Source organism: Diadema antillarum, unplaced genomic scaffold (assembly GCF_040938485.1).
Source record: "Diadema antillarum isolate AM-2024a unplaced genomic scaffold, OU_Dant_1.0 scf00000192, whole genome shotgun sequence".
Taxonomy (NCBI): domain Eukaryota; kingdom Metazoa; phylum Echinodermata; class Echinoidea; order Diadematoida; family Diadematidae; genus Diadema; species Diadema antillarum.
Window position 1 is genome coordinate 3,517,754 of NW_027271081.1, and position 254,747 is coordinate 3,772,500.

The 254,747-nt window shown below is 38.2% G+C and overlaps 2 protein-coding genes across 2 annotated transcripts; one reads left to right on the plus strand and one right to left on the minus strand.

The window, feature by feature from the left end:
- Window positions 1-53,359: 53,359 nt before the first annotated feature.
- LOC139723545 (cleavage stimulation factor subunit 1-like) lies at window positions 53,360-64,285 on the minus strand. Its single transcript, XM_071634785.1, has 12 exons — window positions 64,227-64,285; window positions 63,156-63,286; window positions 62,614-62,685; window positions 61,256-61,348; window positions 60,777-60,817; window positions 59,660-59,764; window positions 58,869-59,067; window positions 56,611-56,690; window positions 55,552-55,707; window positions 54,791-54,932; window positions 54,181-54,261; window positions 53,360-53,552 (listed from the first exon to the last, which is right to left on the minus strand). Exons 1-12 carry the CDS (start codon window positions 64,283-64,285, stop codon window positions 53,443-53,445), a joined length of 1,269 nt encoding a protein of 422 aa, XP_071490886.1. The 3' UTR covers window positions 53,360-53,442.
- A 415-nt stretch (window positions 64,286-64,700) lies between these two features.
- Window positions 64,701-242,572, plus strand: LOC139723486 (dynamin-like GTPase OPA1, mitochondrial). Its single transcript, XM_071634728.1, has 30 exons — window positions 64,701-64,834; window positions 67,242-67,551; window positions 68,017-68,206; window positions 71,839-71,907; window positions 73,252-73,328; window positions 73,524-73,583; window positions 74,925-75,029; window positions 75,874-75,960; window positions 76,791-76,867; window positions 77,634-77,751; window positions 78,507-78,581; window positions 80,240-80,311; window positions 81,138-81,237; window positions 82,212-82,342; window positions 83,087-83,159; window positions 84,036-84,108; window positions 85,538-85,653; window positions 86,436-86,500; window positions 87,272-87,348; window positions 87,957-88,049; window positions 89,358-89,430; window positions 90,057-90,212; window positions 91,501-91,609; window positions 92,189-92,268; window positions 93,674-93,727; window positions 95,086-95,172; window positions 95,940-96,056; window positions 96,707-96,800; window positions 97,474-97,584; window positions 242,505-242,572. Exons 1-30 carry the CDS (start codon window positions 64,806-64,808, stop codon window positions 242,570-242,572), a joined length of 2,946 nt encoding a protein of 981 aa, XP_071490829.1. The 5' UTR covers window positions 64,701-64,805.
- The last annotated feature ends 12,175 nt before the right edge of the window (window positions 242,573-254,747 follow it).

Here is a 254,747-nt window from a genome sequence, read left to right on the forward strand (position 1 = left end):
GGCAACCAGTTTTTGATTGTTTTGTTTTGTTTGTTTTAATCATACTGTACAGTATGGGCTAAATGTCAAATATTTTGATTTCGTGGAATGGCTGTAAGATATGATATATTCGCGGCATGAAATTTTCGCGAACTGCCATTGGAATTCAATGCACATAGTGTATACAAGAATTTCGCGAATCTTGCCACTCACGAAATTCGCGAAATTAAAATGCACGCGAACATTCCTCGTTTTACGGTATTATGCATTTTGTGGTAAAGTACGATATTTCATGCCTGAGTTGATAATAACTACATTCAAAACATAACGTAGATTTCGCCCCAGTCGGGATAGGTAAGCCATATTTAGAAAGGCCGCAGTAAATGCCACTTTGTTCTTGAAAGTTTGTTTATTTCAGAAGAAGGCAATTAAATTGTGCTCCAGAAGTTTATAGTTATACGGTCAAAATCAATGTATTATTATAGTAGGCCACTGTAGATTGCGCCCTCAACGATGAATGTGACCATGTTACAAATTGGGCGCCATATAAGACGAGATTTTTGTTTTCTAGAAAATTTGCTAATTCACGAAGTAGAAGACAGTACACAAGTTGACAATTTCGCTTTAGATATAATTATTTCTATAATAATCCTATGTCATCGAAGACTGCGTGTTTTCAAAATGGCCTCCACAGCATTTCATATTTGCATATTTCTATTGGAATTGGAAAATATGAATGAGCGGATAAATGAAAAAAAAATGAATGAAATGAATGTCGGTACAATACTCCTGAACCCACTACGAATATACTATAGAATTTGCACCAAATGATAATAACAATAAAGATTGACACAACAGTACCTGTGTGAAAGATCCCGGATCGCTGTGAAAAGGAAAAATCAAAGAACGCTGTGGTAAGCGATCGTCGTCCTCAAAATCTGCCGTTCTGTTGGCAATATTGTGGGCCCTCCGGCTCAGTTTATCCTATATTTTATGACTACGCCTAAACGAGCGCATGCTTTTTTACAAATCTTGCACGCACTCCATGAGCTACTATTGCTATTGCGAAATCAATCTTGTTGTTTTTGTTGTAGTTGTTGTTTTACAGATACGTTTCATTACATACGACCAAATATATATGTATGTATATATAATAACAATAATAATAATAATGACAAAGTGGGTATGTTGTAAGGAGTGGGGTGGGTGCCGTTTCAGTAATGAATGCATATTTTGTCGGACCTGGACTTCGGTCCTGTCCTTGCTGGTTGTATTTCATCAAGGAGGTACTATACCTCCTTGATTTCATACAGTACGCTATCCACATGATCCAGGTAACACGTAAGAATCATATTTAGAATGTGCAATCAAGGAGGTCGAAGAGACAGGTCTGTCCCCCATGCTCCACTCTTGTTCAGTAGAACCTTCTCGATTATTTTGCATATTGACATGAATTTGACTTTTTGCAAAACAATATAAACCATGTGCAGATGGGGGTGGTACTATGAAGGAGGCGTTCAGCCCTGGATAATACACTTGGCTGCAGATGATTACCGCATTGAACGTTATGAGTATAATATAAATGTAATGATGCCTTTCAAAAATTATGTATTTTTCAAGCTTCGGTTGATGCCATGCGCTTTTCTCTGAAAGCAGAGAACTTTACAAAAGCATGTGAAATGATATACAACAAACACAACAAAGAAAAAAACATTTCCCTTCACAGTTAAAGCAGCCATGATCGGCAGAAGTTCTGATTATAGGGAAAAGTAGAGAGCAGCAACTCCTGAAACTTATTCTTCCCCTGTGCTTAAACTGTATAATGAGAAACCGCGCCCGACCTCATATATATATATATATATATATATATATATATATATATATATACATATACATATTATACATATATATATATATATATATATATATATATATATATATACTATAGTATCTTTTAAAACCCGCTCTCAATTGTCGTGTTGTATAAATTCAAATCTTTCTTCTGCGATCATGACAAGAAAATCAAAGTAAGCTATAGGCAATGATGGGAAGGGAATACAAACCAAAACGAAAAGAAATGAAGGCAAATTGTTTGTGTAGTATGCACTCCCCGACAAGTGTTTTGTAGGATGATTAATTACATCTCACTTAAAGGAAAGGATGCTATCAAATATGTGTGTATCACGTGCAGTGTCCAACGTTTTTCACCATCTGGCTTGCAGCGTGGTTCGGGAAGAGTATACAGTAAAAATGAAGGTTCATGTTCAGAGTAGATGGAGTATGAAAGATAGAGTAAAGTTACGGCAGACAAAATGTACTATTTTTATCGCAATTCAAGCTGATTAATAATGAGGGACTTCGAAATATTATTATCATATATATTATACATATTATTATGGCAGCAACCAAATCAGAGCATAAAATGACGTTATCACCTCAAATTTCTATTATATATATATATATATATATATGTATATATATATATATCTATATATAATCTGTGTGTGTGTGTGTTTGTCTGTCTGTACTGATTGACTATTATCCCTTCCTCCGTTTATACAGTCAGCCTCAGATTAAAGTATTGCAATAATCTGAATTATAAAAAGTACATCTTTACTTTTCGATTACAATATATTTGAAAAGTGCATCTAGAGATGGCTTTTCTTTTCTCGGGGAATATGAGACTTGTGAGTAATGGCATCATGCCTTTATATAGCTTGTATTTTATGATCGTTTTGGTAAGCACATCAAAAGCCTTTACTGCGTTCATCAATAACACATTACTCAAACAGCGTCCCATTTAGGTACACGGTTCCTCTCGTAACAGTAACATTAAACACACTGCAAACTACAACCTGTCAATTACCGTGAAAGGCTTTAATGAGAATCTTCTCGGCAAGACGACATTGTAGTTCCAGTCTCGGTTTAATGTGCAATCACTGCTAACCATCACTTCGTAATCGACACCTGAAAGATGGCCTTCTCCCTTGTTGCGTACATGGTGATGTACCTTCTTAGCCCAGCCACGGCTGTGGGTGAGTATCTTACATTGGTTTGAACTCTCACTAGTGGTTTGGTCAATTCAAGGGTGAAACTCGTAAAAACTTGTAATAACAAAGGCCTACTGACATGGTGCCATTGACAGCACAATATCCAATGAATACATTTCGTAAAGTAGCTGAACTCGGAAAAGTGCGATCAACGACAGCTAACGACAACTAAAGACAGCGCAGAGAATGGTAAGGAAAAGGAAGAGAAGGCGAATTGTCATTATGTATTATACATACATAAATACATAAGTGAAACACTACTTAATAAGAACTAGATTTCCCTGATTTCGTAATAAATCCATATTCAGGGGTTCAAAGCAACCGATTGGTTTACATTTTAATGTAGAAGGAAAAGCATCTGGGGTTACTACTCCGTGGCAAAAGGTAAATATTTTGATAGCGACATATAGGTATGTAGAAGGGAATTATTTTTTACAGCCTTCGTGCATCTGGTGTGCGCATGAATGCAGTAACTTTGGGCAAAGTTGCACATGTAAACCTGAAAGGCATTGGATATAACCAGTCAGCATGAGTAGTCCTATGTATAGGTGAAAAGACGTTAAAAAGCATGTGACATTGTGTTCTTATCTCAGGAAAAAATAAAGAAACAAATGGAGGAGACAACAAAGGAGAAAAATGCAGTATGAAAAGAATGCATTTTAGGGAATTCCAGATTTTATTGTTACTTCATTATACATCTTTGTACCTCTAAGGTGAGGGTCCCTATTTCAACCAATTTTTATCAAAGGTCAAAATAATAAACTTTGAATTCCTCTTGGTTTAACATGTTTTTTTTTTCAGATTTCATAGAAGGTTTCTCATTGTCAAAACCAAAAATGTTAGAAAAATGAAGTTAGGTCTCAATCAAAACTATACGATCCCTTTAAGTCTGCAATTTCTCATTTATCTTTCTCTTGTTACGACGCAGACTTCTTACAATATTTTCGGCTTCTCAGTTCTGTTAAATGGATACAGTGTGGACTATACTTTGTTTTACTTTTACCGACATCGAGTCCAATTGAGTCAATTAGATTTTCTTTTCCCTGACTAACATTTAGAGGGTCTGGTAAATTTCTTAAAAGATCTCTACTGAGATGTGTTCCAGTCTTTGTAACAGTACATGTGAATAACAGTTCGAGACTAGCTGGTTTTGAAAGCTCTTTGACACAACATGGCAGAGCTTAAAGTGGGAAGTGAATAAGCGTAGAAACAAGTTTAGTATTTGGACCGGCGCACTTAGCGCAAGGTGAACAAAGCGAAGTGCCGCACATCTGAGAAGGAAACAAACTTGAAAAACACCAAAGAGATTTCAGTACAACACCTATCTCGTTGGCTAATACATGTACAAGGATATTACTGTATGATATAGAAGTAAATACAAGGTAATGCTAAAGATTAAGGAGAAGAAAGGTAGAGAAGCAAGAGTCTGTTACTGAATAACACACTCTTAAAAAGAAATAGGCAAATTATATTGAAATCTGATATCGTCAGGTAATTTTGCATATTGCTTTTTAAGAGTAAAGGGTGACAACAGGTAATACTATAGCGTGTGTGTGTATGTGGGGGGGGGGGTATCACTACTTTGTCAAGACCCTTTAGTCACATGAATTATATCAAAAGCTTTTAAGGTATCAGTTGCTGTAAGAGCGTTGAGTCGTACGTAGTGCATCGGGAGCCTAAATTCTCCCACTCGAATGTTTTCTTTGCGAAGATTGTTCGATTATGCGAATGGTGAAATAAATTTCTTTCTCTGATATACGATTTTCCTTCACCTTCGCCTATACAACACTGAGAACTGATATCTCATATAGAATACGCAGTTCACAGTATTACACCCAAATTAACGAAGGCCATTCATGCAACGCTTTAATACATGTAAATAACCACTTAATACTTGGCCGTTTTCAAGTGTTCTTCTAATCAAAAGATCAATCCATGTTTTGATGAAACTCCGCTGCAGACCATTGATTTAATACTGTTAACTATCGGGACAGGTTTCGGTTTGCTTTTTTTTTCGCGGTGAAATGCCCGGAAAATGTGATACATGTATATAGCAAAGGCAAGGTTCTGCCAGTTTATCACTCACACCCACCCCCCTTCCAAAACGCACACACACACGCACACACACACACACATACACACGCACACACACACACAGATACACACAGACCAAACAGAAAAATAAAATAAAAGCTTACCTTGCATACATTATCGCGATGATGCAGAACTCTAACTTCAACTTTGTCGTCTGAATTACGCAATTGTATTATCGCGATAATGCAGAACTGTAACTGTAACTAACTTTATCGTTCGAATGGCTCGTATGTACGCAAACACTCAAAGACACAAAGAAAGAGAGAGAGAGAGATACAGACAAACAGACAGGGAGACAAAACGAGGGTGAGAGAAGAGGGCATTACGCTCGTTCCTCCAAAATGCATGTGAGTTTCAAAAGAGTGAACATGGTGCAAGCGTGAATTAAACCCCTTCAAATCAGGAAGAAACCCGCAACCCCTGTCATCCCAAGATGGCAATGAAGGATCCTGTATAGTAATATTATAGTTCTTCATCAATAACAACGCAGTGATGAAGACATTTCTCTCGCTAAAACTTTGTAACTCAACAGATTTTTCTTGCGATTTTGGTAATCGGTCTTGGTACGCTAATGATGGACTAACAGACTGTGGGATCATACAAGGCCCTGACACACATTGGGGTAAAGCCAGTGGATATGGGAAATTTGGCTCGGAGCAATCTGGCAGAATCGGAGGTGAGCTTTAATCGATGGTTTTTGTCGTTCTTGTATTCATTAACCCCACACTCTGAGCCAGAGTCTGCGCTTGTCTCTTCTTGTACCCCCGTTCGCGTTATTTTATTCAACAATATAATTTTGTTTCGTTGGGGAAATGACAAGAGGTCACTTTAATCGTGTTGATACCTCATGGATCTAGTCACAAATCCATCTGTAATTGGTTATTGAGCACAATGTAGACAAAGTATCCTGTTGAATCGGTGACACGACATTAATTTCTTCTGGTTCTGGGGCCCGTGTCATAAAACTTGTCATCAATGACAACTGCCACATTTCTATGACAAATTTGCTCTCAGCCAGTCAGATGCAAGGATTTCAGTAGCTTGTCACATCTAGGCCTATGACAACTTGTCACTGATGACAAGTTTTATGAAACGGGCCCCCGGTCTTTTTTCTCCAAGGACTTGGGGTTAGGGTTGTGATAGGGTTTTAGGTTAAAGGGACACTGCACACGATTTTCATAATTTCACATCATGTAGTAAATACATCGATAACTCCATGTATAGATTTGTGGAATTTATTGCGGTTCTTGATCAGAGAAACAATACTTTGAAAAACCTTGAACAAATTACACTGAACAAGGATGATGACAAATACTAAATCAGTATAACTAATTTATAGTTGTTCAAATGCAAAAATCTGAAAATCATCCGGAGGTCTCCTTCAAGTTTGATGTGAGGATTAGGATTTTATAGGGTTATTATGGGGTTTAAATTAATGTTTGGTTTGACCTGCAGATATCTAATGAGAGCAATTCTCGCTGGAGCAAATGCTCAGAATGTTAAATTTTGGCATTTTGGAAACAAGTGCAAAAAACGAAACGAAAATAAGACAGAAAATACTTGCAGTAATAATTGGACCCGCATTCTGGACATTCCTTTATAGCTAGTCATTCTATATAACAATTAATGTTTAAGATTTATTACGTCCAACAGGAGGATTTCTTGTTACGAAAAAGAATGTACTTTCACCTGCGTCATTCCGAATTCCGGTTCGTTCATGCGGAAGATTGTCGTTCACTTACAAAGTAACCGGAAAGGCGTCTCTACATGTTGGATCGTGCAGAGATGACCAGAGTGTCTGGAGTGCATCAGCAGCCGTTTGGAGTGGACCTGTATACCTGGACATTCTCTCCAATAGTGAGGTATAGGCTGTAGTAAAATAATGGCCAGTGGTCTTGACTGCCATTGCCTTAACTTGTGCACTGCTGGATTTGGGGTCATCCCACGAGACCTACACCCACGAGTAATACAGCACACGAGTCCGACATTGAAATCAGGTCCATGAGACGTACAGCTCACAAGTCATACTGCCCATGAGTTTGACACTATCGATAAAAACAGCCCACAGGTTCGACAGATACAACACTACGGGGTTTAATGTGTCGGTCTCGTGGGCCTTGTTTGCTGTAGTGTTGAACTCATGGGCTGTATGACTCGTGGGTGTCGATATCGTGACATGCTCCCCCGGATTTCCTATTATTTATCCATACTAGCATCCCCCAACAACCCTTCGACTTTCTTTCTTTGTAAAGGAATGATAACCTAACAATATGATAAATCTTATTGTTGTTGTTGTTGTTGAATATATATGTTTATATATATATATAATATATATATATATATATTATATTCAATTCTATTCTATTTTCCAACAAATATGAATGGACAACTGTAGAGACCTAATTTATATCATGTATAAATATTTGCTTGATCGAATCAAAGTATTATTGAACTGAAATTCAATATAATCGCAATATGCATTAAATATATCATTACATCTCGAATAATTCTCTGGCGGAACTTTCATTGCAGATAAAGTTTAGTGCTTCGTTGGATTCGGCTGGATCACGTGTCGCTATAGATAATATCAGGTTCTGCGGACAAACTTGCGCAGGTATTGTATAGATAATTTTTTTAGTTCAGTCCAATTCAATTCAATTTATTTTTCATGTCCTTCTCCCATAGAACATGACATAATGCAAAAAAAAAACAAAAAAAAAACAGGTGATCTTGAGTGCACAATAGTTGACTATACAATAAAAGTACAAGTAATTGATTAAAAGCATGTAGGCCCCAAATGTAATTTCAACCAAACTTGTCTCATTGTCCATGTTCTGATTAGAATATATATATATATATATATATATATATATATATATATATATATAAATATTGAAAGGTCGACTGAAAAGCAGTGCTTATAATATCGTGGATAACTCATGCAATCGACGCAAAAAAAATGCAAAAGGATAATATAAAGTAATTCCCAACAGGACGGATATATATATATATATATATATATATATATATATATATCATGCTTACATATTCATCTGTTTGATTTGGATATACTCTGGGATTAACAATCCAGATGCTTACATGACACTTTCTCATAATCATTATGTGTTTCGGTGTGTGCGTGGCTGTGTGTTGTGTGTGTAATCTATATATCAATTTTTAGATGATACTTAATTGATATGCATGCTTGGTCGTATTTAATGAGAAGAAATCATAATTATTCACAATCTACCTAGCCTGTTCTGTGTGAAGAGTATACGATGACGTATCATAATTATCTATCTCTTGTATCAAACGAAGCAGGTGTCTCCTTGATCATACAGTGACCTCACTCTAGAAAAAAAAATACTCCAACAATTTGCTAGGCCTTCACACTGCTGTCCAAGAATATGACTTGACTTGATTTGATTTATTTCTGCATTTTCACAATGTATATACAACATAACAATTTTCCAATACTATTCACATTATATCCAACACAAAATGAATATAAATATAGTCATATAAAAATAATTTAATGTACCAATAGTGAAATATTGTATCGGTGAATGAAAATCATACAAAGACAATTGGAAAATCATTGATTATTCAGTCGAATTTACATACAAAATGCATATAAAATCCAGGATAATGCATTATTGTTACTTATTACTAACCCTCTAAGTGCAACATTTATTTTCTGTCCATACGTAATGTGCGTGAAATTTGCGTGAAAAATGTGCGTTTGATTGGCTTCTATTATTATTATTTTCTATTCCTGTTCAAATGCATACAAATTGGTTGCTATTTTGCTTTTATGTTTATGTCGCATCAAGCCCTTGAAAAAGACTGGTAACACAGTCGAAAGATTGGGAAATAAAGGCCATAGTGAACATTACTGCAACGTCTACGAGTCATTCTTCCGTCACACACACATACACACACACACACTCATATATATATATATATATAATTATATATATATATATATATATATATATATATATATATATATATAGATGTATATACATATTTGTACACTGTGTGTTTGTATGTATGTATAAAGTATATTCCCTCTTCTTTCTTTCTTGACAGAAACTACCGCCATGCCCGAGCCGGCAAACAAAAGGGTTGCTTCCTTAACAACAGGAGCACGCCTAACAGCGCCAATTTCAACAATGCACACTACACCGATTGAAGTAGAAGAAAGAGAAGAAGAAGAAGAAGAAACGATAACTTCTCCTCAAATAGCACAAACTAATCCAGGTGAATTGTCTTTAGAAATTTTGAAAAACATTATGATAAAAAGAAGTCCCGCACTTTTGGCATGTACATTGCCGATGGTTCTACGTGGACAGTATTAGTGGGAGAGAGAGAGAGAGAGAGAGAGAGAAAGGGGGAGAGTATGATTCTAGTTGGTAAACTCTACTGACGTTAGTTTGATAGTAGTTACAGGAATTTCTAATGACAAATATGCAAATATACAGCTCTTCAGTTTCACTTTAACAGAATCGTTTGAAAGCTGTATTCATTGTAGACCAAATTTAACCACTGCAAATAGCTCTCAGTATTGTGACAGTGTTGATAGGTATAACCAGGGACTTTTTAACGCAACTATCGTGACTGTAGCTGACATAATATACACACACCCATCGTACCTTTGATTAGGCCGTAAGCACAATGATATGAATTGAAAGGTTACAAGAAAGTCTATTTTATGCTCTTGTCCAGCCTCGAACCCGCCAACAGCAGTGGTCATGTCAGTTCCTCTCGTCGGCATTCTCGTCATCATCATCTGCGTCATTTTGCGTGTGATGTGCAGGCGAGGGTGAGTTGTCATTTCGAATTAGCGTATGGTGGGTGAAGAGTTTAATAGCATTAAATCCATTCGTTTAATTTGAAACATTTCAATTTCAATTTCAATTTCAATTTATTTCCGGATATCGTATTGAAAATGCATGAAATGTAACAAAATATCCGTGATATGATGGTTCATAATGTCCAGCTGGGATGTACGACAAATCATAATATTACTAACATAGAAAACGGCGGTCGATGTGTTAGAATTTCGATCAATGTATAAATGCCTGTAATAGAAAGATACGATAGCACCTACTTAAGCTGTGATCAGAACTACAAGAAAGAAAGACACAAAGAAAATAATACGATAACATGGAGCATAATCATAACTTGAAATGATTTTCAAGTTATGTGTCACTGAATTGTAAATGTGCCCTCGTCTGATACATGTCTATCTACAACTCTTTCATTTTGAATCCATCGAAGTTTAAAAAAAAATTATGTAGTTTTCTTTTATTGTACTCCTTTTTATCCGAACTAACAACCCTTGATATATTGTACATATGCAAAATCATTATAGCATTATTTTATTGTCCTTTGTAAATCTAGGAGGAAGGGCCCAGTTAGAAATCTTCCCAGCGCTCCCAGTCGGAAAGTCGAATATGACGTCGCCATCGAAGAAGTCAACAACGGACGACAAGGTGAGCAACTCTTTCGATCATGGCTCACCAATTCAAAGCTTTCCATTGATTCGGGTTGACTGCAACAGCAATACTGGCTTCACTTGTCCTGCATCTTTAAGCAAGTACTGACTCACGCAAAGATTGACGGAAAGAAAGACAGACAAAAATAATATCTGGTGAACTTGAATGAAGTTGACTTAAATAGTCATTTATACTGACATCTATGTTTATGATGCATGGCCTCGTCCATGTGCATTTGAGATAGCAGAGGTTTCATTTCAAATAAACAGGGGAAGGAAAGGAATTCGAACTTTACTATCAGTATTCTCACGTTTGATTATGGAATCAACAAACGCATTTTGACGAATAAAGTATTCAATGTACAATGCAGTTTTGATAATACTGTGTTCAAGGTCTGCAAAAAAAAAAAGAGGGGAGACCAATAGATTTTTTTTTTCAATTCTGGAAGTTAATACTTGTAGCTCTGTAAGAAGTCATTTACAGGTGTTATAGACCAAGGAAGGTAATTTAGACCAACTGAGAGGTATATCACCCTCCTTGGTTCATAGACCTATGAGACAACAGTAATCAGTGATTACAGTGATTCCTGTTGGCCATGATTCTCATTACTTAATCACGGGTCAAGAGATTATTGTCCTTTTGATGTTCAATTTTAAAGTTAAAATCAATTAATGGTGTTTACACTTGATAAGAACATAAACACGTCTCCGTGTTTGGTCGATTTTATTATGATGATGATGATGATGATGATTATTATTATCATTATTATTATTATTATTATTGTCATTATCATTCATTTGGCAATTCAATATACAACACAAACTGACATAAAATACAAACAGAAAATCGTATTACATGATATAAAAATTGTGGTGGTTCCAGGTGCATGCTGCTGGTTGCCAGGGGAGGAAAAGGCAAACTTAATCACCAAGGCTCGAGACCTTCCTCCCCGACCAGTGCATGCACCCAGAATCAGCTATATCAATGTAAAACAGATACAAACATTATCAAATAATACATCATTACACAAGAATGCTCTGAATTCAAACACAAATATGACTAAAAGCATAACAGAATATAACCGATGCCCTACCCTATCTTAATTAAAAATCATTGTATATAATGTATGGTGATGTGTTTGTTTGTTTGTTTGTTTTTTGTTTTTTGTTTTTTGTACGAAGCTGCTAAGCCTCTGTACATGGTTTAAAAGAGGTGTTACCTTCAGAGACGAATAGTAAAATCAAAGACAAAGTGATAGTGGTGACTTTATATAGGGAAAGGGGGCAGTGTAAGGGTATCATATGCTGGTGCGTGATATACATATTTTCTTAACCTCTTTTGAATTGAAAAAAAAAAACCGAGAATAAAAATCGAAGATTGGACCCGCAAAGTTGCGTTTTCTTTGGTTCCTGTCGGATAAGAAGACATCAACTCATAATGAACCATCTTCCTCCAACGTGTCCTTGCACGTAACACTTCTTTGAGTTACGGTACGAACTTTCACTTGAACGGCCTGTCTGTCTCAATGGGCCAACCTAAAAATGAACACTGAAATAATGTGAACGCACCATTACAAAACACTAATTCAGTGCCTCCAAAGAGAAATACTCTCCGCCGGGACGGAATCTTTTGCTATAAATATAATTTGTTTAAGTTACGTGATAATAATGATAATAATGATAATAATAACAATAATAATTCACATTCATATGAAGAGCATATTAATTTTTATTCATTCTAAATGCGCTTGGCATAACATATACAATGATAGCACCTTCATGACAGAATCAAGAGAAGATTATGCTCCTTATAAAAGGGGTAATGAATCATATTCCAAAGAGTTGGAACTGATGATGTGAAAGATCGGTTACCATAAAATATGTTTTGTGTGTTTACGGGATAGACGGACAAAAGATGTCATGATGATCAAAGAGTTTGTGTTAAGATGTGCTGATAGATGTTGAATCTCTGATGTGATGTAAGGAGAGATGTTAGAGTTGTTCTGCGCTTTAAAAACACATAATAAGTATCTCAAATACAACACGTTTCTCAGCCGCGATGAAGATTACGCAGAATTTGGTGTAATTGAGTATGCAAACCTGTATCAACCTAGCTGCTGTGTTCTGAATTCTTTGAACGCGGTTTCCATCTTTCTTTTGAAGACCATACAAGAAAGCATTACAATTATCTACATGAAAAAAAAAAAAAAAAAAAAAAACAACGTTTGAATCTCTCTTTCACATTGTCTTTAGAAAGCGAAACCACGCCGGAGGAACATGTCTACTACGAGAATGTGTCATCCCTGGCAGCAAGATATCAGTCGATAGAGTCCTGTCATGGCGGCAATGATCGATGGATATCAAGCATCAATGGTGACATCAGGCATGAGATGACAGAATCATCTGGCAAGGCTTTCGTTACCGATGACGACCAGGAGGTCATAATGGTGGACAATATCCTCTACCTACCACTGAGCGACACATTGGTACCCAGCCATCAGCCACCAGCCGATTCATGATCTGCTTGCTAATTGACTATCGTATAGATGATGTGGTCCATAGACTCTTATGACATAAATCCGTGTGTTACCTACGCGCTCTCTGAAGATCTGACACTGCATGCAGGCCTTCACTAATGGATTGTCCCTCTTCTCAATAAAAATGATATAATTTGACAGACTGCATTGGCATAACGAATTCGCGACACACAACACAAACTAATTTGTTGCTCGTATAAGAACACCAAGTTGTGAACTCGTTTGTTAATTTGTTCCTTTGTTTTCCATGGACACCCGGTTGTTATTTCATACCGACAAGAACATTAAAATCCGTCTTTGTGAAGTGCAGAATATATAGCTCATTCGCTTTCGAGAACTGACAGGTCTCTTCAACGTACATTGTAAAAATGTTGATCACAGTTCAAAGTTCAAGAACAGTTTCACTCCTGGATGGAAATTAATTTTCTGATGTCATTAATATTGTTCGATGATGTTAATCATAGAAATGACGTGACTCTGCCGTGGATCGTACCGTGTAGACACATGCAGAAATATAAATTACTTACTTAACGTGGTTGGTGAACGTTGAAAATCAATATTCAAATTGACATTTAAAGGGATGATACAGTATTGGTGGAGAGGAGGATTGGGCTTTTACCTTTTTGCAAGATACCAGGAAACTACCTGTGAAATAGTACGGAGGATACCATTCTAAGAGGAATTCAAAGTCTATTTGATGAAAATCGGTTTTGGAATTGCTGAGACATCCAAAGACAAAGTAAAACAAAGCGATCATAATAAAAGGTTGGTCCCACCATTTATTAGGATCACTCTCTTTTGGATATCTCAGCCATCTCAAAACCAATTTTCACCAAATAAATGCTGAATTTCTCTTAACCCTAACAAGGCCGGGCTATTTAGGTAGATGATAGAGCCGGGGGGGGGGGGGGGGGATCTCGGCCGTCGACCGCGCGATGGCGACGAAATTTGGCATACACATTGCCTATAATGTAATCTAAAGTACCATGAAGTTGATTTTTTTTTAAATCATCATTTTTGATAAATTATGCTAATTTATGCATAATGATCCATGAAATCAGACAATCTGGTATAAATCACTAAATAAAGCTCAAAACAAGCACATTTTTGTGTAAATATTCTTTTTAGTGTCCTTACCAAATGTAAGAGAAAAAAATTGTGCAATCAGAAAAAAATTCTTAAGTATTTTATTGTTTTTTTAATTTCTTATGTATTTCTCTGTTTTCCGACTTTATGTTTTTCATTGTTTTTTTGATGAAATTTGTCCACGACATTGTTCCGAGCAAGAAAATATGTTATTAGTTGATTTAAATCAATAAAACCCCAAAATAATCATGCTTTTATGAAATTTGCCTGTAAACACAGTTTGCATTGAAATTGCACACGAATTCACGGTTTTTTTTTTAGCAATTTTTGGTCTGACATGCACGTACATATTTGTGCGCAACTTCGGAACCCCGCGCCCCGGCATCGCAAATGTGGTGTCAAAAGATGCGGGAGACTCGTAAGAAAGAAGTCATGAAACGTCGCGGCGATAGCTTTTCGCGATAGCGATACATCGCGCGAAACGTCGAGGGGGGGGGGGGGGCCTCGGAGCCCCCCCCCCCCCCCCCCCCCCCCCGGCCTAGTTAGGGTTAAAATTGCATGCTCCTTCATATTTCATAAGAGGTTTTTCATTATCTCACCAAAAAAGTTAGAAACCTGAAGTTAGGTCATGACCAAAACTATACGATGCCTTTAAGATGATTTACACAAGACAGACAATATAAGGACAACTAAAAGAAAAATAAAAACAAAAAAGGGAGAGCGTTCATTGAAACATAAAAGTAATTAGAGTTTTGGGTTATGTTTTTCTCTAAGTTCACTGTGACTGGGCTAATTTAGTAGAACAAGGACGAGGCCTTTCCCTACAATAGGTCAACGGAACAGTGATCTCAAAAGCAATGATGGAATGTTGTTATTCATTGAATGCAATAAAACATATTCATATTCACAAAGTTCACTGTGAACTATCAAATTGAACAGGACTGGGAGGGGGATATCCCTACAATAACGGAACAGTGATCTTGAAAGAAATCACGGACCGCTGTTTTTATAAATTGCAATACAACGTTGGTATTTCACAAAGTTCACTATAAGAGCTATCAAAATGGACAGGACAGGGTGCATGGGGGGGGGGGGTAATCCGTACATTAACGGGACAATGATCTCGAAAGAAATCATGGAACGCCGTTATTATCAATTGCAATACAATGTATCTATACATGTATTTCACTAAGTTGACTGTTAAAAGATAAATCTAACAGGACGGGGTCAGGGCCGGGGTCTTTCGTAGCATTGGTCTAAAATATGGACTGCTGCTTTTGTCCATTGAAGTACAATGTATTTACATACTGCAATAATGGATCACAACAGTGATCTCAAAAGAAATCATAGAATGTCAGCCTTATCAGTGGCAATATCACCACGCTCACATTGAACTGTCTAATATAATAGGATGGCGTTGGGGTTTAGACTTTCCGTCAGTCACAGAATAGGGATCTTTGAAGAAATCGTGGAATGGTGGATTTATCAACGGCAATATCATTTTGTACATGTACTTCAAACAGTTCACAGTAAACTGGTAAATTGAATACGATGGGGCTGGGGAAGGGACTTTCTACAGTAGCGGAAGAATAAACTCAAAAGAAATTGTAGGATGTTAGTTGGATTATTCAGTGTTGGTTTGGTTCAGTCACTGGTTTGAGTGAACGATTGATTTATTTACTTTGTACAAATGATATGCGTTTGCTTTACCATGGTATCTTCTTAAATAAAAAGCACACACACACATACGCACACACACACACACAGACACACAAAGTCCCATAAACAAAGAAACAATCAAATAAACAATATATTATTCAGGACTCAGAGATCCCTACAAACAAGCCCAAATTAAACGCCATTGCAACAGCAACTTCACAGATCCCTAACAAAACAAACTTGCGTCGATATATGTATATACACACACTGTATAAATCTTATGTAATAAACAAAAGAAAAGAAAAAGAAAAGATCGCCTGCACCTACCGGGGTACAAAGCTTGTGGAACTAGTAAAAGCATTATTGCATGTTTCAAACAGCACTCTACCACATGAGCTAGGGAATTGTATTGGCACGTCTCTCTATCTAGATTTCTCAACCACACATCTGTATACAGTGGACTCTCGTTATAACAAAGTTCTTGGGACCGGCGGTTTTCTTACGTTATATCGAAATTTCGTTATTACTGAGCGAATAGACAATTCAAAAAATGCATAGGGTGGATAATCTAATCCATTCTATGTGTTTCTAGTTCTTTACTTTGTTCGTGTAGAACAAAAGTTTGATATAACGAAAGAAAACTGCAGGTCCCGAGGACTTCGTTATAACGAGAGTCCACTGTATTTTGATTTTGCTTTCTTTTTTTTTCTTTTTTGACCATTCAAAAAATCAAGGAATCAAAGAATCAAAGAATGTACAGCTGAGAAGAATGCTATGCACACCAACAACTTCTTAGCTACATTTTGACTATAAGAATGAATGAACCTCTTATACAAACACAGAATCAATTAAGTGAATCCCACAAGTCAGATGTCATTTTAGCAACAAGTTTATTGACATGAGACAACATGTATGTACAGTAAAGAAACAAACAAAGAAACAACTATGCACATATGAACATATAGAGGAAAGGAATGAAATTACCTATTCAATGTGACTAGAACACTGATTTTATGAACTAAAGATATTATTTCTCCTACTTATACATCATTACACTATACATAATGACCTGATTTGCATATTCAGACTGGGAGGAGGGGAGAGAGTTCTGTGTCTGAGAAACACAAAGTCACTGTTCAAGTTTGTGGTTGCTGAATTTAAACAGAAAAATGTTGAGATTACTGACCGAGCTGTACAATGATATTCTTACGTATGAAAAAAGGCACATACGAATGATTTGTATAAAATATATCTCAAAAAATACTGCCATGCAAGAAAACCACTTCTAAAATGTTACCCTTGAAGACAATAGTCTGGGGGTAAATTTGAGTATGGCAAATCTGGCTAACGACTGATATTTCACTTTTGTGTAGCAATTAATGATCATTTCAGACTGCTTTGTTCTTCAAGGCTTCAGTTCTGAACATTATGACAGATACTAGTATTATGCAGGACCTTGCTGCTCAGATATTTCAATTGGCCACCCTTGTTTAAGGTTGCTGGAGTAACCAACGTAAGAACCTAAGGCACATGCTAACAGTGTGAAGATGATTTTCACTGTCAGTGAGTGGTTTTTTTTTCACAACGAGTTCACGTAGTGATGCTCTGCCTCACCCTGTGGATTGATGAGTCACAGTGTATACATGTATGTTAGAACTCTCGAATTTAACATTATGCAGAGATTACACAGTACTGTGCACATGACGTGTTTACACTGTGTTCTTTCCAGCAGGAAAGTTTCAAGTGTTACGTATCTTCCTAGAACCGGTATATAAGCATCCAAGCAATTAATTATTTATGATTAGTCTGTGTTATGCAGTGAGGTATTCGTCAATATCATATGAGCTCCCTCGTGGAGACTTAATGAGCTCCTTTGTCGAGACAATGAGCTCCCTCCTATCTAATATTCTTGTTTATATCTCTCTAAGATATATAATGTTTGATACAGGTTAAGTGCTGTCTGGGGCAAGATATTTGTATAGGTCCCCATTTTTCTCTCTCTATTCTTTCTTTCTTGAAAACAACAACAACAGTGTCGCAGAGGGATCATTCTAAGGCTGAATGGTTTAGATATACATAAATTGAAAAGACATAATTTCCGAATAATTATTCGCACCCTTCATTCTCATTCTATTTTTGTACAAAATGTGTTCATCAAAAATATAGCATTAGCAGAAAAAGTATCGACAAAGGCTTTAAGGAGCAATTGTTAATTCTTATTTATAACATAGAAAGGTCATGCACAAAATGTATTAGTCTCGATATTTACAGTAAATAGTATTCTTCGACGATTGAAAGATTTTATGAATAAGCAATCTTTAAGAATGTTATGCAATATTTTTGTATTGCAATTCTATATGTTATATTCAATCGTACAAAACATCGTTTGTGGAAATTGTAACGATTTGAAAATAATTTCTTACTCCTTCCTTCACTCTTTTTTGATAGAACTCCCTCGATTACTCTGCATTTTGACACGAATTTGACTTTTTAAGAAATTGGAAACCTTGTGCAGATAAGGTTCGTACTCAAAAGGGAGACGTTCAGCCCTGGATACGATACACATGGCTGCAATAATGCAGATGATTAGCACATTGAACGTTATGAGTATAAATGTGATGATGCATTTCAAAAATTATGCATTTTGCAAGCTTCGGTTGATGCCATACGCTTTGTTCTGATAGCAGAGAACTTTACAAAAGCATGTGAAATGATATACAGTATGTCCAAAAAAAAAATTACAACGGGACCACCCGCAATGATATCTTCAAAAATAGTGAATCAATCTAAATACAAATTCAGGGTATGAAACTATAACTCATTGCCCACATCTTACAGAAAACCCCATTCGATTTGCTTCAGTGGTCAATGAGAAATGAGGAATTCTGTAGAGGATGTCGGGAATCTCTTTTGTCCAAGTTCTAATAGTAATAATAGTGACTAATAGTAATAATAACGATAATAAAAATCATAATAATAATTATAATAATAATAATTATAATGATAATAATAATAAAAATAATAATGATAATAATAATAATGACTATATACGTATATAGAGTGCCTTTTCCACTGGATGCAAAGCGCTATGACATGTCGTCCCTGGTCGCCATAGGAGCTAAAATATAAACCAAATACCAGGCAGCGACAGGATAAGCCCAGTGCACATACAGGGACATCGAATTTCAACATGTGCATGATGTGTACGCGACATGCTGTTATGGCAGCAACCAAAGCATAGGTAGAAATGACGTTATAACCTCAAAACTTTATATGTATATATATATATATATATATATATATATATATATATATATATACATTAACAAAAACAATTATATTGTGTATATACATTAACAAAAACAATTATATTGTATATTTATATATATATATATATATATATATATACATTAACAAAAACAATTATATTGTGTATATACATTAACAAAAACAATTATATTGTATATTTATATATATATATATATATATATATATATATATATGAAGAGTTTGTTTGCAAAAACCGATAAGTCCATTTTTGAAGATTTTGAAGTACGGTCTCTGTCATAAAGTACAAAATAATGCCTTTTAAATCATATATTGGTCACTACATACAAAGGTATGTTTTTGAAGTTATGGTCAACAGAAGCAAAAATTTTCTTATTATTCTCTTTATTTTTCTTGACCTTTAATCGCAAATATCTCCATTTGGCAAATATGGACTTATCGGTTTTTGCAAACAACCTCTTCATATATATATTCATATATATATATATATATATATATATATATATATATATATGTGTGTGTGTGTGTGTGTGTGTGTGTGTCTGTCTGTCTGTCTGTCTGTCTGTCTGTCTGTCTGTATTGATTATAATCCCTTCCTCCGTTTAAACTGTCAGCCTCGGGTTAAAGTATTGCAATAATCTGAACCAAACAAAAATACGTCTTTACTTTTCGATTATATTTGAAAAGGGGAATCTAGAGATGGGTTTTCTTTTCTCGGGGAATATTGAGACTTGTGAGTAATGGCATCATGTCTTTATATAGCTTGTCTGGCAAGCACATTAAAAGCCTTTATAATGAAATTATTCCATTCATCAATAACACGTTACTCAAACAGTGTCCCATTAAACGTCTTGTCTACCTTTGGGAACAGTGATTTAAAATTTTCGCGATAAAGCCTACAATATATAAGAAGATATCTGTATTTATCTCTGTAAACCATAACTGTAGACGGTTTAGTCTGGAAATATTCTTATTGGAACTAGTGTTCACGTTTTGTCTAATTATTTAACAATGCTTATCATCGATTTCACCGATTTAAATTTTTGACAGTGGTTGTTTATATCCCTAACTCACATTTTGGGCCAATTTCAAAGCACTGATGCTGGGTTTTTGTTTCATCTGAAAATGAAAAATTATACGTTTAAGGTGCACGGTTCCTCTCGTAGACAACCTCTTTGCTAGCAATAAAAAGTACATCATACACACTGCACACTACAACCTGTCAATCAGCGTGATAGTCTAGTAGGATTTGGGGAAAATATGACTGTTAGGGGCATTTTTTTTTTATTAGTAAAAGTTGAGAACCGGTCTATTTTGTATAATTCAAGTACGCTGAATCCAACAATTCCGGTTCCAAAGCGGAATTTCGAGTGTAAGCGCATCTAATTTGCATAAACAAAATGACCGCCAATTCATTGCTTTTTAAGGTGTTTTGATGATCTAAATTTCATAAAATCTCCCTAGACATGCAGAAATGATAATAATTTCAGAAATTAAGGTGCAAAGACAAAACGTATGTCATCAATTGTTCATAACTTTCATTCATATATGCAAATTGAGAAGAAAAATATGCAAATTATGAGTTCCCGCTGATACAATGCCTTACTACATAATTATGCAAATGTATGGTACCTACGTGTTCATTTCTGTTTTTGATCGTTTCAACAAGTTACCGGGCAAACAAAAAGTACTTGGTGTCACCAGAGTCGAATCAAAATTAATCAATTCAAAAGAATTGAATAACGCTTATGCAAGTACCTATGCAAATTGGTATACAAGAGGATACATAACTGGCAGGATTCTAGATTCTGCCACGCATTGCCGCAATATATGGATCTGAATCATAATTCCGATGATACTTGTCATTGTATCAAGACCGGTTCACGATTCCTAGTGTGATAAAGAGGTACAAGAACCAACTTTAAGTGTTATAATAAATCATGCATCTAATTTGCATAATATATTACGCAAATATTTTTTCAACTTTCTCAACATATTAACCCCCTAAAACAAGGTTTTTTCTATTAATATGTACCTTGGCGTAGTGAAAAATAGAATACCATTCTATCGGTCAAACGCAGTGTGCATGGTGTCATCTGAGTCAGAAGTACATCAAGCACTGGAATCAATCAATGAAGGAGAACTGAATGACACTAAAAGAAAATACAGATGTTTGCAAATTCATATTCAAGAGGCCGTATCATAGACCAGGCAGGTTTCGAGATTCTACAACGCACTGCCGCAAATGAATATATTTCATAACAGTTATAACATCAAGACCTGTTAATGATTCCTGATTTGATTAAGAGATGCAAAAAACTAACTGCATCTACTAAACAACACACATCTATTATTTCATTTCCATAATAAGTTATGCAATAATATTCACCAATTTTCCATGAATATTTACCACCAAAACAATGTCTTGCCATCAAAGTCATCGGGCAATCACATCACGATACATTACTCTATGGATTAGTGCAATGTCACTTTATCCTTCCTTGTACTTTGTCGTTTTCATTGGATAGATTTGGGTTTTTTCAATTTGTTGAATCTAAATTGAAGTGGCAACTTTCATGAATAACGTCATAATATATATATTTGTTTAATTTATCTCTTCACCCACTTTGCAGACTCAAGCAACAAAAAAACAAACAATTGTAAGAAAAATCCTTGTCTCTCAGCCAGTGTCGCAAACAGAAACGAAGGATGAACTTTGTAATTCTAGTCATCAACAACTTTATATTTTGGCTGAAAAGAAAAATAATCTGAGTTGAAAAGTCTCTTTCTCAGTCGAGCTACATTTTATTGATCTACATTCATGCAAGGTTTGCATCATCACATTGTTGCTAACATGCAAACACTGTTGTACATCGTAGGCCTGATTTGTGACATTTGCATCGAAATGTTCTGCATTGTTTTCGCATGCACGAAATAATCCAAACGCAACTTTGCAGGATTGGAGCTAGATATTTCAGTTGTACAGGCTGTAGGCCAGATCAAAACGTTCACACCCATTGTCTACTGGTAAAGAAAGATCAGGTCTGGCATAGTGAGCAGGATTTTCTTCTTCTTTTTTTATACAGAAGTATTGTCGTTGAACTGCTTCCGCGAGCGTTCAGTATATTTTTGACGGTAAAATGGCGGAACATATTTTGTGCCAAACGAGCTTGTGTGATGCATCTTTTAATCGAATATAAGTTTATTCTTATAAAGACGACTGATAACAACCATGTTCTTGGAACCCTTTAGTTTTCTTCTTGTACAAGCAGCATCCTTGACGATCACTTGTTTTAAAAAGTGATACTGTCAGTATCAGTCTGGCAGAAAAAACACAACTCCAGTATCTACGGAAGAAGGTCTCTTTAAGGTAGCTATCGGATCAATGTTATCTCTCGAGGGAACAAAAGTAACTTCATGTTCGCAAGGTGGTGGAAAACCCAGGTCTTCCATGAAAAAAAAATCCTAATTCTTGGGCAGAAATTCAAGTGACAACATGGATATTAAAAAACTATTCTTGATAAAGCATATAATGAGAGGCAAAATGGCGACTATTTACGTCTGATATGAAGTGGAATCTCCTCTTTGTGACATGAATTCTAGTGAGTATTCATTATTCCTTAGTTCTTACAATCCACTGGCCCTTAAAGCTAGTGGCTTATTTGCTAAGGATGTCATTTCTATGATCAGAATCACATCTGGTGAGATATATCATAAGTCAGACAGACAAGGGAGCGTGGAGTCGATCAGTTAAGAATAAATTGAAATGCATCATACCTGGTGGCTATCACTGGCGGCATGTTATCCACGTATATTGAAAAAAAAAAGGAACAGGAAAGTGTAAATCCCTTATTTCGCAGATTGCACTGGCCCAGGCAATTTCAGAGTTCGAACTGTCTTGGAAGTTGGTATAGTTACACTCTTGTAACAGATGTAGAAGGATCAAATATAAGTAGATGTGTGCCACATGTCTTTTTTCTTCCATTTCTTCTCCCTCCTGCTATTCTAACATCGTTAAATTAAGTTTATCATGATAAGGCGCGGTCAGAGTGGCAAAAGATCGCACATTTTAGGATCGCGAAGTCTTCACGATCTATTGTTGTCCGGTCACACTGGCAACAGACCGAGAAGTTTGGCGGGGATAGCATTATAAAATGAAATATACCTAGCTGTAGTTGGAAGTTTCGCGAAAAGTTTGCAGTCACAAGCACTTGAAAAACTTCAATATCTTAAAGATTGCGATCTTAAACTTTTCGATAATTTGCCAATTTGGCCACGCCTTTTGAGATCTTGGAGATCGTGATCTTAAAATTCGTGACCTTTTGCCACTGTGTGATCGCGGCTATTCTATTTATACAAGCTTAACTTTCCAATCGATCCTTCTCCAGTTAAGTATATATGTATATATATATATATATATATATATATATACATATATATATATATATACACATGTATACATATGAAGAGTTTGTTCACAAGAACCGATAAGTCCATTTTTGAAGATTTTGAAGCACGGTCTCTGTCATTAAGTATAAAATGATACCTTTTAAATTATATATTGGTCACTACATGTAAAGGCACATTTCTAAAGTTATGGTCAAAAGAAGCTAATTTTTTTTTATTATTCTCTTTATTTTTCTTGACCTTTCATCGCAAATATCTCCATTTGGCAAATATGGACTTATCGGTTTTTGCGAACAAACGCTTCATATATATATATATATATATATATATATATATATATATATAGTTTCATCTTACGGACTTACAACATAACTTTGTTTATTCATTGGGCATCAGTAACGTTTGTTGTGCCATAAAAGGTATTTTTCGTCGACTTGCAAGAAAAAAAAAACCTTCAAGAGAAAATAGAATAAAATCACTTATCCCATTTCAACCCATAGACGAATGTTTGCTGTTTATCATATGTAATCATTATATATTATCATATATATATACATGTATGATTACTAGCTCTGCTTGACTGGGAAATAAAATTTCCGTGCTGATGCTACAGATTTGCGTACTAAAGTATTTGAACAATACAATAATAGATGTTGCATATGAACAAAGAGAGAGTTTTCATCGATTCGTTTTGTGATTATTTATGTGCTAAAAATATTTTTCACGGAATTAACAATTTTATGGCAATATTGCAGCTATTTTGTATGTATTATGCAAATCATATGTTAAAGTTTATTCGTTCTTGAAAAAGACACGTGTTATGTTTTGTTTTGTTTTTCTTGCCCTAGCGCGATCAATTTTGAATTTTAAAAAAAAAAATCCAAAAGGACCTTTTTAGAGGATTTGAAAAAAATAGAATTTTATTAGGGGGTAGAGGTTATTGAATGAACTGCATGCACATAAAACTCATGAAGCCTACATTTATTTGCATACCAGTTACAATATTTGCGTTTATTTTATACCACTGAGAAGGGATTCTGGTTTTTATCTGACCCTCAAAACATAAAAGTCTATATAGGCTTATCTAGTCTTTTTGACTTCCCTCTCAAGAAAAAAAACAACAATATGAAAAAAAAATTCCAATGTCAATATATATTCATATGCATATTTCAGTACTAATCTGCATAATTATTTATAGAATACACTATTTGCCATCTGAGAAATGTTATCCCTCAAATTTCTACTTCTATTTTATGTACAAAGTATCAAATCACCCATTTTTTTCCAGCTCATTTGTAAAGAGTTTCTAGAAAATGCGTGTCCGAAACTGACAATTTCTGTGGTTGGGCAGCCATTTTGTTTATGCAAAAATTTGGAACAGAAGTTTTCCTAACCTTCAAAACCTTAAAGTCTACATATCTGGGTTTAACTTGCCTCTCAAGAAATAAAAAAAAATGTAACAATTACTCTTCCAGTGTTAATATATATTCATCCGCACATTTCAGTACCAATTTGCATAAATATGAGTTGAATATACTATTTACCGGTACCATCCGAAAAACATTTATCCCTCAAATTGCTACTTCTATTTTATGTACAAAGTATGAAATCCCTTTTTTTCCAGCTCGTTTGTAAAGAATTTCTAAAATATGCGTGTCCGAAACTGACAATTTCTGTGGCTGGGCAGCCATTTTGTTTATGTAAATTAGATGGTCAAGAAGGGTGAATTTTACTCGGGAATCGGAGTTTTATTAACCCTCCAAACCTTAAAGTGTACATATTTAGTATTTCATTTGAATCTCAAGAAAAAAAACAAATGTCAAAATTGCTCTCCCACTGTTAATGTATATACTGTATATATGCATATTTTAGCCCTAGTTTGCATAAGTATAGATAAAATATACTATTTACCACCTGAGAAACATTTATCCCTTGAATTGGTAATACTTTTCTCTGTACAAACATTTCAAATCACTTTTTCCAGCTCTTTTGCAAAGAATTTCTAGAAAATGCGTGTCTGAAACTGATAACTTCTGTGGCTTGGCAGCCATTGTGTTTATGCCAATTAGATGGTCAATTGAATTTCGCTTTGAAACCGGATTTTTCAGATTTAGCATACTCAAATTAGGTAAAAGAGACCGGTTTTCAACTTTTACTCAAAAATGCATGCCTCTAACACCATTTTAGAGAGCCCTTTTTTCAGAAATCCCACTAGACTATGAAAGGCTTTAATGAAAATCATCTTGACAAGACGACATCGTAGTTCCAGTATCCGTTTTATTAGACAAGGCTCTTGTCCTTTTTTTTATCGTGTGTCCTATCCTTTTTATGTCGCCCTTTCGTGTTCGATAACCGCATAAACCTATCGCATTGCGCGGCGTACGAGTCGTTGGCAAAGGGATCGCGACACCCCACAAATTGCCTCTACGATCTACGAACCCTTTCTGATATTGAGCGGTCTACGGTTAATAATAATTGGGGAACAAATACCGCCAGGACAGCGGAGCAGCGGGAACGTTTTTATGTGCAATCACTGCTCAGCTAACCATCACTTTGTAATCGACATCTGAGAGATGGCCTCCTCCCTGGTTGCGTACATGGTGATGTACCTTCTTAGTCCAGCGATGGCTGTCAGTGAGTATCTTATATGGGTTTGAACTTTTACCTGTGGTTTAATCAAAGGTGAAACTCGTAAAGACTTGTAAAATACATCATAGGCCTATTCTGAACGAATCAGTGGAGTAATTGGCAGTACAACAAGTCCAATAAATACACTTTGTAAAATAGCTGAACTCGGAGGAGTACCATCAACGACAGCCAACGACAGCGTATAGAACAGTAATGAAAAGGAAGAGAAGGCGAATTGCTTTTATCTGTATATTATTGTTAGTACTTTGTTGTAATCTACATATTATACTTAGGATAGAATTCCTGATTTACTTTGTGTTATGTTTTGTTGGAAGAAAAATGAGAATGAAAGTAATGAATTGAATTGCATTGAATTGAATATATACATATATATATATATATATATATATATATATGATATGGATATTTTATATATGATATATACATACATAGATATAAACACAATGTATATATGAAGGGTTTGTTTGCAAAAACCGATAAGTCCATTTTTGAAGATTTTGAAGTACGATCTCTGTCATAAAGTACAAAATAATACCTTTTAAATTATATATTGATCACTACATATACAGGTATATTTTTTAAGTTATGGTCAAAAGAAACAAACATTTTCTTATTATTCTCTTTATTTTTCTTGACCTTTAATCGCAAATATCTCCATTTGGCAAATATGGACTTATCGGTTTTTGCAAACAAACTCTTCATATATTATATATAATATATATATATATATATATATATATATGTATATATATATGTATATATATGTATATATATATATAAGGAGTTTGTTTTTTGCGAACAAACTCTTCATATATATGTATATATATATATATATATATATATATATATATAAAGAGTTTGTTCGCAAAAACCGATAAGTCCATATTTGCCAAATGGAGATATTTGCGATTAAAGGTCAAGAAAAATAAAGAGAATGATAAGAAAAATTTTGCTTCTTTTGACAATAATTTCAAAAATATACCTTTATATGAAGTGACCAATACATTATTTAAAAGGTATTATTTTGTACTTTATGACAGAGACCGTACTTCAAAATCTTCAAAAATGGACTTATCGGTTTTTGCGAACAAATTCGTCAAAGACACGGCTTCTTATGAATAAGATTTCCCTAATTTCGTGAACTTAGAGAATTGCCGCACATCCGAGAAACAAACAAACTTGATAAATACTAAAGCGATTTTAACATAATACCTATCTCGTTGGCTAATACATGTACACAGATATTACTGTATGATAGAAGAAGCCTCTAAGCAAATGCAAAGTAATGTTAAGGATAAAGGAGAGGAAAGAAGAAGCAAGAGTCTGTTACTGTGTAACAGACTCTAACCCTATATCATCAGGTTATTTCGCATATTTCTTTTAAGAGGAAAGGGTGACAGCAGGTAATATTTTTCTTTGTTATGATTCAGTCACATTTTGTCCATGTATTTCTTCAACTAAAGTATGTTTATTGTTTCATGTAAACAAATGACGTGCATTTAAAATTCATTTGGATATGTAAAAGTTACATTGTACTTAGTTTGTTTATATGCAATTGTTATTATGTGCCTTGGCCGGAAATGAAATAAAAATGAAATGAAATGAAATGAAATATTATAGTGTGTGCATGTGGGGAGGGGGGTTCACTACTTTGTCTAGACCCTTTAAGCATGAGTGTTATCTTTTAAGGTATCGTACGTGGTGCACCATGAGCCTAATTTTACCACTCGAATGTTTTCTTTGCGAAGAATGTTCGATTATGCGAAGGGTGAAATACATCTCTTTCTCTGATATACGATTTTCCTTCACCTTCGCCTATACAACACTGAGCACTGATATTTCATGTAGAGTACGCAGTTCACAGTACTAGTATTACAACCATATTAACGAAGGCCATTCACGCAACGCTTTAATACATGTAAATAACCACTTCCTACTTCAATGACTTGGCCGTTTTCAAGTGCTCTTCTAATCAAAAGATCAATCCATATTTTGATGAAACTCCGCTGCAAACCATTGATTTAATACTGTTGAGTTTCGGGATATGTTTCGGTTTGCTTTTTGCAAACACACACACACACACACCATCACACACACACACACACACACACACACACACACACAAACACCAAACTGAAAAATGAAATAAATGCTTACCTTGCATACAAGGGTCATTATCGAGATAATGCAGAACTTGAACTTACTTGTCGGAATTACGTTGTATTAATTATCGTGATAATGCAGAACTTGCAAATATACATTTTCGCGATAAGGCAGAACTTTATCGTTCGACTTAATCACATATACACAATCACTCAAAGACACAAAGAGAGAGAGAGAGACACACACACAAAGACAGGCAGACAAACAGACAGACAAAACAAGGGTGAGAGACGTGGGCATGACGCTCGTTCCTCGACAATGAATGTATGTGAGTCTCAAAAGAGGGAACATGGTGAAAGCGTGAATTAAAGGGATCGTATAGTTTTGGTTGAGACTTAATTTCAGGATTTTATAATTTTTGGTGAGATAGTGAGAAACATCTTATGAAATATGAAAGAATATGTAATTCTATGAGGATTTCAAAGTTTATTTGATGAAAATTGATTTTGAAATGGCCGAGATATCCAAAACAGAGCGATCCTAATAAATCTATAAAAAAAATCCACCAATACTGTACCATCCCTTTAAACCCCTTGAACTCAGCAAGATAAGCCCGCAACCCATTGCCATCTTCCCAAGATGACAATGAGGGCTCCTATATTGAGTTTTACTTTTTCATCAATAACAATGCAGTCATGGCAGTGATGAAGACATTTCTCTCGCTATAAAACAATGTTACCCAACAGATTTCTCGTGCGATTTTGGCAATCGATCTTGGAACAGAGAACGTGGACTAACGGATTGTGACATCGAACAAAGCCCTTATGGGAGACGGTGGATTCCAGTCAGCGGATTTGGGAGATTTGGAAGGGAGCAATCTGGTAGAAGAGGAGGTGAGCTTTTAAGTATGGCTTTGTCATTTGTTCCTGATCTCACTAAACTCACTCTGCGACAGTCTGCGCTTTTCGATGCTTGTACCTTCGTTCGGATTATTTTGAAATTCAACAATATACGTGTCGTTGGTGAAGAAGTCACTTTTGATATGTTCGTCGATAGCTCTTTGAAATTTTAACACATGTTGTATGCTTTCTCCCTTGCAAAAAAGTCATGTGGTAGGCCTACTCCTGTGGTAATTAACACAGGACAGTACCACAGGACAGTACCACAGGAAAGTGCCACCAGACAGTACCCCAGGACGGTACCAAAGGAATTGTCCTGTGGTATTTTGGGACGTACCACAGGGCAGTGCCACAGGACAGTACCACAGGAGAGTACCACAGGAGAGTACCACGGGACAGTACCACAGGACCAGTACCACAGAACAGTACCACAGGAACCGCCCTGTGGTATTTGGGGACATTACCACAGGACAGTACCACAAGAGAGTATACCACAGGACAGATATACCACAGGAACTGTCCTTTGGTATTTGGGGGCATTACCACAGGTCATACCACACAGCATTACCATAGGGCAGTACCACACAGCAGTGCCATGGTGCCACAGGAGAGTACCACACAGGATGGATCGGAAAAAAAAAATGGGAGAATCAATAGCCACATATCCAGGAATATTCGTGATAGGCGAGTAATGGATTTCAAGACAAATATGGCCGTACTTAATTTCAATTTTATTTTCGTACTTTTTGATGGAAAATACATAAAGTACAACAAAATATGATAATACAGAATGTCCAGCTTGGACATACGGTGTATACGAAAAGATTTAGGAATACAAACATAGTATAGCGGTCGATGTGTCATTTTCAATCAAAGTAAGGAATGCAAAGAGAAATACGATGGAACATACTAAAAGCAAAGCTTGTTGAGTGTAGGTCCCAACAAAAGCCTAGTGTGGAGAACAGGATGAAGAGCATGGGTACAACTAAAGACCAAACTAAAGATAAACAAAAGAGAATGACTATAAATACTCGTGGGTACAGAAGATAACCTGTCCTACTCCTAACATAAACTCAAACAACAGTTTCATATGGCCTAGTACCATTCTAGTCCTATATAGATCTACATAGTCATCATATTCCTGGTTAGTCATCGGTCGTATCCGACAGTACATAGATTATATACATATATACATATAATAGCATACATACTTATGATACAGGTCGGCAGTGCATGACAAAAGTTATAGTGCACGCAAAATATAACGATTGCAAACGATAACCCACTATCGATGTGACTATCGGTTTTTGCTCTCTCACTTTAATCATCGAGTACTTGAATCCCGCATTTTATCGACGCGATTGCGCCACAACCGCGATATGCTTTGCTCGATATTATCGTTATTCTCGATTCTCGCTGGCACTAGCCCCCGTTCCACTATGCCGTTCTCGCTACGATTTGACAATTTTCTCAGGTCGGGAAGGATCGGGTAAAAACTGAGCCGATCTGGACACAGCACTATGTTAAAACACTCTAAGTACACTGCAGTTACGACTACCAAGTGCTTGCTACGCTCTTACTACGATGATCGGGAATGAGACATTACGATCTCTGCCGCTGCCGGTACGCTTTAGAACGATGTAGCTACGCTGTCAGTGCGATGTTTTTGTTTTGTTTTTTTAAAGAATATTTTATTCTTCATCAATGGAAACATGATATACAAATAGATTGATACAAAAATCTCCGGACCAATTTTATAGTCCTTTTCATCAATGAATGCAAAACTGATACCAAAACTTTACATCGGTTTAACATGTTTTGATACACTCTGGTACATTTTTTTCACAATCCATATACACAATCCATATATAAACATCTCTTCTTTTCTAGTTTTACATTACTAATTCCTCAATCTCTTCACAATTTTATTCTTTCATTACATAATAAATTCTATTAACTGAATCACTTACCCCAAAAATAATTTCTTTTCAGCTTTCATACAATCCAACCTAAAATATCAATATCCATTGATTGAAGTTTTTTGTTAAAAAAACAAAACAAAACAACCCCCCTCGCACCCCCCCCCCACCACTCAATACCCCCGTCCATTCTCCCTCTTACTACCCCACCCCATCCCCCCTCCCCCTTCCAAAACCCCCATCACAACAAAACCTCAAAAGCAACTGAAACCTGTGTGTCCTGACTTACATTATAACACTCAATACGAGTGCGTGGAAAAGGCATTTCCTGGTGGATGTGCGGCAGACCATACTCTGTTAAATAAACGCAAAACAAATTCTCAATGCTTTTTCCAGTTTTCCCACTTTTGTAAATGTATTGACAACATATTACGTATAACTGCTAATTTTTCTTCTTCTAACCTATCCTGCTCTATCGACCTTTTAATGAAATATTCCGTCGGGGGTGTCTTATTTTTCCTTCCTAAAAAAGGCAATTTCTTCACCAAAATTATAACATGGTTAACTAACTGAGCTTTTCCTTTATCTGGTAGCTCTATACCAAAAAAGATCTCTTCCCACCTCAACTGTTGCAAATCAACATATTCAAAGAAAGTACTACATTTTCCCCAAACTTTCGTAGCAAAATCACATGTATAAAATATATGTTTATACGTCTCTTCCTCTTTATGACAAAAAGAACATAAATTATTATTTACGAACTTAAACTGAAATAATTGATGATTTGTGTACACTATTCCATGCAATAATCTATATGTTGCCGATGTTATCCGATCGATGCACGCTGTATCTACGCTCTGAACGATCTATACGATCTTATCACGCTGTTACCCCGTTCAGAGAGCTGAAAAGTGCCCGATGTGCCCCAATGTACCCCGATTCGACTGTCGGTCTGCAGTCAGTCAACTTATTAGCATGCAGAACCGAAGAAATATACTGTGGACCTCGAAGAGGCTCCTCAACTCACGGTTCTTTTGCAGCAATGCATTGTATAAACAAAGACGTGCTGATTTTTCCAAGGCTTTTTCTTGACGTCCTTGCTTTTATAGTCCGTCTTCGTCCAGTTGTAGATGATTTCATATTCTTCGAAATTCTGCTATGTCCTCTTCCTCCTCTTTAGGCATCACGTGCAGTCTCTCTTTCTTCGCCTTTTGGGTAGCTGCTTCGCTGCTTTCTTCTCTTCTTTTTCTTCATTTCTTCTTCTTCTTCGAAAATTACAGCTAAAATTACTTCCCGTTCTTGTGCCGATGTTACTACGCTCAGAAAGACCTTGTTACGCTCATCCCGCTGCGTTTACGCCGTCACTACGCTCTCCCCGCTGCGTTTACGCTGTCACTACGCTCTCCCCGCTTGCCGTACGATTAAAAATATGTCAATTTTGATAGGGGAGATCGGGAAGAAATTTTGAACCGGTTCAAAATTTCTTCCCGATCTGAAAAAAATGCCCGCTCCAACCCCGACCTCCACACGCTGCTGCTACGATGCTTCCGATCCCCGTACGCTTTTGCCGCTCTCTCCCGATCTGCTAGATCGGGACAGATCGGGGTCCAAATCGTGATAGTGGAACGGGGGCCTATGCCAGCAACTTACTTATCTGTGTGGGACTAGACTTTCAGCGGTAGATTTAAACATGGAAGCTAAAAACAACAGCAGGTTCACTACTTTTACAGAGACTGATCTATAGATAAGGACACAGAGAAAGCAAAGGATGTCATCAAATACGCTTTGAAGTACAGGGTCTATTCAAGTGCCTTATCGTTACTAAGCCGTGCTACCAGTGCCATGAATGAGACAAAAACCTTTATGTCAACCATTGTAGCAATAACAATGAAGAAAGTATCAGATTAAGCTAAAATTGAGCATGCTTGATTAACATGATAAATGTCAACTTTCAAAGCAGTTGCATTATCACTTCAAAAAATATTAAAGTTGAAAGTGAAGAGTATGCAAAGGATTTTCAAGAATTAAAAGGGGCCTCTAAGAAAGAACTACTTTACTAAAAAGGGGGTTGTAGAAAAACTGGTGAAAACCCACTTTCTCATTCAATTTATCATCAAAAACTTAGGGATAATGTAGAAGAAGAATAGCTCTTTCGGAAAATATGGAAAACTTAAAAGTGACTAGGCTGATCTGTTTCACCTTTCTTGAGTCCTCACATAAAATCAAGGGGTGCGACTTTTTGTTTGTTTTGTGATGCACGTTCACATACAGTTTTATATGAATATGCATATATGCAATATTCAGATGGTGAAAGGTTGGCCTGTTGGAGACAGGCACAAAAACGAAACGACACTGAAACAGAAAAAATAAGAGGATGTCCGTCGTTGACGTTCCCATAGGTAGTTCTTAATATTTGTTTTTCTTTTTATGTATATAACAATGTAGATTATTTTTCCGTCCTACAGGAGGATATCTTGTTACGAGAACGTATGTACATTCATCTGCGTCATTCAAAATTCCGGGTAGTTCTTGCGGAAGATTGTGGTTCTCTTATAGAATATCCGGAGAGGCGTCTTTACATGTTGGATCGTGCACAGAGGACCAGAGTAATTGGACAGCATCAGCAGCTGTCTGGCGTGGACCAGTACACCAAGAAATTCTCTCCAATGAGGAGGTAGCCTGTAGTCAAATAATGATCTCTGGTCTTGACTGCCATTGCCTTAAGTTGTATACTGCCGGATTTGGAGTCATCCCGCGAGACTGACACCCACGAGTCATACAGCCCACGAGTTCGACATTGAAAACAGGTTTATGAGTCATAGAGCTCACGAGTCATACTTTAAAAGCCCATGAGTTATACACTAGGCAAATAAAGCCTATGGATTCGACACTATAGGTAAAACAGCCCAGGAGTTTGACAGATACAACACAGGGCTTAATGTGTCGGTCTCGTGGGCCTTGCTTTTGCTTGCTATGGTGTTGAACTCTTGGGCTGTATGACTCGCGAGGTGTATACCTCATGGGCTGTATGACTCATAGGCTGTATGACTCATGGGCTGCGTGACTCGTGGGCTGTATGTCTCGTGGGTGTCGGTCTCGTGACGTGCACCCTGGATTTCCTATTTTGTTCCACCTCGCATCACCCAACCACCCTTCGACTTTCTCTGTATGTAGGTACCTATAGGTATAGTTACGTAATATGGTGATTTTTTTGTTGTTGCTGTTGTTGAATACATATTCAAGTGATATGAATGATATATATATACATCTAATGTATATATATGTATATATATATAGCAATAATAAAGTCACAACAGAGGAATGCAGGGAATGCATTGATAGCCAATCTTGATTTAATGAATAATCCGAATTTTCGAGGAACCTTTGTAGTAACACCTCACTCTTGATAATCATTGTGAATATTCGCACTGTCATCCCTGAAGAAGAGGAAGGTTCCTCGAAAATTCGAATAATTCTCTGGTTCGACTTCCATTGCAGATAACGTTTAATGTGTCATTGGATTCGTCTAGCGCTCGTGTCGCTATCGATAATATCAGGTTCCGCCAACAAGCTTGCTCAGGTATTGTATACGTATGGAATGCGAACCGGCATAAGTAAACTGTTCAGTTCAGTCCAATTCATTTCAATTTATTTTTTCATGTCCTTCTGCCATAGACCATAACATAATAACGCATATATACATAGAGTGATTTTGAGTACACAACAGTTAACTAAAATTTTTCTCTTTCTCTCTCTCTCTCTCTTTCGAGTGCAACTTACGCACTTCCGGAGTACAACAAAAACAAAAACAGAAACAAATGGGGGGGGGGGGAAGTGGTGACACCTTATGTATTCCTTTGTATGTTGCAAAAAAGGGAGGTGCCTGAGCCCCCCCCCCCCCCCCCCCCCCCCCGTCTCGCCGGCCATGTTATATACTGCGGATACTCATGCCGCTACCGACGCAAAAATTACATAAGGGACATATAAAATAATTCCAAACAAGACATATCCTTTGCAATGTTGCAAACATCATCATGCTTAAAATATTCATCTATTTCATTTGAATATACTTTTAGATTAATAAATCCAGGTGCTTACATTACACTTTCTCATATTTATTATAATGTGTGTGTGTGGCCATATGTTGTGTGTGTGTGGTCTTATTGATTTCTAGATGATGCTTAATATTGATATGCTTCATCATATTATGAGAAGTAATCATATTGCGATAAAGTTAGCCTGTTCTGTCAGAGGAGTAAAGTTTTTATATAGGCCTACAACTCATCTGTTGTGTCATACAATTACCAACGTCGCATTACATTACTCTAAACTATCCAACAGTTTGCTAGGCCTCTACACTGCCGTCGAAGACTATCATTATTATTATTATTATTATTATTATTATTATTATTATTATTATTGATATTATTAACATTATTATCATCACCATCATTATTACTAATATTAATATTATTATCATCTTTATTATTATCATTATTATCGGAAGGTTTCTATGACCTTCCTCTCATTCTTACTCTTTCTGTCTCTCCTATTATCCCTCTTATCCACGAGCATCATGATGGACCCCCCCCCCCCCCTTATTGCATGTATCATCGGCTGCCCAAGGGTCAAGCTTATAGGCCCCCTCACACCTGAGCGAATTGCCTGAAATATGACTTGCGATGGCTGGCGAAAGGCATTTTTGGAAAAATCGTTTTCAATGGCAATTGATAGTAAATCATATTTACCCTTCGTGTTTGGGTTCGTACACCTTCTGAACTAACAGTTGTGATTATTCAAATTCGCACGGGATTTTTGAACATGTTTAAAATTTCCCGACGAATTGAAAAATCGTCTGTCATTTGCATCTCTTATTTAGTCTGCGGTAATCGTTCGTTTATCGTTCGTGTGCTATTGTCACGCATAGTCCCTCATCGCGCTTTTGCCAAGGTGGACCGATCCCGAAAGAACCCTAAACGAAGCAACACGATGACTAAATATTACTTGCGCATAGAAACGAATATACTACGACAAACGTATTTTCGCTTGCCATCTTCTATGCGAAGGGAAACCAAGATTGACTTTTACTAAATTTGAATAGCGATGCATGCACGAAGGCAAGTCTAAGAGATACTATGACAAACTATGTATTGCGAAGTGATACGAATACGAGCGAATGACCTGACGAAAAAATTGGCGAATGCTGAGCTGCTCTCTGTGACCAGCCACTCATCACGCTACTCATAGTTATAATCATTCCACCCGAAAGTTTCAAAGTTTCTTCAGAAAAATGGAAGATGCAGCCCGCCTCAGAGTCCAGTATTTACTGGCAATGGCTGAGAATGAAGTTATGTATATCAGCAGCTGAACCTACACCAGTTCATCAGAGGCCGCTTCAGATGGAGACGAGGCTTCAGATGACGTCGTATCTGGAGAAGGACGTGGCTGAACCCTGCCAGAAGACATGGAAGAAGGGCTTTTGGAATCTACGACCAGCTGTTGGTTGAGCTCCGAAGAAAGACCCTTCGACTTTCAAGAAATTTCTGTGCATGCCCCCTGAACTTTACGATGAAATCTATCTTGGAGAGGGTCAGAGGAAGAATCAGGAGGCAGTACACCTGGAACAGGGAGCCGCTGGAAGAAGTCCCAAGTTGGCAGCTTCTCTCCGTCATCTTGTGTCTGGCACCAAGTACTCCGACATGCAGTATGGGTGGAGGGTGCATGAAAACACCCTATCTGTAGTGGTCAGGGAAGTGTGTCAGGCCATATGTGACGAGTATGCAGATGAAATCATGACAGACCCTTCAACCCCTGATGAATGGAGACAACTTGCTGGTGGATTCTACAAGCGGTGGAATTTTCCCCATTGTGTGGCAGCTATTGATGGCAAGCATGTGGCCATCAGAAAGCCTCCTCTGTCTGGCTCGCTATACTACAACTACAAGGGCTTTTTTAGTATGATCCTGTTGGCTATAGTGGACAGTGACTACAAATTTGTCTGGTGCGATGTTGGTGGTAGGTATGATACAATAGGGGAAAGGGGGTAGATCGAGTCAATTTAGGGGCACGTCAGATTTGTTATCACTTCACCTCCATTGTTACTGTTTCAATATTTGTTTTTCGTTAAAATGATAGCAATTGGGGCAATTCAGTTTTTGCTTGATACCCCTTTTCTTCTTCAAAAACGTGCTTTAAGAGTAATTAATAATGTTGGATATTTATTTCACACAAATGATCTTTTGTGTAGAAGCAAAAATCTGAAATTGATTGATTTGTAGCATCTCCATCCTCATCATCACCGCTGGCACTACTGGCAGCATCCTCTTGATGTTGGCGTAGAGGCGGCGTTGGAGACCGTGCGGGCGTAGGAGACCGTGACTATGGACTGGCAGACTGTGATTGTGCCTCTGCGGGACTGTCAGGAGGAGGCGGCACTTTAGACTGTGGTTGTGAGCATTCCGAGGTTGTGGATTTCTTCGAGGTTGATGCAGTCTTTCGTGCGTTCCCTCTGCCTTTGCCTCTTCCTTTCATGTTGCGTGGATGATTTCTCTGGCCGTACTGAAATCTGGACGGACCTGTTCGCTTTTATACTCCCCGAGGAGCGCACACACACGTACGAGAACGCCTAATCTATTCTTTCGTCTCCGTTTCCAATCGCACGCCATATCAAACCATTGCTCATTGCTCGTTCGTCTTATCGGGTCATATCAACCCTTCGCTCGCCTTCGGCCGCAATTTACTCAAAGAAGTGAACCGACAAATCGTTATCCTTTGCATGTCATATTTATCCTTCGCTTACCGTTCGTTAATCATATTTGACTTAAGTTTATAATCGGATGATTTGAAAGCAATTTTATTTGAAATCGTTGAATTCGCGCGCATTTAGTGCGTTTTTCCCATTCGTCTCCCTTCGTCCACCTACATTCGCTCAGGTGTGAGGGGGCTTTAAAGCTTGTCATTGGCGATCGTTCTGTATGGTAATTCATAACACATGTACTGTAATCATGTCACAGATATGTGTCATCAAAATTGTTGGAATTGTAGAAGCTGGCTTATAATGAGTGTCATTTTTGTATATGTTAAATTTGGTTATAATTATTAAAAAATGTAAATGATGCCATACGGAGAACAAATAAATCAAATCAAATCAAATCAAATTAACCGCCTGTGTGCAACATTATGAAGAGTTTGTTTGCAAAAACCGAGAAGTCCATTTTTTAAAGATTTTGAAGTACGGTCTCTGTCATAAAGTACAAAATACCTTTTAAATGATATATTTGTGACTACATATAAAGGTACATTTTTGAAGTTATGGTTAAAAGAAGCAAAAATTTTCTTATTATTTTCTTTATTTTTCTTGACCTTTGATCGCAAATATCTCCATTTGGCAAATATGGACTATCGGTTTTTGCCAACAAACTCTTCATATTCTGTCCATATGTATGTGCGTGAAATGCGTACATCTTTGACTCATTGGTATAGAAAGGGATAGGGAATCATGAACTTAATAACCTTCTTTCTTTGTATGCTATCTCATACCGTCTTCTCTGTCGATGTCTTTTTCTTTTTGTTCTCTATCTTTCTCCTTCATTTGGCATTTTCCCTTTGTATACCCCCTTCTCTCTCTCTCTCTCTCTCTCTCTCTCTCTCTCTCTTTCCGCTTCTTTCCTTCTTGACAGTGACTACCACCACTCCCGAGCCGACAACTACGTGGGTCCCTTCCGTATCAGAAACTACCGCCATGCTCGAGCCGACAACCACGTTGGTCACTTCCTTAGCAACAGGGATAAGCCTAACAACGTCAATGTCAACAATACACACAACACCAACTAAAGCAGAAGAAGTAGCAGAAGAAGAAGAAGCAACGATAGCTTCTCCTCAAATAGCACAGACTAATCCAGGTACACTTGTCTATAGATATTTTGGAAAACATAATAGTAATAATTATATAAAAAGAAGACCTGGGCCCTGTTTTATGAAGACTGAGGTTATTGATGATGTAGTTGATTTCTATCAGAAGTCTATATCAGCCTATGTGGTAAAGAAATGTATAATCGATTATTATTTATATATTTTGACTTTTTGTATGCAGATTGCCGATGGCTCTATGTGGATAGTATTAGTGGGAGAGAGAAAAAAAAAGGGGAGGGGAGAGAGTATGACGACAGTAGTATTATTGGTAACATTTGTTCAGGTTTAGTTTGACAGTAGTTACAGGATTTTTTTCCCCAATGACAAAGGGACAAATACAGCTCTTCAGTTTCACTTTAACACAATCGTTTGAAGCCTGTATTCATTTCAGATTTGACCCCTGCAATTAGATTAGATCTCAGTACTGTGACAGTGTTGATAGGTATAACGCAACTATCGTGAATGTAGCTACTAGATGACGTTTACACACAACCATCGTACCTTAGATTAGGTCGTATAAACACGAATAAATGAATTGAAAGGTTACAAGAAAATCTATTATTTTTATGCTCCTGTCCAGCCTCGAACCCGCCAACAGCAGTAGTCGTGTCAGCTCCTCTCGTTGGCATTCTCGTAATCATCATCTGCGTCATTTCTTTTGTGATGTACAAGCGGAGGTGAGTTGTCATGAATTACCGTATGATGGGTGAAGAGTTTAGTAACAAAACAAGTTAAAGGTGATGGCTAGTAACCGATCAGTGGGAATCAGTGGGAATGCCGAGGGATGATTGTTCGAATCCTTGTGGGATTCATTTAAGAGTACATTGTATATCTACTGTTGTGTGAAAACTATTTGCTTCGGAACGGCCTCATATTCAAGTAATATGCAGATTAATGCCCTGTCACTGACCAGGCACGCTAACCTGGAAACATTAAACTGCACATTACTTGAATATGAGACTATTCTGAAGCAAATAATTTTCACACAACAATAGATATATAATGTACTCTTAAAAGAATCCAACAAGGATTGGAGCAATCATCCTCCAGCATTCCCACTGATTCCCACTGATCAGTTACTAGCCATCCCCTTTAATTCCATTTGATTTAATTTGAAATATTTCAATTCAAATTCCATTCTATTTCCGCATATCTCATTAAAAAAAATGACATGTGATGGAACATAATGTCTAGCTGGGATTGTGATTACGATAGATCATATTATCACCCGTATCAGGCATCTGAGCTGTGGTTCTTCGAAATTGTATTCCCCTCCTCTTACGCGCGAGGTTACGCGCCAGCAGGGAGTTGAGGAGCAAATTTTTCATTATTCCCCGCTCTGACAAACGCCTATGGGATTTGCGTGTTAAAACGAGGGGAATATAACATCCGGGCACTTGAGCTCCCGGTGAGGAAAATTTGGTGTTGATGACAGTCTCTCACGAAGTAATTTCGCGACGAAGGGCAAATTCACATAGATTAACAGGTAAAACTAAACGACGATCGCTGCTACTGTGTGAGCCTTGCTATTTTTACGCGCGCCGCATCGAGTTTCGCGGTAGAGGGCAAATTACCATAGGTTAAAACGTAAAAATATGGGGACGGTCCCTGCACCTGTGTGAGTTAACTGCGCTTAGAGAAATACGATGGAACTTATACTTAAGCTGTGGTTAGAGCTACAAGAAAGAAAGACACAAAGAAAATAATACGACAACATGGAACATAATCATAACTTGAAATGATTTTCAAGTTATATGTCAGTGAATTGTAAATGTGCCCTCGTCTAATACATGTCTATCTACAACTCTTTCAATTTGAATCCATCGAAGTTTTTGAAAAAAATTCCTTTTTATCCGAACTAACAACCCTTGATATATTGTAAATATGCAAAATCATTAAAGCATTATTTTATTGTCCTTTGTAAATATAGGTGGAAGGGCCCAGGTAAAAATCTTCCTAGCGCTCCCAGTCGGAAGTTCGAAGATAACGTCGACAGCGATGACGTCAACAACGGACGACAAGGTGAGCTCTCAACTCTTTCGATCATGGCTCACCAATTCAAAGCTTTCCATTCATTCGGGTTGACTGCAACAACAATACTGGCTTCACTTGTCTTGCATCTTTAAGCAAGTACTGACTCACGCAAAGATTGATGGAAATAAAAAAAAACAAAAATAATGTCTGGTGAACTTGAATGAAGTTGACTTAAATATATAGTCATTTACACTCACAACTATGTTCATGATGGCCTCGTCCATGTGCATCTTAGATAGCAAAGGTTTCATTTCGATTATATCGGAAATAAACAGGGGAAGGAAAGGAATTTGGACTTTACAATTAGTAATTTTACGTTTGATTATGGAATCAACAAACGCATTTTGACGAATCAAGTACTCAATGCACAATGTATAGTCTCGATAATACTGTGTTCAAGGTCTGCAAAAAAAAATGAGGGGAGAGTAAAAGATTTTTTTTTCTTCAAATTCTCGAAGTTAATACTCGTGGCTCTGTAAGAAGTCATTTACAGATGTTAGACCAAGGAAGGTAATTTAGACCAAAGAGGTATATCACCCTCCTTCACTTTTTGGTTTATAGCCCTAAGACAACAGTAATCAGTGATTACAGCGATTCCTGTTGGCCATGACTCTCATTACTTAATCACGGTTCAACAGATTATTGTCCTTTGGATGTTAAATCTTAAAAGTTAAGATCAATCAATGGTGTTAATTCTTGATATGAACATAAAAACATCTCCGTGTTTGGTCTATTCTATCTTAATAAAAAATCATTGTATATAATGTACGGTGTATGTATGTGTGTGTGTGTGTTTGTACAAAGCTGCCAAGCCTCTGTACTTGGTTTAAAAGATGCGTAACTTTGAATGACAAATAATAAAATCAAAGACAAAAGTGATAGTGGTGACTTAATGAAAAGGTCCGGTGTAATGGTATTTTATATTGGTGGGTGATGTGCAGATTTTTGTTAACCTCTTTTGAATTGAAAAAAAAAAACAGAACAAAACATCGAAGATAGGACGCGTTTGCGTTTTCTTTTGGTTTCTGTCGGGTAAGAAGACATCAACTTATATATAATATGCTGTAAACCATGCATGTTTCTCAAACGTGTCCATGCACGTCGCACTTACTTGAGTTACTAACTTTCACTTGCACGGCCTGTCCGTCTCTATTGTGGACCAAAAATACACACTGAAATAATGTGAATGCATCATTGCAAAACACTAATTCAGTGCCTACATCCAGAAATACTCTCCAATCTTTTGTTACAAATTACATTTTTTGTTGGTTTTAATGATGATAATGATAATGATAATAACGATAATAAGTCATATTCATAAAAAGAGCATAACGATTTTCATTATTTCTCTATGCGTTTGACTAAACAATAACAACACCTTCTTTAAAGAATCAAGGGAAGAGTATGCTCCTTTGAAAGGGGTATATGAATTCCAAAGAGTTTGAGCTGCTGATGTGAGGGATCGGTTACCATTGTGTTTGTGCAAACGATTACATGATAGACTGACAAAAGATGTTGCGATGATGATCAAAGAGTTCATGTAGGAATCCGCTAATGAATAAGTTCTGTAATGAAGACGGAGCTTTAAAAAAAAACCCTAATAAGTATCTTAAATACAACACGTTTATCAACTGATCTAACCAATGGAGTTTACGCAGAATTGGTGTAAAAAAACGTATACATAACCTCTATCAATCTAGCTGCTGTGTTCTGACATTCTTTGAACGCGGTTTAAACCTTTCTGTGGAAGAGTCTAAACCATACAACAAAACATTTATGTCTACATGAGATAAGTTTGAATCTCTCTTTCACATTGTCGGTAGGAAGCGAAACCACACCGGAGGGACATGTTTACTACGAGTCCTGCCATGGCGGCAATGACCAATGGATATCAAGCATCAATGGCGACATCAGGCATGAGATGACAGAATCATCTGGTAAGGCTTTCATCACCGATGACGACGAAGAGGTCGTGATGATGGACAATATCCTCTACCTACCACTGAGCGACACATTGGTACCCAGCCATGAGCCACCAGCCGATTCATGATCTGCTTGACTATTTGATGATGTGTGATAGACTCTTATGACATAAATCCGTGCGTTATATACCTATGCGCTCTCTAAACATTCTACACTGCATGCAGGCCTACACTAATGGATTGCCCCTTTTGCTCCATAAAAATGATATAATTTGACAGACTGCATCGACATAACGAATTTCATACACACAACAGAAACTAATTTGTTACTCGTATAAAAACACCAAGTTGTGTACTCGTTTGTTAATTTGTTGTTGTTGTTGTTGTTTTTTTTTTTTTTTGCATGGACATCTGCTGGTTAGTTTCGTACCGGCAAGAACCTAAAAATCCGTCCATGTGAAGAGCAGATTAGCTCATTCGCTTTCGAGAACTGACAGGCCACGTCATCGTACTGTAAATCAATGTTGACCACAGTTTAAAGTTCAAGAACAGTTTCACTCCCGGATGGAAATCAATTTTCTGATGTCATTAAACATTGCTCGATGATGTTAATCATAGAGATGACGTGGTTCTGCCGTTGATCGTGGTAGACGCAGACATTTATATTGCATAATATTCAAGTCGACAGCCAAGACAATTTATACAAGACAGACAGTATAATACTGAAAGAAAAACAAAAACATAAAATGGGAGAGCGTTCATTGAAACTTAAAAATAAGTCAGAGTTATGGGTTATGTTTATTGTGAATATGCTAATTCAGTAGGGACGAGGCCCTTCCTACAGTGTACAAGTGTACGGAACAGTGATCTCAAAAGCAATGATGGAATGCTGTTTTTATCAATTGCAATACAACGTATTTATATTTCACAAAGTTCACTGTAAACTATCCAATTGAACAGGGCGGGGGGGGGGGGGGTTATCCCTACATTAACGGAACAGTGATCTCGAAAGAAATGGAACGCCGTTCCCACATAGCAGACTGACGTCGAAAAGACATCTTAATTTGGTCGCAACTGGTCAAACTGGTCGCACGTCATATAATGACCAGAAAATGACGTGATTTTAAATTCTTTTTGCGACGTACTTATCACGTCACGTTAGGGACCTCGTAGTGACGTAAAGTTTACGTCAGTTTTCTGTCATATGTTTTACCAATTGTTAGTGACATATTAATGACTTAAAATTTACGTCAATTTTACTACATATTTTTCACGTCATATTAACGACGTATTAATGACGTAAGATCTAAGTTACTTTGCGACTCATTTAGCACGTCATGAAAACGACGTATTAACTAATATCGGGTAAAGTAGCTTTCTTTAATATTTTGTTATTTACCACTAAAAAATGAAATTATCTTTTGCCAAATGACAACACATAATAAAACGATCTTTTCACATCGCTTCAACAAATGTTTATATTACTTGAGAATCGTAGATGTGGGTTGCATTTCTTTTTCTTTCACACTGTAGACATGGTTCTGCTGATATAATAAAGTTCATATGGATGAAGTGCTATCAAATAACCCCATATCATCACTTTCTATGTGTATACACTATTATATTCTTTGTATGTGTTTAAGTACGATACTGCACAACTTCGAAACAAAAACTAATGCATCACTTCCTTGAGTGTCATACGACGACAAATACTTTGTAGACATTTAAACTCATTAACCTAACTGGAAATCTGATACCAGTAAACGCTGGAACTTGACTTCTGTTGGTTTCAATACTGATCATGAATTTTCATAAAAACGGACGAGTAAATGCATGCAATTATCGTGTATGATATTTTTTGAAGTGTATCTTAAAGGTAGGGAATCCCATTTGCATGCTTTAAATGAAGAGTTGTGTATATACAGTGCTATGTTGAAGAGAGTATCATTTTAGAAACTTCCATAAAGTATTGAAAGTGGAAGGTAACATTTAGTACATTTTTATTGACCGTTAGATTTTGAATTGAATTTTTTTTCGGGGCTCACCGTAAATTCCAGTACATTACTAGGCTACCTTTGCAGACTCATGCACTGCATGTGTGTCCATCATGTATATTTTGTGAAGAAAGTTCATCAAAACTTACAAACATTTCTATATACATTCTTGCCACACACTCTATATGTTATTACATCAGCTCTTATACTTTAAGATTTGTGTTTATAGATGAAAAAAATACAGAAGACTGCAACAAAAAGGCTTAAGTGTGGCTGACACACAGAACTACTGAGTAGTTGAGTTTTGTGCATCATTCAAATTGTAGATAACTGTTGACTTCCAAATTTCTCATCAGTGGCCTAAACAAGTCCCCTGAGGTTCATATTTAATGTTTTGCTGCATTTTGGGAGGTCTGTAAAAAGTATTCCCTACCTTTAATGTATAAGAATTAGACACAATGATAGTCGCAATATCTAATTTGTACTACGTATATTTTGTGAGAAGTTTGAAATATCACGCAGCTAGCAAACAATATCGACATGCTCAATTTGTAATCGAGTGTGAATGATGGAATCGAAATGATTTCTTTTAAACAACATCAAAGAGAATCTATAATTTGAAAAATAGCGGAAATAGATAAAAGACATCAAAATACTTATGAAGTTAAAATTTTAAAATATGTTACAGTTGCTAGATCAATATTTTTTATAATCATATTGATTATGACATGATTTTTGCCAGTCTTACTCTCTAAAAAAAAAATCGAGTGAAAATATTCACTCTTAAAGGAGTGAACACAAAAAAGAGTGAATTTAGAGTGAAATTGGAGTGAATTTTGAGTGAAAATGTTCATTTTCACTCATTTTGGAGTGACCTCAGGGATCACTCCAAGATTTTGGAGCGATCCCTGAGGTCACTCCAAAATGAGTGAAAAATGAACATTTTCACTCAAAATTCACTCCAATTTCACTCTAAATTCACTCTTTTTTGTATTCACTCCTTTAAGAGTGAATATTTTCACTCGATTTTTTTTAGAGAGTAATGCTTGTGACTGGTCGTAACGACGTCAGAACGACGTCATACGATTCGTTACAGTATCCATCATGAATATTCATAAGATTGAATATAATAATATTATATTCAATCTTCTCTCTAAAAAAAAATCGAGTGAAAATATTCACTCTTAAAGGAGTGAATACAAAAAAGAGTGCATTTAGAGTGAAAGTGGAGTGAATTTTGAGTGAAAATGTTCATTTTCACTCGTTTTAGAGTGACCTCAGGGATCACTCAAAAATCTTCGAGTGATCCCTGAGGTCACTCCAAAATGAGTGAAAATAAACAAAATGAACATTTTCACTCAAAATTCACTCCAATTTCACTCAAAATTCACTCTTTTTTTGTATTCACTCCTTTAAGAGTGAATATTTTCACTCGATTTTTTTTAGAGAGTATGAATGTTCATGAAGGATACTGTAATTTGTTACAGTAACAAATTACAGTATCTATGCTGAGTTTAGACTTCAACTATGCCAGAAATTGTTCATTATATTTTTATCTTTTATTCGAACTAATCCTAACTTGCGTTATGGAGACATATTTTCGTAATTAATTGGGTTTCTCACAAAATGGTGGCCTAGTTTAGTAACCATGCCATGAAACATTACAACTTTTCGGGGGTATATATGGAAACGTGCTTCATCAGTCCAGTAACTAGAAATAGGTTGTAGGCATAGGCATAAGGTTTAGGACTTTAATGTGGTAGATAGGTTAGATTCGTAGGATTGTACCTGAAGATGCCCGCGCCTTCATTTGACTTTGTAATTAACGTAGTAATTAATCTATCTCGGCTTAAAAACGATGTCAGATTGACATCTTTTTTTCTTTGGTTATTTTCGTCAAAAAGACGTTTTTTAGACGTCTTTTTTTTTCTGTGTCAATATACGTAGAAAGGTCTTAAATTGACGTGTAAACTACATGTTTATGACTTTATTCTGACGTGATATTTTGTCTTTTAAGTAGTCATCTAAACGTCATTAAGACGCTTTTGTATGACCACCTAAACGTCAGACAGACGTCACAAATATGACGTCTTCTCTACGTCTTCCATTTGAGCAAAGATACGGCATTTTGACGTCAGTCTAAGACGTCTAATTGACGTCCTTAATCTTTGCGCATTTACGTCGTTAAGACGACATATTACGACGCCTTTCTTTATACGTTTAAATATGACGTCTTTTTACGTCATCCATTTGAGCAAAATTACGTATTTTTGTCGACAGTGTACGTCTTTCTGACGACAGCGCTGACGTGAAATAGACGTCATTCCGACGTGTCTCTGCTATCAGGGTTGTTATCAATTATGATACAATGTATAGGCCTATCTATAGTTCACTGTAAAAAGATAACTGTAACAGGACGGGGTCAGGGCCGGGGTCTTTCCTAACAGTGATCTAAAATACATGGACTACTGCTTTTATCCATTGCAGTACAATGTATTTATATCTCCGCAATAATGGAACACAACAGTGATCGCAAAAGAAATCATAGAATGCCAGACAATCAATCAATGGAAATATCACCACGCTCACATTGAACTGGCTAATATGATAATAGGGTGTGTTGCGACACGGATTGTCGCCCCTACACGGATTGTCGCCTCCTGCTTGGGGCGACAATCCGTGATGGGCGTTGGCGGCACGGATTGTCGCCCGCCCTCGAAGCACATTTTGCTGGGTAATATCGTTCTGGACATAATCATTGAAATACTAACACATAACTTACATGGCTACATCCATGCGAACATGCCATGTAAAAAGTCATGGTGAGGTTTCAAGGAAGTGTGTATGTGCGCGTGCACATGATAATTTAGTGTCCGTTTGTGCGTGTGTGTGTGTGTGTGTGTGATGGAAGAATGTGTTTATTATGTCAGTTTTTTGCGTATGTGTTTTTTAGCTGCGCGTGGGGAGGGATACCTAGTAAGCTGTTGCTGGCATAAACATTGATATTGATTTTATCAGCAGCTTTGAATTTGATGAGTTTGTTTGGCAGATTTGTATATGAATTCGGAGTGGAGCTTGCGTGCGGGCGGATGCTGCTTTTCTGCATACGGTCCATTATGTCTTATTTATCAACATTGGGAAATCGTTTCATCAGGAAGGATGTGGTATCGGTTCGGGTGTGCGTCGGTATGTGGGAAGGGGGTTACATTTCGATATTGCAAAAGTTTGTTATTCTGAAGGCTCATTCGTCCGAAGGCTCATTCGTCCGAAGGGTCATTATTCCGAAGGTTCGTTATTCCGAATTTCATTTTTGGATCAACGAACCACTAGGTATAGGGAATTGTGTGTTTCGGATAAATGAAGCCTCGGAAAAAACGAAACTTCGGAATAACGAACCTTCGTGTGTGTGTATGTGTGTGTGTGTGTGTATGTATGTATGTATGTATTTGGGTCGGTGAATGTGGGTGTGGGATGATTTAGGTTTTGTTTAATCAGGGGTTGGTGGGTTGGGGATTGGATTTGAAGAAGGATAGTTATAAGTGGTATGACGGATGTTGGTAGGATTTAATATTTAGGATAGATGTAGGCCCTAGATTTGTTTCGGTTTGGGAGGGGAGGGGGTGGTGGGGTTTTTTATGACTGATTTCATTCTAGATTTGTGTAATATATTTGTGTGTTTTTTTAATGTACATATGCCCTTTTAAGTAAGAAGATGTTACATGATCCAAACCAATATATTCAAGGAATATAGGTTTGGTAGGGCCCTATACATGTCAAAACTTTCTCGTGAAGAAATTATTAGTAGGGTTGGTCTATTAGTAGGGTTGGTCTAAGTGAGATTATTTGTCGTATAAATTGACACATGGATTTGCTTTTGTTTCGAATTGCCATTTGTAACTTTTTTTGTTCATGTTGCACCCAGAATGGGTCGATTTATGAATGATTTGAATGAAATCAATAAATATCAAGGAAAAAAGTGTTGAGTTGGTTTGTTTGCATTATGAGGTTTGTTTGAGTGTTTGTTGGTGTTTGTTTGTATTACGTATGTATTAGCGGTGTGCAATGGCAGTTCGTTTGTGCTAAAATCAAGTAACGATTGACAAATTTTCTACGGCGTGTTGAAATTATTCGCTCATGCATAAAGCATGCCAAACCTATTCTGGGACAAAGAATAGTGGTATGGACGTTCTAGTTTATAAGACTGACGGAAGAAAATGACTGCAGGGAAAAATGAACAAAGACAAATAACATTTGGGGAGGGTACCTCCCTCGTATGTATTTTCTCTCGGTCTCTCTCTCGCCTAGCCCGCCTCACCGCTGATATTTGGTTGACACACCCATACTATTTTTAGATCAACGCTGGTGTGAATTCTTTAAACACGTGCTCGTACACTCTGAAGGCGTTTGTATTGCCACAGTAGCGCCACTATATTCCACATACACACGTAAACATACAGGCACACGTATACACACAGACAAACAAACCACTACCACTATGTAACCACCACACATGCACAGTTTCTACATATTGTATTATTATACTCCAAACACACACACAAACACACACACACACAACAAATCATACACATCACATATCATGCAGCTCACAACACACACACACACACACACACGCACACACACACACACACACACACATACGCATAACTTACCAGTCATAACCATCCCACCAAAGCTTAACACCGGAGGAACCACCCCGAGCCCGGGCGACAATCCGTGACGGGGCGACAATCCGTGTCGCAACAATTTTTTTGCCAACACGGATTGTCGCCTTCGAGGTCAAAAACTGGGAACTGCACAAGCGTCACGGATTGTCGCCAGGCGACAATCCGTGTAGGGGGTGACAATCCGTGCCGCCAGCGCCCGTCACGGATTGTCGCCCCGAGCAGGAGGCGACAATCCGTGTAGGGGCGACAATCCGTGTCGCAACAGGGTGGCGTTGGGGAGTAGATTTTCTTTCCGTCATAGAACAGTGATCTTTAAAGAAATCATGGAATTGTGGACTTATAAATTGACAATATCATTTTGTACAATGTATTATTTTGTACATGTACAATACATCAAACAGTTCACAGTAAGCTGGTAAATTGAATAGGATGGGGCTGGGCCGGGAAGCGACTTTCTACAGTAACGGAAGAATAAACTCAAAAGAAATTGTGGGATGTTAGCTGGATTATTCAGTGTTGGTTTGGTTCAGTGACTGGTTTGCGTGAACGACTGATTTATTTACTTTGTACAAATGATATGCGTTTGATTTACCATGGTACGTATTCTTAGAAAAAAAAAAAAAAACACACACACACACGCACACAAAGTCCCATAAACAAAGAAACAATCAAGTAAACTACAACATATTATTCAGAACCCCCGAGATCCCTAAAAAAACACGCCTAATGCCATTGCAACAGCAACTTTAAAGATCCCTAACAAAACAAACGCGCATCTTTCACACACTGTATGAATTCTATGTAAAAAAAAAGAAAAAAAAAGAAAAGAAAAAAGATCGCCGGCACATGCCGGGGTACAAACCTTGTGGAACTAGTTAAACCATTATTGCATGCCTCAAGCAGCACTGTACCACATGAGGTATGGAATTGTATTGGCACGTCCCTCTATCTAGATTTCTCAACTACACATCTGTGTACAGTGGACTCCCGTTATAACGAAGTTCTTGGGACCGGTGGTTTTCTTTCGTTATATCGAAATTTCGTTATAACCAAGCAAATAAACAATTAAAAATACATAGAGTGGATAATCTTGCGGTCTGAATTTCTACTTCGTTGTAACCGGAATTTCCTTATAACCGAGTTCGTTATAATGGGAGTGCCCTGTACATGTACAGTGTATATGTCACCTCCACCTACAGTTGGATGCCATGACAATACATTAGTTTATCATTGATTTCAATCATAATCACCATTGATAAATCACCTATTAAAGATAATTTTGTGAACTGCAGTAAAAACAAACAAACAACAATAAAGTCTAGCAACAAATTTTTGAAGCACTGAATAAATACACAGCAAGTGGTATCATTATCATTTGACTATTTGACATGTCTAATACCCTGCCTCCGTACAAGAGGAAATCCGAAGTTATTTTCAGTGCATTTGATAAAGGTGCAATTACAGTGCATTCCCGCTATAACGAACACGGTTATAACGAAATTCCTGTTACAATGAAGTAAAAATATCAGGCCGCAACAGTATCCATTCTATGTACTTGTAGTGTTTATTTGTTTGTTTAGAACGAAATTTTGATAAAACAAAAAAAAAACAAAAAAACTGCCGGTCCTGATGAGGACTTTGTTATAACGGGAGTCCACTGTATTTTTTTTTCTTTTTTTTTTTTCTTGACCATTCAAAGAATCAAAGCAGGTATAGCTGAGCAGAATGAATACATACCAACAACTTTTTAGCTACATTTTGACAAGAAGAATGAATGAACCTCTTATACAAACACAGAATGAATTAAAGTGAATCCCACACGTCAGATGTCATTTTAGCAACAAGTTTATTGACATAAGACTACATGTATGTACAGTAAACAAACAAGCAAACAACTATACATATACATGTATGTGCAAATGGGAGGAAAGGAATGAAATTACCTGTTCAATGTGACTAGTACACTGATTTTATGAACTCAAGATTTGATTTCTGCTACTTATACATCATTATACAGCATAATGACCTGATTTGCATATTCAGACTGGGGGGGGGGGGGGGGGGGGTCAGTGTCTGAGAAAGACAAAGTCACTGTTCAAGTTTGAGGTTGCTGAAACTAAACAATAAAAATGTTGAGTTTACTGACTGAGCTGCACAATGGTATTCTCAAGTATGAGTAAACCAAGTCAACAGAAATGATTTGTATGAAACATCTCTGAGAAAATCCTGCCATGCAGGAAAACCACTCTAAAATTTTGTATTAGTCCTTGAAGATACATACTGCACATGTTTTAGTCTAGGGGCAAATTTGAGTATGGCAAATCCGGCTAACCACTGAAGCAATTGATGATCATTTCAGACTACATTGTTCTTCAAGGCTTCAGGGGGGCATTTCATGAAGCATTTTCACCGACCGACAAAGTTGTCGGACAAATTTGCTCTCAGCCAATCAGATGCAAGGATTTCATTAGCTTGTAACAGTTTGTCAGAAAAATATCCGACCAAACTGCTTCATGAAATGCCCCCCAGGTCTGCACATTGTGACAGACACTAGTAGCATGCAGGACCTCGCTGCACAGATACATGTATTTCAATTGGCCACGCTTGCTAAAAAGTTGCTGCAATTATCAACATAAGAACCCAAGCCCCATGCTAAAATTTCACGCCCATTTTTCCCACTGCTGCATCACCATCATTGACACTGTCAGCATTATGTTTCACATTTGTGTGGCATCTTCACATTTTGTATAAAACCTTTAACCAACTGTTGAATGTAGAGACTTCTATATTCATGACAATATTTTTTTTTTGTTACTAGTATTCAACAAGCTTGCAGATTCTACTACATTCACTGTGAACTTCAATATCACAACAATCAATAGAAGAGTGGTCTTCGAAATCATGGAATGTTATGACTTACATAGGGCTGACAGAAGGGCATGAACTTTTCATTGACTTCTGCAGAAAGCAAATGCCTTTGATTAGTATAAGACATGAAGACAGCAACATATTCCGATACAGTCAAACTTGCTATCAACTTAGTCAAAGGTCTTTTCAGGTTCTCTTCTCTTTACATTCTATTGATTTAAATTCCACATAAGTCAAACTTTCTCAAAGCTTTTTCCTCAAATAGATCCAGCTTAGGCAAGGTTGACTGTACTTGCAGATGCAGATCTTTAACAAGTGAATAGGCATTCAGGAAAGATAAGATGTCAGATGAAAACACCCACAGACAAAGTTGGAAAATTTTAGGGGCTCAGAAAAATTAAGTTAAATTAATTTTCAAAACGTACCCTATGTTCCACTGTTTTGTTTATTGTGCAAAATACATTTTCAAACATTGATGCCCTGGCACTTTTCTATTTGAGGGTGGACAAGTTTGTGTACCGGTATGTATGTTTGTTTGTTTTTGTTGTTGTTGTTGTTGTTTTCATTCTTGTTGTGCTTCTATTGGAGCAAGGTACTGCAAAAGAAAATTAGCAATAACAAAATAATTTATTTTGTTTTCTGTACAGTGTAAACTTTTTTTTTTTTGTCACAGAGACCAGATTTGGACAGTCACATTTCAAGAGTTCTTTGAACATCCTGCTAAGTGGTGGAATACCTATACAAACAGAATAGATATGGAAATGCTAGACAAAAAATACAAGAAAATCATGACTCTGTCACAGGCAGATGGCTGCAACAGTGACCTACGAGATACAAATATACGCAGACTTCCTAGCGCTAGTTGTCGGGTCGGTGGTACCAGAAGCGCGCCCTGAAGTCGTCGCTGCAAGTGATGAACCCTGGCCCGGTCGGGGAGTGGATGATGCAGCGAACAACATTGTTGTGACCTGCAGATATGAAAACATCAGACAGAAGCGATGAATAATCCACTGATGTACTGTAACAATGACTAAGCACATCTGTGTTGAGTATAATCTCGCCAATTTAAAAAACAAACAAACAAACAAACTTGCAAATAAAGATATTTACGATAATCATCAACAAAGTTAATATAAATCTGATTGTGGTTGAGATTAAGGTGTACACAATAATTTCCAGTCTCTAGCCCCTACAATTTCTGTTCACTTGTTCAAAACTGCCTTTCATCAGAGCATCACAAAGAAATAAAATCTTGATTACTTTGTGCTGTTTTGCTTTTTTTTTGGGGGGGGGGGGTAGAAGGCTTTATAATCTTGATATCTCTGAGAGCATTGTCATGGAAAACTATGAATACAACATATTTTACTCCATAAAATTCTCATATCCATACTTATCACAAATAGTGCAATCCCTTTATATATAAAAACAGCTTACTGCAAACACAGAGTGACTGTCAAATATAGCACCATTCTTGTTGCATATATGTATATGTCTTCACGGGAGCACTAGTGAGCAATTTAAGTCACTGGGGGAGTTGGGAGATGTAGTCTCCATTCCAGATGGCATTGATGCTACACTGTTTGGGGTTTTCCTTACCTAGGGACAGCAGTTTGTTCCTTTCTGCATTCCTGGAGTCCCAACAGCAAAGGCTCAAGGTTTTCTCGTCAGGAAAGAATACTTTGTGCGTGAACAGGAGAAGAAAAGGAGAAATGACATTTTCCAGCAAGACTCTCTTCTAACCAAACAGAAACTAAGAACTAAAAACTAAAATTGTAAATGCGATATTATAAAAACAAATTCTTGTACAACCCAGAAGTAGAAGCAAAAGGCAGGAGAAGGTGGAGGAAAGGAGAAAAAAAAAAAGAAAAAAGGGAAGAGTAAATAAAGATGTCTTTTGATTCAGGCTATGCTTTCATCCAACTATTTGAAGACCAGATGGTATGATTATTCTCAATTCATCCATAAAAAATAGATCTTTAATACCAACACTTGCCTAACACTCATATGGAAAAATGACAAATGAAAACTATAATAGCAAATACAACAAGCAAATGTCTACATACAATGTAGATCAAGACTTTAACAAATTTTGCAAATATTGTCCCTCACTTATAATGAAAACTGATGGCACCAACAAATACAATGCTCATGTCCAGACAGCTCAAGATTCTGACTTCAAAAACAAACTACAACCACTCTGGCTTACCATAGTCCTCTGTGTGGTTGAACACAGCCTGAGTTCTGCTTTTCTGTTGGTCCGAACCAGCGCCTGTGTATGTGATCAGGGTGCGGCTGGTGGCTATCTCCCACAGTTTGACAAGAGAGTCCTTTCCACTTGATAGGATGTACTGACATTTCGAAATCAGAGCAAGAGAGAGATAAAGAAAGACAGATCAAAAGTTATAGAAACACAAGCTGAGACAACTTTTTGCACCACAATTCATAGAAAATTTTTCACACATATTTCAATTGTTATGAAAAGAATGTAAACTCAATATACTTCAGTTGAGGCAAAAAACATCCACCCTGCCTTCTGAGAAAGCCAAATTATAAAAAAAAAAAAATAATGTAATAACAAGTTTTAACAAACGTAATTTGTAATTTCTTTTTTACTTAGTCTTCTTAATTGCTCTGAATTTGTTCTTTCATAATCATATTGTTGTAGAGTTCAAATATGGTACTGTAGAGGTCAGTATATGGCATCAACTCAAGTCATAAAAAAAAACTTATACAATGTATTTTTATAACTATGCTTTCTTTGTTTTTTATATATATATGTATATATATATATATATATATCAATTAAATAGAACACAGAATGTCCATTGGCTGTAGTTTGCTTCACTAGGCGTTCTGCATTTACTAAATCCCCACACACATCGTATACCTAACTGATTAAACGTTCCCATTAAATGCTTTGACCACCGTACTGAGGGAGATGGGTGCCCAAGCTCCCCTAAGCCTCACCTTGCCGTTCCTCGAGAACTGGACGGAGCAGACGTGCTCACCACTGTGGGCACTCTCCAGCGTGTTGATGCATCGGCTGCTGATGCCGTCCCAGAGTTTGATGGAGCCATCCTTGCTGCACGAGGCGTACATGTTGGCCAGCGGGTTGTACTGCACCTGTTGACAGCGGTTTCAGTAACGAGACAAAACATTTAGGCCCGAATTCATGAAGGTGGTACAATTGAAACCATGATGGTTTAAACCATGGACAATTTGTATGGAGCGCGAAGTGTCGCATTGGTACCACCTTTGTACCACCATCGTGAATTCGGGCCTTAGGGAGCTTCATGCTGATTGAGTCAATCACCTTCATGGTACATAATCAGCAGACTTTACTATGACCTTATAGAATCCATCAGTTTGAGATTTTCATAATTTCACATCACGTAGTACAGAAATCGAAAGTTCCATGTACGTTGTATAGATTTGTGGAATTTACTGTGGTCCTTGACCAGAGAAACCTATACTCTGCAAAATCTTGAACAAATTACACTGAACAGTGTTGATGACATAGGAGCCTCAAATATTTCACAAATGTAGCAGTGTAATTCCACTACAATACCCTTGCTTATCAAGTCCACTTGTATAAATTCTATGCATGCCTTCTTCTTTTGTTCTGCTTCCTTGAGCCCCAACTCATGCGTTCTTATGGTGAGACTGCTATGTCATCATCCTTGTTCATTGCAATTTGCTAGCAATTTGCTATAAATTTTGAAAACATTCTTATTCCTCATCCCAATCACAATAAATTCTGAAACTTTGTACTCAGCATAACTAATTTAGAGTTGTTCAAATGTAAAAGTCTGAAAATCCTCCAGAGGTCTCTTTTAAACAAAGAATTGCAGTAGACAGAGAGGATTATCCATAGCTTCTTGCAGATTACTAGTCAGAGATGGTCTCCATGGTAACACCATGGAGGCAGCATTCATAACTTCGTAACTTTCATATGAATGTTACAACTTGCATACCATACACTACCATGGTGTCTGAGTGAAAAAAAAAATAAAGTGAAAGCATTACCATGTTGATTGATCCCTTGTGTTGGTCCTTGGGATTGTGAGAGACGAAGCACTGTGCAGTGTTGACATCATATAACCTCACTGGATGGACAAAAACACAAAGACGAAGACGTAAAAAGGTATAGTTAGATCTCATTATGAAGAAGTCAATAAACAAAACCCTCCAATACCAAGGGGGTTTTTATGAGGTCCCAACTCTTTATATTCCTTCTTTTTTGTACCCTGATGCAGTGAGAAACCTGATACAATCAAACCTGTCTATTTGCGGCCACCATAGGAAGACAAAAAAGTGGCCACTATACACAGATGACTGCTGTAGACAGGGTCCTTAACATGGCTTTTCCTCTTAGAGGAAATTTTAGTGGCAGTATGTGGCTGGTGGCCACTATAGACAGGTGACCAGTAAAGGCAGGTTTGACTGTACAGGGAAATTATCCTGATTTATAAGTTGATGTTTTATAATGAGGTTCCCCCATAGTACAGAGAAAATGGAGGCACCATCACCGTGTTGACTGCCGTACCCACATATACCACTCAGCATTCATCATAATTCTACTCACTTTTCTATTCACTATTCAGTTCCTTAACCCATCGTAGACTAGTCCAAATTATACTCGGGCAAGTGTCTATGAGAAATATACTTTTCAGTGAAATCATCCTGTCCTAAACACTTAAATACTACCTGCCTCACCGTTTCTCTGAGGAATAGGACACCGAAGTGATGATTTCAAAGTCTATTGTCATAGCTTAGGTTGGAACCAGGTGCAAGCATGATTAGCAACAATAGTGTTTACAGATATTGCAGGCCAGGTGAAATTGTTAAGAACCAGTTTCCATGGTGATGAATGGTTTAATATGTGACCGTGCACCTCAAAACGAACATAAAGTCGCACACACTGATTATGTGTGAGGACTGAAAATAAGTGAAATGGGTCAACCCAGCCGAACTTGACTATTTCATATTTTCTGAAAGAGCGGGTCTTCTTTTACATTATGCTTAAATTTGGTATCATAAAACGGGCAGGAAAGTGTGTTTTTTTAGCAGTTTATCTTGAACATTTTTGGTAGAAAAGTGTGATTAGGTGTGTCTTTAGAATCCCTTTTTCATTTCTGAAAAACCTTGCCCACACTCTTCACTTTCAACTCTAATAACTGTTCAAAGGATAGTGCTACTGCTTTGAAAGTTGGCATTAATTATAGACAGAATGTGTTAATGAGGCATACTTAATTTCAGTTTAATCTGATAATGCCTTCATTGTTGTTATTCTAGTGGTTTACTTCCTGTTTTTTTGTCCTATTCATCGCACAGCCAGCACGGTTTGGTAAAGATTAAGCGCTTGAATAGACACTGTACTTCAGAGCCTCTTTTCTCACTTCACACTTTTCCTAAGTTTGTGCTTTCTTTCCAATATTTAGATAGGTTAGGAGAGTCCATTTGATTTGAGTTATACATCATTTTAAAGCTAAAAGTCTGCTCTTTCATAATATGGTCTTAACTAAAAATTCATGTCTGGCGACTTTTTGTTTGTTTTGAGGTGCAGGGTCACATATGATATCACACTTTGGTACTATACTAATGATGCACAGGATAGAGTGTGTTAGTGAAGGTGCGGCGCGCTCGAGAGTATTGACAATGGTGCGACATGCACGAGGCGCAGCCGAGTGCATGTTTGCAACCGTTGTCAATACTCGAGAGTGAGCCGCACCTTCACTAACGCCACGAAATAATCCTGTGCATCATTAGTTTTATAAAATGGGTCGAAAACTAAAAGCATTATTCACGTACCTTTGTGGGTCAATACCAGTCAGCTACATGTAGCACTCGCTCAAAAGTCAAGATGTCCGAAGATGTTCGTCCCAAACATTTACGCACGTCGCACTCGGAAATCCCGCACTACTGTACGTACGTATAAGAGTATACGTACGCCACGTACTGTTATGCACAAGAAAGGCCGCCGGCTGTTGTGGCAGCCCGCGGCCCGAACTAGAACTTGTTTACAGGATTGACAGCGCGTATAGTAGCGCGTGACGCACTTGTAACAACTGATTGAGTGCGCACTGCTAGTGTAAAACATTGTGACGTACGTCAGGCCAGGGAGGTGGAAGAGAGACTCTTCTTAGTGCTTACCTGAAGAAAATAATGCATGCACACGTGACTCATTTCAGCGCTTCCAATTGGCTACATTCTTGAACCCATTTTATAATCTATAATATTTCTCTTCTTTCCAGGCCAGGTTTACCCTTTGACCTTTGACTCACGTGTTGGGTGCTCGGTGCAGACCAGGAGGTAGTCGCCGGTGGGGTGAAAGGCGGTGCAGCGCAGGGCCGCCACCTCCTGGATGGTCTTCGCCGACTTCTTCACCGTTGACTTGGAGAAGTCGAAGAGCTTGACAGTGAAGTCCTTTCCTCCAGACACGAGAATGGGCAGCGACGGGTGAAAGTCCAGAGCAGTCACGTCCTGCACGAAGGAGGAGAGTTTTAAAATACGGTGACAGAAACAGTAGACTATGGCCATGCCAGAACTTAGAATTATTCAACCATTAACATCAGTCTAGTAGAAATACACAAAGGCATAATGTGGGAATGCCTTTAATGAGAAGGGCAAAGTGTGTATTGTAACTTTAAAATTGCTTTAAACATTTTACAGGTTATGTATATTGGCAAACACAACACCCAGGTTGATACAGTTAACTGGCATGAAAGTCATATGATGACTTTTATTTCTTCATACTTCTACTGACATAGTGTAGTGGCATTGATTGGGCATGTATTTTAATTAAAATACTTATACTGGCACTGATGGCAACAAATACAAACAAAAAAGGAGTGAGAGAGGCACAAATTTTGATTTGTAAGCAATCTCATAATACTTCAGCATCAACAGATATTCACAAATATAGGAATATAAGGCTGTATACAGGTTCTATTTTCCTGGGGGAAAAAATGAGAAGCTGACAAGGATGTTACAAGAATATTCGAGTAGTCTTGGATTCAGACTCCCAGCCAGGCAAGAAAAAGATCTCCACTGCTGCTTTCCTTTCTCTACTTACGTCTACATGGTCGTAAAGAGTTCTTATGACTGGGTGACTCTCCACAGTGTCTGTCGTCGAAGCTGTGGACGCACTTTTGGCAAGCATGCGTTCTACATCAAGGATCTGTAAATGAGGCCATAAAAGATCATATGCACGTGAACGAGACTGTTTCAGTTTCACACCATAGGGCAGACCCTGCAAGTCCTGTAGGTAGACACTCTCAGAGGACATTAAAATACCAGGTCTCATTCAGGTGAATATCAAACCTAGGGAGCCTGAAAAGAGGCTATGAATGAAAGGAAGCATCCAACCCCACAGGGAGAGGGAAACCACATGTCAAGCAACAATGACCTGGGTCCCATTTCATTAACTTGCTATCAGTGACAACTGCCACATTTCTGTGACAAATTAGCTCTTAGCCAATCAGATGCAAGGATTTCAGTAGCTTATAACAACTATGACAACTTATCACTGATAACAAGTTTTATGAAATGGGGCCCAGATCTCTATAACATACAGTATATGCATAAAGGCATGATGCTGTTGCAAGATCTTAATCAGTCTGTGACAACACAAATCACAACATAACCTTAGAATAAAGAAGTTTATTTCTGTGAATAGTAATCATAACTGAGTTTCTCTAATTTCACTTTCAAACCTTTATTGAATTAAGGTACCGGTATTCAGTAATTCATCTTTTACTTGAAAAAACAAACAAACACAAAAACAAGCATGAAAATGTAGAGATGAGGAGTCTACACAAAATACTAAAAATGTGTTATGCACATACAAGTATTTTGAAATACCGAAAAAAAAAATACCATGCAGATCTCACGCTTGAACAATTATTGCAGTGAATATAATCTTGAAAGGATTGCATATCTTGTGGAAGCAGATAACACATCTTATGCACTGGTTGGCACACTTTACAGTCTCACTGCAATCAAAAGACAAGTCCAACTAAGGGGAAACGTAGAGGGTGTTGTGTAGACGGTGCTTGTATAGCGTGAAAGCTTCCTCTGATGGATTTTAACCTCTCTATACGGGGAAAATGGTGGGTCCAGGACTTAGTCTATAGCAATTTGAGAGTCTCTCCACGAGAATGGGGTACAATTTGTAACTACCATCAACTCACCTTTATTGATGCATCTGTTGAACCAGTAGCAATAAGTTGACCTAGATAAAGAAATATGGAAAGGATGTTGACTTAACTCAGTGTGAAAATCTATTCTCCATCAAAGGTAACAGACCACATGCTGACCATGGCACAGATCTATACTGCAAATGGGATTGGCACTTAAAAGTGTTCACATGACCCCATAATGAATGTTGTGACAGGTGAATGATGTTTGACAAAATTGGTACCCACACTACAAGGCATCTACGGTATACTATCCTGGACTAGAAGAGAGGCACTTAAACCTCAATGTCTAGTTCTTTGGAGAGGTACTTAAAGCTCTTATAAGCACTTTACCCAACGAGTTGTTCCTAAGTGGCCATGTCAGATAAATATTAAACAAGCAAACTGCTTGCTTTATACAACTCTTAATGTTAGCAGTATACTGACACACTTATAATGAATACAAAGATGTGACATTGTGCAGTGAATGTTACCATCCTTGCTCCACGCAGCCACTCGGCAGGGTCCTTTGTGAGCTGTCACGTAGCATGTCTCGTACTGGGCGGCCTCAGGTGCCGATGATTGGACTAAGAGGAGAAACATGTACAAGAGAAGTATTCAGTCTCTTTAAAGATATCAACAAAATCAAGTAAAGAGTAAATTGTTGTTTTTGCTGATGGATTTTCAAATATCAAATTTATCATCATATAAATCATACAGGGGACTCCCGTCATAATTACTCACTAAGTCCTCAGCACTGGAAGCATACAGTAATTAGTATATGAAACATAGATGATACTTTTGGGACCTGAATTTTCACTACAGATTGTTTAATATGAGAATTTTGTTTTAACTGTGTTTGTCGTAACGAGAGTACACTGTACCACCAAGGGGAGACTGAAGTGCTTAATGATAAATGATTGTCATTTATTCATTATAATTACAAGAATATATGTGACCCTGCATCACAATACCAAGAAAAGGTTGCCAGACATGGATTTTTACTCGAGGGCAGATTCTGAAAATGCAGACTCTAAGCTTTAAAATGATGTATAACTCAATTCAAATGGACTCCCCTAACCCATCTAAATACTGCACAGAAAGTACACACTATGGAAAAGTGTGAACTGAGAAAAGAGGCTCTGAAGTACAGGGTCTATTCAAGTGCTTAATCTTTACCAAGCACTGTTTAATAGCTGTGCGATGAAAGGGACAAAACACTGGAGCAACAACCACTGGAGCAACAACAATGAAGGGATTATCAGATTAAGCTGAAATTGAAGGTGTTCTATTAACACATTCTGTCTATGATTAATGCCAACTTTCAAATCAGTAGTGTTATCCTTTCAAAAGTTATTAGACTTGAAAGTGAAGAGTGTATACAAGATTTCAAGAAATGAAAAGGGGTCTTAAGACATATCTGATCATTCCACTCTCCCCCCAAAAGTTATAGAAAAACTGATGAAAACACACTTTTCCATTCATGTTACGATCCCAAACTACAGAATAATGTAGAAGAAGGATAGCTCTTTCAGAAAACAAGAAAAACTCAAGATTGACTCGGTTGACCCATTTCATCTTTTTTGAGTCCTCACGTAAAATCAAGGGGTGCGACTATGTGTTCGTCTTGTGATGCACGGTCACATATTGTATGTTTCATTGACAGAAGCAGATTATCTAATCATATTTGAAACACTTATGGAATAATCAAATTTAATGATCATTCTAATATGACCTGACCTTTTAGAGGACACATTGGCACTGTGGGACACATTCACTATGCAGAGACAGAAACTCCCCTGTGAAATGACTGTGAACAATTTCAACAGAGATGTACCCAACATGTACATACCTTCTGTGTCAAAATCAAGATCAATAGATGTGGCTGGCGCAACTGTGTCAGATATATTGACTGGAACTTGTCCTGGGAAGGGGATAAAAATAGAGGAAGAGGAAAAGGGAAAAATATCAAAGTAGGCATTTTATGTACAGTGTACCTTGAATATTTACATACTATAGAGTGGTGATTTACAGGTACACATTGTAGTTAACAAAGTTCATATCAGCAAACAAGTCCATTCCATCCAGTACATCTTCTAACGGATTGTGCTTTATCTGTTCTTAAAAAAAGAAAGAAAGAAATGAACAACAACAACATACAGTATTCTTACTGCTGTTTGAGCACTACACTTTAATAAGAGTAAACAAATATTAAAAATGCTCTGTTTGTTACATTAGTTGAGTTTTGCTTTCATAGGAAGAAGGGCTATCACTTTATACAGTAAAGAGTATTAAAAAAAAGTATGCCTATAAATAAGAAAAATATACAGAATCTTCCTACTATTCAATAATATATCACTTTTAAAATAGCTTCATGAAAAGGTGACTTCTTACTGTCTGGTTCAGCATGCAATCCCAGCTGGACAACTCTTTGCAAGCGGTCTGAAGGGGGACAGTCGGGGACGGGGGAAACAATCTTGCTAAGCTGTTGGGCCACTTCATGGTAACCATCATGGAGCAGCTGACTGCAGAGTGAAGATCAATTATTAACAGATAGGACCTAATAAGATATTTGAAATAGGCCCTACATGTACAAACAAGGGTCCTGCGACATCCAGTTCATACAGCGTGCAAGCCATGCTACGTACAAAAATCTCCTCCCATGCGTGTGAACTGCAAGCTCGCTCTGAAAATTCCCCAGCTTGAGCTTGCATGGCTTACGCGCTGTCTGCACTGGATGTAGAACGCTGTTGTACAAAATGCACCTAGTAAAAGGCTGCTGGACGGTAGAATTCACAAAGAAAGTGAACCCATTAAATACATGTACCTACAAAGTGATTAGTTTGCTGACAAATTTGAGTACCCACCTACTCTATCAGTGTGAAATAAATTTGGAATATACAAGCAAGTATGCACAAGATCAGTTTACACTTAGTTCTGATTTTAGTTTTCTCTTTACAAATTCAAATATTTGTATTAAAAATGAATTTTAATGTCACTTCACTTTCATGTGGCCGTTCCGAGAATGGAGAGGCGAGAGCAGCAGCACATTAGTAAATTGGTTGACTGAAACACAATTTTTGTCAAAAAGCAAACACAAAGACAGAATGTTTTCTTCTTTTCATCTCGATCATGGAGAGTGGACATTTGTGTGCAACAACAACAAAAAAAATCATTGTTCAAACTTGCGACAATACATATTTCAGATGTGAGATGGGGTACGATAAGTGAACAGGGTGCCTCATCACATTGTAATTGATCACCGTTCTCTGTGTGACAAGCAATGCCAATACTAATAGAGCAGAGATCCAATCAATACAGCATGCACTATGATGCAGCAGAGGCACAATTCACTTACGCCGTTTCGAATAGATGGGACACTTCTTATCAATAATAGCAGTGGCGACACGTGAACATCACAATTAGGACAACGTGAAAGCTCCGATGGAGCAAATACAGTCTTACCTTATGATCAGTCTGTACATTTGATCCTTCTCACGAATCGTCATAGTTGCCTGCGACATGATTACAGAATAAGCCAACAAATAGAATGAAAAGTGTCAATACTACCAGCGCTCGTTTCGGCCCTGGAACGCGTTTAGAAAGTAGACTTTACTCAACACCGTCACAGTTGTTTGCTCATAAATAAACATCTTGGACTGCGCATAAAATTTATATCTCCTCTTTGTTTTTGCATCTAATAATGTAAAAAAAAAAGAAGAAGAAATACAAATAGGAAAGAATTATGATAAATTCTCATCGAGCATAACACACTACAGGTGTATTTTGTAGAATCCCTCGATCGAAGTACAATTTCACTCTTTTAATAAATGTCTAACGACTGAATAAAGTCTGTGCAACGAGTCGCCCATCTCTCTCTGCGCTGCTGCGCCTGCTGGTTCGTTCGTTCCTTCGTTCCCAATTCGTCCCGGGGGCTTGCCCAATAAACCATGGACATTTAGTAAGCCACTGTTACGCGACTCGACAGTGATGATCATAATATCTTGCTCAGATTCTCATCATCTACATTTCTAAGACTACACCATGATACGAATGTTGTCAGGGACATTTGGGTAAGTTTTGTGCAACTGATTGTGGTAACGAATGAATGTTTTCCTTCTCTTCGCTCCACATCATCTCTCCCGTACCGCCGTGCGTACGTGCAACGAATGCCAATGAGATTGTGTAGGGCCTACGTGAATAGTATATCACACAAGTTTATATTATTGGGACTACAGTACTAACGTTGCAAGTGTTCGACGCTATCCTTTGACAACCTCGTAGAAAATATACCATGCGAATCCCATACAGGAAGTAAAAATGGACCGATTCTTGATTACACAATGGTTTCAGGTGGAAGTAGAGGGGGAAAGTATGAAGAGCTCTGTCAAGGAACAGACAATTTTATTTCAAAAAGGGCAAACAAAATTCTGAAAGTCAAAGCTAAAAAATCTAGCAAGGTAAACTGTTAAATAGTGCTCATGATGATTAGTAAGGTTACATGGTCCCTTACTTATATGTTTGATAGGGCGTTTGATAGCATTGCCAGAAAAATATTGGCACTAACTGAATCTCATTTGACATACTGGTATTGTGGTTTCTAAATTCTAGCATCAATTACCGTATGGTCGCCACTTGTGTGTAATTTTTATGCACGTCCGGGCTGGCGAACTAATATCGGCACTGAATTAGTTCGCCGCCCATAGCCTGCCACATATTATTAACGTGTGTGTTATACATACGCTTCAATGAAGGAGGTATTGTCGGTCACCGCGTTTGAAAATCTCCCTTAATCTGCCACCTGAAATCCATTCTAAATAAAAAAACATCCTCGCATTAAAAATGGTTTTATCACCTGTTACATACATTGTACAACATTATATGGTAAAATATATTTTGATTACAATTATTTGTGTTTTTACGGAGGAAAAAGGTGAATTACGAATGTATTTTGAGAGTGATGAAAATCTGTCGCCAAACCTGATCTCCGATCGCGGCGCGCGTTACATGCGATGTGAATGTCTGGCGACCTTACCGCAGTGGCGACCATACCGTAATTGACGTTAGGCAATTTTATTAGGACGGTCACTCACATGAAAAAAAAAAAAAGGTCATCTTTCCCTTTTGAGTTTTATTCATTCATTTACTGACTGCGTCTTCATAGTTTAGTGAATGCCTGGGGCGCCCTAAGCCATATCTGAGCATAAAAATAATGTATCTTGAATAACATACTGTAAAACATGATATATTCGTGGCATGAAATTTTCACGAATTGGAGCTGAAAGCCTTTTTTGCGGCATGAAATTTTCACCAATTGCCACTGACATTCAATACATATACTATTACTATGGTGTAGACAAGAATTTTCACGTGCATTTTAATTTTGCGAATCTTGGCGCTCGCGAAATTCGCGAAATTAAAATGCACGCGAACATTCCTCGTTTTCAGTACCTTGGAAGTGGACATAAAAGTCAAGTCAAACTCATTTGCCCAGTGCTGTGTGTCATCTGGACATGAAATTGATAACTCTTTACCCTGTAAAATGTTATACAATGCAATGCTCATAATCATTTTGTATGTGCATCCATTTTTTCGACAAATAAGAAAATAGTCTATGTATTGTCTTCTTCTTCTTCTTCCAGTAAAGTACAGACCGCCGTTGGCGTATTATCGTACTTGTGCTTGTCAAGTGCCCAGATGAAAAGTGCGAGTAAAAGGATCACTACAGATTCTATATGTGCAGTTAAAAAAGACAGAAGAGGCTTAACGAAGCCTAATCTGTTGCACCCCCTGTTTGAAGAACTGTAGGGAGGTGCTTCTACTTATACTTGGTGGTAAAGAGTTCCATAGTTTAATTGCGTCAGGAAAGAATGTCTTCTGATATGTTTGGGTTCTGGCATACGGGATTTGAAATTTGTTTGGATTCCCTCGTGTAGATGGTCCAGTGGCTGGTATGAAGTGTTCATGTGGGATGTCGATCAGCCTGATATTGTGTTAGTTTTTAAAGTGCAGTATGTTGATGCCAAACTGCAACAAGAACGTGTGACAGTGCAACATTAACTCTATGCAATGTATGTGTATTGTGCAAGGATTGTAAAAATTCTGCTCTTCAGTAGGGAGCATTTAAGTTAAAAGTGGTGCATAGAAATTTATGTGAATTTTGTGCTGAACTGTGCAGTGCAAAAAACAAAACAAGATAGCAACTTATACAAATGTAATTGTACATTCATGTCTCCAAATTATAGAGGGATAGACAAACTGAATATCACGTTTGAAAGTTTACACTTTAGCAGTAGTGTGATATTGATTGTAGTTATTAACACATTTCCTAATATTTAGATTGATGTTTTGAAATTGTTATACTCGTATACATTTGAACAATCCCCCCCCCCCCCCCATTTCCATTAGACAATGACTTGATATGTTAGCAAGGATTTAGAATCTGGCTGTTAAAAAAAAATAAATGGTTTGTGATCCCAGTCCCTACAGCAGCCAGCAGCTGCGCCGAGCTGTTCAGGGTGTTGCTGTGAGGAAGGCCAGAGTTCCTGCACAGACCAGACAGACACCGCTCCTTCAGCCCCATGGCCCCTACCTCTACCAGCTGCAAGCGGCAAACTACGCCGGCTTCACTCGCGTCTACGCGATTCTTCGGCCAAGGGTCTTTGTCGTCAGCGAGGCTGGAGCCAGGCCAATGTCAGTGCTGGCAGGGGTGCAGCGCCTCCTGAAGCTTGTCAGGATTAGGTATCTAGTCATCGGATCGGCAGTTGCTGGAGGCACGAGTCTGAAAATGGTAAACTACATGACTGACTGACAAACTCTCCGAAATTGATATTAAAAAACTGTATTGTGGTACACTAGCTGTAATAACCTTAGAAACAAATAGTTAGATCTGCACCTTCATTGTGCATCTATATTGCAGAGAAATGTTGTGAAGAGTGGTCACTTCAGATTATTATGTGTGAGGATTTAATTTCAGTTTGTCTTAGAATCCAGTAGCTCTTCTATTATGATTTTCAACTTACATCATCATCCACACTGCCACTGTCTCCCACTGATGCTGACATGTGGTTTGGTGCTCTTAGGAGAAACAATTTTGACTTTCATTTCAAAGTTTGCAAAACAAGTTTTCTTTGGCAAAGAAATACTCGTAGTTTGCCATTACAGAATGTCATAAAGATCTGACAGGCTTGCAGGGAGTTGCTCTGATATTTCGTAGTAGCCAGTTTCAGATATCAAGAGTCCATTTTTCTTGCAGACATATGAAAGCTGGCGTGAAAAGCTGCCCGATCTGGGCTGGATGAATGAATACTTCCCCGACGGATCACTGCTACGGGACATGTCCAACGAAATGAAGCATTTTTCGGCCTACATGAAGCTACCAGAGAAGGGATGGTTGAAGAGGAAAGTGGATTCTGTCAAGAGTCTCGTGCCAGAATTACCGGAGGGTAAGAATCTCTGGATGTCTGTTCCCAAGAGTCTTGCAAAACAGCTGGTCATTTCCACAGTAAAAAGGTACAATTGCACATTTCAGTGATGTACAATGTAGCTTTTTTGTGTTTCCAAATTGCATTATCCCCCAATACAAAAAATCTTTTAGAAAAGTTTAATGAGAGATAACTTTGCCCCAAAATTGCTTCAAAGAAGCAATCTATTATGCCTACATTACTCTCATTATTTGTTCATTTTGCCCAAAATTTTTATATATTGCTACTTTTGAGCAATTTTGGTGCAAAGTTTTTATATCTCATATTAAAACTGTTCTACTAAAAGATTTTATTGTACTTGGGGTAATGCATGTTGGAAGCAGAAATAAAGTGACATCCCTGAAATTTTATGTACCCTTTTACTGTGGAAATGCCAAAGTGTAGACTTCACCTCCAGAAATGTGAAAAATGTTGCTTTGTACCCTTAAAAATTTGATGCGGTCAGATATGGAAACTCTGGCCCTTTGTCTGAGATGTTGCTGTTAAGTCTTAGATTGTATCAGATTTGGCAGTTTACTTGTTGCTTGATTTGCAGATGTGTCCCCAAATAATAACAGGTCAGTATTAACACCTTGAAGTTGTCTCAAACATGAAATTTAATGCTCAAGAAGGGTTGATGCATCATGAGATTGGCAATAAGTTCAGGGTATCATCTCAGCTGAGTTTTTGGTACAATCTTTGTAGATGTTTTGACAGATTAGATTAGAGACATGTAAAAGGCTGTGTGAAGTCTCCTAGTTGCAACACAACCTCAATGCATAGATGTTGTAATAAGATTCCCCCCCCCCCCCCCCCCCCCCCCCGCCCCCAAGTCAGTATTTGTGCTATGGTGTTTTGCTTTGGTACATTGTATAGTAAATAAACCTGTTGTGTGATGGGTACTGTATACTGTTCAGTTCTTGTGTTGCACAAAATCCTACTGATGTGTGCATTAACACATTTGCAAGATCGAATTGGTCTGTCTGCTTTTGTATGCTACAGTTTTGTAACGCGTATTGTGTACCCAAAACCATGTCCACTCCTTCGTTCCCCCCCCCCCCATGCAAAATCATAGTGCTTTGTTCTTCGTTCTTTGCCACCTACTGTATTCCATTAAAAATATCACTCTATGCACTCCAACTTATGATGTGGATAATATGCAGATTATTGTCTTTTTGAAAGGGGATCACAACTAAAACTTCACCAAAATTGAGAAGATATTGTGCTACCATTTCTGAGTATAACTCTATACATAGTATAAGTTTTGTTGTATGTGGCACCTACAGTGCATTGACTTCAGTGCCATAATAACAATTTACCTTTAATACATGTACAGTCCATAATTTTGAACACCTTTTGTGTCTTTTAGTTTTAAAGTAATATGAGAAAGTAAGTTTCATGGAATCACATTTGAAGAAACGGGTAAAATACCGGTACATATTTCTTTCATGCAAATGATGTAAGTCTGTCAGAATCTTCATTCATACCTGGCTGTTTCTAATTATAAAGTGAAAGTGCCTTTCCGTATTTTCTTTTGTCCATTTCTAATAATAGTTGTCTTCTCCCGTGGTTGTCTGAACATGTCACCAAACGTATCATTGGTCATGAATGCATTCACCTTTCACCTTTCACCTTTCACACTGCAACCATGAAATTACATGTAGCATAAATACCATAACAACAAGTATTGGAAGTTGTTACACTGAATTCCCTATGGACTGTGTTCATATTAAAGGACAAGTTCACCTTCATAATACATGTACATGTGGGTTGAGTGAATGCAGCGATATTAGTAGAACACATCAGTGAGAGTTTGAGGAAAATCCGACAATCCGTTCAAAAGTTATGAATTTTTGAAGTTTATGCTCAGTCACAGCTGGATGAAAAGACTACTATAGCTTGTGATGTCACATGAGTACGACGATATAAAGAAAGAATAAAGAAAATTCAACACATTTCCATTTTTCTCGCATAACAAAAGAACACTCGACTTCTCTCTTTCAGAAGGCAGGGGGAATAATAACTCCCTTAACATATGTCAGTAGCATGTCGAAGAAATGTGCTCTTTATTCAAAAAGTAAAGTTTTGTGAAATTCTCTTTTTATTTCCCTTATATAGTTGTACGCATGTGACATCATACACTGTAGTAGTCTTCTCTTCCAGCAGTGACTGCGCAGATACTTAAAATATTCGTAACTTTTGAACGGATTGTCCAATTTTCAAACTTTCACTAATGTGTTCTACTAATATTGCTGCATTCTCTCAATCCTTATGTATATGAAGGTGGACTTGTCCTTTAACCTGCATGTGTTGTGACTGCCAATGCATTCACTCTTTAAATATTTGTACACCAGAATGCTATATTCATGCACATTGGTTTGGACAATCATCTTGACACTACACGTATGTGCACTGCCCATTTTGTTGAAGGGATAGAATTTTTGGCATTATGCTGGTTTAGTGTTTGGTTGAAGCACCTCGTTTTATTTTACACACTTTGGCATGTGAGAAGTCATAATGCTTGCAGCTTGATAAAGGTTCATTGTCATTTCTCACTTAAATGGTCACTTCGAGATGAGCATCTCAGCACAAAGCATGCAGTTTGTAGCACATTAGAGTTCAGTTTCATAATATATCCAAGTTAATATCATAACAAACAAACATAGTGTTGTCAAAGTATAGATTGATTGAAGAAGAGTGGTGGCATTTCCAGACCTACATCATTATAAAGATAAGAAAGTAATGTTAGATTATAAAGTTTCCGTTGTTTTCATGAAACAATGATATAAACAACAACAACGTTTCATGAGTGATACTTGCTTTTATGTGTAGTAACGTGTATAATCATTCCTTCACAATGTTTTATTTTGACTTCAATACTCCTCAAACATGCACACCAACAGTGTAAATTTTGTGCATTGATTTACTCTAACTACATGTATGCTATTATTGTGAGACTGCATGCAGTTGTACAGTTGTACATGTATTCACTGTATGCAATAGATTTGAATAAAACAGTGAAGGTTTGACATTCATTCGATAGTGTAGAGCTTGGGGGGGGGGGGCTACTATTTGAGAAGATGGGGAAAAAAGACATAAATGTATGTTAATTCCGTTATTACTTTTCACCTCTACTGTAGCAGTTCTATCTAGAAATGTAGCCAGTTTGATTGATCACAACATGTGGTCATTTGTTTTGCATCTTTATGGTTAATTTCAAAGAAAAAAAACCCTTCATATCATAGCTTTACCCAATGTACATGCAAAGAACAAACAAATCCAAATTGAATCCCTGAATATTTAGCAACAGAAACCAGCCATTGCTACTGTTGCTCCTGGACTTTTTGTCTTTATAAAAATGTAGAATTCCTCCTCTCGTTACAGGATTGTCGTGCTCCCAGCTACACTGTATGTTCAAAAAGAGGAAAAAAGATACAGTTGGTGTGGGGCCTACAATTTTGCTGGTCACTACTTAATCTTCAGCCACATGGGAAAATCTCATTTCACATGTGCATAAATATCATTATGTATCTATTAGAGTCATTAATTTTCTCTTATTCCGTATTATTTGTTTTTTTGTGTTTTGTTCTCGTTTGATACTTTCCCTCTTGCAGGTCCCAACCCCCAAATTCATGGGCTAGGTGAGGGTGGTTCCTTAGCTCTTTCCAACTTTCTATGGGAAGGTGTGTATTTTTTGTCCATCGTACCACACAAAGAAGTGTCTGGGAAATGAGCTACACTGTAGATTTAACCCGTAGCTTGCTAATTTCTTGTGCACTGAGTAATGCAATCCATACATTTCTTAGATACCTCTTTCTGTTGGAAGAGGATTTTTTTAACAGTTAGGTTTAGATTTAATTTACTGTAGACACCTCAACTTCAGTCCTATCAGAGTGCTGTTTTCAATTAATTCCAGCATGCAAATTAGTAGGTATGTCAAATTTTGTGGAAAAAAAAAATCATTTCAATGCTCTTGTCTTTGAAATTTTCATCACCATGCAAAATTTTTGCAAAACCTTCTCTCTTCTCAGTCTAAATTGTCATCTGATGTTCATGTAGGGGCAAGATGAATGTGGCAGATTATGTCAATAATTGATCTCAAAAACTGTGTAACAAGCAATGAGATCCTCGTTCACATACGCACCATGTAATTGTACAATCTAACAGTGCTAGGTTGATACCAATTATCCCGACTGTCAGAAAACAGGTTTTGTACCTGAATTCCAAACAATACATAGAAAAAAAAGTATTTAAAAAAACCAGAACTCTTCCAGATACTTTAGAAATATACTTCATGACATAATTAAACATAAACTGGTTTGTGCACACCTGAAAACAGGAAAATACTGTCAAACTGTAATAGCTCAGTGGCGCATTGTTTTATTGAGTTGTTTCACAAAACTAACATGTTTGCTGTTTGCTGCACGTTTGCCTGCATGCTGGTTCACTTTGTTTGCTCTTGTGATGGTATGTTTTGCATGCACAGTGAATTATGGATGTTCTTGATATTGAGAATTACCAGTAGGTCACTTTCATGCTTGTTGCTGAAGGACAAGTGCAAAAGAAAGAGAATGGTACTATACTACACATAGATAGATAGAAAGAGATAAACAGAGAATTATACAAACAGAGACATACATAGTATTATACAGACAGACACATTGGGAAGAGCTCAGTATCAACATAATGAAGAGTTTGTTCGCAAAAACCAATAAGTCCATTTTTTAAGATTTTAAAGTATGGTGTCTGTCATAAAGTACCGGTACTAGATAACACCTTTTAAATGATATATTGGTCACTACATACATGTATAAATGTACATTTTTGAAGTTATGGTCAAAAGAAGCAAAAATTTTCTTATTATACTCTTTATTTTTCTTGACCTTTAATCGCAGATATCTCCATTCGGCAAATATGGACTTATCAGATTTTGCAAACAAACTCTTCATATATTTCATGTGTTAACTGTTGAGCATTGGGAAAACTAGAGATGGGTGTTCTTTCTCTTCTGCTTTGTATCCATCCAGCAACGAATTCCAAGAGAGGTGTCATGGTGTCACAGCTAAAGTCAGAAGAGGCCCAGGGACAATCATCTTCAGGCAAAGTGAGCAATTTTTTACCTACGTATTATTTTGAATTAAGGAAAATGGTATCTCGTTTTTACTGATAAATGTAAGAATGACGTTTAGAGAATATCATAATAATGAAGAGTTAATTGAAATGCAAAATTGACAGAAAATTCAAGAATAATTATGAATACTTGTATGTTGTCTTTATTCCCCTTTTCTTATTTCCTCAGCAAAGTCAACAGGAAAGAGATGAAATGGAAAGGATAAAGGAGGAATTTCTTGAGGCACAGGTAACTGGAAAAAGAGTGAAATATTCATTGTAGTAATGGTTGTCTAATGTGTACGTGCATGCTTTTATTTTTAAGGGGGGGGGGGTACACTTTCTACATACATTATCACAATGTAGACAAGGAACAAATGAGTTTAAACTGTGTTCACATAATCATATCAAGTAGTTTCTTGTATTAGAACATACTGTAGATTGACATGTTGCATATTGCAGTGATGTCCAATGTTTTAATTTCTGATGACAGTGCTACAGCAGTTGATATGTAAGGTAAAAGTCCTGCTTGAGGCAGTCTAAATGTACATGTTTCATCTTGGCCTCTTTCAAGGAGATAGTGATAATAATAAAAGTCTATCACCATTGAAATATATGCAGGTACCTTGAAATGTAATGGACAGGCTCGTATACAATATTTCAACTGAGGTACCAGTATACAGTGGAACGCTAGCTTATGAATTCAATTGAACCTGTTCGTTTGCTTAACCAAATGTGTATTGGGTATCAGATTTTTGTGTAAAGCCTGTGTACATTGTACATGTTTACAAACAACTGTATTAAAATGAATGTCTTAGTGATTTTTTTTTTTTCATTTTTATTTTTTTATATTTTTTTTTTTTTTTGGGGGGGGAACTGCTAGAGGGTCTTTATGTTGAATATGCTAACTGTTTGAAAAATTATCCTGTAACATAATCTTTTACTACTTAATTTGTAGTACCCGACTGAAGTGGTATAATAGAGTCATTCCTACATTGACACACATTTTATATACCTGTATGACTTTCTGCTTTGAACTTGTCTCTGTATTTGTCTTCAAATATAACATGTGACACCTATGTTTGTGCTCTTGACAGTGTTGCAAAATCTTTTAGGACTTCAGTTCATTTTCAGAAAATCAAAATATTTGAATACGAGATATCTTACAGTTAAAACATGGGTATACTATTATCCTCCCTCCCCCCCCCACACACACACAAACACACACACACAATAAGTCCCAAATGTAGGAGCAGAGCAAAGTGCTTACCCAGTTTTTGAGCAGTCTCAATGAAACTTTTTTAGCACACGACAGGTAAAATTGTATATGAGACGCAGTCATTGTATTCTCTTTATTTGCCTAAATTCTCTCACCAAGCAATAATGCAGGTGGGGGCATAACTCACCTTCATTGATACTTGCAGCTTTCCCATTTGATGATCCAATTTGGCTGCATTGCCAGACATTGTAATTACATTGTGCATCTTGCCACTATACATGTATGTGATTGTGTTTCTTAACATTTTTCAAACATGTACCGTACATGGTGCTGATTTCTGGTTTGATTTACTTTGTTGATTATCTCTGCCAGCTGCGATACCAGCGAGAAATCGACAGGCTGGAGAAAGAGAACAAGCGCCTCAAGAAGTCCCTGCTACTCAAGGGAGACAAGAATGCACTTGGTAGGAAGGAAAAGGTGAGAAAGGCGGACTTATTTGGTGATTTTTTTTTTAAATCTATAAGTCTCTTCATTCTAATCTGGTGCAGCTCAGAATAGAGAAAGGTCAGAAAGATGTGTCTCATGGATATGTACAGTTAAACCTGCCTTTAGCGACCACCTGTCCATAGCGGCCACCTGCCGTATGCGACCACTGAAAAATGCACCCCAAGAGAAAAACCCTGTTATAGACCCTGTGTATAGCAGCCACCTGTCTAACACAGCCAGCGGCTACCAATTTTGCCTTCTGTGGCAGACTTTATTAAAACCTGTCTATAGTGGCCACAGACCCATTCGGAGCTGCAGCTGAATATGTTTGGTAGAAACAGGTGACACAAGATTAAGAGGTTGTGATAGGGAAAATGTCCATAAATTTTGATTACCAAGTAGCCTTCCAGACTCTGTTGTTTCTGCATTTGTGTGGTATTAAAAACATCAGTTTTATGACTGGTAATAAAATGTTGTTCCAGAAGTGATGAGTCACAATTATTACCTATTCTAGGCCTGCCACCGAGTGTGAGTATACATTGGCCTGGCAAGTTGAGGGGTACTATAAAGATAGTCAATGTGCTTTAGGTATTCTGTAGCATTTATATGCTGCACTTGTGACTAGGTTTTATGCAAAGAAGTAAGATTTTCCTATATGTGGCATTTTAAGTCACATTTTTTATGATGGTACACGTGTATGTTTTTACTCCCAGATGACCAATAATATATCTTGACTCTTATTTAACAAACTCATAATGGCACGTTAATGTTGTAGTTACTCAAAACGACTGGTGTATATGGTATATTATGCCCCATTTTGCTGTTTCCCTCCCAGAAATCCCTGATCGACATGTACTCAGAAGTCCTAGATGAGCTATCAGACTTCGACACAACGTACAAGATGCAAGATCACCTTCCACGAGTAAGTATGCAAGCTAAGATCAGGGCATCACAACAGATATCTCACACACTGGCACCAGTGGGTGTTGAGAAGGGTTCCATTCTTTTAAAAGGCGCATGGACTCTTGGATTCAAGAGTGTGTTGTTGGATGGCGTGATGATCACCGCCATCTTCTTTATGAAGATCAACGGTATAAAGCTTGTTCTTTTCTTTTTTTTTCATTTAGGTCAATCTGTATTTTCTACAAAAAGCCGTATTTGTTTTAATCACCTATTTTGTTAATAGGCAGAGGAATGTTTTAAATCAAATATCTTTCACACTGCCTTTCCAAAGAGGAATAATAAACGGTGTACAACTCACCCATGTTGTTAGATAAAACACACTCCTCGTACACAGTTCCCTGCGAGTGTAGTTGTTCATATGTTTTCTCTCTTTTTTTTTTTTTGCTCAAAGAACTAGGAGGCATGTTTATATTTCACATTTCAAAATTTCATGTGTATCGAGTTACTTGACATGTACTGCAAGAGCCCTCAAAACTCTTGAGGTGTATTCATTGATTTGTTAAAGCCCAAAACCACACGGAAAAAAAACAAACAAACAAAAAAAGATATGATAAGCTGATGTGTTGGTCTCGCATCTGGCTTTTTCAGCAAAAGCGAGCCACTGTGATCATTGATCGTCCAGTGTTCGGCGTCGGCATCAGCGTCAGCGTGTGCCACACCCAGACTTTTTCCATTTTCAACTTCCTTTTGTTACTTTGTCTGTGGTTGCACTTTGATCAGGTGTTAATTTACAGAATTAAAACTTTGAAAATTTTGAAATGTTTCTTTATGATTGTTGCTTTTGTGCAGGTGGTGGTTGTTGGTGACCAGAGTGCTGGAAAAACAAGTGTATTGGAAATGATTGCCCAGGCGAGGATATTCCCCAGGTGAGCAATCCTAGCAATCATAGACTGTTTGGTGGTATTTCTTATTCTATAAGATTAGATGCTTCTAACAGTGCAATTACTTAATATCTGTTTTTCTTGAGCCAACTATTCCCAGTGTTGTGGTGTCATATGTTAGGCAAATTGTGACATCAAAGTGTGTATCATCTATAAGGAATTCACTTGGAGGGTGGTAGAAAAGCGATGTTGATGAATTGGTGGATGAATACTGTATACGCTGAATATTTCACATGGTTTTTATTTTCACAAATTTTGTGAGTCGGGTGTTATTCGCAAATCTAAAGAAATGCGAAAATATGGACTCTGATCCCGATATGTATGTGAAGTGCACGTATACATTTTCAATACTGTACTCCACAATTGTGAATTTAACAACACACAAAATCATCAGGAAGTCCCGATTCACGAAAATTTAGACTCGCTATATATGGCGTATACAGTAGGTGGCCAGTGGATGGAATATCGATAAAAATGAGTGTGTATTGAAAGAACGAGAGAAAGAGAAAGAGAGAAAGATATAATAATAGACAAATAAATGAATGCATTGACATATATCTGCAGATCTACATAGACAATCACTATGATGTATAGTGAGAAACACCTGTATACATCTGAGTTACTTTTTATTACACAATCACACCAAAAATTATGCACTACAATGAAAATTCCCATGCATGTTTGTACGGATCACAGTTTAAATATTGAAGCAGGAAGCCTTGGCCACTCTTTGAATCCTCCTCTGCTTTAGGGGTGCTGGCCAGATGATGACCAGAGCCCCGGTCAAGGTGACCCTGAGCGAGGGGCCAAACCATGTGGCCCAGTTCAAGGACAGCGGCAGAGAATTTGACCTCACAAAGGAATCCGAGGTGAGTGTCCATGTCATATGACAGCACTGCAGGAATCTGTAATCGCACAAATTCTCGCGGTGCATTGATTTTCACGCATTTCGTGCTACTTTTGGCTAACGTGAATTCTGAAACATATGAAAGTATCTTGTTTATTTGTTCATTTTCCATCTGAGAAGATGGCTGGATAGCCCATATTCAGCTACGTTATTCGAAAGCTGGTCTTCTATGGGGTCCAGTTGGATGTGAGGTGGGACCACTTCACCAGGTTAAACACCCTGCTCTTTGTGATGAATGAATGAAGCGGGATCTTTTACGTGCATGAGTTGTTACTCTCTCATACACGGGACCTCCATTTTATGTCCTATCCGAGGGACAGAGTGTTTTGCCTCTTGCTAGAGGGAACGGTATGCTTACACACAACATTGCTCAGTCGAGACTCGGGTTCGAACCCGGGCCCTTAGGATCGTGAGGCAGACGCGCTACCGACTGAGCTAACTCACCGCCCTTGGGTTAGGGTTAGGGTTAGGGTTAGGGTTAGGGTTAGGGTTAGGGTTAGGGTTAGGGTTGGGATCTTCACAATATTCTCTGCACATTTTAAATGTGTTGATAATCGTGCAGCGTGAATTCAAGAACCTGTGAATATGTTCCCCTCCCCCCCCCCAAAAAAAAAAGGAGAAGTTTAATATGCTTCACAAGGAACGACTGTTCGTGCCATATGTTACATTATGAATCTCTTTCTCATCTAACCAAAAGACTTTATTATTTTATTTCAGCTGAAGTCTCTCCGACAAGAGATAGAGACGCGAATGAAGGAGAGTGTTAAAGAGGGAGAGACCATCAGTATGGAGGTAAATACCATTTTCTGTGATCTTCATTTCATTTTCGTGCATTTATTGTTCTTGTGGTTCTCTTCCTTTTTATTTCTTATGGTTTTCTTCCTGGAACTATGAGAATGATACCGTAGATTACAAATTTATTCCTTCATTGTAAGTCTGGATTAGAATAAACCATATGTCTTGTCCCATAAACAGTATGGTTATAATGCAGTGATTGGCAAATTCAGTAGTACAGCAATCTATTGGAAAAAGTGACATTTCTGATACAGTAGATATTGGATATGCTCTGAAAGAGAAGACAGACAAGCTAAGGTGCACAAAAAATGTTCAAACTAGAAAAGCACTGCGAGAGCGCAAACCTCCGCCAAGCAGTTACTTTCCATCGATGATCTTGCTCTTCCATAGGAGATCAGTGATTTCCACCCACTGAAAAATTGCCCGAGATCCCCAATATAGAAGCCTTTGTTACGTCATAAACCCTCAGATGCGCGACGCCCCTCGCCCTAGCAGAAACTAGGGCACGCACTTTAGTACGTGCATGCAAACCTCAAATATGCCCAGCCTGAACTCCCAAATTCATTGACCCAACCTGCCAAAATATCAAAAATCCTTCATAAATTCCCTAAAAATTCTTGGATCATTACCAAAAGTTAATCGTTTGGTACTTGTGTCATTCTCAACCTTTCCTGCAAGTTTCATCCCAATCCGTTCAATACTTTTTGAGTTATTTTGCGCACAGACAAACAAACGAACGAATGAACGAACAAACCAACGGTAACGAAAACATAACCTCCTCCCTTGGCGGAGGTAATAAACTTGGATGTGTCTTATAAATGAGGACATATGGTTCTTATTCACTTTGCAAGAAATGCATTTTAAAATTTTGCTACAAGTGTACAGATTATACAACCGTGCATCAAAAATCAAAGATGTAAAGAAATGTACAAGACTGACAGAATGAATCCATTTCCCAGTAAAATGTAAAATGTGAATTTGTGAGTGGAAGAGTTACATTTGTATGTCAAGCAAACAGCAAAAATAAAAGCCAAAGACTTGGAAATTATGAAGATGGAAGAAAGGGCTAGGATGCTGTCGAATTTTTGTGTAAATGAGAGCATATTGTGTGTACAAAGTTCAATTTAATTCAATTCGTTTATTTCCATTTCAATCACAATAAAAACAACATGAAGCATTCGGTGTTACAGATGAACATAAACAACAATGACATGTAAAAGAAACCACAACAACAACATCAGAATTACAGTCATGAATTGTTCCAGAATACAAAAGGCAACAAGTAAAATGGAAAATGGTGTACACATAAAAAGCCAATAAGGCCTGTAGGCGCGCATACACCGTTGTTACAAATCGTGTAGAATTGGAATCAAAGTTGTTTTCAAAAATCATAAATCAGTTTTATACAGAAGATGCACAAAATAACATCAGACACAAAAAAACCCAAAAAAAACCAAAAAACAAAAAACAAAAAACAAAAAACGATATGAACATAGAAAGAATTATTAGATACATCAATGCAATCTTAATAAAAAGATAAAAGATGTCTTTTATACTGCTTCTTAAATAAATTATTATGTTGCTTATTATAATTATCTGGGTTAAAGTGTTACTGATCTGCTCCTTTCCCTTGATTTTCTCTCCCCAATCCCCAGGTGATATCCCTGAGTGTCCGAGGGCCTGGTATTCAGAGAATGGTGCTTGTGGACCTTCCAGGCATGATCAGTGTAAGTCCTCAAATTGGCAATGTTATTAAATAGTCTAGACTATTGACAGGAAAAGTAGTTACAACATGAAAGATACGTACTCCCCATCAAAAAACAAACAAACAAACAATCAAACAAAAAGTTTTCTGGTTGCATTGTTTACAAAGCTAATTCAGAATATTATGTGCAAGACATACTGGCATGTGACTAGGATGGATTAATGAAATTTAAATTATGTACTTTTTTTTTAAATCAATATTGTTATATATATATGTACATTTTTGCCAATTTTCTGTTTCTATTTGAAAGTTCAATTTGATATTTAAACTCTTGCATTAGGGATGAAGGCATGTTTGCTGCTTTTATTAGTTACGTTCAGACGACAAGCCCTAACCTCGAGGTTAGGCTCTTGCCCCCTAACTTCGACGTGCGTCCACACGACGAATCTTAACCTCGTGGTTAAATTCCTGCCCCATTGAGTGCGTTGATTTTTGTGTCCACACGGTGCTTTAACTATGAGTGGGGACCCCCCGCGGCTCGAGGTTAGAGTGCTAACCATAGGATTTCTCGTGGCTCTTAACATCGAGCTTACCTCAAGGTTACTACGAGTGCGTCTTCACTGTCCCTAACTACAAGCTTAACCTCGAGGTTTCCTAACCTCGAGGTTAAGGCTTGTCGTCTGAACGTAGCTATTGTATATCACTCCGTAACTCTGCAATTGTATTTTTTCAGTAGTAAAAATTTATTTCAAAATGATGGTCCTACATCTTTAGAAAGAGATGGAATTAACCTGTTGATTTATCTCCTCTCATTTGTGAAATTATTTGGACCTTGTCTTGTCAAACAGACTGTTACAACAGGCATGGCCTCAGACACGAAGACGGCGATCCAAAAACTGAGCAAGTCGTACATGTCCAACCCAAATGCCATCATTCTGTGTATACAAGGTGAGTGCAACTTTCAGTCACTTTAATGTGCATAATTTTCATTAAAGACTATCATTGAAAGTAACTGAACAAAAAGTTTCTGAGTTTGACAATTTCCTATTTATTGATAGTTGCCAACCTACAATGTACTATAAGTGGATTTGAGAAAGGTGTTAATTTCAAATATATTGTAGAGAAATCAGATCCAAAGTTTCGTTGAAGTCAGGCTTGTATGAGGTCTGATATGAAATTTAAACACAGCAGGTCAGTCTTAAACACCATGATAATGTGCACCAGAGAATGGACAACTTGTTTATTTCAAAATTTTCTGAAGCACTGTAATTCAGACCAGAAATGATCAGCTCAATATGTTCAATTTCTAAAACAAATATTAAAATATCTTGCTTCTCAGGCAACTTGCCTTAAATTTGTTTTTTTTTTTTGTAATACTCTTTACATATATGACTTTGATGTACATCTATTCTATGGTGGCAAATCTTTCTATCTTTCGCACATGCACACCTACGTACACAACACATAATGCCTCTTTTTAGTGAACCGTCCATCTGCTTTATGCAGCCACATTTAATTCTGTCCACGAGAAATGCTGTCTTACGTACAATCTGATAGTGGCTGAGTAATCTGTTTCCAATGGGGCAACATGACACCTAATATGTCTATTGTTTCTCCCCTACATATTTGTACCTCTATCTTTATACTGTATTATGCCATACATGTATATCTAGGGATTCTCACTTTTCGTGAATCAGGACTTCCTGACAAGTTCACAAGTGGTTACAGTCACAATCATGGCGTACAGTTGTGAATGGAGAAATGTTCGCTTGTACACAGTTCAGCCGGGATCAGAGTTGGTATTTCCATGTCTTGTAAAATTCACAAACAGCACGCGACTTGCAAAATTCATGAAAATAAAAACTCTGTGAAATATAATGGCTTTTACAGTATTTGACTTTCGCCTGACATCTCATTCTCAGATGGAGCCGTAGATGCTGAGCGTAGCATAGTGACCGATCTCGTGAGTGACATCGACCCCTCGGGCAAGCGTACCATCTTCGTTCTCACCAAAGTGGACTTGGCGGAGAAGAACACCACTAACACAAACAGGGTGAGTTTCACACCTACAAAGTGTATGTCAACTGACTGACTGACTCACCTGTTCAAGTGAATATTAGAAAGACAATAATGATATCGTCTTATTTACCTCGAGATCCTCTTTAGTGTAGAGCACTGCTCAACCAGAGGACCCTGCCATTGTTATCACCCCAGCGCTGCCAGGTACCCATTTTATGCACCTGGGTTGAGGGGGACTTTGTGGATAAAAAATTCTCGTCCAAGGACGTAAGCAGTAAGCAGGACTTGAACTCAGGACCTCTGTTTTCACCCGTAGAGGAGGGACTGATTTTGCTACAACACACATTTTCCACAGAGGCCTGCCCTAGTATACTCGGGACTCATCCTCAACGGGTTAAAGACAAGAGTCTTATTCACTCTACCACACTGAACATCTACTCTATATTTGCTTTTTAATCTCTGTAGGTGAGCTTAAGTGATTTTTTTGTCTCCTTTTCCTGTTCAATAGTGTTATGCTAAATATATGTGTAATATCTGGATGGATTTACACCCTGACTCTCATTATTTGATTGATATTTTACCCACACTGTATAGATTTGAAATGAGTCATGTTTAAGATGGGTTGGCATTTTCAGCATAATGTGTCTGATGCAAAGCAGAGGGGTGTTAACAGATTTAAACCTGCCGTGGTCATGTAGCTGATAAATCATTGTGCTGTGTCTCAGGCAATGTAACTATGATATCTTCCTTTCTCACTCATCCTTCCCTTTCTATGCAGATAAAGCAAATTTTGGAGGGACGTCTCTTCCCCATGAAGGCCCTGGGCTACTTTGCAGTCGTCACAGGCAAAGGTCAGACATCCTTTATCATAAAGTGACTTTGAATTAAAGTTTTGGGGAAGGTTTTGTGGAAATGAGGGGAAGAACTGTGCAAGATGGTAGTCTGAAAGACATGCGATATAAATTTTGGTCATGTCGTAAAATGTGATCATATCACTGAGCAAACTAAACATTTTCACTGTATGTTAAAAGCAAATCAAGTGATGGGAAGTGAAAGCTTTATGCAATGTACAGGCAAAATCATAATCTGTATTCATGGTATAACATCATTGTTTACATTGTGTGTTGTTGATCTACATGAATGTTGTTTGAATCGATACCATGTGCACTCATGCTACTGCAGTAGGTGGTATTCCGATTCCCTGTGATGAAATTGTCAACAGTTCCCTTTTTACTTTTTCCCCCAGCCCTACAATGTAGCTGTCGGTCTGATATTTGACAACGAAAGTACTGCCTCATATTTTAAGACACCCATTTTAGACAGGATGAATGTCATTTCTTGAAAATGGCTAATGATGAAAAATGGAATAAAACACTTTATTTAGAGGTTGTGAATATTTGTACATTATGCTGTACGATATGCCAAATATTTTCCAAGTAAAATATTTCAGGAATTTGAGCGTGTACATGGTATGACAATTTCAGAGTGGTTGTTGTAGCAGTTGAGAACCACAGTGGCAGAAATAGAAACAAGTATTATCTGTTTCCAGGAGAAAGGTCTAAGAGCGATTTCTCCGCTTGGAAAAGACATAGTGCATATTTATATTTCATTGAATATCAGCTGACTAAAATTGAAATTCATGAAAATAGAATCAGTGTGAAATATATACCAAGTATAGAGTATCTCCCAGCATCTCTCACTTCTGTGTATGATTTTGTATTCATCAGGTAATACCAGCGACAGTATAGATAGCATCAAGCAATATGAAGAGCAGTTCTTTAGGAATTCAGCATTGTTCAGGTGAGTCTGCCTCCAGGGTACCGCCTCCCACAGGGGATTCATATAATTTATCAGAATTTACTTTAACCCGTTGAGGACGGTTTGATTTCGCTACAACACGCATTTCCCATAGACACCTGCTCGAGTGTACTCGGGACTCGTCCTCAACGGGTTAATATGTGACTAATGTTATATACAGTAGGACGTGACTGATGGGTGGAGGGGGGGGGGGAACATACAAAATGTTTGATCTGAAGTGTTTGTCATGCAATTGATGGAGGGTATAGGTCACTCACCTTTACACGTATCTCAGCAAACAAGTACGTATGTCAAACCCTGAGGTCTTAAAATTCTGTATGTTTCCCACATCAACACAAATTTTCTGTGGAAGCCATTTGCACACCATCACCAAGACCATAACATGTGGGACATACATGTAGCTCTGTAGTCTTTCATGTAGGGCATTCCATTCTTATGACACTCGACTGCTGTTCAAAATTACAATTCAAATCATCGTTCGCTCAGTTTTAGCATGTGTGGAATACAAAATCTTATGCCTTTCAATTGCACTGAATATGTCATTGTTCTGTTCTTTAGTATCTAGTGAAATGTGTGCATGTGATAATGTTCTTCCATTGGAGATTATCCTTGATTATCATCTATATAGGATGTTTTAGCGGCGCATTAAAAATGCGTATTGTAGTCCGCTCAATTTTTACCGTTCAATATCAGAGCATATTGAACGAAACGCATAGGCCAACGTATTAATTCACCATAGGCTATCGTTGTTACTTGCCGTTCAAGATCACACAATATTCAATTCTGTTTCGTCTAATGCGCGAGCGCTTGCTGAATGCGCAAACGCTTGGTACTAGTGCGCATCATTTTGTTACAATTCACAAGTGCGCAAACATCTTGCTACTTACACCTAGTAGTTGTTTGTTCCCATATGCAGTTTTAGGGGCTTCCCCTTTTCAGTGCTGGGACGTGACTGCCGAGTAAACTTTAAAGACGAGTAGAAGCCCGCTAATTTTGTTTAGTTTATGCTTGCTCTGCTTGATTGTATAGATGATAATAATTACATGTATATTGGATGGCCTTGATTCATGGAATATTGCACTCGTTAGGGTCAATATTGCACTCATCTTCGATTCGTGCAATATTGGCCCTAACTCGTGCAATATTCCTTGGTATTCCATTCATAGCCATCCAATATAATATAATTGTTGAATGTTCTACCTGTGGGAAAACATAACACGTGATCCACTGTCACACAACCATGTATTGTTTTATTGCCAGTTGAGCCAGTTGCAGACTGGTATTAACTACACTGTATCCTATTCTAAAGACACTGAATGCAAAGGTGCGCATTGAACCGTGGAGTTGGATATGCGATGCAAATGATATTCCTTGAGTTGATCCCCTGTTGTCATTATTGTCCGTCTTTTAGGTCAGGAATGTTTAAAGCAACGCAACTGAACACCCAGAATCTGAGCTTTGCCGTGTCAGACTGCTTCTGGAGGATGGTACGGGAATCAGTGGAGCAACAAGGAGATGTGTATAGAGGTACAAAGTCTGACATTTCTCTTATGAAATAATATCCTCCACTTCAGGTTTGAATTTTTTTTTTTTTCATTCTAGTTTGTAGTTTCTTTGTTTTGTTTCTTTTTGTTAGTTTTCTGTCATCTTCTGTCACCATATCATTGTTCATACGTCAGTTGACAATAAATTCAAATCTTCAGTGAGTATGGTAGGCATTATCTTTAGTGTGTCAAGAACAATACTGGAAGGTACTGAGAAGTAGTGGCTATTCCTGAGTCTCCTTCAGAGCCCTGATGATGTAATCAGGCATAAATGAGGTATCAGCCAATCAGAATTGAGCACTCACATATTATGTATGTTTGATTTTCTGACTTATGTATGATCTTGATATTTATGCATCAGAGCTTAGATGGGGTAAATGTTCCAGTATTACTGTATCAACACACTAAGTGGGGTGGGGGGGGGGGGGGGGTTGTCCTTTCCTTTTTTTTTTTTTCTCTCTCTCTCTCTTTTGTTTTGTTTGTTTTTTTTTTTGCTGAAGAGGAACACTACTATTTATTATAAGCTCTGCACAAAGTTTGTCTCTCTGACTCACATTGTGTGTTTGAACATCCAATGTTTAGTGTAAGGATGTTCTTGAGCTTGGGTTGTCTGATATCTTTGATAAAACAAGAACTGCGCCTAGTGGGAATCTCATATACCCAGTCACCACAGATGTTTCGTTTAATGCCAGCCTTTTCTGACGCAGGTGATGATACAACTTTGTTTGCTATGTTCGTTTCTCTACTTTGTTTTGCTGTCACCAGCCTCCAGATTCAATTTAGAGACGGAGTGGAAGAATAATTTCCCAAGGTTACGAGAACTGGACAGGGTGAGTAGAGATCTCAAATCTCTCATTGTTGTCCAGAAACAACTTTTTGCTTTAAATGTAGACACAAATGAACTTTTAACAATCCCCAAGGTGTTGAGAAAACATATATGCATATGAAGTGCTGCAGTGAGTGGATTGAATCTAGCAATATACTTATTGCAGGACATCCTGTATTTCCGATGAAACTGGGGGCTGATAATTTCAAACATAATGCATTCACTCCTCATGGAGGCTTTTGTCGTTGTTTTTGCCAAGTTTTTGATCCTCTCCTATGAAATAAATATATATTAATATCATGCACATACGTCATAATGCAAAGAGTTCATTCTCTTTGTCCTGGACATCTGTAAGTAATTTAAGCTCGCCAGGTGAATGACCCTTTTGCTACAAAAATAACTCATGAGGTAGGCTTTCTCAACAGAGTGCTTGAATGCTCCAAATCTGGCACAGTTCAGTACGGTACACTTTGGATCAGTTTGCTTTGGTTTGCTCTAGAGCACTCAAACGCACACCAAAATTAAGCTTCTAAGAGCCATTTGCATCATGAAAGGCTTGCTGAATGGTCTATGAAATGCAGAGAAGTAGGTAGTTAGCTGACAGTTATAAGTGATTAAATGTAGGAAAGTTTTAGGTAAGTTCTAGAAAGGAGCGTCATACATAACATGCTGGGAATGTACACTGTATATCCCAAGAATGCATTGCTGAAATAATGTATGGATTTGATGCTATTGTTATGTGTATATTGTGCTTTGATTTCTTGACCTTTGACAGGATGAGTTGTTTGAGAGAGCCAAGAGTGAAATGCTGGATGAGGTCATGAACCTAAATGAGGTCAAGCCCAAACAATGGTGAGTTTTGTTTTGTTTTGTTTTGTTTAGTTTTGTTTTTTCTAAGAAGGGCAATTGTCTAGTAGGTCAATGACCTTTCTTTTGGCCATCATTTTTTTTTTTTTATGAGTGTTCTCTAGAACCCAAGTGATGCAAAAGAAAACCTTTGTATTGTACTTGTGCCATTGATGTCATGTAGCTATGTAAGATGATTCAAATAAAAAGACATTACTGTATGCAGTTGGGGGTTATGTGTTTGTCACTTATCTTTTAGAAGCACAGTGAGCCTGATACATCATTTTCGTGAATTTCTGAGGTAGAATTATGTTTTTGTCCACAAAAAAAAAGCATTAGAGTGACAGCAGACCAACGATTTAATTTTTCTGTTAACTTTACGTGTTAAACGTACATGTAACAAAAGATTCTGTTGCCTTAAAGGGTAAGGCTACAGGTGTGTGGAAGTGTGATAGGAATCAGTACAGGTCTTGGAGATGTAGGCTTTAATACTGACAGCGCATTAGACATTGGTCACCATGTGATATCCAGGCACTGTTGCAAGGGGTTTGAACTGATGATATGTTCTTGTGTTTTTGTCTCATATTGTCTTATCAATATGTGCCATTCTCCAGGGAAGAGACGCTATCCAAGCTGCTATGGGAAAGTGTGTCCACCCACGTCTTTGAAGAGATCTACCTCCCCGCCTCACAGTCACCTGATGTAGGGTACGTATGCAGATTACTGTATATGGCATATATTTCGCAAGTCTAAATTTTCGCGAATCGGAACTTACCGACAGATTCGCGAGTGGTTAAATCCGCAATCGTGGAGTCCTGGACCGAATGGAGAAATGTATATGCGTCCTTCACACTCATACATGTAGCTTGATCAGAATCAATATTTTTGCATGTCTTTAATTTCGCGAATAGCACCTGACTCGTGAAATTCGCGAAAATAAAAACCTCGTGAAATGTTCGGCGTATACAGTTCCATCAAATCACAGCCAGCTAGGGACTGTACAAGCAACTCTTTCTCGTTGACCCTACAATTCCCCTTTTTACCTTGTCATAGCAACTCTACACTCCTTTAGCACATTCCCCTTCCCCTCCCCTCTGCCTCAACATTTTAGATGTGATTTGATACTAGTTGGACATTGCTCAGAGACAAATGATATAATGATCACACACAGAAGCCATGGTGAAAAGATACGTGTACAAATTTATAGTATAGATGATATGATCCACATTAGACATCCTGAAATAGTTGTGAGACATCTGTGTGAATAAAAAAACTAGCAAATAAATACACACAAACGCACAACTACACACACACACACATACCAGGGGATTACATTGCCATCAGTGAACAAAGCGTAGTAAGAAATAAGGATTATTGTGTGACCCCAAATGTGTTTGCAGTACAAAACTGCTGCCATGTGAAGATTCCAGTGTATGCTGAGGATAAGAAGAAATACAATGATGCATGATGAGTTTGCTTTGTTGTCATTTTCATACCCTAGAGTTGTAATTGCAATGGAAATTGTATTATCATTAACAATAGAAGTAGTAGAAGTAGTTGAAGTAGTAGAAGTAGTAGTAGTAGTAGTAGTAGTAGTAGTAGTAGCAGCAGTAGTAGTAGTAGTAGTAGAAGTAGTAGTAGTAGTAGTAGTAGTAGTAGTAGTAGTAGCCGTCATTTTATTACCATAAGTACCAGTTGTTGCAGTAGAAGTTATAGTGAAAACTTCAGTTGTAGAAACAATTGTTCATTTATCACTATAATAAGCAGCCATTTTCCCTTATTTAGGCATCAATTATTCTGTTGGTCGCTCATGGTTCATAATTACATGTATGTTGATGTTTTGATGCCATTTCTCTTGTAAATTTGTTTCCAACCAGGTGTTTGTTAGTTTGTTTGCGTGTGTTTTCTCTTGGTTTACTATTCCTCACAAACTGGAAAGATGTATCTCTATTTAAGATCTGTCAGCTGTAAATGCATCTACCAAAAGTTTGTATTTCTTTTCTTTCCCAATCTAGAACATTCAACACAACAGTGGACATTACACTGAGGGACTGGGCAGAGAAGCTGTTGTCGAAGTCCAGCATTGAGGTGAGTGTCTTCTTGTCTTTACAGTGTACCCTTTTATCCATTCACAGTCTGGTGAAGAGTATTCTAGTGTTTGAGTGAGGAAGGGAAAGCAGTTATTCCAACAAGGTTACAGTGCTGTATTTTCTGAAATGAAGGTTGTAAAGAGTAAACTAAAATCATTCATTCATTGAAAATGAAAGAAAAATAATTATGATAGGAAGTTTTGATAATGAGGTTGTCACTTTCAGTATGTGAGTTTATATCTTGTAATAGCTCTATCAACACTTTCACTGATCATTGCTTTGTCAGTCTTTAAAAAGAAAGGGTAAAACAAAGCTGCCGACTTGTATTTTTTATTTTTTTTATGTAGTGTGTTTATTTCCTTTTTTTTACATCAGATGTAAGAAAATATGGTTTTGATTTAAAAATTGTTCAAAATCATCATCTAATTTTTCTGGTTTTCATCCAAAATCGGATTTTTGCCTTTAAAATATGTATCTTTTGCAGTACATCAGTATTCTTTTCATACATGTACAATGTAGGTCGTTGTTGACAGCCTCCAGATAAACCAAAAAGCGATGCTAGTGGTCTTTCTTGTATTATTCTTCTCCCTCTACCCTTCCCCTCCACCCCATCCCGCCCTGTAGGTTGGAAGTAACACACTGGTGGAAGAGTACTCCAAGCTGGTGGAGAAGAGCAAGACCAAGAAGGACCACGACGCCATCTTCGACGACCTCAAGACAGCCGTCAAACAGGAGAGTATCAGTCGGCACCAGTGGATGGAGCGGGCTGTCGACAACCTGGTGAGTGTGGTGGCTGTGAATAAAAGAATATACACTTATGTGTTTTGCAAAATTCAAAATATTGATATGTATTATTTTTCTCCTCTTATTTTCTAGGCACATAAGAGAAAGAGTGTGTATTCCTGTGCATGGCTACAGATTTCAATACTTCGTACATTTGAAATATTCTTTAGAACTGTCTTCCATTTGCAGCACTATGTAGATGAATGTTTGTTATTCTGGAATCATGTAAGGAGAGAAAAACTTTGCCTTTATATCCGTTGTTAAATGCTAACGATTTGTTTGTATGTACCATCAGAGAGAACTAACTAATAGACAGTTTGACATCATGGAAATGAGTTGTAGATGTTGATTGGTTGAAGCAGGGAGGTGTTAGAAAAGGAGAGACAACTCTTCGTAATTCATGCAAGCACATATTTGGGTTCAAGGCGTTACAATGGGATGTCCAGCATTCCACTACGCTTTGAAGTCATGCTCGGCACCGCTCTAGTTGCAAGGCGAAGTTCGGAGACGAAGAACGCATTTCACCTTTCGTTGAATTACAAGCTTTATTTCCCCGTAAAATTTTAAATGAAATACTCGAATTGATTAAGAGTAGTTTAGGAAAGAATTCAATGTCATAAACATGTAATTCTAGTTTCTTCGTAATGCGCAAATCAAAATGAAATGAAAATTAGGCCCTCTTAAAAACCTAATATTTTTCTATGATGCGCACATTTCCGCATGTTAGTTTTCTATCCTTTAATCTGGGATATTTTGATCTTTCAAATAAAGTACTCCGCTATAGCGTGCTCCAGTGTGCTTTTAAACTATTTGCTGTTAAAAGTGTCAGTTTTACACTGCATTTTGATTCGCTGCTCCAATTCAAGGTACACAAATTCAGTGTTGCCATCACATTGAAAGAGAGAGAGCGAAATGTAGTAGGTGCAAGTATTTCTAGATGTGAGAGCGCTAGTCCTGATTACTGATGCTCTCTTTTGTCAAAGCATCTGATTTCCACCTGTAGTTAAGCGCATAACTTCTCGGCAGTGCCGCGCATGACTTCAAAGGAGAGCAGGAGTTGTCTCTCTTTTTCTAACACCTCCCTGGTTGAAGCATTCACATGAATACAAACCCAAATACACTCTAATTCTTCAAATCCCTCTTCTACAATATCCTGTGACTTTCGACCTTTTCCATCACATAATCACATGCCTCTTTGTTGACCCTTGACCCCTGACCGGTGACCTTTACCCTCCCCTCTCTATGAATGTGTGTGTGTGTGTGTGTGTGTGTGTGTGACCTGTAGAAAGTGATTCAGCTGAATGCCTTGGAGGACCGTGCAGTGCCAGACAGGAGACAGTGGGACCAGGCCATCCGCTTCATGGAGACCATGTGCAGACAGAGACTACAGGACAGTAAGTGCCACGCCCCTCTCTTCCTTCTCATACTGTTGTTTATTCACCAGTTTTCTACTTATAAATTGACCATTGGTAGGCAAACTTGAAGAATTTAATGTCACCAGAGATGAAAATTTTGTCCTCCATTATATCATAATCCGGAAGACAAAGAGAAAGCTCCTGCTCATTAGTTTAACATGTTAGCCTACCTTAACGCTCTTTGAATTTAAAATGGTGCACTGTATGTTTGTTCTAGTAGAATAGAGTGAAAAAAGTCGTTATTGGAATCAGTTAAGTTTGATTGAATGAACTTCAGGTGATTTTTATCAGTATTAACAAAACCTCAGTAAAAAATATTTGATCTTTGAAAAAAACCTCAACTGAAATTTGATGTTGTTTGCATCAACCCTTAAATCATCCAATGCATGTGCTGTGCTGACTCTTGTCTCTTCTGCGTGATGCCAAATCTATACCCTCACCCTATCTTATCTATCAGCTTCATCTCAATTCATCAACAAAGCAGACCTATGACTCTGATAACAAAACGTCCCCCGATGAATTTCTGAACACTTGCTTCTTCTTCTTCTTCATCATCAGCTGAAGAAGCCATTCAGAAGTTGATCGGTCCGGGATCAACGGAGAGATGGATATACTGGAAGAATGTGACAGAAGATGAGGTATGAAAAAAGTCACATCATGGGTCTCTGTCCAGTTGTATTGTACCACAAGGGGGTAGAAGACAATCCCATTTAGTGCTGCAGTTGTACTTGCAACAGAATCCATTACTGTAAAACATGATAATTTTGCGACATAAATTTTTGTGCGAATGGGAGCTGATGGCCTTATTCGCAGCATGAAATTTTCGCGAGTTGCCTCTAACATTCAATGCATATAGTGTAGGCAACATCTTTAGCGTGCATTTTAATTTCGCGAAACTCAGCTCTCGCAAAATTCAGGAAATTAAAATGCAAGCGAACATTCCTCGTTATACAGTAACGTAATTACACACTATAGTAGAGAACTCTGAAACCAAGAAAAGATGTTTGTTAATGTGTGAGTCAAATTGGCCTCATTGTCAGATATGGTATAATCATTTGAATTGAAGCAGATGATTTTGTCATGGTGTCAATATGAATGGTTCCATGATGCCATTTTGATCTCATGTCTGCGAGATCACGTTGGAAGAAATCCCTCTTTGCTTTGAAGGAACATTGGCGATAACCTACTCAAATTCGGACAAGAATGTTGTTACACAGTAATTCCACAGAGAGGATGCTTTTTGTTTGGAACACATATAAAGGGTATGATAAATCCGTTATGCTAACCCGTTGAGTATGAGTCCGGACTTCACTTGGGCAAGTGTCTGTGGGAAATGCATGTTGTAGCAAAATCAGCCTGTCCTTAATGGGTTAATAGCATGGCTTTTGTGGATGTGTGCCTTAAAACCTTCCAAAATTGATAATGCAGAGCGTTCCCGTGAGAGAAAAATTCTTAAAAAGAAATATTGAATTCCAAATATATGTTCACGATGAAGACATGACTTGATTAATCCTTAGACTAAAGTTTCACAGTCCTACTGTATATTACAGATAAATGCATTATCACAAAAAGAAGTTTTGCTCTGTTTTGAATGGCTTACCCTCACTTCATTGTCATCGAGAAGTCCATGTTGATACCTGCAGAGACCAGTGCATGCAATGCACAGATAAATGAGATGCTGAAGATCGTATTAAACTGCTTGTGGATGCTTTACCTGAGATGAAAATTTTTTTATATCAGGGCTTCATTGCAAAAGTTAAAGACTACTCCGTAACGCATTCCTCACAGTCTTTCATGAACAGTCCAAAGCTTTTGAAATTGTGCACTTCGTCTGTGGTGTGTGTTTCTCCTCTAGGATTAATTTCTTTAAATCACGAGGTTCACATGATTCTCTGCCAGTCAATGCATTACTCATATCCATTATGATTTCTTTCTGGCTGTTACATTGCCTTTTTGAGACACCTTTTTTCGTCATTTCGTGAGAATTACTGTGACTGCAGTACGGACTGCATTCTTGTCTCTCTAATCTTTCCGATCTCACAGACAAAGCGGAGACTAGCGAAAGAAGAATTGGAGAAGTTACTGCAAGCCACCGGAGTAAGTGAGATATTCATCATACATGTGCTACTTGTTGAACTGTATATTAACAGAAGCAGAACCATCACTGACTATTGGGGTGGAAGCTTGGTAGTCTAGTGGATATGAAACCTGTCTAGCAATCAGGAGGAGTGGGTTCAAATCCCACCCAAGTACAATTATATTTGCACCCATACCTGAGTATATGTGCCCGTGATATTTATCATGGTAAATTCTCAAAATGCTGAATAATCAGTGTGTCATGTTGATGAAGGGCAATTTGTCAGTCAGTTGCAGCAGAAACAACTGAATGCAAGAATCATTAATTGAATTGCTCTGTTGTTGACTGTGTGTGACATAGTGGAGGACTCATGTGGCCAAAATCAGTTTGTGGACAAAGTGAATAGTATCAGGGATATCAACACCTTCTATTGACCGATTCTGTGACGCGCTATGTGTATTTTTGGCATGGGCGCAGCCATAGTGGGTGTATCAGCCGACCACCCCTCCGCACTCCCCCACCCCTCTCCCTACATTAGCACACGCGCAGAATGAAAAACTGCTTTAGCCAATAGGCGTCTCGTACTGAGTGCGCAAATGCTTGCTAGTGCGCGAACCTTTGTTACAAGTGCGTGATAAACATGTTGCCCCAGGGTGGGGGAGAGCAGGGGGGGGGGGGGGGGTCGGCTGATACACCCACTATGGCTGCGCCCTGTGCCGTAAAATGTCTGCTGCCCTCAACGAACCCGAATCGGTCAATAGTTAATAGGGAATTGGTGTCATGCACAAGGTCATGGGTCAAAGGTCATGGTGGGTGAAGAGAGAAAAATACAACACCCTGTGTAGTTTCAGCCATAGATGAGTGAAGACTCCTAAATACACAGTTGTGTTAGAATGGATCAGTTGAAGAACTACTGTAAAAGTGGAAATTTTCGCGGTGTTCAAATTTTCGCGCATTTCGCGCAACCAGAAACTAGCGTGAAAATAAAAGCACGCGAATATTTTAGTTTGCCATATGTGCCTGTGCGTGATGTCTTGATTCCGCGGAATTAAAAACACACGAAACTCTTCCGACCCGGCCAAGCGCGAAAAATTAGTCACGCGAAAATATCCACTTTTACAGTATAGGAGAACTGATTGCTTGTATATCTACATCATAATATATATATGCAATCCAAATTCATGCTTGAGTAAGTTCACTAGGAGTAGAGTAAGATCAAGCACACAAATCATTCAACATTTACTCAGGATTTGGATGTCTAATACTCTTAATGTACATGTGGATTTTTACACTCTGGTGGTGAGTCTATTTCATTTTTGTTTTATTGTTTATTTGTTGTTGTTTTATCTCCCTCTTGGTGTCGCTCCCACCCACACAGAAGCACCAACCTCAACTCACAGAAGATGAAATCACCACGGTAAAGAAGAACCTACAGACCAAAGGGGCAGACGTTGACACCAGTTTGGTGAGTGGGGTTGTTGCCGTTTGTCATTTTTTTCTCTCTCTTTTTTTTTTTTTTTTTTTTGGGGGGGGGGGGGGTATGGGTATTTATCTTTCAGAAAAGAATATGTATGCCAGCTCTTTGTACTTCAGAAATTGATTTTGATACCACACGAATCAAAATTTCATACTATTTCTTCAAATAATTCATACAGATGAATGTGAATACAGTGTACATGTATAGTATGTATCTATTGTAAAGGGCATCCCCTCCATGAGCCTTAGTTCAGGCCCAGTCACTTGAGTGACTAGCTGGCATGATTACAAGTTATGTCTTTTATTACAATTATAATGTTAACAATATGGAAATGTGTGAGCTATGCTCAGTCTAGGGCAAAGTGCATTCCAATGTCTTTTGTTAATCACATTAGTTCTATAGCAATGACTGACAGATGATGTCACAGGCAAAATCTTAGTTTTGAAGTTGTCGTTTTTGTTTTTTGTTTTTGTGGGCGTATCCACATAATCTGAAGAAAAGGAGAGAAATGTTATTATAAAATATATGACATGGATATGAATATTCATTTGGCAATATGCAGCCGAACACGTACGTGATGTTGAGGGTATCATGACTCGACACAAGGAAATATGCATGTGCATTGCAGTGTTCCTTTGATTAACCCATTGAGGATGGGCTGATATTGCTGCAACACGCATTTCCCACAGACACTTGCCTGAGTATACTCTGGACTCATCCTCGACAGGTTAATTTAATGTTTTTCCCCCACTCAGATCCAAGAGACGTGGTACCCTCTGTTCAGGAAACACTTCCTCACTTCCTCCCTCCGTCTTGCCAACGACTGCCGGAAAGGTTTCTACCACTATCAGCAGGGACTCAGCGACTCAGGGGTGAGATTTACTCCAAAAAATTCATAACCCCAAATTTGTACTTCACGAATGCCAGCCAGATACACATTGCCCCCCCCCCCCCCCAAAAAAAAAAAAAAAACAAACCAACAACAACAACAACAACAACAACAAACAAACAAACAAACAGGCAAAACAGAAACAAAGATTCACCAGTAATATTGAGGGATTAGGAGCTTTAGCCTTTAATATTCAAGCAGAGGACAGGTGATATTGGTTTTTGTATCAAAATCTAAAAATTGATTTTATTTCCTGGTGTTCACACACCAGGGAAAAAACAAACAAACAAACAAACAAAAAGCACACACACAGCAACAACACCAAATCCCTCGGCTGCAAATGAAGTGCTTCGAATCTTCCAAGTGTGTATGCTTTAATGATGACTGGCGTATGACCCCATGCACCTTATAGTCTGTGAATATGTGGCGTATGTAGTACTTAGATGATTACTACTTGGTCATATGCACAACAGCTAAACTTTCTATGACCAACCATACATGTACATGCCATGAATACAAAGCAAAAATGGAGCAAGCATTGTCTTGTTTGAAGTTCTGAATCATGTCCTCATTTTAGTTTGGTTTTGTAATGTTTTACATTAATATTGCTGCTCATATTGGATCTGTCCACAGCTGGAATGCCACGATATTGTCCTGTTCTGGAGGATACAACGTATGCTGGAGCTGACCAGTAACGTGCTACGGCAACAAATCATGAATACTGAAGGTAGGAGAGAGCACCTCCACTTTTATAAACTAACTGGCCCTGGAACTCCATGGGGTAGTCTTGGAGGGTGCATTTTTGTGTGTGTGTGTTTCATTTTGTCTTTTGTCTTGCCATTTGACTCGATGGTATAGTGTGGGATTTATCTGTGACTCGTGAATGAGTGACTTGTGATAAAAGAGAGAAGCCCTTATTTCCATGCATTAACCCTTACTGTGCTTTGTTGTCTAATTGGCATGCGCGCTGGAGTGCCTTTTCTGCCGATTGGCAAAGTTGTCTGGAAACGACAGTTGTAATTGCCAATGAGTGGAAATGATCTTACCTGTATACCACTGATCCACGTTGTTCCACTGTTTCTTTCCTGTTGAGCTGGGGTACAGTGGGCTTGGTAACATTACAACTCTGGCAAGTTTGGATTGATTATTGAATGCTGAGTAAAACTCTTGACAAGGTAAGCAAGTCTTGAGCAAAATAAAGGGTTAAGGAGGGGGTAAGGTTTGGAGGGGAATAATGTGGCATATGGGAATACACACATTATCAAATGTTTAAAATAAACTACGATATGCATGTTGATATATTTTATATACTTCTACTCATATCAATATCTTAGCACGAGAACCTAACCACCTTTACCTTTTATGATTTGATTCCCCCCCCCCCCCCCCCCCCCCCCCAGCGAGACGATTGGGCAAGGAAGTGAAGGAAGTCCTGGACGACTTCGGCGACGACAGGTCAACCAAGGTCAAGCTGCTGACTGGACGGCGGGTGGACCTGGCAGAAGAACTGAGTGAGTGGAGTTGCAAATTTGCAGTCTGTTATTTGTTTTGTCAATATGTCTTTTTGTTTTGTTTTTGATGATGATATAAAGTGTGACTCGAGTGAGAGCAGTGTGATTGTGTGTTTGTGTGATGAAATTATGCCACATTTATGCTTCCTCTTGTCTCAACTGTTGTGACGTTCATAATGAATGGTCAAGGGAGAGAAATCACACTGACCAGTGGGGTAAACCCACGAAGGTCAGTATCATTCTCCAATCTCCCAGAATTGCCATACTTCTCATTTCCCAGGATTTAAGCCTCTATCCTTTATTGTATTTATTCATTTATCTATTCACTCATTTATTTATTTATTTATTTATTTATTTATTTATTTATTTATTTATCTATTCACTTATTTATTTATTTACTCATTTATTTACTCATTTATTTATTTACTCATTTGTTTGGTTGTTGGTTTGTTTATTATTGAATTTATTTGTTTATTTATTTATTTATTTATGTATTCATTCATTCATTTATTTTTTTTCAAGAGGTGCAGTAAACTCTCTTGTGTAGATAGGAAGTGGTCATCTCCTGCTTAGCAGAGGACTTTTATGTAATTTCCAGTGATGGGACAGAGCGTTCTCAGACTGGTAACCAGCGTGGGCATAACCTCCTGCATAGTGATGTTGTGTGTTGTCAAGTTTATACAATTATTGTAAGGATATCTAGAGACAAATTACATTTTATGGCCTAGAAATTTGCAACATCTCAATTTCTCGTCTCACCTCCAATGCTTTGCTCATTCTGCCCAATGAAAACTGTCTGTGTGCTTCAAATACTTTTGACATACCACAGTATGTAATGTACATTGTATTAGCTACCGTATTTTCCTTTAAAGCTTTGTCTGTGACTGATTATAAACAGACCTGGGTACACTGTTGAATATCATCATTAGATCTTTCACCTTGCTCCCAAACCATTGATATACAATTGTGCATGATACAGTAATTCAAGAACAAAAAATAATTTTCTTACATGTAGATATACAAATCAAAATGCTGTATAGAATCATTGTGGTATACTTTAACATTTATGATATTTTGACTGCAGAAGTGAATATTTAATCAAAGCAGATATAATTACAAATGAAACAAAGCATTCTGTTTGTCCCTAAACCAGGAAAGAACATTGTGGGATCACTAACATGTTCCTCTCATTTCTTAAATAGAATCATATTGACTAATAACCCATTGCTAATCGAACTGGTCGTTCCTTTATTAAATACAATTCTATGTGGCTTTACACAATATTTTGAAAACAGCAGGTTAAACTAACTTTTATTTGAAGATTTGGTGTGTGATCACCTGACTTGGTCATGTGATTATCAGATGTAGGGGTCACTGACAGCTTTATAGGTATGCTTCTGTAGGTTGGTAAAGATCTCTTTTTAAAGATGATGTTATCTCTCCTTTTATGGCAGCATAGTGACTAACGCTGTCTTGACTGTACGCTGCATGATTAGCTACATTGTATCACCAAAGAGTAAAGGCAAGTTGCTGTGTCTAATCCCCATCTCCTTTTAAAAGAGGAGTACATGTAAGTGTTCCCCAGTGGGTAATAAATTGCCCCAATCATTTCAAAGTCTTGCTTCCCCAAAGCCATTCTCCTTCCCCAATTCCTTGAAATTCCCTTAAATCTCTACACGAATGAAAACAGTTTTGTGCATGTGTGTGTGTGGGTGAGTGTGTGTGTTTGTGTGTAATTAGATAAGGAAGAAAAAGAAGAAAAAGAAAAGAAGAATATGTCCACTCGTGCCCTGCAATTAGCTTCCTGGAGTTAATGGAATCATTCCATCAAATGAAGACCTAAAATATTTGTAGACATCTTTTCTTTTGCAGACATGTGAGAGTTTTAGGAGGACAAATTGCGCTGCAGATAGATCAGACCCCAGAAGACTTGTGGTTTCACCCATCAGGGCTTTGTTGCACGACTACTTTTGGTTGGTGTCGATGTTCTTGTTCAGTGCACAGAATACTCAGTATTTCTCTCCTGTGTCCTATTGAGTCTTGGGGGAATTTTTCCCACGCGCAGAGGAGTGTGGGGAGAGAAAATATTCATACTCCCACGGATAAATAGAAGGAAAGAGGTCATAATCCCCTCCTCTTTATGCGAAATTGGTTTGACCTTCTGGTTTCAATTTTCATGTCGCGGGGAAAGGAAGCTCTCAAAGTGTAACGGGGCGTTAGATGCAGCTCATTACATTCATTGTGTGGCAGTCACGGCAGCTTTTCTGTCGCCCAACGGCAGCTCAATGATTGTCGGTGCATTTTATCATCATCCCCGCAGTATTTGTATCGTCCATGTCTCCTCGCATTTCAAGTCTTTTTCCTTGTTCTTTCTGGCTCTCGGTCGGCCACTTTTTCTTTTACATTGTAGTTATTCAGCGTTCAAATAAGCAGACTTATGTGTGGTGTAATTTCCAAAATAGACATGCAGTTCCCACAATCCTGAAAGGAAAAGAAAAATAGTTTAAATAGACTACACTCTGTACTTCTCTTCTTCTCTGAACGTCAGTAGTTGGATACAACATTGCCTAGTGTTCTGTGTCAACCTTTGGTCCTTATTTCATGCAAGGAATGTTCCCTTTTTAAGTTTTTTTTTTTTCATGCAATACTACAATATACATCTGTACAATGTAAATCTCACATTGTTTTCTCCTCCATTCATTTTTGATATACAACACTTGAATTGCTGAATTACTCTTTATGTAATCATATTTATTTTTTTTGGGGGGGGGGTGGGGGTGGTAGAGGGAATGAAATCAATTACAAGGGAATTCTTGTATTAAAAAAAAAAAGATCTTCCTCAAAGAACTACACATGAATTAGGCAAAAGAGGCTATATTTCATTAATGCTCAGAATGAAATTATTATGTTCAGAACTTATAGAAGATGTATATATATTCAACTTAACATGAACAAGAAGGAAAACAGGACATGCAAGGTGTATTTTTTTTTTTTTTTGATGTCTCACCAATACAACGATTAAGAGGGCTGTAAAATATCCTGTTTCGAATAATTGTGTGTTAAGTTTCAAACTTTCCAACATAGAGGATAAGACTTATGGGACATGTAGCAAGTAAATAAAACCCCAAACTTGCCAAACACGGTGCATTAGAAAAACTCGGAACTAAATCAATTTTTTTTTCTTTCTTTTTTAAACAAATAATTAAAAATGCTGTGTGTCACAGGTGTTATTGACAGTCCTGTTCATACCAATCATCATCATCATCATCATCCTCATCATCCTCATCATCATTATCATCATCATCACCATCATCGTCATCATCATTATCATCACAGGTTTCTTTATCAGTGTTGGTGTTATCAATATCTATGTCATTCTGGGTGCAAACAAGAGCTACATATAGTGTATCATCAAAAAGGTTACCCTGCTTGTTAAGTAGTCAATACTTGGGAGAATGCATCATCAATTACAGCTCTTCTATCTGCACTTGTAGAGTTTCTTTTAATGCCCCCAAGTATGCCTTGGGCTACAGACATCTAGTCACTTACTCCCATCCAGGATTTGATTATCTCAAAGCTGTTTACCTTGTTCAGCTGTGACATTAAATACATCTTTTGTCACAACTTTGTTACACTGATCCCCTCCTCAGTGCTTTTCATGCCTCCGCCTGAAGGGTGGTGCCTGAGGCATTATGTTTTTGGGTTGTCCGTCCGTCCCTACGTCTTTTTTTTTTTTCTACCACATTTTGGTCAGTGGCTAGCAGACTTTTTTTTCCTACTGCTCTTTCTTTTCTTCTTTTTTTTTCTTTTCTTATTTTAAGATCTGGGTAGGTTTCAGTTCTTTGTTGTTCCTCCAGCCTAAACTTAGAAGGAAGCAATAGACAAGAGACCACTTATGACACCTTTAGCTAATTGTCTTGTTTATGTATTTGTTCGCTTTTTTTTTCAGTCTCTAAATACCTGCACAGAGTAAATGATTTTGAGCTAACATGTTTTCTTTCACTCTTTCTCTCTCGCTGTCTATATACTCTCAATGTAGACATATTTGTGGCGTGAAATTTTCGCCAGAACATCATGAAGGGCAGACTTGGATGGAATCATAAAGTTAGGCAAAATTGAATTTTACTGCCAGCTGGCTGTCTTAAAGTTAGGCATCTTATTTTTTTTATTTGCTTCTAATCCGTTGAGTTTATGCAAAGAGTTAGGCAAAATTACAGTTCCTGAATATAGTTAGGCAGAATGTAGTTAGGCTGAATTTTGCTGCCCACGAATAAACAGTCAGCCCATCTGCTGCAGAACCCACAGTGAAATTAAATTTTTGAATAGATAATTCCAATGGAAGCTGTGAAGGGAAAGCATGTCTTCGAAGAAATATCACACTGGTTTGTCAGCAAGGAAACCATGCACAATATTGGAGCTTTATATTTGCAGTCGAAAGGAAACCCATGTCAGTCAGAAATCATGTTTAATCAATGAGACGTACAACAATATGAGAGAGGACGGTATCATGTTTTACAGACTGAAAATAAGAATGAATTTTCTCATTGAAACATGTAAAGGTGTTGTAAAAAAGTGACATTCAGGAACTCTTGTTATTTCTTTTTTTCAACTTTGCGATCACACTTTCTTTTTTTCATTTCAGAAAGATGTTTCCGAAAGGCATTTCTAACCTCGTAATTGAAACAGCTTTGCCTTTATCAACTGCCCAAATCTCCCTGAAAGTTGCTTGGAATCCTTAGTTCTATGCCAAAAATGAGTTGATAAATGCACCCATAGTCACATGATCATTCAGAGACATCATAATTACTCATGCACACACAGATAGTCAAACACACATTCACATTACACATACAGTCACGCAGGTAGCAACCTTACAAAGTGCATGACTGCACCGTCCACCCCCCACCCCTCCCCTTTGCCCCACCCACCCACCCCAATCCAATCGGCTGGGGTTAAGGCCTCCCAGAGGCATCCCAGAGCTTGGGCATCAAAATATCGACATTCGGCAGGATTTCTGCGGATACCAGCCGAGGGTGGAGGGATCTCCGTGGCTCTGCCGAATTTGAGGCGTAGGAGAACCTTTGAGCGGGTTAAAGGCTTGTTTCATGGCATCCCAAGGACCCTTGCAAATTCGGGAGCTGTACTACTATTTGTTTTTGTTTCTCTTTGTGCTTTCCAATTTTTTTTTTTACTTCTTCTTTCTAGAGAAGGATAGTGTGTAAGCTTGGATATTGAAATGCCGAGCCCAGTTGATATTCGTTGGAATATCAAAACTTTGTGATTTGGGCTATCATTTGGGGATAGGATTGTGAGGGTTGAAGTGATCAGAATTCGTAATCAGAATTCATTCTGAGCAGGGCCAAGAGTGATTTGCCAAAAGAGAGAGTGAGACAGACAGACAGACAGACAGATAGACAGACAGACAAAGAGAAAGGAGAAACAACCTCTGGTATGGAAGGCTTCAAGTAGTAAAGCAAAAAGCTCCTCTGAGCATCTTTTTTCTTTTTCTCTTTTTTGAGAGAGAGAGGGCAAGGGAATTTTTTGGTCAAGGTTTCTGTCTGTGTGTAAGCTTACCTCTATGTAGGGAGAGTAAAGCAAACTGTTGCTCATATTCAAGTATACCACAAGACATGTATTGCAAACGAAGCATGTTTTTGGATTGTAATCAAAAGGATTGCATTCTCTTACAGAGTGTGCAAAATGGTAGCACATGAGGCAATTTACTGAAATGAGTTGAATAGATGTTGACTATTTTACAGTGCCACACTTTTGCCATATTTCATCCTCAAATTAATGAAATCAATATATGCAGTTGCAAAAGTTTAATTTTGTTATCCAAAAATTCTGAGCCTCAAAATACTTGTGTACAGTATGGAATCTACAGAAGTATATTTAGGGCACATTGCTCCACCAGTTATACAAGGTTTGTGGAGGGTGTGGTTGGGGTAAGGACCATGCACCCTTCCCCACCCCTGCCCACCTTCCAGGTAGGACTTTGGCTCATATTAGCAATGTGTTTTCCTTTCCTGTTGAGCATTCCTAGACTGCTATACATGTACTTCAGATTCGCTGGTAGCTCTCCAGTCTGTAAATTTGCTATGGTCTTTTTTTTTTGTATTACCCATGGTAGGCCTACATTTATCGTTAATGAATGACATGTTTACAAAGACAGCAGAATCTAAATCATTTGTCTAAAATGAATCTGGATTTATGATTTCTAACTGTAGACAGATCAATTATGTGTCAGTGATCAGGTATGTACTTTGTTCTCCAATATTCTAAAAAGTGTGTGGTATAAAGTAAAAGAAAAGGGACAATCCTTGTGTGCAGTGACATGTGGAAAACTTTTTTTTTTTTTTTTTGCTAGGGGAGAGGGAAGAAAGAAGTACCATCATTCAAAATAACAACAATAACAGAGGAAAAAGTTTTGAAAATATGACAGAAAATCAAACTCGTAGTAACCGACGATTTGTGAAAGGATTATTGTCAAATCTAGTCAAATAAGCGTGTGCCTAGATTGGATAAAGAGAGGGGATTTCAGATTTGAATTATGGGCTTTGGGGTTAATCTGCAACGCCACTGCTCGGGCCTCTCCGTGCACCCCTCTGGATCGCTCCGGCCGGCCGCCTGTCCAAAGACATCACGGCGCGACAAACGACTCCACTGTTCTCATCTGCAAAATATGTGGAGCATGCTAAAAACCTCTTCTACGGATGGTGGTTGATCTTCTTCATAGAGAAAGAAAACCATTTTGAAGAAGGAAAAAAAAAGATGAAGAGGGATATTGACCTATCCAAATTCCTCCTCTTATCCCAACATTTGTTTTGGAAATTGAAAGAAGCGGTCAGTGTCTGAAGATAGAAAAATAAAATATAGGAATGAGCCTATATGCCTTGTGGAATTTTATTTCTAACTCCAGTTTTTAGCTGCTTCGAGTTGATTCATTGTCAACTCATGATCTCATAGAGTGTATATTTGTCAGACTCTTTTGCCGTATCAACATCTCCATGTGACAAAAATGCAAAGCAACCTCTGTATAACTCCCGTCTTTCATTATCATGATGTCTTAAAAGAGGACACTTTGTAGCATGGTAGCACTCCTTCCTTTATAGCAGTGTGGTGTAACACAGAATTATTGAAGCTTTGAGAAATGAAATAATTCAGTGGAATCAAGAGACTTCTGAAAGGTGTGGAAGTCAACAATAACATATCAACAACAAAGGGTGCATATGAAAGATGTTTTTTCAACTTTATATTTCGAAGCAGTAACACTGGATGGGGAGAAATAATATGAACAGATAAGCACCAAGAAAGTCAAAAAATTGTGTTTTCTAGGACTCATTGGATTAAATCTTTCGGTGCTCTCATTAACCCGTCTGTGCAGAATGTTTAAGGAATTTTAACCCGTTGAGGACGGACCGATTTTGCAGCAACACACATTTTGCATGGACTCTTGCCCGAGTATACTTGGGACTCGTCCTCAACGGGTTAATGTCCTGCAGAGGGTTATCCTAAATGAAGGATCAGCCCACAATCAGGTGTTCTACCAAATATCCTCACAAATTCAGGGGAAATAGGGGCTTGATTCTTATTATAAGCAACATTACTGGCTGATAACAAGCTCAGAATGCTGTGTGTATTACTCCTGTGACTTCCAAAAAACATTTTGCCATTTGATGTGATAGGCATGAATCCCTGTCATATGATGCCATGCACAATGCATTTATGTGAAATATAACAAATGAAATTGCCGCGATAAACCTGCATACCATGCCAAAGTACAACATATCGTCGCTGGGGTGACAAGACCTTGTATCTGAAATTTTAATGAAAATGACTTTTATGGATTAATGGTCAAATAATGGGTCAGGTGATATCCTGTCAAAATTCCAAAATAATCCAAAAGTGAAGGCACCACGGTATGTCAAAGGAAAGGCTGTCCCATTCACTTTAGTGCTTTGGCCGCCATGTTTTTTGGCTCTCCTGAACATTTGACATTTTGTACATACAAGGCCTTGTCGCCCTAGCGACGATATGTACATTGTATGTGTTACAGATACTGCCAGGAACTGAATCTGATGACTGTTTGAATGTTGTCTATAAACATGAGAGTAGATGGTCCTACACATTAGGGAGGCAAAGAAGATGGAAACATATTAACCCCTTGAAGACGAGTCCTGAGAATACTCGGGCAGGTGTCTATGGGAAATGCATGTTATAGCAAAATTAGTCCGTCCTCAATGGGTTAAAGGAAAGGGAATTTTTCACATAAAAGTTTACAAACATATTGAGGACAGACTGATTTTGCTACAACAACGTGCATTTCGCATAGATACCGGCTCGAGTATACTCGGGACTCATCCTCAACGGGGTAAAGGGAATGCTTGTTCTTACTTTGTGATCAGTGTATATTTGTATACTCAAGTTCCTTTTCCTTGTGCTTGTGTAAATAAGTTGTGCATAGACGTTTGTGTATGCCTGTGTGTGTTGGTGCGTTTGATTTGTTACATGAATCTGCATACGTGTAATTCTGTTCCTTGCAATATTATTCATTTGATCAAGGAACTGTAGAGAGTGAAATACTACATGTAGCTGCTTTTTACTCTTGTCTTTTTTGTGAGTGTGTATTGAATTCTTTGTGAATATGATTTCTTCATCATTGAATGAAATTCCAATGAAGAATACACTGTACAACAACAATTGTGTGTGTGTGTGTGTGTGTGTGTGTGTGTGTGTGTGTGTGTGTGTGAGTGGGGGAGAAGAGCCAACAAAGGCATTGCTTGAAATATTTGAACGGTCAGTGGCAGTGCGTGCCAACTTCTGGGTAGCCCGGGGCAGTACATGTAACAATTTGACCTCTGTTTAATACAATTCTCCATTGCGACCTGCTCCTTTCTGCTCAGCCGATCACTCATATTTTCCATTTTTGCCATGTTTTCAGTAAAAGTTCTGTGCTTCTGTAGATTCATGAGGCATATGCATGGCCCATTGTATTCATAATTACTGAAAAATCTCTTTAGAGTCCCTTTCAGTTTCCTTGCCTCAAGCTCGGGAGTACTTTATAGTGAAAACATCTTGACTTTTCGCCATGATCAAAAACACTTACTTCACTTTCTCTCTTCCACTCACTCTCTCCAAAGAAAGAGTACACACATTGTTTTCATTCTACTTTGCAAAATGGACACCATTGTTGTTTCACCAGCTCTATATTTTCTTTCTTTTTTTTTCTTCTTTTTTTTCATCAAACCCTGGCAGGAAAGTGCACAAATGTTATTTCTCCAGATACAATAATGGTCCGGCAGTGTTTATAATTTTCGTCATAAAGTCATGCGTCTTTGGAAGAATGGTCAAAATTGTTTTTCCAGGCAAGCACTCTCTGTTCATTCATGCCTTTGCTTCTTGACTGATTAAGGTAGGGGACAAAAAGATTGGCAAAGTTTGGTTGATGGACCTATTTCCATTTCCAATACACTGTTTACCCCCCCCCCCCCACAATCCTTTTTTTTTTCTTGTTCTATATGGGAATATCCTATTTTTACCATCATTTTTATTTTCTTCTCTCTCCTAATTTTTGAGGTTACTGACCAGCCATCACTGCTTTTGGAGGAAGAAAGCAGAAAAAAGAATAATGTAAACTTTCTTATAGTAGAATAAGATCCATACAGGAAGTGGACTCTGATGATTGAGACTTTGATATGTAGAGATTGAGAAACTCAAAGCAAATTTTAAAGATGCCGCATACAAGCCTCTTTGTGCTGTGAGTGAAGATTGGCCCATAAAACCCCATAGCATTGCACACGCTGTCCGAAGTCCCTTGTACAAAAAGGGTTAATCCTTTGCTAAAATGTACATGTAGGCCTACTTGTTGAAGAGTGAATTTATGGATTATACACCTGTAGATGGAGAGATAGATAAAAACAAAGGGAATGGTTACTAAGAGATGAAAAAAGAGCAAAAGAAAGAAATTGAGAGAGTGAAAGAAAATTGAGGAGTGGTGAGGAAAAGAGCAATTATCCTATACTATAATACTCGAAGTTGTTGTTGTTGTTGCGGCCTTATGTATTTCCTGTTTTATTTCGGCGTTGCTGGTTTCTCTATCTCCTCCCGAGCCGTCGGCTCCGGGCAGTTTTTTTTCATTCATTCATTTATTTTTCATTTCCAACAAAAACATATAAATATATTACAAAAATTGAATACAGTGCATAAATTTCATCATACAAAGTAAAGGATAAATTTACAGAAAACTTGTAGGTATAGGAAAATGTTGGAAATGGGGAGGAATGCTAAAAAGCTGAGCTTGTAGGCTGCATTCCCCCCACACGTAATACAAGAAATTATATGATCGATAGACTGATAAGCATTGAAAATGGATGAAACAAAGAAACTAAGACAAAAAAACCTATAACCTAACTTATCCGAAACAAAAACCCTGAACAAATCCCTACACTACACTAAGTCGCTGTCATGCCGGAAAAGAGAGGAGAGAAACAAAATAGTATGTGTGTGTGTGTGTGTGTGTGTGTGTGTGTGTGTGTGAGTGTGTGTGTGTGTGTATGAGAGAGAGGGGGGGGGGAGAAAGCAGCTTAATGCGTGGTGTGAAGATAAGAGACAAAAAAAAAAATAGAAGGACACGAGAGGTAGTGGATGGATGGAGCCGCTTAGCTGTAATTCCAATAGAATATAAGGTTGGATTTTACACTTCTTTGCAACCAATAAAGAATCAGCAATTCTTATAACTGTTCAAAATATTTTTCTTCAGATTACTCTTAAAGGAACTTAAACTTGGAGATGTCCTCAAACTGTTAGAAAGGTTGTTCCAATATTTAGGTCCAGCAAATGTAAATATAGAATGTGTAAACATTGTTCTAGTTAAAGGCAGATGGAATTCATCTGAGTGACGAGTTGGATATTTATGGAACGAGCGGTTTCTCGCAAACATGCTTGTGAAGACAGACGGCAACAAATTATTAGAAAGTTTATACATAAATTGGCCAAGACAATAATAATAAATATCAGTTATCTTTAAAATTTTGTTTTCAGAAAATAAAACATCGGTGTGGGCTCTCCAAGAAACATGACAAATTATTCGAAGAGCTTTTTTCTGGAGACGGGACAGTCTGTCGAGATATGATGGATGTGTGTTCCCCCAAGCTATGATGCCATAATTCAAATAAGGTAAAATCAAAGCTGAATATAACATTAAAAGGGTGGGAATAGAAAAATAATATTTAACTCTATTAATAACACCAATATTTCGAGATATTGTGTGACAAATACTATCAATATGTGACTTCCATGAAAGTTTATTGTCAATAACCAAACCTAAAAACTTCATTGATGCAACTTCATCTATAACTATATCATCTATTTTTATATTATTAGGAAGATTATTTAAAGTATTACTAAATAATATACATTTAGTTTTAAGAAGATTTATAGACAACTTATTTGACCTTATCCAACATAACAATCTCTTTAATTCAGAATTTAACAAATCCACCAAAATATGAGGATCTGAATGAGAAAGAAAAACATTAGAGTCATCAGCAAAAAGTACAAAAGATAAAATATTAGAAGCATTTATTATATCATTTATATACAAAATGAATAAAAGAGGTCCCAGTAAACTACCCTGAGGTACACCACAGGTGACAGATTGGTTGCAGGAGTTTTGACCAGATAGAAAAACATACTGTTTACGATCAGAGAGGTAACTCCTGAACCACTCCAAGGCCTTGCCACGTATACCATAGTGACATAATTTATGAAGTAATATTTTATGATCGATGGTATCGAAGGCCTTGGAGAGGTCCAGGAAGACACCCACTGTGTGATGAGCCCTATCTACTGCTTTGGCTACTTTTTCAATAAAGGAGAGAATTGCTTGAGAAGTGCTATGTCCTTTGCGGAAACCAAATTGTGAATCAGAAATGATATCATAAAAATCAAGAAATTTAAGGAGTCTAGAATAAACAACTTTTTCTAACAGTTTTGAAAACGATGACAACAATGAAATTGGTCTATAATTACTAATATCTTCCTTATTACCTTTCTTATAAATTGGGATTACTTTAGCAATTTTCATTCGTAGCGGAACAACACCACTGCTTAATGACAAATTAAAAATGTAAGTTAAAGGTTCAACAATATTCTCAGCTATATTTTTCAAAATAACGTTATCAATACAATCAGGTCCCGAGCTTCTTTTACTTTCCAAACTCATAATGATATCTTTTACTTCATAACTAATAATCGGATCAAAAAAGAATGAATTTGAGTTGGGTAATTTAAGAAATTCATAGAAATTTTTTTGACAAGCAGGAGTTTTATTAGCAAGATCATATCCAATCTGCGAAAAGTAAAGGTTAAATGCATCTACAATCATCACAGGGTCTGTTATTTCCTTGTCACCAGAAACAACTCTTGTAACACAAAACTTATCATTTTCTTTATTTATAGCACTGTTTATTATTTTCCAAGTTTTACTCATGTCATGCTTACAAAAGGATATCTGATCCGCGTAATACTTCTTTTTTTCATAACGCAATATTCTTGTAAGAGTGTTTTTATACATAATATATTTACGATGAGATTGTTCAGTACGTTTAATTTTGTCTGCATAATACAAATTGTTTTTCCGGTTTATAGATCGTAGAAGAGATTTTGTTATCCATGGTGATCTAGGATACTTTTTGTAATCACGTTTAACTTCTACCAAAGGAACATATTTCTCTAAATGAGAATTCAAAATATTCATAAAAACATCAAATGATAAATCCGTATCATGAGTGCTATATACTTCTCTCCAAGTTTCTTCATTCAGACTATTCTTCAAATTCTGTAAGTTATCCGGTGTGACTTTTCTAAATACTTCTCTAGTGGGACTAATTGGTTTCGTGGTGACTGGGATGGATGTGAAAATTGGAAAGTGGTCCGATATATCTGCTAAAATGATATTCGATTTAGGAGTAGGCGTAATATTACAAAATATATTATCAATAAGTGAAGCTGTATTATCTGTCACTCGGGTGGGTTTAGTAATAAGTGGTAAAAAAGAAGCTGAAAACATACTATCAAGTAAATTCTGAGAGGCATTTACTGTGTGGCATTTCAATATATCTATATTGAAATCGCCCATAACAAAGCATTTTTTATTAACAAAAATTGGGTTATGGATGAGATCCTGTAAGGCTTCTAGAAATAATGCACTGCTGGAGTTTGGAGGTCTATATATCAATGTAATCAAAATATTCCTAGACTTTGGGATATTTATTTCAACAACCAAAGATTCTAAAATTTCATTCATGGAGTTAAGTTCGGTGTGTACAAAATAATCAAAATGTTGTTTAATATATAATGCAACCCCTCCTCCTACCTTGTTAGTTCTATTATTCGTAATAAAATCATAACCAGGAAATGCAAAAGAATTAGGGGAATATTTAGTAAGCCACGTCTCAGTGAGCCCAATAACAGAAAATGAATTCTGGGTAGGATTTTCTAGTAAAGATTGTAAATGTTCGAAGTTGCTATTTAAACTTCGGACATTTAGATGCATCAATGAAAAACTATCATTCGATATCTCTAAAGACTGAAATTGATTAATCGTTAGATAATCAGAACCTTGATGTAATATATTTTCCTCATTCACATTCAAATTATCGACGATAGAATTAATGGTATCTGCTGCACGGTATTCATATCTAAATGGGTTATTTTCACTTTGTTGATCCTTTTGATTGATTCCAAAAAGGTTAATCAAATCTTCATTCCCTAGAGAATGAAAAGCAAAACTATCTATCTGCGCCATCATTAACAACCAAAATTAAGTATTAGATATGGAGCGTAAGCTCCTAATTGGAGAATAGCAAACTTTACATAAGCCGAGCGGGACCCAACCATGGATTGGAAATAGATTAACAGTTGATTGTGAACACGAGAGATAGCATGACAAGCGACAACATAAACAAGTAAACATAAACAACAAAACATAAACAAAACAACAAAAGCACACATATTGCTCAGAACATAACTAAACCTGATAGACATCAAGCAAGGCGGAGCTCCCGGCGTGCTTGAAAACACACGAGTAAAAAAAAAAAACCACTCATGAATGGTATAGATCTATGGCTTACGTATAAGATAGACCAACAACGCCATAGTAATCGCAGACAACTGCGGTTAAACCAGCTAATAATCAACATCAGTTTAGATCTCAGTTTTATGTATTATAAGAGACAATATTACCAAAAAAAAAAAAAAAATGGAATGCCGTGTGGAGAGAGCAGTGGATAATAACAATGAACAGGACATTGAAAGATGCTAAACTGTCACTGAATACATTCAAAATGTACAGTATAGCGTCATACTCGACGGACCCTGCACACATTTTCCAATACACATTAATTAAACCCATATATTACAACACTTTTGGTACTTCATGATAATAATATCACAAAAAAATAATTCATGTCGGGTTACTTTTTTTTTTACAGTGATACACAGAAAAAGAAATAAGATGGTTAATACACTTTTCCTCTTCCTCTTGCTATCGTCCTTCTTGACACAAATTAGAGAGTATCAATTTTGACATATCGGTGCATGACATTTCTATGATTATACAAAAGAGGGGGAAATTGATACTGCAGAAATAAATGCAAAAGGAAAAAAAAAGATTGTATTGACCTATTGGAAATAAATGAATGATTCGGCAACCATGGCAACGTCGATTGTTAGTGATGCTGCAAATGACGGGTATGTGAACGGATAAAAGTGAAAAATGGCTTAATACATCAAATAGCATCGTTCTATAATGTTGCCATAGTGTCATGACCAGTGCAGCGGTCTTATAAAATTGCATACCGTAATTATCAAAAGTAAAGATGCAGCGAGGTAAATTTGATAAATCAGATTGAAGACCAGCTGCTGAAATACATTATTAACCAGGATTAGGTCACAGTGTCCATCGGTTTAACAGTTTGACTTGGTATTCAATTACATAAGAGAGGAACAAAGTGACGACAAGAAAAAAAAAAGAAGAAGAAAGAAAATAGCGAATTACAAAAAGGTCCCATATCATTCCTGGAAAAGCTAACAAAAAACCAGGATCAAATTTCTACTCGTATAGTTACTCTAGCAACAATTAAGTTGCTTTGGGTCATACACCGCAGCCGTTCATCATGATAAGCAGATGACTCCGACAAGAACACAACAATAAGAAAAAACAAGCCCAGGTTCATCATTCAACCACGTTGCGGTTGACCCTCAGCCGCCAAGTTCATTCACAGAGAAAAAGACAAAAATCGGGTTACACAAAACTTGTTTGTGCACATAATTGGTATATGGTTATCTGGTTTAAGGCATAACTTAGATATCGCGTGTACTGTGTGAGGGTTGCGACCAGTTGCGACCAGTGCCGTCGGCCGCAGGAGAGTATCCTACATCGAATGGCGCGGGTTTCGTCCCCTCTCCGCCTCCGTGTCGACGTCGAGGACGAAAAAGAAAAATTAATTAGCTACATGCATAATGCATTTTTGTGCGTGACGAAAGAGCCGAGCGTTTCAATATTCACCGATCCTGCGCTGGCCTCCTGCTTTCTCGATCTTCCATCTTTTAGCTTGCAGAGACACGGGGATACTAAAGATGATGGTGCAGCGAAATCTCTGACATCTTCCGGCGGACGCGCACGCACACACACAATGTACCTCGCAGAACTCTATACACACTCTACACTGTGTGTATATAGTTCTGTGATGTACCTTTGCCTCCGCCTGTTACGTGTACTGAATGTATTGACGATGGTTACACGAATCTGTGTGTGCGTGATATGGACTACAAGGGCATTTACGTACAGTTCGCCATTATTGGCGTCCCCAAATGAAAACAACGAACGTTGGTTATGTAATTGTATTTTGCACAACTGCAGAATACTATATGCAGCTCAGGTACGTCATTTAGTTTGCTCGCCGTTTGCTCTCAAGTCCGGTGTCATTGTACGCAGACTGTTTAGGACGCGGCTAAATATATTTGCCGATCGTACCCTTACATATCAGATTACACGCGCAGCTGTGTCCATTCGTTTACTGCAGAGCTGCTGTAATCATACATATTCATAAGATGAGCGGACGTAGAGGAAAACCTCGCTTTGCCGACCGCCTATTTTTAAAATTGCAAGTGGAAATAGAATGTGTGGTTCTATGGTCTATCAAACCAAGTTTTGGTGACAAAAAAAAGAGGGAGCAAATGAAGACGAATGCAGTGATGTATATATTCTTCTTTCTTCCATAACATGGGAAAAATATTAAAGAAAAAAAATACGAGGTCGTGAGAACCTACTCACACGGGTGCCTATTAAACCTGATGACTATGATCTCCCCCTCCCCAAATAATAACAATGATGATAATAATGATAATAATAATAATAATAATAATAATAATGATAAGGATAATGATAATAATGATATAATAATAACAATAATAGGAGCAATAATTGTAGGCCTAATATTAATTATGATAATGTACAATCTGAAGCAGATGTAGTTCTATATTAATATGATATATCAAGCCAAGTTTTGGTGATTAAAAACAAAAAGGAGGGAGCAAAATTATGAAGATATATCTTATTTTTCTCTCATAACGTGGGGAAAAGAAACATGGAAAAAAAACCACAAAACAAACCGAGGCCTTGAGACCAGCCGTGGATTCCCGCGGGTGCCCGCGTGGATGCAAGAGCAGGGGGTAATCAAAGTCATAGTGTTAATATCTTCCCGTTTCGACGGGAACAACCTGTGGGCAGAACTTTCGGGGAATCTCATTTACGTTTTTGGTAATTTTTCCCTGAATGTTTTTGTTTTTTGCCCTGCGGAGGTGGAAATGTGTGTGTGCGTGAGGGGGGGGGGAGGGGTGAGGGGCAACAAGACAACTGTTGGACTTCAACGGGTGCAAATAACCCCTCGAAACTCAAGTTCTATAATAAAAGCAAGTAGTGGCGGGAATGATCCCTACCAATGGACCGGATCGCCTGGCATATACTACAAAAATGTATTATAAAATTTCTGGGAAGGGTGGTCATTTAGAAGACAGCACAATTAACGAAAGAATGAGAAGACTTTTCTTTTTATTTCTTCAATAAAAATGTGCAAAATCGTATTATGAGAAAAAAAATTAAACCCCTCAGACCCGTGGATTTCCACGGGTGCTGCTAGTCTGAAAAAAGAAAAGTGTTACAACAGAAGAGGGATTACAAAGTTATCATCCTAGTATTTGACAAGCAGGCATGAGAGAAAGATTGACCAATATTTCGTATATCGTACCGATGTGTTGGCTCAGTGAGTAGAGCGGCTGCCCTCACAATCGGGAGGTCGTGGGTTCAAACCCCGCCCACGTCATACCAAAAGACGTTAAAAGATGGGAGTTGCTGCTACCTTGTTTGCCGTTCAACAGTTGAAAAGGTTAGAGCAACGTCGATCTGGCGCTGCTCAATGGCTGCCGGGCCCACGATCAATTGGGCAAAATGAATTTCCATTCTTGGACAATAAAATTTGGAGTTTATATCCAAAACAATTATTATATTATATTTCTGTAACACTGTCGGGAAAACTTAAAACTGTAAGAGTAAAACTGACCAAATATTATGTGATTTTAGCTGACTGATGGTGAGGATTGGTGAGGAAAAGGCAAAGAGAAGACATGAAAAAGAGAAAAATTGCCAAACAAAAAGGAAGAAAGAATTGAAGGAAAGAAAAATCAGAGGTCAAAGAGAAGCTGAAAGATGATTATTAGACTTCTAGAGATTGGAAGATGGCATCTTTTGGTGACCATGATGAAGGGGTCCCTCTCCGAATGCGTCAAAACTCCAGCCAAATTGAGGGAAGATATAGAGAGAGATTTAGATTTGGAAAAGACATACTTCACAGGTAAACCTCTGGTCTACAGATTTGAGGTGTAAAAATATCCTGTTTTTGCCCCCCTGGCTGTGAGTTGTTGAGAAGAAAAAAAAGAGAGTCTACTTTGTTTCCTGTAAGTCGGCATTTTTCTTTAATGCCCACAGGTCCTCGTCCTCTCAGGTTTAAAGCCACAGTACAATGTAGTTTTGGGAAAGGACATTTCATTTCAGGAATATTCTAAGACTTCTCTTTTCTTTTCTTTTCTTTTGAATCATGATTATGAATTCATACCAGTACCAGTAATCCTGTTTAAATTTCTATTTGCAGACTAAGGACATTTGAAATGCCAAAAATAAATGTATACAAAACCTGCTGAAGACAGGCAAGAAGAAGGAGAAAACAAAAGTACCCACAGAGGTACATGTATGGATAACAAAATGTTTCTACCACTTCCCCCATGGAGTATTAACACAATTAACTTATCAGTCTTCATTGGGAGCTCATGAATATTTACAAGTCTCTAGCTCTCTTATGCAGTAGGGACATTAGATGAGCTTTGTGTTTATTAGTGATTTATCATTTTTGTTCTCTCATTCCAATTCGTTCGTAAGGGAAAGCAATATTAACCAATGAGAAGAAACGTAAAGAGTAAGTGCTATAGCAGTGTACACTATAGATACCCAAAACTGTGTTCTGACCCTTTTAAGATTACTTGATAGAATGACAGAGGACAGCATTCATGTCCTGTGTATTTTCCTCTTGAGAGAAATTAAAGACATTATCTTTTTCTACTGATGAGATATACAACAAATTTTTCTCTCTCTAACCATCTTGCACTGCACATTCAGAAACGCTTCGTTAAATGCTATATTCATATGACATTTGGATATTCATGACACATTGATATGAGGCTATTCAAACAGTACGTCCCGATATGCAGAATTGTATGGCAGCAATCTGACGCGGCGTGCTCTCATGTCTCAAAGGGAAGCTCATGAATATGCATGAGTCTCTCCTTTGCATACTATGAACTTTATGTGGGCTTTATATGTCATGCTTTAAAGGGATCGTATAGTTTTGGTTGAGACCTAATTTCAGGTTTCTAACGTTTTTTGGTGAGATAATGAGAAACCTCTTATGAAATATGAAAGAGCACGTAATTCTATGAGGAATTCAACGTTTATTTGATGAAAATTGGTTTTGAAATGGCTGAGATATCCAAAAAGAGCGATTCTAATAAAGTGTGGGACCCACACCTTATTATGATCGCTTTATTTTACTTTGTTCTTGGATGTTTCAGTCATTCAATACCCGATTTCCATCAAATAAACTTTGAATTCCTCTTAAAATGGTATGCTCTGTACTATATAATAAGTGTTTTCTTGGTATCTCGCAAAAAGTAAAAAGCCCAATTCTCATCTCCACCAATACTGTACCATCCCTTTAATACGATCTCTACATTGGTAGTTAGTGAATAAACCCTGTCCCTTATGTGATGAATGAAGATAAGAGCATTCTGACACGACGTTATGTCATGAATAGACAATCAAGGAAATCATGCCTATATCATTGTTTTGATATAATATGTAAAGCAACATACATTATTCACACAACATATCAGTAGAGGGGCATTCAGACTCATAAAAACATCCTATGTTCCTACGTAGATCCACACAAGAATTCTAGTCTGAAAGGGGAGTCATTCTTTCTCCCCCCCCCCCCCCCCTTTCTCATACTCTGTAACATTCCAAAGACTTATCAGATATAAGAGGTGCTGGAAAACGTTATTTCGTCCTTTTTTTTCTGGTCATTTTCTTTTTTATTATTCCCAGCTGAAGTGTTGGCTAGAGAACACCTTGTAATCTGACTCTAAACTGCTGGATGATTATCATTATCTGGGTTCAGGTTTCGTTATATCTGGCTGTAATTGAAACAAAACTTCTTTAGGATTGTTCACTGAAATTTAGAAATTGAAACACTATCATCTCTCCCTTCAAAAAAACTTGTACGATCATCACCTGCAATGATATTCCCGCAGGCAGGTAACCCGCTTTCAGGTACAGTGCCAAATCTCCCTCATATTATCTTTATATAGTTTCATTATCATTATTATTTTCTTTTCCCGACACACCTTCTCCGAACGGTTGTCGGCCTCCTGTATCCCTGCGTTTGATCGCGAAGTTCCTGTACCTGCAATTTGTTTGGGAGGTGTAGGCTCTTGTAACATATCTTAATCTGTGCTCTTGTAACAAATCTTTATCTGCTCACTTTTGCAGATCACATGCATTTTTTTTTTTAAATACCTCTCCTTATTTTTTTCTGGGGGGGGGGGGGTTAGGGGATGGTGTTTAGTGGGTTTGGGATAAGTTGTGTATTTCTAAGATTGCATGTCAACCTTGTATCCAGATTTGAAATATAGAAGGGTGAAGAGAGAGAGGGTCTGCCGCCAGGCAACATGCGCTTAGCGTCCTCATTGGAATGATAGCAACACACATAGTGCCTGCCAGCAGGTGGACAGAGTATGTCCCAGTTTGTACATTGTACCTCTATTTTTTATACATTTCATGAAGACACCTGCGCATATTTTCTATCGATTGCTCCATTTTCTCCAGTGATTTATTCAGTGAAAATGTTTTTACCATCACGCATATATATTTCTCAATTTGTTTTTGAATCTGTGGGTATTTAGTGGTGGGGGGGGGGGGGGGGGGGGACTTCTGGAGCTTTTTCAAACTTAGAAAAGACAGGATACTGCCAGTACTAGCTATGATTATGAGTATTGATAGGGTTGTTTGAATATGAGGTTAGCGAGAATTTCAAAACATTGACAGTGACATGCGATCATCCACCTGTCAATCTTGAAGTGACAAATTTACATTTGATGAGTACAGCTGTATGTCATGTCGAAAGACAACTCTGCGAAGGGAGATCCTTGCCATGTTTTCCACAATTCATCCTTATTTTTTTCGACTCAAAATCGCAGCTCCTAGAATCCATGGGCCTAGATGTGATTTCAAGTAGGAGAAGGACAGAAAAAAAAAATCAATTTCTGCCTTGGCCTCCCCTTGACCCCAACCAAATATATACATGAAGATTTGGGGAGTGAACTATCCAGTGAGTGTTATGGGAAAGGAGCATCATGTCATATGGGGGAATTCAAGGAGGAGAAAACACACTTCATCTGGTAGAGGGAGCTGCCACTCACTGGGGCACACATGTGTCACACATTTATTTATCAGCACTTTACAGAATCTGGAGAATGAGATTGGCATTACTGCTTGACTTTGTGTGTTTGTATGTATGCTTTTGTGTGGATAAATGTAAGTGTGTGTGGGGGGGGGGGGGGTTGTATGTCTCTGTTTTTGTGTGTTTGTTTGTGTGTGTGTGTGTGTGTGTGTGTGTCCACCATGATCAAATAGAATCATTTCAAAACATGAGAGGGTTTAAGGTGAAATGGAAAAACGAAAAAATTATTAGCACCAGATGATGATGCCAGCCTACTTTTCTTGATTTCCCAGAGTGGCTCTTCGAATAGTTCCCATCAAAAGTCTCCACACAACTTCTCCTACCCCTCCCCCTTGCCCAACAATCCTAGGTTCCCTCTTCTCCCCCCATTTTCTCTTGTGTTTTTATACTTTTCCCTTCCTTGGCGGGCCGCAATCCTTTTCTCCAATTGCCACGACAACGGGGGTAACAACGACATCGCCTCGGCGATCCCCGGCACATTTTGAGCTTAATAAATCCGGAGCGTGGGAAAAACTGTGCGGGGCTTACTCTTGATCCTTCACACATGGCGCCCGTGGCGGCCAGCTCCTCCTGGGAAATTTCGTCAGCCGTCCGCGAGGGGGCCCTTCCCCCAACCCCTGGACCACTTCCCTGGAACTCAAATCATTCTGTTAACAATATGATGACGCATGATTTTTCTTTTCCTTTTTTTTTTCGTTGCTTCATTTTGTAATCCCACAAATGCAACACATTCTTGTGTTTTCTTTTCTTATCTTTTCATCAGTTTTTTTGCCCTAATTGAAAGTTTGAACATGTTGATATCAACCATCATTGAGGATGGACTGCTATTTCGATACACTACATGTATATACGTAACACGCATTTCCCATAGACACCTACACGAGTATACTCAAGACTCATCCTCAACGGGTTGTTTAAAAGATGAGAAGTTCAATGTTACTTTTTTGTGAACTCTCTCTCAATTAAATCAAGAGGTTATGTGGGTATATTTTACAGTACCTGTTTTGCTCTTATCTTTTTTTTTCTTGTTTTCAGATTCAATGCTCAATGCCTTCTTCAACATGCAGCTGCTTTGCAACTTTCTCTACTATTTTGTACCAATTTTTTCATACACTCGCCAATAAATCCATTACTAAGCTCTTGTCCTCTCATTTTCTATCTCATGAATATTCTTATCTTGTACAAGTACATGCACGCACTGGCAGCGCTTCTTTTCTTCTCTTCTCCGTTTATATCAGTACAGTTGATGGGTTGGTCTGTGCAACATGAACATGTCTGGGCTAAGGAAAGTCTAAGGCCCCCCCCCCCCCTTAGCCCCACCGTTGTTACAGGACTAAGCAAAATTTTGCAAGTGTAAAAAGCCCTCAACTGTCCAATGGAGCTGCACAGTAAAAAGGCTTCCCTCTCGACTCATGATAGACTCTGAAGAGATGATAAACGCAACAACTCGAGAAACACGGTCCGAAAATCCTTTGCAAGCGCGTTTTGAAAGTTTGCATTAAAGCGTGTTTCAAACATGGGAAAGATGGTAAACGCAGCCTCTCTCATTTGGTATCTTTATCGACTGTATCTCTCCCATGTGTCGCTTCTCCTTTTATCTATTTTTTCCCCCTCACACAGATTTTTTTTTTCACTAACCTTCATCCTTTTAGATACAAATTGTCCACTTTTTATCTTGTTTCCTTTTTTTTCGAGTACTGTTTTGCATGTGGGTATGTGTGTGTATCTTGCAATATGACCATCAGCAGTATTTCTGTAATCTTTAGGTTCCATGGATGATCTTGAGCATACAAGTCCCGGTTTTTATGCCAGGGCTTTTAAATACCCGAACTAGTGCTCGAACATGAGGGGGCATCAGGACTTGTGTTTTTACAGTAAATTCTCCCCTCTCTGGTCCACTGATCTCTCTGGATGGATGATATGAAACACATTTGTGAGTGCATTCCTGGCATTTTTGTGAGCACAGACATATATATTTTGAGGTGAGGGAGTAAAGGAAGATAAATGTGTCATCATTTTTTCTCCTCCCTCTCCCTGCCTAATGATTGTAAAGTGCACAATTTTGGGAGATTTAGTGGATCATGCTTGCGATGTCTGGCTTCACTGTTGCCAACAGACTCTGAATTTCAGAATTTGGGGGACTTTTGGCCATTTTGCTGCGTCTTATCTTTTTCATCTTCCCTTCTGTGTTTGGACTTGATATCATGAGATATTTATCCCTGCAGAGGAGTTAAAGGACAAGTTCACCTTCATATACATGTGGATTGAGTGAAGGCAACAATGTTAGTAGAACACATCAGTGAAAGTTTGGGGAAAGTCCGACAATCCTTTCAAAAGTTATGAATTTTTAAAATATCTGTGCAATCCCTGCTGGAGGAGAAGACTACTACAGTGTAGGATGTCACATGCGTACAACAATACGAGGAATATAAAAAGAGAATTTCACAAAACTTGACTTTTTGAATAAAGTGCACATTTCCTCGACTTGTTCCTGACTGATGTTAGGGGTAATATTATTCCCCCTGACTTCTGAAAGAGAGAAGTCGAGTGTTCTTTTATTATTTGAGAAAAGTGAGAATTATCTTGAATATTCTTTATACTTTCTTTATATAGTTGTACTCATATGACATCACACGCTATAATAGTCTTCTCATCCAGCCGTGACTGAGCAGAAACTTCAAAAATTCATAACTTTTGAAGAGATCGTCTGATTTTCCTCAAACTCTCACTGATGTGTTCTACTAATATTGCTGCATTCACTCAACCCACATGTCTATGAAGGTGGACTTGTCCTTTAATGTAGGCTGCTATCTGCAGTGAAAGAGTACCTGATATTTTTGTTCTATGACAACAGTCACCTCTGCCTGTTTTGTTTTTTTTTTATCCCGACAACCTGATTCATCAGGTGTTACATGCACCAAAAAAAAAATAAAAAATAAAACAAACAAGACAAAACAAATTTAAAAAATTGATTATTTTGATAGCCAACATTTGCTGTGAACTTAATTCATTTCTTTGCTTTAGATTTTACTTTTTCACATTAAACAACATTTGAGATAATGCCCATTTTCAAGGAGGGAGCCTCTACCTCAACTTCCCCAAACTAGCAGAGTTTTTTCTGAGTGATGGGATATAGTGTACAGGCAGGGGGTTATCTTTTGAGTGTGAATGACACCTTAGCACTGTTTTCTTTCTTTTTTTTTTCATCAGGATGCTATCCATGGATCAGAAGCTTAGTCTCCACAAATGCCCTTTGGATAATTTCTTTCCTTTCCTCTGTTTCTCCCCTTCTCTCTATCTCATTCCTACATTCTCTCCCCTTTCTTTCCTGCACTTTTTCTCTCCCCCACTCTACCTACTGTCTCCCTCTCTTCCTCGTTCTCTCGTCCTTTCCTTTCATCTCTCTTCCTTCTGTCTGGGTGCAACACTGCAAGCTCTCAGGCGAAGGAAATACCAGGATTGAACACTATCACGATATGTCTGCTTATAAAGGAGAGAGAGAGAAAGGCTTGCTTCTCTCCTCGAAATAACTTTCGCCAAAGTTAAGAAAACATGACGAAAGGATCAGGACTTTCAATACCGGTGATTGTCGTGTGTGTTTTTCTTATCGTAGTAAGACCTCCCTTCCCCCCCCCCCCCCCCCAACCATCCCTCCCTGTAGCTCTTCAGAGTTCTCCTCTCTTTCAAGGGCAAGTGACTTATCAGTTATTGAACTTGGGAACACTGGTCCTGTCACTGAGGTATGGAGCGGAGGTTAGCAGCATGATAGAAACTTTTTTTCCTCCCTTTTTTTTTTTTTTCAGAGGGGGAAAAATTGTGTAGGCTTGTGATCTACTTTGCAGGACATGATAAGCTCTTTATTCTTTGTGTGTAGAGAAGAAAATGTTGTTGAAGGGGAAATTGCTCCTGGCATAGAGATTGTAGTCGACCAGGGATGGTGCATGCCACTTTGTCCTAAACCAGAAAATATAATATGCACAGGGTGTTAATCAGTTGTTTAAGCCCCTGCCAGCATTCATTTGAGTTGAATGTCAGTACATGCCAAGGTTAACTTCAATTGGAAGAGGGGGGTGTGGGATGGGGAGGTGTTGATGGTCAATGCTACAGGTGTGCCATCTCGTCTTACGCCTGTAACTGCCTTCATACCCAGGTCACTTTTAGTTCTTGATCAGGTGCGGTTGAATAACAGCTTGATTATGAGAGGGGAATGGGCATCAATTTGAATCATTTTCAGTGCAAGCGGTACTTCCCCTCATCTTGATCCAGGTAACTTGAGTTTTGAGATGTCGCCCATTACAGTGACATGCATAGAGTCTGAAAGAGATAGAGAAAAAGAGATAAAGAAAGAGAGACAGAAGGAGAGATAGAAAGAGAGAGAGAGAGAGAGAGAGAGATTGCTGGAAAATAGACCTAAAAAGAACTAAGAATTAGGTCTGGAGGCAGTAAGTAGAATAAAAGATGATGTAGAGATTGGGAGAGAGATAAAGGGGTAAAGATTCCCTGGTTAACATGTTTGTTTAATACTCCATTCAGATAATATACAGATGGCACTTTTGATTCTACTTTCCTTTACGTTCTCTTTGAATTGTCTTATTCATATTGCTTTTTAAGCTATTACCACGGTTGATGGCAAGAATCCATTAATGTCATCCAGCAGGCGAGAGACCGATGAAATCACGCAGTTGTCAATTCGGCAGAAATTCCCCATCCATCCTCTTCAGACTCGGGGACTGCGGATATTTGCCCCCTTTTCTTCCGCGAATCAAAACGCTGTGATTGTCGACCCGTCAGACCTGACTCCGAGAGTTTCCCAAGCGTTCACTCTCCTCTTTAAATTCTTCTTCTCGGTGGCCGCGTACTTTTTCAGGAGTTTGGAGAAAGAGGGAGAGGTGTCAAGCTTGCTATTAATTACCCCCTCTCTATTATCCCTTCACTCCAACTCGTTCTCGTCCTCAATCACCCGCAGCCCAGTTTATTGATGACCGTGCGTAACGACTCGTGAGCAAGACAGTATGGCACACGCTGTGTGATCACTTTACCTGGTTTGTTTCTCTCTTTTATTCTTTTTTTTTCAGTAACCAAGCATTTCCCTTTTTTGCTTGATGGTGGAATCGATCTGCCCCTATTGTCAGCGTAGGGACGCACCCCCTGAAAATGGAGCAGGGTCTCCGTGATTTGAAGCGGTTTCACGTTCAGATGTTAGTTCATTGGATCACTTAATGCATATTTCTGTGATTGATGGTTAAAAAGTTACCCTTTTAACCCAGTATTCTGATATGACTTCTCCCAAAAATGTAAAAGAAAGCCACATGTAAGGGCAGATTTAGCAGTGTTTTAGATTACACATTGCTTGAAACCTTAATCCAGGGTGTAAATAAAGTTTGGTTACACCTTCTGTTCTCTCAATATCTGTTGCAAGTTCATTTCTGCCGTTATATTGCGTTCTCAGTTTTGTTTGTGGTTTGGTTTTTCAGTATGTATGCACAGACATTGTAAGTAGGTACAATGTACATGTACATATGTAAGTCATGATTTGAAAGAAAAGCTGTTGTTAAATAGATGGCAAAAATAATTGTTTGACTGTCATTGCTATTAGACCCATGCACTGTGAACTAAGTTGTACATTCAGCTTTAAGGAGCAAAAGTAAAAAAAAAGATCCGTAGATAAAAAAGAAGAGTCTATAAAGATGATCTTTGAATGGTCATAAAATTATGAGAATATGAAATTTATCGTGCAAGAAGGAATGTGGAAGGCAATTTCCAAAGATAAGTAACCCCATTTTTCATGATTTATCACACTGCCATTTTGTCACGTTAAGATCACTTTTTTCATCTCTCATCTGTACAAAGAGAAAAAAAAAACTGATGTTAAGCAATTGATACAGAGAAGTAGTTTTTGAATGTGACCTTTTTACAGTGATAAGAAAGAAGGGGTGCATACTTTCACAGCTTGAAGTTTGATGCAGTCAATTTATTCCAAGAAAAATTCATCAGCAATTGTGAAATTTCTATTATGGGAAACTGACAAGAAAGAAAGAAAGAAAGAAAGAAAGGAAGAAAGAAAGAAAGTAGGACTAGAAATTTCCCTGCAAATTGGACAGCCATATAAACTATGGAGGCAGTAATGCAGAAAGTAGAACCCAGTGACAGAGCAGAAAAGGGTGTGTCTTCGGACTTCTAAAGCAGCCTCCCCCCCCCCCCCCCCCCCCCCATCCAAGAGAGGGCATTTGATGTTTAATGATGCAGTAAGGAACTGTCAGTGCTCTGAGGAAACATACATCAAAGTGAGTCCCCATTTTTTTTTTTTTTTTAATGTCTCTTTCTTTGCGGTAGATGGAAAGAAAAAATGACAAATGATTTAGCTTGCGGGTAAAGATAGAATTACTCTTTTTTTTTTTCTACCATTAAAGATGACAGCAATTACATCGGATAAAATATCCTTTGAAGTGAACCATAGAGGCGTGGGAACAAAATTGTTGGGGACCACATTAGTGTCTCCATCCCGAGGCTTATCGGAGGAGAATGGGAGAAATCAAATCATCCATAGATAATTGTGCCGTCTCCTTTTCCTTTTCCTTTTTTTTTTTTTTTTTTTTTTTTGGTTGCCATTTTTCAGACAAATAATGTGGGATGTCATCTTTAGCTTTTTTGTCTACATCATAGATGAGCTTGATGTACTCTAGGAACAGAGTCCAAGTTTTCAAGTTTTTCAGTTTTCAAATTTTCAAATTGAAGTGATGATGATGATGATGATGATGATGATCCACAGCATTTGTATGGTGCCATATATCTGTTGTAGAAACATTCAAAGGCGCAGACTCCTCTTAAAGAGAGTTAGCAATTGAGTGCCTGGTGAAAAATGTGAGTCTTGAGTGCGGCTTTGAAGTGATCCAGTTTTTCACTTTCATGGAGAAAAGATGAGAGAGAGTTTCATCTAGGCAACGAACCATAGAAGAAAGTGCCCAGTCTCCATATCCGTCAATGCATCAGACAACTGTCTTATGATTACATGCCTTGAAGTTTCTTTGTTTTCCAGGGGTCCAGATATTTTTTTTTTTTTTTTCGATATACATTAACTTGGTTTAGGGAAACTCACAGTAGAAAATGCTAGAAAGTGCCCTTTTCTACAAATTTTGAAACCCAAGGCATTACACCCACAGTTTTTGTGGAAAGTTCTTGTGTGCTATGAGTACATTGTAGAGTCCATAATGTAAAATGCTGCCAACCTACTATTGGGGTCAGCAGTATTGAAGTAGGGATTGCAAAGAGAATGTAGCCCTTTCTCCAAACCATCCAAAGATTTATTTTGAATGATTTTTTTTTATGTTATTGTTCAATATCACAGTCATTTAATATCACAATGACACGCATACAGACAGTGATAATGTGTAGATGCCGTCAGTATCATTTGCACACAGACATGCACACAGACACAGACACACACACACACACACAAGTAGTGACCTGTTTTTGCAATCTCTTCCCCCAATTCACAGTGATGTATCTTCTGGTCAGCGACGTTAGAAATGAGTACAGCGTGTAGTGCCACAATTTTTGCAGTTTGCGGCTTTCCCTCTGAAGGTTTCGTTTTAGAGTGGAAGTTTTATAGCATCCTATCCTCAATTGGACAAGCCAATTAGTAGTCCAATATCAATTTTTTCAGGGGGAATACAAATAAACAGGCAGGTCTTGCAAGATAGAGGCCACTCCAAAACTTCACCCTTTTTGTTTAGCCGATTGGCGATTGCACTGGAGGTTAAATGAGGTCACTTCTTCTGCGTGACGCCATATTCAGAAACACTCACACTATTTCTACCAGTGATACTAATATCAATGGCAGGGTAATATGATCTGAAGTCATGTGTATCAACATACAGTGTACATTCCATGAGTGCAATAAAATAAAAACATGAACAATTAAAGGGATCGATTAGTTGTTGTTTTTTGAGACCTAATTTCAGGTTTCTAACCTTTTTTGGTGAGATAATGAGAAATCTCTTATGAAATATTAAAGAGCATGTAAGTCCATGAGGAATTCAACGTTTATTTGATGAAAATTGGTTTTGCAATGGCTGAGATATCCAAAACAGAGCGATTCTAAAAAGTGTGGGACCCACACTTTATTACGATCCCTTTGTTTTACTTTGGGATGTTTCAGTCATTCCAAACCTGATTTTCATCAAATAAACTTCTCTCTTAAAATTCCTCTTAAAATGGTATGCTCTGTACTAAGCGTTTTCTTGATATCTCGCTAAAAGTTAAAAGAAACTCAATGTGGGGAGGGGGGATGAAATGAAACAGATATTGAGAAGGTTGAAGTACTGTGAAACCAGACATTTTTGTAAATTTTGAAAAGACCAGGATTCACAAAAGTAAAATGCACATCAAAGGTTTTGTCTACACAATGCATTTGAATGCTATAATGACAATTTAAAAGTTTCATTGCATGAATGTTTCTGTTTTTTTTAGTATTCTGACATCCTCGAGTCATTTCACATCATGTGCAATGAGTGTCATATATATGGGTGCACGAGTAATAGTGGTTATTTCTGTCATTAACATTTCAAAGATATTTTTACTAATGTTATGCGTGTTCAAGAAGTCACTTCAACTTTTTCTTGGAAAGATATTGCTTCTGTATTACCGTACTCAAGGCGCACTCACATGAATATGCAAAAAGTTTTGAAAGCACTGGCAACTTGTATTCGAAATAATTGCAAGACTGTCTCTGAGAATGAAACATCATCCATGTTATTGTCACTTATTGACCGATTCGGGTTCGTTGAGGGCAGCAGACATTTTACGGCACAGGGCGCAGCCATGGTGTGTATCAGCCGACCCCCCCCTGCTCTCCCCCACCCCGGGGCAACATGTTTATCACGCACTTGTAACAAAGGTTCGCGCACTAAGCAAGCATTCGCGCACTCAGTACGAGACGCCCATTGGCTAAAGCAGTTTTTCATTCTGCGCGCGTGCTAATGTAGGGAGAGGGGTGGGGGAGTGCGGAGGGGGGGTCGGCTGATACACCCAGTATGGCTGCGCCTATGCTAAAAATACACATAGCGCGTCACAGAATCGGTCAATAGGAGTTTATGTGCTCATGATAATGACTGTATCATTGATGAAGGAAGCTTAAAGGGGGCCAATGACTCTTCTGGAAGACATGACTAACCCTTTCGTCATGACGGAGCAGAGATAATCTCCGTTCGTTATAATAGTATGGAGGAGTCATTACAGGTCACCGGCGTCCCAACTCGGAATGAGGAGTCTGTAAGAAGGGCGGCGCAAATGAGAAGCCTGTTTTACGATAAGCAGCTTCTCAGACCAACAGTCATCTTTTTGGTGTATTTGGGGTTTTTTTAACCCTCGGTCAAAACGTTGAGAGGATTGTACTGAAATTTCATCTTGATAAGCCCTGGACCATGTTAGGCGGCAAGAGTTCTTTTATTTTTCGATTTTTGCCAGGAATAGCTGTTGTAAAGAGTATTCAGTATACGTTTAGAGAGGAATAACATTGCCATTATGTGTGCAGAGAATTAAGCCTGACTCTGTGACTGATTTGGCATTTTATTTCTGTATTAGACCCCTAAAGATAGGCACCAATTCAGATTCGCTTTCTTTTCTTTACTGTTCCTTTATTCTGCTATACCATGGCAGCCATATCATTGCAAGCTCAGGAAGCCGCCACACAGATTACACGAAACAATAGTTAACCCCCCCCCCCCCAAAAAAAAAAAAAAAAAAAAAAAAAAAGAATTTCAGCAGCCTAATATTTGCAAGGCTTTCATTTTAATCTTGGAGCCATTTACATTGTACATACAAACCCAGGCGTAGATCTGTGGTCACCTAAAATGGTTTTTGAGGGGGGAAAAAAAAATCAAAATCATACATACAATGTAGATGATTGATGATGCAGTGAAAATAAATCTTCCCATATCGTTATAGGATTTTGCGCTGGTCATTCCAAAGTCAAGAAAACAAAAGTATTGTGAAATGCTAGAAAAAAAAATACTCTAAAAATCAGTTTGCTCATATTAGAGTACAGTACAACCTTTTTTTTTTTTCTTTTTTTTTTTTGCTTTTTTATTTATTCTTGTACAGAAAGTAGGCCTACATAACAATTATGTTCTCCTCAGAATTTAATTGTCAAGTTGGTATCATACTGTAGCTCATTGGTATCAATCTCATATCGAGACCAAAAGAAAAAAGAAGACCCCCCCCCCCCCCCCATCACATGGTTAGTATTCCTGATGCTGTTCCTTTATTTTTTTATTTTTTTGTTCATCTGAAATCCTCTCTATCTGCGCATCATATCCAATATAGAAATGTCCATCCACAATGAAGTTCCAACTGATAAGCAGCTGTAACTTGGAAAAACAAAAAACATGGTACCTGTATATTCAGACCAAATGATGCAGGCACGGTTTGCATGGACACTAAAATGTCATTCATATATCTTTGCTGTTGAAAATACATGGAGCTGTTTTGTATTATGGCCCGGCAAAACAAAATCTTTCGGCAAATCCCAGTTCGGCATTAAAAGCCGATTTCGCCGACTGGAGAATTTGATTTATACCATCCCATCCTGGACTGGGTGCGAAACATGTAGATGTGCAATTTTGAACTTGTTTAAAAGTCTTTCCACGGGCCTTGCTTTTGAATCAGAGTTTCCTAAAGGGCTTTACGATTGTAAGTCAAAACAGTCAAAGTCAAAATCCCGGGCCCTGATCTAGGAGAGGCCATTCCTTTGATGAGTAAATCAAAACCACTTCACATCTTTGGGACCGTCAGTTCTCCCTTGAGGGCACAATCTGAGAATGAAATTGTTAGCACATTTTTTTTCTTTTTTCTTGTGGCCAATACCAAATCTCCCCTTCACACTTTTCATCCTTTATTTCCATAACTCTCACTTTCCTTCTCCATTTTATGTACCTTTATCTTACACCCTTTCCCTATGTCTTTTGAGTACTCATCCCTCCAATGTGTGTGCTCTTAATTTAATAGTGGCACTGACCGTTCAAGTGTCACCAAGTTGATATTGGATATACATGAGGTGACATTTTCTGTACACATGGGACAAAGGATGTAACAATGAGAAAGAGAGAGTATAGACATGCAAGAAAGCAGCGCAATATAAAAAAAGCACTTTTTGCAGGGCTTTATAAAGGCTTTGAGTTTTGAACAAATGCTGCACATTTGTAGATGCTGTGTGTGAGTGAGAGAGCTTGATATTATGATCTCAAATAAAAGTCCACACTTCCTGTGGCTGTCATGGGAACCAACAATAAATTTTCCTTACTTCTGTGAATGCTTTTACAGACAGCTTTCAGTTTTCTCTGTATTAAAAAAAAAGGGGGGGGGGGGACAAATTGATGAAGCACATTTTCTTAAACATGGAAGAGTGTGCTATTTGATACTAATCATGTTTTACTGTTCATCACACTTTAAGCTCTCATGAAATATTTTCAAATCACCAGCCCCTCCCCAGGCTCTAAAGGCTGTTTAACCCGTTGAGGTTTCGCTGTAACATGTACAACGTATATCCCATAGACTCTTGGCGGAGTATACTTGGTACTACTCTTCAATGGGTTAATGGAGACTTCTATACCAGCACTACTTGGTTTCAAGTCGGAAAAAAATGCCAGGAGGTATTAAAACATTCAAGACTAACATGCCCAGATCCTGACTTTTACCCCCCAATGAAACATGAGAGAAAAGCTCTTTGACTTGTCATCAGACTGTCTGAAAATGACCCTGAGTGTGTTTACGCTGTCTCCCCTGACCTAGGGAGGCCCACAATAAACACATTCCCTGCCAATGCCTAACCAGCTCATTGTTCTCCCACTCTTTAGGCAGAAAAGAAAAAAATATATATAAGATATACTACAAATTATATCTCACTCCATTATTGTGGCTTTGATGGATGTTTGGCCCACCCTTAAAGTCACCTAAAGATCATCACTTCTGGAGATGAAATTTCATTTCATTGACACATCAGTTGCATCAGACATTTTGGTGGCCCATTGAAGAGGTGTTGAGCATCCCCCCCCCCCCCCCTGTCAGCTTTTCAAAACTTGAACTTCATGGATGTAGCATTCCATCATACTACCACAGGTCTTCAGAGGTGACTAAATACCATGTGCATCTAACTTTAGAAAATTAATTACTCTGTCAAATGAACCCTGATGTATGCTTTGAATATGCCATAAACTTGTTAAGTTTGTTTTCAGTCTTAAAAAGTGTCATCAAAGTACAATTACACTCCACCTTCTAGTCAGATGTAATCAGCAAAATTGAAATCATACAACAAAAGAACAGGAAAGGTTTTATCAGAATTCTCTTAGGATGGCAATTGCTGCTTGGTACCACTGATATAGAAGAAAGCATTTTGCAAGTATGATTACTCCTTGGTTTGCAAATGACTCTGATAGTTTGAGAAATGAACAAAGAAAAACAAGCAAAGTAAAAAACAATATAAGTCAACCCCCCCCCCAAAAAAAAAGATAAAAAAAAAAAAAAAAAAAAAATCTGAAAGTAGACTCTAAATGAGATGATATCTCTATATTTTCAAAAATTAAACTCTCATGAAAATAACAGCTTATAATACAGTATCTGAGAGGCAGCAGAATGAATTACTTTCACTTAGCTGGTCTCTTGAATGGTCACTAACCAACGATCCAAATCCTTGTGCTCCACCCCCTTCCCAATTTCCCCAATCTTCCCTCCACCAATGACGTGCCCAAATAACAAACACTGCGGCCATAGACAGAGAATCTTAAATACTTCAGGCATTTAAAAAAAAAAAAGAAAAACAATGATCAAGAAAAAAAAAATCCATGACAGAATTTAAGTGGGAGCTGCTGACAAATTCAGGAGGGTCGAGATGACATGTTTTGAAAGTTCAGCCAGCCTAGAGTGACCTGTGAGTAAACAGACACATACTTCCAGCAAATAACTGTATACCAGTAGTTTGGGGGGGGGGGGGGGGGGGGGGGTGGAGGGGGAGGTGCGATGTAGTCCTTCTTTCTGTTAAAGCCATTGTTTAACATTGGGAGCAGGGCATGATTTGAAAAAAAAAATGTTGAAACTATCACATTTAATGCATACATGTGATTCCATTGTATCACAAAACACCTTACAGTACAAAAATTTTGCAATAAAGCCATATAGATATAAGGAGATATCACTAATTTTCTCAATAAACCGTCATGGTGGCGGTCTATTGTAGAAAGGGTTTTTGATAAAACTTTTGTTCATATTTTGTATATTTGAAAATACTTAGCATTGATTATACTGATGAACATTTTCATGTTGGTTATTTCTATTCCTAACTAACATTTTAAAGCTATTTTGAAGCACTAGTTTTTCGTTTATGTGTGTTTGTTTTTTTTATATACTGCAAATGTTAACAAGGGGCTTGCCAGGGGCAAGTTGTCAGTAAGAACAATTTCAAATGTTGAAGTAGTCCATGGGATGGTCTCTTTTGTTTAGTATGTAAAAAACTTTCCATTTCTGTTCTACACTCTTTGCGTGTGTGTGCTTTTGTTCTTAGAATGGTCAACATTGTGAATGTTTTATACTTGTGACATTAAAAAAGTTGAAATAAAAGTTTACTTTTTCACAAAAGCTTATGTTTGCAAGGACGTATTCGTGTCAAGCTCAACATTAGCAATGTAGTATTTTTTTTTATGTTTCTGAAATGAAATTGTATTACAGCTTGAACATCAGTACAGCTAAATCATACCTTTGAATGATGTTAGCATGTATCATCCTTTTCTGAATTTTCTGCAATTAAAAAACAGGACAAAACAAAACGATGTATCTAAACTAAGATTTCATGATTTAAAAATGAAATATCTTATTCAAAAGTAGAATAGAGTTTCACTAGACAGGCTGATATCTGCACACATAATATATTCATATTAGAAAAAGCATCTTGACAGTTCATGGAAGAGGAAAATTTTCAGGAAAGAAAATACTGCTAATTATTGATAATGCTGTATGGTGCACTTTGAAGTTAATAATAGAAAAAGCAGTGAGGTTATGGAAGACTGAAAGAAATATATTGAAGAGAATACAGCAAGGTTGGAAAAGAGAAGAAAGTCAGAGGGGTGAGAGATAATTTGAGATATGTTTTGATAAACCAACAGACAGACAGATAGACACTTGAAATTCCAAGGAGATGCGTGATGACAAGCACACTACACCCCAGCCATCAGGACCCCCGAAAAATATCCCAGGGCCAGAAAAGCAGCCACACTGTGGTCAGCAGCCTGGACGTTCCGAGGCAAAGTCCACCCCAGACTGGACCTAAACAATCCCTGGGAGGATGTAGAACACAAGCTGGGTGGCATCATTCTATTACCCCAAGTTACAGAAAACAGATCCCCTTTTCTTTCTCTCTTTCAGGTCGGCTCTTACTTTTAGAGTTGTTTGCCACCAGATTGGTTCCTACAAATTTGAACAAAATGATACATTTGAAAAACATTTTTCTCCCCAAAAGGAGAGAGGTAATAATATTTGTTCTTCTTCTATAAATTTTCCCTGTGAATTGTCTTCAGAGTTGCTCTGTCACCAAGCAGGACTTTATGTTGTGCCCCCCCCCCCCCCAAGTCATCTGACCTTGTACGTGATGTTGACTCACTTGCGACAAAGAGACACTTATTCCTAGTGCATGCATACATGTACATGCCTTTATCTTCTTCTTTTGCATCAACTACTTTGATATCTACTGCTGATCGTTTTTTGTTTTTTTTTTAATAGTTTTTGTACATACTTCATACTGTTGATGCAGGTGGCCAATCTGTAGATGTGTTAAACATACTTTAAAACCAGAAATGTTTGCACGCATTTGAAGTTTGCAAATTTCGCTACAGCCAAGATTCACAACGGAAATTAGTTAAAAATCATGTGAAAAAGCATCTTGCTTTAGGTCTACCAGTTGACCAAACTCATGACAAATATTGATCCATATTCAATGAGATACAAATATATAGCCCTCTTGTACATGTCCATAATTTCTCTCTAACTCTCTCGCTCTGTCTTTCTTTCTATATATCTCCCCTCTCTCTTTCTCTCTCTTTATATCTGGGACATATAGAAGAGATCATCTGTCGAAAGTTGACTGATTGTTCCATCACCTGTTATCAAGTAACCATGTCTCAGTGGGATTCTTCTTTTTTTTTTTCTTCTTACTGTTTTAGAAAAGCTTGCTAATGGAATTTTGTGGCTTGATTCACCCTTATCCTACATGCAGAAAAGGTAGGATGGACAATAGTTTATCACTTGTCCCCAAGAACCATCCAAGAATGGGACATGTGCAGCCTTAACCCACTGAAGACTAGTCCTTAAAATACTCAGGCACACTGTAAAAACATCGGTGTTAGATTTAACACCACGGGTGTTAAATCTAACACCGATCAAACTTCAATAAAGGACCACACCCACAGGTGTTAAAAATGCACTGTGATGGTGTTGAAAAGTGTTCACCTGACACTTCGTGGTGTTAATTTGACACTGTACCTGGTGTTATTTTGACACTGTACTGGTGTTAATTCAAAAATGACACCACATGGTGTTGATTTGATATTTGTTGGTGTTAATATCAATGGTTTAACACCCGTCCAGCTTCAATAAGAGACCACACCAGCTGGTGTTACTTTGGTGTAAATTTATTTTCACATTTTTTCAAAAATCTAGTATTTTAATGTAAAATTCTTGATCGTCTTGTTTAAATTAAAAATCAACAAGAAGTGCAGTTACTAAGAAACTCTTCAAAAAACAGTTTAAAATTTGGAAATGACACCCGGAGGTGTTAATTTAACATAATAAATGAGCACCGAAAATTTAACACCAGCTCGGTGTTCACTATTTAACACCGGACTTTTTGCAGTGCACATGTCTATGGGTAATGTGTGTTGTAGCAATATCAGTCTGTCCTCAGTGGGTTAACATGATTCTATGTGACCTCTCACTCTCTGGTAGAGTGCTCAAAAACTGTATCAGGAAGACTTTCAGACATTGACATTGACCCAACACTTATCCAGAGGTGTTGATGACATCTAAGGGGTGCGATAATAATAATGCGCCCCTTAATGACTTGGCTTAGACTGCCACCCCATCCCCCCACCCCCATCCCTAAAGAGTTGGCCACAGATAAATAGCAGAGAGGGGGAGGGAAAACTAAGGGGGTAAAAGTGGAAGCAAGCAGATCTTCCGTGCGAGAAAGTTTAGTTGTCAATCAATACCAGCATCTTGCGTATTGTCCAGGTGGCTACTGGTAAACAAGGGAGAAAAAAAATATTGTAGAGAACTTTTTAATGATACTTGCTTGTTCTTTCTCAGCATCAACATACAGTTACAATATCTTCCATTGAGAGACTTATGCAAGAAAATCCATATCGCCCAGCGAGAATTATGTTTTGCAAATGTAATTGATTGAATGTGCTGAGGATTCAAGTAAACAAAGGTGTGGAAAAGAGGTCTAAGTTCAGTTGCTTTACTGTCAAATCTTTTCCTGAATTTTTTCTAAATGTGGCCAAGATTAAGAGAAAACAGGCAGTCTAGATGGTGTATACATCAAGGAAAGTATAATAAATTTGAATAAGTAATTGATTGATAGGAAGATATCAATATACATTTGCAGATGATTAAATAAGTCATACATGCACTCAAATTTGAGCAACCAGGATAGAAGCAACCCTTGCTTTGACTTTAGAAAGTATTGATGTTTAGGTATTACAGAATTCCTTTTTCGCTTTTGTTCACTTGTAACAACTGTGTATTACTGATATTTAACCATCACAACATGTAAAATTCTTTGACTCTGTGTAGTTACACAAATAATGCTACCATTGCGCACCAGTGAATTCACATACCTGGTACAAGTCTAAGTAAAATCAGACGTCAACGTGTAGCAAAGTTTTAACTGAAAAGTTTACAATTCAACTGATAATTTACAGTGACAGGGAGAATATGGCAATGAAAGGAGAGAATGAAAAAAGAATGAATCACCAATAGGGCTGTGATGTTCATTAGTTCCGAGTGATGTCAAATATCATGGAGCGGTTCACATCTTGGTTGGATGAAGGGCAGTATGCCCCGGAGTCTCAAGATAATAACACAAAGATGTCCTTTCTTCTCTACATCCAAAACCCAAGATTAGTTTTCAATATTGTCTTGTGCTTTTTTTTCTTTCCTTTTCATTTTTCCCCCTCAAGACATCCCCCCTCCCCGTCCTCCCCCCCCCCAAAAAAAAAAAAAAAGAAAGGGAAAGAGAGAACAAGTTTATAAATGGAATGCTTCCTCCATTTAGAATTATTACTCAGAAAGGGGATTGTTCCTTAATGTATTATTTTTCCTCCTGTCCACATCTGCAGTTATGTCTTAAGAGTTTGGAAATGCCATAACGAACAGAGGTACTGCCCAAGCATTGCTTCTATTTCTCAGCAATTTTGGTGTGACTTGTGTGACATTTGTACAAAGATCTGACTTTCTTTGGTTAACCATTTCAAAAGTGGCTCACCATCTAAACTTGTTCATTTACATTATATTCTCAGTACTTGTTTAGACCGATTCAATTTATGTTGTTTGGTCGAAAAAATTTTGATGTAACACTTACATGTACATCTTCCATAGGAAATTACCATTTCTTTAGCATGATTTGCATGACAGACATATTACTTTATTCAAACTGATTTTCACATGATTCTTTACATCAGATCTGAAGCAGCTCAGTGCAGTACAATCTTGATAAGCAATTCTATAAGTCACATTGGCAGTAACCACCCAACTATTGAGAAATACTCTTACTCAAAATGTCACTTGTGTGATCGAATATATCTCAAATCATACAAATGATACATGTGTTTATAGATTACTGCATTTATATGTTTGTGCAGCCAGTGCTCATTGCAGTATATAAACAGAAATGGTAGATGAATTCCTTCTGTGTAAATGTTTTTTGCAGTCTTTTTTTTTTTTTTGGAGGGGGGGGGGGGGAGGAGGAGGAGGGGAGTAAGGGGAGAGGTAAAAAAGAGAGGAAAGGCTTGGGTTTAATGAGATGAATGTGATGCCACCAGTCAGGTGTCAGTGTTCATCAACATACTTGCCAGGTTTATATATTCTTCTACAAATACCTTTCTTCTAGAAATTCCTTGAGAAACTATCACTTCCATCAATATGTGCAATCTGTGCGATCTTGAGATCTAGACATCATGAGAATGTCTTCCTGACAAGTCATGTTACTTACTTTTTGTACAACATGTGGAGCTTGCAGCTAGGAGCTCTTGCGCACCCATAAATTGCAATGTTTTATTATCCTAATAATATGATCATATACCGAGAAAGCTCATCTTCAGCCATTACAATATGTTGAAATCATCGGACATGGACTCTGACAACACATTGTCAGGTGACTGAAAACTACTAGTACCTAATCAGGGGAATAAGTTCTTTTTAATCTTACTCCACCCTTCGTTGACAAGATGTCAGTGCATACGATGTGTGTGTTCTTACATTGTATAGCTTTCTCTGCATATTTGGAAGCCCTATTAAATTGAAATGGTGTCTCTTTCCCTCTGGAGGAGTCCAAAAACTGGAATAGTACTTGGAGAATCATCCCACCCCTTACCACCACTTACCGCCACCCTAAATTACCAGATCTTTTGAATGAAGTTGTGCCCTTTTTTTTTCTGTTTATTGAAGATGTGTGTGTCTCTTTTTGAAGGAACTGCAACAGCAAGTGCTATTGAAGGAACTCTGCCTATGCATCCCATAGTGCCCATTTCATGACATTGACCACTCTACAATGCTGAGATAGGCAGGGCTGCACACTAACTAATATTTTCTACTGGTTTGACAGACAGGTCAGTTCAGTAGGTACCCATTTTTCTTTTCATGTATGACTGCTCCATTCCAGAAAAAGTTGCTGGTCTGACAGTGATTTTTACTGGTCAGGGACCGTCAGACCAGTGCCAGTGTGCAGCGTTGCAAATGCAGTAGGCATTGAAACTTGGAGGGAAATTCTGTTTGAAGTGCTAAGAGTAGAATGAAATTAACATTTCCTTAGTGAATTCATGCTAAGTTCTTTAATACTTGAGACATCCCCCCCGTTCTCTTCTCTCTCTTATCCTTTACTGTGCTTTGTTAGCCGATTGGCGCACACTCCAAAGTGCCTCCACCAATTGGCACAGATGTCTGGGAACTTACTGTCAATGAATTTTAAAGGTGCATGGTCCTGGTGTTTTAGTCAAATGCATACGCGGGCGCACGGCGCAAGTTTCCTATAGAGTCCTACGCTATCAACTCCTCTTTAGCGCTTACGCTTTGGCCCACTTCCCCGAGTCCGAAGAAGTCCGATTCACTGTAGTCAGTGGTCCGATCACAGTTCAGCTCATGATTCGGCTGAGGGGAATGACCGCTTTAGCAAACTTCTTTTGTGATGTCATAATAACAAGCACATATGCACGCACCCTGGCATTACTGCAGACTGCGCGATGCGCAGAGAAGACAACGAAGGCAACGTTACTTAGCAACACGTACGCACTTTACTCTTGATGACAGCTCAACTTCGGTAATCTTCGTATCAATGCTAACGGTGATCAGCAGTATCATCAGCAGCACCCTCTACACTACCGGGACTATGCACCTTTAACAATTTCCTTCTCCCCCTTATCTCTATTGTGTTAAAATGTCCTTGTTGCATTGTGACACAATGCTACATCTGAATTGGCCTGCTAACTTTTACAACAAGGTCCAGTTTTAGAGGGATTTACTGAATCTAGAAGAAAACTTTTACCAAGTTCAAAGCTGCAACAGCCTGGGTGAATAAAGGGTAAATGAACCCTATTCTGCCCTCCTCCACCCTACCGCTCACTGGCCCTGCCCCCCAACCCCACCCCACTCCATCTCATCACTTGCTCCCTGGTCAGTTGAGCTGCCCTTTCCTTGTGGTCAAGTTTTGAAACCCTAGCCGTCTGACCCCAGCCAGTAATGCCCCATGTCCATTGCCCCCATCTGTTACCGCCGACAACTTCCAGATATTCCGGATTTTCGTACCTGCCACAGCTCTAGCGGGCATCTTAATTGAGGGGCGAGGTTTAAATGTTGACAGGATGGAGAGGTGGGGAACAAGGGTTGGATGTAGAGGGATTAGTCGTACTCATATTTAGCACATGTCTTTAATGACGATATTCTCCCACACCCCCACCCCACCCCATACCCTTCATCCCATCCCCTATACCCCATCCCTCTTTCTAAACCCCTACCTTATCCCCACCCCCACCCCATTAAAATTTGATACTGAAAAATCAGAAATTGTGTGTGCATGAAACTTGTACAAATTTTGTGAGGAGCCAGGACTTCACCGAAGTTAACTGCATGCAAAAGGTTTTTCATCTACCCCTTGCTTTAGATGCCAGTGACAATTTGCAAAAGTTTCAGGCCGACAAAAAGGCTGTAGGCTCCTATACCCGACAGTTTCAGGCCCTGAATGTTTCTGGTTTTAAAGCAAATTATCAGATTTTTATACCATCTTTTCAATCAAGAGTGGCCCCTTCGTTCTCTGGGGTGATTTTTAATCAGGGATGTTTAGGTGTCTGATCACATGTTTTTGTCTGCTGAATGGTAGATGGATATTAGGGTAAAGAAACCACAATTTTGTGGTTTGGTATTGTATCTTTATACAATGACTTTTGCTATTCTTTGCTAATGTTTCATAAGTCATAAGCCCATTGGTGTTCACATAACGGTTTTTAGACTACAGAAATTTCGAAAGCCTATTGATAATTCTCCAACCAATTCTTCAGTTTACAACACATTTAAGAAGATTTCAGTTCTTGTTTTTCTCTCTGTTGGCAAATATTCATACTCTTTTTCCTGATTGTATACAGATTCAGTGAAATCGACAGTTCTTGTTAACTTGTAATCGTTCAACATTGTAGTACCTCGCATATAGACCTACATGATGACTGCTGTAATGTGCCACTAGTCCGGTTATGTCAAGTTGACCAAACATTTGTTTGGAGAAGCATTCTTGTTCCTTTTCTCTTCATGCTGTCAGAAAAAAAAAGTATGCAAAGTCACACCCAACTCACCTCCCCCCTTCCCCATTTTCATTGGTCAACTCCCCCCCCCCCCCATACGTCCAGAGAGATGTACTTCACTGTCAAATTCCTATGTGAGATCTGTCGTGTAAGGTATCATGTTTGTCCTCCCCTGTTTCCGTCCTCCATGGTGGGCGGGGAGAGAGGGGGGTTTTATTGTACACCCAAATTGTTTGTTCCACAATTCGCTGAGGATTCCTCTGTCCATCTGCGTGCCGATGTCCAGTCTGGCGCTTGTAGTCTTACCGGTCAGAGACCCCAGTTACAGCGGGTAATATTCATTATTCCGAAGGTTCATTAATCTGAAAATGAACGAATGATGCGTACTAACAAACCTCAGAATTGCGAACCGAATTTCATTTTCAGATTAACGAACCTTTGAAATAACCCAACCTTCAGAATATTGAACTTTATTTCATTTTCGGATTAAGGAACCTTTAGAATAATTAATCTTCAGAAAAACAAATTGTGACTGTTACAGCCCATGCAGGTTTCTTTCTTCTTTTTTTCCCTTCTCCTTGTTTTGATTCAAGAATCTTCTCTCTTGCTGGATAAGAATTAGTAAGCAGGAGGCCTAACCAACAATGGGTTTTAACCTCTAATGTTTCCAGCCATCACTTTCTATTCATCAAAGAGATGGTTTCCAAAATTTTCAAACAGGTGAGAACTTTGGACCTGCAGCTATGGAAATTACAGAAGAATGATATAGTCTATTAGAAAGCAAAAGAATGGTAACCTATGAAGGATTTTTATCATATTTATTTGCTTTTTTGACTACAGGACAAATAAAAACAAGGGGGTTGACTATTCAAGCACATCAATATAAGTGTGTATACATATTGTACATGAACTTAAATGAGAAGGACTGTGACTTAGACTATCTGTCATTCATTTTTCTCCTTCTCCTTGTCTTCCAGAAATTATTGAGTTGATTATGACATTGACCTTTTTTTTTCTCTCCTCCTTCCTTCTCATTCCTCTGTCACAAGAGTATGTAAGATGAGGGGAAGAAAATGACCACAGAGTAATATGACTGGTGTTGATTGAAGGGCGGGGCCAATTCTAACCCAAAGGAGGGGGGCTGGAGAATGACTCTCTGGAAGAGTTTTGGACACCAGGGGACAGTTATGTCTATCAAGGTGGTGCAACTCTCCCTCTCCATCTCCCTCTCCTCCTTCTCTTTCTTTCCTTCTCTCACTCTCTCCCTTCTGTCCCTCTTTCTTTCTCTCCTTCCTTCTCTCTTTCTTTTCCTCATGATGTTTTGTTTGTTTGATACACATTGTATCTCAACATATGTACAGTATACCTGAAATGGTCCTTACATTGGTGGGGGGGGGGTACAAATTACACATTTTGAGGAGAAATTGATTGTCAATTTTAAAGAATAATGAAGGAAAATCTATGTTGGGAAGTTTAAAACTCCCAGCCCTTCCCCAAGTCTGGGTGAGGGTAAGAGGGAAAGGAGAGGGTAAAGAGTTTCCCCCCTCCCCCTGACCCCGCCCAGTCTAGTATAGGCCATTCCACCACTGATTTGTTCTCTTCCAGCATCTATTTGCACACACTATTACCACCATTGGAGCAGCACCCAAAGAAACTCTGGCATATCAAGTTTTCTTGATGTTTTCCCCAGTCTGATATTTTCTGGAAATTATAGATTTCTGCGGTCGGCCTGGCGTGCCCACCCACAGACCGCCTGATCATATCAGACTTCTTTAACATCATTTGCATTTTTTGACATCGTTTTGGAGAGACATCCATGAAAGAATGGAGATGTTCTTTTTGTTTTTTCTCTCTTTTTATTTTTTTTTTTGGTCATGCACAACACAACAATCTTCAGCTATAATCCCAGTGATAATCAACCTTGTCATGTGAAGGATGGTGATGTACAGCCATTATGTTCTTGCTATGTCAGGCAATTACTTCACTTTGCCTTTGATCCCATTTTATTTGTTTGTTTCTTTCTCTGTTTTTTTTTTGTTTGTTTGTTTCTTGAGGGGGATATTTGATAGGGAACTGGTTTCTTATTGATTTAGCTGTATTCCATAACTATTAAAAGCTGAGGCAAATTATCAAATCATCAACAATACAAGAGCCATTGTGCATACTTCTCTGTTCGCTGTGTTGTATGCTGCAAAGTAAAAGCAAAGAAAAAAAACTGGGACAAAACGTCAATAATGTTTTCTGTTTTTAATATATTACCCTCTGTTTCTCTGTGTTTCTCTCACCCTCTTATGGAACACAAGAAACAATCTCAGCAAGCTAGAGAAGAAATAACAAATGTTCTTCTTTCGGAATGAAAAATGATATGATCATGCACATGCTAAGAGTCTCTCTGTGTGACTGAACATGACAATTTAGAAGATATATCTACTTTCCAGACTTGTGTTCAGATGAAAGTTGGGAGGGGGGAAAGGAATTTTTTTCTTTCCTCCCCCATGATGGAACTTGGGCAATATGTATAGTCTTGTCATAAGCTGAACAAAGGTCATCGAGTGAGATATTAATAATGTTTAATTGATCATAAATCTGTCTCTTCTAGCCTCCTCTGGCATGTGCCCGCACTTTATTCCAAATTGAGGTCAGGAGGGTGTCACTGGAAATGTCTTCATATATTTCTTCTTCTTTTTTTTCCACCCCACCGTCAAAATCTCATCAGGTTTACGATGCCTCATGTTGGGCCACAGCAGGTTATAGGTGTTTTGTCATAATACTCTGATGTAGTGATGCCAATGACTTCCACTTTTTTTTTTGCCCCAAGCTACATGTAGTATGCAAGCATGAAATTTAGGGAAAAGCAGCCCCCCCCCCCCCATTAAGAAATTATACAGAGTATCTTTAAGTCAGTGTCAAGATATGTTACACATGTGTGTATACAATGCACAATTGAGTCAAAGGTTGCCCAGATATTTTAAATGAGAAAACACTTAAAATGGAAAAAAAAATAAGATATAAAATGAGCCAAAGCTGATTCCAACCACCTTTGAGTTGAGTACATTACTGAGAGAATTTGGTAGAAACAGTGGTAGATGTTTAGTCAAAGTTAGACCTAAAATGTAAAAGCTTGGAATTTTAGAGTTCTGAAGGCTTGTTTCGACAAAACAGCAATATTCGTAGCAGTCACATATGAGAATATTAGAGGTGGTGATTGTAATGTGCATATTGTAGTACAACATTTACAATGTGATGCGCTGGAAGTCTCAGGTAATCGGAGAAAAGACAGTGATAAGATATATCTCTCTTTCATCTTTCGCTATCAGTTTGTGAGAGTGTTATGTGTTCCTGTGACCCACTTTATGTTAAGATTAAAATACAGACTTGTACAAAACTTCTTCCTTATTTTGAAACCGGAATCTGATCTTATCTTATCTTATCTTGTCTGCCAGAACGGTAACTTTCCTTCTATAACCTTCACATTTTTGTTTTGTCTTTTCCATGATCAATTTCCTTTCGCTATGGATAACCACCTTTCTGTTTGTACTCATGCTCTAAATATTCTTGTATTTTCACAGGTTTCATATTTCGGTTCTTTCCTTCTTCAAGCACATGTATAAGATGTATAAAATCTCCCTTGTTTTCCTATTACTTTCATTCATTCATTCATTCATTTACTTTCTTACAACCTCAAAACTGTTTAAAGATTAGTTGTCGTTGATACCCCTTCAGAAATTGACTGGCCAGAATGTCTTTAAACCAGGACTTCATACATGTACGTTCTCTCGCTAGCTATACCTCCGATATTTGTATATGATTGCACAAATGTATGTTTGTCTCTGTCCTTTTTCTTCTATCTCTCATTTTTCCTTGTAGAACCAAAAGTCAACCTACATGCCCCCTTCCTTGCTACCCCCCCCCCCCCCACCAATCATAAAAAAAAAGAAGTATTAAAAGAAAAATGCCCATTGATTCAGCGGTTGGCGAGAATCAGGGGACCCCTCAGTTATTTGGGGCACGCACAAAAGTTTGTCAGGAATTATCGCCGCAGAAGAATAATTGGTCTCTCTGTCAAGAAGACTCAGAACCAATTGAAATTCCCCTACCACTCCCCCTCCCCCCCCCCCCAACTCTTCACCGTTTGCCCATTCCTTTCATATGTCCAGACACTCCCTTGCAATGACAGATCAAAGTGGTGGGGTTCTTCATGCCGCCCACTCCACACACCCCGCCCCCAGGGAACCAAGGGGGGGGGGGGGGGGGCTCTGCTGGTGCCTTGTGCACACGCACTGCCCCGTAACACTGCTGTACTTTATTGAGTCAACAAAGGGACGTCCCCAATGTATCAATCCAGAAATATGTAAACCTAATTGAACAAGTCATAAAATGGCATTTTTTTTCGAAATTGGAAACACTTGCCACATGAAGTTCAGCTCTTTCCATATTTAGTTTTTGACACATTTTGTTTTGTTGGGTTTTTTTTTTTCCTGTGATTCTTTCTATTCCTTAGCATTCTTGTGGAATTGGCAAGGGACAAGTTTGTATAAACTTCTACTACAATGTACATATCTTCAGTGCAAGATATACAATAGCTTTTCTCATCAAAGACTTTAAATGAAAAGGCAAAAAAAAAAATCATCAGTTATGTATTCTATTATAAATTGATAACATAATGGAAGTTTATAACTTTGATGCTGTATACTCATGCCTTTTTACTGTATGATTGATCCTATTGTATAGTTCATGAAATTAGGAAGCTGTGATCACATGTTATCACGCACATGTATGATATAGATTTGAAGAACAGAAAATTAAAATGTATTACCAGAGTCACTACAAATCACAAGACATAGTACTTGTACAATGTAACGTGCAACAGTTTTCCTTTAACCCGTTGAGGACGGACTGATTTTGCCACGACACGCATTTCCCATAGACACCTGCCAGAATATACTCAGGACTCTTCCTCAGGTGGTTAACCCACTGTTGCTTCATTATCTTAAACTATCCTTGCTACAAACAAGGATAGACTTGGCTTGGCTATGATGGGATTAAATTATTGGGGGAGGGGATGCTTCAAAGAAAAAGACAAAGGCAGCGCTCACTGTCCACGGTGGAAATAGTATCGATGCAATTCACGATACATTTGATTCTTCCTCCATTGGATAATTACACAGTGTCTTCAAAGAATTGACAAAATAGTTCAACGAAGCATGATTTTGATTCCATTTCCCATCAATTTTACAATACAGTTTAAAACCAGGAATCAAAAGCTGTTTTTTTTTTTTTTTCCTGTTGGAATGTGCCATATATGGCTTGGATTTAGTTTGTATCAAGGGGCAGGAAAGGTGAGGTTGGAGTGAGGAATAACTGTAAGTTTATGATTCTCTAGCTTCCAAATAAAACCTTTGCAATTTGCATGACTCAACATGTTCATTTTTGTCTGTGATTCTCATCTTAATAGCGTGATTCAAAAGCTGACTGAAATTAGATTCGTTTCATTTTTTCAGTTCTCTGCTTAATTCAAGTCCTGTGTATCCCTCCTCATCTGCAAATTGAATTATGCCATCTTACTGAGTAGATAACCTGAAGGTTTCCACATCAAAATCTCTGTCGTTCACGCACTGATTGTCACTCAAGTCCATTTTCATTCGCGATCACTGAGGGCGGCACACGAAGGGAATTAGATTAACAATGACTTGGTGTCATTAACTCAGTTTGGCACGCATATGGTCCTGTCGACTCCCAGAAAACCAATCCACTCGTTCTTTTGCTGCCTCTCATTGCAGAAGAAAGTGAGACTTCAGTCATCACCAAGTCTGCAAATTTAAAGTCATTATGCTTGTCTTTGAAAATTCACTTGAAGCTCACTTATGACTCATTTTCTTGACTGGTAGCATGGACAACAGTCTTCATATAAGCTAGCGTTTTACCAGAAGTGCGTGTGTGTGGTGGTAAAGGTTGGGGAGGGGGGTTGGGGGAGGAGAGTTATGTTTATGCCTCTCTTTATAACCAGCGTACAGGACTATTAAAGTAAATTGATCCCATAGCCAAGATTGAAATTTGCAGTCAGTTCATAGCGGTGTTCGGCAGTTTTTGTGTTACCCCTGATCTGCATGGTTGGCATTCAATATACTGAGATAATGCAGTTAACATCTTATGAAGATCTTGAAACCTGCCAGTAAGATGTTTCTTTCCTATTGAGAGGCTTTTTTCTTTTCTTTCAATTCTTGACTGGTAGGAACACTCCTGCTTTTATTGAATACTGCATAGTATATGCCATATATTTCAATAGCGAGTCTAATTTTTCACGAATCACGACTTCCCGACAATTTCGTACATGAGTGGTTAAAGTTCGCAATCATGGGGTACAGTACTGAACGGAGAAATGCTTGAGTGCATGTCACATTCATGTCGTGATCAGAGTCAATATTTTCGTGAGTTTTTGAATTCGCGAATAGCAACTGACAATGCCAAATTTGCAAAAATGAAAACCTCCAAAATATTTTGCATAATATAATGCAGTATTTCCTTGTAAAGTTCTTTGGCACTCATTTGGTTATTGATGAATATGCATGTGTAGTATAACACAAAAATATGAAAGCTCCACATTCTTCCATTCAAGCCCTGTATGTCATACATGAATCTGAGTTGAACTATCAAACAAAAAGGAATTTCTCTGAATGTATTATCTTCATCAATGACATCACTGCACTGGACAATATCAGAAGGTATGCTGTCCAGCTCACTGCAGACACGAGAATTTGATCCAAAAACTTGCTTGTGCTGCAATGGGACTTGTGTGCCTACACCTTTTCATACAGTCAATAAAGTACAGTCCAAAAAGAGTTCTTTATATTGTATATGAAAATGGTGTTAATTAGTTTTTGAAGCACAAAAATAATACCTGTTTTTTTTTCTATATATATCATGAAAAAGAGGAGGACAGTAGTGTGCAGTACGTGGAGGATATACACATACTAGAGGGATAAATAGCAGGAGAAATTGTGCTTTGTCTGCCTCGTAAAGGAAAAAGGCTAGCTTACACAAAATCACAAACATAAGCTCATTGAATGTTTCTTTTCCTGGAACTTTTAAAGAACAACTTCACCCAAAAATATGTGTGGATTGGGTGAATGCAGCAGTATTAGTAGGACATGTCGGTGAAAGTTTGAGGAAAATCTGACAATCCGTTGTGAATTTTTAAGTGTTGAAAAGTTGTGAACTTGAATTTTTCAAGTGCTGTGCAAGCCATTGCTGGATGAAAAGACCACTACCATTCGTGATGTCACATACGAAGAATAATATAAAGAAAACGTAAAGAGAATTCAACATATCTCTTTTTTCACATGATAAAAGAACACTTTACTTAATAGCTCTTTCAGCTCTTTCAGGAAGCAGGGTGAATAATATTACCCTTTCATGTCAGTAACTAGTAGAAGGAATATGCATTTTTTATAGGAAAATTAAATTTTGTAGAATTCTTTTCATATTTTCTCTATCATTCTACTATATGACATCACAAACTGAAATAGTTTTCTATTCCAGCCACGGCAGCAGTGAAACCTTAAGAATTGATTGCTTTTGAACAAAGTGTCAGATTTTCCTCAAACTTTCACTGATGTGTTCTACTAATATTGCTGCGTTCACTCAATCCACACATGCATATTTGTATGAATATTGTATGTATTTAGGTGAACTTGTCCTTTCAATGTCCCAGGACAAAGGGTTTTCTGTAAGGCTTCCATGTGCCTGTGAATTATATGGTAGTGTCTGCCTGCCTTCTGGCGAGTCTGATACCAGAACTGAAACAGCATTGATTGATCTCTCAGAAAGATGGAAATTAAACGTTATGCGATCTCAGGAAAAGACGTTGATGAGGAGTACTTATGAAGGCACCATCTCATCAGACTGTGATTACTGCCAAAGACATTTTAACAGTTCTACGAGCATCGAGATCCCCCAGCGAGCACAGGCCCCGGCTGAAATTAGTTTGATCGAAAATCACCATCCCTCCGTCCTGTCTCCTGGGTCACTGCCACCATGTGAACTTTGACCTCTGGGCTAATTTCTGGCAGGGTTTCAGTCTAGTGGTAGGCACGCGACCAGCCAGCATGCCTGCCCCTCCCCTACCCCCTCCATAGCTGCACATTTCATCACTTTGTCTTTTTGTCCCTTCCATCAACCATTCTGGCATGACGTGGATTCAGATGATATTTTGAGCAGAAGACCTTAAAGTGAAAATATTCAAGTTAATTCCCAGTGAATGAAGTAAAATCAAACGAGAATGGCAGTAGTTTCATTGAAGTCAGACGAAAATGAAAAAAGGGTCATGGATTTTTCAGAGATGGGAAGTTCATATTTTAACTTTTTGCGAGATGATTAAATAACACTTATGAAATATTAAGGAGCATACAATTCTAAGAGAAGTTCAAAGTTAATTTGATGAAAATTGGTTTTGAAATGGCTGAAATATGTTCAGTGTAAACCACAGTAAAACAAAGTGGTCCTAATAAAAGGTTAGTACCACATTCTAATAGGGCCTCTTTGTGGATATCTCACCCATTTCAAAACCAAATTTAATCAAATAAACTTTGAATCAATCCTAGAATTGTATGCTCTTTCATATTTTATGAGAGGTTTGTTATTATCTCACAAAAAAAAAGTTGGAAACCTGAAGCCCATCTCAACGAAAGCTATACCATCCCTTTAACCGTATTTGATTCTTTATGAATTGTGCTGCCCAATGGTAGACCACTATTTTAATCAGTCCTCTTCACCATGGAATCAAGCCATTCTTTTTTTTTACCCTCTTCTTTTTTGTACAGTCTTTTTGACTAACCCTTGTGTATGTTCCATCCATCTTCGAGTCAGTGTTGATTTCTTGTCTTTTGTTGCTTGTTGCTTGAGCAGCATGGCTTTAGAGAGAGAGCATCTCTTGAGGGTCGTTCACACAACCAGTGCAAAATCATGATGTTGGAAAAGTTGTGACCTGCCAGTGAAAGTTGCGAGGCAAGTGTGTCTATTTAGATTTAAAACTACCCTCAAATCTATCAGAAAATCGCAGAACAGACTGCACTTATCCAGTGTACTTCAAGTTAGTTGAACCATTTTGCAATGAGAATGCAAGCTGCAGAAAAATTTTGATATCTGTCACATGACTTCCTCTTGATGTTTCAGTCCTTTCTTGCAGGTACACCACATACACTCTGCAACTCGCTGCCAATGCCATTGTTACATTATTGCCATAGTTCTGCGCAAACAGGTGATATGGCTCAGTCACAGTGCGTCTGCCTTCTGATCCAAGGGACTGGTTTCGATTCCTAAGTCTCACTGAGCAATGTTGTGTGAAAGCGTACCGCCCCATCTACATGTAGTAAAGAGGCAAAACACTGTCCCACCGACAGGACATTAAATGAAGGTCCTGTGAGTGAGTTAGCCACAACTTGCGCACATACAAAGATCCCATTTCATTCATTTATCACAAAGAGCAGGGTTCCGACCTGCTGAAGTGGTACCCCTGCCCACCCACTCAAGAAAACGGTAGAATTGTGCCGACCCCTCGTTCGCTCCTAGTGACTAGTAATAGTCAGCAAACAGAATCAACCAAGCACATTGTGACATACGCTTGAATGAAGGAATAGTTCTGTGCTTGCTCATGAAAATGGTAAAAAACTTACGACATTTCCAACTTCAGGGTGCATTTATTTTCATGAAGTGTTTTGTGCAACAAATTTGTTGGGCGAATTTGCTCTCAGCCAATCTGATGCAAAGATTTCACTAACTTATGACACTTTATCAGAAAAAAAAAATATATGTGGCATAATGCTTCAGGAAATGCCCCCCAGAAATGTTTTTCTGGCAGTGTGAATGGGAAGCCCAAACATCGTAATTCTTAGTGCTACGATATTTCCCCATGGAAAAAGGGCCTATCAACCTAAACAATGACAAAGAGTATCCCAGCCAAAAAAGAAATATGAGTCACATGTTCTTGACCCCAAATTTGTTTGCCAAGTGCCAAGGGCCAAACAAAAGCTCTGATGGCTCCCCTCCACACCAAATGTACAAGAGAATAGGAAACATTTTGGGAAACATATTTGGATGTAGTTCGCCTGGGATTTCAAGAAGAGTGGTGGAGTAAATGAAGTTTATGAGATGAATATCTTTTTGAACTAGAAGACATGGATACCTCCCCAGATAGTTTTGAGCAATTGTTTGGAAAATTGGAAGTGCAAACAATAGCTTGCCTGTGAAGCTTATCTCTCTCCAGTGTCTCTCATTTTCTCCTCTATCTACAACCTGTATCTGTCTGATTCTATTCCCTCTTGCCTTTTCTGGTTTGTATTTTCCTCTTTATTTGTCTCTTTTCGTTTTCTGCCTCTTTTGTGCTCTGTCTGTTGCTGTATTGTGAAGACAGATATTCATGTACTGTTAATAGGCGATGTGTTTTTTGGCAGCAATATCTGAGTAGCATACACCAATGAGGCAACATATCTCCTGAAAGGTCTTTAAACATAGGTCTGCAGCCTGATAAACATGTTTGGTAGAATATCTACAATTTTATGCATGAACAATGTATGCAGCCTTCTTTTCTGCATTTTACGTAAGGTGTTTGAAGTTCCCTTGTGACACTGAGCAGGCCATGAAGTGCGATGAAAAATACAGCTTTCGGGGAAAATATGATTTCTTTTTACAAGTTTTGTTCATAAACATATTTATTTTATAAAATGCATTTATTACCAATAAGTAAATAAATATACATAGGTTAAATTTCCTCTTTGATAATTGGTGTTAACCTGTTGAGGACAAACTGATTTTGCTACAACACATATTTCCCATAGATACCTGCCCAAGTATACTCAGGACAAGTCTTCAACGGGTCAAAGAATACCTGTGAATGCAAAAAACTGACTCAAATGCTCAATATTCATCTGTTATGCACCTCTTGTCACACATGACAAGTGATGTTCATGCTATTATTGCATAAATGCACTCTTCAGGAAGAAATACATACATGAAAACACTAATGAGGGACTAAGAAGATTTTTTTTTTTTTTTTTTTTTTTTTTTTTTTTTGTCCTGCAGTGGAGTATGTGGAAGAGTGTCTACAATCTTTGGAAGGAAGGTGTCAGTGGTATTGATACCGTCAACAGGTCTCGGGTGATGAGGCGTGGATTTCCAGAAACAGTCTTAATGATCTAAAAACGTTGCTGGGACATGAAGCAGATCAAGGCAGTAGATCTTAAGTTAAAGCAGAGTGTGTGCATGATTCCAGAGGGAAGCACGGATATTCTGAGTTTTCTCGCAAAGCGATAGAGCGTGGAGTGGGATAAGGAACCGCGATGACAGAACAGAAATGAGGCTGTACCGTTTCATCCCCGCTAGGATTTGGTAGAGTTTGGATAGTGATACCCTTCCATGTGTCAGGGGGGTGAGACCACGCTGGTTACAAAGCTATCCCCTGTGTTAAACGCGACCATCATTTCCATTCCCAAGCAGAGCTTAGATAAATTGTGTGTGATTGCCGCCCTCAGAGCTCCTGAGTGACGACCCGCATTCCTGCTGGTGTGACCGATGATTGCCCGAGAGTCGACGAAAGCTTGGCAACATCGGGGAAAAAGTTTCAACCAAGATGTCTTATTAAAATTAAGTTTTGGAAGGGCTTTTTTGTTCTTGGTTTTGCCATTTGTCCAGAGCAATGTGAAAACTGAGCATGTTCCATACAGTTTAGTTGTGAGCATGCTTTTATTTTAGTTTTGCCAAAGAAAGCTTTAGTCTGTGAGATTGCTAAGCAGTGAGGATGCAACTTGTGGTCAAGAAGTTGCTGCAACAAGTTGCTGCAACCCATGAACTTCCTACTTTGATTGACCACAATTGTCCCAAATAACGAAATGAAGTATGTGGAATTGTTCATACTCATCATTCATGTGTGAGTACATTGCAAAATCAAGAACTAACATATTTGATCAATGTCCAGCCAGTAATCATATCGTGGTAAGTAAGAAAAAAAGAACACTGTATATGTGCAATACATAAACAGACATCCACAACTTCTTCATATTTGCTGAAAAGATAGAAGCACATCTGTGCAGACAGATGGCAACTTCAGTGTAGTTCGGATACTTGGGACGTAATGCAAGCGTTTGACTCTGTCTGTGAAATATTCGGCTATGGTGCTCGCCTCTCTTCACTTAACCTCCATCTCCTGTCTACCCTCCCTCTTTCTTTTTGTGATCTTCTTCCCTCCACCTTGCACCATCCTTTTCTCCAGCCTTCCGCGCAGGAGCGATACCGTCCAGATTTCGACATTGCTCGGGACTCTGATTTAAAGGCGTAATGACACCATTTTTCATTGCTTGAATATTTTCAGGGAAAGACGATACCTGGGTGTAAAGTGCTGGCATGACTCCCCTCTTTGACATACTTTGTTGTCAGTGTTGCTAGAGTTTCCCATTTCATCCCAGATAGGTGTACATATATTAGAAGATAGCATATTTTGTAATGTGTGTGAGTGGAAGGAAATTCCTGGAGTTGGTGATTTAGGGTTTCGATGAAAGATAGGGAATACCGACTGTCGCAGCAAATACCGTGAGTGTTCAGGAGAAAAAGAGTCCGATACGGCTCAGTTAAAGACATATTTACTCATCAAACTGAAGCCCTTGCTAGGCAGCCACACATAGTGCATATGGGCAAGTCCAAGATAAGGTCCCCTCAGAAGGCAAAATTTCATCTTTGCTCAATATTGACATGTTTGGTATCATTTTGAAGCTTATGAGTTGAAGTTTTGATTTCCATGGAGGAAAAAATTATATTACGTAAATTTATGCAAATTTCAAGGGCTTCATTTGCATAAATGTGAAACACAGCGTTACGTATGGGACATTTATAAAAATTCATATTAATTCAAAGGAAAGCAAATGATATTTGATTAATATGTGGACATAAGAAGTTCATCAAATAGTTTAACTTGGTATGAAAACTTAGGGATTATGCAAATGATTATGCAAATTAGCTCGTGTCCTATCATGAGATGTCCCATACGTAACAAATTGAGGTCATTTTTTTAGGTTTTTTTCTGAAATTGCTAAGGTTATATTAATGCCCTTTTGGAAAGTTCTAATTTATTGTTTAGAGAAATTAAATACCACAGAAAAAAGAAAAAACAGTAAAAGGAATATTTTTTATAAGGCATTGAAATAATGTTACGTGTGAGACAAATGCGTTACGTATGGGACATCCTCATACATAATGCATGTGAATGCATGTAGCTAGCTGGGAAGGTCTCTCAGTACACAAATGGTCAATCATCCTGAAGAAAGCATCCCAACATTGTCGCTACTTTTTGAGTTATAGACACTTTAAACAATACATGTACTTGACTGAACAATTTTCAGAAAGGGGGAGGGGAAAATGGCAAAATACACAATGAAAAAACAGCATTAAAGGGATGGTATAGTTTTTTGTAGAAATGGGGATTCAGTTTTCAACATTTAATGAGATGATTGGAAACCAATTATATGAATTACTAAAGAGCATACAATCCTAAGACTAGAGGAATTCAAAGTTTAGTGATGGAGATCCAATTTGAAATGGTTGTGATATAAATATTTAAAAAGAATATGAAGTAAAATGATTTTTTTTCATTGCAAGTGATACACAAATTGTCCTTATTCAGGTTTCAATAATAGCCACGACAAAATTCATGGGTATACATACTGAGGTGTGACTCGAATCAATGACCTGACTGCTAGACAGACATCATATATCTACTCGATCACAGGGGTTCCACGCAGCAGGTATTGCTTATTCATAAAAATTAATATTTCTTGTGTCAAGTTGTTTTTTATTGAAACGAAATGGCAAACTGCCCTTCATCAATGGAAGTAAACACTTTAAACTATTCAATTTTTCAGTAGTAACTATCCTGATAAAAATAGGGCATACCCCATACTCAGGTTGGTCATGAAAATATAGAATATGATTAAATATGATTATGATGGTAAATATTTGGGGAATATTGTTCCCTTGTCAATCTGGATCAGTATTTGAGTAGTTTCAACTGATTCCATTTCAATAATTATGCAAAAATTTGTTTATGGGTATTTTGCAAAATTATTTTGCAAAATACCCATAAATGTGTCTCTCCACACACTAAACGAATGGGGGACAAAGGGCATGCATACTCAGGTTGGTCATAAAAATATAAAAATATGATTGAATATGATTAGGATGGTGAATATTTGGGGAATATTGTTTCCTTGACAATCTGGATCAGTATTTGAGTAGTTTCAACTGATTTTACTTCAATAATTATGCAAAATACCCATAAACATGGTTCTTCACACACTAAATGAATGGGGGACAAACCTGTCCCATACGTAACTGTCCCATACGTAACACGTCATGTCTGTCTTTAATTAGAACCTGTAATTAGAGCTTTTTACCTAATGGCACGAAACTTACCTATGATAATCTTGAGTGTTGTGACTTTCATCACAGTGAGTTACAAGTTGTAGAATGAAATACTTTCAGAGAGTTTTGAGGTTGAAAAAAATGTTCAAAAAAACAAAATTTTTCTGGTCCCATACGTAACGGCACATATTTTCTCTTCTAGAATATAATTGTGAAGGTCATTTTTCTCCATTTTTTGCATGATTATACTTCTCCTAGATATCAATCACCATGATAAAGTTTGATATGATCAAAAGCCATTAACACTATTTTTCAGGTCATAAAAGTCTCTGAATGTCCCATACGTAACGCGCGTGTTATCTTGGACTTGCCCATATAATATATGCAGTGTTGTCTTTGCCGTTCATTCTGTTGATAAGTGTTGGGAATGAAATCATTTCTCAACTGTTTCGGGTATTTGGATTTATTCTACTGTCACACATTCTTCCAACTACCCATCAAGGCATCTCATACATTTTATGACAAACAATTAGTGATTTATGGCAGATTATTGAGCCAAACCATCCTGTGTTTGCTGCTTAGAACTATCATTTCCATAAGTTTTACAAGAGGCGTGAGAATGGGTATAAATCCAAGAAATTTGAAACTTAAAAGTAAAAGTCCATCATGGATTCAACACACATCACATACCAAGTACTAAAAGGATGATATGCCTTGAAGTGTTCTTCGGATTTCTCTCCTTAAGTTTCAATGAATCTTTGTTTTTTCTTTTCTGGTTTCTCTTGATTAGCATCACTTGCAATGTCTCGTAGTTCATCCTCTGTAAGCTCATGCTGGCCCACTACAATTTGATGAGAGATTGTAGCAGTAATGAAGCAGTGGCTATACACAGAGAAGCTGCCAAACAGCTCAAAAAAGCAGTTGACTGTTCCACTTGACTGTTCCACTTGTAACGCATAAGATAAAATAACGTTTTTTGTGGCCTGAGTGGGACACTATCTTCCCATGCCATCCAGTCTTTTGGGCAGCAGGTGCCATCCGAGACTCTGAAAGAGGAGTGGCCGTTCCTGATGACAGGTTAACTACTTTGACTCCACAAACTCTAGATGACGTCCCCATTTGAAATCTATCGTTGCCACGGTGGTGGTGCTCCGGCTATCGATCTGCCCTGTGCCCGATGAAATTTTCCTCCTCCAAAACAGATCGCATCACTGGAATGGGTGGGTTTAATTGTGGAGGGTAAGCATCATCGTCTGATTCTTTGCAACCTTGAACTTGGCTGCACAAAAAAAAAAGGAATGCGCCCTGACTTTTAGCATCTCTCTCCTAGGAAGGGCTGCCTAACAGACTCTCTACAAATGATACCTCAGAGACATCTTTACAGTACCATGCTCATGCTGTAGTCCAGGAACCCCTTTCGTCTGTAGAGCCTACTCTGCTGAGTGTGCAACCAAAGAATGGTTTTGTCTTCTGTCCCCTCCCAATGCAATGGGGCCACTGCCAACACATGTTTGCTTATGTTCATCTTTAGTTATATCAGTCAGCGAAATTTGTCCATAGGGACACTACGAAAACTTAAATCGATCACAGATCATCTCATAGAAGATGCGATGAAGTTGTATCAAAAGAGAAACCGCAGATACACTGTATCACCTAGAGGAGTTCTGCTGGACAAGGTAATCATTTTTATAGAAGAGACAAACACTCGCTTGGATCTGCTATTCAATCAAAGGGAATTCTGAGTAGGTCTTCATCTACATAGTTGCAATGGGAAGTGCCACAAAAATTGTACCTGTGATATAGATTGGTCCATAATAGTTGTGATGGTGATGAAAACATGCAAACTCTTTTCAACTTTGTTTATTTCCATTTTTCGATTGACTTGATTTCTTTACTATCCAGGAAAAACTGCATTGCCTCACTTTTGCTTTAATATCAAAATGGCATCAAGTATAGGTCAGAAATTAGTAGAACATCATAATTTCTGGATGTGAAGAAGCCCCAAATTGTTACATTTTTTACTGATATTATGCTTGATGAAGCTCAAAGAAAGGATAAAATATTGACATTTAGTACTTACTGAATTTTGTCCTAACATTTTCTTGTCTGCCAAATGTAACTTAGCTAAGTTGACAGTTTGCACAAGAAGAAAAGTAATTTGCATGAAGATTCGACCTTTAAAGTAGATGGCAAACTCATGACTTATGCCCTTTTATTTACTTGCATTGTAAGTATAGGGCTCCCTCTTGAATACATTTTCAAAGTAATATTTGTTACTTTGTAACATTTCTCCCTGCTCTCCTTGTAACTATTTCAGCACATGCTTTCTGAAAATTGTTTTACGTATTGGCTTACACGTATATGGCACATCGGGGGATTTGAGTGCTTTCGCTTGTGTGGGGATTAGCCTAATGAAATAGTGCTACCCCAAATGACGGGTGTTCACTTACAGAAAAGAATGCGAGACGGTGTCAGCGCGGATTCTCTGCCCCCACAACTGACAGACGAGAGCCGATGAAACCGGACTTAGAAAATGCCCCAAACTCATTTGTTATCGTTGTTGCTGTTGATTTATTTGTCTTCGCTAAACACAGAAAGAAATTAAAACAAACAAACGGAGAAAACTGAAAATTCTTACAGAGATGGGCTGATTGGTTGTTGTGCTGATGCTGCACCCGAGCAGATAATATTCTATCTGTGCAGGGCTAAGGTAACCCCGGCCAACCAGCCTTTTATTCATATTTCCTTAGCACATGTTCCTTTTCAGGAACATTTGCAGTGAACTTAAAACTTCGACACATTCACAATCTCAACAGGCTCTATACCTATTTTGGCCACATAGAACTCTGAAACATGATCTTGTTTTATTAATGAACTTTATCTTTTTTGCCAGTAAATTTTCTTCATATTTTATATTTGGGTATGTTTATTTGGGATGATACGTGAAATCTATGTTTTGATAAAATGTAATAATTTGTTGACTGAGGTATAGCAAAGTCAGTTGTCAAGTTGGTATGAGGCAAGCATGGCAGATTTCTCTTTTTTTTAGGGGGGGGGGGAAGGGGGAGAGGATGGGACTGTCAACCCTCACAAATGAAGAAAATTGACTCTGTGACACCCTCAACTTATTTTCCCCAGAAACTTGGAGCCACATCTTTCCAAAACTCATTGCTTTCTTCCCAAACTTGAGACCAATTCCCTTGCCAATTTGGCAAAGAAAAAAAAAACTTCAATATGCCAGACTGAAGGAATTCTTAGGAAACTTTTTTTTGGGGGGGAACTTCTTGAAGTCAGTTTGTAGAGTGACTTCAGTTGTACTCTTCATCCTGTTCTCGTCTCTCTCTCTCTCTCTCTCTCTCTTGTGCCCTCTCACTCATATTTATGTTTGTCTGGTTGGCACGCACCACTTAATGATGGCGTGCGACAGACTCACACGCGTTTTTGCAGCCGAATTGTGGTCAACTCTCTTTGCCCCCGAGGAAATTCCATGGAGATGTTAGGAGTTTTGGAAGAATTGACTTTAGGGAATGGGGGGGGGGGGGGGGGGGGGGGGGCTACATTGCATCCTCGTCCACCAAACTAGATCCACTGGTTCCAAGTAAACAAAAAAAAACTTTACTCTTGTTGCTGGACAGCGTGGCATGAGCGAGAAATATGATTTCTGTCTTCAACAATGGACTATTATACTCTTTCAGATGTGCAAAGGTCACCCTTTCAGATTGAATTCTGAAAGGAAAATGCTTCAAAATCCATAACTTAAGCAGGGAGCTTGCCACCTCTCTTGTTTAAAAAGTGTAGAAAGTTGGAAGACCTTTCAAGAAACAAAAAAACTACAGATATTATTGTAATCTTGTCATACTTATCTGTTGTTGGTCTAGATGAAGTGCATTTATTTGAAAGGCTTGCCTATTAGCTTAGCATTTGTTCCAGATCATCAATTATTACTTGAACTTTGGAAAACTTTCAATGATGTGTTTTTGCTTTTCTCAACTTATGTGAAGGTGAACTCCTTTAAGCAGGGAGCTTGCCACCTCTCAACCTTGAAACAAAAAAACTACAGATATTATTGTAATCTTGTCATACTTAGGGTATGAAATGTAAAAAAGCATTTGTTCCAGATTTACAGAAAAATTTGACATGTAATACTTTGATTACAGAGGGTATTGTAAAACTTGTGATTTCAGAAAGAAACAATATGGTTATTGGTACATTCCATGTGATGTACATATTACTTGACAAATTTTGTGGGTTGTCGCCTGCATTACTTTGTGCTTCTTCTAGTGTTCTACTTCAGTTGGATTGAATTTTGTGAATGACTGATATATTTGTTCAACAGGAAATTTTGGAGTGTAAATTTTTATTTTCCAGAAATACACATACTTCCAAAGTGGTGTCACAAAACTATCTCATTTTATCATTTCTTGAATATATTAACCCGTTGAGGACGAGTCCCGAGAAAACTCAGGCAAACGTCTATGGGAAATGTGTCTGGTAGAAAATCAAACCTAGGAGGTACTAGGCGAGCTCGCCTAGTACCTCCTTGATCAAACCATCCTCAGTGGGTCAAGTATGTCAGTTAAATGCACAGTTTCATATACTCAGTGCCTCATAATGCTTAACTTGCATGAAGAATGCCTTCATCTGCTTAAATCAAGAACATACTGTGGAATTGTGACAAAAGACTGAAATCAAAGTGAAAAGACATTACCACAATTTCTTGTTCCTGAACAGATATACAAGATCTTATCAACACGTACTGAGCAGATAAATGATGATTATTGTAACAATGATGGTAATAATGCTGTTTATTGATTATGTTTATAATTTCGTCATCATGGACATTTCTTGTTTGGCATAGATAATGCAAAAATTTGTTACATTTCATGCTACTTCCAATGCTTGTAAAATGTTGGTAAAGCAAGAAAAAAAAAATGTTGATTCACAACAGTCCGGCAATTTCGTGCATGTATAACCCTGAAGCAACCTTAGAGGATATTTGATATGTCAGATCATGGAGGAAGTTTTTGTGAAAGTGGATCCAACAAACGTTCAGTTCATGACTCTGTTTACCAAAGTTATGATTTCATTTATCATTTGTGGAAAAAAAAAGGCATCCTCCTCAAAATTATGAAAATACCCTAAAGAAGTAATTTTTGACCTGCCAGAGGGTCGGGGCTAGCCACGAGATCTAATCTGATATTTCCAAGACAGAAATTGTCATCAAAGCTACCCTATTACCTCTCTACCTCCCATGATTTATCGGCTGCGATAGCTTTCTCTACACATTGGCAGTTAGTCTTGCTTCAGGCTGAAGTCAAAAATAATAGAATGTGGAGATATATTGACCGTCTCTTGTCTTTAGTTTGTTTCTTGTTTTCTGTATACTTTTCTCTCTTATGCAAATATTGAGTGGAATCTTTGAGAATCGGAACTCATATTCCATCAGTTCCAGTTTGTTTTGCGTTTTGTGTGTGTGTGTGTGTGTGTGTGTGTGTGTGTGTGTCTTTATATTTGATTTTGTTTTTAATCCTGAGTTTTTCTCCATTTGTTAGAGGAGAGGAATTAACTGTGACATTACTCCTCAGTTCCCTCTCATATTTCTGACTTCATAATTTAGTAATAAAAATTGTAATGCACCTGCTCACCTTGTATAATACTCACTGCACAGAGAAAAAAAAAACATACACAGAGCTCAAGAAAAAGAGCTTGAAAGCAAACTGAAGCTATGTGAAGAAAGAAAAAAGAGTAATATTGATATTAGTTGATGATAATGATGAAACTTCTCTTCTTCCGGTCTGTTTTCGACATTGGACATTTTTGAATATGCAGTAGGCCCCCTAATTCTATTCTCATCTCTCTTTTTCATTTTCTTTTCCACATCATGGTCCTGATTGTCGCCACACTCCTGGTTTTATTCACCAACATCAGGTAAGTTTAAAGAATCTTGTATTAAGTTTTCATTGCATCTACTCTCCTGCACCTTTATCACCAACTGACAGTAAAGTATCTACAGCTATGAAATGTACTGTAGTGCTAAGGATTGGGTGATATGATTTTTAAAAAGCTTCTTACTTGAGTGAAGCTGTACCTTTGTTTCTGTTTTTTTTTTCTCTCTCTCTTTTTCTTCTTTTTTTTTGCATTCTGTTGAAAAGCATGCCTTCAGGATAATATCATCCTTGGCCCATAATGTGGCAATAATGAAATTAGTTGTGTTTGTTTAGTGCTGGAGCAAGAAGTACAGTGTATGTAGTCAAATCATATTTGCAATCACTCGTGGACATTAGTAACCATGCACAAAGATTTCTGTCAAAGACTTCCTGATATATAGGAGGATCTTATACATTGCATACAATTGATCTGCTAATTGATCAGCTAACTTCCCATGGGACATTTCTATATCACTGAACTCATCATGTGGAAACAACAGCAACAACAACATACCCACAACAAGAACGGAATGTTAAAACTTGCATTCCTCTTTTTGTTTGGGATAACATAATTGCCATGATACACTTGTAATGAATAAGGCATCTATCCAAATAAACTGACAATTTTAAATACTCATTAGATTGACGATATGAATGTTGACAGTTGTTGACACAGATTTCTTGATGCCTCATACTTCTCTTCAAAGCCTCCCTTGAGCTCTTCAGTTGTACATACGTAGCTGTAAATCACGAAGGCGGTGCCAGGTATAAATGTCAGGGGTAAAGATGTCAGAAGTAAAAATGTCAGAGGTAAAAATGCCAGAGGTAAAAATGTCGACATTTTTACCAATGACATTTTTATCTCTGGCATTTTGACCACTGACATTTCGACCACTGAAAACTTCCCCTCTGACAATTTTACTTGACATTTTTACTTCTGGCATTTTCACCTCTGCCAATTTTGCCTCTGACATTTTTACCTCTGACATTTATACCTCTGACATATTTACTTCTGACATTTTTACTTACGACATTTTTACCTCTGACATTTTCACTTCTGACATTTTTACTTCTGACATTTTTACTTCTGACATTTTTACTTCTGACATTTTTACTTCTGACATTTTTACTTCAGACATTTTTACTTGACATTTTTACCTCTGACATTTTCACTTCTGACATTTTTACTTCTGACATTCTTACTTCTAACATTTTTACCTCTGGCATTTTTACCTCTGACATTTTTTACTTCTTACATTTTTACTTCTGACATTTTTACTTCTTACATTTTTACTTCTGACATTTTTACTTCTGACATTTTTACCTCTGACATTTTTTACTTCTGACATTTATACCTCTGACATTTTTACTTCTGACATTTTTTACTTCTAACATCTTTACTTCCAACATTTTTACCTCTGACATTTTCACTTCTGACATTTTTACTTCTGACATTTTTACTTCTGACATTTTTACCTCTGACATTCTTACTTCTGACATATTTACCTCTGACATTTTTACTTCTGACATTTTTACCTCTGACATTTTTACCTCAGACACCATTACATCGAACCGTGAAGGCAGGCTGTGAGTGATGACAGCCTGGGGAAAAGGCTAGAATGTCTTTAAATCACACACACATATATACACTCTAAATTAGCTTTTCCCATTCCTGTCTCTGGTCCATCAGCTCATAGCCCGGGGCCGACAATGAAAGTTCCCAAATAATATCCCCGCTAATATTGCTGCGAAACCAGGCGGTGTGGGGCAAACAGATCAAGTATCGTTCGAAATCAAAGTTTGGGCCTCCCCGGCGCCCCCCAAGAAACCCCCGCGAAAGAAAATTGCCAAAATACCTGAGCGCTCTTACCTGACATGCCTCGGATAGCGGTGATTCTTGTGTACCTGCATTACCCCTTGGGCGGTGTTGGTTCCACAATATGTGTTTTAAGCAGCCTTAAAGATATTTTATGGATTTTGTAAATGCTAGGCTTGTGTGTGTGTATGTGTGTTCGCAGCTCGTTTTTTATAGTCCCTCACTGTTTCAAGTAATGCAGCTGTAAAAGTAAAAGTAACCAACCATACATTTGTCCGTCTTCCATTCCACCACTTTTTAGATATGAGATATGTAGTTGAATGATTGATAACTATGATTTTAACATTTGATATTAAAAAGATTTTTTTTTCTGTGGTTGATGATTATCTTACTTTCACAATAAAAAAAAAAAATGTCATTTATCTGTTTTTGCATTCAAACTCTCCATATTTACGAAGTGTTAGCTCCATTCGTGAACCAGGGAGATAGGTGTTCCACCTCCCTGCATGAACCCAATAATCTTCCATGAATTTATAAGAAATGAATCCTTCAAAATTCGCAGAATGGAGTACATTCAGTTCACAGTCAGCTTAAAGGACAAGTTCACCTTCATAAACATAAGGATTGAGAGAATGTAGCAATATTAGTAGAACACATCATTGAAAGTTTGAGGAAAATCAGACAATCCGTTCAAAAGTTATGAATTTTTGAAGTTTTTGTGCAGTACCCGCTGGATGAGAAGACTACTGCAGTGTATGAATAACTTGGATGTCACATGCGTACAACAATATAAGGAAAATATAAAGAGAATTTCACAAAATTCCATCTTTTGAAAAAAGTACACATTCCCCTGACTCGTTACCGGCAAATGTTATGGGTAATATTATTCCCCCTGCCTTTAGAAAGAGGCAAGTTAAGTGCACTTTTATTATGCCAAAAAAGTGAAAATATGTTGAATTTTCTTTTACATTTTCTTTATACTGTTGTACGCATATGACTCACAAGCTGTAGTAGTCTCCTCATCCAGCGGTTCCAACACAAAAACTTTAAAAAATTCATAACTTTTGCATCGATTGTGCAATTTTCCTCAAACTTTCACTGATGTGTTCTACTAATATTGTTGCATTTTCTCAATCCTTATGTTTATGAAGGTGAACTTGTCCTTTAATAAAAATCACGTCATAAGGGAGTAAATAAAAGCATCAATCAGTGCACCAGAAATGCAATATCCAGACTAAACAAATTGTCAACTCATAAAATGACACCCTTTAGGGCAAAAACCCTGATTTCTCGCAACACAAATCAATTCATGATCAAGTTTAAGAATATCATCATTCATCAATTCATCATCATTTCTATGTTTTGTAATGATGTAGCATATATTATGCTTTATTATGTAGGACATTCAATGGTACAACTGCATGTCCCTGAAGATGTGTCATGCATTTGCAGTGGGAAAAACGAAATTCATTAAATCATTCAGTTCCTCACTGCTGAATGCAAAGGTGTTGCGACGTAAGAATCCTAAGAAATGTTTTTAGTTTGTTTTTTATATATATTGAGTGACATTGCCATGCCCGACTTTGTAGAAATGTCCATTGTTACCTTTAAGGGACTGGAGGCGTGAGGGCGCACTGTGACAGTCTCTGGTGGTAACATTTCACCTGTATTGTTCTAGCAGGGGATGAGATTTCGTGACGACAGCGAAAGGGAATGCAACCTGCGACTTCGAAACCCACGACTCCCCCTCTAATCAGATCACAAGGAATTCTTTTCTCTTTTTTTTTTCCATAATAGCTGGTCTTTTTTTATTCATTGCAATCAAAGCATAAGAAAATAGTCATAAAATGTATGTAGCACTTTGTTGCTATATCTACCTACAGACATTTGATAGGATATAGTGGAAAAAATGCATGGAACGAAATTTTTCATGCAATGATTGATAGAATTAGCAATGGCAAAAAGGAGTAGGTACCAACGAATTTCTGTTTTTGATAGCTGAATCAGCCTATAGAATCGACAGCTTGATCTTTGTGGTGCCATGGTATTATAGTCTGGCTATCACATACATGTTTTCCATGAATATGAAATGAATATCACTGCAGGGGGTTTCATTTTTTTTTCTTCTTATGAATTTCATGTCATACCACAATAAAAACAAATTTTTAAGAAATTGCTCAGTTAAGAGCAACTATAATGCGCTGACATTAAGAACTACAATATTCCCTTATATAAATTCATAGTGAAGTATGGGGAATAAAACAACATGTTAGGAAAAACTGTCAAAATTTATGTGTCATGGTGAATTTTTAAAAAAGAAAATTGTGGTAACCTGAAAAGTTCCATCTGTAAAAGAAAAACTGTCAATTTATGTGTCATGGTGAATTAAAAACAAAACAAAACAACACAAAATCAATAATTTTATTTTGTTCTTATCTTTTTTTTTTTGCAGCTTAATGTTGTTGACCATTGACCACTAAAGAATAAACAGAGTATGATTGCTGTTAGGATATGTATTTATCCTCCAGCAAGGATTGTCCAAATAATGGTCTAGGTTTGGAATCCTTCATAATCTCCACACTTCTTGCAGAGTCACATGATGTAACTTTTGTTCTGTTGCTAAAGAGGAGCAAAGAGAGTTTGAGTTTTGTTTCCATGACATTGGTGAGTTTACCTAAACTTTATAAAAGTTTCAAAGAGCCCCTTCTGAATTCTTCCTGTGTCTCATCATACGGCATTTCCGCTGAGCGCAGGGGATGCGTTTCCAGTCGCTTTCGTTTTTCTTCTAGGGATGAAGAGATCCAAAAATATCTATCGCCCTCCCTCACTCTATAGAGCGTGATGATAGCCCTGTCACGTCCACTGGGGAAAGATATCCAAAACTTTAAGCACCTGTATGGGACTATGCCACCAGGGACTATGTGGTGAAGCGCGTTCACACTCCATGTCACTTTTGACTTAAACCATTTAAATCTGTGATTAAGAAAGCCAACTTCCAAAGAACTGTATAATGATTCATTTAGGGCATAACTTCTGTGCGTACTGGGCATATTGTGTGATGCTTTTATTTTTGCAAATTTTGCCAGTCAACTGATATTGCAAAATTAAGCAACTCCCCAAAATATTGCCTCCCATAAAACAGAAATGTACTATACACAAGTATCTGATCTCCAGAAATAGAAATCATCAATTTTTCACTAGAAAATGTATGATGCATAAGTCTCAGTTTGTACTCAAATACAATTCCAAATTCCAAATATTATTTTCACAAAATATGAGGTGTAAGCGATATCACGAGCTTCTTTCATAAAGCAGGGAAGACTTAAGCCGAAGAATTATGCAGACAGTTGCATTCACACTTTTTGTATTCTTAATAGGATGTAGACAAATTATATTGACAGCAAGGAGTGATTAGTACCAACAATCAATAATAGGGCATGTACAGTTTGTTGGTATAAATGTATTCAGAAATAGCTTTGAAATCAAGGAAATTTAAAGAAATATTTTAGCAGGTGATTTCTGTTTTGAAGCTCATCCGTGTCATAATTTCATCAAAGTCGCTGTGCCTCCTAACAAGTAAAGTGGTATTGTTTGCAAACCAGGTTGTGATGGAATGCATTTTTTCATATTTATCTTTAATCAGTGATCATAAAGTTTGTTTTTTTTTTTACAAAGCATTGTTAATAGACATTAGATATGTTGCTCTCTTTTTGAGATGTGAGTTATTCAAAGCAAAATTTTATTTAACCAAACAATGGTTAGGCGTTGGAAGGGTGTTAACGCAAATGCCTCTCATATACAACGGAAGTGTTGTGTAGGACAAACCCGTTCATACTTTCCCCATTTTCTACGCCCAAGGGCAAAGAAGAAAAAGAGAGTGAGAGAGCGTAAATTTGATTACGGATTCTCATTTATTCTCGAAGTACTTGCACTTCACAGCCATTGATTGTGGTGAGGGCGAGTTGTTTTCCTTGTGCCAGCAATAAAAACGAATGCCTCTCACTTTCGATTACAGTTTAATTTGATTTGATGAGAACAGTCTGGGGGGACAAAAAAAAATTAAAGAAATATCACGTTTGGTGCTCTCTATTGGGACCTTGCAAGGACATTTTTAAAGCTTGTATAGTGTGGTATAGCATCAGTGAGTCTTAGTAAATGAGTACACTTGTTGGTTCTGTTCTAGGTCATTCTGGGAGTATATGAAGACTATGGATGAATAGAAGGAGTTGATCCTGTAGACATGAGAGAGCTGTTATTCTTAAAGAGATGATATAGGTTTAGTTGAGATTGGACTTCAGTTTTCCAACTGTTTTGCAAGGTAATGAAAAACCTATTGTGAAAAAATAAATAACATTGAATTCTAAATGGAATTCAAAGTTTATTTGATGAAAATTGGTTTTGAAATTGCTGAGATATTGAGAAACAAAGAGATCCTAATAAAAGGTGGGACCAAACATTTATTATTAAAGACCTCTTTGTATTGGAATATCTCAGTCATTTCGAAACCGATTTTCTTCAAATAAATTTTGAATACCTGTAAGAATTGAATGCTCTTAAATATTTCATGTTAAAAGTGGTTTCTAATTGTCTTGCAAAAAGTTAAAATCTGAATCCCAATCTTAACCTAGACTATATAATCCCTTTAAAATGCAGTATTGCCTCAAAGGCCTTGTATTGTGTTTTGTTTTGTTTTTCTGACAGGGATGGAGAGTTCCACGGTAACTAAAGAGTACCAAATTGATGATGTCATGAATGAAGACAGCTGATTCTTTCCCATATATATGCCTTTTAATAAAAAAAAGGAAAATCATTACAGCAATCGTTTTGCATCTATTTTCCCCTGTAGAAGAGTCCATTGATGGAAGTTGTGATGCTGATATGTGCTCAGTGGTGGCGAACCATTTCAGTGTGATACAAGTGCAACATCATCCGGGGAAAAGTCTTTTGATTTTGATTTTTGAAATCAAAGACAAGCAGTTTTGGACATGAATCTTTGAGAATTGGCCCTGCATTTCCTCATCATATGGGGGGGGGGGGGGGGAGAGAGGGGGAGACGGGTTGCACAGATTGAAACGCCTCTTTAGTAGTGCCGCGCGTTGATTGAGCCGTTGATGTGGAGCCAGCACCAACTATAACAAAGTTTGTTCACCATGGAATGCAATCAGAGAAAAGCCAAAAACCAACCACTGCGGTTGTGTGTGTATACATACATACACGCAAATGCACACGCACATACACATATGCACAGACACAAGTGTGGGAGGGTGGGGTATTCCAGAACACAGTGAATTTCATTTCTTTCTATTTCTAATGCAACTGATGATAGATTTACATGGAAGTCGTGATGTAGTATGTTGATAGACTTGGATACATACCACACAGGCGAAAAGAAGGATTAGTACATATTGGATAGTTCATGCGCTAGAACGGTGCATCCATTGTTTGATGAGCAAACTGTATGTTGCCCTGCCATCTCTGATGTTCCATTAGATGGGATTTTTCCCCCAGGTTCAATAATCTGTGGTGACGACAAATCATTTTAGTTTTCTGTCATACATGTTTGTATACAAATTTCATTCTCATGGTTGTCAATGTACAATTGATTATGACTCCGGTGTCTATCATCAAGATTTCATTTGGGAGAAAAAAAAAATGAGCAACTGAACTGAAATATTATTAAAGTAAAGTAGGTTTGCTCACAAATACGAAGTCTGATGTAGAATTTGATAAATGTTTGAATTTTTCTTTCATTTTCTGCTTTTAGGTATTTTTGTTGTTGTTGTTTGTTTTTAGCTTTTTGTGGTTATAGAGGGGAAAATCAAATCACTCTTAAACATGCTAGTTTATCGTTTTTTTTTTTATGAAGTAAAATTTTTCACGTTGCTGTGATCCTTTTTAATGATATTGTAAGATCATTGTGTTTTCTTCCCAGAATGTGCAAATTCCTTCACCAGTCAGACAGCCAATTAAAGGAAGCATTCACAGTTTTCTTTTCAAGCATGTAATTCTTGCACAAAGTCTGTTCATGATTGGTGGGGGGCAAGGCAAACATGAATAACCATCACCAATAAAGTGTGTCAAAACAAATTCCACATAATAAAATGAACAACAGCCACACGGAATGTAAGAAGAAACTACTTGTAAGCAGCTCTGTTTTTGGCTGCTATATTTACTCAAGTTTCTTTCTGCAAAACGAGTTTCCATCATTCTTAACCTGTTGAGGACAGACTGATTTTGCTACAACACACGTGTCCTGTAGACACTTGCCCGAGTATACTCTGGGACTCGTCCTCAAAGGGTTAAGGCTAGAAGTACAATTTGTAGTTGCTCATCTCATGATATTTATACAAGAGATGCGGGGGAATTTCAGATTTATAGACACTGTTAATTGAGCTTTTTTTTTAATGACATCTACTGTGAGAGAATACCAGGAGACCAGACTTCTCAAGATGGTTAGACATGAGAATCAACTCCATCTTCGGTTCGGTATGCGGCACTCCCCGTCGATTTCCCAGGGTGTTGATTTCACGGGAGTGCAAATACCTGGTGTAAAACATCCAGGAATTTCATTTGTTGCAGCCAGCATTCCACACCTTTTCTCAAAGCTTGTTGTTTGCACCCTCCATCGGCATCAGGGAGAAACATCAAAGCTGGCTTCTTTCATTACAATTCTATTGTATTTAGATTTCTCTCTGGAATGTTACCGCTCACATTTACTGACTTCTGTAATGTGATATATCTCCAACTTTTTTTTTTCTTCCCTCCCTTCAATATTTGCTTCTGTAAAACTGTCAGTGTATAACCTCGAAGTGCCTACTCAATCATTTTTCTCACCATTTTGTTATTAAACGCAAAAATGCAATTTTTTTTTTTCATGGAGTGTACAGTACTTCCCTGCTTCTTAGGTCATTTCATGAAAGCGTAATCATGAAGTGTTTTTTGTGCTGTAATCCACAGCAAATATTTGCCAGGTAGCTAATAGTGAAAGCAGAATCTGTGTTTTTCTCTGGCCCAAAAGAGGTTGTGCCAGTACGAGTAAAAAGACCCCACGATTTGAGGTCGCTCCATCATATCATCTCATCTCTTCATTATTGAATTCTTTTGTACCGGGCAGTTTGCTTTCGCAAACCATCCTCATCAATCGAGTTCGCATGATGAAAGGATATATATGCCTGTATATATGCCAAGCATTATCCAGGCATAAGATGCTGAATTTTCCCTCTTTGTTAAACAGGGCAGCGCTGGCGTATACAGGGTTGCACATATTGTATTTTGAGCGTACAGTGTAGATGTTACCCAAGAGGCCAACTAATGTTTTCAAATTTAGGGATTTTTTTTTTTCAGTTTTTTCCCCTCTAAGGGCCTGGTATCAAGCTACTCCATCAACATCTGCATATTTCAAGCATTTCATATTGTGGAATCCATTTTGCATGCATCGGTTATTGATATGTCAGACAAGCCATAGGTTAAGCTACGGTCACAAAGGTTCGTACGAACAATGCATTTGTACGAATTCTGGAGTTCATGTGGCTGCCTTACGAAGAGAGGGTTTCATACACAGTTTAAAAAAAATCGTGGATAAGACCATCGACCAGGCTACGAACTTACAAACGGTCTACGAGCGGTCTATGAACGCTGGTTATGTATGGCCTTCTTAAGAAGATCTTACGAAATTGTCTAAAAATCGTTCTACAGCATTCATAGCAGTTCTTGATCGTATTTATGACTGAGCCATAAGCTTCTGGTTGCCAGGGACAATGTTTCTTATAAAGCTCTCCATACAATTTGAATATGAGAAAACTAGTCTACGAAACCAGAGTTTATAATTCTAAGGAGTCAACAATTTTGAATCAGTAATAGAAAGTACAAGAATGTAGTAAATGCATACCCATATGCACAAGTTAAATGTTTTAATGTAAATTTTGGGTAAATTGTCACATTTCCAATCACTTTCACTCAATTTTGATGACTTGTCTATAGAATGAAAATATTATACCATTCTAAAGGACTATAGAAAGAGGTGATTTTTCATCAAAATGTAAAGATGAAAAATTCCTTGCAGTTCATTGGCATCTCTGCTGGAATGTTTCAAAGTCCAATGACCCTCACAGCCATCCATGCAAGAAAATGACCGCATGCCCTTTAATTTGACAAATGATAGTAATATTGAAACGTAAAGAAATGATGAAAGCCACTTTTTTTAAGTGTGTGTGTGTGCGCATTTGCGTGTAGTCCCCACATCCACAAAAAAAAGCGGTATGCACAAATTCCTTATTTGAGTGCCCCTGGAATTCCATCGATTGTCATACCCACGCGACTTCTCAACAATGGCAATCAACTCAGTTGCAAGCTAGTGTGTAGAGAGTAACAGACATGCCACTTGGCATTAGGGAATCGAAGATTGTGACAAATAAGCAGAAAGGTTAAGAATCTTTACTAACTAGTTTCTGTTATATAAGTATGAAAGTGGTGGATTTTTTTTTCAACAAAGTAAGTTCTAAGGTAGTAGTTTTTTTAATTGTTTCTTTCACCCATAAAGAGTATACAAACCTGGTTGCGTATTGTTTTATTTCTTGTTTTGTTTTGTTGTTTGTTTTTTGTTGAAGTAGACTGTTGAATGGTTTCACTCAGCAACAAATCAAATGTTTTTGAATGAGTCCCACTTATAGAATAAATGCATCATACACTTTTTAGTCACACACATGCACACACTCCCACGTAGACATATATTCATATACAACAGAAGCCTCCTAAGAATCATTTTTTAATGAGTTCAAGTGGTTAAAAACAGGAAGGAAGGCCTGTACATATGAGCTTTGATACCATGATAGGATTAGTTTCTAATGTTGAAGAACAGTATTGCTGGAGAAAAACGAAATCTTCAATCTTTCTTTAACAGGCTGCATTTATCAGCTTTCCCATGTTTGAAATGCATTGCAATACCAACTATCAAAACACATTTGAAAATGCTTTTGGGATTGTGTTTCTCAAGGTGTTGCATTTATCAACTCTGTCTTGAGTCAATTGGGAGGCCTTGTCACTGTGCAGTTCTATTGCGCAGTTTAACCTAAGGAGCAGAGACGTGTAGTTGCCAGCGGTTGGCGTGGACAGGTCCGAGCTGCGAGATGCGTTTTAACCCGTTGAGGAGGAGTCCTGAGTATACTCGGACGAGTTTCTGTGGGAAATGCATGTTGTAGCAAAATAAATCCATCCTTAAAGGGGTTAAAATTACTTTGCATTTACCAACTCTAGATTATTGCATTTCTGGCTCTAAAATGCTGCAGTCACACTTTTTTTTTTTTTTTTGGCGTTTCAGAAACACATTTCAAACCCCATAGTTAAAACAGCTTTGCATTTTATCAACTGCCCAAATCTCCCTGAAAGTTGTTTGGAAACCTTAATTCCGTGCCAGAAGTGAATTGATCTGATCTTGTGAATTAAAACAGGAAGATTTGATGAGCATGAAACGATATATTTTCAATTCGATGAGATAAACTCATTCCTGAAATGAGGACGCCGCCAACCGATATTCATGCAGGTGTTAGAATCCAGTCGTAAAGAGTGATTTAGTCTGATCAGTTTTGTCATCAGGATGGCGGATGTATCGTCGCATGATTTGGTCATCCCCTCATGATTCTGACATTCCATTATCCTGGTGTAAATTGTTCTCAATATCTAGCTGACACCACCAAAAAATCTCATCAAGCATTATGAGGATCAGCTGCCCATGCCTCTGAAAAAAAAAAAAAAGAATAGTAAATGGGCAAGAAAATCAGATTTGGACAGATTAAATCCTGCCAGAATCGGCCGAGAACGATTACGCCCGACAAAGGTTACCAGTCAGGTCTGTGATTGACTTGATTGTGCGTTAAAGCAGCCATTGTCAGTTCCCACATAGGGAGGTGTCAATAAGCAGCTTGCATTGAAATGGTGTGGGCCGATCATGATCGGAATTCAACCATACAGCTCTTTTTTTTTTTTCTATTGAGATAGAGAGAGAGGGAGGGAGACACTTGCTTCATTACTTTAGCACCTTCTGCAATATGTACATTGTATCTTAGATTGTACAATGATTTGTGATGTCACAGTGGGGCAATGACATGAAGAAAATATAAAGAGAATTCCACAACATTTTATTTTTCATGAAAAGTGTTCATTTCTTCCTAATGTTACTGACATGTGTTGATTGTCATATAATTCTACCTGCCTTCTGAGAGAGGCAAGCCAAGAGTTCTTTCATCATGCTTTTAAAAAAATGAAGTTATAAAGAATTTCCTTTACATTTTCTTCACACTGTATGTCAGTGTCCTGTGATATCATGTCATAGTCTTATCTAGCAATGGTGGTACGGAAACTTTAAACTTTCAAAACTTTTGAATGGATTGTCTGATTTTCCTCAAATTTTGCAGATGTGTTCTTCTGATACAGTATTATTTCTGCATTATTAAAGTGAATCCACATATTATATCAGGGTTCATTCCCCTTTCACCCTGCCATTTCCACTGGTTAGCCTGGTCGGTTGTACAAACTTCCAGTGGACATTCAGATGTGCTGGAGCCCGAATCTCCATTATCGGGGCGTGACAGAGGAAATTACCGACACTGAAAGCATCTTCTCTGGGCCCGATTGATGCAGTCCATCCGAAACAAACGAGGGGAAGTGGTGGTGATTAGTGAGGAGGAGCGAGAGACCAATTTTCCATCACGACGCTTTGGTTTAGAGAGAAGCGTCGCGGGGATTTGGGCATTAGATGATGCCAGGGCATTGAGCTTTTTGTCGTGCGTCATTTCGATGAATGAGAAAAATTTGCTGCTCATTAGAGTGAAATGATCATTGCGGTGTTTTTCGTTTGGATTCACTTGGTTGTTCGCAACCACGCTATGCAAATAGATGCCTCTTCCTGCAGATGGGACGATACTTATAGTTAGGCTCATACGACATTGTTAAACTTTCATTTCATTTCATTTTATTCTATTTCAGATTGACTTTTTTTGAAAATAACTCTTTTTAACCCATTGAGGACAGGCTGATTTTGCTGTCCAAACAATACACATTTCCCATAGACACTTTCCCAACCGAGTATACTTGGGACTCGTCCTCAACGGATTAAGATTAACTCTAAGATTTTAACTTTGATTGGCTTGCAGTTTTAGACTACATTTCAATGAAGTTTTGAAAGTTGAAACTTGTTTAACCTCGGACAATATTTGTATGGAGAAGACACTGAAGTACGTTGTATCTTCCTATCTCTTTGTTTTCTATGAGAACCCAATAGACATGTTGATTGACATCTTGCAAAGTCAAGTGGATTTTGTCTGCCCCCCCCCCCCCCCCAATAGACAGACTGGCACCTGCACCTGCTGCACCCTTAAACAATACACATACACACACGCACACGTGTGCATCCACACAAGGCATACATTTGCATATTAATGAAAGGGTTAAAACACACACACACACACCCCTATCGCCTGCCCTTCTTCACAGAAGCAAAACAATGATGACTCAGTGTGAAAGGATGACAAGGAATGAATGGGTGAACAGGTGAAGAAAAAGAAAAGGGTAAATGGATGAATGAATGCATATGATCACAACATACACAATACCTGATGAGCTCCATATTCTGTAAAATTACATTCTTCTTTTTATCCCTCTTTGGTGTGTAAACTCTCAAATCTAGATTCTGGTATGCCCTTTTGTGGTTTGTATTGTCTGAAGCACGCATCCCACAAACACTGTGAATAAGTACTTTGATTACTCCCTTTCCCATCTCTTCGTTCTCATTTATGATTCAGATATGGTGGAAAAGAAAGCTAAATGCCTGTTGAGCTCGCAAAATTCTCTCCATGCACAATCCAAACTAATTTTGATGCTCACTTTTCAGCAATATTCGATTGGGCTTGTCATGATTGTATACAATGTATTTAGTTTGTCAACCCTGGCAGAAGTGTCAGCGGTACCAACATTGTGTCTCTTCATTTGTATTATGATGACTTTATATTTCGAAGGACTGTTTCAGTTGGATGTCCTGTGGTATAGAGTTTCCCTTCCTGTAGTAATACCTTCACTATTCTTTGTACCAGTGGTGAGTGTTTTCATACCAGTTCCACCATTTGCAAAACATGCAGTTTTTTTTTTTTTTTTTTTTTTGGGGGGGGGGGGGGGGGTTTGAGCAAAGCAAAACAAAACTGAAAAAGCACACAGTCTGTACCAGAGTGAGTAATATATTTTGTTCTTTAATTTTTTGAGGTGCTGATACTGTAGGTTAAATAGGATTTTCAAAAGAGAGGCAGAGAGAGCTCGAGATCAAAGAGAGAATATAGAATCAAAGAATTGCTTGGACACCATTTTGCATGAAGAATCTGTCACTTTTCAAATGTTTCTAGGTGTGGTTCGTGATCTCGGAATGAATGAAGAAAAGAGAGATATCTCCCGAATCAGCTTTTCAGCAGATGTTGTCATACATGAATGGTATTCTAATTTTTTCCCTTTGCTATTCAAGACTTTATTACAAAGAGAGACCATGGAAGCAATGCGGACGTTGTGGCTTTTGTGGAGTAATTAGGCACGTGCAACCGCATTTTAACAGAACAATGCATATTACCTGGCTGTGATGAATGTGGGTGGTGGCAAGTTTAATGTTCCTTCACTTGAACCCTTTTATCGAATTTCAAGTGGTTGAATCCAATCAATTGTGGACTCTATATGATTTGTTTGACTTTGTTTACACTGTTCATTCATTGTGCAGTAATCCTTGATAATCCTTCTTTTCTCTATATTTCTCCTGCTTGCCTCTTACCCCCCCCCCTCCCCCACTCTGCCTCCCCCCCCCTCACTCTATGTAGAAGTAAACCGACAATTATTCAGAGCAGCCTCATAGATATTGCACATGGATGGGATCCTGTGAATTTGACTGACTGTGCACAACAATAATCTCTTGAAACAAGACTAATCTTTGAGTGAAGACATTTACCCCCCCCCCCCCCTCATACTTTCCCTTTTCCTGGTATAATCCAAAAGGTTAACCAGTCACCTCCCCCAAACAATTAATGGGGATTAGTATAGTCCCTGTGATGGGTAAAGGAGATAGGATGAGATTGGTGTTTGATAGGTAAGAATGATTGACAGTCCCATCCTCGAGAGTCAGAAAGTCTGGGGGTGATGCTAGACCACATGGTGCCAACACCTGCTAAATGGGTAGAAGACCAGGAACCATCTAAAGTTTATGGTGTTGACAAATTCTCTGCTGATTACACCTACATTGTATGCCTGACAAATTCATGTTATCATATTTTTTTTGCAGGTAAACATAGATACCAAAGGGACCAAATGTCTTAAAACTCATTTATGCAATATTGTCTGGCTTCTTTGGTACCATTGAGAATGGTTCTGGTAGGTCTTAGAAAGTGAAGTTTGAAGCAGTGGTATCATATCCCTTACAATTATACATGTAAGGCTACTGCGGGCAATCATACCAAAATTTTGTTCCCAAACTTTGAAAAATATGTGAACTTTTTTTACCTGTTAAAAAAAAAAACCCAGAAAAGCCTAGAAAAAGACTGATAGTTAGCACATGTACAATGTATGAAAGGCAGTGAAATTTTCACAGAATTGAATGATTTTCAACATTGGCAAAAAAAGATTGTATAATATACAGATATGCAGACATCAATACAACAGGCAGAAGAGGACATTTTCCTCATATGTGTAAATGTGGAAAGTGAAATGGCGGTAATATGAAATGGCAATTGGGAAATGCCTTGTACCAGTAAAATATGTGACCCGCTACAACAAAAGGATCCTAAAGTCGCTGACGGGTGAGCCAGGCATGGCCCGGAAAAATGCTATTTTCAGGCCTTTCCTTTGATCATTTAGCTTCGAAATTTCGGCAGATGATAGAAGAAACAATAGACTACAAAATCATGTTAAAAACAGAAATCCGAACGTTTTGACAGACTTTGGTGAGCTGACTTCAAACTCGATTTTCTCGGCTCACCCGTCAGCGACTTTAGGATCCTTTTGTTGTAGCGGGTCACATGTTGTAGGGAGAAGAAATAAGAGAAATTGAAAATTAATAGGAGCAGATCAGGCACCGAGATATAAAGAAGTTCACTGGTCATTGATGCCAAAGTCAGATGGATTTTGCCAAGTAATATAAAGCCAGAAATATTCGCGGCATGAATTGGGACCAACTGCCTTTTTCGCAGCATGAAATTTTCTTGTGAATTAATTGCCACTGATATTCCAATGTATATAATGTAGACACAAAATTTGCATACATTTTAAGTTTTAAAATCTTGGCTCTCCCAAAATGTGGCAACTTTGACATCTTTGAATGGCCATTAAAGTGGTATTATTTGTGTTTGATAGTCACAGTTTTAAAATTTCCAATAAGTGAAAGGCAATCCTCCTCAGGGACACCATTCCCAGATCAGAGCAACAGCGTCCCTCATACCAGGTTCATAGTTACATATCTATATTAACATGAACATATCCAGTGAAGCAACAAATGGCCACGTTAGGCTTATTTCATGAGTTTTGACCCTGCGAGCATTAGCTTGTTCTCTTCCTCATTGTCTTCTTCTTTTTCTTTTTCTTCTCCCCTTTTTTTTTTCTGTTTTGAGTGATTGACACCTTTAGGGGTGCACACTTTCACCCCTCTAATGCCTAAATCTGTAAACTGCTGTTTGCAAACACGCCTCCCTAAACATTTGCATCCCCTTGTCCTTCACACAGGACCGATTCCTTGAACTTGGATTAAGAAAAGAGTGACCAAAGAAGGAACACCTGTATTAGATGAAGGAAGAATTTAAACAACCAAAAGAAAAGAAAGGGGGAGGGGAAACTGTTTAAAGACATTGGTCAAATTTACAGTTCTCCTCAACTGCTGTTCTGGAGTATCTGAAAGAATGAAGAGGGAGGGTGTATTGGGGAAAACTCTCAGATGATCGATTGTAAGTGAGACTTCTGACACCAAATATTTAGAGGTTGTACACTTTCTCCTCTCTCTCAGATCGCGTTTTCCCTCTCCCTTCACCCCCCCCCCCCCCCTTACCCAACATCACCTTTTCACCTTGTTTTGGATGTTAATCTTCTTAGGCACACCTGAGCAATGAAAAGAATTGCTCCTGTGTTCTAACTCCGTGAACACGGAGCATGGCATGTTGCAGACTCACAGAAAAGAAAGAAAAAAGTGTGTTTATCTTTTGCCCCAGAATGACCTTAAACTTCTGACAGAGACCAAATATTTGGGAGTCAAATAGAAATGCACCCAGTCATGTGAGGGCAGCTACTTTTAAACAGTGATGGTTGGTGTGATGCGGTGATTGCCACAGGATCAAGCTGCTCATACGCATTGTATTCTTTGCCGCAAGAGTTCTGCCCGAATATGAGGACATTCCCTCTGTGATATGTCGCCCCACCCTTCCCTCAAAATACGAAAATGATAATAATGTGACCAAAAAAAAGAAAACTGTTGTACTGCTGTCATCAGAAAATCTTTTCTGTGGGTATTGACCAAGTGATGTTCAAGTGCAGACAAGTTCACCATCATATACCTAAGTACTGAGAGAATGCAGCAATATTAATAGAGTACACATCAGTGAAAAAATTGAGGAAAATCGGACAATCCATTCAAAAGTTATGAATTTTTGAAGTTTCTATGCCACCATCACTGGATGAGAAGACTACTATAGCTTGTGACGTCACTTGCTTAGAACTGTATTTAAAGAAAAAAAATGAAGAAAATTCAACATATTTTCACTTTTCTTGCATAATAAAAAAACACTTAACTTGCCTCTTATAGAAGGCAGGGGGAATAATATTCCCACCAACATATGTCAGTAACGAGTCGAGGCAATGTGCATTTTTTTCTTGATATGATATTTTGTGGAATTCTCTTTATATTTTCTTATATCATTCTACACATATGACATCATGCACTGTAGTAGTCTTCTCATCCAGCAGTGACTCTGCAGAAACTTCAAAGATTAATAACTTTTGAACGGTTTGTGCGATTTTCCTCAAACTTTCACTGAATGTGTTCTACGAACATTGCTGTATAGTCTCTCAATCCACATGAATGTAAAGGTGAACTTGTCCTTTAAAGGGAAGCAGTCCTGAGAATTTCACTGTACTGATAATTAAGAAGAGTAAAAAATATAACCTTTCACCAATTTGTACGCGTGGACATCAAAAATAGTCTCCGTACGCGATTTCAAAAAAATAATTCCTGCAAGCGATTGTGTAAGAGCCTGCCAAAAGGTGCAACGTCATTGATGCCCTACTCTCAAGTTAATTTTAGTGTTCAAAATGATCATATCTGATTTTTTCATAAAATGTGACAATATGTGGTTTTATTATTTCAAACAAAATATTTCAAGCTTATTTATATACACAATTGATATAAAAATAAATAGTAAACATGTTTTTATAAATAACTAGGGATGACGAGCAGAACACCGCTGGATAGAGTTGTGCATCGATGACGTATGACTCTCCGCCAAGACTTGCTCATTTGCAGAGTCACACTTTTTTTAACCGAAATGTACGAGCTTATTTGGTGATTTGAAAGTTTGTTTTTGATGAAAGTAGTTCATTGGAGGTACCAACAACAACGTATTTTTTTAAATTTCCTGAGGACTGCGTCCCTTTAAAATGGTGTGGGTCACAATCCTCCCTGCTTTCTATACTTGCGTATCGAAAACACAGTTTTCCACTTGGTCAGAATGTGCTTCAGTGTTCAAGGTGCTGCTGCAGTTGGAATGAAGGAAAAGCAAGTGTTCCATCAAAAAAAGTGTTCCTTTCCTTTTCTGTTTATCCTTTGTTGAACAATTTGAGGCTGTATGAAAGTTTGTTATTCTGTATCTTCATTGCAGATTTGTTGCATGTGAGCAGGTGCTGTGTTGTGGGCTATTGTCAAAGATGCGAGTTTTAGAAACCAACAATCAAAACAATAGTGGAATACTTTCTAAGATGCTCATTAGTCAAATGTGCAAACACTAAACTCAGTGAGATAAGCTTAGGCAGGGCACAATAATATTGCCTCTTCAACTACCCCTACAGGTAGATATGATGGATTACACGGGATTAGCCATTAGGGATTATGATAAATGTGGATTGCGTGCATTAGGCCCATTTTCCGAGGAATGGTTCAAAGCTCAATGTAGAAGTCCATGCCACAAACAAGGTGACTTGGAAATGGGAAAATCATGTGTAGAAGATAACTTTTTAGGGATTTAGTAAAGTCAGTAAAGTAGTATGGTACTGGTGCAAGTTTTATCAAATTTGGAGGCAAAAAAAAAAAGTAAAAAGAAGGTATTCGACTTATAAAACTTTCACACATTTTCAGTAAATGGTCATATTGGTTAAAGTGTCATCTTACGCTGTACTGTATATTTTTTAAAAGCATGTGTTATTGCTATTTCAGTCCTACTGAATATCACTGTTTTATGAAAACACTTGAAACTTCAGTACATGTCGTCTATAATATCTCAGCTTAGGTCCAATTTTTATGACTCACGTACTGTATCTTATGGTGTGCTTGATTGCACCTTACCTGTATATGTTAAAGGGATAGTATAGTTCAGGTTGAGATGAGGATTCAGATTTTATTTTCTTTTTTTTGTGAGATAATTAGAAACCACCTATATGAAATATTAAAGAGCATACAATTCTAGGAGGAATTCAAAGTTAGTTTGATGAAAATTTGTTTTGAAATTGGAAAAATATCCAAAAACAAGGTAAAACAAAGTGATCTTGATTAAAGGTAGGACCTGCCTTTTATTAGGACCTCTATGTTTTTTGGATACTTAAGCCATTTCAAAACCAACTTTAATTAAATAACTTTGAATTTGAATTTGAATTGTATGCTCTTTAATATTTCATATTGGTTTCTAATTATCTCGCAAACAGGTAAAACCTTAATCCCCACTTCAACCAAAACTGTACCATCCCTTCAAAGCTAACTTGAGTATATTGTGGAATAACACCGGTACTCTGCTATGGACTGAGTTAGAAAAGAGTGGGAATGCTAACATATACATTGACCACTGCCTTGTGTTATGGTACATAGGTATGGGCAGTCATGACTGGAAACCAACAAACAAAGCAAATGAACCAAAAAACACTTGATGACCAGTAGGCTATCGTGCAAACACTGGACTCGGTCAGATTTGCTTATAAGCTTTGCAGCATGATAATATTGCCTGCTTGACAGTCCCTAGGGGTAAATATGATGGATTACCATGGATTAGTTGCTAGAGATTATCATAAGTGTGGATTACATTAGGCCCATTTTTTTCCCTCGGATTTGGTTTGAATAAAGGCTTTACATCATGCAGGGAAGGCAGTGTACATGTAAAGGCACCGTTTACCATTGGGAGTCAGTGATTTGGAAATGTTCAAGTTCTAAAATATATCAAAAGGTGATATCACTATTTTTCTCAATAAATCATAACTGCAGATGGTTCATTCTGCAACTATTGTTCACATTTTGTATATTTAACAATACTTGACATTGATTATACTGATTTACATTTTACATTGGTTGTTTCTATCCCTAACTCACATTTCAGAATCTAATTGAAGCACTAAAGCTGAGTTTTTGTTTCATTTGCAAATGGTAAATAATGCATTCATCATCAAATTTCTGCAAGCATCTCTCTCAGGATGTCCCCATAAGAGTTTCCCCCGGATGACGGTGAAGTTTGGTGGGAAGAGAAGCAGGTGGATGGTTAGTGGGATGCCAGCAAGGTGTGCCCAGGTATTGTCCATCCTATAGAGAAGAGGTGTGAGGATTGGCAGGGGTAGAGATTTGGAGAGAAGGGGATTAAGAGGCAGAGATTAAAAGAGGGGACGGCAAGCTGTGAGGATTATCACCTCCAAAACAGCTCAAACTGAATACACACTGATGGCGAGGACCCCGAGTTCTGTTCTGGGAGAAAGAACTTTCCTTTTCTTTTAAATTCTCTCTTTTTTTTCTTTCTTATTATCCATCTTCTCAGCATTACCCTTTGCAAATTTTGTTTCCTTCTTTTATTTGCCATTTGATTGTTGTTGTTGTTTTTTCTCTCTCTCTTTATTCTCTTGTCTCAGCTCCTTATTTTCTTCTATATCTTCTTTACACTGTTTTAGCTCGTCATCATCATTTCTACTCTCCTGTGCTCTTCGTTTCATAAATTTTGTGGTATTTCATTCCGGTCTATTGTCAAAAGTTTCCATTACACTTAAATTTTCTGAATATATTAATATGCTGATTGTATACTAAATTTAAGGTCTTTATCGTGTAACATATGCTTTCAGCAAATAATGGAAGCACAGCAAAACCAGTTCATATTTTCTGCAAAGATTTCAAAATGACAACTCTTTGGATAGTGAAAATTACTGACATTGATACAGACATAATTTTCATTCTGTTTTCAGTAGTCTTTCATCAGTGGACAAAGAGTTAAATTGATTAATCTGATCAAGGTATATGCAGACTAATGAAATATTAATGTAAGTCATTCAGTGTGTTGAACCTCAACATTTATTGCACATAGTCATCCCACAGACAAAAAAGGGCATTTGTGAAACTTCCTCTTTTCAACTTCCTAATATGTGTTTGTGTCTAGTCATTTAATGAAGCCTATGATTTCTGACATCAAATCACCAAATTCAGAATGAAGTTAATGGAAACTTTGGAAAATCTGTAATACACAGCCACAATCATCCTGTTCAAAGACTTGTAGAGGTGCAAAGGAATAAAAAGGAAGACTGCCGTTGTTTAGGAGAAAAGCCGAGATGAGCGCAGTTGTGAAGGGTCTAATTAGGTAGGGCGTGGATGTGGGGGGGGGGGGGGGGGGGGGGGGTGGTGGCAAGTCGTCTTTTGTGCTGGCCTTAAATACTTGTCATCACATTTAGAAGCTCCGACTGTGGATTATGGGAAGTGTGAAAACGTGACACGGGGAGTCAATGGGAAGCCGAAGAAGTGTGAGAAGCCGACAGAGAGAGGGAGAGAAGAGACGTGGAGGAGAGATGTTGAGGATGCGTCAAGGGTGGGCAGCACAGGGAGGGCGAAACGGGAGTGATTAGGGTGAACCTTTGGTAGACGGGGTACATTTGTCCATCACACAATCATCTGCACAGCGGGGATGCGACAAAATTTGGTCGTCTTGTCTCGGGGACCAAATGAAAGAGACATGTTTTTTTTTAACTTTTTCTTCTTTTTTTAACTCGTGAAAGACTAGTCCCGACAGGTTTCCCTGAGAAACATATGCTATAGCAAAATCAGCTTGTCCTGAATGGGTTAATCATAGGTTTTGGAAAGTGAAGAAAAAAAAAAGAAGAAAAGATCCTCTTCATTTTCACCGAGCCTAGTCATTTCCTTGTTTACCATATGTTGTGCAGTCATTTTTTTCTTTTCCTTTCCGTATTAGTCTCGTTTCTTCTTTTTCTTTCCTGGACTTTGATAAATGGTAAATTACTCTTGAATCCCTTTTAGATAAGAGAAGATGGGATGATATGCATGTGACTCTGTTATTAGGTGACAAAACATAAATAAACCTTGCATCTCATCACGCAGTACTGATAAAGTTATTATCTTGTAAGGTTCCTGTAATCTGATAGAAGAAAGTTGAAACAAATAAGTGTATTTATAGGATACCTAAAATAGCTTTCTGGGGTGTATTTTGACTACCTGTGATAAAGTGCAGCAGAATTTATCTGCACATTGGCCACCTCTGACATGAACATAAAAGGGCAAATTAACTCCACTGAACAAGAAACACGCTTTATTCTGCACCACTTCTAAACATCAATTGTGTCAACAACAAAAAATCATGTAGTGTCCAATTGAACTCTCAGTTGAACCCCTCTCTGAATGAATTGGGAGTGAACAGTCAAAAGAGGGTGAAAGAATGGGGAAATCAAGAAATCACTCTCTTTGGTTCTGAAGGAGAGAGAAAAAAGAGGAATTGATGAGGAAAATTGACAGGCCAGTATTGAGATCACACTGGAGTGATTGATGGTGGCGGACATTGTATGGCTTCCAAAACTCATGTGCAGTCTCCGTCCCACAGGTGTGGAAAGGTTCATTAGTAGCCGCATAGGAGGGGAAAAGAAAAGCTTTTCTCCCGAGTGTGGTTGTGATCTCCATGGCGACAGGAACGAGAATGTGCTTCAAACGTGCCTCTCCAGTCATGAAGGAAGACAGGTCCTCGGCAAAGATTAAGCCATGCATGGTGAACATGTGACGAACATTTCAACTGATTGACAAATTGCCTTCATTGATGTAAACAGCGTTTTAAAGGGATGGTACAGTTTTTTGTTGAGATTGGATGTGATGTTTCCTATGTGTTTTGATAGTGATATTTTGAGATAAAGAGAAATCTAGTCTGAAATATGAAAGAGCATACAATCTTAAAAGGAATTCAAAGTTTATTTGTTGAAAATCGGTTTTGAAATGGCTGCGATATCCAAATTGAAGCGGCCTAATAAAAGGTGGGACCAACCTTTTATTAGAATTGTTTTTTTTTTTTTGCTTTGTTTTTGGATACCTCAGCAATATTAAAACTGATTTTCACCAAATAAACTTTGAATTCCTCTTCGGCTCTTAGAATTATAGGCTTTTTTTTTTTTACATTTCATGAAGTGGCCTCTAAGTACTGTAAAAGTGGAAATTTTTGCGGTGTTGAAATTTTCGCGCAACGAGAAACTAGCGCGAAAATGCGTGCCACATGTTCCAGTAGTTGACGTCTTGATTCCGCGGAATTAAAAACATGCGAAACTCTTATCCGGCCGAGCGCGAAAAATTAGTCACGCGAAAATATCCACTTTTACAGTATCTCGCAAAAAATGCAAAAGCTGAATTCTCACCTCAACCAATACTGCACGTATATCATCCCTGAGAAGCAGGAGTAACCATGGGGGGGGGGGGGGGGGGGGAGGGTCATGAGATGCCCATGGGAACACTCTTACCTTACCATGTGAGATTCCATTGTCAGCCCACCAGTGATAAAGCTTTACAACCAGTTTGGCTGATATGACTGTGCTGTCAGTCTAAACATGATTTGTTTTAGTTCTAATCTTGTACCATGGAAGAATGAAAAATAAGCAGCAAGAGTTTAGTACCTGAACTCTTTGTTCAATATTTGTTTTATAAAGTGATATGTCATTGTGTATGGGAAGAAACCTTTTTGTGCCCTGTGCAGAATCCATGTGTACATCAGAATCTTGTAGACAAAGGATATAAAACTCAATTTTCCACAAAGTTTAGCAATCAAGCTGATTGGAAAGAAGATTCAAATAAAGAGAAAATGGCTTTGTATTGTCAGGAATTATAAAGACTTGCAAAATCAAAATGGTATCACTCAATCATGTTAGCTATCATGAATGATTGAAAAATATGACAGAGTTGAACTAACTAGCATTTCATTCAAAAAGAAGAATTATCTGAGCAATATTGTGCTGGTGTTGGTGCTAGAGCAAAGTCTTGTTAGTACTTACCAATCTCTTACACAAAATTAATGCACATACTGATTTTTTTTTTTTGGGGGGGGGGATGGGGGGTCAGGGATGGCATTTCAAGGTAAAAGTGATATAGGGTAGCAAAAAAGATGAATTTGCAAAAAAAAAAAGATAAGACAATTGATTTCAAAATAATCTACAGTGCATGTAGTTACGCTATTTGTACAAATGCTGTAGTAGTAAGATGATGTGTCACTTCTTGTAGGGCCGTATTGATACCATATTATTAATGTAGATTGTTGGCATGTGTATTTTCAACTGTGTGTGATTTGACATTTGTAGCTTCTAAAGGTTAAAATGTGAGAAATAACCAAAGAGACTTTTTGTGAAGTTTTTGGCAGTCCATTTATTCTGGAATCATCTGGAGTTGGAGGAAAAATAGAGGGGAAAAAAGTTAGTCCCATATGAAATGCTATAGAGTGGAAAATGCTACCATGCAGTTTTGTAGGTTCACTTGGATAATTTTGACACTCTTGTTTGTATGCACTGGAGGTTAACTTTAACCTCGATTGCCTCGGCGTGAACGTGCCTCTCTGCACTGCTTTCTGCAAAGGTGTGTGTTGTCTCTACTACAAGGAAGTAAGGTTGCCTTCCCATTTGGGAAGTTGCAAGAAGTCAAGACAATGAAATCAAGTTTTCAATAGAACAGGGTTAATTGATTCCTACTTTCTCTCTGTCTCTCTCTCCTTTTTCTCTTCTTCTATTATGTCTTCTTTCTTGTCAGATTAAGTTTTTCATTCTTTTCCCCTTTCTCCATAAAGTTTTTGCTTTACAGTGAGCACACATGCTTTGCCCAACACAAGGCCGTATTCTCTTTGTAGCCAAGATATTGCTAATAGTTTAGAGTCAGGCTGTCATGCCCCATTCAGCTAATTCAGAGCTGTGAAGTATGTTCTGCTTCTCGTGTTTGAAGTAACGATGGAGCCGGCAAAAAAACTTTTTGAGGACAGGACCAATAGGAGTGTGGTGGGTCCAATTAATGGGGACAGGTTGCATTGTGGAAGGTGTGAATGAATGGGGCGTGATTACTCTCATTGGTGGCTAGACTCAATGGAGCCAACACCTGCAGAAAGTTCTTCCAAAGTAGAATGTATCCATACCCCTTCCCCTAAACCCCATCCCCATCCCTTCTGCCCCACCACAGCCCCCATCCTGTATACCCAGTAAAGTCCACCATTGTCTCAATCCCCATCTCCCCCCCCCCCCCCCAAAAAAAGGATTGATGACATGAAAGAAACACTTGACACAGACAATGCAGTGTGAAGAATGCCATCCAAACAATGCCTAGAATAGACTTGGTATGCAATCACTGAAAGATGGATAAAGAAAAGGTGGGAAGGGGGTGGGGGTGGGGGGGGGGGGGGGTTAAAGAGGGATGAGGGGTAATAGTGCCACAATGGTAGCCTGCTAATGAGGGCTAGACATTGTGGAGCCCACACCTGCAACAGGACAACAAGTCACCACTGTTGGCCAATTTAGCCACTTCATGAGGTCTTCTTCTTCTTCTTCTATGACCGGGACCAAAGTAGACCAGAGTCCAAAGTGGTATTTATAAAGGGGGGTGGGGGGGGGGGGGGGGGGGGGGGGGGACTCATCAGCCATGTTTCCATGGTAACATGTCTAGTTCTAACCAGTTTGTTAGTAATCATGGTCTGTATTCTGCCACTGGTATATGTTTTACCCCAGGATTTTGTTGTATCCTGCATTTGACTGTCGCGCACAGATTTAGAATCATAGTTTTGGGCATCATAGTGCTGAACCTAAATTAGAGATGAAATTATTGAGATGTTGTTAACTGGGATGTTGCACCTATAGTGTATTTTTCTAGCTTAAAGAGAAACAAGCACAAATTGATATATTTGCATTTTTAGTTTATTTTCTCTGATATGCCAATCCAGTGGTGCGCCGTCCGAAATTCCATGCTGTCAGCTTGCACAATGTGTACATTCTTGAATTCTATATTGATATTGTATGTGTCTGTGCACGGAGGTGCTTGATGAAGTAATGTGTTATTGCACGCCCTCAGCTTCTCGAAATAAATTTCATGCATCGCAGGTTCATTTCAGTTTTGTTTACTTATAAATACATGTTTAATCATTATTCCCCAAGGCCATGTGTGTGTGTGATAGCTCTATTCAATGAAATTCAGAGTGGGCGTTGGAATTACACATGGGAAATCTCACGAGCCAGTTTCGTCACTTCGTGTTCGATTAAAAGCGGAGGGTTGTCAACGAGCTGAATGTTTACATTCCCTGCACATATTTCTTCATCTCTGTGCTTTGTTCTGAATGTGTGGGACTAAGAAGGAAATCACAGCTCTGAATTGGCATGCAAAACTAGACATTACATTCCCTGTCTCTTGATAGATTTCCTCCCACACACACAGACAGACAGACATTCTCAAACAGAGAACAGAACACCTAATCACACGCACACTGATACAAAAAGAAGTCTTTTGATCCCAGCATTCAGACTGTCTGATCCACTTCTGTACTTGAAGCAATTGATGGCATTCCCATGAGACTTAATCCCCCATGTACTTGAGACTGAGATATTGGGCAGACAAGAGTGAGGTCAGACAGTTAGAATTAATTTGACTTGATCCCCTTTACAGAATCATTAAAAGCCCAGATTAGTCCCCGAAATCACAATGAGACAGTCTGTGCCTGGTTTACACCGCAAGGCTGTGAAGGCATGAGCTTGCAAGTAAACAGTGTTTGGAATGTCTTTGCTTTTACTGTGTTTATGATGACTCACTTTTAAAATTGCTTTTGAGCATTTTACTATTCATTTCTCCTTTTATTTAATTTGAAGAGGGGGGTTCTCATGCAGAGGCATTCTTTATTTTGAGGGATACCGGTAATTTTGATCTGCAATTTTGTGATTAGGGTCTCCTCACACAATGTCACTATGCAAGCATTGCTATTCACCAGTGCTAGCCACTTCTATTGAGGTTGATGCCCAATGTTATTGCGCTGACCATGAGTGGGCATTAATCACTCACTGTCTGTCCATCAGCACGTCTCTCGCAGTGGAGAGGGTTTCAGACTTACAAACGAACTTGTAAAAGAAATAGTTTGTAAATGTGCTTTACACACTTTAATTATCATGCTAAATTCAGTTATTTTTGTGTATGAAGTCTCATATCAAATCAGACTTGAATCACGTTTCTCGAATCATGTTTGGTCGAGGTTGGGTCAGAATACCTTTTTCAGTGGAGTTTTATCTCAGTGCTGAATGCCTGGAATATTACTTGTAGCCAAGCAGCAAGTGGGCAAGAAGACATGCTTTACTGTCCACATAGTTCATGTAACTCTTGATATGATTACAAACCTGCTCTGCAACACATTCACAAACAAGAAATATTTGCAGTCTGAAACACCGTGTGTCCATCAGCCCATGGAGAAAAAGTTTGTAATGAAGCTCATTTGAAGGGGATTTCTACTGGACACAAACATGGAATAGTGCCCTCTAGTGGTACATATTGCCCAGTCCTCAAGACAGCCCAAGTGTTCTATATTAATTGAATGTGTTTGAACATTCCCCATTTTCTCTTGTCCTGTAAGTAATAAATAGATATATCAACTTTTGCATCATGGGCTGATTTCTCAATACACCTGAGCAAGTTAAACAGGGTTGTTGGAATTAACCAGCTGTATGTAATTCAGCTCATGTCTGTCATGTTATACATGTAGATAGGCAAGTACCAGGTGTTTGAAGTGATGAGTTGATTAGACTTTGGGAGAGGATTTATACTTGAAATACTCAAGACAGACAAAAAAAAAATGAAAGAGTCACAGAGGGTAGAGTTTGACTTCAAACTTTACATATTTCGCTAGTGCTAGTAGCTCATAGATTATAAAAAATATTTTTGAGTGCAGTTGTATGAAACCACAAACTGATAGTTGTGTAAGCTGCTTCATACATTGTATCCCTTTTTCGTTAAGACACAGAGTATGTGTGCTTTGTGGTTTCTGATGTAATCAGGACACTGTTGTAAATGTTAAGCACACAATGTAATGTTTGTGCTTAGTGGTTTTGATTTGCTTTAATCAGAATATTGTTGTATATGCTAGATAAACAGTTTTGTCCGTTTTCAGATGAAACAAGGAAAGCTTGTGTTATGCAGTTTCTAGTGTAATCATAAACCACATACAAACTGTAATATTGTTAATGTGTAACTTATATTTGTTTCTGTATGTAACATAAAATGTTTGTCTTAAGTGGCTTTTAGTGCTGTCATTGCTGAGAAAATGGCAATTGAGTCATTGTGATATGTACACACCACAGACTGTATCATTCCAACTAGTTTGTAGGAAGCAAAAGAAAATGCCTAGCATACTTGATTCATCCCCTCTAATCAAACAGCAAGAAGAATGTGGTGTTCTGTTCGTTTGCCAGCTGGAGCAAGTTTAGAAAAGCAGGGTGTTCAGATGCAAAAAATTCATACTAGAACGGTATAGCTATATGAGGAATTTATATGTCTGAACATACCCCGTACCCCATACAGTGTACATACCCCATGCTGTCACTTATGACCATAACAGCATGCGCAGTGGGAAACTGCACATCTGAATCTATACAACATTTTCCAGAATGGTTAAGATTAGCGTCTGAACGGTCTGTCGGCTATACGATGATTCTTTATACGTACATCGTTTCTTTATCAAATTTTGGTATAAACTGGCTTACATCTGAACAAGAGGATGGTGTTTCGGTGACATTCACAAGCGAAAATTTGTGCAAGCATAATCCGCATTGAGCTGGTGACCATTGATCATCAGTGTGGTTTGAACCGAAGCCTCAAGATTGTATGGCACAACAAGGTGTCACAGAGGTTAGGATTACCACCAAAACTTCTGAGATACAAGTTAACTCTGTAGGTCATCTCCTTTGATTGGTAGAGTAGATTGTGGCTATGACGTCATCTTCCTAGATTAGGAAAGGATTGTCATGTCAGTGTTCAGTGATAGCGGTCAGACAGTTTCAGGTGGTCGGCAAGGTTATCTGCTTGTGGTGAATTTTAAGAAGGGTTCGGCATGTCTCTGTATCAGCTTCCTGTTGGTGAGGAACTCAAGCAAAATGTCTCACAACTGGAGAGGAAGACATCCCCACCCCTTTGCCCCGTCCCCATCATTTCTTGGGAGAGAGAGGGATGGCTGGGCAGTGGCAGGCATGGAAGAGAGGGAGCCTCCTGTGGCTCAGGATATGGATGTACATAGAAGATGTCATCTCAAAAAGATTTAATGTCATTTCTGTAATAGATATTGTGTATGTAGTTGTATAAATGGAACACCTTGTACAAACCTATGTTTATCAAATCACTGGAAATGCAGTTTATTATGGCACTTAATTAACTCTCATGTGGCAATGACACCGTGTAGATGAACTGTCATTGGTAATGATAGCTCTGCTGAAATCTTCAGCATGGTTTTGTTTTTATGTGTTTTTTATATGTGATTTTCATGCAAATGCAGTCAGATTTTATAGCACTGGTCAGTCCATTATATAAAGTGGGGGGGGGGGGGGGGGGGGGCTGATGAAGTGAATGGTAGTAACCCCCCCCCCCCCCCCCCCCCCCCCCCCCATGGGTAAAGGTAGGGTTCATTGACTCTCGGTCATAACACTTGACCAGGGGAAGGAGAATAACAAAGATGGTAGAATCTTTTCTGTGCCATTGCTCAGAACATGTCAACCGCAACAGGCACCCCGATGATTGGCTTTAGAAATTGGGAAAATGAGGCAATTTGTATCTCATTCAGAGAGCAGCCATGCCAGGTAATAAGGGCTGGCTGTGTTTTCCCCTAATCCCTCTTCTCTAAATACAAAGTTTCATTGGTAATGTTTTCTTCTTTTTTTTTCCCTTTCTTTCTCTCTTTTTGTTTTGTCTGAAAGAACTCTGTACTTTACAGTGAGATTTTGAAGATAACAATTCTTTATTTTTACATTCTATTCTCTCTCTTTTTCCCATCTAACAATCAAGACACCTCGGGCTGCTACTACAATTGTTAGTTCTGTTTATAATAAGATTTTTGGATAAGTGATTGATACTTTGAAAGTGATGCAAATTGATGCTGACACCTGTAGTGTTAACTGAAATACAGTTGTTACTTTTGCTGGAAGGTGGAAATGGTGTGTATTTGATCAATTCTACATGGACATACAGTTGAACCTCTCGTATCCGGACAAGTCGGGACCGGGGCTCATCCGGATAAGGGATTTGGCCGGATACGGGATTTGGCCGGATACGGGAGACTCAATGCATTATACGTGTACATACACATGTACTGATGTAGCCCATTGTAGTACCACATGTAGTAATGTGTATACTGCAACCTTTTCATTGTTAATTTGGGGATGTTTGGGGATGTTAAAATGTCTGAAGGTAAGCAATTTGGAAGGAAATTTGATGTATTTGTAATGTATGTTAATCATGTTGGAAGTAATATGTAATTCATGTGTGTTTGTGTAGGATATTATTTCTCAAGGAGTTGGGAATCCCCCTTTCCTCCCGCAATTATTTTTTTAAAAAATCACGGCGAGATTGCGTCCGTATAATAGAGAGATCCGGATAAAGGGAGGCCGGATAAGAGAGGTTCAACTGTAAGTATTATATTTTTTTCTTTCATACCCTCCCTTGCAGAAGTACGAAGATGGATATTAATTCTGCAGACTATGCACTTGTATTGCTTCACAATGACAGCTTATCCAACATCATATAGGATGTTCAGTAGTTTAGACAAAAGGCAACACTTGATTAAAAATTGGAGTATATAATAGAGGCATTTTGGCACAAAACTGGAGGACATACAGAGGCATTTTGGCAGAGGTGGACAATTGGATTTCAGGCAGATTGTCATTTTTCAGACATTTTCAGATCAAGTATGACATAAAACTGTCCATCTCATTAAACTTGGAAGCCTCAGTCTCTCCAATTGCAATTGTAACTTACCTGCTGACAAAAAGGTACGCACTTTGTAAATTTGTAGATAAGATGCTTGGCAATCAGAGGTTAAACTATCTCTTTTAATTCAGTACAGGCTGTTTGCTGCAGCGACAAAGTACAATTGTATTTTGACTTGTGGCATGTGTTCCATATGTACTTTATACCTCCATAAGGGCTTTTTACACTTGTAAATTTTTGCTTAGTCCCGTACCAACGGTGGGGCTATGGGGGGGGGGGGGGGGGGGGGGGCCTTAGCCCCACCGTTGGTACAGGACTATCCTTAGCCCACTTTCTGTTTACACTCATTTTTGCCAAAGTGGGCTAGCCCCACCGATAGTCCCGTACTATCTGGCCCTGCAAAATAGCAGGGTTAGCACCGCAATTGTGGTGCCAAGCAAGTGAATGTAAACAGAACGAAAAAATACTCCTGGGCTAAGCGACGGAGACGAAGTCCGACCCTCACTGACCAATCAGAAACGTGGTAATCAAGTGCTGCCGGTGTGTGCGTGTACGTGTATAGTACACAGCGTGATCATGAGTATTCATGTGGTTTGGAAAGTACTGGACTAAGAAATTCGAGTGTAAAAAGGTCAATTTTCTCCTTAGCCACGGACAAGAGCTTAGTACGGGACTAATTGGCGAGTGTAAAAAGCTGAAAAAAATTGGTACGGGACTAACAATAGTCCTGGGTCAGAGAAAGTACGGGGTTAAGAAACACAAGTGTAAAAAGGGCTTTGGATGCCCCAAGTCTTGTTGATCATCATAGTTTTGGCAGAGACCTAACTTCAGGTTTCTACCATTTTGGGGTGAGATAATGAAAAACCTCGTATGAAATATGAAAGAGCATGTAATTCCAAGAAGAATTAAATGTTTATTTGATGAAAATTGGTCATGAAATGACTGAGATACCCAAAACAGAGCAATCCTAATAAAAAGTGGGACCCACCTTTTATGACGATCATTTTGTTGTACTTTGTTTTTGGATATCTCAGCCATTCCAAAACCGATTTTCATCAAATAAACTTTGAATTCCTCATAGAATGGTGTGATCTGTATTATTTCATAAGTGTTTTGATATGTTGCAAAAAGTTGAAAGCCCAATCCTCAGCTCCACCAATACTATACTATCCGTTTTAGACCTGACTGCCGATAACCACTTGTAATCATTGCTCAAAATCATCCAGAGTGTTTATTTCCATGTGCGTTGCCACAAGGTTCTCTATTTTTGACACATTCTTCATCCCAACAATCAGAATCAAAATACTAATCAATCAAATCAGGTACCCCTCCTAGTCATTATTTGATGGATTATCTCGTTCTCAGTCTGATTTTTTTTAATATCATTCTTTGATAATGTTCTGTATGTCAAAGGTGGAATAAAAGTTCTCTTTGATTTTCACCCCTTATCATTAGTTTTTGACAGTTTGTATTGGTTTTACATTTTTAAAAGCCTTTTTTATCGCTTGTTTTTTAGTCAGTTCTTAAATCAGCAACACATTTTAGAATATGGAAGTATATGTAAGACTACCAGTTTCTCTCTGAAATCTGCAAAATTTTGCACATTCTGTCTGATTTCGCACAGATTTTACAAACTTACCTTGTTCCATCTAATCTTTCTCCAGTAGAAGTCTCAAACTCTGTACTTATTCACCGTTGTCATGGTAGCGGCATAAATGGAGGAGGATGGGGATGGGAGTGGCTGAGTGATTGGAAATGAGGCTAAATTGAGAGCCAAAGTTTGTCATCGGGGCTTGGGATGTAGACATATTTTCATATGCCAGTTTCGGAATTCCGTGCCCCTCTGTCATTTTGCAAGTTATTTTCCCAAAGAATTTCTTTTATTCCTCATATTTCCTTGACTCTCACCTCCTACGCAAGTGTCATGCAACCCTTAGATGCTGGAGGCAGGAGGATTCCTGAAATTTGAAGAAAACTGTCAGAACAAAAATATGATTTTTTTTCCTTTTCTTTTCTGTTCTGTTCAGAGATAGGGAGGAGGTTACTTGCGGTCTTCTTACACAGTGACTCGCATCCACCCCCCTCCATCCATCTATTTATCTATCTGTCTGTCTATCTATCTATCTATCTGTCTGTCTATCTGTCTATCTATCTGTCTGTCTATCTATCTATCTATCTATCTATCTGTCTGTCTGTCTATTTCTTCTTGTTATCTCCATCTTCATCTCTTCTTTATTAAAAGCTTGTTGTACATAGATGATTTACTCTGCCTCTCCATTCATATTTCTGAGGAGATATATATTGCAAAGTATGTGCCAAGAATGGACAGGTGGTTCATAAAAGTCCTATTACCATGCAGTTTATGGTCTGGTTGAGTTTTCTTTTTCATTTGTGGACTTTGCAGACAGTATGTCCCATAGTTAACATTTGAATTTAGCAGTTTTCCAATGAATTAGAAGTCTCTCTATATATATATAGTTAGGTTCACACATAATGTTCTCTTCAATGAATCCCACAAGGATTGGAACAATCATCCCCCAGCAGTCCCACTGATTCCCACTGATCAGTTACTAGCCATCCCCTTTAAACATTTTTTTAAATGTGTGATGAGGTTTTATGAGGTAGAAGGGACCAAAAAGCCTGTGGTAGAGCTATAGGAGTACTGAGGTATGGTACTGTGAATCCAGAAATTTCGGCACGTATTTCACTTTCACAAATTTTGAGAGAACCAAAGTTCTTGATTATACTGTATGCAGTAAATGCAAGTAGCAATTCGCAAAAATTTCATGTCCACAAGAAAAAGGCTATCAACTTTGATTTGTGAAAATTTCACGCAGCGAATATCTCTTGCTTTACAGTGCTGTAAAACGAGAAATTTTCGCGTGCATTTTAATTTCGCGAATTTCGCGAGCGCCAAAATTCGCGAAACTAAAATGCACGCGAAAGTTTTTGTCTACACTACATGCATTGAACACCAGTGGCAATTCGCGAAAATTTCATGCCACAAAAAGGGCTGTCAGCTCCAATTCGCGAAAATTTCATGCCGCGAATATATCATGTTTTACAGTATATTCGATTACTAATTACTGCATATTGCACTAAAGGATGGCAGCCTAACTCTCTCAATGCTAACACCTCAGAATGCAATTGATATTTTACACAAACAATATTAAGGGCAGTGTTAATGAGGAGTTGTATGGAGTATACAGAGCGATACGTCAGAGAGAGATTGTTATATTTCAATCTGCCTCGATATTCATCATGGTGTAGGCTGGTAAGATGTCAACTGGCGATTAATGCCTTACATTTTATGAGGCTTGTGTGAGATTAGCTTGGTAGTGTTGAGTCTGTGCATCCCATTAACACTTTGTTAATTAGCTTTTATATTACCATCAGACTCTGAAGAGTCCATCAATTTGATGGGGCTTCACAAATTTTGTTTGGCATTCTTTAGTCTCCAGGAAGATACAAGTTGATGTCCGAGATTCTTTAATAGTTGGATGCAACAAGCTTGTCACTTCTTTTGAACAAGGCAAATTCTTGAAGACAAAAAAAAGCCAAAAGGCAAGCACCATAAGATCATAAGTTCACCTTCATATACTGTAAAACATGATATATTCACGGCACGAAATTTTCGCGAATTGGAGCCGACGGCCTTTTTCGTGGCATGAAATGTTCACGAATTGCCACTGGCGTTCAATACATATAATGTAGACAAGAAATTTCGCATGCATTTTAATTTCGCAAATTTTGGCGCTCGCGAAATTCGGGAAATTAAAATGCATCCAAACATTCCTCGTTTTACAGTACATTTGGATTGAGTGAGTGCAGCAAAATCAGTAGAACACATCAAGTAAAGTTTGAGGAAAATTGGACAGTCCATTCAAAAATTCTGAATTTGTAAAGTTTCTGTGCAGTTACTGCTGGATGAGAAGTTGAAAATTTAAACCTCCAGCAATTTCAGTAATTTGATTTTAATCTCATTTATATTAAATTTCAGTAATTTAACACAATTGATGTGTGGGTTGATGTTGTATTCACCTTTGATATTGCAAAATATTACAGCTACCAAATGATTCTTTTGGACTGATATGTTGAATGTGTGTTTTAAATGTAGAATTATTGGGGACAAAATGAAATCTATTCCTTTCCTCCCCCCCCCCCCCCTCCGTCGTATTCAGAACTTTCAAAATGTTTAAGAAGACTTGAATCAGTGTCACATCACATATTTTCCATGCATCATTGTAGGCAATAGTCAAAACTTATTCCACATTATACGAAAGACCAACATTCACAGGTGATTCAGGTAGCACCACAGTTCTGCAAACTTGTTTGTAATTTTCTTTTTTTATTTTCCAGTTGTATCCAGAATTGTGTTGAGAATATTTTTGAAGGTTTCAATATGTCACATGATACGTCATCCACTTGAACATAACATTCCATAAAGTACAGCAGTAGAGTCACACACACACACACACACACACACAGGTGATACACGTACAGCATTACATTTCTAAGAAGTAATTGGCCTTGAATAAAGGCTAAAAACAACAAGGTTTCTCTTAATATTTACCAATGCTGTTTGTCTCACACCTGTGTCAATGAGAAGCAATAAATCCGGACACCTCGATTAGAGATCACAATGTTTGCGATGCCATTGATATCATTTGCCATGGACAGGGAAAGATGTGAGGTTCTCATAGCCCTTTATGGTGTGTTTTAACAAAAGATTCATTTTCAAGTTTGGTGCTTCATTCTCCCTATGGCATACAATGTATAACTGTAAAAACTCAAATGGCAAATACTCAAATACTCAAACTCAAACAGTTAAAGCTATTGTTTACCATTGGGAATAGTGATTTACAAAAATGTTCAAGTTATCATATTTGACGCGTAGGCCTACACGTCATATGTAGGTTAGTTGTATCACAAAACATCCTACCATATAAAGATTTTGTAATAAAGCCTAAAATACAACATGTATACTATTAGCAGATAGTATGTTTTTTCTTAGTAAACCATAACTGTAGATGGTTTTGCCTATTTTTTGTTTCGTTTCACTATTGTTCATATTTTGTGTATTGAATAATACTTAACATTGATTATACTGATTAACATTTTTACATTGGTTGTTTTAATCCCTTATTCACATTTTAGAACTATTTTGAAGCACTAAAGCTGGGTTTCTGTTTCATCTACAAATGGTATTATAATGCCTTCAAGAAAAGATCCATTTTCAAGTTTGGGGCTTCATTCTCCCTATGGCATTAACTGTAAAACCTTAAATGGCAATGGCGCTGTTAAATTTCCATAACTTTGATAACAATGTGTTGACAACAGAGTGAGCTCTATTTGAACATACATGGAAAAACAAAAAATGGAGTCTTACATATTGTATAACTATCACCTAACTACAATAGTTTTGTAGATTTTCTCATCTACATTTGTAAGTGTTACATGCTGGGGAAAAGAAATGTGAAGTGGAAATGCACTTCTTGTGTGTAGTGAAAATGTTTTAGCCATGATGGAAGGTGAAAATTGAGATGTAATTAAGGCGTACACGCTTGTACATGTAAGTGAATGCATCATCTGTTTCATCACAATAATGCGTTTTGTTTTCAAAATGGCTGATTTGACAATACCATACACACATACTTCTGACATGGAGAAAGAAACCCCAAGGGTAACTAAAAACTTCCAGGAGGATCAAATCCATTATGTTGGTGCTATCAGATGAGGAACGATTATCAAAGTTGTTAACTGCCCCAAATATATCAAGGAATCTATCATCACAGATGTCTGCAGTCCCACATACTCAAGAGCATGTGGTGAAACCCCTCGGCCCAGGGGTGTGTCATTAACATGGCCGTTAATAATTGCCTAAACGGTCCCGTTTTGAAAACACCCGTGCTCACGACACACAGCTCCTGGCAAAACTTTCAATTATCTCTGAGATTTGTGCCATCTTGGAGAACAGGTGAGCGAAAGGTTGAACCCCTTCGCATGAGAAGGATGTGTCCTCTGAACTAAATCCATACTAAATTTGGTCTTCCTAGCCCCGAGGTTCAGAATCAGATTTTCGCGCGAGACCACCTACTTCACCTACATTTCTGTGAGGTGTGGATTGAGAAGGGGGAGGTATTGGATGGAAAGGGAGCTGAGAGATTCTCCTATTCCCGCCACACGTCCTGCCGCCATTGTCATCCCAAGGATCGCGGACCTGTCGTTGAGCCAAGAACAAATAATGATGGATTTAGGGACAAGTATCTTAACCAAAATCCTGTGAAATCCACAATAGCCCCAAGTCAGATAAATAATTGGTCTTTGTGTGCTGACAGTGAAACAACTTTGGATGGGCGCATGGGTTCTTTCTGGCCTCAATTTCTTCTTTCTTGTCTATTTTTCTCCAAAAATCTTCTTATGTCACCAAACATTTATGGAAAATCCCTCCTCCGGGCATAGTCACAAGTACGACTGGAATAAGGAAAGACGTGCTGGAATTCTCAAGGTGTGGAATAAAGGAGGAGGGGGAGGGAGTAATGTAAGAGGGGGAACTCTGTAAATACTTTTCATCTCGATATGGATAATGGATTTGTAAAGGAGCCAGGAGATCCAATAAATTGTTTGAAGTTTGGCGCAAAGCCTCTTCTGAGTTGTAACAGGGATCTGTTTGATATTTTAAGTATTATTATGTTCTTTGTGTCGGCTATTGTTGATCTTCCAAGTTTAACCCATTGAGGACAAGTCGCGAGTGTACTCGGGCAGGGGTCTATGGGAATGCGTGTTGTAGCAAAATTTGCCTGTCCTCAACAGGTTAAGACTCGCCTCCTTTCCTAAGGAGAAGAACTCAAGGAAGTTTGACAGCAAAAAGAAAAAGAAAACAAAAACGGGATCAAGTAGTAATATTTGAGCCATCTGTACAAACATGTATATGATACTTGCTTGAATCATAATCTACAGTAAAACACCATTATTTTCATTCCCTCTCCAGATCTGCCCACTGTAGTATCAGCTGAATCGAATATTATGATGTACATCATGTGAGAAGGACCTACACGTACCTCCCTGCAAGACTTCCTTTTTAGAATATTATTTGAATGTTATAATTGAAAATTGCCTCGGAGTATGCCTCTCCCTTAAAGATCCCTTCAATACAGTCTTTTAAGGATCTCTTATTTGTCAAAATAGCACAGAACAAGCACTATTGAAGATGTACAAATGATACCACTTTCTCTTGTGTTATCTACGTCTATGTGCTACATGGTATAATTACATCCCATCTTTTCATCTGTGCACCACCTGCTAAACCAAGGGAATGAAACTGTGATGCAATGTTGCTTCGTGTTTTGAATTTAAAATCTTTCTTTCTTTTATTCTTCTACTTTGTAGTATGCTGTGATTGTAGTAATGATTAATTATATTATATAGAGCTTTACCTCTTTTCCTGGACAACGTATGGGTATTATCTGAATTGATATTAAGGCTCATTCAACTTGCCCTACACCTATAAAATGGAGTCCCCATTTTGTGTTGTTGTTGTCATTGTTGCTGTAGCGAAAGAACAGAAGAAGAGGTGTACTTTAAAAAAAAAAAAAAAAAAATCCATTTCTACTGCCTAGATTCCAGAATATTTTACTCACTCTCATCACACCTTAACAAAAAAATACATGTAGGAAGTATACCTCTTTTGAACTTTCCTTTAGGGCTTTTTACACTTGTAAATTTTTGCTTAGTCCCGTACCAACGGTGGGACTAAGGGGGGGGGGGGCCTTAGCCCCACCGTTGGTACGGGACTATCCTTAGCCCACTTTCTGTTTACACTCGTTTTTGCCAAAGTGGGCTAGCCCCACCGATAATTCCGTAGTATCTGGCCCTGCAAAATAGCAGGGTTAGCACCGCAATTGCGGTGCCAAGCAAGTGAGTGTAAACAGAATGAAAAAATAATCCAGGGCTAAGCGACGGAGACGAAGTCCGACCCCCACTGACCAATCAGAAACGAGGTAATCAAGTGCTGCCGGTGCATGCGTGTACGTGTACAGTGCACAGCGTAATCACAAATATTCATGTGGTTTGGAAAGTACCGGACTAAGAAATACGAGTGTAAAAAGGTCAATTTTCTCCTTAGCCCCGGACAAGAGCTTAGTACGGGACTAATTGGCGAGTGTAAAAAGCTGAAAAAATTGGTACGGGACTAACGATAGTCCTGAGTCAGAGAAAGTATGGGGTTAAGAAACACAAGTGTAAAAAGGGCTTTTGAGTCTGAACTCTCCATCAGTGCATTGTGAACTATCAATTCAAAAATGTAAAGCAATATAAGACCATTTTTCCAATTGTAGAAATGAAAGTTCATGGTTTAAAGGGTGTGTACAGTTCTGGTCGAGGTGAGGATTTTGCTTTTAACATTTTGCGAGATATTCAGAAACCACTCTATGAGATGTCAAAGAGCATGCAATTCTAAAAGGTATCAAAAGTTTATTTGATGAAAATCGGTTTTGAAATAGCTGAGATATCCAAAAACAAGGTGAAACAAAGAGATCCTAATAAAGTTGTGGCATGTCGCCTTTTATTATTATCACTTTTTTGGATATCTCAGCCATTTCAAAACCAATTTTCATCAAATAAACAGTGAATCCTTCTTGAAATTACATGCTCTTTCATATTTCATAAGAGGTTTCTAATTATCTCACTTAAAAATGTTCAAAACATGAATCCCTTACCTCAACCAGTACTGTACAGTCCCTTTAAGCTTGCACTCTATTGTCATGAAATCAATCTCAGTACTCAGTGCTTTAAACAAGCTCTGTTTTGTTTTGTTTTTTTAGATAATAAATTAAGTCGTTAGTTTTCTCATTTTTTTTTTATTAGAGAGTTGGTCTGATTTACATCCTCATGCACAACATCCATTATTGTATAAAATAACCTGGAGGATTCCGATTGATTTCCTTTTCTTTCTCTTTCTTTGTTTTTCCTCTTGCATTGCTGTATTTGATGACTGGCATCTGACTTGGCCAATAATCAACGGTTACAGGTAAGTCAGGATTTGTTTTCTTTCTTTCCCTCGTTGGATTGCAATAATTAGGTCTAAACATCCCTTTGCATTATAATTATTATTATTACTTGATATTATTTATTTGGCATTTCAACATAAAATACAAGCAGACAGAAAAAAGAAACAGAAAATCATATTACATATTACATAAAAATCTATCATGATGCATAAAAGAGCAGAATGTATTTGGCAGAAATGTCCAGGAAGAAGAATGCAAAGCTGGAGTACATTTTTGTACCATTTATTGTTCTTGTAGAAAAACAGAGTGCATTACTTCAAGTAAATCTACAGTAAATGTGGTGTAAAACAAGTTAAAGGGGATGGCTAGTAACTGATCAGTGGGAATCAGTGGGAATGCTGAGGGACGATTGTTCCAATCCTTGTGTGATTCATTTAAGAGTACATTACATATCTATTGTTGTGTGAAAATTATTTGCTTTAGAATGGTCTCATATTCAAGTAATGTGCAGATTAATGCCCCGTCACTGACCAGGTACGCTCACCTGGAAACATTAAACTGCACATTACTTGAATATGAGATCATTCTGAAGCAAATAATTTTCACACAACAATAGATACATAATGTACTCTTAAATGAATCCCACAAGGAATGGAACAATCATCCTTCAGCATTCCCACTGATTCCCTCTGATCAGTTACTAGCCATCCCCTTTAAACCTCAACACCTTCAAGCAGGTATGTGGGACATAGAATATGTTAATCTTTTAGCCTTTTTTGCCGTTTAATTTTGCTTTGTGAAAGGTTTTTTGTTTTTTTTTCGTAGTTTTGGTAGGCTTCAAAGTTTCCAAAGCTTGGCCCATTGCAGACAATGGCATTAAATCGTTGTGGAAATGACAGAGAAAGATCAAGCAATGGCCAGCACTTTACATTTCCAAGACCACTTCACATTACCATGGTGATGGGTGCTACCGTACCACCCCCTAAGAGGAGAAGAGAGGGGGGAAAGTGCTCCCTTTTCATCTTCTCAAATTTATCCAGCGAAGACGCCTGTTGACTGAACGGCCAACAAAAGCAACTCTTGAGGGGAGCGGGGGATGGGTAGAAAGAGGCTATGTTGATTTGTGCTAAACATTGTCTGGTGCTTGACAGGCGAGGGCTCAATGCCAGAGATGCGAGGGCCGGGTTAATTGAGCGTAATTGGGGGCGGTGAAAGGGGCGGAGGATGGGAAACTCGCAGGCAGACAATGGCCTAATGCTCTCAATTCAGAGTGAATTAAAAACTGTGCAAGCAAATAGCGCCCGAGGATGGCACTTTAAGACGTCTGATTGCCATCGTAGTTTTGATTTGCTTTCTTTTCGGGGGGCTTTCTTCCTTTTCATCGTCTCTGAAGGGATTCACACAAACATTGCTGAGTTTTGAGATGCAACACGTCCAGTAAGATGCTGGCATTTTAGAACCACAACAAAGTTTCCTTGGCTGTAATTACTTTCGATGAGTGACAACTATTAATATCATTCTAAAAAGATGTCTGTATTTTCGTGATGTACTTTTGTTAGTTTTCTTGTGATCAGGAAATTCTCTTTCCCGACCCCCCCCCCCCCCCCCCCCCTTCATGGAAGTGACTGCCAGATGATGTGGGTAGAGAATACCATGGACTTAGGTCCATGAGAATAATATTGAGTAGTATGAAATGTGCTACTGAAAGTCAGTCATGTTTGACAGGGGTTTTTCCTCTCTCCCTGTATTCTACCTTTTTGCTCCCTTACTCTCTTTTTCTCTCACTTTCTCTTTATTTTTTTCACCCTTTTCTTGAAGTCTTACTACTACAAGCAAGTTTTCCCTCTCTCATACTTATCATAGTGATTACTTTTTCAATTCATTTTTCAATTCATTTTATTTTCATACTTCTCATTTATGAACATTACAACAGAAACCAGACAAGTTCTTTTACCTTGTGAACAATGTGCAGAAAACAAACAATATACATGGTGATAACACAGTAATTACATGTAATGATAACTGGTCAAAATCGAAATCGAAATGGGGTTGATCAAAGAGAAGTATGACGGGACCTACATGAAAGCTAGCTTGTTTGGCTGTAAGCCCCGAGTAATCAGTGTTTGTGAAAAAGAAACGGAGAACGGATAGAAGATGAGACCAGAATGATGATGTAAGGTTGCCAAATTTTATGTAATAAAAAAGAAGAAGAAAAAGAAGAAGAAGAAAAACAAACAAACTATACATTAATATGAACTTACTGTGACCGAGCCATCATTATTATACAGCCTACTTTGGTATATATACTATAAACTATTGTTGCATTAAAACTTTCACCAGGATATGATCAGTAAGACACAAAAAGTAACATGTACAACTATTAAGCCATTTGGTGCCTGCCGTCAAGCTCTGCATAGAAGGTTAGAGAGGGGTAGAGGGAAAGAGGAAGAGAGGGAAACGAAGTAGAATGTGGAATTGCTAATGATGAATTCAGAGAGCCCGATGGCAAGACCCTAAATGGAATCTGCAACGTGTTGACAAAATGTTTGATTGGACAATAACATACCACAGTATTACATAAGACATTACGACTGTTCAGTGTCTGCAAAATATGCACTCAATAAAAACTCTTTTAATTTACGTTTAAAGGAATATAAAGACGAGCAGCTTGTTATTTCGGGGGAGAGGTCATTCCAGTATCTAGGGCCCGTATACATTATCGTTTTTTTAGCGAAAATTGTTCGAGTACGTGGAAGGTGAAATGCGTCACTTTGGCGGGTAGGATAATTATGAATCAAATAGTTGAAGAGCATTAGTGAACCTCAGCAACTTGAAGAGCATTAGTGAACCTCAGCAACAGAATGAGGAATAATCAATATCACCCCTTGGCATGTTGCCACAAATATCAATTTCCAAAACCAAAATCACTTCATAGGAGAATGGCATATATATATATACAGTTGCTTTTCTTCAACAACTTCTCTCATAAAGAGTTAAACATCCTACAAAGTTGTGTGTGTTGTGCAAGTAAAGAGGCTTCCATGATCATTCAGTTCCTTTTTAATCTACTGCTACTAGCTAGACATGAACTACCACAAAAGTGTTTTAGGATCTTGAAATTCATTGAACAAGGACATTTCCTTTCTTTTTTTTTGTTTGAGAAACTTGTGTCCATCTGCAGGATGAGACAGAGGGTCAAATGCAAAGCTAGCTGTCAGTAAATGTCTAAATCAAGTTCTTCAATGAAATCTGGACCTGGGGCTACCTCGCCCAAGATATAGCAAACAAAGACAAGGCTATAACGATACCTCAGTTAGCCAGTCGAAAGAAAGCAAGGTAGTTTCTTCTTTTTGGGTCCAAGCCACTCCATACAGGAATGGTCAAGTGAGTATGGCATGGCTTGGAGTTGAGTGCTGCCAAGATCTGTGTCAATATTTGATGAGGTCCTTTAAAGCGATCTAAACCCCCCTTTCTTTACCCATGCATGGATGGAGGGGGTAAAGAATGAGCCTGTTGGAAGGAGGAGTATGGGGGTGATAGCTTGGTTGCAGATGATGAAGTCTTAACTCCATCTCAAGTGCCCCCCTTCTCTGGACACTCCGGAAAAGAGAAAGGGGAAAAGAATGTGCTGAAGGGACAATGGGCATTCCAGGAGTGACACCAGTAGTATAGCTTGAACATTGCTGATGACTGGTGCAAGATGACAGTCACGATTGGGGGGAGGCCGGGATGTGAAAATGGGTGTACGAGGGATACTGTTGACAAAAGTCCAGGTAAAGCTGAATTAACCCGTTGAGGACGAGTCCCAAGTATACTCGGGCAGGTGTCTATGGGAAATGTGTGTTGTAGCAAAATCAGTCCGTCCTCAACGGGTTAATTCATTCAGGGGGAAAAAAAAGGCATAGATTATTGAAGCCAGTATCACATTCAGCAGAATGCTAGAATAACTATATTACAGAAAATTCATTAATAGTAATATTATCATGTATGTTCAAATTATAGGTATGTATTGTATATGTACATATGTAAGACTCGACATACACTTGTAAGCAGTAGCCCAGTTGCCCGGGGCTACTAAAAATTGATGCAGGGCCACCAAATTTTCAAAAATTGAATTACAGCATGAAGAGGAGGATGTGGCTTTTCTCCTGACACACACACCCAAATACAAGTGAATCTACAATTCTGAAGCAGAATACTACCAGGGAGTTAGTTGTACAGCACATGCTTTGAAGCAGTTGTTTGCTCTCATGCTGTGATTAGACTACTTCATTCTGCATAAAAAAGAATTAACTGAGCATTTAAAAAGATAGAAGAAAAATTTAAAAAGAGAGAAAGCACCTCCACCTTATCTTTTCTCTCTCAAAGATCCCTGGAATTTGCAAAGTTTAAACCTCTTCCTTTTATTCTACATCTTCTTCTTTGGTTATGCCATCCTGTTCGATAATACCATCCACAAATACTACACCGTGAGCTCAGCCCCAAAATGAGTGCTCCCAAGCATTTTTCTCTGGAGATGTTGTTGATGATGATTATATAACGAGAAACCACCCCAGCCCTCCCCCTTCCCATTCCCATTCACTCAGTAGAAACAGTCACAGAAATGCAAATTTGCCGTACGTTGGGAATCATTCCGACGCGAGATTATCTGTTTCAAGGGGACAATATGAGACAATACAAGGACACAAACATACTCATGAGTGGAAGAGCTGAAGAAGTTGGGATTTATTTGCCAGACATAAGCTGGTTTGTCAATTGTTGGTAAAATACTCAACCAGACTGTTGCTTGCATCACATTCTAGTCTCATATTTGGAGCTCTAGGTTTATGTCAACCAAGTAAAACCTTGTTGGCAAATCATATCAGTTAAATGATCAAAATTAAAGGGGAAACAAAGCTTTTAAAGAAGAACAGATTTTCCTGATCATCAAGAATTCATAAATAACCATAAAAGCATTTCTAGTTTGACAGAAATCTATCTGATCAGGTATTTCATGCTTTGGTACGTATAGGTTCCTTCCAGTCAGATATTTTAGACAAGAGTTTTGCCTGTCTGGCTAACCATTCCAAATGCCTCTGACATTATACAGTGCATATAAAAAAAAAATCTGGTGATGATAGTGATACAGTTATTAAATACACAGAGCTATCCTTTATGATATTGTGGCCTTAAGATAGTCAGTCATATCCTTTGGCGTTTTGTGTTCTTCGTTTTTGTGAAAACTGATTCTTGACTATTCATGTTGCTTTACTTTGGCCAGTGGCTGGCAAACCAGCTAACATGTGCTTGTATAGTTGTATATCTTGTAGTGTATCAAGTGTATTTCCTGCCTAGTCTTTTGGCAGCACACGTCATCTGAAGTCTGCAATGTGGGGAGGTACAATGTATGAGAAAATTACATTGTTACCAAGTCTCTGCAAATATGCAACAGTTGTTATTGTGGAACCTTTTAAAGACAGGAAGGGAGGTTAAAGTGGGGAGCTAAAAGCCTGAATGCGTTTGGTTTAATAATGACACAGTCTCTTTGAATTGCTAATGAGCATTTAGCCACGAAGGTAACTATTTGGTTCCCCCTTGTAATCCCAGCAAAATGTGCATAACAACAAGGGTAAAATCCCCTTCTCTTCCACTCTTTTTGTCATACAGTGTATGCATACACTCCAAACAAGGAAGGCCCTCATTAACCCTATGTATGCTTTAAGGACCAAGTAGCACAGAAAGCCCCTGATATACAATGGTACACACTGTATCTGGCACAGAAAGGGTTATAAAGAGAGCATGGTGCTGTTAGAAGCACAGGGTCTTTGGTATCCTGCTGTTTTTCTTGCTTGTCAACTTTCCCGTAAACAGAGTCCTCAAGAACCCATTCATTGTCAAGATTTTTAGCACTCTCTCGTGAACTTGTGAACAGGGCTCAACACATACTTGACAATCAGGGCGCCCTCGTGCAAGAGACAATGCCAGGGGGCGGAGGGGTAAATACCGGTGGCGACATGGATACGTTGTAGCTTAATTATTATTGTTAGAATTAGTGGTAGTGTCTGTCTGCTGCGCTTGTTGTTTTCTATTATCTTTTACTCCCCATCCTTGTGTCTCTCTGTATCGCTGCGCCCCCCCCCCCCATATCTCCTAACCACGAATGTTACAAAGAATCTGTTCTCTAGGATGTGGTGCTAAAACTACATCTAAAACTGCCTCTTAGAACTGCTAATTGCAGACATACAAAGCCCACTTAGACAAATGCAATAAAATCATGACGAGAAAAAGGGGCTATTGTAAAAGCGGAAATTTTCGTCATGTTGAATTTTCGCCGTTTCGCGCAACCTGAAGCTAGCGCGAAAATAAAAGCACGCGAATATTTTTGCTCGTCATATGTTCCAGTAATTGATGTCTTGATTCTGCGGAATTAAAAGCACGCGAAACTCTTCTTACCCCGCCGATCGCGAAAAATTAGTCGTGCGAAAATATCCACTTTTACAGTACTGTTACTCTGGAGCCCACTCAGATATGACATTATGTGAGTCCTACACAGTGACCATTGTACATTTAGTACAGTGTGGGAGTTAGAGGATATTGTATGCTGTGTAATATTTATTACTCATTGATAGTAAAGCAATGCCGTTTAGCAAAAGGACACATTCCAGTGAATGGTTGATAAGCCAATCCTCAAACAATATTCCGTGAGCATTGTATGTGACTTAAAATGAAATGCAACTTCCTCGCAAGGGCAGTACACGTTCGACTGAACACTGTGCATCATATACTTCACTAGCTTTTCACAATCTTATGAAATGAAAATGCCAGAAATTTTACCTCCCGCGACTCCTGTGTGCCGAGGTAAAGACCGGATAATTACCGCTCAGCTTGCTTCATCAGACCAGTAAGTTTAGTCGAAAAGGTTCGCAGGGCAAAATCCTCCAAAGGAATTTTAAGCACAAGGCTGAGACATCAGAAAATGCAGATGACTTTTGTGCAAGCAGTGGACAATTTCTCAAGGCCGTCAAGGCCGTACTTGTATATGAGTTTTCACCTGTTGGCCAGGTATTGTCTTTATCAACACTGGCCAGAGTGTTTTACATTTGTGTATATCTAGTCATCTGGGTGATGATGGTTTCTATCCTTTCGTGAATAATTGCATCAAAATAATGTGTAATGATGAAATGTGATTACTGTTCTATTGCACAGCATCTGAATCAAAAGTCACTTTTAAGGAGGTAATACTGGAGAATATTGTTATCCATGTACAGGTATTTTATGATCAATATTTTCCTGTCCAGTATTTTCTTCTAGCCATTACAAGTTATTGATATGTATGCAAGCCACATCCATGTCAGGAAACACTTGAGTGAGCATAACATCAAACCACATGGCTCCCAAATAGTATGGTTTTAAAATATCCAGCATGTTTTTCTTCAAAAAATAAGAAAGCATTTTAAATGATAGATATGTTTCTGTTGTTTTCTGCAACTTCATGTTTTTAATAGCATGATGAGTATGTGCACCCTTGACCATTTTGTGACCAAAATACAATATTTTCTTCAAAAGACATTCTCAAATGTGCATCATTAGTATTATTTTTTTATCATCGTAATTCTATTTGCTTTTCTTACCTGCAGAGGCTGACAGCCTTATAAATGATACAGGTCAATCTTTGTTTCTACCTCAGTTGCAAAAAAAAAGAAATAAATAGATAAATGAATGAATAAATAAATAAATAGCTTTTAATAGACATTGTGATGCTTTCAAAAGTCTTAAAGTAGAACAGCATTCAGGCAGCCACCATTGATTTTCAGTCTCTCTAGAAGAGAAACATGATGTCAAACTTGTTGCTTTTAAGCAGATATCAAAACATTCTTCACAAAAGTCTGCGCCAATTCCAACAAGTATTCCTTTCTGCTGGGCCAAGTGGAGTTAACCATCAATCCTTAACAATTTTTACAACAAAGTGGCCCACCTTAACCCAGCCTTTGAAAAAGCCAATTTGGAATTACCCGTTTTCCGATTACAACCTTCCAGCGATGGCAGCGATATTGGGGGAAAACAATTTTATGAGATGTTTTGGAAAACATGCACTCTCGTTATTTTTCTATGTCGGTGCAAAAATTTGTTGCAATTTTTTTTTCACTATCTCACTCTCTCTCCCTCTGAAAATTAAGACTGGAGGCTCTAGTGAGAACCTGCTTCTGTTGCAGAAAAATAAAAAGGTTGAGGATGTAGAATGTTTTCAGTAGCAAACCATTCCTATTAGCACCGCAAATTCCTGGTTGTAACGAGATTTTAAACTGCGTTCATACCCCGTAGGAAAATAATAACTTTTAGTCTTTTCAATTAAAGGCGGGAAACCGACTTTGAAGTTAGCCTAGAAAGCGGAGTCCCTCATCACTCACTCCCATAGCATGATACTGTAAAGCCAGATCTTTCTGCGGCATGGAAGTTTTGCTAATTGGAGGCGATGACCCTTTTCGCGGCATGAAATTTTAAGCGAATTGCCACTGGCATTCAGTGAATATATTGCAGACAAGAACTTTCATGTGTAATGTTACTTTCCCCAATTTTACAGCTCTTACAAAATTTGTGAAATTAAAATGCACTCAAACATTTCTGATTTTGCAATAGATACTTGCATCATGTAGCTTTAAGCAAGCAGAAAAAAAGTTCTGTGTGTGTATATACTTTTTATGTATGTGTATTTGTGCTTTTTGTTTTGCTTCAGTTTATTAGTGTTATTCTTTTGTGTGTTAACACCCTTAATGCAAAGCTGTTTAAGGAAACAAAGTTACCTACATATACCTCCGGAGAGTTTAGCAGTCAGAAATTCTTTAGCTAGAAAGAAACGGTTCATAAATCGTGTAATATAAGGGCAATTTACGCTGTTGGTCTAAAAAAATAAAATAAAAAATGGCAACATTTTGTAATCTGCTGGTCAGCATATGCCCAAAGAAGCCAGTGATACTATGCACAAAAAGTGTATCATAAATATATTAGAATGTTTTATAGAAAAGATTATTGTTATAGTATCCATTTGCTCTGCATTGTTGAGATAGGGATTGTAGATGAAGAAAGAATTTGGAGTTTTGTTTTAATAGAACAAGCTTACAGAGGGAAATTTTTGGCTCTAATGTGTTACAAGCATTCAATAAAAAGCTTCGTAACTACAGTCGATAATATCTGTCCTTGAATCAGTGAACCACGATATGGTTCGTAGGAACTTATAAAAGTATATTTAACACTTACAAAACAGAACTATATGTAGGTATCCATTCCATGGTGTTCGGAGTTAAAAACTTGAGTGGGAACGTAGCTGAGGGAGAAAGGCGTGGATTGAGAGATTAGCTGACCCACTCAACCTGTTTCAAGTAGATATAAAAAGGAAAGAACAAAATCACTCCTACCTCTTTTCTCTTCTGCATGGAAAAAAAAAAGGACTCAAAAAAGGAGGGATAAATATTGAAAGACCCATTGTCCCTTGCTTTTTCCTCATTACGGATAGCTGTGGGTGTGTTTGTAATCATTAGCTATACTGCATTCCCACCTTGGGGGCGTCGAGATAGTTTTGTAATTTCCGCTCCCTTAATCCTCTGCTCAGCCAGTGGCTTTCTCGTTTGTAACCAGCCTCGTGCCTTTATTTTTTTTTCTCCTTCTATCACGGACAAAATTTGGGATCCCCGCATCATTGACCTGTTTAGGGGCGGTAACTGAGACCTCCGTCTCTCCCTATTCCCCCCCACCCACCAGCGAGTCGGCTTCGCTGTGGAAGCGTAAAAAGTGACAAGATGTAACTTGGAGAAATTGAAGTGATACAACCACATCGCGTACATGCATTGTCCAATTCTTTGGGAGGATTGATGGAAAAGCAGCAATCCTCGGAAATAGCCCATTTCTCGACCCTGGTTGATACACCTGATATAATGTTGCGTTGTCATTTGTCATATTGACCATCAGAGGATGTGATTGGTTTAACCCATCAGAGTGAAGCCAGTGATAATGCTTCACTAATTGGGCAGGGTACAGCCTTCATATTGGAGGCCCACCTATCTCCTCCACACGTTCAGTAAGAGGTAGCACTTTATGTACCAATCAGTTCAAAACGTTCCCTTTTAGCCACACCCTTTCCAGAAAGAAATGGAATTGCCCTTCAGATTTCCCTTCACCTTCCCAGAATGCATAGGGCATTTGCAGTTGTTGTTGCTGCTGCTGCTACTGATGATATTGTTGTTGTTGTTGTTGTTAATGTTAATGTTGTTTTTTTAATGACAGTAGCATATTTTCTCTGTTAGGTGGACTGGATGGGAGGAACAATGTGGATTTAATTAATGATATAAATTCTTGGTGCCCATTATGAAGCCACATTTTCTTTTAATGATGCATGGACTCCCACTCGTATTGAGCAAGGGATGTCTCGCTGTCGCAAGATGTTTGGGAATGCTTCCATTTTGGAAGGTACATATAACTCATCTCATCTTGGATCCCTCGAATCTCACCTGAGCAAATCCTGATTGTTTAAAGGGATGGTGCAGTATTGGTTGGCCACGGCACATCAGGATGATATTTGTTGGCAAGGTAATGAGAAACCACTTATGAAATATAAAAGAGCATTGGATTTTATGGGGAATTCAAAGTCATCTCACTTTTAGATATTCCCTCAATCAAAGACTTTCTTGACTTTTACCATATCTAGAGGAAGCTGGTTTTTTTCTTTCTTTCTTTCTTTCTTTCTTTTGTTTTGTGCATGTGTGTTTTGTTGTTGTTGTTTTGTTTTTCCACAGATAATTGGAATTCCAAGTTGGTGACAGCCTGTTTTGCAAGAATCCGTGAGAGAGCATGAAATAAAAACTGACAACTGCAAAAATGAAGATTGTTGTTACATTTTAATCATTTCTTTTAGAGTTTAAAAGCTGCTAAAAGTGTTAAGTCCAGAAACAACGCCAGAGGGTTTCCATCATACATAAGGAGACCTCAGGGGACAAGCATTGAACGGGAAGTCTGTCTTTTTATGGCTCTTATCCATACAGGTGCACCGTTGTTTCTGGAAGTTAAGGCAAATTTCATCAGCAGGAATAATATGCTAGAGGGTTGCTCAACACCTCTTCTTCTTAAATGGCTAGAAATCTAGTCCAAACATTTGAATGAAAGTAAAATGGTCAGTTTGGGTTTAGTAAATGTTAGTGCTGCAAAAAACAATTGTCCCTTCTCCAATCCCCTTGAAAAAAAAAAAGTGGAAAAAAGGCGTTAAAGGGATAAGGAAAGAGGAATTTAAAAGAGAAAGAAATATTGACCAATCACATTCACCACGGCAGCATTTCCCCACTGGGATACTTAAAACTAGTGTTTGTGCACGCGGGCATCTATATAGGCTGATTTCCTATTGGATAATTTGTGAAAGAAAGCTCCTTTTGATCCCAGGCAAAGACAGCGGCAGTCAGGCGCTGCACAGAACAGAAGTCAGAAGTTGCAAAGCCTGTTGTAGGATCTTTGGGATTCCGTATTTGTGGAGGGGGGGGGGGGTTGAGGGGTTGAGAAGCGTGCCCATGTTTTCTTTTTCAGGATTTCTGCGATCGGTATAAAGTCACTGCAACTTCACGGAGGAGGGGTGTCAAAAACTGGATTGAGGTGCTAGGTGTAGTTGTATCTTTGTCCGATGTTGAATAATGGTAGCTTGGTGTAATTTGCTGAGTGAGAACAGTGACTGAAGCCATCTTCTTGGACATTTAATGATAGACAAGAAAATACAGAGCAGGTTTCTCCATAGATCTTTTTTGACTAGAAGCTTCTGTTGATTTCTTATTTGAGTGTTAAGTCTTCAATATAATCTCAAAATTGTACAGTGGGGAAAAAAACAACAACAAATAAGTTTCCCTATTGCTCTGTGAAACAGTTCCTACAACACATATTCTGAGGACTGCTAATCCCAGAATTGTCCCTAAGATCAGTTGAAGTGACCGTAGGAATGACTTTAGACTTTAGTGAAGCAAGCCCCAGTTCTCTCTTGGATGTCATTTCTTTTTTTTCTCTACTCTTCCTTCATTCCATTCCAATGGGCCTATGCATGTTCATCTTTCTTTAAATCTTTGTGTTCCATTGAGTTTCCCACTAACCTTACTTTCGCCTTGTTCTTAAAATCAATTGCTGAGCTTTCTTCAGCCATTCTATATTTATTGATTTGTAGTACTGTAAAATGAGGAATGTTTGTGTGCATTTTAATTTCGCAAATTTCGTGAGCAGCATCATTCGTGAAATTAAAATGCATGCGAAAGTTCTTGCCTACACAATATCCATTGGATGCCGCTGGTAAGTCGCGAAAATTTCATGCTGCAAGAAAGGCTGTCGTCGGCTCCAATTCGCGAAATCTTCATGCCGCGAATATATCATGTTTTAGATCCTACAGTATTTCTCTTTCCAGCACATCATTGACTTTGCTATATCCCCCTCTATGCATCTCATTCTGAAACTTCCTCAACTCAGCAAGACAATTTAATTTAACTCTCATTTCATCTGTAAAGTGATTCAAAAACTGCTGAGAGAGTTTCATCCAATAGTGACATTGTTTTTTGTCTTCTTTCGAAGAAGTTTTTGTGACTGAACATTTTGATTTGTCATTGACTTTATGATCTATATCTGGGTCAATGACAGATTACTGAAACTTAGGGAAAACTGGAATTACAATTCCTGTCCTAAGTCAACCGCTTCAAGCCATCATTCATGGACTTACTCAGCGCAACAGGGGTAGGTCTGCTTATTTGCTTATTGAGTAAGATCTAATCATAATCTGTTCATCTGCATCCATATTTTTTTTCTTTATTCTCTCTCTCTCTTCCTCTCTTCTTCCCCTCCTCCTCACCCTCCCCCCTCAATTTAGTTTATGATATACAAGTGTATTTTCTCTCTTTTTTTTTTCCTTTGGCCCCCTGTACCCTACTTTCCAGTAGGCCTATACTACATATGTATATAGCATTATAGACCAGTGTCGGTAAAAAGAAATCAATGTTCCAGAGTAATCTGTCATTCATTCCAGTTCCACATCATGGATATTATCAGGAGACAAGCCCGTAGATTGTTTCAGACGCATTCGGTGGTCCAAGCCGGGGGATTACGCCAGATTGATATTTAATGTCTGGTGATCAGGCCTGCTCCTGACATGTTTTCATGTAGTGGTATTCCATGTGCCCTTTCAGTCTCGGGACAAGCGAGGGCACTCTCCTCTGGATGGGAGTTTAATTAGTCCCAGGGGCGGGGCGCTGATTTTTAGCCCCGCATCAATCATTACCCACCGAGTTCCCCCCCATATTTGTCTTTTTTCCCTTCTGTCATACATGTATGCCTCTTTATTTCTTTTTCTCCTCCTCTTCCCCCCCCCCCCCCCCAAAAAAAAAAAAAACTTGCTGGAAACTGCTCAATTGTAGACATGAATCATAATTATTACTGTACATTACCCAGTTGTCTCATTTCCCATTTGCTGAAATTCATTTCAGTGTGATTTCTGCACTATCCCTGTTTTAAATTTGTGTCATACACCTGTACAGCTTGTGGCACAAATGTATGTATGTATGTATGTATGTATGTATTTATTAAATGCGTGCATGTTCGAGTAACAGGTCATTTTGTTTGTGGCATGCCATTCTATCAAAAGTCGGTTGCAGTTTGTCGGCTGAACCCATTCTGCTCTCAATGAATCTTGTTGTAAAGATGTGATTTCGAACTAGCCTTTCCTGTGATTTTTCTCTCCCCTCCCCCCCCCCCCCTCCCTTTTTTTTTTCTACCTTAAAACTGCCCAAGGCAGCTATTTTGGAGACACCCACTGGAATAAAGCTTTCTTTGGATGACTCAGTAGCATTTAGATTATAGTAACTTTCTTATTTTTTGTTCCCTAACAATTATCTATTTTGTGTTTACTTCACTTGTAGAATGCTTTCAACTGTTGGATGAAGTTTTGCATTTTGTCAATGAAATTACCATCTTTTCCAGCCTTTGTGTAAACAAAACAAAGCAAAAAAAAAAATCAAAAATATTCTATGAAAAGGAGTTGGCTTCAGCGTAGCTTAAACTGCCTTGAAGGCTTTTTTATTTTTTTTGCTTGTTTGGCTTTGTTTACTTCTTTGTTTTTTTCTTTGCAAGAGATGAAAGTTTTTATTGAAACACTATCTAGTGTTAAAAGGTAGTTTGTTGTTTGATCTTAGATCTATTGACTATGCAATGCAATCAACAGTCCTTTTGTCTACACTGCAATTAATAAGATAGAAATTGTTTTGACCACAATTTTTTATGACATTCAGTTTTCACCACCCTAAGACTGTATTGTTCTTACAAGTCATGAAACATAAAGAGAACAGCCCATTCAAAGTGTGTGCCTCAGTGTCATTGTGTACCGGTTTAAATGAAAAGTATGTGTACCATGTACCACCGTAGTCAATATACGTATGATAGGATTATGCCAAAGGGTAAAGATACAATTTAATACAGTAGCCAATGTGTTGCCTCCAAAGGGGGTGAAATGAATCTATCAAGCTTGTAACCATTGAATGTAAAAGCTTGTTATAAACTGCCGTGTGGTTAGCAGTGCTTAAAAAACTGAAGAAACGAAACGAAATTGGAACTGTCAAATTTGATGCACATATCTGGCTTCTTCAATACATCGCCCTGGCTCAGTGGTATTCACCGAGACAGTCTTCACAATAAGTACTAATAATCACCGCCACAGAATGCCGATGCCAGAACACAGCGACAGCCAAGCTCTCTTCTCTTTTCTTATTATTTTTTTCATCCTGTCTTGTTGTAAGAAGACATTAAAAGTTAATCGCGCAATCCACCTGATGCCTATTATGTGAGAATCTATAAGGCACACACCAGATTCCATGTGACAGATATAAGATGACGATCATGCTCTTATCCTCTTTTGTGGCGTTGTCAGAGAGTATTCATTCAGCATCCTTCATCCTGTCTATCTCTTTCTCTCAGTCCACAGTACAAAGATACATCTTCTAATCGTATAATCTTCCGTGAAGTCCTACCGGTGACTGATTTATCTGTGATAAACATCCTCTTTTTCAGAAATTGAAAGCTTAAAGATGTATAAGAAATAACAACCAAAGGTTGTAGAAGGTAAAAGAAATGGCGGGTCGGGGTGCCCGGGGAATATGAGCATTAGACAGTTTTCAAAGACAGAATTAAAACATCAGTCAGATTTGGAAATGAAGACAGGCAAGAGTTTCACTACGGAGTCTGTAAGAGGACAGACTAATCCGGGGTTCACCCCTCTCCCCTGCTGCCTGCCCACCTTGGACCCATTCACACACAGGAGTTACTCTTTTTTGCACCTTGTTGCGAAAATCACATTTGATTGCCACCGTTTACACACATCTAAAAAGTATTTATCAGCTGCCAAAAAAGAAAGAAGAAAATCAAGATAGACCACTTTTTGCATTATGATTCATATTGATAAAAGATAAAAATAGATATCTTTTGATGTTTATATTGGGCCAAAGAGGCTGGAGAATCGTTTTAGTTTGTAATGTTTTGTTTTTTCTTTAATTGAAAATTAAATATAATGCATTTTTAAAAGTCATTATGTTATTTCCCAATTCCTGTCCGAAATGGAGGTTTATATCAAACCTGTTCCTGCATACCTTGTGATCATGCTGTTCTTAATAACATTGTTTTGATGTGAAGCCACATGTAGCTTCCCCAGTTCATCAAACCACACATACACCATCTGTGGCTTCCGGTGGTTATTTTTCACTTTTAACACTACATTGCCTATTGATTGTTCACTGCCAACAAATGCTCAGTCCACCTAAATTGCGTGGTTAAACACACAAAATTAATGCAGCATTTCAAATGTGCGTTTTTCAGTCGATTAGATCAACAAACAGCCATTCAGACATGGTGCTTGAGCGGGGCCTAACATGGAAGTGCTGTTTCAGAGATTAATGGATAAAATGGTTGTGGTTACCGTCAAAGATGCATACTTTATTTTCACTGGATAAAGAAAGTGTGCTTTATAAATAACTCTGAAACTAGAATCTTAGCCATTTTTTTTCTAATGTTGGGGACAATTACCTTTCACATTTGTTTTTGTTGAAAAAAGTGGGGTTATATTTTTTGTCCAATTAATGGAGGACATTTAGATGAAGTCATACAGAGCTTTGTTTGTCAAGTGAAAAGTTACATAGTATTGGCCTTTTTGCATTTTGCATCCCAGCTGTAGAGAAGAGCTGACAAGGACAGCCATGATTGGTTGACAGTTAATTTTGTTTTTTTCATTCTCTTCAGACATCAAAAGTCTAACTATTGATACTTCAGGACCCTTAAGTGATTTGATGTGAACAGAATGACATCTTTTGCATGCATTAAATTGAATTGTGTTGATATATGTTGTCTTATGAATGAGGGCAATGACCTTTACCCTTTTGATAAGAAGAAATGAAAGGTTTGTCAAGATGGAGCTCTAGAGGCGAGGGGAGGGTAGAATAGAAAGAAAAAAAATCATGGCTGTTGAGAAAAGAGAATTGTCTTTTATTCATTCTGTCTACCACAATTAAATTCACGGGACCGATTCGAACAATCTCTTTGTGTTCATCTCTCTCTCTCTCTCTCTCTCTGTCTCTTTTCCCATGCCCTTTGCAATTCAAATTTGGCCCCCTTCTTTGGCCTGAGATGGGTCATTTAGCACATATTACCGCCCATTTCCTTTGCCCCTCTTTGCATTTTCTGCTCAATTGAGATCCAAGGTGCTGCACATCTCCGATGATAACTTAGCCTAGACGAGACCTCCCCCACCCCCACCAAAAAAAAAAAAGAAACAGAGACAACAAAAATATGAGAGAGACACACCAAAAATAATCAGAGATCCTTCTCTTTTTGTTCTCCCCCCCCCCCTTTCTCTCTCTCTCTCTCTCTTTTTCTCCAGTGATTGAAATTCAAATTGCTTAGGCCTGTGACAAATTTGCCCCAGTGGATTTGTGAAGAGAAAATGAAATGCATTTGACCAAATATTACTGATCATACGTCTTCTTCTTCTTCTTCTTCTTCTTCTTCTTCTTCTTCTTCTTCTTCTTCTTCTTCTTCTTCTTCTTCTTCTTCTTCTTCTTTTATCATCTGATGGAAAGGTCCTTAGGAAAATATGTTTGTTTGGTGGTTTCTATTCCCATTAATTCCCAGTAATACAGAACTATCATTCTTGCTTTATTGCTACGATGTTAGTAAAGACACAAATGAACATTGCTAGCAAAATGTATTCTGTTTTCCAAATCATTACAGATCCATGTTTAGTAGGCTGGGTAGCCGTCAAGTCCTGCCTATGATACTGGACCACTCATGTTAATTTGACGACTGCTGTATGTACAGCATTTGTACTTTCTGATGTCTTCATGTTTGTGAATTTTGTGAATCAACCGATATTTGTAAAATTGACTCACAAATGTACTGCCTCCGCATGCATTCTATACCAGATATGAGGCAGGATTAATTGTTCTTTATGGAAAGTGATAATATTTTTCTCTCAATCCATCAATGTCATTCTGCATCACAATTTCATCCACTTCAACAGTTTATGCTGCATACAGTACCGTAACCGTCAATATTTTCACGTGATTAATTTCTTGCGCTGAGCAGCTCAAAAACATATTCACTGGTTCTTGAATCCATGCTGCGCAATTGTTACCCGTTCAAAATGTGCAGAGAAAATTATGAAGATATTTTTCCAAGTTTTAGAATTTGCTCAAGCCAAAATTAGCACGAAATACGCAAAATTAATGTACAGCAAAAATTTCTGTGTTTATATTGTGCTGTACATTTCACATGAAACTGCATTACTAGAACACAAGCAGTCATACAAGTTACAAAAGAGTGCATATTAGAATGCAAGGGGTCACACAGGTGAAATATTCTGTTTTAGTTAGTGACGGAAGGGGGGGATGGGGTACAGAAAGACAGTGAGGTCTGATTAATAGACATTAGTTCAACAAGTATCTCTGGTTCCATAAAAATAACATCTAGACTGTTTGTACCGGAGGGAAAGATTGCATTTTATCACAGCCTTCTATCATTCTAATGGCCTGCTAATGATGGCAACCGTTAAGAGTGTGTCAACCACAGACAGTAGCCTGATGTACAGTGCAACATCTCTTTAGTGTCTTTTCTCCAGTTAAGGTGATAACAATAAGGTGGATCAGTTGATATTAAAGGTGAAATATACCCAGCCAGTGTAGAATTGGCCTGATATTCTGTCATACACATCCATGACAAAGTTTGTGACATTTTTGGTGCAAGTGGTATGTTGAATTTGTAGGAAGGTAACAATGATATTGACAATTAATTATAATTACAATCATTATTACACTGTATAATCAATAGGAAATTTTGTCATCTGTCTTCTTTTTATTCCTTCAGCATCTTCCGGTCTCATAGACATTGTAAGTCAGATTTGAGAAGGATTCATCTCATCAGTCACTGATATTCACTCTTTTAAGCATTTAAAGAGGAATGCCAGTCCAGTTTAGTCCTAATACAAAGACTAAAATCTTAAGAGTTTTCAAAAAAAAAAAGAAGTTTTCCAAAAGAAAAAAAAGAGTGCAAACAACAAGAAAATTTTATCAAAATCAGATACAAATTTGGGAGTGATGAAATAGTAAAGGTTTGCTAATTTCTGCAGAACAATTTCATACAGTTGATATGAATATGCAAATGAGTGAGCTGATGATGTTATCTCCATGCAATTTTCCATTAAACGCATAACAAAACAAAAAAGATATATGTTTCTGTTTATCAAAGTGTAAAGCATGATGCTATTCCTGGTTGAATAACTTCAGGATAATGATGAGTTAGATCTATTTATCAGGAGTTGAGATGGGGCATCCTTACACTTGAATGAAAAGAATTAAATTTCAACATTTTATATGATTACTAGATAGCAAGTTTTGAGGAGATGACATCATCCCTTGATACCTATTTGCATATACGCATCAATTGTTCAAGGAGTGTTTCCTGAGTTTTACTCCTTTTTTTCAGACTAATTAACTTTCAATTGCACTGGAATTAAACACTCTTAATGTTTTTGCCTGCTTTTAATTTTACAAAATGTCTGAGATACTGGTAGCAACGCAGATCTTTTGTCTTATTTTTGAGACTGGGACTATTGTTTAACAACAGCTTTAAGCCGGATGACCAGTACCTGACAGGTACAGCCTCTACCTCCAATGTGGTTGCCTAGCAATGGTGAAGAGACAATTCAGTTCAGTAGCAATCTCCCCCCCCCCCCCAATCTTATCTCTTTCCTCCTACAGGTGTACCAGCAAAATACAAAGTGCACACAGACATACACAGACACACACACACATACAGACACACCCATAAACACATGCAGAGACATGAACCTTTATACATGCAAAGAGACACACACTGTGGTGTTTATAGATGCAGCATCTTCTGTATCTGCATCATCTCAGTGTAAGCTTTTGATGTGTAACCTGTCTCCTTCCCCCCCCCACCCCCATCCTCCTTGTTTATATGGTGTTATGGAGACACCTCCCCCATGTTTGCCACCCTGAGCAGGTGGGTGCCCTTTTTGCACCCCACTCACTGAGGAATCCAAGAAACAAGAATTTACGTATTAATGGGGGAAAAAAAAGCAGCTAAGAATGTATCAACCCTTGAATGACCTTCAATGAAATAGTCCTTCAATTTCAAATACATCAGAACCAACATGAAATGAGTGCATGCATGTAAGATATTGGTAATAAATAATAAATTGAATAATAGAGTCTTTTATTAAAGCATCTGGGCCCTGTTTCATAAAGCTGTTCGTAAAGTTACGCACAACCTTACGCACGATTTACAAACAGCTTTATGAAACGGCCCTAGAGTCTCTCTTCTTTTTTTCCCATGCATGCTGCCTCATTAATTTTTTAAAGGGCATTGTGGATGGAGGGGGAGGGGGGGTCCCTGCTGTTGTGCAGAATGTGCCCTATACTGTAAACGTCAATATTTTCGCGCGATTAATCTTTCGCGCTGAGCGGCTCGAAAACATATTCGCGGGATCTTAAATTCGCGCTCGGCAGCGGGTTAATACACAGTCGCTGTTTTCATCCAACAATGCCAGCGTACGATAAGCGACGTAGCGAGTGGCGCGAGTGTGAGTACAAGCGCTCAACTACGTAGTACATGTATTTTACTCGATACATGTTCTGTAGGACTAGTACTGTAGTCGCGGGGATGTAGCACACCAATCGGCCGTGGGCTCGGTGCGTGCGGTGCATGCGATGATACTGCTATATGCGTAAACATGTCTGTACTACGTAGCAGTATCATCGACGAAGCGCACCAGGCCGTTTAAAATGTGCATAGAAAATTGCGAAGATATATTCGTGCGTTTTTGAATTCGCGCTAAAATTAGTCACGCAAAAATATCCACCTTTACAGTAACATGGTTTTATTTCTTTGCACACTGTATTATCTATGATAGGATGGTATAACACCACTACCCACCGCATTTGTGGTGTTGAGTGTCTGGCTAGTGATCCTAAATTTTCGTTCTGTGGTATCAGCTTAGAGTGCACATGCTCTGCTTTAATCTTTGCCCATGCCCCCCCCCCCCCCCCCCCCCCCCCCCCCCCCCCGTTTCAACAATTCAATCACAGCTTATCACAGACTGATTCCTAATCTGTAATTGATCTGGATAAGTAGACAACTAAGGTTTGATCAAAGCCGTGAACTGGACCTCGGTTTCTGCTAGGTATTCTTATTGTTATCAATTCATTGTATGCGTAACAGGACATCATGCCCCTTCAACGAGGGACGATGATGAGCTACCTACCTTTTAAATCACCTTGTAAATCCTCTTTTTGTTCTTATGTGCTTCTTTTCTCTGCCTCCCTCTATCACAGTTTGTCTTTGCCCCCCCCCCCCCCCCCCCCCCCCCCCCCGCGCCCCCCTTTTTTTCCATCCCATCTCTTCTAAATTTGTGTTGGAAAATGCCTTAATGGGGCTTGTGTATTTATTAAATCTTGATGGTGACTCTTGCAGCAAACAGGTTTCTTGTTCTTTCTTTGCCTTTTTTTCAAATCCTGTTGTCCAGTAATGGAAGGCATACTCTTTTTGTTAATATGCTGTATCAATACTTCTGTGCGTCCCTCATCATGAGGATCTGCTGAATTAAAGGGATGATATAGTTGTGCTTGTGATGGGGCTTCTGGCTTTTAACTTTTGTAGTAAGATAATTAGAAACCTCTTATGAAATATGAAAAAGTAAATAATATTAAGAGGAATTCACAGTTCATTTGATGAAAATTGGTTTTGAAATGGCTGAGATATCTAAAAACAAAGTTGTCTGAATAAAAGGAAAGACTTACCTTCATTATGGCCACCTAAATTGTTTTACTTTGTTTATTGATGTATCAGCCATTTCAAAACCAATATTCCATCAAATAAATCTGAAATATCTCTTAAAAAAGAATTATAGGGTTGCTATGGTCTTTCAAATTCTATAAGTGGTTTCTTATTATATTAGAGTAAATCCTGAAGCCCAATTTCACCAAAAATCGCTGCCATCCCTTGAAGAAAGCGTGCTGAGGAAATTGATCAGTGTGGGATGGTAGATTCTTTGACAATGATTGCATTCTTATCAGGGAGATTGCTTTAAAAAAAGCTGCCTACTAGTACTGTGCCAATGAAGTTTGTGTGTTTAAAGACTCCTGGGAGAGGGAGGGAGAAGAAACCAGCAAATAATGGTTGTGGTGGTCTCATTTTAAAAGGAGGATTTTACATACAAATACAAAGAAAATATGTGACTTGCTACAACAGAAGGATCCTAACATCGCTGACGGCTGAGCCGAGAAAATCGAGTTTGAAGTCACATCATCAAAATTGGTCAAAACAATTGGATTTCTGTTTTTGGCGTAATTTTGCAGTCTAATGTTTTGTCTATGATCTGCCGAAATTTCGAAGCTAAATGATCAAAGGAAAGGCAAGAAATCAGCGTTTTTCTGGGCCATGATTTTCCGACTTTCAACGTAACAGAAACGTTTCCGAAGATTTGGATTTAGCGCCGCAGCTAGACTCCGCCCCTAGCAACGAGGGAGTGATCTTATTGGTCAGTGCGTGGCATCCTGATTACAGATTGGTCGTGCGTAGACCGCTGGCGCTAAGCTTGAATGAACATCGCGGAGGTCGCTAGGAGCATACCTTCTATTGTCAAGTGGTGAAAACTGTCTCGCCTCCCCTTGATCACGATAGCATAGGAAGGAAAACTTTGAATGTGTTTTTCTCGAAACTCTCATTTCCACAACCACTTGACATGCACTAATAAAGTCATCGATATCTCCACAACCGAGTACTTTTATGAGTTGTGCTATATATGAAATTAAAGTAGAAGAGCATGAGAATAATGTCATGCCATTTTCAGAAAATTGTCCTCCCCGACATTCGGATCCTTTTGTTGTAGCGGGTCACATATTGTCTGCTGAGAACCAGAAGGGCTTTATTGCAAGTTGGGTGGGGGGGGTATTGAGTTATTGCATGGTGTCATGTTGTAGAGCTCGATCTCCTCTACATTATGGTGTCAATTTCAAGTTACCGTCATTTTCAGTAAAATGTTAGAAATCAAAACCACAAGGGTTCCATTTTACCCTATATTTGGAACAATGCTTTATAAATCTACCCACTTTTAATTAGATAAACTTTTATTTTATAAAAATTGATCGTTTCATTTTTATCTACTCTCAAATCTGTGAACGCAGTAGCGCCCTTCTGGTTCTCAGCCAACATTATAAGAGAATTGCATAAAATTGCATTGCTTGAGGTGGAAGTGTTACAGATGTGAAGGGATGCAGGAAAACACAATGAAAAAAAAAGAAGAAAAAGATTTTACCGTTCAATACCTACAGTCAGTAGACTTATCTCTCCTAAAGTCAATGATACTCTTTTTCCCCTCATTCCCTTCAACAAATTGAATCCTGGTGCTACTTTTGAAGCAATTAGTCATGACATGTCATCTTAAGACAGAGATAGTCCTTCTTTATCGATTCCTCAGGAAGGGCAAAGAAAAGGGATGAAAAAAAAATGTAAGAAACCTAGAGAAACAGAGGATTTGTGTAATCTCTGCTTGAAAGATACCACATCAAAGAGCTTCCCTGTGTCCACAGCATACTACTGGTAGGCTTATCTTGCTCAAATCATGCTATTAGGGCATCGCCAAGCTAGGTTTCTTTGTCAAACTTCTTCTCTTTTTGTTGTCTTAAAGTCTCTTGCACATTCATCTTTGTTGAAGAAGTGTATAAAGATAACAGGCAACAACAAAACAGTGCAGATTTAATCTAGAGCCTGGAGGGTGTGCACCTTTAATGCCATTTGAAGATGAGAGAGAGAGATAAAGATAAAGACAGGAAGAGATAAATGATGATCTCTGTCCCTCTTACAAGGACCTGTTCTCTTGTTCTTCCCCACCTCTGGGTTTCTGGTTTTCAGCATCGACTTTGGTCGTCGGGTTTATGCAGTGCCGAAAGCCCAATATGATTTTTATGGGGGAATCAGTAACTAATCAGAGATGTGTTTTTAACCCATTGTCCATGAGGTTGTGATAGGTCATTTCCAAAGTATATGGACATTTCAGAATCTGGTAGAGAGCAGGTTAATAAATGCAGATGCTCCTACACTTCCAGAGACTCCAACCCGAAGCATATTTCAAACTGCAGAGTCTCTTGTCTAAACCCTCTAGTTGCCAAACAGGAGACTATAATTTCATGAACATGGGCACGATATTTTTTTGCAAATAGTGCATATCATGGTTGCAATGCACAATGTCCCATGTGGTGGGGGCCAAGGCCCACTTCAAGGCCCTAGATAGTAGAAGCTCTGGGGTTAGCTCTCTGGTGCTATTTTAGCCTTATTTTTTAACATCTATGACACAAGTTGGGCAGGAGAATTGGACTCTCTGTACTCTGTATCTTGTAAACTAGTAGAATTTGATGTAAAAAAGAACTAAGCTTTACCTCAGTTATTGTACTATGCTATTCATCAAACTACATTGCTATGAGTTTCCAACAATACTCAATTTACACTGAGAGATGAGACATTTAAAGTAATTTTCTAGGAAACATTTTATACAGGAACAACACATGCGCAGGCAGGTGAAAAGGTTTTTGAACTTGGGAAATGATGTTCGAATCTGGAGTAACTTTCTTGCTGTGCATCCAAATTTTTCTCATAATGCTGAAATGGAGAGATTATTTTGAAGGTTAGATTTAGTTTACAAGCAGAAGAGATGAGCTCTATATGTTTGGATGAGTTGGGATTGTTGGGGTGGGGCAGGGTTGGTGTGTCTTTTTCCCATCATTTGTCACTTGGATAAAGACAAAGTGTTTGCTAATGACAGGGCAAGTCTGGGACCATATTGTTTTCAGAAATGCAAGGGTTTATTGATGCTGCCTTCACTCTGAGCTGCCAGTTGTTTTAGCACAGGACATTAAGAAGCTGCCAAAAGAGAGAGAGAGAGAGAGAGAGAGAGAGAGAGAGAGAATAAAGAATCAAAAAGTAGAGGGAAGGGAAGGAAAGGGAAGGACTGAAATAAATGACAGTTTCGGTTTCGATCCTTGCCACGCCAAATGGGTCCGAGTGTTACCCCATGCCCACCAGTTGTTGGCGGGCCTTAAGTTTAGGATGATGGGTCCCTTAAAAGCCATTTATCTTTATGACTGCCCTTGCAAAGGGGCAAAGAAAAAAACTTGAATCTTCTTGGGCGTGCCAATGACATTGAATATGTTTATATGGGACAGTCATGATCTCAGAGTTAGTTTTATGTGTTTGCAAAATATTCTAAGCGGTCAGGGACAAAACCTGTGTGCATTTGAATCAATATAGGATGTTCAAGGTGCTGGATGCAGCTCAGCACTGGACTTCTGTTGTGATTCAAAAACTTTATGTGTAAGTACAGCTCTGAGTCATATGGAGGCAATTTGAAGGTGCCCTAGAGCTTTGATGCAGTATCTGGACACAGCATGAATAAAACATTTGAGGAGTACGTATATGAATGAATATAATCCTTAAAGGTTGGCATTTAATGCAGTAATTCCCAGATTTGTTATTCCATATTGAAATAAAATCCTATGAGTTTTGATGAGGCATGATTAAAGAGCCACGAAAATCGGCAGAGATGAAACCTGAATTGTTTTCACATGTTTTAACAAGGATCAATTTCCTTCTGGAGATATTTATCACGATAAACACTGACTTTATGAGAGGCTGTCTACTGCCCTCTATCTTTCCTTCATGTGACCTCCGCTGGTCTCATCTTTTAAATCCATGGTGAATGATGATGTAATTGTCCTGTTTCAACTTTTGCATATTTTCCCTGTTTGTTTTTGTGTATAGAGTACTTTGGACCACATTCTCCCCTACAGATCCCCAAATCACCTCAGTGAGGATGGCATATTCACACTTACAGAAGAACTTGTTTACAAAGAACTCGTTTCCAAAAGGACTTGTTTGTAATAGTGCATCTTAAAACATCTACAGAGTTACTGTGTGTTCAGACACAGTCGTGTGTCTGCTTCCCCCTCCATCCACCCCCCCCCCCCACCCCCCTGCAAAATACATTTCCTACAAGAGTTGGGTCACTTTTTTGATGTGTTTCACATGGAATAGTATGTAGCTACAGGTATATGCACACACCACGGCAACAGATATCAAAAGATTCAGATAACAAAAGCTCCACTGGAAACCACTTCTGCACCATGATTGGCCAAACATGATGAGATGATCATGCTTGAGAGAAACATAATGCTACTTTGCATAATTGATATTTTTTTTATGGGGAGAGTTACCAAATTAGCCTAAAACACATAGGGAAAAAAAAAACATCTAGAAACAAGTTCCTGGTAAATGTGAAAGCCATCCAGAGCTTTCTTATAGGGCTTTTTACACTTGTGTTTCTTAACCCCGGACTTTCTCTGACCCAGGACTATCGTTAGTCCCGTACCAATTTTTTCAGCTTTTTACACTCGCCAATTAGTCCCGTACTATCTCTTGTCCGGGGCTAAGGAGAAAACTGACCTTTTTACACTCGTATTTCTTAGCCCCGGACTTTCCAAACCACATGAATATTCATAATTACGCTGCGTACTGTACACGTACACGTACGCACCGGCAGCACTTGATTACCTCGTTTCTGATTGGTCAGTGAGGGTCGGACTTCGTCTCCGTCGCTTAGCCCAGGATTATTTTTTCGTTCTGTTTACACTCACTTGCTTGGCACCGCAATTGCGGTGCTAACCCCTGCTATTTTGCAGGGCCAGATAGTACCGTACTATCGGTGGGGCTAGCCCACTTTGGCAAAAACGAGTGTAAACAGAAAGTGGGCTAAGGATAGTCCCGTACCAACGGTGGGGCTAAGGCCCCCCCTTAGCCCCACCATTGGTCCGGGGCTAAGCAAAATTTTACAAGTGTAAAAAGCCCTTATTATTGGTAGTGTGGACTGGTGATGGAGACAGGCTGGTATTCCAAACACAGTTTCTTTGCTGGAAGATGTTTTCTAGCTGGTGGCAGTCTGCGCTGGGAACATTAATGTTTCAAGACCTCATCAATTCCAAACCAATAAACAATTATCTCCCTGGAATGCCTCCAATGAGGTGTGTATATCACCCCTTTGTTGATGGGAGTTTCCCCCATAAACTCCGCAACTTGACTCCTGAAAATAAACAGTCAACAAGGACAGGGGATTTTGTTTTTACCAAACAGGGAGGACCAGAAAAACACATGTCTCTTGCCCAACCATGTGTGCTGGGAAAAAAAAAACTCACAGAACAACTTTCAATGTTCTGCTTGTAGATTGTACAGGTGTACTGTCGCCTCCTGAATTCCACCTCTCTACTGATGCAGCAGTTTTTTTTCAGAAGTTTGCCAACTCCTTGCCTGGCCTGAATCATGGATCCTAACCAGAATCTTCCCTTCTTTTCCACTACATCTTGTTAAACCAGGAGAGTGGGCGTCTTACTCTTACAGTAGTGTAGCTATTTTTCCTCTCCAATTATATACATACATTCTTCTCCTCTTCCTCCTCCTTCTTCTTCTTCCTCTTCTTCTTTGACTATCACCTTCCTTTAAATTATCTCATATTAATCATCCTCATTCAATTCTCCATGGTAACCTCCTTCCTCTTGTACCTTTCCACCATCCACATGCCTGGTAGCAAGTGCCTGTAACAAGAAGAACAAAGAAAGAGGGTCGAGAGTGGTTTCATTTGTTTTAAAACAGTATAATAGAACAAAGCAGAAGATAAATGTTGGTCTCTCTGATCATTCTAGCTAACGACTTACTGTGCAGAAAGCTCTAAATAAGCAGAAGGAACACACACACCTTTTTTTTTGTCATACAGGACAAATACACATACACACTTTTAATCATATGTATCTATGAATATGTGTATAATTGATGTACTAGAACAAAGCACACAAATTCATATCATTATTAGCATTCCACATAGAGCCAAGGGAGACATTGTATTCTGAACCAAAAAAAAACTAAAAAAAAAGTTTGCAACCCATTTTTGCACCAATCTGGCTGAGCTGTATCACCTCTTGCACAGCAGACATATCCATTCCACATTACTATGCTTTCAGCCAATTACCTTTGGGGTACAGCTGTACCAGTGTTCCCCATAGAGTTTGTACCACACCCAGTCCCCCCAAGGGGAGAGGTTAATGTTTCCCCCCCCCCCCCCCCCCCCCCCCCCCACAGATGAGTTTAGAGTTCATTGTCCACAGACATGAAAAGTCTTTCCATGGATTGAGTGCATGCAGGCTGTATAACTCCATCATCAGAGCCAGAGTTATGTTCCCATGACATTACTGGTAATTTTTCAACCCTGACAGGGTTTTCAGGACATTACATGTATAATGTTTATTGGGCTGTTCTTTCTTCTTCTTCTTCTTCTTCTTCTTTTTTTTTTTTTTTTTTTTTGGGGGGGGGGAGGGGGAGGGCGGGAGCAGTGGTGGAGATGTGGGTAGATACAGAGGAGACGTCTGTGTGGTCTCCAGTGTGAAGTTACAGGTGTTACTACTCTCCAGACATCCCACTTTAATGTCCTGGATCCAGTAAAGGTCCTGGATCCAGTAAAGGTCCTGGATCCAGTAAAGGTCCAGAGGATGAGAATTCAAAGTACTTTGGTCATTTTTACCGCTAATGTTTCTGACATTATTTTGTTAGAGAGCGCGTGTGACCTTTTGGGAAGAGTCATAAAATTCATATTTTCTTATTTTTTGCTAACTTTCCATCTTTCAGTCCTTCTAATAACTGATAAAAGTAGGCGACTCAGAATTTTTTTCGTTGCAATCCAATCTTTCTGACATTAGCAGAACTGATAGTTCAAATTCAGTTCAAATTTATTTCATATTTCCATTTTCTCAATGATGAGAGTATGAAATTATTGACAACAAAACAAGAATACAAAATATATACAATCATGTCTTTTGATTGTAGAAGAAAAAGAAAAAGAAAATATACTTGACACAAATGTACAAGGTCATATCGTGTGAAAATGTCACTAGTAAGTATAAGAAATATGATGGGGCCTACATAAAAGCTTTAAAGCTTGTAAAACTGTAGGTTCCCAAGTTCATAGGCATATAATTTTACACGGAGAACGGATATGTTTGTCTTGACCAACTAAAATTACACCAGTACAAAAAATCGATGAGTAATAAACTAATAAACCACATAGATATCGCACAAACCAGACTGCATACAAATCTCGCAGTATTTGAACAAAAATGCTATATCATTAAAATATGTATCGGTACCATGTAATCCTGTGTAATACTGTGTATAGAGGGGATTGTCTTGAGTGTGATTGATTCAAAGAGGAATTCCAGTCCAAAAATAAGTTAGTCTGATAAAAAAAGAGTAAAATCTTACAAGTTCAACGGTAAAATTTGACTGAAATCAGATGTAAATTAAGTTATGACAGTTCGAAGTTTTGCTAATTTATGCGACACAGTTCTTGTACAGTGGATATGAATATGCAAATGAGTGAGCTGACCATGTCATTAACCTCACAATTTTCCATTGATCGTGTACAAAAAATGGCGAATATTCAATGTTTCTGTCATTGAAGTCTGAAACATGATGTTATTCCTGGTTGAATAACTTCAGAATAATGATCATTTAGATATATCATGATTTGAGTCTCGAGCATAATTGCATGTGAATGAAAAACTTGGAAATTTCAAAAATTTTTGTACAAACTGTATGGCAAGTTGTGAGGGAATGACATGCTCACTTTGCCATTTGCAAATTCATATTGACTGTTCAAGAACTGTTTCCTGGAAAATTAGCAAAACTTCTAAATGTCATAACTTCCTTATTTTTTTCATCAGATTTCGATCAAATTTTTACCGTTGAAATGGTAATATTTTATTCTTTCTTATCAGACTAACTTATATTTGGACTGGATTTCCCCCTTTAAGAGTGGAACAGGTGCACATGATTTGAAACATGCTCAGTGACTGGATTACATTTATTCATCCAGAGATTGTGACCGAAGGCTGTGTTGTACATCGTGCAATAAAGCTATAACAGGCTCTCTATGTAGGCCTAATACCTTCACTGTGCTGTACATAGTACAGTGTACATGTATGTGCTGTCATAGGAAGATATGAAAATACCCCTTTGCAGAATCTGTAACCAATGGTAGTTTATGGATGCCTGACACAACTTGTAAGTCAGACATCCCCATATGTTCCTACTGTTACTGATGTGCTGGTGTACATGGTTGTACATTTTAGTTCTTCCAACAACAAAAAAAGGCTTTTTTGTGTGTGTATTTTGCTCATGCACTGCTGCAGGTGCTTTAGTCCCATCCTAACAGTTTAATGTAGTGCTTAGTGCACACTGGAAACCCACCATAGACAGGATCCATTCGGGTTATTGTAGTTCATTCTCAATGAGAACTGGGAAATTGTTATGTATGAAATACATATGGCATCTAGTTCAGATGTATGACTTTGTCCCTGGAATAGTTATTCCCCCAACCTTGTAACTCATGTGGAAGCCATAGACTGACATGTTTTATTGAACAACACCCAAAATCCCAAGCTCCAACAAAGATGTGTGTCAACTGTAACCTTAGACACTGTACTCTTCAGAATTTTAGTGACTTACAATCCTGTATGATGTGAAATCATTGGCCATGATTCCGGTCCAGACAAAAGTGATTGATTGCCGGACAGGGATTTGGGGGGGAATATTTTTTTCCCCCTCCACCTAACTGACCCACCAAACCTGGCATTTTTTTTTTTTTCTGGGCGCTTGAGGTCACTTTCTCATAATAATAATGACCTGGAAACCATTCACTCACCCATGACATTTAATAGTTTCATATCTACAGATTGGATCTGTTTTTAAGATTGAAGACCTATCTTTTTTTCTCCCTCTCTTGCTTTTATTGGCCAAGCAAGATTGGTTCAGAAAGATGTAAATGTTTGTCAATCTTTTCTTACTTTTTTTTACGTGGTTCATCGCCAATCACATAATCGGATCTCTAAAAGCTAAAAAAAAAAATAATAGATCTTGTTTTTTAAATGAAAATTGTTGGTTGCTGCTTTTAGTAACTTTTGCATGCTGGCTTTGTGAACGACACATGTTTTCCTTCTTCCATTGTTTTTTTTTTGTGTGTGTTTTTTCTTTTTTTTGGGGGGGGGTGTTTTCCTCTGCTAGCAGAGTTGACATTAGTATCATTGTCATTGCATTCAACGTAATAATTATTCTGGGTCTTGACAAGATCACGGCCAAATTTCAACATCATTACAGTCTGAACAGAAATAATGTGTTACTTTTGTAAGATTTAGTTAGTAATCCAAAATGCAAATGTTTCTGCAATTTTTCACAATTAGGTGCAAAGTTGTACAGCGAGAATGGTGAAAGCAAAAACTGTCATGTGAAAATTGTATATCCCACAATGCATCATGCATGTCACTTCTTGCCATTTTTTACCAGCTGTGGCGCGTCGTGGTATACATTGACTTGGCATTGTGACGCAGTAAGCTAAAGGGCTTTTTACACTTGTGTTTCTTAACCCCGGACTTTCTCTGACCCAGGACTATCGTTAGTCCCGTACCAATTTTTTCAGCTTTTTACACTTGCCAATTAGTCCCGTACTATCTCTTGTCCGGGGCTAAGGAGAAAACTGACCTTTTTACACTCGTATTTCTTAGCCCCGGACTTTCCAAACCACATGAATATTCATAATTACGCTGTGTACTGTACACGTACACGCACGCACCGGCAGCACTTGATTACCTCGTTTCTGATTGGTCAGTGAGGGTCGGACTTCGTCTCCGTCGCTTAGCCCAGGATTATTTTTTCGTTCTGTTTACACTCACTTGCTTGGCACCGCAATTGCGGTGCTAACCCCTGCTATTTTGCAGGGCCAGATAGTACCGTACTATCGGTGGGGCTAGCCCACTTTGGCAAAAACGAGTGTAAACAGAAAGTGGGCTAAGGATAGTCCCGTACCAACGGTGGGGCTAAGGCCCCCCCTTAGCCCCACCGTTGGTCCGGGGCTAAGCAAAATTTTACAAGTGTAAAAAGCCCTATACTGTACCATTCATATAGGGCCTACATGTGCAGGTCAGCTCTTCACAAACACTCAAGGTCCAAAAAATGTCAAAGTTTTTTTACAGTAAGAAAGCTGAATACAAAAGACGCGACCCTAATCATGACCTAAATTTCAACATTTTTTTTTTTTTTTTTTTTTTGTTGGGGGGGGGAAGGGCACTATTTTCTTCACATTCAAATCTAATGATTCCTCAGCACCTGTGGCACAGGGTCACACTCAGTTCACTAGACTTTAATACTTATTGAGAATATTTGAATGAAAACATGAACAGAAAGACAACACAGAATACCAATTCATTTTCAAGTAATCATCTAGTTACTAGTTACTAAATTGAGTTTAGTTTCTTCCCCCCCCCCCCCCCCCCACACACACACTTCCAGCTCAAACATGAACATTGCCCAAGTTGTTTTGAGCAGTTGGTGAGATCATGGACCTACTAGGTCCATGGTGAGATACATAAGGGATTTTTTTAAGGTTAAAAAAATAAGAAGCAAACTTACTGAATTCCAGGCAGACTGTACTGAGGAATGTCTGTAGCATTTTCATTATTTCATCCATATTTTAGAACAGGAACAACTGCCTGTCACAAGCATGGTGGCTTTTTCTTTTTTAATCGTCATTACTTTTCCTGGTTTGTATAAAATATTTACATCAAGGGGGTTAAGGCTGCGTTCATGCGAAACTAGAATTGCGTTTCTAAACACGTTTAGTCGCTAAACGTGTTTAGTTGTGTTGCGTTCATGCGATTTTTCCATTTAAACGCGTTTCAAAACGCCGATCTGAAACGCGGAAAAAAGGGCGTTTTGAATCATGATTCTGCCAGAATCACGATCGCAGAAACCGCATGAACGCAACCGTGATTTCAATCATGATTCTATGACGTCATTGTGCGCTGTGCGCATGCGTGTTTCTTATAGGGTATTCCACAGCTTCTTGTTCTGTTCGCGCGCTTGTGTACGTCTTCTGAATCGTGTGTTTCGGTACCATACTTGCACTTGTTTGTTTACATCAACGCCATACACCGATTCTATGCTAGTATCTAGCTGTTTAATATAATAATACATGTAATTACTCTCCGATGAGTTGATAATAGTAATGGCTGCAGCGCTGTATCTACCAAGGCCTATGGAAACAATTGGAGAGACGAAGAACTAAGATTATTCCTCGATTTGTGGGCAGAGCCTGAATGCCACCAAAGTATTCACCGAAATAAAAACGTAGAGGCCTATAATGAACTAACTGATCTCTTGGCATAAGGAGGTCTGGCTCGAGTTGCAGAGACAAGGTCAAACTGCGCAGTGCGCTGCGCAATGGCAAAGGATGAGCAGAGCCAGAATCAGCGTTGCGAAAGCCCGCATGAACGCTCTTCCGCTGAGACCGTGATTTGAAACGCCGTTTTGAATCATGATTCATGTTTGTGATTCTGGCTACGAAATTCGCATGAACGCGGCCTAAGTCTCTCTGTCCCTCCTTCTCTCTCTCCCTCTCTTGCCCTGATGGTCAAGTGTCAGTATAAATCTAAAACTGCTGCCTGGTCAAGCTGGTGGCAGTGGGCTGGACGTGGATGTGACCACTGGGAATTCTCTGAACTCCACCCCAAGAGCTTGGTCTTGCCCTTGTACTGTCACTCTCGGACATTTCTGATGAAAGATTGACGCGGTGCCGGAGGCCTAATTGTCTTTGTTTCTCAGACAGGAAGTCGGTGTGGCTGGACAAGGGTTGAAAGGAGGGTGGGTGGCTTGACCGTCCTCCTGAGGCCGGAGTGACAACTTGGTCCACTAATGTTAGTGGACAGCAAATGACACAGCCATGTCCCATGGGCAGTGAGGGTCAAGCACGAAGAATGTTTGGACTTCAAGCCACAAGCCTCATTGGTTTTCTGGTGTAGCTTTCAGTAATAAAGGAATAACTAAAGGTAGGCGTGGCCTTCATTCGCGTTCTCATACCCCACACACACCTGCGTGCACACGTAATAATTTTCTATAGTCTGCACTGGATGAAATTCATATGATTGCGATATTCCTCATTTGTGCCCAATTTGAGGTTAGTTTCATCTTTTGCATCATGACTCATTATTTCAGGCGTTTCTACCAGGCAAAGAATCATGTATGAGGGCCAAACTACCTCAAAATCTTGTCCATGGATTACACAAATATGGACTGCATAATTGGGCCCTGATACTGAAAAACATAAATGTTTGTGCGCATTTTGAATTTGCGAATCTCACGAGCGCCAAGATTAGCGAAATTAAAATGCATGCGAAAGAGTTTGTGTACACTACAGGTCTATGCGGTGAATGCAAGTGGCAATTTGCGGAAATTTCATGCCCCAGAAAGGCCGTCGGCTCCAATTTGTGAAAACTGCATTCTACAAAAATATCATGCTTTACTGTACTTGGAGCACACCATCAGACATGCACTAATGTTTGTAGGCACACTGACACGTTGTGATGTCCAATGTATGCCCATTTCTCGCTTGTTTCAGCACACAGACTACATTTAAGCCATGGACTTTATTTGCAGCAGACTGCCAAAACAATTAGGAATTATAGCAAATCCTCATGATGAAGGTAAAACTTATATCTAACATTTGTTATACTTTTCCATTGCAGCATGAAAAGGAAGCCCAAACATATTCATTTTTAATGTTGTAATATTTTCCGATGTAAAAGGCTTCTTGCAGCTGAAAATGAATGATAAAAGGTCAAACATCACAATTTTCATCTTAGAAATGTTTTTCAATGCGAATGGGGCTCTGCAGCAAAAAAAAAGAAAAAAAGAATGCAGTACGTGGGAATGGTAAGATCACAAACATGATCTTGTGGCACAATTTTCCATTGAGAATGAGGCTTTTGCAGTTGAATGAAATGATTGACACATCTCATCAGCCGCTCAGGTTTTGGGTTGAGATCAAATTCATGTGCACAAGGGGGGCAGTGATTTATTCTCTCAAGGTTTCATTTCCCCCATCAATTGAGCAAAAGAAGGAAAGTTTGGGTTGAAAGCGAAAGGCCTTGTGGCTTTGTTTTTACGTTTGTAGTGAGGATCAATGATGTTACATACACATTCGAAATGGCAGACTGTATACAACAGCAGAAAACATTAAAGTTTGAAGGGAAGAATGAGCATGAGGTTTTGATTTGACTCTGATGTTTTATGTGTGTTTGGTTTTCAACCTGACTGAATGAAAGAGAAGCAAGGCTGTAGTTGATTTACAACTTTCCACAAGCATGTGAAAAATGTGAAAGCTGAGCAAATTTTAGGGTAGAATGACTCTCTTCATGATATTTTAAATATCATGTGGCATTGCAGTCAGTTTTTCAGTGAGTATGTAATCCCTTTTGTGCCTTTATATCTAGATAGAGACAGTGGAGACAGTGTAGTTTTTTCTGACTTGCAATCGGTAACACTGGATGTTTTTAAGACTTCGAATTCTCTGAGGAAATGCAGAATTAGCACTATATACACTGTTCACATGTTTTTTGTAGATAGCACCATTCTCACTTGGTTATGAACAAACCTTCCATACACATTTGAACATGTTGTATTCAGACAGTTCTTGCATAATGATACCAATATAATGGCTGAGAACCTAGGAAAAATGATCAACAATAGAATACCATCCCCCCCCCCCCTTTTCTTTCTATTCCTTTCTTCCCCTTTATCCTTTTGGTATTATCCTCCTCTTAATTCTACTCACCTTCTTGCCCTTGTCCATACCTTTCCCCTTATTTTCTTCTACTTCCCCTTCTCTTCTAACCTCCTCTCCTCCTCCTCGTCCTTCTCACCCCTTGATCTCTTCCTCTTCACCTCTCTTCCACTTTCCACTCATTGTCATCTTTGTCCTCCTTCTCCTCCTAAGACCTAAGTCTCCTTTCCCACATTTCTCCTCTTCCTCCGCTCCTCCTCCTCATCATCCTACTCCGTGCTTTCCAATTTCTCTTCCTCTTTAAACTTAATACTCCTGTGTATCTTCCCTCCTCCTCCCCCCCCCCCTTCTTCTTTATCTTACTCCTCCTCGTCATTCTCTTTGTCCTCATCAGCAATCTTCTTTTAGTTCTTCTCTTCTCCAATGCCCCTCCCCCTCTTCCACCCTCCTCCTCCTGCTTCTCCTTCTCCTCCTCCTCCTCCCCCTCCTCCTCCTTCTCCTCCTCCTTCTCCTCCCCTCCCCCTCCTCCTCCCCCTCCTCCTCCTTCTCCTCCTCCTTCTCCTCCCCCTCCCCCCTTCTCCTTCTCCTCCTCCATCTCCCCCTCCTCCTCCTCCTCCTCCTTCTCCCCCTCCTCCTCCTCCTCCTCCTCCACCTCCACCTCCTCCCCTCCCCCTACTCCTCCTCCTCCTCCTCCTCCTCCTCCTTTTTGTCTCTTTAACCAACTTCCATTCCCCTCCACCACCACATTAGAGATATGTGTGTCTCCTGAGAAATAATTTCCTGACACCAGGGCGGTCAAAAGCCTTCACCCTGACACGCCCAGGGAACACTAATGGTGTATGGAGATGATAGTAAACTTCCTATGAAAATATCATTAAAATTTTATACCACCGGCTCCCCGCCAGGCTCTCTTCCTAATTCTGTTTTGTTTTCAAATAAGTACCATTTGACTTCACTCTTTACAACAAGTGACCAACCTCCCTACCGATTTGGTTACACCTCTCTCGATTTGGTTACACCTCTCTCGATTTGGTTTATACACCCCAATCATCACCATTGCTTCTTCTTTGCTGTTAGCAGCAAAGATGTCAAGATCCCTCAATTAGCTGCTCTCATTATTTTCTGCATCTCCTCATTTAACCGTTTCTGTGCCAGGGACTTTGGACAGTGAGTACAATGTTCTGGGTTTTTTATACGCCAATCAGTACTCAATGCTCACCAAGTATTAAAGATAATATAAAGTTTTGGTACCTCAAAAGTTTCCCTGAATTTCCTTGTCTTAGTTTGTGTTTCAGGTTAAAGTACCTTTCATATAACTAACACTGTGAGACTTACTCGCCCCAAAGTGCTCTCATGTCTTAGTAATCACGCAATTAACTGCGACCAGCAGCCCCATACGCATAGCATAATGGGGCTTCGCATTGTAGCATTCAGGATCATGACATATGTAGTAAAGCGGTAAATATCAACTTAAAATCCAAAAATTTCTTCAATTTGAAGACTTAACAATTAAGTTGAAGTATTGAAAACAGGCTTCAGGCAGCGTTTGGTTCTGCCAATAGTCCCTTTCTGTTCGAATTGATGACTGAATGTGACTCGGTCGAGAGGACCTTGGGAGAGCTACATACACTGAATACTACAGCCAGCGTATACGCACACATCACATGCGCACAAATTTCAAATCCATGAACGGATAAGATGTTTGTGTGCGCATGCGCTGGCCGTAGGTATAGTCAGCGTATGTAGCTCTCCCAAGGTCCTTTTGACCGAGTCACATTCAGTCATCAATTCGAAAAGAAAGGGACTATTGTGGCAGAACCAAACGTTGCCCAAAGCCTGTTTTCAATACTTCAACTTAATTGGTAAGTCTTCAAATTGAAGAAATTTTTGGATTTTAAGGTGATAATTACCTGCGATACTAAATCTGTCATGATCCTGAATGCTACAATGCGAAGCCCCATTACGCTATGCGTATGGGACTGCTGGTCACAGTTATCATGCATCGTACAATACGTGTACTACCTTGCCGCCGTGCGGCGGCGGCTCTGGTACGAATCCATTATTGCATGATTACTAAGACATGAGAGCACTTTGGGGCGAGTAAGTCTCACAGTGTTAGTTATATGAAAGGTACTTTAACCTGAAACACAAACTAAGACAAGGAAACTCAGGGAAACTTTTGAGGTACCAAAACTTTATAAAATATTATCTTTAACCCGTTGAGGACAAACTTTTTTCCCATAACACACCAGCCTGAGTATACTCGGGACTTGTCTTCAATAGGTTAAGGACTCTTAGTATGTGTAAAAGCATGGCCAGACATATGCTGCAGAGATCCCTGGAAGAAATATATTTTGCAGTTCATCATTCAAATGGCTTTATAAATCTAGAATTCATTTAAAGGTTGGTAGGAAGGAAAAGGGGTGAACTGTTTTGGGTTGCCCACCCTAACCCCATGCTGTTGCTGAAGCTCATAAATATGTTCATAAACTTTCTTTACAACCTGATTTGATCATGATACATAGTACAAGTACAAAGTATGTAGTATTCAATGGTGAGGTAGTTTAAGTAGGGTGTTAAAAGTGTGTCCTTGTCCACAAAGCAAAAGCACAAAAGTATAAACATGTTTTCAACCAACCTGCGGGGTGTGGGTGGGGGGGGGGGGGGGGGGTGGGGTACACATTTCAACCTTAGGTACATTCTTCTCCTTGCCCCTCACAGCACCCCCCCCCCCCCCCCACACACACACACACACTTTTCTATTTGATGCTCCTGTATTATTATTCCAGGCTGATATGATGCAGCTTCTTATGGGTACTTTACAGGGTTTTTTTACAGAAAGTTGAATCATAAATTAATGTACACTAATGTATGTGCTTTTGAGAAATTTCAAACCAATATCGACATGGATATATAGCAGCTATGTCTGTGTGCTAGCAAAAGGTAGATAGAAGGTCAATTCTTTTTCTAATGTACATCCTGTAACAAACAAAAAAAAGTGAATTGTGGCTCTCAATCTGCATTGGCTTTCAAAGTGCCTGTGGGGACAACTTGGTGAAGTATTTAGTCAACAGACATAAAACTATCATTCAAATTAGTGAAATTCTTCCAGAGAGATGTTTTTCATTGCAACTGATTACTATTTACGTCGATTTAGGGCAATTTGTCAATCAGTTACCATTAGACATAAAACTTGTGTACATCAATTTCGTATTTCTCCAAGCCAGAGAATGATGCATAGGCCTATAATCCCAAGTGTTCTTTTTAATCTCCCAGTCTATATTATGTTATCCATGATGACCAGTGGTCAGTCATGTTGGTAACTTTAGGGGAAGGAAATCCTTTGAATCCGGATTGAGCCTTGCAAGTAAATCTATCCCCTGGGCCTTCCTTTTGTATTGAGGACATACATGTATGGCAAACCACCACAGGGTGCCCTGGAGTGAAATAGGAAAGAATGACATTCTGGGAGTTTGAACAGTGAAGGTTGCAAGGATGCTTCAACATCTCTCTTTGAGGGTTTGTGAAAAGAGGATTTGCGGTGGAGACTTTCTCATTCACCATGAATAAAGATCATTCATGATTGCTATGGGCTCTGTGGGATTTGTTGGATCAGTAGAAAAGAAAGAACTGACTAGCTGTGTTTACGATATTCCTGTCCGGAAGTGAGGAATGTCGGTGAAATGTGTAAAGTTTTTTTTTGTTTGTTTTTTTCCACATTTTCTGATGTAAAGCAGGACTTGTATGCTTTTTGGCAGACAATCAAACACACAACCTCTTTGCACTAGGATGCAATTTTGGTTGTCTTCCTCAGAAGTTGCCTTTCATCAGGTAAATTCTTGAAACACACATACGAAGGATTTGGTATAAGATGAGATATCAAGTCTAAGAAGTTTTATAAGTGGTTTTAAAATGAACGCTCAGGGGGACTTCAGTGACTTACTGAGGTACAGCATGTGGTCATCTGCACTCTTGTTAGAACTTTTTACTTGTTTTTTTAATGAATGGGACAAAAGTTTTAAGAAAAGGCTTCATTTCTTATACATCCTGGTCATTAAGTGAAATGGTGATTGATGTAATTAATGTTTCATTGCTCTCAGGTAATATCAGAGGAAATGCAAAATCATACTTTGTTCACACATTTACGGTCCTGACTTTGTATACTCCGTATAGAGTTCCCCAAAACATGGCATGATCTCTAGAAGTTGTGCCGTGTTTCGTGTTTTGAGAGGGATTCTAATTGGTTGTGGCACAAAGCACAGAGCACGAGTCAGGAGTTAGTCTGGCGTGAGTCTGGCATGAACGTCATGCTAGACAGCCTGGCACGTGTGTATAGCACAACCTCTAAAGGTTGTGCCGTGTTTATTGCAGACGAAGGAAATCTAAACGGTCTTGGCGTGAAAATGGCCCACGCTTCTGATGACCTGCGCTGTTTGTGACAGAGTGGGCATGTGTGCCTACGAAAAACTGCCTGCCTCTCTTGAAGAGAAACGTGCACCTACTGGTTTCCATTGAAACGTTTGCTGACTTCACGCTAGACGATGTTCAGTCGTTTTCGTTTGGAATGTCCTGCGAAGGTTCTCCTAGTCGGGCAAACTCTGAACGGGGTAAAAGTTGTATTGGTGTAACTACATTATGCCATGTCCATGTGACGATTGGAGACATTGCTCTTGGTTCACAACATTGTACAGTGGCTGACCCGAACATTGCTTCATTAGTTAGGTTCACACGCTGTTCCTAAACTTTCAGTTTAGGTCGAAAACTTAACTCTTGATGATTAGCTTGTAATCTAGCACCATGTGGACGCACTCGAAAGTTAACAATCTTAAAGTTTAGGTGATGATTAGAACTACGAGACATCTTAGGGTTTATGCTCTATCCACGATCCACAGGGGGGTCCCCACTCATAGTTTCGCTCTGTGTAGACACAATAATCAACGAGCTTGTGAGTTAGCATGAACCTTGCGTCTCGCTCGTTGCGCTATTTTTTTATGGGCACAAGGTTATCTAGCAAAGACTCTGCACTTCCATTGTAATCGTCGAGTGGGGCTCGCTCGTAAGTTGTAACTTAAAGTTTAGGTGCACTTGTGAACCTGCGTTGTGAAATCATGAGTGAAGCTAATCATCGACAGTTAAGTTTTTTACCTAAACTTCAAGTTTGGCAACTGCATGTGAATGCAACTATTTTGTGTGAGTTGATATGGACCGTGTTGCCATAATAATATATACGTAACAAACAAGGCTTAATCAATCCCTTATCGGTGGTCATATATTAAAATGACTGGAACAGGTGCGGACAAGAACTGCATCAATTAGGAACCGATTGCAACAGTCTTTGAGCAGGGTTTTTGTGTGACAGTTTATACTTTCTAATGGCACTGGGGAAATGTGAGTAAACAACTTTGAAAATAACTAAGGGAAGAAAACAGTTTCAGAGGTCTTGTGTGATATCAAGAACATTATGCATATATTGTGAGCCAATCCCTTTGAATCACCATGTGGGGAGGAGGGTAAACCATTTCAAAGGGGGAAAAAAAGAAAATGGCTAAAAAGGAACACTTTCCTTTCTTCTTGTGACTCGATTTTCTTTTTCCCAACAATTATCTCACTTTGTGTTTTGTCTGGGTCATTTCTCATAATCGCAGCTGCACCCTCCAGTCTCTAAACAGCATCACAGGGTTCCACTTCATCGAACCGTTTCAATTTTGCATTTTTCAGCCCCTTCTTGTGTCATCATCCCCACCCCACGCCTTTTTTTTTAATGAAGACTCATGAAAGATAGTCCTGAGAGTCCAGGAGACCAAATCCATAAAAAGAAAGAGAAAAAGAGATCAAAGACTGGTCTCCAGTTATTCCTTTCATCATCACTCTATTCATTAAATCACTCTGGTTTCTTTGAGGGATTAAGCTGAGGATGGGTCTCATGCCAGTGGATGAGATTAAATTATTTTTCTCTTCATTCATCCTGCCACCCTCCTTTTTTTTTCCTCAGCCAATTAATATAATGCCCATGTTTGTCCATCCCTCTCACTTTTCCCATTTACCTTTTCCTCTCTTTTTTTTTTTTTGGTACCCTTTTGTACTATAACCCAATAACCTTTAAATTGGTTTTAGAAACCATTAAAATAGAACGGGGATTATGGTTTTTAGAGAACCAGCAGAATCATCAGCTTTGTGTGTGGCAAGGGGTTTTTTTGATACGGTTGACTGAAGTACCCCTGTGGATTTCCCCCATTTGGTTCCATCAAAGGTACCCTTTTTCCTTTTTTGCCAGTGAAGGAGAAGAAAAGGGTCGGAAGGATTTTTGGTTTAGGCTCCTTGAGGTCCATAATGTTAGGGCTTGGATTGATTGATTCCATGCTGTAAACATACCCTTTGATAAGGCGCATTCTTACATAGCCTCTTGTGAATAGAAGCATACAATGTATCACAGGTGATAGAGAATTTCCCCAAGCTGGCCAAGTATTGACTGCTAAAACCAGTTTCTATTTTATTTTTTATTTCTTTTTAATCGTAAAGGGATGGTATTGTATTGGTGGAGGTGAGGGTTCAGCTTTTAACTTTTTTCGAGATACTTAGAAACCACTTCCTGAAATGTCTATGAACATACAATTCTAAGGGAACTTTTTATTAGGATCACTTTTGGGGGGACATCTCAGCCTTTTTAAAAACAATTTCAATGGAATAAACTTTGAATTCCTCTCAGAATATTATGCCCTTTCATATTTCATAAGAGGTTTCTTATTATCTTTAAAAAAATCATTTAAAAAATTGCAAAACCTGAAGCCCCATCTCAACCAAAACTGTACTATCCCTTTAATTGTGAAATGTACACAGATGTTTGTGTTTGGAATGTCTCTGGTTTTTATCTAGCATCACAATGATCATTTTTCTTTCTTTTCTCTTTGTTCTCCTTTCATTTCTTTCAAAACTCTGCAGAGAAAGTCAGGCACATCCAGGAGAAATTGGAGGAATTCATTGAGGCACTCCGGAAGGAGAAAGTATGATGACGCCCTCCGCTGCAAAGGGGAGTCTGGGATGACGAGACTAGCAGCCTGAGTCAGAGAGATATTGAAGGAGAGTCTGTACAGATTAATGTTATACAGAAGTCGAAAATCTATTCATGAATCTCTATTGAATGTGGTATCAGTGTCATATAGGAAAAGCAGACAGGTGTTATTAGAAAAGTTGCCAGCATTTTACAAGAAAACGTTACCAAGGAGACAAGGGTGGAAAATTAATAAGTTGAAAGTCACAAAAAGAAAGAGAAATCAAAATTTAAGAGTGAAGAAGAAGAAGAGAAGAACAGATGAGGTACCAGTGATGTCATCAAGCCATGCTGAGGGGCAAAAACTACGTAAGGGGGGCCCCTATACGTGTGGGTAAGAGCGGAAGCGTTACATCCCATGTCCCATGATAGGCAGGCAAGTATGCAGTACACGTACTGCACGCTAGAACTGTGTGCTTATTACACATTCAATTCACTTTTGCCCCTCACGCAACATGTCATTTGACATCGCGGAACATCATCTATAGATAGCTCTAGGGTTTTGACTGTTTGGATGAAGCTGAGCAATTGTTGGAGCAGATCAGTTGTAAAGGTAGAGACAAGAGGATTTCCAGGAAAGATATTTTGGAAGAAAAAATTATTAAGATTCAGCAGAATGGCACTTTTCTCAGGTTTTTACTCATGAAATTGCATCAGATGGCATCCATCTTTTGGCATCCCAGCAGTCTGGATGTTCATTGTAAGCTTTAGATGTTCTGAAGGAGAAAAAAGAATGAAGCGCGAATTGATTAAACTGTGCATCAACTTATGACATTCAAAATCAGTCATATTAGTAGGCGGTACAAAATAATAGCAGGCAGGATATGTGTTATTAGCCTTTACTTTGTTTTAATGTATGTACACCAAACACAGAACTTCACAACTATTTGCAGCTGCAAGTATTCGGTTGTCTAGCAAAAGATAATAGTGTATACACGTGTATATTCACCATTTTAATAAGAGAGAAAAAGAAATGACTCTCACACGTTAACTACTGATCACAGTATACATTGGTCCAAACCCAATTTGAATTCCACAGCTTGTGCTATATAAATCCATACAGTGTTTAGTACACCAATTAGCACAGATGTCTGATAACTGAAAATGTTAACCCATTGAAGACTAGACCTGAGTAGACTTAGGCAGGTGTCTATGGGGAAACATGTACTGAAGTGAAATCAGCCTGTCCCCAGTAGGTTAATGTATACTAGAGATTACCTAATTCCCTGTTTGCTACAGTATTGCCGCTCAGACGAAGGCAGTTTTGATTGGAGTAACTTCAGAAAAAGGGTCAGAGGAAGTTTGGTTGGACGAAAAGTCAGAGTAGTACCAGTCTGAACAAGGTCATGGTAATTTCCTCCGATCTGGGGAACTTCACACGACCTCTTCCTCCTGCCAAGATACTCCTGAAATTCAGGAGTATCTCGCTACCACAACTAGCGGTCGGAGTAGTATCTATGACCTTTAACCTTGCCAGAAGTTAGAAATAATCAGACATGGAAGCAAAAATTGAAAGAAAATAAAACATGAACAGCCAGAGGCTCAGTCTTGTAGAAGTAGGTTATGATAAATCTAATGTGGTGGAAAAAAACAAAAAACAAAAGGAGATATGCTAAGATCATGAATTCTGACAATTTTACAGAGTTTTTCCACATGTTCAGACAGTCAATTATGAAGTAACATACCTGAGGGAATGTGTGTAGAAGTGTATGCAGTTTGTTCATCTTCAAGCCAACAAACTCCATCCACAAACTTCTTTCTCTGTGCATTAACCCATGTTCCTCTTATACGGCAAAGTTTTGAAAAGAATGAATGTCAGACATTAAAATTCCAGGAAGCGTCGGCCTAATGTTACATAATGTACCTTTTGTTGCCTCACATTTGTCACCTTCCCTCTCCTGTGGAAGTATGTGTAGCTTTTGATATGAACTTCAGAAGATTAGAAAACAAAGATTAGATTAGACTGACTAAAAGTAGATTAGATTAGATTGCAAAGAATTAGATTACATCTGTAATTTGTCTTTCACAAAAACTAAGTAATGTTTCAAATGAACTTTTTTTTTTTTAGTAATACATGTACTTTCTGGACAAGGATATGAAAATTCCTCTGTATAATGCAGCAATGATTATGATTGGGAAAATAAGAATATTGAGCAGGCATTGTTTGTATGAAATTGTATCTTGTGCTAAACATGTATTTGTCTATTGTAAATGTCGTAGATGTTTTGTTTATGTATCAATAGAAAAAATAAACCATAAAAATGTTTTGAACGTAAGAAATCATAAAATTCAATTTATATAAGTGTTTTTTAACCCTGTGTGTGCTTTGAGTACCACTTGGAAAAGAAAACCTCATAGCATTGTACACACTGTCTACAGTCTCAGGCATAGGAAGGATTAGAGAAAGCATCTAGGATACAGTAACTCTTTTCCACTTTATAAGAGAGTGAGGTACAATCTTTTTGCAAGCTGGTCGGCCCTAATTCTGTAATCACATTCTGCTCAGAAAATCCAAATACATGTTGTCCACTCTTCTGGAATGAAAAGTCATCAGAGACCATTTGCAGGGGCAGATCCAGGAATTCCGTAAGGAGGAGGCGCGTTGACAAAATTAAAGGGGGGGATGCATGCACCCCTCCCCATTTTTTTTTCCGTTTTATTTATTTTGTTTCAACAAAAAATAAAGGGGGCGTTGGCGCGGTGCAGTCCTCCCTGGATCCGCCACTGCATGTGTATGAGGCCACCAAGAGGGCATTTCATGAAGCATTTTTTGTCAGGTGTATTTTTTTAAACAAACTGTTATGGGCTACTGAAATCCTTGCGTATGATTGGCTGAGAGCAAAGTTAATGCTAGTGCCAAGCCCATGTTTCACATGCGCAAAATAATACTGTGGCATATATTATTTTTCTCTTGTGGGGGAGGGGGAAAGGTCTTTTTTGTGGTTTTGTTTGGTTTGGGTTTTTTGTTTCTTTGTTTGTTTGGTTTTTTTGTTTTGTTTTGTTGTTGTTGTTGTTGTTGTTGTTGTTTTTGTTGCTGTTGTTGTTGTTTGCCAAGTCCCAGGATGCTGTCTTTGACTGATCTCTGTTCTAGATACAGTGGCACCCATCTATCACAGGTCTTGCCTGAAAGGTGAAGAGCATGTGGTCATTGTTACCGAAATTATTTCATTTCTCCCCCAGGTCCATATACACTACTTTTACCAGAGAGAAGAAGCAAAGATACAGTGAAAACTTTGTACAAATTCCAGTAAATCATACAAGCTCTATTTACTCCAAATTCAACTCTGCTTAACAAGGAAATAAGTGTAGATTTTGCTGACAGAGAGAGGAAAGAAAATGAGAGAGTATACTGTTAATCCCCATCTGGCTGGCAGAATATATGGATCTGTGATGTTTTCATAATTGGAACCAAATGGTCGGTGATGCCCAACTTGAGATATCCATTTGAGGTCGCTTACTAAAACATTTGAAGAAAATCAGTGATTTATGATAAACCCTGACTCCTGGTGCTGAAGAAATAAAGATGGAACTTTTGAACTTCAAATATTTGTTTTGTAAAGCAGTCGCTTAGCGCTATTACCCTCCAAAGCAATACAGGCGATCCATAAATCAGAAATTATATCCAAAATTCAGAAGTCCCGAGGAGGGAATATGGAATAATGAGTTGTTTTAGCCGGTGCGAGTATTTATTGCCGGCCAGGCGGGCTCTGACATATTTGTGAGTTTTATTCTCTGTTTGTGTAGCAAGGCTCGACTTTTTAATTTCATGGATCAACTGCTGACCGATAATTTGGTGCACTAGAGTCTGTCGAAAAATTGAGTTATATTTCGCCCATCGTCACCGGCTTCATGAGGGTGAAAGGGAAATTGAGTACTGAAACTTACTGAAATTTATCACCTTGTCTAGCATTTTGTAAATTCCCATTGTTAAGCCATTACTGTGACACACCAAAACATTCTACACCAGATGTTAGTCATCAGTTTTGCATGATATTAAAGTTACAAGTCACTTCTTGTACACTGGGCTCCCAACATTTTAACATCAAAAGCAGATAGAGTAAAATCGAGCAAAGGGAATTGTGTGAAGTTCATTTGATTTTGAAAAGAAATACAAAAATTGTTTAATCCAATGTCTCACATTTTTTTTTCCAGGACAGTGATCATCAGTCATTGCCACATATGCAAATTAGGTGAGGAGGTGATGTCATAACTACCCAACTCCCTCATTTGCATTCTTAGTAGATTCTCTTGCTTGGCATAAGTTCAACAGAGAAATTACATCCTGCTCATCAATATTTGTTTTCATTCTTTTATTGAACAAAATGAAACAAATGCATGGCAAAAGTCACTCTCATCATTTTTTTCTGGAGTTTTATCAATGAAGTAATTATGGCATTGCAGAGGATAGGATGATAGATAGCAACTGATTGATTGATGAACAAAGAACGACTTTGTAAAATAATGTTTATTTGCAGAACACTGTCAGAGTTGTGAGGCAATAAAACCACATCTGTTCTAATTTGCCTATATGATTGGGACCATTCCCACTGTTTAACATTCTACAAGAATCTATACATTTTGTTTTCTAGTTTGGCTGATTTTCTGTTTTTCCCTAAAGAGTATTTTTTCTTTTTTGTTCATGTCAGCTAACTGGAATGCAAAGTAGACTCTCACTTTAATTCTCAGGGCACAAGTGTTAGAGCTATGAATCACCAACTTAGCTTCAAGTAAACATAATTCTCTAGCTGTGACCGATATCTTAATGTCTGGGATTGCATTGCATAACAGATGGTTGAGAGTGAATCAAAAAGTGGCAGAAGGATAAACTTTTATTGCACTCAGACGTTACATGTGACATGTGACATATTTGTGAGAAATACAGTTACAAGAAGTGCTTGGACAAGTTTCGTCTGCCTATTGTCATAGTGGATACATTTGTGCTTTATTCTCTCTCATCATTTCATGCAAACTAGGTTCTCTTTTCTATTTCTTCTTCTTTTGCTCAGTTTGGTTGGTGCTGTCAAGTGTCATTGGAGTCTTCCTTTATTCAAATCTATTTTCTTTTGTGGATCTCTTGGTTTGTCTGTGTTACGCATCATGCTGCACACGCTATTTTGATATTAGTCTGGTTTACATCCTTTGTTTGTCTGCATGTGTTTGTATTATTTCTAGTTTGTAAGCTTCTATTTCATGGGTGAAATATTGATGTTGTCGTAACAGTTGACTAACATTACCATTTTGATATCAGTTATGTGCCAAGAAAGTATGCGATAAGCCAGTCGTGATGTGTGATTGGGATACTGTAGGGAAAATACACATCATTTTCTGCTCCATCAAATACTCATTTTCCTGTATGATGATTTTGAACAATTCGCAACTTTGTGATGATTTCAGTCGCCATGGTGTCAAGTTTGTCTTCAGCCAATCAGCTGTAAGCATATCTGTTGCCATGGCACACTGTGGTTGCAATTGCTTTCTATATTTATGAAGTATGGCTCAGAATTCATAGTTTTGCAAAAACTTTACCATTGTGCGTATGTTGTCATACTTTACAGTTATCACTTCAGCAGAGAGTGCGAATGTTGACATCAGAAAGTCTTGTAGTGATCACTACATTTAAAAGAAATTAACTTTTGATTTGAAAACAACTCAGTATGTATTACAAGAGATGCAGCAGGTATTATTCAAGAGCTATAATTTGTATGTCAACACAGAAAATGTTCTTTTATGAAAATATATGCAAACCTTGTTGCTTAGAATGTTCACTATGAAACACAGTGTGTTCTTGTTAGACTCGATGGCAATTTAATCTTTTACAAATTACGTTCCCTTATATTGAATTTTATGTAATTTTATTTGCAATGTTGCAGTGAAATCCTTGTGTTTTCTTTCTATTTCAAAGAATACATGTACTTGCAAAATACAATAATTCAATTCTTGAAATCTATCCTCTACATGATATGTGTACAACATAGACATTTACATGTAATATTGTGGAAGAAATCAGATGGTTCAAAAAGTCAGTCCGAGAGTCCTATCAACTTTCCGTCAACTTTAATTTCACTTGATGCAAATATAGAAATGAGATGTTGGTTATTATTTCTGTTCCCATGCAGTGAATTACATTTGAGTTTAATTCTTTTGGAATGCACTGCAGATTTGTACCATTCTATTTTAAGTCCAGCAGCATTTGTAATAGTAGGCCACTGATCCCCGATGTAAGAGATGAACTAGACAGTGGTTAGTGTATTGGTATGAAAGAGTGTGTTTAGAAATTAATTCATTGGCATTTTTTTTTTCAAATTGGGTGTTGAAGCTCACACAAGTATTTTTGCCAAAACTTGACTTTTTTGTCTGCTATAGTATACATCTGTGCATGTACAGTTTGTCTGTGCTCTCAAGAGACTAAAGAGAAGGTATTATTGTGGTGTTTGTTTCGTCATCAATAGTGTCATTGTCTACACAGTATTTTTTTTAAATATATATATGCAGGTACAATGTACATGTTTATAAAGAGGATGTATGGTTGATACCAGGGATGCCAGTTTTCTGGCAAAACCCTGAATTCAGGCCCTGGTAGTACAGTATTGCATCAAAGTTCAGGCCCTTTCATGTACAAAGTGGCTTCATGTAGATTGATTTCAGACCCTCTCTTTCATTCTAACTGATATCCCTTTAATATAAGTGTTCATAAAAACATTGACAATACAGATTATTGCAGTTGTGTGTCATGATGCTAGTGTGGAATGGCATCCACAGCAAAGAATCTATCTGTAGGTAAATAAAATCAAATTGATGAAAAAAAATCTGTGACGTTTTTGAGGGATAAGTTTATTTGAAACCTTTGCTAGATAAGTCCAAAGTTTTCACTTTCTTTCCATCCTTGCACACAAATCCTGGTTTCCCACCAGTATTTGCTTGTCATGTAAGGAGTCAGCACAGTATTTGAGCAACTATAGCACTTCGGGGCAACTTGCCCTCATAGTCCTTACATTGGCTTGCCCTGGATCCCTGATGTCATTGATAGGGCTGGGTGGCAAGAAAGAAAAATTAATGAAAATAAAGGAAGAATGTGGTATTTGATATCAAGTTTTTTGTAAAAGCTGACATTAATCATTTAGAAGAAAGCAAACATCCTGCTTATTTCTAGAGAGATTCCAGCACATGTGTTTGGCCCAAATTCACGAAGGTGGTACAAATGAAACCATGATTTAAACCATGGACAAAAACCATTGAGCGCCAAGTGTCACAAGGAATATTTTGTTAAGAAATCAGTCTTTTCGTAGATGAAATCATTATTTTGTAACGAAATGAACATTTCGTCCACGAAATGATAATTTCGTTAGCGAAACGGTCATTTTGTCGACGAAATCACCAATTTCGTAACGAAATATTCCGTGCAACACTTGGCTCTCCATGGTTTTTGTCCATGGAGAAAAACCATGGTTTCATTTGTACCACCTTCATGAATTCGGGCCAAAGTGTTTAATAATTGCTGAAATCTCGTTGTTAGTTGGAGAACGATTGCAGCGTATTTGTATTCCAACCAATTCTTTTTCTAGTAGTTTTCAGTGGCAAGTAGGTAGGACATTTTGTACAAAGCAGGTACCCATCATTCTGAAATACACAAATGTTTTAAAATGATTTAAACACCTAAGTTGATTCTCAACTTGTAGTTTGGTGGATGCAACATCCAGTGTGACAGTAAATGAAGAAAAATGTAAGTGGAATTTCTTCCCAGAGTCTACAGTGAAATGGTTGTTTAATATCTGCAGAGAAAAGGAGTAAAGCGATCCAATGCAAGGAAACTATGTGGAGTGGCAAGGGGGTGTGTCTTCTTGACTCTTGTACTGTAGGTCGCTTCTGTGGGAGTGTCTGCAACCTTTGTGGCAAATTCTTGCCATAGTTTAGAGGTTAATTTCATTGAATGAGTAAATTGTGGCACACCACCAGGCTTGGTCATAATTATGTAGTTTAATGTGAGTGACTGCTGTACAGGGATTTTGACACTGTGTATGCAGACATTCTGAAGGCAGCTTTGGGTACAGCTGGTTTGCCTGATGTGCTTGAAAAAAAAAATAAATAAATGTTGCTTTAATAGCAATGTTCAACTCTCTGCTGCTATAGGTAGTAGCCTTCTTATGCAGACTCGCCCAACTTTTGTCTCTGCAATATAGCATGTCACATCAGAAAAGTGTGCGTGAAGTTTCATTTCACACTAACCAAGCATTTTTTGTAGCGCCACGATTTTACAGTGAAGAAGATTTACTTTGTTATGTAAAATAGATGTATAAATAAATAAATAAAAATAACAAATCAAAAGTTAGACTGTCATTAATTATCAAGGGAATTGCAGTAAGGATTAGGGGAAAGCAAGTGTAAGTACAAGTAATCTAAGATACAAGTGAAGCACAATGTTGAGTGTAGTTATTCATTCAAAATGTGTGCCATCTTTCATCCTAGGAACTCCAGACTGTCCTGCGTGATGGTAACCATGGTAACAGTGCGAATTTTATCCGGCATAAACTGTTTCATAGCTGCTTCATTTCTTGTGTCAGTGCCGAGTAAAGAAAATGCATTGTGGATAAGTGTAATACAGAGAGGGTTTTGTTGAATGAGTGTAACTCTTTTGCATGAGGTTCTTAACGTATCGCTAAATGTATAGACTGAAAATGGAACTATTTTATCTGTAAGAGAAGGAAACATTCAACAATTTAAGATGTATGATCCTTAAAGGGTGTAATGAAGAGCTGGCAGAAAAGGGAAGAGGACTGTAAATTATAAGCATGATGTATATGACGAACATAACGTGGCAGTGTCGATGAATATTTTGTATGCAATGAGTATTGGAACGATTTGGCAGGTGTGGGCATGAGTAATGACCACGGTCACCATGGTCGTGCCGACAATGTACCCTTGTTGAGAATAAACGAACCTGTATACTGGCAATGAGATGCAGAAAGGAAAAAAAATGGGGTTTCACCTTGTATATTATGACTTGTCCTTCTTCAACGCGTGTTCGAATGTTGTAGTGTAAGAGAAAAGAGTGTAGTGTGTCCTCACCTGTTGATTGCAGAGGGAAAGGAGTGAGAACAGAAAAAAAAAAATGTGAAAAGTGGTGCTCTCCCCCTCCCCCTCTCTCTTATTCTCGCTTTCTCTCTTTCCAGTAATAAGATATGAAAGTTTACGATGTAGACTGTGTGTGCATGTTATATAGGCCTACATAATATATATAAAATATATGTACATATGTGTATTTTATATATATATATATATATATATATATATATATATATATATATATATATATTGTAATATATCAAATGCACACATAATGTATAATTGTAATATATGCACAAATATATGTTTACACTCATATTATGCACACATATTTTGTGACAATATTGACAAAGCCCTATGATCCAATATATACGCAGTAAAAGATAGAAGTAGATAGGTGTATTGAAGCCCGTATGTTTGCGTGTATGGCACCTGTATGGAGTGTGTGTTTTATGAATTAATTTCCGTAATGCATTATTGTATAAAGGTATAACAATGATACCTGTCAAGACAAGAGATATATTAATAATGCCATGTTAGTATTCTTGAATCTCCATTCACATTCATTTCGTCATCTGTACCTAAACATACTCTCTCTCTCTCTCTCTCTCTCTCTCTCTCTCTCTCTCTCTCTCTTTCTTTATGCCTGTCTCCTTTGCTTCGTTTTATATCTCTGCCTCGTTTATAGGTCCCGGTATTTATTTCCGATACTTGTCTTTCATCGTGTTACATTCCTGCTTCCTCGTTTTTCTCTCTCTAGATTGTGCCGTTTGCCCTTCATTCATTCGTCACCAGCTAACCTTTGACATTATTGGCACCATCCGAAATTGCTCCTCGAAATTATTCCCCTTGAACTACCTGCATCTCTCACCAACTCGTTTGACACTTCAGTAATAAAGCAAAGAGAGGGAGGAAAAAAAAGAATCTGGTAAACAAAAGAGAGTCTGCACCTTCCAAGCAAAGAAAGACAAGTACAAGTCTGTAAGGTCCGGAGGGAATTGGTCGAAATAACTGCTGCGTAATAAAAGATCCTGCCACTTTCCATGCGAAAGCGTTTGTCATTTACACGTGGTGATATATTGAGCATCAATCTTATTATTTTGCGCGTCCAAAGATGGCAAGTTGGAGGACGGTTCTGCGATCTCGTTAAAGCTCTGCAAAGTTACTGGAACACGGATTTCACGAGATAAAGACAGAATTATATTAGCCCGAGCTCCTTGTAGGCCTTATACATTACTCTTTTTTTTCCTGGGCAGATTCAATAACAGGAGCTATTGCAACACTAAGACGTGTAGTGTGTTCATAGTATTATACTTTAAGATTGCAACAGACACACTAGTGGCGATATCATTTTGTCGACTCATAACTGGAATGGTCACGTTGAATATCGAAATATCATGAAAGCGCCAATATAGGGAGGAAACATTTGAATCTTTAATTTGAAGGCATTAGATGACAACCATCTTCATTTAAAAACAAAAAAAAAACAACAACTACAACTATTTAACGCAGCTCCCGACTCGGCGAAGAGCAACGAGTTCTATAATCCACTTGTACTTAGTCCCGCACATTCTAGTTGGTGTGACCTCAAATGTTGAAATTCCACACTTTTCCATCCAGAGACATTAATCAGTACTGATTTTGAAATTCACAAGATCTTGCACTTGTATTGTTGACAACGATCCCATATGTGATAACGACAATCTGTTATGTCACGGTTTAGTAGTAACATAATTCAAATGATAATCTTCGGATATTTACCTTTTCGAGACACATTCTTATCTGCTAACTAGCACTCTTGTCGATTCTTCTGAATCATTAAACTGATTCGATTGATTTGGTTGAAGAAATTTACATGATGTCTTCCAGCAATAGATATTGATTTAATAATCATACTGCTATATCAAAGACTGATATTAAAAAAAAAACGAGTAATGTATACTATAACCATACAACTCCCTTCCGTACTATACAAAGCGACACAGTCTAGGCTAACACAATCACTGACTGGTGATACCTCTTTCAAAACCTGACATATTATGCGACAGTTACAGGTGTAATCTTAGCTATGATGGACTGAAGCACAACTTTTATTTATGCGTCTCATCATTACACGAAATCAATTGTCATGCAATGTGCTGATATTGATTCCACACTGTGTTGACGAGTCAGTTTGTGAGCGAAATTTGTGTACAGTTTCTTTGAAGAAAAAGAATCAAAAATCAAGAGAAGAAAATACAGGGGCATGGAGGTACGATACTTGATAGGAGGCTATCATCTGACCACCCGGTGTGATGTTCCTTCTTTCAGTTCATTCTCGGTGAATGGGATCTTTATTCCAGGTATCTGGGAAGCGCTATAAAAAGTGTCCATAAATGGCGCTTTATGGATGTACGTGCATCCTCCTCATTTCGCGATGGTAAAATTTATCGCCGATGCGCGCGCTTTCTACGGGAGATAGGGGATTGCCTTTCTGCGGAAGGTCATTGTTCGAAGTTCGGTGGTATCCCTATACAAGGCAGATGTTAACGTGTAGAAATGACAGCGGTTCAATACCGTGGGTGTAGTGAGGGTTTCGTTTTATCATGCACAACGACACATGTGTCAACATGGCGCCTGGTAATGATGCGCATATATACCTCGTATCTCATCATCCCAATAATAGCCTGATGTGCACGCAGAAAAATGCTCATCGGGTTTGCATTCTGAACATATACTCTCTTTCTCACGACATAAAGTCGTGAAATTTAAGAATTAACGCCTGTACAGAAAGTAAAAAAAAAAATAAAATAAAAAACGGATTATTGAAGTAAGATGCAGATGTAGGTGTAGGCTATCAGTTACTCGAACTTCATCATTGTTGAGACTTTGAGAGGGGTTGCCATGACGACGTGGCGCTAGCCACATTGGCCAGCGGTTCAAAATGTTCTCGGATTGCCTTTCCATCGGGGAAAGCTTCCTGTAAAATGGTTTGATCGAGGCCTGATTCAACGTGGGAAATCTTCGGCATTCTTCTCCCGAGGCACTGTCTCTCAAGACAGTGAATGACACGTTAACACGAACCAGGCAAATGT

Coding starts and splice junctions, on each gene's coding strand:
- LOC139723486 (XM_071634728.1), top strand. CDS start 64,806: ATGATACGAATGTTGTCAGGGACATTTGG. Junction 83,160..84,035: donor TGCAGTCGTCACAGGCAAAG/GTCAGACATCCT, acceptor TGTATTCATCAG/GTAATACCAGCGACAGTATA. Junction 95,173..95,939: donor CAGACGTTGACACCAGTTTG/GTGAGTGGGGTT, acceptor TCCCCCACTCAG/ATCCAAGAGACGTGGTACCC.
- LOC139723545 (XM_071634785.1), bottom strand. CDS start 64,285: ATGTCGCAGGCAACTATGACGATTCGTGAGAAGGATCAAATGTACAGA. Junction 60,818..61,255: donor GGCTGCGTGGAGCAAGGATG/GTAACATTCACT, acceptor TTCTTTATCTAG/GTCAACTTATTGCTACTGGT. Junction 59,068..59,659: donor CTCTTTACGACCATGTAGAC/GTAAGTAGAGAA, acceptor TCCTTCGTGCAG/GACGTGACTGCTCTGGACTT.